This window comes from Microcaecilia unicolor, chromosome 6 (genome assembly GCF_901765095.1).
Source record: "Microcaecilia unicolor chromosome 6, aMicUni1.1, whole genome shotgun sequence".
NCBI classification, from domain to species: domain Eukaryota; kingdom Metazoa; phylum Chordata; class Amphibia; order Gymnophiona; family Siphonopidae; genus Microcaecilia; species Microcaecilia unicolor.
This window is the reverse complement of record NC_044036.1, coordinates 91508600-91723711: the sequence shown is the minus strand read 5'-3', so window position 1 is coordinate 91723711 and position 215112 is coordinate 91508600. Positions and strand designations below refer to the sequence as shown.

The following is a 215112-nucleotide window of genomic DNA, read 5'->3' as shown; positions in this document are numbered from 1 at the left end:
AGGTTTGCCTTTTTGCGGATGACACAAAGATAGTCAATAGAGTGGATACCCTGGAGGGAGTAGAAATGATGAAAAGTTAGAAGAATGGTCGAGGGTCTGGCAGTTAAATTTAATCAATATTATCACAAAAAAAACAAATCAAACAATACCATGTGTTCAAGTTTGAAAAATATATTTAAAATTTTGTCTTTTTTTGTATGCTAATAGTGCACGCTGCACACTTGTAGAGCATTCCATACCTTTGTAAAAAGGCCCCTGAATCTGGCCCTTAGTGCCTTTGGTAAAAGGGTCCCTTAGGTACCCTTTAACTAAGCCATAGTAAAAAGTGGCCTGTGCTATTTTTGGCACATGAAATTGGCACACGCTGGGCCATTTTTTACCACGGTGGGAAAAAGGCTTTTTTTAAATGGGGAAGTAAATGGCTGCGTGCTAATATTAAGATTAGTGCACAGCTATTTACTGCTTGAGCCCTTACTCCCACCTATTCAGAAGGCAGTAAGGGCTCATGCGCTACTCATGCAGTAATCAGGCAATGCGTGGCAATGTGGCACACTGTTGATTACCGCTGGGAATGCCCCCCCCCCCCAGCGGTAGAATATAGAAAATTATTTTCTACCGCGGGAAACTGCACATACCAACTTCAGAACTACCGCCAGTTGCCTGTGCTACCTCGGCCGTAGGGTTGATTTAGCACATACTACCTGCACGATAGCCCTACCACGGCTTACTGAACTATCACAGAGGGAGTAAGCATTGTATCCATTCATAAATGACTTTCAAGCATACATTTTGCTCAGCTTATCGAATGAATGGAGACCAAGTATTTTGAAAAGAAGAGGTATTGTCTGTACCACTCAGAAAGGGTACTCCACCTCTAACTCACCCCACACCTTGGAAAACCAGCCTGATAATGCAGGGGGCTGACTTGATTTCTACCCCGTAGCCAAAACCACTCTAAGTGCCAAAAGTGAATTATTTTCTATTGCATCCTACTAGTGCTAGCCCAGTGTTTCCCAAATCAGCCCTGGAGTACTCCCTTGCCAGTCAGGTTTTCAGGATATCCACAATGAATATGCATGAGATCAGTCTGTATATACTGCCTCTATCGTATGCAAATCTTTCATATATATTCATTGTGGATATCCTGAAAACCTGCCTGGCAAGAGGGGGGGGGGGGGGGGGGGACCTGAGACCCACTAGGTAAACACTGTGCTAGCCTATAATCCTTGGGAAAGTATGCCCTGCAATTTTTCCTATGAGATTAATTAATGATATTCAATAATTCTGTGTCCCTGCACAATCCATTAATATGCTTAAAAGTACCTTTTAGAAAGCTCTCTTCCCTGCAGGTATCTGGACTAGTAGACCAAATTCTGTGCAATTTGGATGGAATGAGATAAGACTGGTACAAGTTTTTATACTGAGTATCCAAATGTGTAGTCCAGTGGTTCCCAAACCTGGTCCTGGAGGCACCCCAGCCAGTCAGATTTTCAGGATATCCACAATGAATATTCATGAGAGAGATTTGCATGCAGTGGAGGCAGTATACAAATCTCTTCATGAATATCCATTGTGGATATTCTGAAAACTTGACTGGCTGGGGTGCCTCCAGGACCAGGTTTGGGAGTCAAGTTTATTAGGGGCTTATAAGGTACCCCACCCTTCAAACATCATCTGAGCAGCTTACAATAGAATAAAATAGAATCACTGGTGTAGTCCACATAGATGCTAAACCAAAGATAAGATTCCACTGATGAAGAAAAATAGCACCTTGCTCAAGCATTCAGACATTTTAAACATTTTATTTATATATTTATATAAGTGTATGTGACTTTAAATTTTTGAAGAGAGCCCTCAGATCAACCACCGCTTTTAAGGCAAACTCATTTCTCTCTGCCCGGTGGAATAGCACCTCTTTCATCAGGCAATCTCTTTTAAATAAACATATGTGCTATTATACCAACATTAACAGTGCTCTAAAGTGCAATGTGCTACAAACTATAAATAACTAAAAAACTGGAACGGGAACTTATCTTTACTCGTTGTTTGTTCCCGTTGTCATTGTTGCTTTAATTCTTCCTTGTCTCGCTGTTATTCTTACAGCCTCTGCCACTCTCAGTCCATACCAATCAATACTCCAAAAGATATAATCCGCCTGGCTTCTCCTAATAGTTCCCGTTCCAGTTTTTTAGTTATTTATATTTTGTAGCACATTGCACTTTAGAGCACTATTATGTTGGTATAATAGCACATATGTTTATTTAAAAGAGATTGCCCGATGAAAGAGGTGCTATTCCACCGGGCAGAGAGAAATGAGTTTGCCTTAAAAGCGGTGGTTGATCTGAGGGCTCTCTTCAAAAATTTAAAGTCACATACACTTATACATATAAATATATAAATAAAATGTTAAAAAATGTCTGAATGCTTGAGCAAGGTGCTATTTTTCCTCATCAGTGGAATCTAATCTTTGGTTTAGCATCTAGGGTTATATTACAATACCAAAGATTCGAGGGAACTTCATTGTTTGTAGTCCACATAGAAACATTTTATTTGGCATTTGGGATAAAACATGTCAGAATTTAAAAGTTCTGACAGCAATCTGCTACCATACCATCTTTCATTTTGGTTTTGAAGGCCTGAAATGATTTTCCCGGTTGGTAAAGTGGACCTCGATAGAACAATTGACATGGTGGTGGGCTCCTTGTTCATGACTAGAGAAAACCTTGGAGACAAAATGCAGATAGGGCTGGATTTTATAAATGGCGCACAATTTTGCACTCTATCCTGAGATGCGCACACAACTGAATTGGCTAATGAGCCAATTAGCACCAACAATTGGGAACTATCAATTATTGGTGTTAATTGGCAACAATTTGGATTTGCACATGCATCTGCCTAGGCGTTATTCTGTAAAGACGCACAACTATTATAACGTGGAACTCAAAAGGGGAAATGACCAGGTTAAGGGTGTTCAGCGCTGATTTTTTTTGTGCCAAATTTTGAGCACCATTTACTGACTCCAGCCCTTCATGTCTCATTCCTGTTTTCAACGCACGCAGATGGAGCACTTTGTACAGACTTATAGGAGGTATTTCTATAAAGTGGGCACCAATATTTTGGCGCCCTGTATCGTTATGGTTAAAATCCACAAAGTAGCTGAAATAATTACTTAGCAGCAATGTATATACTTCATTAAAAAATATATAAGCGGAGGAAAATATTTCAAAAGTCTGGCATCACACTTTTAGCAGTAGTGTGTTAGCATAGGCTTGACTCCTTTATTATCATTGGTCATAAAAATTCTCCTCAATATTTTTAATAATAAGTAGGCACCAAAAGCTCATTACATCTTGATAAATAGTAGCAGGCACTTAGCTTTGATAATAAGGTCCCAACGGGGATCTCGCTTTCACTTGTAACAAGCTTCCTCAGGGGAACTAAGTGTGGTGCCCATAAAAAATCATATCTATTGTAAAGCTGCCATTTTGTTTACAAAAACAGCGCCCTTCATTCTCACAGATGCCTTTGTACCCTTCGTGAGCATGAAGGGCACCATTTTTGTAAACGAAATGCCAGGTTTTACAATTGATATGATTTTTCATGGGCACTATACTTAGCTCCCCTGGGGAAGCTTGCTACAAGTGAAACTGAGATCCCTGTGGGATCTTATTATCAGAGCTAAGTGCCTGCTGCTATTTATCAAGATGTAATGAGCTTTTGGTGCCTACTTATTATTAAAAATATTGAGGAGGATTTTTATGAGCAATAATAGTAAAGGAGTCAAGCCTATGCTGACACACCACTGCTAAAAAGTGTGATGGCAGACTTTTGAGGTTTTTTTTTCTCCTCTTATATATGGTCTTTTTCCTCCTCATATATAAAGAAGTATATACAGTGCTGCTAGGCAATTATTTCCGCTACTTTGTGGATTTTGATTATTTTCTTTGTGCTGAAATCTTCCCAGTTTCTATACGGTTACAGTTTATTTGATATACCACTACTTATAATACAGCATAGTGGTTTACAATACAATATGAATAGTTGAAACAGAAAGGAACTCCAACAGGAAAGGAAGAAAATGAGGAAGAACCAATCACTCAAGATAAGAAAAACAAGGATAGCCATGTCACACTCAAGAAGCACATTCAGGCAGCACAGATGAGGTCACAGATACCAATGCAAGGAAGCTCAGTGAGCGTCTCCAAAGGCAGTCTTAAATAAATAGGTTTAAGTGCTGGCTTGAATCTAGAGAATGAAAGCTCAAGGCGCAATGCAGACAGTAACCAATTCCATAATGCTGGGGCCACACAGTAAAAAGCTGAGTGTCTCGTGGAGTCCAACCTTGCAGAAGGTGATAAATGACCAGAATGCTGGAATATACACACATATGCTGCTAGTGGCGGCCCTACCATTAGGCCACCTGAGGTGGGGGCCTCAGGCGGCACTGTTTTGGAGCAGCATCCACCCCACACCTGCCGCGCTCTGGCATCATCCCCCACCTTCCTTTTACGAATTTACCCTCTTTTCTTGCTTTCCATAAGTCAAGGCTGCAGCGGTTCCCATACACTGCCCTGCCACCAACCCCTTCTTTTACGGGCCGCCTCTCTGACGTACTTCCTGTTTTCTTGGAGGTGGGGTGGTCCACAGTAGAGAGTAGGGGCAGGACCAGTGACAGGGCAGTGTGTGGGAACCACCGCTGCCCCAACTTTTCAAAAGATAGAAAAGAAGGTAAATTCAGGGAAGAAGAGGGTAGGTGTTAGACTGGGGGGGGGGGGGGGGGAGCTTAGCCGGGGGTGGAGCTTAACCATGGCAGCAAACCATCTCCTTGCCTTAGGTGGCAGACTGCCTTGGGCCACCCCTGTATGCTGCCGATATCCTGGCTATGTGCTAGTCTATAGCATGGTGCCTAAATGTGAGGGTATGCATACACATAAGCAGGGTCTGCATGGAAAATAGGCAGGGCACACAGTTATGCACGTAAATTATGGATCAATATAATTTATGCATGTTTCAGCAATTTAGGCATGAACATTTATACCAGCTCTATTGCTGGCATGAGCGGTTGTGTTTAAATTATCGGCACTTCTATTCTATAAAGGAAAATGGGCACCTACTTTTCTTTATAAAATCACCCCCTATTGAGCTGAATTTCTTTCATCACTGGGTGACATGGAAGAAATTTTGTAATAAACAGAAGAATAGAGGACTGGTTACAACGTTTTATTCAGTTGTTAGTAGTAGTGAAAGGACCAAGAAGTTCTTATACCAATGTAAGTGGGAGACAGATATACAGATGATGCCTCTTTCTGCTTTGCAGTGGAATGTAATATGGACTAATACATATAGAGGATAATTTGATCACAGGTTGATTGCGTAGGAAGTGCAAGTAGGCACCATTCCAGGCATCAGCATTTTTATTTTTCCCACAAAAACTTCTATATAATTTCCTGTAACTGGTTATTGGTGGTGGATTTTAATCCCTTCCCAGTTACTGGAATTCTATACAAAGTGGTCAAGGAGATGGTGTAATGGACCAAGGTCCTCGGTGATCCTCTATATTTGGCAGAAGGACTATGTGGCACTAGAAAGAGCCCTATTAGTTAGTGAAATCTTAATGAAAGGACAGGACTCCAACCAGCCAATGTGGGGCCTTAAGCATCTGCATAGGCTGAAGGCCTCCAGGCCCACCCCTCCAAATCTCTGATTTGGAGGGGTCATAAACCAGCAAGCCTTGAGCAGGTGCAGATGCTCAAGAGCCTTTGCTAGCCATGTGATGCCTCTTCTTATGCAGATGGTAGAGTTGTTGTCCCAAGGGAACAAGATAAGCAAACAAATGCCTCATGGGGAGAGAGGCAGAGAAGGAAAATTCTTGGAGGTGCATGCCACCAGAGGTTCCCCCATTCCGACAGCTACGTAGTAACTGATTTACTCCCCACTTGTGAAAAAGTGAGTCCACTAGCTTCTACACCAGCAGACACCAATGACTGATTTAAACCAACCAGAAGTAGAAAACAGCAAGGCAAAAAGAGAAGAAAGAACAATTTATAGTCCTTGTATCCATTAGATGTTACTAAACATCACTGTTACTAAAAGACAGGTGAAAGTCTATTTTAGAGAGGTCGTGGAGAGAGGAACTGAGATGTCAAGGTCAGGACAAACACAATTGTCCCTGTATTTTACAAAGGCTCTACCAAACAGAGAGCCTTTTGTAATATACCTAAAAGGACATCAGCTAATACAAGTGTATTCCAGCAGAAGTAGCGCTTTTTAAAAGGTGCATGTGAGAAAAAAATCATCCTATAACACCCCTAATATTCTGGGAGCAGCTTTTTAAATCACTATTCCTTACGTCCATGCAACCCCTCATCCCTCCCCATTCCACTGACAACCAAGAACGCCACCCCATGATCCTCCAATACCTTTGCCAACCAGGTAATACTCCCCTGACTAAAAGTCAAGAATCTCCTCCCCAGACCCCTAAAGACCTCTGAACAACCCAAAGTCAAGCATTCACCAAACCAAGTCAACCCCCCCAGAACCAACTAAAGACCCACCTAGCCCCCTCTATCAGGCAAGACCATGCAGATCCCACCCACCCATCCCTCACACCTACCAGGGGCTCTCCCTGATGGTCTAGTGTGGAGCAGGAATGATTTTCAGCTGTTCTCTGCCATGGGGTGCCTAGGTTCACGATGACCTCTGCCTTTACTTAATAGGTGTCCAGCTTCAGGCCTTTCACTTCTGGACTTTGATCTTGTAATATTTAGATACCTGTGGGTTGTAAGGTATGTGTGGTATTGACCCAGAGGCACTGCTGCTTGCAGAGTAGCAAAACCTTGCTGGAGGCTGACAGTGAGATGAATATTGTCATTCTGCTATGCAGCAGTGCTGCTGATCACAGTAGGGTTGCCAACTGGATCCAGGTTTGCTTGACAGGATTGATCAGTCCTTAGTTTACCCTATTGCATGCAGGGACTTGTAGTTCTGATTTCCCTATTGAACTCCCTAAGAAAATCAATACAAGTCTTTGCATGCATTGGATAAAACCCCGGACCGGATCAACCCTGCCAGAAGAATCTAGATCCAGTTGGCAGCCTCAAATCACAGTTATCTTGCAATAGTCACAGTGTCCATGGTTATCTGCAAGAATTTGATTCAATATGCTTGCAAATGTAGCTCTTTTATTATAAACTTGTGGTCTTTGAGGATTGTGCTGTCCAAGTACTGTTGTTCTAATATGATTGGGTGATCATGTCAGTGGAGTGTGTGATGGTCTGGGTCTCTATGATGAGTGCTGCTAAATCATTCACACAGGTGTTAGACATTGGGGTCTGAGCTACCTCTGCTGGTAGGAACTCTGGCTTCAGATCTAGCTTGAATACCTCAGTAGCTCCAAGTCTGGAATGGGGAATATGGCCTCAGCAGTGCAGTTTCTGGAAAATAAGGCCCAACTTCTTCTTTTGCCTTGTGCATTTACATCCTCCTGTCTCTGTCAGGAGTTGTGAATGTGCTCTGAATACCAGTAGCTCCTGCTAAATCAAGAAGAAGCAAGTATATGTTTTGTAGCATAAGCTTGCAAAGTGTTGACAATCTTGCCACAATGATCATATCTCCTCTTAGCGGTCTCTTTTCCAAGCTGAAGAGACCTAACCTCTTTAGTCTTTCCTCATATGAGAGGAGTTACATCCCCTTTATCATTCTGGTCGCTCTTCTTTGAACCGTTTCTAATTCTGCTATATCTATTTTGAGGTACGGTGATCAGAATTAAATGCAATTCTCAAGGTGAGGTCGCACCATGGAGCAATATAGAGGCATTACAGTATTTTTGGCAGAGGCGTAGCCAGACCTCATTGTGGGAGGGAGGTTGGGTGCACATTTTGAGCGCCGCTCTGCTGTCCCCCCACCGCCATGCCTTGCCTCGCCTCCTCGCCCCCCACCACATCGCCTCCTTGCCGCTTCCCCTCACCACCTCGTTGCTCCACCAGCAAAACCCTCCACCAGCCGAAGTCTTCTTCAGCGTCGGTCTCCTGCGCAGCCGCGTTCCGTGCCCTGCTCTTCTTTCTTCTTGCTCCTCCTGTGCACGCTGACGCTCCTTCTCAGTTTCACGTAAAGGAGCGTCAGCGTGCACAGGAGGAGAAAGAAGACCAGGGCAGCGAACACGGCTGCTCTGGAGACCGGCGCTGAAGAAGCCTTCGCTGTTGGGGGTTGGGGACCCGCCAGCCAAACCAGGGGCCTGGACGAAATTTGCGGGGACCCAGGCCCCCTGGCCCCCCTGTAGCTACGCCCCTGATTCTTGATCTTATTTCCATCCCTTTCCTAATAATTGCTAGCATCCTGTTTACTTTTTGGCCACCGCTGCCCACTGGGCAGAAGACTTCATGTATTGTCTACAATGATACCTAGATCTTTTTTCTTGGGTGCTGACTCCCAAGGTGGACCCTAGCATCAGGTAACTATGATTTGGATTATTCTACCAATATGCATCATATTGCATTTGTCCACATTAAATTTCATGTGCCATTTGCATGCTGTCTTTAAATTTCCTAAAGTCTTCACAGTTCATATGTATTTTAAGTTTAACAACTTTGAATAGTTTTCTGGCGAATATAATCACCTCACTTATTCCAACTTCCAGATCCGAGCTCTCTCTTCCCCCTCCCCACGGTCTGTCATCTCTCCTTCCCTTCTCCTTCCCCCTCCACCCTCATGGTCTGGTGTCTCTTTTCTTCCCTTCCCCTTCCCCCTCCTGTGATCTGGTGTTAGTGATCTGTAGCCTGTCATTAAAATTGTCCATAGTACCTGAAGATTGGAGGATGGCCAATGTAATGCCTATTTCTAAAAAGGGATGCAGGGGTGATCCGGGAAATTACAGATTGGTAAACTTGACGTCAGTGCTGGGTAAAATAGTGGAGACTATTATCCTATATAATAATTATCACCACCAATGTGGGACTGCCTGTGTCCATGGCTACTCCTCCCCCTGCCTGGGAATCAGCTGTCAGTGAATGCATCGCTCCCTGCCACTTCGGAGCAAGTCCACACACTGGAACAATGTATACTCCCCCTCCTTAAAGTCTAAAGTAAAACAATCCAAATACAATACCAAACAAAAGACTTATAACTGATACTGCCAGACTGTAAACTCTCCTTACTCCCAGCACATTTATAAGTGGTAACTTAATGTTAATGTCACCAATTAGTGTTTGAAAAAGCCCTCAGTTTTCACCACCACTTTCAAAGCAATATCATGTATTTTTTTATTGCTTGGTGGGATAGCATCTCTTTCACTGGCCAATTTCTAATATGTGCATATATGTGCTATTGTAACAGTCCAACCGTGCTACCCAAAATGCAAATAAAAATAATACACGGTGCTCAATAATAAATCAAAACTTATCTTTTAAGATGATTCATAGGCCAGCTCCCTCTCTCAGCGTGTTGATTTGTATAAATTTTTTGTCGCTTTTTTTCAAAAAAAATGGTGGAGCGCCCGATGTTCCTCAACTGCCAATAACAAAAGTCCATAGAATTCCCTTAGTCGCGCCCGACACCGTGGGTTTCACTACTTTCTTCAGGGACTTGGGTTAAATATCATGCTGTCTCTTGTGCTTGGCATGAACTACACCGCCATACTCGTTTTTGTGCAGCAAATCAAATAAATATGTGCAAAAAGTACACGCGATCTGGAAATAATTTCCTCCGAACTGCACTCCAAACTAATAAGGGCTATCAGAGGAGTGATGGAGCATCACAGGCGACCTTCCACAAAAGTTGATCCGGTAGCCATGGAATAGCTTTCAATGGGTAAAGAGCAAGCCATGGCTCAAGGGACTGCCACACCTTCCCCACTCCCCGGAGCCAGTCTGCTAGAATTCGAAGGTGGTCAGCCTGATAGTAAGCAACAAAGGAAGGAACGCCCATTCCCCCATGCACATGCAATTGATATCACCTCTCTCCGCACTCTGGGCGGTCTCTTTCTCCAAATAAAGGAGAAGACTTTTTGTCACAGGCCCTGAAAAAACCGATCAGGTAAGGAGATAGGGAGAGCCATAAATAGATAAAGCAGCTTAGGGAGCAAGATCATCTTAACTGCAGTAATACGGCCCAACCAAGAAATTGTCAATCCCTCCCAACGATCCAATTCTAAGAACAGCTTGCATAACTTCTCCGGGAAATTCACCTTGTATAGATCAGTTAGACGATGTGTCAAATTAACCCCCAAGTAACGAATATATCTTGGCGCCCAACAAAAGGGAAAATTGGCCTTCAACCAAACTACTTGATCCTCAGCAAGAGCAACATTCAGAGCCTCAGACTTGCCCATATTGATCTTAAAGCCAGAAACCCACCCAAAGTCTTGTAAAACAGAGGTCACTACAGGAAAGGAGGCGCCCGGGTCAGTAAGAGCTAGTAGTATACCATCCGCAAACAACAAGATCCGGGTTTCAATCCCCCATCTGCACAACCCTATGATATCCGGGTGCTCCCGAATACAGCTAGCTAAGGGTTCCACAGCCAATGCAAATTAAGAAGAGCACTGGCCATTGACCCGAACCAAAGCACGGGGGCTGTGTATATAAGACAGAGCCAGTGAAGAAAGTGACCTGATATACCCACTCTTTCAAGAACCGCGAACAAAAATGGCCAGTGTACTATATCAAACGCCTTCTCAGCATCTAAGGATAGCAAACATAAGGGGATTCTCGCAGCCTCTGCACAGTGAATGAGATGAAGGGCTCGACGTATATTATCAAACGTTTGACATCCACGAATAAAACCTGCCCGATCCTCATGAATCAAAAGTGGAAGATAGTACTGCAAACGGGTAGCTAATATCTTAGTAAAGATTTTGTAGTCGACCCCCAACAACAAAATGGGGGTCTTTTCCCGGCTTAAGTATAACTGATATAGTCGCTAGATTCCAGGTCTCAGGGATCGGTTGGCCCTTGCTAAAAGAATTAAATACTCATAATAGTAACGGAGCCAGAAGTTTACCAAAGGTCTTATAGAATTTATTGGTGAAACCATCAGGCCCCAGCACCTTACTAGGTGACAGAGTATGAATCGCTTGCAGTATCTTGTCTAATTCAATAGGTTGGAATATTTGTTGTTGAGCCCCAGGAGTTAATCCAGGCAGAGTGACCCGATCCAAGAAGGCTGAGATAGACTCCACCAAGGGGTCAATATCAGGAGTGTAAAGCATCTTATAAAACTGCTGGAACAATCACTATAATTGTAACTGCTCTAATACCACCTCACCCTTATCATTCTTAAGACTAGAGATATGATTTCGATGAGCTGTTGCTAAGCTTGTGAGATAAAGTTTACTAGCATTATTACCAAATTCGAAATGGGCCTGATGGACTTATTGAAGCTGCTCAAAGATATCAGCTAATTGTAATTCATATAGCTCTTGATGTATTTTACGTATTTGATCTAACAATTATGTAGAAGACTGCGGGGACTGCTGATGAAGTAATCTCTCCACGGCCACCAATCGTTTTGCAATGAATCTCCATGTAGCAATGCTTTCTCTGTACGTGAGCTTTTAATGCTATAAAATGTCCTCACATGACTGCTTTCAGAACCATCCCACAAAACACCCATCTGGACCTCCCCAGTATCATTACATTGAATGTACTCTTTAATGTGGTTTTAAGCTGGAGAACATAAGACATCTCTGACAAGAGGGAGTCATCTAAATGCCAGTCTGGTGGAGCCCTATTTACTAGTGGGAGATGGAGCTGTAACAAAACAGGGCTATGGTCAGACCACGTATGACATGAAATCTGATCGTCTTGAACCACATGAGCAAGTTCAGCGTCCCCCACCAAAGATCAATACGCGAAAAAGGTTGATGCACAGATGAAAAATAGGTGTACTCCTGACGAGTTGGATTAGCTTGTTGCCAAAGATCTAGCAGTTGCCATCTTGCAAGAAATGCACGAAACAACTCACAGTCCTGCTGCGCATATAACACCGTGTGGTAGAATTATCCAAACTTGGGTTCACCATTAATTAAAGTCACCCCCACCTAATAAGAAGCCCACCTGTGCTTCAATAGTATATGGTCCAGCTGGTGAAAAAAATCTCTATTATCAGTATTTGGGCAATAAACATTTAGTAAAGTATATTTCTGGGTCCCCAAGAAAATAGTAGTAGTAAAAACCGCCCCTCTTATACCCTGATAACTTTCTCTATACGCCAAGGGCGGGACACATTGATGGTAATCATAACCCCTTTGGTTTTAGTGCATCTCTATTAGAGGCAAAATATAGGTAGGGAAATTTGCGATGATTGCAAAGAGACTCATAGACTGGCTTCAAATGTGTCTCCTGAATCAGGGCGATCACCGCCTTCAAACGCATCAGCTCCCAGAACAGAAGTTGACACTTCATAAGGATATTAACACCCCCTGACATTTAGGAGCACTAGAGAAACATCAGTCATCCAAACCTGGGGTCAAGCAAAGAAATCTATCTCGAATCTTTGTTAACTGATACTCATACTGATGGTGTGCGTGTAGCTATACATTACATTCGGAGGAATATATCATTGAAAACATCAAGACGTTTGAAAACTGTCTGTAGAATCCTCTCTGTCATATGGTGTGACTCCTGACGCAGGTGCGGTAGCACCGAAACACGATCCGTGTCGGGTCTTTCTTCATCAAAGTTCATTATTAAAGTTATTTTTTCAATGAAAAGAATTTTGTTCTCTTCGTTTTAAAGGCCCTTTGTGCTGTTTTTCTGTTTCAGTTCAGGGACCACAGCATTTCCTCAGATGTCAGAACAACTCACAATGTCTCTTCCAAAGATACATCCCAAACAGCAAGATCATGCAAGCTGTCCAGCCGACTTTTGGTGCTGCAAACATTTATGTCCTGTTTGTTACCTGTTGCCATTTTGGGTGAGCAGGTAAAGAGGCAGATCTGTGATTACCAGGGGTTACCACCGGCTCCTTTGGATCACCCTCCAGCAGGATCTGTTGAGCCTCAGCCACTGACTTAACCTGGTGAATGTGGCCATTCTTTATAAAATTACCAGAGATGCCCATCTCGCAGAGCTTCATAGTGACGGCTTTAAATCAGCTTGTCGCTTCAAAGTGGCCGAAGCCAGATCTTTGTAGATTTCTATGTGGTAGGAGCCCCATTGAAAATTTTTATCCTTGCCTGTACCCCCTGCTCTTTAAGTTTAAAGTCTTGAAAACAGGCAATTATATCCTTAGAGAGATTACCCTTCGCGGGGCCTAAAGCCCTATAGGATCTCTCCAAAAGAACTGCACTAGGATCTGTAGGTATTCCAGTCTCAATTAGAAGACAGCTGACCACCCACTGCAGTACTGCGGTCACAATCCTGGTATGTCGGGGTTTCTCCGGCAGTCCTCTAAAGTGAGGTTGGGTCGACGGCTCCGGTTCTCTAGAGCTTTTATCTTTATCAGTGAGCTGTTGAAATCCCGCCCAAACTTCGGTGAGTTGCCGGTCTAGAGAGCCCATCTCCTCTGTATGCTTGTCTACTCGGCCCTCTAAACTCCTCCATCCAATTTCCAAGCTCACAGATCTCTCAATGCAGATCCGCTCTTAGGACCGCAAGGTCCGAGCGGACTGCCTTGAGGTCAGCCCTAATTTCGTGCAACCAGTTTTTTAAGTTCAGAAAAGGGCGTAGTCTCTATATTTTCAGGATCAGCTCCTGAGAGAAACAAGTCCTGGGGGGATGACCCCCTCCGACTGCTGTGCCAGATGCAAGGCCTCCGGCGCTGGGCCAGCCACGTGGTTTGCGGCCACGCTGCCCGAGAAGCTGAAATGAGAGAGATGAGCCTGCCGATTCATTGCCAGCACTTGACTTTCACACCGAACCCAGTTGCTACCACTCCAATCACACAGTAGATAGAGCTAAATTGTAGGGGAATACCACAATATGGACATAGGAGAGCGGGAGCTTGTTCTTCAAGTGACCATACTGTTCGGTGATGTCACTTCCTCCAAGAATCTTTATTAATGATCTAGAAATGGGAACAAGTAAGGTGATTAAATTTGCAGACAACACAAAACTATTCAGAGTTGTTAGAATGCATGCAGTTTGTGAAAAAATTACAGGAAGATCTTAGGAAGTTGAAAGACTGAGTATCCAAAGGGCAGATGAAATTCAATGTGGACAAATGAAAGTGATTCACATTGGGAACAATAATCCAAATCATAGCTACTTGATGCTAAGAACCACCTGAGGAGTCAGCACCCAAGAAAAAGATCTAGGTGTAATTATAAATAACACGTTGAAATCTTCTGCCCAGTGTGTGACAGCGGCCAAAAATGCAAACAGGATGCTAGGAATTATTAGGAAAGGGATAGAAAATAAGACAACAATATTATAATGCCTCTGTATCACTCCATGGTGCAGAACAAAGAAGGGTGGGGGAAGATAGGCTCTATCAAAACAATGGGGGAGACGTATATTTAATTAAACAATGATATTTACTGCAAATGGTTTGACTCAACAACAGCCGTGTTTCGGCGCCGTAGCGCCTTCTTCAGGAGTCTATAAAAACAAATATAATAACAGATATAAAACATAAATATTGCAAACCAAAGAAATATAATCTATGTGTATATATATTAAATCTCAAATACACTTCGAAAGCATATATGAATAAAACAGGTAACACATACATAAAATGTCATAAGTACAAAAACATAGCGTATTCAAATCAATAAAAAATAAAGATAATGTCAAATAATATCAATTGGTGTCTAAAAGTATCAAATGTCATTAAAATGGTGTTGCAAGGTAAATGAATCCATGAATAATACAAAGACAATCTCTCTATATAAAAGGGCAACACCAACGTTCTATGAAGCCTCCAGCCGGAAGTGTGAAGGGGGCGAGATATCCGGTTTCCCTATGAGTCTCTGCCCCGCCCTCTCTGTAACACAGTCAGTGAAGGAAAACAGCAGAGCACGAAATCAATCGCTGGCTCTGTAACAGTGAAGGACTCAGAGGGGGGAGGGGAGAGAGGCCAGAGGGCAGGGACACACACACTCCCACATGCACACAGAAGAAAACATTGCTAGCCCCAGTGGGGGGAGGGGAGAGAGGGCAGGGACACACACACTCCCACATGCACACAGAAGAAAACATTGCTAGCCCCCGTTTCATTGCATCAGAAACGGGGCTTTTTCTACTAGTTGCATATAAAAGAAACCATAATAGAATATATATAGAAAATCATGTAAATTGTGGTATATTTTCCATGTATGATTTTCATATACATATAGACAGCAAAAATCGATAATGTATGATGGTTTACGTATATAAATATCCAGAGGTCTTTTGCCAGAAGAACATATAACAAATATGCAAAATGTGACAGATAAACCACATTGCATATAGGCTGTAGATCAATATATGGTCTATGGGCAGGGTAATTACATATGAACTGTGTCTGAAAGGCAGGGCTTTTTTTGAGGGGGGTACTGAGTAACCGGCACCTTTTCCACTGTCTGCTAAACTTGACCCATGGTTCTCGTATTTTAATGAAAGAGTTCAGGTTCTACATACAAATTCTGCCTTGTCATAGATTCTATGACTGGTTGCAGGGGTCCTGGCTATTGTGGGGTGAGTCCTTCAATGATCACTCCACCCCTGAAGGGTGGCCTGGCATTTGAGTACCGGCACCGTTTTTGCTACAACAAATGCACTGCTGAAAGGTAATGTATATAGAGCATAAAAAATGAGGTTTGCTTACATATGAACTGTGTCTGCAATGCTGGTCACCATATCCTTAAAAATGTATAGCAAAATTAGAAAAGGTTCAAAGAAGGGCAACCAAAATGATTAAGGAGATGAAACTCCTCTCATATGAGGAAAAGCTCAAGAGGTTAGGACTCTTCAGCTTGGAAAAGAGATGACTGAGGGGAGGATATGATAGAGGTCTACAAAATACTTAGTAGAGTAGAGCGGGTAAACATAAATTGATTTTTTACTCTTTCAAAAAGTACAAAGACTAAGGGACACTCAAGGAAGTTATAAGGTACTACTTTTAAAACAGACATGAGGAAATAATTTTTCACTCAACAAATAATTACGCTTCTTTTGTTTGGAAAGAATTGACTTAATTGGCAGACTGACTCCTAATAGTGAATGCCACTATGCCACTAACTCTACCGCATTAACATATGCTAATATTGTTACCACATATAGGGCCTTATTTACTAAACTGCACTAGAGGCACGCTAAGCATTTTAGCATGCACTATTAGTGCACGCTAACAGTGTAGATGCCCATAATATTCGTATGGGCATTTACATGGTTAGCCTGTGATAATTTTTAGCACACACTAAAAACGCTAGCACACCTTAGTAATAAGGGCCCATAATTAGAACTGTGGTAAATAATGCATGTACAGCATATTAGCATGCACAAATGTGGTAGTGCACTTTATTAAATCTAGCCCTTAGTGCAAGTCTGGCATGGATGCTACAAAAATTCTGTACTTCTGCAACAAAACCATCTTAGTGTGAATATGAATTGTTCCCTATATATTGGGCTTGTAAACCAATTCTGCCATCTATTGGTCAACATATTATTATTTAAGCATCTTCTGCATTAAAGCAGTTCAGGGTAGTAACAGTATTACATTGCAACCAAATTATTATTTTCCTGCTTTAAATTATGCATATTTTACTTTTAGCTCAATCTTATTACCTTCTGTAGATTATAGATACAAACATCCATAACAAGGGCTGCTGGATTCCAGACTGAAGAGCTGGGAAAGAAATTCCACCATCATGTTCTTCTTATTCCAAGCTGTGTTGCACCTCTTCTGACAGCTCCTGGTCCAACCCATGAAATGCTGAGACCGCCTCTCTTGCTGATGTCATCACAGGATGCTTCTGAAGGGGTGACGACCTTAAGGAGTGAATTATGGGGTCCGGTCTGCTCATGCTGTTTTTATATTCCTGAGCTGCCCAAGTTGGGAGACGGTTGAACAGGAATTATTTTCTTATTCAAGTTCTTTTACTTTTCTATTTCTTGAGATTGGTCTCAGGTGCTGAAATGTTCCTGGGTTATAGAACATATTTGAGAATTAAGTTTCTATGACACTGCCTGGTCAATATTCAGCCTACAGTAATTGGTGTTTTTTTAAACATTGACCGCCGCAGTCAAAATTAGCCACAGATATTCAATGCCAGGCCATATCCGGGCACCAGCATTGAATATCCAGGGCCAATTCAACATCTGCTGGCCACCAGAGCAGGGCACAAACTATATTGTAGTGATAGGGTGGATCAACTTGTGGAGGGATGGCATTGTACATTAAGGAGGGCCTTGAATCAAATAGATTGAAAATTCTGCAGGAAAACAAACACATCTTGGAATCCCTATGGATTGAATTCCATGTGTAAGGGGAAAAGGATAGTGATAGGAGTGTACTACCATCCACCTGGCCAGGATGAACAGACAGATGAAGAAATGTTATCAGAAATTAGGGAGGCTAACTGGGGAACACAAGCATAATAGGTGATTTCAATTACCCTGATATTGAATGGGTAAATGTAACATCAGGGCATGCTAGAGAGGTAAACTTCCTTGATGAAATCAAGGACTTGCTTGTGGAGCAGCTGGTACAGTAGCCAACAAGAGGAGGAAAAATTCTATACCTAGTCCTTAGGTGGAGCACATGATCTGGTGCAGGAAGTAATGGTGCTGGGGCCGCTTGATAACAGTGATCGTAATATGATCAGATTTGATAATGGTTTTGGAGTAAGTACACAAGGAAATCCAATACGCTAGCATTTAACTTTCAAAAAGGAGACTATGATAAAATGAGAAGAATGGTGAAACAAAATCCTTAAGAGGAGCAGCTGCAACGGTCCAAACTTTATATCAGGCTTGGATGCTGTTCAAAAACACGATCCTGGAAGCCCAGGGACAAATATATTCCACGTATTAAAAAAGGAGAAAAGAAGACCAAACAACAGCCAGCATGGTTAAAAAGTGAGGTGAAGGAAGCTATTAGAGCTAAAATAAAATCCTTCAGAAAAGGGAAGAAGGATCCAACTGAAAATAGTAAGAAACAGCATAAGGAATGGCAAGTCAAATGCAAAGCGCTGATAAGGAAGGCAAAGAGGGACTTTGAAAAAAAGGTTGTGTTGGAGGCAAAAACACATGGAGGGGCATAATCGAATAGTGCCAGCCAAATAGATGGCCGGCCATCTTCAGGGCCGGCTAAATCGATCACCGGGTGTAGAGGAGATGGCCGGCTTCGTTTTTCAGCCATAATGGAAACCGGGCCCGGCCATCTCAAACCCGGCGAAATCCAAGCCCTTTGGTCATGGGAGGAGCCAGCATTTGTAGTGCACTGGCCCCCCTCATATGCCAGGATACCACCCGGGCACCCTGGGGGCACTTCTAGAAATTAAAAAATAAATAAATAAAAGTAGCTCACAGGTGCATAGCTCCCTTACCTTGGTATTGAGCCCCCCCCAAATCCCACTCCCCACAATTCTACACCATTACCATAGCCCTAAGGGGTGAAGGGGCACCTACATGTGGGTACAGTGGGTTTTGGGGGGGGTCTAGAGGGGCTCAACATTAACCACCACAAGTGGAACAGGTAGGGGGGATGGGCCTGGGTCCACCTGCCTGAAGTGCACTGCACCCACTAAATACTGCTCCAGGGACCTGCATACTGCTGTCAGTGAGCTGGGTATGACATTTCAGGCTGGCATACAGGCTGGCAAAAAACTTTTTTTTTTATTTTTTTTGGGTGGGAGGGGGTTGGTGACCACTGGGGGAGTAAGAGGAGGTGATCCCCGCTTCCCTCCGGTGGTCATCTGGGTCAATTGGGGCACTTTTTTGTGACTTGGACCTAAAAATAAATGGACCAACTGCAGCCGGCGAAATGCTCGTCTGAGCCAGCCATTATGGGGTGAAGCCGGCTATCTCGTAACCACGCCTCCGTCCCACCCCGTCCCGTCTTCTGTACCCTCCTTTGAAGGTTGGCCGACTCCGCGACGAAAAGCAGTTGGGGCCGGCCAAAATCGGCTTTCGATTATACCGATTTGGCTGGGATCAGGAGATCGCCGGCCATCTCCCGATTTGTGTCAGAAGATGGCCGGTGATGCTCTTTCGAAAATAAGCTCAATAGTAAAATTATTTTTAGATATATTAAAAGCAAGAATCTGGCAAAAGAATTGGTTGGACCGCTAGATGACCGAGGGATTAAAGGGGCAATCAGGGAAGACAAAACCATAGCGGAGAGATTAAATGAATTCTTGCTTCGGTCTTCGCCAAGGAAGATTTGGGAGAGATACCGGTGCCAGAAATGGTATTCAAAGCAGATAAGTCAGAAAAACTGAATGAAATCTCTATAAAGCTGGAGGATGTAATGGTGCAATTTGACAAACTGAAGAGTAGCAAATCTCCTGGACCGGATGGTATTCATCCCAGAGTACTGTTGGAATTGAAAAATGAACTTGCAGAACTATTGTTAGTAACATGTAATTTACTTTAAAATCAAGCATGATATCAGAACATTGCAGGGTGGCCAATGTAACGCAAATTTTTTTTAAAAGGTTCCAGGGGTGATCCGGGAAATTATAGACTGGGGTGAGCCTGATGTTGGTGCTGGGCAAAATGGTAGAGACTATGGATTTAGTGAAGGGAAATCTTGCCTTACCAATCTATTACATTTCTTTGAAGGGGTGAACAAACATGTGGATAAAGGTGAGCCAGTTGATGTTGTGTATCTGGATTTTCAAAATGCATTTAACAAAGTACCTCAAGAAGACTCTAGAGGAAACTAGAAAGTCATGGGATAGGAGGTAGTGTCCTATTGTGGCTTAAAAACTAGTTAAAACAGAGAAAACAGAGAGTAGGGTTAAATGGTCAGTATTCTCAATGGAGAAGGGTAGGTAGTGGTGTTCCCCAGGGGTCTGTGCTGGGATCTCTGCTTTTTAATATATTGATAAATGATCTAGAGATGGGAGTAACTAGTGAGGTAATTAAATTTGCTGATGACACAGTTATTCAAAGTTGTTAAATTGCAAGAGGATTGTGAAAAATTATAAGAGGACCTTATGAGAGTGGGAGACTGGGCATCCAACTGGCAGATGATGTTTAATGTGAGCAAGTGCAAAGTGATGCACATGGGAAACAGGAACCTGAATTATAGCTACATAATGCAAGGTTCCACGCTAGGAGTCACTGACCAAGAAAGGAATCTAGGCTCTTCGATGATGATACACTGAAATCTTCTGCTTAGTGTGTGGCGGCAGCTAAGAAAGCAAATAGAATGTTAGGTATTATTAGGAAAAGAATGGAAAACAAAAATGAGAACGTTATAATGCTTTTGTATCGCTCCATGGTGTGACTGCACCTCGAATATTGTGTGCAATTCTGGTCAACGACATTTCAAGAATCTATAGTGGAATTAGAAAAGGTACAGAGAAGGACAACGGAAATGATAAAGGGGATGGGGATGACTTCCCTATGAGGAAAGGCTAAAGCAGCTAGGGCTTTTCAACTTGGAGAAAAGACAGTTGAGGAGAGATAGAGGTCTATAAATTAATGAGTGGAGTAGAACGGGTAGACGTGAATCACTTGTTTATTCTTTCTGAAAATACTAGGACTAGGGAGCACACAATGAAGCTATAAAGTAGTAAATTTAAAACGAATTGGAAAAAATTTTTCTTCACTCAAAACATGTAATTAAACTTATAAGTAGTAAATTTAAAATGAATTGGAAAATTTGTTTCTTCACTCAACGTGTAATTAAACTTAGGAATTTGTTGCCAGAGAATGTAGTAAAAGCAGTTAGCTTAGCGGGATTTTAAAAAGGTTTGGATAGCTTCCTAAAAGAAAAGTCTATAAGCCACTATTAAAATGGATTTGGGAAAATCCACTGCTTATTTCTAGGATAAGCAGCATAAAATGTATTTGTTACGTCTGTGCTCACCTCGCCCTCTGGTGGCCAGAACCGGTGGCTGCTGTGGACCGTCACCCATTCCAGATTTCAGCTCAGTCCGGCCCGGATCTTCCGGGCTGCCAGACTTCCTTGCTTGGATTGAACCTACACAGCACCCATAGTTTCCTGGTGATTGTTGCAGTGAGCTCCAGGTGCTGCTGGGCTTATTAGCCATTCTGAAACCTTGCTGCTTTGCCTTTGCATTGCGTCTAAGGTCCCTGGTATGTTGGTGCTTGTTGCACTTCTGCCTTGCTCTAGTTCTTGCCTGTTCTAGTTAGTCTGTGTTTAGTTTAGAGTATTGCTTGTTTCCCAGTCTTGTGTCTTGTTTGTATGTCTTGCTTAGTTCTGGGTTTATCTGTGTTTGTTCCCTGCTTCAGTGGCTGCTTGCAGCTTTCAGTTCAGTCTGGCTGTGTTTGTTCCCTGTTTCAGTGGCTCCTCGCAGCTTTCAGTCCTGTCCTTTAGCCTATCCTTTCCCTGCCTTGCGTCCCTGTGCTGCCTAGCTGTTAGCCAGTCCTGCCCTGTCCAGTAAGTCCTGCCGGCCACCTGAAGCCTTGAGCTAACTCTTGGTGGAAAGTGGCCAGGTGCAGGTGAAGCCTAACTGTTTGTCAGAGATCTGCCCTGTCTCTAGCATGGGGTGGTTTTGCCTGCCACTGCCGCTCCTCGGCAGTGGCCCAAGGGCTCACAAACCCAGTTTCCAGCTTTGAAAACGTGACAGTATTGTACTTTTTTGGGATCTTGCCAGGTACTTGTAACCTGGATTGGCCACTGTTGGAAACAGGATGCTGGGCTTGATGGACCTTTGGACTGTCCAAGTATGGAAATATTTATGTACTTTTATGGGTCCCAGCCAATATTCAGCTGGCACCCACATAAGCAGAGCTGCCAAGGGGGCTCAATTTTTAAGGGGGAGTTTAGTACACACCTGCCCATTCTGTCTTGGTCCCACCCACTCTACCTCACAGTTCCATCCCTATCGTGCTGTTTGAGCAGTGCGGAAGTCAGTGATGCCTGCACTCCTGTGCATGATCAGTTCAGGCAAGATTATACCTTTTTATTGGACTAGCCTAATACATTTTTTGATTAGCTTTCAGAGGCTAAAACCTCCTGTTTCTTGTCAGGACAGTATACTGCTGTTACATTATCCTAAACTAAAAATAAATTTTTTTCTACTTTTGATGTCTGGTGATTTTCTTTTTCTAATTGTGTTGGTCCCAGTCACTGGTTTCTGCTTTCTTCCATCTTCTCTTAACTCTCTTGCCAGGGTTTCCTATCCATTTGTCATTTTTCCAGTCACTGGTTTCTGCTTTCTTTCATCTTCTCTTAACTCTCTTGCCAGGCCTGCTTATTTTTGAAAGAGAAAAACGCCTATAGTGCGACCTAAATCGGGAGATAGACGTTTATCTCGCAAAGGCGCCCAAATCGGTATAATCGAAAGCCGATTTTGGGCGTTTCCAACTGCACTCCATCGCGGAAACGAATAAAGTTGACGGGGGCGTGTCGGAGGCGTGGTGGAGGCGGAACTGGGGTGTGGTTATCAGCCGAGGAGAGATGGGCGTCTTTAGCTGATAATCGAAAAAAAAGGCGTTTTTTTTTGGACCTTTTTCACAAACAAGTCCCAAAAAAGTGCTCCAACTGCCCAGATGACCACTGGAGGGAATCGGGGATGACCTCCCCGGACTCTCCCAGTGGTCACTAACCCCTTCCCACCAAAAAAACCCCACTTTACAAACTTTTTTTCCAGCCAGTATGCCAGCCTCAAATGCTGTACCCACCTCCATGACAGCAGAATGTGTTCGATCCTGTCACAGCCTTTCCCTGGGTCAGATGTGGCTCTCAGGTGCAGTACAGGGTCACATCAGCATTGCATTGTGGTGGGTGTAGGGTATTGGGCTCCGTGATATCATTAGCTTGTGTTACAGTCTCACGATGTTGGTAGTAGGTAGGCTCTTCTCCCATGGTGCTTTTCCCCTGCCTACTGGGTCAGAGTGTGCCCTGTTGTGTTTCCTGTTGTAGTTCATGCGGTAGTGGCCATTTTTGTAAGCCAGTTTTAGTTCCCTTTCCTGTGTTAGCCACGTTACAGAACTTAGTTCTTCCCTTGAATGTGGCTGAAAGAGGGCAATGTACAGCATTCTGCCAGCTCTGACCTACTGCTCATCTCAGTACCAGGGAGACTCGTTGCCAGTGGGGCACAACCTCTGATCTGCAGTTAACTGTGAGTAAACTCGGTTATTCCAATAAAGGACGTTTTCGGAGAGATTAGTCTTCAGGTGTCAACTGGTGTGCCAATGTTATATACAGCAGCAACAAGTCCTAGAGGCCTGCGTGTATGCAGGTCCCTGGAGCACTTTTAGTGGGTACCACAGTGCACTTCAGCCAGGTGGCCCCAGGCCCATCCCCCCCCACCTGTAACACTTGTGTTGGTAAATGGGAGGCCTCCAAAACCCACTGTACCCACATGTATATGCCCCCTTCACCCCTAAGAGCTATGGTAGTGTTGTACATTTGTGGGTAGTGGGTTTTGGGGGAGGGGGGATGGGAGCTCAGCACCCGTGGTAAGGGAGCTATGCGTGTGGGAGCATTTTCTGAAGTCCACCGCACTGACCTAGGGTGCCCAGTTGGTGTCCTGGCATATCAGGGGGGGCCAGTGTACTACCAATCCTGGCCCCTCCCACGACCAAATGGCTCGGATTAGGACGTTTTTGAGTTGGGCGTTTTTAGTTTCCATTATCGCTAAAAAAAAAACAAACGCCCAGCTCAAAAACGTCCATTTTTTTCGAAAATACGGTTTGGCCCGCCCCTTCACGGACCCGTTCTCGGAGATAAACACCCATGGAGATAGGCGTTTCGTTCGATTATGTCCCTCAGGGTTTCCTATCCATTTGTCATTTTTCTCTTCTCTAGTTTTCTTCAAGTAATTTTTCTGCTTATCAGTCCAGATTTAATTCATTCTTACTATCCAGTCTTTAATTTTATCTACCTACAGTCTTTCATCTTTCCCTCACCCTCGTTCCCCCCATGCCCTTTCCTCTTATTCTCTAGTCTTTCATTAATTCTGTCCTCTCCCTCCTTTCAATCCAGTATCTCCCCTCTTTCTCTCCCTAGCCTTCCATCCAGCGTCTCCCTTCTTTCATTCCCATCTTTCCATCCAGTGTCTACTCTCTCTTCTGATTCTTCCATCCAGCTTCTACCCTCTGTCCTCATCCTTCTAGTCAACATCTTCTATCCTTTTCAATCAGCATCTTCTCTCTCCCTATCCTTTCATCTAGCATCTCCCCTATTTCTCTTCCTAACCTTCCATCCAGCATCTCCTCTCTTTCTCTCCCCATCTTTCCATTGTCTCTCCTCTTTCTGTCCCCATCCTTCCAATGTCTCACCTCTCCCTATCAGAATCTTCTCTCTAGCCCTTTCCATCCAGTATGTCCCCCATCTCTCCCCATCTTTCCACTATCTTTGTCTATTGCTTATGTTTGACTTATTCTTGCTGTACACCACCTTGAGTGAATTCCTTCAGAAAGGTGGTAAATAAATCCTAGTAAATAAATAGTTAAAAGCCACTTAGACCAATCTATATAGATTAGCTAGAGCATAATTACAATAGATCAATGATTCTCAAACCTAGTCCTGGAGGCACCCCAGCCAGTCAGGTTTTCAGGATATCTACAATGAACATTCATAAGAGATTTGCATGCAGTGGAGGTTTGGGAACCACTGCAATAGATCAATAGAACATTGTGCTACATTGGGGTTTCCCAAACCTGTCCCAATGACTCCAGAGTCAGTTAGGCTTCAGAATATCCACAAAGAATATGCTCCAGATAAATGTGCCTACATTAGGAAGATTTATCTGATGAATATTAAAAGGTTCAAGACGTGCAAGCCCTGATGTTTGAAGAAAATTTGGATATTGTTGCTATTACGGAGACGTGGTTCAACGATTCTCATGAATCAGATGTGACCGTACTGGGCTATAATCTTTTTAGGAAGGATAGAGAGAGCCGAAGAGGTGGAGGAGTGGCTCTGTATGTGAGAGAGAATATCAGAGTGGCTGAAATGTGGGGAACCTGGGGAAAAGAAGAAGCTTTATGGATCATCCTGGAAAGAGAACACAGAACCTGTATCCACATGGGGGTTATCTACAGACCTCCTGTGCAAATGGAGAAGTTAGACAAGGATCTGATAGAAGATATTCAAAAGATTGGTATGAAAAGGGAGGTGCTACTGTTGGGAGATTTCAATTTGTCTGACGTGGATTGGAATGTCCCGCCTGCAGAATCGGAAAGAAGTAGGAAGATTGTGGATGCCTGTCAAAGTGCCTTGCTCATACAAATGGTGACGGAACCCACGAGGGAAGGGTTGATGCTGGATCTAGTGCTCACGAATGTTCCCACCTATGTAATAGTGATCATCACACCGTATGGTTTGATATAAGGGCGAAGGCAGAGTGTGGATGCACAAAACTCAAAGTACTGGATTTCAGACGTACTGATTTTGATAAAATGGGGGAATACCTGAAGAAGGAGCTGTTGGAGTGGGAAGGCATAGGAGAAGTGGAAAAACAGTGGTCCAAGCTAAAGGCTGCTATAAATATAGCAACTAATCTTTTTGTGAGGAAAGTAAACAAAAACAAGAGAAGCAGGAAGCCTATATGGTTCTCCAAACAAGTAGCTGAAAAATAAGAACAAAAGAGGCTTTGTTCAAGAAATACAAAAGAACGCAACGAGAGGATCACGGAAAAGATTATCGGATAAAACTCAAAGAAGCGAAGAGGGAAATGCGGCTAGCAAAAGTGCGAGCGGAAGAAAAAATGGCTAAAGATGTAAAGAGAGGTGACAAGACTTTTTTCAGATATATTGGAGAAAGGAGAAGAGATAGGAATGGAATTGCGAGACTGAAAGATAATGAGAATGGCTATGTGGAGAGTGATGATGATAAAGCGAACTTGCTAAACAATTATATTTCTTTGGTGTTCACGGAGGAAAATCCTGGAGAAGGACTGCGGTTGGCTGCCGAGGGAACGTCTGGGAATGGAGTGGATACTGCGCCGTTTATGGAAGAAAGAGTTTATAAACAGCTGGAGAATCTGAAGGTGGACAAAGCTATGGGGCCGGATGGGATACATCCCAGGATACTGAAGGAGCTCAGGGAGGTCCTGGCGGGACCTCTTAAAAATGTATTTAATAGATCTTTAGAGACAGGAGAGGTTCCGCAAGATTGGAGACGAGCGGATGTGGTCCCTCTTCACAAAAGTGGAGACAGGGAAGAAGTGGGAAGCTACAGACCGGTAAGTCTCATGTCAGTGTAGGAAAAATAATGGAGTCGCTGCTGAAAAAAAGGATAGTTAACTTTTTAGAAGCAAATGGGTTACAGGACCCGAGGCAACATGGCTTTACCAAGGAAAATCCTGCCAAATGAATCTTATTGAATTCTTGACTGGGTGACCAAAGAACTGGATGAGGGACATGCGCTAGATGTAATCTACTTGGACTTCAGCAAAGCCTTTGATACGGTCCCCCACAGAAGACTCGTGAATAAGCTGAAAGGGTTGAACTTAGGACCGAAAGTGGTGAACTGGATAGGAAACTGGTTGACCGACAGGTGGCAGAGGGTGGTGGTAAATGGAATCTGCTCGGAGGAAAGGAAGGTGAGCAGTGGAGTTCCTCAGGGGTCGGTGCTGGGGCCTATTCTGTTTAATATATTTGTGGGAGATATTGCTGAAGGGTTGGAAGGAAAGGTGTGCATTTTTCCAGATGACATGAAAATAGCCAATAGAGTGGATACCCTTGAGGGAGCAGAAACGATGAGAAAGGATCTCTGAACATTAGAAGAATGTTCGAGAGTCTAGCAGTTAAAATTTAATGCCAAGAAGTGTAGAGTGATGCACTTGGGGCACGGAAACCCGAAAGAGAGATACTGGATAGGAGGGGAGAGATTAGTAAGCTTGACTCAGGAGAGAGACCTTGGGGTGTTGGTGTCGGAGGATCTGAAGGTGAAGAAACAAAGCGACAAGGCGACGGCCGTGGCCAGAAGGATGCTAGGCTGTGTAGCGAGGGGCATAACCAGAAGAAAGGAGGTGTTGATGCCCTCTACAAGTCGTTGGTGAGGCCCCACTTGGAGTATTGTGTTCAGTTTTGGAGGCCGTATCTTGCTAAAGATGTAAAAAGACTGGAAGCAGTGCAAAGAAAAGCTACAAAAATGGTATGGGATTTGTGTTGCAAACCGTACGAGGAGAGACTTGCTGACCTGAACATGTATACCTTGGAGGAAAGGAGAAACGGGGGAGATATGATACAGGCTTTCAGATATTTGAACGGTATTAATCCGAAAATGAACCTTTTCTGGAGACGGGAAGGCGGTAGAACTAGAGGACATGAATTGAGGTTGAAGGGGGGCAGACTCGGGACCAATGTCAGGAAGTATTTTTTCATGGAGAGGGTGGTGGATATGTGGAATGCCCTCCTGCGGGAGGTGGTGTAGATGAAAACGGTAATGGAATTCAAACGCGTGGGATAAACACAAATTAATTCTGTTTAGAAGGAATGGTTCCATGGAATCTTAGCGGAGATTGGGTGTCGACACCGGTAATTGAGAAACAAAACAGGAGCTGGGCAGACTTCTACAGTCTACGCCCTGATTGTGACTGGATAGGAGTGGGCTGGAGTATAAATTTTAAGGGGCTTCAATGTTAGCTTCAGAACTTAGTACAAGAACATTACTGGGCAGACTTCTACGGTCTGTACCCTGAGAAAGGCAACGAAAATCAAACTCTGGTATACATATAAAGTATCATATACCATGTAAAATGAGTTTTATGTTGTTGGGCTGACTGGATGGACCGTACGGGTCTTTATCTGCCGTCATTTACTATGTTACTATGTAATATTCATTGTGGATATCCTGGACAATCCAACGGACTTTTGTGTACCAAGAACAGGTTTAGGAAGATCTGCTATACATAGAAATATACAATGAAATATGACAGCACATAAGAGTATCCATCTGGTCTGCCCAGTTTAATTCCCATTGTATTACTATGGGGCTCATTTTCAAAGAACTTAGACTTACAAAGTTCCATAGGTTACTATGAGGCTCATTTCAAAAGGGTCAAACATTCAAAAAGCGTCATAAGGCAACACTTGTTGGAATTTCTGTTTAAAATGTCCAAATCAGTATTTTCGAAACCTGTTTTGCAGACGTTTATCTATGCATTTCATCTGCAATACGTCTAAATCACAAAGGGCATGTCAGGGTGTTTTGAAGGCAGGATTAAGGTTGGCTTAGGGCATGCCTAACACTTGGACATTTTACAGCCATGATGCAACAAAACGAAAGCTTCTAGGGTGAAAACTTCAACATTTTGGTCTAGACCTGTTTTTATAACAAATAAGGCACAAAAAGGTGACCTAAATGACCAGATGACCACTGGAGTGAATCAGGGATGACCCCTCTTACTCCCTCAGTGGTCACTGACCCCCTCCATCTCCCCAAAAAATGTGAATAAAAATAGTACTTACCAGCCCCTATTGACAGCCTCAGATGTTATAGTTAGATCCATTAGAGCAGCATGTAGGTCCATGAAGTAGTGCAGTGGTAGGTGCAGTGACCTGTAGACAGGTGGACCCAGGCCCATAACTCTCCCTACCTGTTACACTTGTGGTGGAAACTGTGAGCTCTCCAAACTCACCAGAAACCCACTGTACCCACATATAGGTGCCCCTTCACCCATAAGGGCTATCGTAGTGGTATATAGTTGGGGATAGTGTTTTTGGAGGGCTCATCAGACAAGACAAGGTAGCAAAGGTGAGAAGTGTACCTGGGAGCATTTATATGAAATCCACAGAGTGCTCCCTAGGGTAACCCATTGCTCTGCTGGGATGTCTGGGGGACCAGTCTGCTAAAAATGCTGGCCCCTTCTACATCTCAATAGCTTGTTTTTTTGTTCAAAAATGGCCTGAAAAAATAAACACACAGAGCACAAAACCTTGTTACAAACAGTATTTTGGGAAAATGGATGTTTTGCATTTTCAAAAATGGTCATGTTTTCTATTTGGTTTTAGGACGTTTAGTGCAAAACATCCAAAGTCCGACTTAGACGTCAAATTGAAAATGCCCCTCCACGTAACTTTGTAAGTCTAAGTGCTTTGAAAATACGTCTCTATGAAAGACTGATTTCTGTCTTTCCCTTCATTCCCCTTCACAGCTAAGGATCTTCTGTATTTATCTCATGCTTTACTGACCTATCACTGTTTTTGTTTCCTCTTCCTTCCTAGGACATCATGTCATGCATTTACCACCCTTCCTATGAAGAAATATGTTCTAAAGTTACTCCTGAGTCTACCTCTTAGAAACCTTATATTGAAATCTCTTGTTTTCAAACTGTCTTTCCACTGAAAACGTTTTCCCACTTGCCCATTGTTCAAAGTATTTAAGTGTCTGCGATATCCTCATTGTCTCTTCTCTCTTCTGAAGAGTACATATGTAAATCCTTACATTTCATCTGAAAGAGCGTTGGTGCCATTCATCTCCGTTCTGTCTGCATCTTTCCAGATGTACAAAATTAGACATCTCATTAATAGAAAGATGTTTTTACTGTACTTCAATAGACTTATACTGAAGTGAGACATAAACAATGTGTCATTGTAAAAATCCACAAAGGCTCTCCCCAGAGCTCAATTCTATATTAAGTTGTTACATAAAAACTTTTAAAAATGACTTCTATTGTTAGTTTGGCTGCATTGTAATACTATTGATGTTCCCAACACATAATTAGTAGAAGTAATTGAGAATGTGTTTTATTTGTTAATCCAATTGAATTTAGTCTGAAAATATCAGAGCATGTTTTGAGTTCCTTTGTGGTTGCTTAGCATGTTTTATCTTCATAAGGGCTGCATTTCCATGTTCTAGTTGGCACGAACCCATTTCAGCTACCTTATGTATTAATCCACTGTTTCACAAAGCTAAGATCCACATTAACATATAAATCTTGCCTGAGATGTCTGGTAGGGAATGCAGTTAAGAAGAGAGCTGAACAGATCAGATGAGCCTATGGGGCTCATTGTCAAAAGAGAAAAATGTCCATAAAGTGGCATAAATCTGCATTTGAACATTTTTCTCACAAAAACATCCAAATTTGGTATTTTCAAAATTGAATTTTAGATGTTTTTCTATGATGTGCATCAGAAGAGCGTTCAAATCACAAGGGGGGGGGGGGGTGTCAGGGGCATGTTAAGGGCAGGATCTGAGTGCTCCTAACACTTGGATGTTTTTCTGCCATAATGGAACAAAACAAAAACATCCAGGGCTGTAAGTTGGACATTTTGGTCTAGACCTATTTTATTAACGAATAAGCTACTATTGGCTGTTCGGCTGCAGAGCCGAACAGCCAATGCGTGATGGCTGCCTGTGGTGCCGCGCTTGCTTTTAAAAACATTTTTGCTTTGGTTTCTTTTTCTTTTTGTAGCAGCCACTGCTGCGAGTGCTGCCATTACAGGCAGCTCCGTTCCGGAACGAAGGATGGAGGGAAAGTGGATGGGCGCACGTGCCAACAGAGAAGGCCCTGCCTGCCCTCTCTGGCACGTGTGCCATAGGTTCGCCATCACTGTCCTAAAGGCAGGCCCTTAACTGCAGGCACTCACAGGCCTTGAGGTTTAGGCTGGGCAGCTTCTCCCCTGGGCAGGCTCGCTTAGGTGTGGACACTCGAACCAGCAGGCTTCTGTGCTGGATCCTCCTGAGGCAGACACTCACGCTGGCAGACACTCAAAAACCAGTTCCTTTGGAGTCTGGGCACTCAGTGCAGGGGGGGGGGGCGTCTCTCTCTCTTCTTTGTGGGGCTTCTTCCCTTTCTGGATAGGCCTCTTCTTTACAGGACAGGCAACCACACGGCCAGCTTTCTCCTCTCTGGACAGGCAAGCACACACACACGGAGGGATGCACTGGGTGGACTTCTCTGGGATTCAGGACCCCTTGCCATGCTGCTCTCTATTCAGCTCTGCACTGCTCCCAACACTTCTCAGCTCCCCAGTGTGGTCCCTCTTCCTCCTCTGCTTCTCTCCTGCCTGAGGAATAGACTCGGTGGCTACTGCTACAGCTCCTCTTCTTGGCCCCAGCTCGCCTATTCCCCTGCCGCTCGGCCTCCTCTTCTGCCCCCGCTCGCTCTAGACCCCCTTCTCCTCCTCCTCTGTTCCTGTCTGCTTTGGTGCGCGGCCCCTTACAGGACTCACCAGTTCTCTCTCTTCATCTGGGACTCGTCAGAGGGTCCTTCTCTTCCAGCCTGCAGCTCACTCCTGCTTGGACTTGATCTTCTTCTCCTCCAGCCTGCAATTGCCTCTTCTTGCCTGAGCTTGCCCTTCTCTGCCCCTGCTTGCAGCACACTCCTGCCTGGATCTGATCTTCTCCTCTCAGAGCATGCTTTCAACGTTCTCTCTTTGCCCAGGCTTGCCTGTCTCTTTCCCTGCTTGCAGCACACTCCTGCCTGGATCAGATCTTCTCCTCTCAGAGCATGCTTGCAGCCTCCTCTCTTTGCCTGGGCTTGCCTTTCTCCTACCCAGGTTGACTCTGGGCTTGTTATTCTTTTTCTGCTGTTCCACCCCTCCTGTCCCCTGGATTGGCTTGAAATTCGTGCCAATCTATGGGTCAGGCCTGCCTCCTGCCACCTCATTGGTCCAAATTCATGCCTTTTACCAGATCCTGGCCTCCTATTGGCCACCTTCCACACTGCCCCTCAGGCCTCCCAGCTTTCCCTGGGGCTTCAGACAGCCATCAGGAGCCTTGTAACAGACTTCACTGCACATCCCCCCCCACCAGTGTTGCCAGGTGGCGGTTTACCGCACAATTGGGCGGTTTTCCGCGACCCGCCGCAGGAAATTTTTGCCCGCAGCGGGTTGCGGTTTTTTGGGCTGTTTTTTGGGCTTCCGGGCGGTTTTTTTGTGCGGCTTTTTCGGCCGCGGGGGGCGGGGTTAGTGACATTTTTGGGCGGGGTTAGTGACGTGGGAGGCGGGGCCGATGACGTGGGAGGCAGGGCCGGGACGGCGGGGGCGGGGTTAATGACGGCGGGGGCGGGGGTAATGACGGCGGGGGCGGGGGTGATGACGCGGGGGTGGGGTGTGTCAGGGGCGGGGTTTGAGTTTGGGCGGGTTTTGGGCGGGTTTTGTGCTGGATTGGGTGGGAAAAAAATTTTCCACCTGGCAACACTGCCCCCCACAGTTACAAACTCATAAAATTTAAACACACCTCTTGCATCTATGGGCACCTGAGTTCTTAGTTTTATACTACTACTACTACTTAACATTTCTAAAGCGCTACCAGGGTTACGCAGCGCTGTACAATTTAACATAGAAGGACAGTCCCTGCTCAAAGAGCTTACAATCTAAAGGACACGTGAACAGTGAGTCTGAGTTTTATAACAGTGCTGGAGCATGTTAACACGTTAAACATTTTAACTAAAAGGTGTCAGTGCTGTTTCTGTGCTGCCCTGAGCCCTCTGTATCTCCCTATCCTCTGCAAGATGCCCCCTCTCTGGGAAAGGGGGGGGGGCAAGGTAAAGGCTTCTTTTTTCTATATTTACACTAGTATAGCATTTTTCATGTTTGAATTATACGTTTGTATACGTTTTGCTTGATTTGTCTTTATTTGAAAGAAAAGAAAATGTTTAAAACATATCTTGTCAACGAGGGCGGGGCTGTGTGGGGGTGGGGCTGTGTGGGACTGGGGGGGGGGGGGGGGCAGCGAACTGGTCTGCACAGGGCCCCGCAATTGCTAAGACCGGCCCCTGGGTGAGGGGATAGGGATAGAGGCAGGGACACAGAGGGGAGACGCTGGACAGTATGAATAAGGACACACAGGAAAGGTGGATGGTGGACATGAGAGCGAGAGAGAGAGAGAGAGATACCCTTAGAGCGAGAAAAAAAGCAGAAGAGAGACACTAGGACCAAAGCGTTGCTCAAACAACAAAGGTAGAAAAAAGTATTTTCTTCTTGATGTATTAACTGTAATATGCCAGCTTTGGGAAATGTGCATCTCTCTCCCCGCCCCCACCACTTAGGAAGTGATGGTGTTATAGGGGGCCTACCTCAATTTTTCTGCCCAGGGCCCATTCACTCCTAGCTATGCCACTGCATAGAGTAGGTTTGGACAAATTCCTAAAAGAAAAGTCCATAAACCATACTAAGGTGGTCTTGGGAAAATCCACTCTTATCTATTTTACTGGGACCATTAGGTACTTGTGCCCTGGACTGGCCACTGTTGTAAGCAGGACGCTGGGCTTGATGGACCTTTGGTCTTTCCCATACAGTGATGTTTATGTGCTTACAGCTATGACATTTTATTTTTAAGAAGGTTCAAACAAAACAGCTCTACTTTGGACAAGTCTGTCTTACAACGGTCTATCTACAGCTGAAATTCAGTCCTGCCGCTTTTTAACAATCAGAGCTACAAAATACAGGCACCATTGAACTCGGCAATAGACATCCCACTCTACCCGCTCCGTTACGGATTCATACTGTAACTTACCACACACGAAAAATACTAGCAGATATATTGAACACATGGAAATAACGCAGCCTCTCGTTACCATAGTGACGGGATAGCACCTGTTGCTATAGGAGACAAGTCTCCAATCATATCAGTCCGCCTTTCCCTTCCCTCCTCCCCCTGTAACGAGATGGGTGAGAAGAAGGCATACAGCATGGAACATACGCATGCGTGAAAAGCTCAGCGCCTGTTTCTGACGCCAGACCTCTTTCAGAGAGTGACCGGAGGGGGATAGATTCCGCACCTGCCGGAAGTGGAGGCATCAATTTCCGGTGTGGGAGGCGGAGAGGATTGAGTGTGGCTCCCTTGGTTAGTTACCGAGCTGGTTGTCACGGAGCGCGGCGGAGGAGGAGGTGCGAGGTCATCCTCCGCCTTTCCCTCGCTTTCTTCCGGCCCGGACCTCACGCGGTTGGGGTAGGGGCTGTACTGCGCTGGGAAATCCCGACTGCCGGGGAAGCACAGAGAGCTGCCGGACACCGCACGTCTCCACCGGGACCCTGCGCCTTCCTCCGCCGGGCCTGCCGCCTCGAACCGCCGGCCAGACAGACGAGAAGATGGCGGCGGCGGCCAGCACGTCCGGGCCGCTGCGAGCGTAGGGTGAGACTGAGAACGAGCGACCGGAGCTGGGGAGTAAGAGGAGGATGAGCCTGCTCTGTGCGCAGTATCTCCGGTAAGAGTCAAATTCCAGGAGAAAGGAGGGGGAAGGGAAGTCTGTAGAGAGATGTCAGAATGGAGCGGTGGAGAGGGCACAGGTATTGGAAAAAGTGGAGGACTTAATTAAACGGAGAAAAGTGAGACGATTTGAAGTGTATCATGAGGGTGAAAGATGATGCAGCAGCAAGTCTGCAGGGAAATGTCAGAAATGGAGCGGTGGAGAGAGAACAGGTATTGGAAAAAGTGGGGGACTTAATTAAATGGAGAAAAGTGAAACGATTTGGGAAAGCTGGGGAAATGTATCACAAGGGTGAAAGATGATGCAGCAGCACGCCTGATGAGTTCAGCATCCACTACAGGTGACGAGAACTTCAGAGGGGCAGCCGTATGGCCTGAAGGAATAAAACGACAAACAGGCTTGGTGGTACCTTTAGAAATGAACTGATTTATTGAAGCATGAGCTTTCGAGGACGAGAGATACCTCGTCAGATGCGTGAAGAAGTAAATGGGGTTAGAGAAAGAGTGGATTAGGGTTTCATGTCGATATACAAAGAAGGATTAATTAAGTTGATGACAGGGGGAGCAAAGAGAGGGGCGACTGGAGACGATGGTAACAGGTTTGGAAGAAAGGAAAGTGAAAAAAGGAATGGAAGATGCCAGAAAGGAAGGATGGAGGGGGGAGCTTAAGTGGGCTGTTTAGAAGAAACACAGGGGGAGGAATATGAAAGGGTAACTAGGTGGAAAAGAACAGAGAAGGTATGGAGGAGCAATGAGAACAAATAAAATGTATAGAAGAATGACGGGGATAAGAAGAGGTAACTAGCTAGAGGTTGTAAGAATGGAATGACACATTAGTAATGTTGGGGGTAAAAAATGAAGGAGCCTTGAGGAGCATGTGTAGAACATAGATACAGTGAGGTAGTAGATCATTGTACAGCAGGTATGCTTGAGCTGGTTTTGAGGTTATATGTGCTCAGTCTTTTGATCCCTAATGTAGGCTGTGTGATGCAAGGTTCCACATTAGGAATCACCATCCAAGAAAAGGATCTAGATGTCATCCTTGATGATATCTGCTCGATTGCAGCGGCATCTAAGAAAGCAAATAGAATGTTAGAGTTATTAGGAATGGAAAATTACAAATGAGAATATTATAATGCCTTTGTATTGCACAATGGGGTGCGACTGCATGTCGAATACTGTGTGCAGTTCTGGTCACCACATGTCAAAAAAATATAGTGGAATTAGAAAAGGTACAGAGGAGGGCGACGAAAATGATAAAAGGAAATGGGATGGCTTCCCTTATGAGGAAAGGCTAAAGCAGCTAGGGCTGTTTAGCTTGAAGATGGCTGAGGAGAGATATTGATAGAGGTCTATAAAATACTGAGTAGAGTAGAATGGGTATAAGTGAATTGCTTGTTTACTCTTTCCAAAAATATTAGGGGGCACGCAATGAAGCTACTAAGTAGTTAATTTTAAATAATTTGGAAAAAATATTTTTCACTCTGTGTAATTACCTCTGGGATTCACTGTTAGAGGATGTAGTAAAAAGCAGTTAGGGTTTAAAAATGTTTCTTAAAAGAAAAGTCCATAAGCCATTATTAAGATGGACTTGGAGAGAATCCGCGTGCTTATTTCTAGGATACCTCACAAAACTCAGTAGAACTCATACATGTATGCAAACTGCATAGTATTGCTTTAAGTAGGGAAGTCTCATATGTCGCTGGGGTTCAGTTGCAATTTCTTATATGCCCCTGTTTCGTGACTATTATAATCATCGACTTACCCTACCACCCTCCTTAGTTACTACTTTATTTTATTATTTGTTTTTTATGTTTATTTTTTCTATGAATACCAGAGGTATGTCTATGCTTGATCCTGCATACCCAACGGGAGCTTCGTAATCAAACAGTCTAACAATCTGACAAGGCTATAATTAGACTTATGAAAAAAAGCTCAACTTAGCTTTGTTTTGAAGTGCAGGAACTCTCCCTGACAGGTTTCGCACAACTCGGCTTTCTCAAGAGGGCTGTTGTCACACCAATCCTAGAATCAAACAAATTCATAACGTCAGTATTACTGTTCTCTGTAGCTCATAGACGCACGGAAACTTCTAAGCTTCAAACTTAAAACGAGACAGCCTGTTTGTCACCTAGGTACTATTAACTGAATTAGAGCAGTGTTCTAGATCTCTGTGTACTACTACCTGTCAGGGATAGTTCCGCACTTCAAAACAAAGCTAAGTGAGCTTTTTTTCATAAGTCTAATTACAGCCTTGTTAGATTGTTAGACTATTTGATTATGAAGCTCCCGTTGGGTATGCAGGATCAAGCATAGACATACCTCTGGTATTCGTAGAAAAAATAAACATAAAAAACAAATAATAAAATAGATAAAGTAGTAACTAAGGAAGGTGGTAGGGTTTAAGTCGATGATTATAATAGTCACGAAACAGGGGCATATAAGAAATTGCAACTGAACCCCAGCGACCTATGAGACTTCCCTCTTAAAGCAATACTATGCAGTTTGCATACATGTATGAGTTCTACTGAGTTTTTTTGTGAGGTATACATACCAAGTTACAGTAGAAGAGTGCCATTGCTAGTAGATAGTATTTCTAGGATAAGCAGCATGAAATCTTTTTTACTGTTTTGGAATCTTGCCAGGTACTTGTGACCTGGATTGACCACTGTTGGAACAAACAGGATACAATGCTTGATGGACCTTCAGTCTGTTCCATTATGGCGACGCTTATGTTCTTACATTCTAAGAAAGCCAATAGACACCCTAATTGCAATACCCCTCATATGTGTAACATTCATGCATAATCAAATAGATGTTTCCATTGAACAAGGAGGTGTAAAATATTCTTTAAGAGGGACAAGAGAAATAAAATTTTAGGGGCAGGGGGTGGGGGAAGGAAGAGATAATTAAGTAAAATTTTCTAATAAAATGCATAGCATTTTTAATAGAATAAAGTACTTCTAAGTATTTTTTTCTCAGTAGGTTACTTGTTAGTCCAACATGATTAAAGTTTATTGGGGCCATTATTAGGGCTACATATAAAGGGGTAATGAGAAGAGTGATGGAAGGAGACAAACAGGGGATCATAGTGAGGTGAATGAGGTTGCAAATGTTTCCTTCTCCTTGGTGCTGAAGTGCTTAGTTACAGCTTTGATTATTTTTCATTTTTTAGTTCAATCTGTGTTGAGGTAGCGGCTAGCCAGTGGTCATTTGGGCTTTGCATACCCTGAGTTGACTGAGGGTTTTGTGGAGGCAGTGTTCAGAGCATCCCTTTCCTTGGGGACAGGGGACATTATCTGTCAGGGCCCATAATTATAGGATTCTGAAAGGATCCCTGATGCATGTCCCCTGGCTTATATGGGGATTAGGGGGAAAATATAAAATAGGAGATGAAAGACTCATGGCACGGTGGGATTAAAAAGAATCTTGACTGGAACAGCCATATTTGAGGAAACTGTCTTTTTCTAGGTAGCTGTAGGCTCATGTACTAATGTTCATAGCTCTTTACTACTTACAATCTGATAGTATTTGCTTCCTAATGAACTATCTACAGCAGCAGGTGCTACTGAGAGTTATGTGGGATAAGAACAATGTGTATTATGGTGAATGTAGGAAATGGCTTCTATTTCTAATCTTACTGCTCACTCATGAAGGATTGGTTTCACGATTCACTTAGTGTCGTTTGCTCTTGAGATATACTGTCCTACAGCTTTCTTTTCTCTAGATAACTGGAGGCTATTTTTCCTTGTTTTTTTTCCCCCAAATGGCTATTAGCAGTGAAAAATAAATACTTGCTTCCTTTAGGATTAATATTTCTGCTTGTGGTGAGTTCTGAAAATTCACCTGAACACTGGTGCATGTAATACAGTAGTGATACTTGGTCTGAGGCTTGATAGTCCTAGCAGGGCATCAGAGGTATGCCTTTCACTTAGGGTCCTGCTTACTAAGCCGTGCAAACTTTTTAGTGTGCACTAAAAATAGACACACCCCATTATATTCCTATGGGTGTCTCTGTTGTTAGTGCGTACTAAAAAATTATCATGTGGTAAAAAGTTTGCGCACCTACAGCAGCGTGGCTTAGTAAAAGGGTCCTTAATTTTTAATATTGCAGGATAAACTTATTCATATCTATGCCCCATCATTTCCTAAATTGGAACTAATATTTGAATTTTAAAATTAAATGAATAGGGCTGGCTTGGTGGCTCAGCAATAGCTGTTTATGTAATCATGCAAAGGGATCTGAGTTTGATTCCTGACCCAGGGCTTTGCTTCATATGACTGCTGTAGAAAATGTATGGAGACAACATTCACTTCTCTTCATGATACGGGAAATCTTAGCCTTTGCTGAGTAATGAACAGATTTAAGAAACATACACTACACCTGATTGAGTGCCATCCTACAATGATTGTCCCTAGGGCTGTACCGAATATTCATATCCATTTTTGATTCAGTTATGAATACATTATTTGTAGTCATCCGAATTGTGATTTAAATTTGAATACAAATAGTCTGGGTCTCTACTGTGCTTACCAAAATAAACTCTTGATCTCTGATTTCACATTCCTTCTTTTATTTGTTATGTTAAAGCTTAATGCCCACTATTCATATTCAGTATTTGGCCAAATGATATTTTTCATTATTCGTATTCAGCTAAATAATAAAATGTGCTATTTGGTACAGCTCTAATTTGTCCTAAAGAGGTCCCAACCTGGTTCTGATTGAATTGGAAATTTTCATTCAAAAGATAAGATGAAAAAATGTAAAAAAATATATGATGGATTAACAGTATACGTAATAAATATGCTACTGAGCCCAAATGCAGAAGATCACACTTTTTTTTATTTAAAAAATGAGATCATGAATCTGAACAACAGTCTAAGCCAGGACTGTAGTGAGCTGTTTGGGCAGTGCAGTTGCACAGGATGCAAAGGAGGTAGGGGTGCCAAAATTGCACCCCATTCATTGCCTTCCCTGTTTGGCCATGATACTGGGATGCTCCTGGTCTAAGTCACAGTTGTTTCAGTGACAAGTTTGGTGGTAATAATATTCTTCTACACAGTCTTCTTTCTATTGTCTTATAATTTTTCAATTAGAGTTCACATTTTATATAGTTTTAAAAAATGTTCAGAAAACTTCAGGCACTTAATAGGAAATACAAAAAGAAAAATACATTGATTATTGATGACTATCATGGAAACTACTATGACGTAGAGAAAAATAGTTCTCTAATTTATGAAAACAGCACTAAAATATTGTCAAGAATTTGATAAAAATACACAGAATGGACTTGGCTTGAACCTTTGATACCCTATGTGTGGGTTGCTTGTCATGCTAGTTATTGTTGTATTACATTTTTAGAGTTTGAACTGTTTGATAGGATATTAACTGATATTTTTCCTGGGAAAAGTTAGCACCATTTCAAATATTAGTTCTGGAAGTGGCATGTGAAAGAAGTCTTGAAAACTATTTGACCAATAAAAGGAGCTGCTTAAAATAGTTCCCCTGCAGTATGGATTAAGATTATGTTTTGTGATTATATACGTTTTGCTAAAGTTATTCACACTGAAGCTTGGTCATATTCTACAGACAGAATCCAGTTGTTCGTTACATAAATACACTGATATCACAATATTCTGTACTGCACCTTGTAAAAAAGTGCTGTGCTCTTTTATCAGTGTTTATGCCTTACTGAAGTTGGACCAGTACTTCAGTAATTAGGGTAAGTAGGACATTCAAGTCAGATTGTATTGTGTGATTCCTTGGTAATGGTGGTGGTAGGGGAAGAGCAGTCACCTTGTCTCATTCTAATATGTCAAATGTAAACGTGATATCAATAAGCAGGCATTTCAAGACAAAATTTGGAAGATGTACAAGGCTTTTTCAACCATATTTAGTAAGTTTATCAAAAATTATTGTTTTGTTTTTTTTAAGAAAAAATAAGCTAGAAGAAATCCGTAATAATTTAACAAGTGTATTAGACAAGACACTTCGCTGGAGATCAGGTTCAGCCTTCAGTATTTTCAGTTCTGTTTCAAAAAGGGAATGTATAAAACAAAACATACAAATTATGTTGTTACAAAAGGAGCATAAATAAAGGGAAAAGAGGCCCTTACCTCAAATGCCTTCTACTCTAGGCAATACAGTGACTCAGTGTAAAGAGGGAAATCTGCCAAACTGCAATTATTCTAGGACTCACTCTTATGTATTAATCCAGTTGTATTATAGACTGTAATCTGTAGCAGGAGTTCTGCAACCTTTTATGAGAGGCCACATATGACACTTCAAATCACTGAAAAGGGCCGATGGAGCTTTTCTTAATTGGAGTTTGCTCAGCCAGGGAGGAGGGAAGGAAGGGGAGGGATTTCCTGATTAGAGTTTGAGTCTGTTGCGTAGTATACTATCATTGTCTTTGGCTATTGGAGCTTGGGGTCCCTTGCTGCTTTTTCCACAGCTGTGCATTAAAAAAACAATTCTCAGTAGGTCAGATTCAGCCATGAGTAGGACAAGTAGAGCAGAATAGACCACAGACTAGGCTAAATCAGACGCAGGGGCTGTAGTCTGGGGACCCTTTATTTCTAGTCATGTATGAAATATAGTGATAAAAATTTCATTCTGTAGCAACCTAAAGTAACCATACAGCTTTTGTAGCCTGCCCTCTGTGGCCAAATATCTCTTCATTTAGGGTATAGTGTTCTATATGCTTCCAAGTTACCTTTTTGTATGCCACAAAAAAGGTCAAATCAATCTTCAGCATAGTGATCAATGCTATTCAGTCATGATATTCTAATTCTGAACAGAAGATGCTGCTATCAATTGTTCTGTAGTTCTTCAATATACAGTTTGGAAAATCTCAGGTGCTTGGAATTTGATGCTCCCATGTCTTTTTTTGTTGTATTTGCCACTGCAACAAGTGGTCCTCTTCATTATGCACCACAGTGCTTGGCTCAGGTTTGAGCCACGTGATGCAGGAACTCATGTGTTACTCTTGCAGTCTCAAGTCTTGCAAGATTGAGACTGCATGCTAACCTTGGGAGTTCCACCAGTTTCAGCAGCTGTGGTAAAAGTAACAGGGGTGAACTGACCGTTCAGGCAACTGGACAGTGCCGAGAGCTGTAGGGGGCCCAGTGCCTCTCTCCCACATGATAAAGCGTCTCCTCCCTCCCCACTTTTGGCTCCAGAGTCTCCTGTGTGAAACTTGCGTAAAACAGCAACAGCCACAAACTGTGGCATTCGCACTGAACCTGCTATCGAGCGGGAAAGAGCGGGGTATAAATGCCACAAATAAAAATAAATAAATTACCTGTCAGTGTCCCTATCCACTCTGTATTCTCCTGTGGGTGGCCAAGACAAGAAAACCGGTCATGGAGCCAGGCCGTGCAGATGCTCTGCATGGCTTTTGGCCAGTCCTGCCCCCAAGTGTGCATCAGAGGGAGGCAGGACTGGCTGAGCTATGCAGAGCACTTGTGCGGCAAGCTCCACAGTTGACTTTCTTTTGTCTGGGGTGCACATGGGAGAATACGGAGCAGATCAGGACATGTTTCTCTCACACTTTTAGGATACTGAGTCAACACAGCTATTTAGGTAGGTTTGCCTATAAGATGGTCAGCTACCGGCCAGATCTGCCCTCATTGATCTTTTGAACTGTTTCAGTTTGGTGTGTTGGTTTTTCTTGCTGCACCATCACTGCCATGATAACTAGAAGGTGACACCTCAGAGGTCCATTTTTATCTCCTTTTATATTCAGCCTTTTTGAATCCTGAGAAGTTCCTAAGCACTATTGAGTGCCACATTATAGTCAAAGACCTAAACCAGCATAAACCAAGATATCTGGGTCTCATGAGCTATGTTATTAAGGTTGAGGAGGCATCTAGTAGCACCAGGAACATAACTACTTCTTACCCATTCTACATCAGAGGGTATTAAGCATGGGGATTCTTACAGAACCTGCACTGAAAGAAATAGAGTACATTCTAGTCTTCAAATGAATGTAACATACGCTTTTCAATTTTCCCATGGTGGGTAAGGCAAGAGTGAGTTAGTTCAGTAACCAAAAGAGAAAGCTTCAACAAGATACGGCCATTCCAATGCATATCTTGTAGCTGGAAAATACTTTCAGGAAGGGAAGTATTTAATAACAAGTGAAATAAGACATATCAACTCTTGTCATTTTTTTTAAATTTATTTTATTTCCATTTTGCTAACACCTTTTTCAGTAGTAGCTCAAGGTGAGTTACAGTCAGGTACACTGGGTATTTCTCTGTCCCAAGAGGGCTCACAATCTTAGTTTGTACCTGAGGCAATGGAGGGTTAAGTGACTTGCCCAAGATCACAAGGAACAGCAGTGGGATTTGAACTGGCCACCTCTGAATTGTAAGACTGGTGCTCTAGCCACTAGGCTACTCCTCCACTCCATATATGGATAAGCCAAAATGGCAGAGAGGAAATTGATTTTTAAGACGTGAACACCACCATGTCAGTATTGACTACTGATATCTTTAATCTGAGGTGTTTTCTCCATGTATTTATTTGTACTTATTTCAGCAATAATCAAGTATAGCTATATTAAGATTCTATTGTACACAGATTGGGTTTTGGTTTTTCTTCTGTTTTTTTTTATTTTTTTTATTTATAGCAATTTAAATTTTACAAGTAATAAAATAGACTTGCCATGAAATACAGAGAAAGTAATGTAAAGAAAGTTATTACAATCAGGCTTTCTTAGACCACAAATTGAGGGGGAATGGCATAAGACAAGGAGATCAATTATCTATTGAAAAATGTTTGTTACAAAAGAAAATGGCTTAACCCTGAATATCACCACTAATTAATTATTCATTTAAATCAGTAGTCCCCATCGGTCCACTGAATAGTTTCTTCAATATCTATAAAGGTGCGCAGTTGATTCGGTTCATAGAAAACATATTTATTGCCCAGGAACGTATCAAACACTCGCAAGGATATGCTAACAGAAAGGATTGCACCTAGTTTCCTTGTTTCCTCTCTTAATGCCAGAAATTGTTTCCTTCTATCTTGCATAGCCTTAGTCACGTTTAGGAAAATCCATATTCTTTGACCACAAAAAGGTAATGCAGTGAACTTGAAGTATAATCTCATCACTGAGTTCAAATCCTGCTCAAATACAAACGAAGCAATAAGCGTCCCTCGAGTAGATACTTCTGACAGAGTCTTCCAGCAACGCAGACAGATCTTGATTCTCTGCTCCAATTCCTATTGATTGAGGCAAATTCCACCATTCACAGGTTCCACTCCCTTTTGAGCAAACGTTGTTAAGTAATATATTTTATTACATGGGGGAATAGCTGAAGGAGGGAGGGTGAGAAGCGTGGGGATTTGAAAGAGTGGGATGACAGGAGGATGAAATAGGGAGACTTGTGAAGATTTACACCACTGCTGATAGTAGATTTGAACTCTAGATTCCTTGCTAACATGCCTTGTGACCTGAGCAAGTCACTTACCCTTGCATTGCCTCAGGTATAGGTGATCTTGGGCAAGTCACTTAATCCTCCATTGCCTCAGGTACAAACTTAGATTGTGAGCCCTCCTGGGACAGAGAAACATCCAGAGTACCTGAATGTAACTCACCTTGAGCTACTACTGAAAAGGTGGTGAGCAAATCTAAATAAATAAAATGTTATAAGCTCTCCAGGGTAGGTAAATACTTAAGGGTACTTGATATAACTATACTGAAAAGGTGTGAGCTAAAATTCAAATAAGTGAACCAGACAAAAAAATCACCTTTGGCACAGCTATGAAGGGTCATTTTAAATGCTGCTGACATGCTTAAAGAAGGGGTGCATTATACAGTGGCCCATAGAGCCTGAATATGGGAAACAGTCTTATTCTTATTAAATTGGGCCCAAAGGCGAAGCAACAGCCTTTTGACCCTGCTCTTCAAAATTTGGTGGGGAAAGTGGTGATACAGGTCTTGATGGTTGACTCCTACGTTTCTGGGCCCTTTCCTAGGTTGAAAGAAAATTTTCAAGTTCTGGCATTTCAGATACATCCTCTGGATTGGTGGTGAGGTTTACTCTGTGTGATTTGGTATTAAAAATAATACCCTAAAACATACTGTAGGTGGTGTTTGTCACCTAGGTACTATTAACTGAATTAGAGCAGTGTTCTAGATCTCTGTGTACTACTACCTGAAGTGCACTCTGTCTTCATACCTTTGCATATATTTTCCCACTTTCCACTGTCTTAAAAATACAGTTCAAAATACATTAAGACTGTTGTTTAGCTGCTGTAAAAGAACAATTTATAGAAATATGCAAAAAGGAATTAAGAAGAGAGACGCAAAAGTTCTCGATATTTATTTGTATTTATTGATAGTTATTTATCGTCCCCCTGATAAATCTCTTCATCCCTTTCTCAGTGACTTTGACGCTTGGCTTTCCTTCTTTCATGATCCTTCCTCCCCCTCCCTCTACCTTGGCGACTTTAACATTCATGCTAATGATCCCTCCAACTCTTACGTCTCCCAGTTCCTCACCTTAACATCCTCCTTCAATCTTTAACTATGCCTCCACTCCCCCTACCCACCAAAATGGTCACTGACTTGATCTTATCTTCTCTTATAACTACTCTCCATCCATTCCTTTACCTCAGATCTTTCCCTCTCTGACCATCATCTTATAACCTTCACACTTAAACTTCCCCCTGCCCAATCCCGTCCAATCTTAACCAATTTATCTAGGATTCTCCAGGCCATTGACCCTACTACCCTATCCTCCAATGTCTCAAACCTCTTCTCTACCACTGCACCACCCAAATCTATCAACGATGCCGTCTCTTCCTACAATACTATTTTATCCTCCTGCCTTAGACACTCTTGCCACCTCTCATGCCCGTCCTATAAGACGTACCAAACCCCAGCCCTGGCTGACCCCTAAAAATCCGCTACCTACGTTCCTGTACCCGTTCCGCTGAACGCCTCTGGCTGAAATCTCGTGCCCTTGCTGACTTCGCACACTTTCAAGTTCATGTTGACCTCCTTCCAATCTGCTCTCTTGCTTGCCAAACAGGACTACTACATCCAGCTGACTAATTTTCTCTGCTCAAACCCTCGACTTCTCTTTGCCACACTAAACTCTCTCCTCAAGGTGCCTTCACCCCCAACCCCCCACCATCTCCCCAGACCCTAGCTGAGTTCTTCCACAAGGTTCAGAAGATAAACCGCAAATTCTCTACCAAACCACCCCCACCTCTCCTCCCCTTGTCCCTTCCTTTGTCCGCTCCCCTATTTCCTTAACCCCTCCGTCCTTTTCCTCCTTTCCTGAAGTCACTGATGAAGAAACATCACATCTTCTCTCCTCCTCAAAACAAACTACCTGTTCCTCTGGTCCCAATCCTACCCACCTTCTTAACACCATCTCTCTTACTCTCACCCCTTTTATCTGTCATATATAATCAGTCTCTCTCTTTCCACTGCGACAGTTCCTGATGCCTTCAAACATGCTGTGGTCACACCGCTCCTGACCCTACCTGTCCTTCCAACTATCGACCCATCTCCCTCCTTCCCTTCCTTACCAAGTTGCTTGAACCCGCCGTTCACTGCCGCTGTCTTGACTTTCTCTCATCTCAAGCTGTTCTTGACCCACTCCAATCTGGCTTTCGCCCTCTTCATTCAACTGAAACTGCACTTTAAAAAGTTTCCAACGACCTGTTCCTGGCCAAATCAAAGGTCTCTATTCTATCCTCATCCTTCTCGATCTATCCGCCGCTTTTGACACTGTTGATCACAGCCTACTCCTTGATATGCTGTCTTCATTTGGATTCCAGGGCTCTTCTTTCCTGGTTCTCCTCCTACCTTTCGCTTTGCACCTTTAATGTACACTGTGGTGGATCATTTTCCACTTCTATCCCTCTACCAGTTGATGTATCTCAGGATTCTGTTTCTCGGTCCTCTCCTGTTCTCCATCTACATTCTTCCCTTGGCTCTCTGATATCATTCCACGGCTTTCAATACCATCTCTATGCTGATGACTCCCAAATCTACCTCTCTACCCCGAAATCTCAACCAGCATCCAGACCAGTGTTTCAGCCTGCCTATCTGATATTGCTGCCTGGATGACTCAACGTCATCTGAAACTTAACATGGCCAAAACCGAGCTTCTCATCTTTCCCCCTAAACCTACCTCTCCTCTTCCCCCTTTCTCTATTTCTGTGGATGGCACTCTTATTCTCCCTGTCTCATCTGCTCGTACCTTGGGGTCATCTTTGACTCCTCTCTCTCCTTCTCTGCTCACATTCAGCAGATTGCCAAACTTGTCGTTTCTTTCTCTATAACATCAGCAAATCCGTCCCTTCATCTCTGAGCACTCTACCAGAACCCTTATCCACACTCTTATCACCTCTCATCTTGATTATTGTAACCTGCTTCTCACCGGCCTCCCTCTTAGCCATCTCTCTCCTCTTCAATCAGTCCAAAACTCTGCTGCGCGACTCATTTTCCACCAAAGTTGCTATGCTCACACTAGCCCTCTCCTTAAGTCACTTCACTGGCTTCCTATCCATTTCCGCATTCAATTCAAACTTCTCTTATTGACCTACAAGTGCATTCACTCTGCCGCTCCCCAGTACCTCTCCACTCTTGTCTATCCCTATGCCCCCCCCCCCTGGGTACTCCGTTCTTTTGATAAATCTCTCTTATCTGTCCCCTTCTCCTCTACTGCTATTTCCAGACTCTGTTCCTTTTATCTTGCTGCACCTCATGCCTGGAATAGACTTCCAGAGCTGTGCGTCTAGCCCCCTCTTTGGCCGTTTTCAAGTCCAAACTAAAAGCCCACCTCTGTACCACTGCTTTGACTCCTAACCACTGCTCACTTTCCCTGTCCTTTTATCCTCACCTCTTTATTCCCTTACCCTTAATTGTTCTGTCTGTCTGCCTGTCTTAACTAGATTGTAAGCTCTTTGAGCAGGTACTGTCTTTTTTTTGTGTATGGTGTACAGCGCTGCGTATGCCTTGTAGCGCTATAGAAATGATAAGTAGTAGATATTGTTGTATGAGTTTATATTGCTTCATAATGCATATATGCTTAAAAGAGCTCAGCCACAGGGGTTTTCTACGGCCCCCCTTACTGCCCCTCCAGTGGATGCAGGCCTGGGATTGCCCTCTGAGGCATTTTTCCCTGATAGCTGGCCGCAAGAGAAGCGCAGAAGGGTAAGTTCCCCTTCAGAGAGTGGCGCACCCCCCTTTTCCCCTCCGTGGTCGGGATGTGGTGACTCTGAGGGGTCTGGCAGGCCCTCGTGGCCAGAGGAAACGAGGAAGGTGCAGAAGGGCCACTGGATCCAGATGATCCGTCCGCCCTGAGGATTTCCGGAGCTGCCCAGCGCTTATTTCAGATTGTCTTACAGGTCCTCTCTATTGAAGATCCTGGGCCTCTGGAATCCGAGTATGGCAAGTACCAGAAAGCCTGCTCAAGCCTTTCCTTTGCATGACTCCATCAAAGAGCTTATTTCAGCTCAATGGGCTGACCCCGATGGACCTTTGAAAGTTTCCAGGGCTATGGGGCAATTATTCCCTCTGAGTGAGGAGCATTTGGCTCGCTTTGCAATGCCTAAGGTGGATGCCCTAGTCACAGCTGTGACAAAGAGAACTACCCTCCCGGTTGAAGGAGGTGTTGCCCTGAAGGACATGCAAGACCGTAGACTGGAATCAGCACTTAAACGGTCCTTTGAAATTGCTGGTCTTACTATTCGGGCGTCTGCATGCAGTTGTTATGCTGCTGGAGCCTGCCTGCCTGGCATGGTTGCAACAGGCAGTGGAACAGCCCGGTGATGGAGCGGAGCCCTTGTCTGAAGTGGCTGCACGAATGGAGTCGGCCTTGTCCTTTTTGGCTGACGCCCTTTATGATATTGTCAGAGCTTCGGCTAAACAGATGGCTGTAGCAGTGGTGGCTCGCCTTCTTCGGTGGCTACGACATTGGGCGGGGGACATGGCCTCTAAGCAAAGGTTGGTGAAGTTGCCTTTTCAAGGCCTTCTCCTGTTGGATGAGGAGCTGGAGAAAATTGTGAAAGGCCTGGGAAATGCTAAACCCCAGCGCTTACCCGAGGATAGGCCGCGGCCTCCCTCCAAGGGTCAGGCGGTTCACTCCTCTTATAGACCTCGCTTCCGTGAAGCTAGAAGGTACTGCTCGGGTCATTCTGCTGGGTCCACTTCTCGTGGCCAGTTTTCAGCAGAGGAACTCCTTTCGCTCGGACAAACGTTCCGCAGCAGCAGGCTCAAGACCTGGAGTTCAAGGGCGACACTCTCGATGAGGGTGCGCCCGCCCCCTCCTCGATTCCTGTTATAGGAGGACGTCTTTCCCTCTTTCTCGAGGAGTGGGCCAAGATTACCTCAGATCAGTGGATCTTGAACCTGATCAGAGAAGGATACCGAATAGAATTCGATGCCCCGATAAGAGACGTGTTTGTGGAGTCCCGATGCGGTTCTGCCGCCAAACAGGCGGCGGTAGATGACACCTTACAAGGCTTGATTCACATTGGGGCGGTTTCCCCCGGTGCCTCCCGCCGATTTCGGCTGCGGCCGCTACTCCACTTACTTTGTGGTGCCTCGAAAAGGTGGGTCTTTTCGCCCTATTGTGGACTTAAAAGAATTAGACAAGTCCCTAAGAGTGCGGCATTTTCACATGGAAACCCTGCGCTCTGTCAGTGCAGCGGTACAGCAGGAGAGTTTCTCACGTCTCTGGACCTGAAAGAAGCTTACTTGCACATTCCAATTTGGCCCCCGCACAGAAGTTTCTGCGGTTTGCGGTGATGGGAAAACGTTCCAGTTTCGGGCCTTGCCTTTTGGCCTCGCCACAGCTCCCCGAACCTTTTCCATGGTAATGGTGGTAGTAGCTGCTTTTCTCAGGCGAGAAGGTATCTGGGTTCACCCGTACCTAGACGACTGGCTCATCAGAGCGGACTCCGCAACAGAGAGCCATCAAGCTACAGCCAGAGTGGTCTCAGTACTTCAATCTCTGGGCTGGGTCGTCAATGTAGCCAAAAGTCACCTGACCCCCTCACAATCTCTAGAATATTTGGGGGCACGGTTCAACACAGACTCTGGATATGTATTCCTACCCGAGCAAAGGCGGTGCAAGCTTCAGAATCAGGTCCGTCTGCTCCTGAGGATGCCCACCCGCGAGCTTGGGACATTGTCCAGCTGTTGGGATCGATGACGGCCACCTTGGATTTGGTGCCCTGGGCGAGAGCGCACCTGAGACCTCTGCAGTATTCCCTGCTTCAACGATGGTCTCCAGCATCTCAGGATTATCAATGCAGACTCTCTTGGCTCCCTGCGGCCCGACTCAACATGGAGTGGTGGCTCTCAGACAGCATGCTGCGGCGAGGAATGCCACTGGCGCTCCCCGATTGGTTCCTAGTGGTGACAGATGCCAGCCTGAAGGGCTGGGGCGCACATTGCAAGGGGAAGCATGCCCAGGGTCTTTGGACACCCGACGAGTCGGAGTGGTCCATCAATTGCCTAGAGTTGAAAGCGGTGTTTCAGGCGCTTCTGACTTTTCAAGTGACCCTGGAAGGATTGGCTGTCAGAGTGATGTCGGGCAACACAACAACAGTGGCCTACATAAACCGACAAGGCGGCACTCAGTGCAGAGCGCTGGCCGCGCAGGCCGAACAGATTTGCCACTGGGCCGAGCTGCATCTACAGTTTCTGTCGGCAGCTCACATTGCAGGTCAGAGCAACGTGCAAGCCGATTATCTAAGCAGGCATCAAATCGATCCAGCGGAATGGGAACTGGCAGACGAAGTATTCCTGCAGATATGTGCCAAATGGGGCAAGCCCGTAATGGATCTTATGGCGACAAGCTCAAATGCCAAAGTCCCGTGCTTTTCAGCAGACGGAGAGATCCTCGCTCAGCCGGGTTGGATGCCTTGGCTCAACCCTGGCCTCTGGGCCTCTGGTATGTGTTCCATCCGTGGCCCTTGATAGGCAGTGTGCTCCTGCGGATTCGGCTTCACCCAGGAGAAGTGGTTCTCATCGCCCCGGATTGGTCCAGGGGGCCTTGGTATGCGGACCTCCGACAGATGCTAGTGGAGGCTCCCCTTCCTTTACCTCTGGTACCAAACCTGTTGTCGCAGGGACCGGTGGCCATGGAGGACGCCTGCCGTTTTGGGTCTTACGGCATGGCTATTGAGAGGGCGCAACTGAGAGGCAAAGGCTATTCCAATAATGTTATTTCCACTCTCCTGCAGGCCCGCAAGCGGTCCACTTCCGTGGCTTATGCCAGGATCTGGCGCCAGTTTGAGGCTTGGTGTGTTCCAAAAGTGATCACACCCATGTGGGCTTCTGTCTCGCCGATTCTGGACTTTTTGCAGGATGGTGTACAAAAAGGCTTGGCCTATAATTCCCTGCGGGTGCAAGTGGCAGCATTGGCCTCCCTTCATGGTAAGGTTGCAGGCGTGTCTTTAGCTGCTCATCCAGATGTGGCACGGTTTCTTAGAGGGGTGCTTCGGCTCCGTCCTCCCGTGCGGGCACCTTGTCCAGCTTGGAACCTGGGGCTAGTTTTGAAGGCTCTGCAGGGTTCTCCTTTTGAGCCGCTACGGCGAGCTTCAGAGAGAGATTTGACACTAAAGGCCGTTTTTCTGGTGGCCATTACTTCGGCGAGACGGGTGTCAGAACTCCAGGCGCTGTCCTGTCGAGACCCATTTCTGCAATTTTCAGAGTCCGGGGTCACGGTTCGTGCCGTGCCTTCCTTCATGCCTAAGGTGGTTTCAGCGTTTCACCTAAACCAGCCTATTTTTCTGCCCTCTTTTGTTAAGGAGGAGATTCCAGAATCCTTTGGGCAGTTGCACCTGTTGGATGTGCACAGGACTCTGTTGCAGTATCTGTGAGTTACTAATTCTTTCAGGACCTCTGATCATTTGTTTGTTTTACTATCAGGTTCTCGCAGAGGGTCTCCAGCGTCTAAAGCCACTATTGCCCGCTGGCTCAAAGAAGCTATCTTTTCAGCTTATCTGCTTGCCAGCCGGCCTCCGCCTGTAGCCTTTAAGGCACATTCTACAAGAGCGATTTCTTCCTCTTGGGCTGAAACTGGAGCACTCTCTCTTCATGAGATTTGCAGTGCAGCAACATGGGCTTCGAAGCTCTAATTTCCCGACATTACAGGCTGGATGTGGCTGCTAGGAGGGATGCGCGTTTTGGAGCACAAGTGCTAGCGCGTGGTGTGACTTGTTCCCACCCTATCTAGGGATTGCTTTGATACATCCCATACGTAATGGCTTCATCTGCTTGATGACAAGGAAGGGAAAATTAGGTTCTTACCTTGGTAATTTTCTTTCCTTTAGTCGTAGCAGATGAAGCCATGAGCCCTCCCTGTATGATTGTCTGTATGATGTGAATCTGTTTCAGGTTCTGTTCTTGTTTCCTGAAGTTCTAATCCTTCCTTGGGAGAAAGTTGGAAAACAGTCTTCAGGATTCTTGTTCACTTATAGGAGGATGAGTTCATTCCCTCCAGTTCATGTGTAGGAGGTTGAGTTCATTCCCTCCATAAATACAAAGAGGAGGACGAGTTTATTCCCTCCAGGAGGATGTGTTCATTCTCTCCTTTTGAGTTCATGCCCTTGTTATGGGGCCATCGTTCACTGTGAGGAAAGTTCATGTTATTCCCATTGCGATTTGTTATACTGCTTTGGAAGCTTCAAATACTGAAGAGGCAGTGGAGCTAGCTGACCATGTGGCACTGTGAAATTTGAGTGCTATCTCCCCCTGCTGGTTGATGGACACAACCCATACGTAATGGCTTCATCTGCTATGACTAAAGGAAAGAAAATTACCAAGGTAAGAACCTAATTTTCCCACTTTGTACAGCAAGATGTGCAGGTTTCTTTCATTTTTGGGAGCAAAGCTTAGGTTGCTGAGGGATTGTCTGTGGACAGCAGCCTTCTAGTCTTTTCTTTTGGATTTGTGTCTGGGTTTTGACTGAGCAATTGAGGACATTCATTCTCTCCCTGTTGTTTGCTTTCTGCTTAGGATCACTGTCCTGCTGAAGATCCCAATACCAGGTAGATTTTCCAGGATCTGCCTCAAGTTTGGTACTGTTTTTCCTTCAGTCATTACAAGCCTCTCTGTCCTTAGTGCTGCAAAACATTACCACAAGATAATGCTGCACAACACCGTGTTTCACTGTAGGAATGCTGTCTCAGTTTTATGTCACACAATGCTTAGCATTGAGACCAAAAAGTTACTTTGGTTTCCTCCGACCACAGCACTTTGTCCCACATGTATGCAGTGTCCTCAAGTGTTTCTTTGCTAATGCTGTGCAGTAGTGGCTTCCTTCCTGCCATATAGACAATGCTTTATGGAGTAATTTGAAGTTCGTTGAGCAGTTAACATTTTCCCCTGTTCCAGCCAAAGAGATTTTTAGTTGTTTAAAGTTATTTGAATCCTCGCAGAAACCTTCCTTAACCCACTGTTTCTGACTTTACAGTGATAGACCTGACAGTACCCCAAGAGGTTTTCAAACACTGACATTTTCTTATAGCCTTCTCTTTATCACAGAGTTATTTTGGCAGCTCTGTATTTAGCTTGTTAAGGCTGTTGCTTACAATTCATGTTGTAGAACAAAAACAGCTTGACTTTTTGTTTTCATCTGTGAGTATTCACTCAGCTCATCTACTGTGATTAGATACAGGTGAGCTTAATTTAACTTACTGTGGGCCTTCAGGCAGGTTTTGGAACGGGGGTTCTGAACATTTCTCCCTAGGGTTTGTGCTGCTTCTGCTTAAGGCTTACATCCTGAAGACTTCAGGGCATGGCACAGGCAGTGCCTTTTTGGGTTATTCTTTGGAGGAGGCAGCCTTGTCCCCTGCAGGTCCACCTTCTGTGGACCCTCCCCAAAGAGGCATTGTTGTGACTCGGATTCTGAAATGGGGTCTCTGGTCCCCCTTTCCCCACATTTTTTGGAGGGAGTTCTCTCTGGACAGTCTCCTGCCTCTCTGGGGCAGGAGGATTTGGAGGAGGGGGAATGACCCCACCGCAGTTCAAGCCTTCCATAAGGAGGAGCTTACTTTTTATCATTTAAGGCTCTTCAGGCCCTCAATATTGATTTCTTCTGAGCCAGCTGTGTCAGTCTTCTCGAATCTGAAAATGGCGAGCACCCTGAGACCCCCCGAGGTGTTTTCCAGTGCATGAGGTCATGCACCAGATCATTTCTGCGCAGTGGGCTACACCAGACTCTACCCTTCAGGTGGTGAAGGCCATGTCACATCTGTACCCACTTGCTCTGATGGAGCTGAACAAGCCCTGTTTGCCTAAGGTGGATTCATTGGTGGCGGTGGTCACGAAAAAAACTACCCTGCCAGTGGAGGGTGGCGTTGCCTTAAAGGATGTCCAGGATCAGAAGCTAGAGACATCACTGAAGCTCTCCTTTGAGGTGTCGGCGCTTTCCCTGCAGGTGGCTGTCTGTAGTTCCTATGTAGCTTGGGCCTGTCTTAGCTGGGTATGGCAGTTTGCGGATTCCTTCCAGGGCTCTGGTGGTTAACTGCCTGTTGATTGCTGGATGAGGAAATGGAGCTGGTGTATCAGGTGGATTCTTTATGTGGCTTGCTTCAGACCTTGGCTAAGCAGATGTCTTTGGTGGTTACGGATCGTTGGTGGCTGTGGTTGCTCCACTGGGCAGCGTATGCAACCTCTAAGCAGTGGTTTGTAAAACTCCCCTTTAAGGGTAAGCTGTTTGGGGAGGATTTGGAGATGCTGATTCTAAGATTTGGCGCCTTCTGGAGGATAAGTCTAAGCCTTCCTCTTGGGAACAAATCCACAAACTGCATCAAAAATATACACTGGTATTGTCCAGGACAGCCGATTGTTAATCAGTGATCTTGCTATTGGAATAGGCAGCTCTTTTGGGCAGACAAATGGGCTCCTGCTGTGGCAGTCTGAGTCTTCTCCAATTCTTGTCCTTCCCAATGATGGTGCACCGAGTCTCTCCTTGGCTGTGATCAGTGGACAGCTGTCTCTGTTTCCTTGGTGTCCCTGTGTGGGACCTCGTGCAAAGAGGAAGCAATTCGTTCTACAGTTGTTACTTGACTTGGGGGCCGTGGTTCTGGTTCCTCCTGAGGAATTTATTTTGTGATTCTCAAGAAATATACAGACAGCACGTATTGTCCGGTTCTCAATGTCAAACAAGTCGACAAGTGTCTGAAAGTCCAGTGCTTCTGCAAGGAAACCTTGCGGTCAGTTCTGGTGGTAGTGCAGCCTGGCAAATTCCTTACGGCCTTGGATCTCAAGGAGACATATCTGCACATTCCCATCTAGCTTCCACATCAGAGGTTTCTTCACTTTTGCTTTGCTTGGGCAACATTTTCAGTTTCAGGGGATGCCTTTTGGTCTAGCCACAGTGCCTCAAACATTCTCCAAAGTCATGGTTATGTTGGCTGTATTTTTACAGCAGCAGGGAGTCCACCCCCACCCTTGTATGGACAACTGGCTGATCCGGGCATCTTTGGCTTAGGAGAGCAGTCAAACCACATCTCGAGTCATCCATCTCACTCTTGAAGTCGTTGAGGTGGGTAATCAACCAGCTCAAAAGTCAGCTAGTTCCCACACAGGAGCTCAAGTACCTGGAAGTTCAGTTTATCACAGCTCTGGGCAAGGATTTTTTTGCCAGAGTAGTGGTGTGTCAAGTTGCAGACACAGATATCTCCTTTGCTCTCCCTTCCTTCGGGTTTGGAATTATGTGCAGGTGCTCGGGTCGATGGTGGCGACTTGGAGATGGTGCCCTGGGCCGAGGCACACATGCATCCTGTCCATCAGCCTCTTTTAAGTTGCTGGTCCCAGTATCCCAGAATTACGATCTTCCTCTTTGCTGGATGGGGGCGGTGCACCACAGCATGAACTGGTGGTTGTGGGCCTCAAACTTGCACAGCGGGCTTTCTCTGGAGACTCTGATATGGACGGTGGTCATCAGGGATGCAAGCCTTACAGGGTGTGTGTGTGTGGGGGGGGGGGGGGGGGGGGCTTGTTGCCTTTGCCATGTGACTCAAGGACTCTGGTCCCAGGAGGAGTTGCAGTGGTTGATCAATTGATTGGAGCTGCGGGCAGTGCACTTGACTCTGCTGGATTTTCAGACCCTTATAGAGGGCAAGCCAGTGCATGTCCTCTCCTAAAACATGATGGTGGTGGCCTATCTCGATCAGAAAGGAGGCACGCATGGCACAGCTCATCGGCTTGTGCGGTGGGCGGAAATGCATCTGCAGCAGCTCTCCATGGCGCATGTTATGAGAGTACACAATGTCCAAGCAGATTACCTGAACAGAAATGCCTTGGCTCAGGGCGAATTGGAGCTTGTGGCGTCAGTTTTTCAGCAGATCATGTGCAAGTGTGGGGGGAGGGGGGCGGTCATGGATCTCATGGTGACCCACCACAATGCCAAAGCTCCACAATTTTTCAGCAGAAAGAGGGAGTACAGCTTGGAAGGTATAGATGCTCTTTTTCAGCTGTGGCCGGAGGGGGTCCTCCTCTATCTTTTCTCCATGGCCCATGATATGCAAGGTACTATGGCGAATTCTTCTTGATGAGGGGCAAGTGATTTTTATTGTGCTGGATTGGCCCCGTTGCCTGTGGTATGCAGATGTGATCCGCTTGCAAGTGGATGAGCCACTTCAGATCCTCTTCAGTCCCCGCCTTCTGGTTCATTGGCTTCGTATTCTGAAATTATTTGTTTTTTGAAAGGAAATCAATTGGCTTAAGCCTCCGGTGTGCCTGCCATGCCCAGAATGGAAGTTTGGTGCTTCCGGCATTGCAGAAGGCCCCTTTTGAACCACGCTATGTTGGGCATCTTTGAAATATCTTATAAAACAGTGTTTCATGGTGTGCCGGGTGTTGGAACTTCAGGCATTGTGATCCCTTTCTCCTCTTTTCTCCTGAAGGGGTAACAGTGTGCACAGTTCCTTCATTTCTTCCTAAGTTTTTTTTACCTAAATCATCCGTTGTTTCTTCCCACCTTTTGGGAGGATATGTATCCCCAGGTTTTCCATTTTCCTGTACTTGCTTGATGGTCGCTGTGTCCTCAGTTATCTTGAGGCAACCAGTGCCATTTCATAGGTCTGATCATTTATGCTCACCTCACGTCTTCGCAAAGGGGAACTGTCGTCGAAAATGACTGTTGCTTGCTGGGTGAAATGCTATTGCTTCAGCATATTTGCTAGTGAAGAAACCGCTTCTGGCCTACTTTCGAGCAGATTCTATGTGAGCTGTTGCGACTTGGGCGGAGGCCCACCTGCTTTCCTCGGAGGAATTTTGCAGGGTGGTGACATGGTCGTCGATCCACACCTTCTCCAGGCACTACTGTCTGGATGTATCTGAGCGCTCAGACTCCTCCTTTGCTGTCTCTGTGTTCTCGGCTGGAGCTTCTGGTTCCCACCCTACTTAAGGACTGCTTTTGCTACATCCCATTAGCCTCTGGATGGAGCTACTGTTGGAGCTAAGGAACGAAAAATTATGTGTTCTCTGATTTTTTTTTTTTTCCCCCTTTAGAAGCAGCAGATGAATTCAGAGGCCTCCCCATCCCCACCTGCTTGTTTACTATGCGGCCTATCTGTTCTCTCTGTTGGGTCTTGTTTCATGTTTCTGTTCTTTAGATGGATTCTTCCATTCCAGTTCTGATTCACTTTGGGAATTTGTTTCCCTTGCGAGGAAGGAGAAATGCTGTTCCTTCTGTTTTGTTATGAGAAATACTGACTGACATGGGTCCCATCAAAGAAAGTCTTGCCTCACCAATTTGCTTCATTTCTTTAAAGGCTTGAATAAACGTGGATAAAAGTGAACCGGTTGATGTAGTGTATCTAGATTTTCAGAAAAGTTTTGACAGTTCCTCATGAGAGACTCCTGAGAAAATTAGAGTCATGGGATAGGAAGCAAGGTTCTGGTGTGGATTAGGAATTGGTTATTGGACAGAAAACAAGAGGGTAGGTTTAAATGGTCATTTCTCTCAATGTAGGAGGGTGGAGTGCCGCAGGGATCAGTACTGGGACTGATGCTGTTTACGATTTCCATATCATTTATAAATACGTTAATGATGAGTGAGGTGATTAAATTTGCAGATGGCACAAAACTATTCAAGGTTGTTAAAACACATGTGGACAGTGAAATATTGCAGGAAGACCTTAGGAAATTGGAAGACTGGGAATCCAAATGGCAGATGACATTTAATGTGGACAAATGCAAGGTGATGCACATTGGAAAGAATAATCCGAATCATAGTTACCTGATGCTAGGGTCCACCTTGGGAGTCTTCATTCAAGAAAAAGATCTTGGTGGTGGTGTATTCGGCGGTGGCCAAAAAAGCAAACATGATGCTAGGAATTATTAGTGCTGAATAAGACCGAAAATGCTAAAATGCCTCTGTATCGCTCCATGGTGAGACCACATCTTGACTATTGCATTCAGTTCTGGTTGCTGTCTCTCAAAAAAGATATTTTGGAATTGAAAAAGGTTCAAAGAAGAGCAACCAAAATAATAAAGGGGATGGAACTACTCTCGTATGAGGAAAGGCTAAAGAGGTTAGGCTCTTCAGCTTGGAAAAGAGACAGATGAGGGAAGATATGATTGAGGTCTACAAAATCCTGGGTGATGTAGAAGAAGTAGAAGTTAATCGATGTGTTTTTTTTTGTTTTACTCTTTCCAAAAGTACAAAGACTAGGGAACACTCAAGGAAGTTACATGGAAATAGCTTTAAGACAAATAGGAAGAAATATTTTTTCACAGTTTTTCATAGTTAAGCTCTGGAACTTTTTGCCAGAGAATGTAGTAACAGCGGTTAGTGTATCTGGGTTTAAAAAAAGGTTTGGACAAATTCCTGGAGGAAAAGTCTATAGTTTGCTATTGAGACAGATATGGGGAAGCAACTGCCTGCTCTGGGATTGGTAGCATGGAATGTTGCCACAATTTTGGTTTCTGCCAGGTACTTGTGACCTGGCTTGGCCACTATTGGAAACAAGATACTGGGCTAGACGGACCTTTGGTCTGACCCAGTGTGTTTACTTTTATGTTCTTAAGGATTATTCCACCCATAAGGCACTTCAGTTCAACGTGCTGTACCTTCACTTGCTCATAGATGGTCACAACCCATTAGACTCTGGATTCATCTGCTGTGTCTAAAGGAAAGAAAATTATCAGGTAAAATGTAATTTTTCTATCGCATTCATATTCATTATTTGTATCCTGAAAACCTGACCTGTTTGTGGCACTCATGGCCTGAACTCCTGCATCCCTGACTGATATGCTGTGATAGTACACCTCCCCCCCCCCCCCCCCAAAGCAGCTATAAGTATCTACTATAATAAAACTCACCCTCAACGTTCTGAGGACACTGACGTCAGTGAAGCCAAGCCCTGACTTCCTTCAAAAAGGTTCGAAGGTTCGTGGTGGTGAAGCCACCAAAATCCCTCCGGGCCCCGCCCTCGAGGGCGGAGCAATGGCAGAACAACGAAGGGGCTGGCAGGGAGGGAGGCGGGGGAAATCGCTCCGGGCCCCGCCCTCGTGTCAAACGTTATGACGGTGGGGGCGGAGCAATGGCAGAACAACGAAGGGGGTTGGCCAGGGAGGGGGGGGGGGTGTTGGCCACGAAAACCTTGCTAGCACCCGTTTTATTTGCTCTGAAACGGGCCTCTTTTACTAGTTTTTTTTCATAAATGCAGAAAAGGGAGAGACTTTGAAAGAGAGATTTGTTTCAATTTAAGGAGATGGATAGTAGAATAATTGTGGTGTCACCTGAGATCCTCATCAGTTCAGTGGGGAAAATATTATAACCGATATATATTTCCTGGGAGTGAGGTTAGTTGCTTTTCTGGTATGTGTACTGTTAAAATAAATCCGCATCTGCAGATAAGAATGGCCAACAAGGGGAACGGGTGTGCTGGTCTGGGGAAGGAGACCCAGATTAAATTCATGTACCTAGCTTCTGTTCCTTATTCTAACAGGTTTCTGGTGATGTTGTTGGGGCAGTGCTCACAGCCTTGGAGAGAGAGAGTTAGAATCCAAGTTATCTAAAAGCAACACTGGATTCTAGAGAGTTGTTGTCTGTGCCCCTGAGAACTGTTTTTGCATTGTTTGGGCTAGAAAGGAGTGGGACTAAGAATCGGAGAAAATTATGGGTATCCATGATGAACACTCCTAGCATTGTAACCCCATTTGGGGCAGATCCTTAATTGAACTTTAAAACAAAAAGAGCATGAGACAGTAGCTGTGTTAAGACAAGACAATCTGACAGTGGAGTCTGATTGCAGTGGACCTGGTCAGAGTTTTCCAGGACAAAACTGCTGAAACATACAGACCAGGGTCATGCTATCTTCTGGTACTGTCATGCATACCAGCACACTGAATGACTTCTCCCACTTTCTATCCCCAAACGCTGATGAGAACTGGATGAAAGATCTCTGATCAGAATGTGTGGGTTACAACTAAATATCATAAATATTGATTATATTGGGGAGCAGTTCTTCCCATTAAAAGAAGGCCAGTTGAGATGTGAAGGGATATAGTAACCCTGTTTGTTATCTGTCCAGGCAATCTGCTGCAGGCAAAATGAATTCTAAGTGCACATAGAGAGGCATATTTTCAAAGCACTTAGCCTTCCAAAGTTCCATAGAAACCTATGGAACTTTGGAAGGCTAAGTGCTTTGAAAATATGCCTAATAGTACTACTTGTACAGGCCTCTGCTTATATCACTCGGAAGAGGTCAGCCTACTGTGACATTCATTCTCCAGTGCCAGAAATCACTGCTGCTTATGACTTCTAATTTTTTAGTGAGACACTTTGAGATGGTCTCTTACAGTATTAATCATATTCTAATGTGCATTAGAAGGTTAAAGTACTCATTTGTACAGAATAGCAATCATTGAAACTTAGAAGCTTGCTTAAATATGTTCAATTCACCATTTGGTTGTATTATTTTCAAAATTCAGAACAAAATCACCTTCCATTTTGACCAATGATTTAACTCCGTTGTCCTTTGCCTACCAGGGTTCTAGGAGGCTGATGAAGAGGGAAAGTGTAAAGATCATGGTGGTGTATGTGTAGGGATTTTTTGCAGGTGACAATTCACACATGGCTCTGACTACTGCCCCTGCCCTCTCTCCTGTGCTACAGTTTACTTTCTTTTTGTCTACAAATTAAGCCCTGCACTAAAGATAGAAATTCTGTCCATTCCTAAGTCTACTTTTTTTGTTGTTTGCTTTCTTGTTGTAATACCTTTTCCTCCCTCTTCTCATACTATTGCAAATGTATTTGTGATATTATACATTTTTTTACTTTATATCAGGCATAGAGGGGCATAATCGAATGAAAACGCCTATCTCCATGGGCGTTTATCTCCGAGAACGGGTCCGTGAAGGGGCGGAGCCAACCGTATTTTCGAAAAAAAATAGACGCCCATATGTTATTCGCTACTTTGTGAGCTGGGCGTTTTTGTTATTCAGTGATAATGGAAAATGAAAGCGCCCAGCTCAAAAACGAATACATCCAAGGCATTTGTTCGTGGGAGGGGCCATGATTCGTAGTGCACTAGTCCCCCTCACATGCCAGAACACCAACCGGGCACCCTAGGGGGCACTTTTACAAAACAAAACAAAAAGGTAAAAGAGCTCCCAGGTGCATAGCACCCTTCCCTTGTGTGTTGAGCCTCCCAAATCCCCCTCAAAACCCACTGCCCACAAGTCTACACCATTACTATAGCCCTAAGGGGTGAAGGGGGGGCACCTACATGTGGGTACAGTGGGTTTGGGGGGGTTGGACGACTAACGCATTAAGCAGCACAATTGTAACAGGTAGGGGGGGGATGGGCCTGGGTCCACCTGCCTGAAGTCCACTGCACCCCCTAATAAGTGCTCCAGTAACCTGCATACTGCTGCCAGGGAGGTGGGTATGACATTTGAGGGTGAAAATAAAAAGTTGTGAAACGTCATATTTTGTGCTGGGAGGCGGTTTGTGACCACTGGGGAAGTCAGGGGAGGTCATCCCCGATTCCCTCCAGTGGTCATCTGGTCATTTAGGGCACTTTTTGGGGCCTTATTCGTGGAAAAACAGGGTCCAGGAAAAGTGCCCTAAATTCTCGCTAAAATCGCATATTTTTCTTCCATTATCGGCGAAAGGGCGCCCATCTCTGTTCGCCCGATAACCACGCCCCAGTTCCGCCTTCGACACGCCTTCGACACGCCCCCGTCAACTTTGTCCGCATCCGCGACGGAGTGCAGTTGAAAGCGTCCCAAATTCGGCTTTTGATTATACTGCGTTATTCGTTTTTGTGAGATAAACGCCCATCTCCCGATTTAGGTCGGAACTTGGGCGTTTTTCTCGTTCGATTATAAGCTGGATAATGTGATAACTATGATACAGAGATTATGATTTTAAAAAATGGAAAAGATAAGAAACAGAAGCAATCTGGATAATCGGAGTTCAGATAATCGGCGTCCTACTGTAGTAAATAAAAGCTCATGGTAGTGTAGCCCAGTAAAGGCTACTCCTGATTAAGTTGGAGGCCCAAAGGAGCAGAAGGAGAACCTGCCTGTGAAAAACTTAATACATTTTTTTAAGTACATGTTGCAGTGAAAAAAAGGAATACCTATCATCTTGTGGTGGTATGGCTTTGATTACCCACCACATGACTTAACTTCCTTGATAAGACACTTCAATGGTTTGTCATTGTCTTCTGCAACCCATAGCTCCTGGGATTCCCAGGTGGTCTTCTTGGCTGTTGTTACCCAGCTCTGATTGAATCTTAAGATATGACATGCTTAGGCTCACTTAAGTCGAGTGTTGCTGGGAGGTAGTACTTGTACAAAACCATGAACCCAACTTTTGAAAATTTCAGCAAACAGATATTTAAGGGTAGAATATATATAATGTTTACTATTGAACCCTCATATTTGATGCACCACTGTCTCAACCTGTAGGGGTGAGGACATGTAAATATGCAGCACTCTGAGGAAGGAGAGTATTATTGCAACTTCAGTAGGCTTTTGTAATGAGAGAGTCATTTTGTTGATTTAAATCACTGTGCTATGAAATTATGTAACACGTTCCTCTTTGGAATTTATTAAATTGCTCTATGCACCTTGCAGTCTGTCCTGCAGGCTTATTACACTCATTGAACTCTAACCAAGAAGACACAGAAAATATACAGGGTGTGCATTTACATTAGACACTGCTAGTCTGGTCTGATGGCTTCTGTAGTAGCAAATCCATGTATTTTTCCCCCCTTTTACTGAAGGAGTGGCTTATGTCCTTGTAAGTGCTAAAAGTATTCATTGAATCATATGGGGCATCATGCAGTTTTGAGTATATGGTGCTCGTTGACCTTTTCATTTAAAGACCTGCTGTCACTTGCTGAAATAGCTAAGACATACAAAGAAGAGGGACAAAGTTGGATAGAAAGTGCTCTACACTTGGAACAGCCACATGAACATTGGTTTTGATTTAGTTTGTATCTTTTTCCTGTTTTAATAAAAATTATGCTGAGGTACTTTATTTCACTCTATTTCACTCGTTTTATCCCCTTGAGAGTTCAGTAGAGTTGAAATTGAAATACAAGCCATATTAAACAAGTATAGAGGAATCTTTAAAAGAAAATACCTAAAACTTGCCAGATACATAAATTGGTACAAACGTTTATTCCTGGATATAACATTTTTACTGTTTTGGACTATATTTTAAAACTTAATTTCCCGGTAAAATAAAAGAAGAAAGTCTTCGATTTATCAGGTTCAGCAATAATAAACATCTCTAATTTTTTAAACAAAAGCTTGCTTTAAACAAGTTCAAAAAATTGATAGCTGCCTAAAAAAAAGAATGAATGATTGGGGATACTTGGTACTGTATATGATTGTGGAGTGTGCTATAGAGAAGTCAGTTATCATGGTACACATGGGTACCAATATTATGAAATTGCAGGAAGGAGGTTCTGAATCCTAAATTTTAGGATTTTAGGAAGAATATTGAAATCCAGGATAGTACTCTCAGAAATGCCCTCAGTGCCACATGCTAGACCCCTCAGTGAATTTGAGTCTATATTATGATACTAGTAAAAAAGCCCCGTTTGTGATGCAAATGAAACGGGGGCTAGCAATGTTTTCTTCTGTGTGCATGTGGGAGTGTGAGTGTCCCTGCCCTCTGGCCTCTCTCCCCTCCCCCCTCTGAGTCCTTCACTGTTACAGAGCCAGCGATTTGATTTCGTGCTCTGCTGTTTTCCTTCACTGACTGTGTTACAGAGAGGGCGGGGCAGACACTCATAGGGAAACCGGATATCTCGCCCCCTTCACACTTCCGGCTGGAGGCTTCATAGAACGTTGGTGTTGCTTTTTATATAGAGAGATAATGGTGCAAGAAAGAGAGTTTTAGATTTGCTAGGAACTGGGGAACATTTGGAGAACTGTAGCCTATTCTGATGGGATGCTGTTTTCTAACATTCTAAAAGACGATAGACCAGCTTTTAAACTGTAAGGTGTACCAGACCCCAGCCATGGCTGAACTTTAGAATCCGCTACCTATATTCCTGTGCTCAATCTGCTGAACACCTTTGACTGAAATCCCGTGCCCATGCTGACTTTATACATTTCAGATTCTTACTGACCTCCTTCCAGTCTGCTCCTTTACTTGCCAGACAGGACTACTACATCAGTTGACAAACTCCCGTGGCTCAAACCTTTGACGTCTCTTTGCCAAACTGCAGAGTTGCTAAGTTACCCATTCCAGGAGGGAGACTTTTTGGCCAATCTTGGATTTCTGCAAACCTCATCCTGGTGCATTATGGGAACCTACAGCACTGATTTCAATGGATAGAATCATGGACTACAAATACGACACTGTTTCAGGATGTAAGTTTAAAACCAGAACCAGACAAAAAAGAAAAGTCTCCCTCCTGGAATGGGTACCTTGGCAGCTCTGACACTGAACTCTCTCATCAAAGTGCCTTCACTTTCTCCCCAGACTCTGGCTGAGTACTTTAATGATAAGGTTCACAAGATTAACTTTGAGTTCTCAACCAAGCCATCTCCACCTCCCCTTCCTCCAGTCCATTCTGTCAACTCTCCTTCAACCCCTGCCTCTTTTTCTTCCTTTTCAGAAATCACTGAAGAGGAAACTGCACATATTCTTTCCTCCTCCAAACTGACTACCTGTTTCTCTGATCCTATTCCCACCTATGTCCTCAGCACTATCTCTCCTACTGTCATACCTTCTATCTGTCATATCCTCAATCTTTCACTTTCCACTGCAACTGCTCCTGATGCCTTCAAAAATGCTATAATTACACCACTGTTCAAAAAAACCTTCATTGGATCCTACCTGTCCTTCTAACTATCACCCCATCTTCCTCCTCTCTTTCCTGTCCAAACTACTTGAAGTGCTATTCACCGCCATTGTCTTGCTGTTCTTGTTCCACTTCAGTCTTGCTTTTGCCGCCCTCTTCATTCAACTGAAACATTCCTTTCTAAAGTCTCTAATGACCTATTCCTGGCCAGATCCAAAAGTCTTTATTCCATCCTCATCCTTCTCGATCTATCTGCTGCTTTTGACACTGTTGATCTCCGCCTGCTCCATGGTACGCTGTCCTCACTTGGATTTCAGGGCTCTGTTCTTTCCTAATTTTCTTTTTCTCTCTTCCATTGCACTTTTAGTGTAGGTCTTTGGGACCTCTTCTTTTCTCCATCTATACTACTACTGTTGGTGCTGTGATCTCATCCCATGGTTTTCAGTATCGCCTTTATGCAGATGACTCGCATATCTACCTCTCTACACCAGAAATTTCAGCAGGAATCCAGGCCCAAGTATCAGCTTGCCTGTCTGACATTTGTTGCCTGGATGTGTCACCGCCATCTGAAACTGAACATGACCAAGACTGAGTTTCTTATCTTCCCCCTAAACCCACTTCTCCTCTTCCACCATTCTCTGTCTCTCTCTAGATAACACTTATCCTTCCTGTCTCATCAGCTTGTAACCTTGGGGTCAGCTCTGACTCCTTTCTGTCTTTCTCTGCACATATAGAACTGACTGCTAAAACTTGTCATTTCTTTCTCTATAATATCACCAAAATTTGTCCCTTCCTTTCTGAGCACACTACTAAAAACTTTATCCACACTCATATCCCCTTTCGCTTAGATTACTTCAACTTGCTTCTCACAGGTCTCACATAAGTATTGCCATACTGGGACAGATCAAAGGTCCATCAAGCCCAGCATCCTGTTTCCAACAATGGTCAATCCAGGTCACAAGTACCTGATGAGGTCACTAAACAGTACAATACATTTTATGCTGCTTATTCTAGAAATAAGCAGTGGATTTACCCCAAGTCCATTTTAATAATGGACTTTTTTCCTTTATGAAGCCATCCAAACCTTTTTAAAACCCCGCTAAGCTAACCGCTTTTACTACATTCTCTGGTAATGAATTCCAGAGTTTAATTACACATTTAATGAAGAAATATTTCCTCTGATTTGTTTTAAATTTACTACTTTGTAGCTTCATTGCGTGCCCTGTAGTCCTAGTATTTTTGGCAAGAGTAAACAAGCGATTCACATCTACCCGTTCCACTCCACTCATTGTTTTATAGACCTCTTATCATATCTCCTCTCATTTCACCAAGCTGAAGAGCCTAGCCACTTTGGCCTTTCCTCACTTGCTCACATTAAATGTCATCTGCCATTTAGATGCTCACTCTCCCAGTCTCGTAAGGTTCTCTTGTAATTTTTCACAATTTTTTTTGTTACATTTGTACCCCGCGCTTTCCCACTCATGGCAGGCTCAATGCGGCGTACATATTGTATACAGGTACTTATTTGTACCTGGGCCAATGGAGGGTTAAGTGACTTACCCAGAGTCACAAGGAGCTGCCTGTGCCTGAATTGGGAATCGAACTCAGTTCCTCAGTTCCCCAGGACCAAAGTCCACCACCCTAACCACTAGGCCACTCCTCCATCATTGACTTCCAGGCCTTGAAGATTTGAGTCCCTATTCTCCTAGAGCATTGATGTTTTCGGTAAGCCTGATATCTAGGGATTCCCAGCTGTGAGAATACGAAGGCCTGCTTGTCCTCTGAGAAAGCAAAGTTACTCACTTGTAGCAGGAATAGAAGCCAAGTATTCTCACTTACCCTCCCACCTCCCCTTGGAGTTGTATTCTTTAGCTATCATATATGACTGAAGGACCCAAGCTTGCACAGTGGGCAGGAAGGCACATGCACAGTGGGACGCTATAAGAAAGTTCTTATTCTCACTAGTCAGTGTCCACAACAGGCTCCGGATAACATCACCCAGCTGTGAGAATACCTGGCCTGCTATCTTCGGAGAACACCTGCTACAGGTGAGTAACTTTGCTTTAAGATGGACTTGGGAAAATCTACTGCTTTATTTGTAGGGTAAGCAGCATAAAATCTGGTTTTATTCTTTTAGTGTATTGCCAGATACTTGTGACCTGGATTAGCCACTGTTGGAAACAGGCTACTGGGCTTGATGGACCTTTGGTGTGTCCCAGTATGGCAAAGCTTATATTCTTATGTTTACTTCCTACAAAATTGTTGTTTTTCTCTAATATTGTGTTGGGTGCTCCTTGTTTCTAATATTCTTTGTGATTTTGTCTTGCAGACAGGCTGAGATCCTGAAGGCTGACATGACCGGTGAGTGACACTGCAATGACACTGGGGATTTTGCATGTCTCTGGCACCTGTGTTGACATATGCTTCAGCTTTCCAGTCTCATTACCCTTTTTTAACAGCTTCAGCTGGAGGGTAGCCTTCTCTGATCAATTAGTTAGTCTCAGGAAATAGACTGATAACATTTAACCAATTGGCTTAGTCTTTTATATGACTAATATGATTTTGAATGGTGAGAAATTAAAGGAGCACCAGACTAATGCATAACACAGCAACTCTGGAGATTTATTTATGTGGTATGTTGATTTTTTTTTTTGTACTGAAAGATGTAGTTTATAATTTTAGTGATATAAATGTGAAGGTGTTCACCCTTAGTGTGCTACTCTAGTATTTTCACCTTTTTTTTAGTTTACGTTGTTCCTACAAGTAGGATAGGAAGCTCCACTTTTAGGGCTAAGACCAGCAAGATAGTATTTATTTTGCCTCTACAATCCCTTACATACTAAACCATGTTCTTAGATTTATCACTGTATGGTATTACGTGGACCGTGAGTGGCCCAGTTAGTACTAGATACTGTGCTTTTTATTACATGGTGCCAGCTTTATTGAACTCTTTATCAATTCGAAGAGAATTATCTTTAAAACATTTTAATTCGGCAGTCAAATCTTGGCTCTTTCAACAAGCATATAGCACCTGATTTGACTGGATGCTTTCCCTGAAATTAACATGTTTATCATATGCTGGTATGATTGTGTGCTTGTATTTCTTTTCTTATGTTTATTTTTAGACTGTAAACCGGTTTGCCCTGCAAAGTCAGTTAAAGCAGTATAGTAAGTTGATAATAAGCATAAACATCTTCTGAGGGTTGTCATCTTCTGTACTGGAGTAGGATACCACAGTAATTTGGGGATAAATTTGCTGGTATCGGTAATTTAAATACCTTCTGTCAAAAATGCTACTGATATGGAACAGATAAACTAATACTCATAGATGAATGAGGGTATTAGCCAGTCTTGCTCAGACCCCTTTGTTGAGCATGCCAAAGTAAAATGAGGAGTTTGGGTTCAAAAAGCTGCAGGAGTATTGTTAACCTTGATCTTCCAGCAGAGAACACGGTTATCCATGTGACTGCCTTAGCTTCGGCGGTGGTGAGCTGGGCAGAGTGTCCCTTTGTGGGTGTAATTCTCTAAGTGCTGAGTCCTGCGGATGGAGCTTTAATATCGACATACTGGGGAATTTCCGGCAGCACATGACCACATATAGGGAGGCAAAAGATTGCTCTCTATCGCCACCTGCTGGTAGATGGACACAGATGTCCATCTACCAGCAGGTGGAGATAGAGAGCAATCTTTTGCCTCCCTATATGTGGTCATGTGCTGCCGGAAATTCCACAGTATGTCAATATCAAAGTTCCATCCGCAGGACTCAGCACTTAGAGAATTACACCCACAAAGGGACACTCTGCCCAGCTCACCACCGCCGAAGCGGAGGAGGGGAAATATTCCAGCGCACCACCGCTGGGGTGGTGGGCGGGAAACCACACCCACCGACGCGGGGGGAACTGGCTTATCCTGCTACCGCAACCGCGGGAGGAGCTGGCTTACCTTAACACCGCCGAAGCGGGAGGGATACAAAGCTACCTTACAGCCGCACGAAGCGGGAGGGAGCGCCGGCATAATTTAGTTATCAATCCAGCCACCGCCGAAACGGGGGGAGAGGAAGCAGCAGCTCACTGTAACACAAAATCGTCTCAACTCGAAGAGACTTCAGTTGGAAGAACTGGAACACGAAGTCCTCGTGAACTGGAAATGAAGACTGAACTTGAACCTGAAATATAACCAGAACACAAACAATACAGATATCTGGGAGGGGCTATGGATTGATCGGCTATGATTAAGGGAAAGAAAATTATCAGGTATGATACATAATTTTACCTTCCCTATCATCAAGCCGATCAATCCATAGACTGGTGGGATGTACCGAAGCAGTACTCACCCAGGGCGGGACATGGAAATCCCTGAACGCAACACTGAAGCCCCAAAAATTGCCTACTTTTGTTTTATTTTGAGAGTGTTTATAGAAAACACAAGCAAAATAACAGCATCATAATATAAAACCAACAGGCGCCCATGAACCCTTAAACCCCCTACCCTCCTCCTACCCTATATAACCCAAAAACGCAATGGTATCTAAGCGTCAAAATTTCCATCCTCACTCCAGGCCTAACTACAAAGCTCTTAAATAAGTGTCCCATTGCTAGGGGCTTCTCTATTGTGAACCCCAGCCTGACATGGCTCTCCAATTAATTATTTAACTTGAATGTATAGACGAAAGCAGTTCAGTATTTTTGACGTTCCCTCCTTTCCTTATGTTACTGTTTTCTACTACTACTACTTATCATTTCTATAGCACTACTAGACGTACGCAGCGCTGTACACTTGAACATGAAGAGACAGTCCCTGCTCGACAGAGCTTACAATCTAATTAGGACAGACAAACAGGACAAACAAGAGATAATGGAATAAGGGAATATTCACATAGACATAGATGACAACACCAATCTCAAATGCGAAAAAACATTTAAACAATGCAATGAGGGCACACAAATTCAAAAATCACTCCAGAACAACTATAACAGTAGCCTTCTTTGAGCAACATACAGCAAAACATATGAAAATAATCAAAAGCATAAAATATGGAACATAAGGAAATTTTTTAAAAATGACATTAGACAGTGGCTGCAGTGCCATGACCAATGTTTCCTCTAAGTGGAATGCATGAGCGATTGCTCATACATTTTAGGAGCGTCGCGCATGGATTTTACATGGCAGCTCACAAATTGTTTTTGGTGCTATATACAGAAATGCATTGCTAATACTGGCGCTGGCATGAAAAAAAAATTTGATCACACCAGGCCACTCCTTAGAGGAAACATTGGCCATGACTAGGTTCTCAATTGAGTAAGAGTATGGTAGGTCCTGAAATAGAATTATGTAGACTAGGCATGCATTTTTAGAGCATTTGATGCCTCATAGAACTGTAAAAATAAACTCTCATTTACAGAGATAAATACTTGAGCACAGATTTTAAGACACTTAGACAACTGAACAATGCTTGAACAATTTGGCCTGATGACTGCATTTGTGGAAGTGATTACTTAAGATACATCTTTTATAAAGCTTTCTTTGTTTTTTAAAGCTTGATCTTTGGCAAGTTCTACAGAGGAATCTGAATGAGACTATATGGGGGTGGGATTTGGTATACCACCTTTTGTGGTTATAATCAAAGCAGTTTACATATTATATGCAGGTACTTATTTTGTACCTGGGGCAATGGGGAGGGTTAAGTGACTTGCCCAGAGTCGCAAGGAGCTGCAGTGGGAATTGAACCCAGTTCCTCTGGTTCTCAAGCCACTGCACTAACCATTATATAGCTATACACCATCTTAGGTGAATCTCTTCTTAAAGGCAGTTAATAAATACCAATAAATATTCCAGAGACAAAGATAGCTCTTGGACTGATGTTTAATTGTAGCCAGTTTTTAAAATTGTTATGGTATCCTCATTTCACTCATGAAGTCATGGATGCAAGCCAATTAGATGAAGGACCTCGTAAAAGAAGTTAAATCCAAAAGAACTGGTTGGAGAAGTTGTGCTTTTTCTATGAGTATTTTGGTGATGCATGTGATCTGACTCTTTAAATAGAGACAATGAAGATTCTAGGCCAGAACATTGATACAGTCGTTGCATGGTCTGATTCAAGGATATATCATCAAGGAGGGATGTATGATGATCTGCCATATATTTAACTAGGTCTTCGAACAGTGACTTATTTATCTTATAAAAAGGGGTAATGAGGTAATGCAATCTTAGCTAGAATATGGACCATCATGTAGTTACCATACCACAGGAATATTCCATTTTGGACTATATAATACAGTAGTGAGGAGAAGGAAAAGCCTGAGATAAGCTACAGTCCATGGCATTGCACCAGGTTTCTCGTACTACAGAGGCTTCATTCTTTAAATAACACAAAAGTACTAAAATGCAAAAACATTTTGGGTGTTTAATGTTAGAAATTCCTTTCTCTCTCTTCTCCCCCAACCCCAATGAAATTTTTACATTTGCTGCTGCTGCTGCAATGTAAAATCAGGCAAAACAACTCATTAAAGAGAAGTTTTTGTGAAAAAGGCTTCATGAACTCATTTTCAGAAAAACTAGTAAAATTATACTTCCAGGTTTTTTTTTTTTGCTACTTTGTGCATTTTCCTCATAATTTTCTCATAGTGGTAGACCTAAAGGACTATCAGGGCCAAATAAAAGGTCCTCAGGCCCCCTTTAGGGGTGTCTGCTCCCTGCTGGGCTAGTAGCCCCCATACCTCCTCCAGCTCCAAGGCAAGCATAAATGAAAAAAGGTAACCTTTAAAGCCCTTCCCCAGCCATACTCCTTCACCAGGGACCTTAACTTCACTTGGGGCTCAGGAAACACTGTAGGTAAGAGCAGTCCCCACTCACTCCTGCTCACTGTCTGCCACTGTTAAAATGGTACCTCCTGACCCTTAGCAGTAGTGTCATGGTACTAACACTAGGGATTGGACTATCAAATAGTACTGCGAATGCTACTGTTTTAACATTGACAGCCATTGGGGTAGAAGTAAGTAGGTATTTCTCCTTGCCCCAATGTCCTCTGGACTTCTTTTGTGAGTCAGAGTCCCAGGAGTGTGGGGACAGTCCTCAGATTTGTGAATGGTTGGAGCAGGGTTTCTTGGAGGGGGAGAGGTTTTAAACTTGATTTATTTTTTTATCCCATTTATGCCCACCTTTGGAGCGGAGTTCCCCCCAGTGGGGTTTCTAGGGGGCCTCTGGGTCATGGATATCCTCTAAGAGATGCCAGTACATAATTGGGCTTTCATTTTTTTTTTTGCATATTTCTTTTGTGACAGTATGAGAAAAATTTCTTGCAAAGTTTAGCTATGAGACGCTGCATCTTATAGCTAAACCTTTTGCAAAAATGGTATTAACCCACAAACATGAGGACCAAGGAATCATATTGACACACTAGATGGATCTTATTTGCCATCATTTTGTTCCTGCAAGTACTAGAGAAATACAAGTTCTTATTTCTGTAGGTTTTTTTTGTTTTATTGGTCTCTCTTCTAAAGCCATCCTTTAGATACTTGACTTGCCTCTGGATGAGAGTCTCTTACAGTTCCTTTGTAGAAGACCATAAAGTGGAATACTAATGAAGTGTTGAGAACTTTTAAATTCTGAAGTTCTTCTTAAAAGGACATCAGCTGTCAGATGTTGTGGTTACTACTGTTTTGACTGTTTAAAGTACTTGTTTCTGGAAGAGAGCTGTTGCATACCTGATATCTTGAGGCTTCTCAGAATTCTGAGATTATCAACTATATTTCTCAAATCCTTCCATTTAATACTTTGGTTGTAGAAACTTTGAAGGGTCTACTTTTGCTTTCTATGGGGCCAAGTGACTTAAGTCATGATCAGATATGTGATGTAAATGAAAACATAATGACATCATGAAGATCACCCTGTTAATAAAGCCATGTGCTAAGAACCATGCATTGCATCTAAAAATGTATTTGCTCACTCTAGATTGGGTGTTGGGTACTGATTTACCCTATAAAAAGGCTGCCTGGGAGCACTGTGGAGTCAATAAGCTGTGTGTTTCAACAGTACACTGAAATTCAATGTACGGTTTTTCTAACTTTTATGTGGGGGAAAAAAATTAATTCCTTGGTGTCGGCACAAGACCAGTCCAGGAGCTTGTGGACTGTATGCCCGTCAACCAGCAGGTGGAGACAAAGTACAGAATAATGCTATGCCTTATTAGGACATAACACCAAAATAAACTTAAAGCAGGTATAATCATTCTTGATCTCAGCAGTGACTAGTTTCACACGGAGACACATCTCAGTGATTCACTGGATTCGTCGTCAGTCAACTTAGGTACTTAAAATTTCCTACAATTTGTTAAACTAAGTACTTTATCCAATTTCGTAATTTGTATAAAAAGCTAGTTAGTTTAATCTGTCAATTATTAATTACTGAAGGACCCACACCAACATGGTCCATCTTTCGGAAACCTGCATCAGGGTTTGGTCCTAAAAAAGAAAAAACTTCATGATTACATTACTTTTCCCTATCATAAAACCCTGATGCACGTTTTTGAAAAATGGACCATGTTGGTGTGGCTCCTTCAGTGATTAATAATTGACAGATTAAGTAGCTTTTTATTTGACACATGGCTTTTATTTAATTTATTAAGGAATGTGTCTAGCTCTTGTATGAATGACTTCTTTTCTTTTGCAGTTGTAGTTCTTTTCCTAATAATTGTTTTTAACTCAATTCTGTACACCTTTCGTTGTAAAAGCAGTATATCAAATAATAAGTAAACATAAAGATACTTTATTTTGTGGTTCCCAAGAAGGAAGGCACCTTTCGTCCCATTGTAAACCTCAAGAAGGGTAAATTTCAAGATGGAAACATTACTGTCGATGATAATGTCAGTTTGTTCTGGAGAGTTCCTTACTGCTCTGGATCTCAACCCTATTTCCACAATCCCATTTGGCCTGATAGTACAATTTGAAGCAATGTCCTTTGGTCTAGCTACAGCCCCAGAGCCTTTTTAAGTCATAGTGGTAGTAAGCAGCATTTCTTAATTGAGAAGGCATCATAGTTCATCCCTAGTTAATCAGAGCATTTTCTTATCAAGAGTTGCAGCTCACAAGTTGTTTTACTACTACTACTATTTAGCATTTCTATAGCGCTACAAAGTGTATGCAGCGCTGCACAAACATAGAAGAAAGACAGTCCCTGCTCAAAGAGCTTACAATCTAGTTGACAAAAAATAAAGCAAACAAATCAATTAATGTGTAGAGGAAAGAGGAGGGTAGGTGGAGGCGAGTGGATACAAGTGGTTACGAGTCAAAAGCAATGTTAAAGAGGTGGGCTTTCAATCTAGATTTAAAGATGGTCAAGGATGGGGCAAGACGTAGGGGCTCAGGAAGTCTGTTCCAGGCATAGGGCGCAGCAAGACAGAAGGAGCGAAGTCTGGAGTTGGCAGTAGCGGAGAAGGGAACAGATAAGAAGGATTTATCCAGGGAATGGAGTGCACGGGAAGGGGTGTAGGGAAGGACGAGTGTGGAGAGATACTGGGGAGCAGCAGAGTGAGTACATTTATAGGTTAGTAGAAGAAGTTTGAACAGGATGCGAAAATGGATAGGAAGCCAGTGAAGCGACTTGAGGAGAGGGGTAGTATGAATAAAGCGACCCTGGCGGAAGACGAGACGGGCAGCAGAGTTTTGAACCGACTGGAGAGGGGAGAGGTGACTAAGTGGGAGGCCAGCAAGAAGCAGATTGCAGTAGTCCAAACGAGAGGTGACAAGGGTGTGGATGAGGGTTTTGGTAGAGTGCTCAGAAAGAAAGGGGTGGATTTTACGGATGTTGTAAAGAAAGAAACAACAGGTCTTGGCGATCTGCTGGATATGAGCAGAGAAGGAGAGAGAAGAGTTAAAGATAACCTCAAGGTTTCGAGCTGAGGAGACAGGGAGAATGAGAGAGCCATCAACAGAAATAGAAGACGGGAGGAGCGGGGAGGTGGGTTTGGGGGGGGGGGGGGGAAATGAGAAGCTCGGTTTTGGTCATATTTAATTTCAGGTGGCGTTGAGACATCCAGACAGCAATGTCAGACAAGCACGCTGAAACTTTGGTTTGGGTGCAAGGTGAGATATCAGGGGTAGAAAGGTAGATTTGGGAGTCATCAGCATAGAGATGGTAGGAAAAGCCGTGGGATGAGATTAATGAACCAAGGGAAGAAGTGTAGATAGAAAAGAGGAGGGGACCAAGAACAGAACCCTGAGGTACACCGACAGGCAGAGGGATAGAAGTAGAAGAGGATCCACCAGAGTGAACACTAAAGGTGCGGAGGGAGAGGTAGGAAGAGAACCAGAAAAGGACAGAGCCCTGGAATCCAAGTGAGGACAGGGTATCGAGAAGTATGCTATGATCGACAGTGTCAAAAGCAGTGGAAAGATCAAGAAGAATGAGGATGGAATATTGACCTCTGGATTTAGCCAGTAATAGGTCATTGGAGACTTTAGTAAGTGCAGTTTCAGTTGAGTGGAGAGGGCGAAAACCAGAATAGCATGTGAGGAGAGAAAATCAAGGCAGCGGCGGTGAACAGCACGCTCAAGTAATTTGGAGAGAAAAGGAAGGAGGGAGATGGGTCGGTAATTAGAGGGACAAGTAGGGTCAAGTGAAGGCTTCTTAAGGAGAGGTGTGACCACAGCATGTTTAAAGGCAGCAGGGACAGTGCACAGTGGAAAGTGAGAGGTTGAGAATGTGACAGATAAAAGGAATAAGAGCAGGAGAGATGGCATTAAGAAGGTGGGTGGGAACGGGATCAGAGGAACAGGTGGTACATTTTGAGGAAGAAAGGAGAAGTGTAGTTTCCTCAATAGTAACTTCAGGAAAGGAGGAAAGGGAATGAGAGGAAGGAGAGAGAGGGGAACGGACTAGTGGAGGGAGAGGTGGCAAGGTAGAGAATGCAAGGTTTATCTTTGAACCTTGTCGTGAAAGAATTCAGCAAGGGTCTGAGGAGATAATGAAGGGGGAGTTGGGGGAGGGGGCACCTTGAGGAGAGAGTTAAATGTGGTGAAGAGAAGTCAAGAGTTAGAGCCAAGAGAGTTAGTCAGTTGGATATAATAATCCTGTTTGGCGCGTAAAAGAGCAGATTGGAAGGAGGTCAGCATGAACTTAAAGTGTAAGAAATCAGCAAGGGCCCGAGATTTCTGCCAGAGGCGTTCGGCGGAGCGGGTACAGGAACGTAGGTAGTGGATATTAGAAGTCAGCCAAGGTTGGGGTTTTGTACGCCTTATAGGGCGGGTCATCAAAGGTGCGAGAGTGTCTAAGGCAGATGATAGAATATTGTTGTAAGAAGAAACAGCCTTGTTGACAGATGTGGATGGTGCCACAGTCGAGAGGAGGTTTGAAACATGGGAGGATAGAGATGAAGGGTCAATACCATGAAGATTCCTAGATAAATTAGGTAAGATAGGACGGGACTGGGAGGGAGGAGATTTAAGTGTGAAAGTTATAAGATGGTGATCAGAGAGGGGAAGATCAGAGGCAAGGAAACTAGAGGGTGAACAGTTGGAGAAGATAAGATCAAGACAGTGACCATTTTGATGAGTGGGGGAGGTGAAGCATAGTTGGAGATTAAAGGAGGATGTTAAAGCGAGTAACTTGGAAATATAAGAGTTAGAAGGATCATTAGCAGGAATATTAAAGTCACCAAGGATGAGAGAGGGAAAGGAAGGATCATGGAAGAAGGCAAGCCAGGCATCAAAGTCACTGAGAGAGGATGAGAGGGACTTATCAGGGGGCCGATAAATGACCGCTATTCGAAGAGGTAGAGGAGAGAAAAGGCGGATAGAGTGGACTTCAAAGGAGGAAAAACTGAGATTTAGGTGGAAGAAGGGGTTAAAATATGGAGGAGGGAGAGAGAAGTAATCCAACACTGCCCTAGCGGCCAGCAGGGTGAGGAGTATGTGAAAAAAGATAACTGCCATGGATGGATATTCAATTTTGACAAGAGCAAGTTTATTTCCTTCCATTCATTATAATATCTGAGGGTTCTTCAGACACTCAATCAAGTAGAGTCTTCTGTCCCTTTCACAGGATGCACAATTTTTTTCTCATATCAGCCTTCTGTTGGAACAGAAGAATCCTTGAGCTTGGGATTACATGCAAGTTCAGGGATCCATTAAGTGGTGTCATGGATGAGAGCACACATGAGTCACCTTCAGTAATTGCTTCTCAGTTGTTGGTCTCCAATTCTTCAGTCATACGACCGATGCCTTTTTGGACTTGAGTAAGATCTAGTATGCACTGGTGGTTTCAACCCAGCAAGCTATTGAAAGGAATTCCACCGTCAGTTTCAGGTTGGGTAGTGATTACCACATATGCCAACTTTTCTGAACGGAGGGGGCACATTTTCAGGGCCACCTGGCTCAGGGTAGGTGATTTCTGACAAAATCCTCTTGGTTGATCAGTCATTTGAAGGTTGGGGTGATTCACAAAGCTCTCATAGCTTTTGCCAAACATCTTCTGGGAAAATTGGTCTGAGTCCTCTCAGAAAATGCTACAGCGTAGCGAATTGTCAGTAGATAAGGAGAGACAAGCGTCTGCAATTGGCACTGTTGTTTTTTCAGTTGGTTAGAAAAGAACCTCAGCATCCTCTTACCAACCTGCATAGTAGGAACCCAAATTCTGTAGGCAGACTTTTTCAGCAAACATTCTATAGATCCGAATGAGTGGGAGTTATCCCAAAATGCATTCAGTCTCCCGGTGAGTCACTGGGTATATCTGATTCTGGATCTTATAGCAACCAAGAAGAATGCCAGATTTTTCAACCAACAAAAAAAATTTGGCATATGGTCTTGATGCATTGCAGCAACCAGGGCCACAAAATCATCTCCTTTTATTTTCCCTTCATGGCTAATGGTAGGCTGTTTTTTGTCAAATTGTGAAACATCCAAGTCAAGTAATATTGATAACCCCAGAGTGGCCTAGGAGACACTGGTATGTTGACCTAGTTCATCTACAAATAGATCAACCCATTCTTCTCCCTCAGGGTCCAATTCTTATGGAAGATGTCTCCCTTTGGTCTTACAGCCTGGCTATAGAAAGATTGAGATAGCACAATCAATCAGGTTATTACTATTTAGTTTCAGGCTCGGAAGAGATCCACTTCAGTGGCTTATGCTAGAGTGTGGAGAACCTTTTGTAAGCTGGTGTTCTGAGAGATAAATTTCTTCTTTGTTCTTCTAGTCCCAATATTTTAAGCTTTCTACAAGACAGGCTTCAAAAAGGTTTAGTGCTTGGACCTTTGAAAGGTCTAAGTGGCGGCCTTAGCTTGTTTTCATGGTCATTTGGAAAATTCTTCTTTGGCTTCCCATCCAGAGGTAGTGCATTTTCTGTTGCAGGGCAGGATATGCCTCTCTCCAGGCCCTAATGCCACACTCTTCCTCTCAAACCAGTTGAGACAAGTCTCTTTCTGTTGGCCTGTGGGATTCCAATGTTGTTGTTCCCTGTTGTCCCATAAGTGATGCTGCTGACATTCTTTCCCCGTTTGCTGGACCTGGAAATGATACTGCCTATTCATCCTTCACAGGGCCCTGCAAGGCTGAAATCAGGGCTGAGGAAACAGAGCAAAGCTGGGAGTTCTGGTACCTTTTTGTCTCCACCCCAGTTGGTGAAGTCACAGTAGCAGAGAGCTGATCATTGAAGCCTTCCCACTCCTGAGAAGGCACAGTTGGCAGTGTGTCACATTGTACCTCTTCTGTTCCTTGATGTTGAGAGAAAATAGCCACTCATTTTTCTTTCCTCCCCCCTCCCCCGAGACAGATAAGAGCAGGTGGCACAGTTCAGTTCTGGATCTCTCCCTCAGCTGAGGAGAGCTGGTAGTGTGGATTCATTTGACCTCTTTCCCTCTTGCTAGAGGAAGCAGATGAGTAAATTATGTGGGGAGATTCAGCCTCATACCCCACCCATGAGGCCAGAGTCAGCATGCCCTGTTGTGCATTGAGAAGCTCATGAAGACCGAGGGGTTACTAGGTGCTTCTAGCCAATTAGGGAGAGAACTGTTCTGTAGATAGTAAGAAAAGCTTGCTGCCATTTTTCTGTTGCACAGCCGAGAGTCTACCTTTCTAAGGTTTGTTGACCACCAGTGATGAGGGAAAGGAGTGAGATTTGGTAAATTAAGGACCATTGGTGGGATCAGTCTGAAGATAGGAGGCTCAGGGGCTACTAGGTGAGAATTAAGATGGAGTGGGAGGCTGCAGTTGAAGGATTACTGAGAAAGAAGAAGAGGGTAGTGAGAAATCAATCAAGCTTCAGAACTGGAGGATATTAAGATAGCTGGGGGTTTAGAGGTGGTAGGTGACTGAGGAAGGAGCATCACCAGGAGAGTGAGAGGTTACTGATCCCAGTTACTGTGTCTCTGTGAGTAGCACTTTCTTTCCATTGAGTAATTATTAATAAACTCAGCATCTAGAGACCCAAGTTGTCTTGGATTTCCCAGGTTGACTGTATTTGGCCCCATCCACTTGCATATTTCTGACTGCAGCACTTGCATCTGTTAAAACAAAAAGTAGATGATAAATACCAGTGTTCTAATATATTCATCCCCCTTGTTCCATTGACACTTGCCACCTTCCTTTCTGGTACCAGCCCTAGTTGTACTTTCAATCAGTATAGTGAGCATCTAGGGTTAAATTATTTTGAGACTGGGGTGACCTTGGACATTGGTCTTTGTTTAGCTACAGTAAGCTACTGATATGAGAGTTGCTATAGTATCCTGAAGATGGCTTCCTGTCCCATGATGGCCTTAGCCTATCCTCTTACCTTATTAGTTGTAAGCTCTCTTGAGCAGGGACTGTCCTTCCCCATGTTTAAACTTGTACAGCGCTGCGTAACCCTGGCAGCGCTATAGAAATGCTAAGTAGTAGTAGTAGTAGTAGAAGGAGAAGCACCCATGCTTTGTCTTGCTCTGATGTTCCCTTATTTTGATCACCTTTTCCCTGTAGGGGACCCAGTAGTCCAGGTCGACTTACTTTTTTTTTTTTTTTCTTTCTAAATATTATTCCTGAATTATTGTATTATCTCAGTTTGTTTGTAATATTTAGATTTTTATGCTGAATTGATTTTTTGTTATGTGTAATTTTTTTTTTCTGTTGTGAACCATTCTAAGCTTCCAGGTGTTGAAGTGGTATACAAAATCTGGTATGTTGATGTATTGGCTTGTGTAGCTAGATTTTTGTTGATGCGCTGCCTTGCAGCAAAGGACTTCCATGCTATTATAGAATGCATTTGGGAGGTCATACAGCTGTTGTTTGCTCTTTAACTTCAAGTGTACTCTCGTTCTGCCCAAATAGCATCTGGTCCTGATTTCTAATACTGCTCTTTAATTGCAGATTGTTGTTATGAGGTTCCTTGCTGACTCCTCCTGTGACCTTCTCACCACCTCCTCCACCCTGCAGCCACTTGGAATCGCCTCTCAATCCTCTGCTTTCATGAGATGGCTATTCTGCTGCACTGCTTTCTCTCCACTACAGTACTTCCTCCCTCTTTGACATGACTTGCAACTTAAAGCTTTAATTGGATATCGTGACATATCGCTCCTGATCATTTTTAACTCGGCTCTAGATGATGGTGCAGGAATGAGGGATTTGTTAGCAACTGGGCAACATTCTGGGAAAGGGGATGCCTGTTCCGAAAGATGGACTCCACCTTAACCGGGATGGAACCAGGCTGCTAGTGCTAACATTTAAAAAGGAGAGCAGCTTTTAAACTAAAATTGGGGGGGGGGGGGGGGGAGGGGGATTCTGACAGTCACCCAGGAGCGCATGGTCCATTGTTGAGGATCCTTCAAGGATACTATTGAAACAGGATCTTTAGGGAATCCCAATAGAGAGCTTTTGAAAGAAAGCCAGGAGTGTTTAATGGGAGTACAGAGTAAAGGATGAAAATTATTCCCATCAACTTCAAAGCAGCTTGTAGATGCAAGAAAAAAACACAGTTTGAAGTGTCTATAAATAAATGCTAGACGCCTAAAAAATAAGATGGGAGAGTTGGAGTATATAGCACTAAACGAAGAGGTAGCTATATTAAGCATCTCAGAGGCCTGGTGGAATGAGGACAATCAATGGGACACTGTGTTATCAGGGTACAAATTATATTGCAATGATAGAGTGGATCAAATTGAAGGGGGGTTCCTCCTTCTGTTCCAGCCCGCCGGATCCAGCCTCTCCCTGCTTGTTCCAACTACCTGCTCCAGCTTGTCCCAGTCCGTCGGATCCAGCTTCTCCCTGCACGTTCCAGTCATCTGCTCCAGCTTGTCCCAGTCCGTCGGATCCAGATTCTCCCTGCTTGTTCCAGCCATCTGCCCCAGCTTGCTCCAGCCCGCCTGATCCAGCTCGTCCGGCTCTCCCTGCATGTTCCAGCTACATGCTCCAGCCTCTCCCTGCTTGTTCCAGCTACCTGCTCCAGCCTCTCCCTGCTTGTTCCAGCTACCTGCTCCAGCTTGCCGCAGTCCGTCGGATCCAGCTTCTCCCTGCTTGTTCCAGCCATCTACTCCAGCTTATTCCAGCCCGCCTGATCCAGCTCGTCCCAGTCCATCTGCACCAGCCTGTTCCAGTCCGCCTGATCCAGCTCCTCCCTGTTTGTGCCAGCCATCTGCTCCAGCTTCTTCCAGCCCACCTGATCCATCTTATTCCAACCCGCCTGCTCAGCTTCTCCCTGTTTGCTCCAGTCCTTCTGCTTCAGCTGTGCCAGTCCGCCTGATCCAGCTTGTTCCAGTCCACCTGATCCAGCCTCTCCTGATCCAGCTTGCTCCAGCTTGTTCCAGTCCACCTGATCCAGCCTCTCCTGATCCAGCTTGTTCCAGCTACCTGCTCCAGCTTGTCCCAGTCTGTCGGCTCCAGCTTATCCCTGCCTGTTCCAGTCATCTGCTCCAGCTTGTTCCAGCCCGCCTGATCCAGCTCGTTCAGCCTCTCCCTGCCTGCTCCAGCTTGCCGCAGTCCATCGAATCCAGCCTCTCCCAGCTTCCCCCTGCTCGTTCCAGTCCATCTGCACCAGCTTTCTCCAGTCCGCATGATCAGCTACCTGCTGCAGCTTGCCGCAGTCCATCGAATCCAGCCTCTCCCAGCTTCTTCCTGCTCGTTCCAGTCCATCTGCACCAGCTTGCTCCAGTCCGCCTGATCAGCTACCTGCTCCAGCTTGCCGTAGTCCGTCGGATCCAGCCTCTCCCAGCTTCTCCCTGCTCGTTCCAGTCCATCTGCACCAGCTTGTTCCAGCCCGCCTGATCAGCTACCTGCTCCAGCTTGCCGCTGTCCGTCGGATCCAGCTTCTCCCTGCTTCTCCTTACTCGTTCCTGTCCATCTGCACCAGCTTGTTCCAATCCCTCCGCTCCAGATGTTGCAGCCCGCCTGATCCAGCTTCTCCCTGTTCGTTCCTGTCCATCTGCACCAGCTTGTTCCAGCCCGCCTGCTAGCTTGTCAGCCATTGACTTACTTGCCTGCTAACTTGTCAGCCATTGACTTACTTACTCTCCAGTCCATCAATTCCACCAATTCCAAGCCTCCAATCCAGCTTTTCTGCTCTATCTATCTGCCTCACACCCCAGTCACTACACATACACCTGTTACACCTCAATCACTACTTATGGCACCTGTCCACATTCTCTTCCTTGTCCTGTCCCTTCCCAATCTTTTTCCCCTCCCTCTACCGCTGGAAATCATTGCCCACCCATGTCCCCTCCCGTCCTGCTCGCTACAGCAATACCCTATTCACCCCCATCCCTCACCACCTCACCATCTCTCTTGTCCCCCTCCTCCTTCCTAGCTCTTAACCTTGAGCACTTCCTTCCTGCCATTAACCCATTACCATTCCTCCTAAATGCATCACGTCTTCATCGCCCGACTTCCCCCACCCTCCTCCGCACTCTCTTGCTCCTCCTCTTGCTATCCACTGGAGACATTAATCCTAATCCAGGCCCCCCCTCACCTGTCCTCCTCCTATCCATGCAAACAATTCTGTGATGTCTCCAATCTCATCTCTATTCCCCCCTCCTCCCTCCCCTTCTCATGTGCCCTGTGGAATGCCCACTCGGTCTGCAACAAACTGCCCTTCACCCATGATCTCGTCATATCTCGTTCCCTTCAACTGCTCGCCCTAACTGAAACCTGGCTCTCCCCTGATGACTCTGCCTCAGTCGCGGCCCTTTGCCATGGAGGTTATCTCTTCTCCCACACTCCCCGCCCAGCTGGCCGCGGTGGAGGCGTCGGGCTTCTACTCTCGCCCTCCTGTAGTTTCCAACCCCTCCTCCTACCGCACTCTCACTGCTTCTTATCCTTTGAAACACACTCCATCCGGCTATTCTACTCAGAGTGGCAGTCATTTAACGCCCCCCTAATAAATCCCTCTCCTCCTTCCTCACCGACTTTGATGCCTGGCTTTCCGTTTTTCTCGAACCCTCATCTCCGTCCCTCATTCTCTGAGACTTTAACATACATGTTGATGACCAATCCGACCCTCACGCTTCTCAGTTCCTCACTCTAACATCCTCCTTCAACCTCCAGCTATGCTCCACCACCCGTACTCACCGAGACGGCCATTGTCTTGACCTCGTCCTCTCCTCTTCCGGCTCTCCCTCCAATTTCCACGCTTCAGCTCTTCCTCTCTCCGATCATCACCTGATCACCTTCACACTTCTTCAGCCCCGTCCAACTTTAACCACCTTCAGGAATCTCCAGGCTATTGACCCTCCCACCCTATCCTCTAGTATTTCTAATCTCCTCCCCTCCATCATGTACTCCGAGTCTGTCGACAAGGCTGTCTCCGCTTACAATGCCACTCTCTCCTCTGCTCTGGACACCCTCGCACCATCCACCTCCCGTCCCACTAAGCGTACTATTCCCCAGCCATGGCTGACCCCTTGCATCCGTTACCTTCGCTCCTGCGCCCGATCTGCCGAACGCCTCTGGAGGAAATCCCGCACCCATTCAGATTTCCTTCACTACAAATTCATGCTATCCTCCTTCCACTCCTCCCTATTCCTTGCCAAACAGGATTATTACACCCATTTGACCAATTCTCTCAGCTCCAACCCCCGTCGTCTCTTCGCCACCCTTAACTCCCTCCTTAAAGTGCCCTCCGCTCCCACCCCCCTCGCTCTCTCCTCAATCACTGGCCGATTACTTCCGTGACAAGGTGCAAAAGATCAACCTTGAGTTCACTACCAAGCCATCTCCTCCTCTTCACCCTTCAACCCTCTCCCTCAACCAATCAACCTAGGCCGCCTTCTCCTCCTTTGCCGACATCACCGAGGAGGAAACCGCTCGCCTTCTTTCCTCCTCGAAATGCACCACCTGCTCTTCTGATCCCATCCCCACCAACCTACTTAACACCATCTCTCATACTGTCACCACCTCCATCTGTCATATCCTCAACCTCTCTCTCTCCACTGCAACTGTCCCTGACACCTTCAAGCACGCCATAGTCACACCTCTCCTCAAAAAACCATCACTTGACCCTACCTGTCCCTCCAACTACCGCCCCATCTCCCTCCTACCCTTCCTCTCCAAAATACTTGAGCGTGCTGTTCACAGCTGCTGCCTCGATTTTCTCTCCTCTCATGCCATCCTTGATCCACTTCAATCCAGTTTTCGCCCTCTTCACTCGGCAGAAACAGCACTCTCTAAAGTCTGTAATGACTTGTTCCTTGCCAAATCCAGAGGCCACTACTCCATCCTCATCCTCCTCGATCTATCCGCCGCTTTTGTCACTGTCAATCATGATTTACTTCTTGCCACACTGTCCTCATTTGGGTTCCAGGGCTCTGTCCTCTCCTGGTTCTCCTCCTATCTCTCCCATCGCACCTTCAGAGTTCACTCTCATGGATCCTGCTCCACCCCATCCCGCTATCTGTTGGTGTTCCCCAGGGATCTGTCTTTGGACCCCTTCTCTTCTCAATCTACACCTCTTCACTGGGCTCCCTGATCTCATCTCATGGTTTCCAGTATCATCTCTATGCTGTTGACACCCAGCTGTATCTCTCCACACCAGACATCACCGCGGAGACCCAGGCAAAGGTATCAGCCTGCTTAACCGACATTGCTGCCTGGATGTCCAACCGCCACCTGAAACTGAACATGTCAAAGACCGAGCTCATCGTCTTTCCACCAAAACCCACTTCTCCTCTTCCTCCACTTTCTATCTCAGTTGATAACACCCTCATCCTCCCCGTCTCATCTGCCCGCAACCTCGGAGTCATCTTTGACTCCTCCCTCTCCTCTGCGCATATCCAGCAGATAGCCAAGACCTGTCGCTTCTTCCTCTTTAACATCAGCAAAATTCGCCCTTTCCTCTCTGAACACACCACCCGTACTCTCGTCCACGCTCTCATTACCTCTTGCCTTGACTACTGCAACTTACTCCTCACCGGCCTCCCACTTAGCCACCTATCCCCCCTTCAATCTGTTCAGAATTCTGCTGCACGTCTTATATTCCGCCAGAACCGATATACTCATATCACCTCTCTCCTCAGGTCACTTCACTGGCTTCCAATCAGATACCGCATTCAGTTCAAGCTTCTCCTTACCTACAAATGCACTCAGTCTGCTGCCCCTCACTACCTCTCTACCCTCATCTCCCCTTACGTTCCCGCCCGAAACCTCCGTTCACAGGACAGATCTCTCTTCTCATTACCCTTCTCCACAACCACCAACTCCAGGCTCCGCTCATTCTGCCTCGCCTCACCCTATGCTTGGAACAGCCTTCCCGAGCCCTTACGCCAAGCCCCCATCCCTGCCCATCTTCAAGTCTTTGCTTAAAGCCCACCTCTTCAATGCTGCGTTCAGCACCTAACTGTTACCTTTCAGGAAATCCAGACTGCCCCAATTTGACTGCCCCTATCAGACTGACTGTTCACGTGTCCTTTAGATTGTAAGCTCTTTGAGCAGGGACTGTCCTTCTATGTTAAATTGTACAGCGCTGCGTAACCCTAGTAGTGCTTTAGAAATGTTTAGTAGTAGTAGTATATGTTCGATGGAATTGATTCAAACAAAATAAATATTCTACATGAAACAGCAGTTTCTTGTGGATAGAAATTCCGTGTGTGAAGGAAAAGAGCATACTAGTAGGGCTGTACTAACGTCCACTGGGACAGAACGAACAGATGGATGAAGAAATGTTTACAGAAATTAGGAACGCTGGCAAATTGGGCAGTAACATATTAATGGGTGACTTCAGGTACCTTTCGCAAAAATAATCTGTAGAAATCAAACCACAAATATATAAACTAATTCTACAAAAGTATTGGGATTGCAAATATCTTAAAAGTGGAGAAAAAAGACCTCAGTGGACAACAGGAGACACACCTGTTCATAAGGCAAGCATAAAAAATGTGATTTTTACAATGAGTCAGTGGCAAACCCACATATTGTTCATACACAAAAGCAAAGTACGTGGGGGGAAATAGGGAATGGGACTTGATATACTGCCTTTCTGTGGTTTTTGCAACTACATTTTTTTTTTATCAATCCAAGACTGTCTTGGATTGTTAGAAGCATTTGTTTTTCCCCTGAAACATCTTGGATGGGACTGAAGTGTCTGTTTTTGTTCTACCAAAATATAAGTACTTTGCTTTTATGTATGAACAGTATGTGGGTTTGCAACTGACTTTTATTGTAATGATCACATTTTTATGCTATATTCTGTATCAGTTAGTGTTATTGCTGTAGAAGAATTGGTTTGTCCATAAAGAATAGTGGAGTTTTTTTTAATGACTGATGATTATAGTGTGCCACCTATATATTGAAGGCTTGCCTTACAATTGGGTGCGTCTCCTGTTGTCTACTTAGGTCTTTTTTTCTCCACTTTTAAGATATTTGCAATCCTTCTGAAACAGAATACATTTGTAGAATGGATTTATATTTTTGTGATTTCAGTTATCCCAATATTGACTGAATAAATGTTAGATCAGGGAGTGCTAGGGAGGTAAAATTCTTAATATAATAAATGACTGCTTCTTAGAGCAACTGGTCCAAGAACCGACAAGAGGGGGAGCTATTTTAGATCTAGTTTTTAGTGGAATGCAGGGCATGGTATGAGAGGTGTTGAATCTGCTAGGAAACTGATCATAATTTGATCATTGATCACATTTGATCAAACGTGATCAAATTTGAGCTGATATCTGGAGTAAAGTCACTAAAGAAATCCTACTGTAGCAGCATTTAATTTGATCACTGTTCAAATTTGAGCTGATATCTGGAGTAAAATCACTAAGGAAATTCTACTGTAGCTGCATTTAATTTTTGAAAGGTCGACCACAACAAAATGAGAAAATTGGTTAAAAAGAAGTTTAAAGGGTCAGCCACAAAGGTTAGGGCTTTAAAGCAGCCATGGATGTTAAACATACATTGTGGAAGCCCAGACCAGATTTATTTCATGTATTAATAAGGGTGAAAAGAAGAGCAAACAGCCAGCATGGTGTTAAAAGGTGAAGTGAAAGAGGCTATTAGAGCCAAAAGAGTATCCTTCTGTAGAAAAATGGTAATATTCACTTCAAAGAAAGGATCTGAATGAAGACAATAAGAAGCAATATAAGCACTGTCAAGCTAGATGCAAAACATTGATAAAGAAGGCTAAAAGAGAATACGAGGAAAAATTTGCCATGGAGACAAAAACTTATAGTAACATTTTTTTCAGTTACATCAGAAGCAGAATGCCTGTGAAGGAATCCGTGGGACCGTTAAATCATGAAGGGGTAAATGGGGTCCTCAGGGAAGACAAGGCCATAGTGGAGACAGTGAATGAATTCTTTGCTTTGGTTTTTACGGAAGATGATGTAAAAGATCTACCAGTACCAGAAATGGTTTTCAAGGGTGATGATGTGAAGGAACTGAAAGAAATCTCGGTGAACCTGGAAGATGTACTAAGCAAATCAACAAGTCAGAGTGATAAATCACCTGGACTAGATGATATACACCCCAGGGTACTGAAAGAACTCAAACATGAAATTGCTGATCTGATGTTAGTGATCTGTAACCTGTCATTAAAATCATCCATAGTACCTAAAGATGAGAGGGTGGCTAGTGTGACGCCGATTTTTAAAAGTGTTCCATGGTTGATCTGGGAAATTACAGACTGGTAAGCCTGACATCAGTGCCGGGCAAGATAATGGAGACTATTATAAAGAATACAATTATGGAACACATAGAGTGGAGGAGTGGCCTAGTGGTTAGAGTGGTGGACTTTGGTCCTGGGGAACTGGGCTCGATTCCCACTGCAGGCACAGGCAGCTCCTTATGACTCTGGGCAAGTCACTTAACCCTCCATTGCCCCAGGTACAAATAAGTACCTAAGCCGTATTGAGCCTGCCACGAGTGGGAAAGTGCGGGGTACAAAAAAAAAAGATGATTAATAGACAGCATGTCTTCAGCCAAGAGAAGTCTTTTTTCACCAATAACTTTTATTTCTTTGAAGGAGTGAATAAACATGTCGATAATGATGAGCCGGTTAATGTAGTGTATTTAGATTTTCAGAAAGCTTTTGACAAAGTTCCTCATGGGAGACTCCCGAGAAAATTAAAAAGTCACGGGATAGGAGGCAATGTCCTGTCCTTCTGTGGATTAGCAATTGGTTATTGGACAGAAAACAGGAGGTAGGATTAAATGGCCATTTTTCTCAGTGGAGGAGGGTGAATAGTGGAGTGTCACAGGGATCTGTACTGGGACCAGTGCTATTTATAAATGATCTGGAAATCGGACTGATGAGTGAGGTAATTAAATTTGCAGATGACATAAAATAATCAAAGTTGTCAAAACACATGCAGGTTGTGAAAAATTGCTGGAAGACCTTAGGAAACTGGAAGACTGGGCATCCAAATGGCAGATGAAATTTAATGTAGACAAATGCAAAGTGATGCACATTTTAAAGAATAATCAGAATCATAGCTACCTGATGTTAGGGTCCACCTTAGGAATCAGCACTGAAGAAAAAGATCTAGGTGTCATTGTAGACAATACGGTGAATTTTTTTGCCCAGTGTGTGGCGGTGGTCAAAAAAAGCAAACAGGATGCTAGGAATTATTAGCAAAGGGATGCAAAATAAGACCAAGAGTATTATAATGCCTCTGTATCACTCCATGCTGCGACCTCACTTTGAGTATTGCATTCACTTCTGGTTGCCATATCTCAGAAAAGATATAGCAGAAGGTTCAAAGAAGAGCGGCCAAAATGATAAAGGAGATGGAAAGGCTAAAGAAGTTAGGACTCTTCAGCTTGGAAAAGAGATGACTGAGGGGGGATATGATTTGAGGTCTGTAAAATCCTGAGTGGTGTAGAATGGGTAAAAGTGAATAGATTTTTCACTCAAGAGAAAAGTACAAAGACCAGGGCATGCTTGATGAAATTACATGGAAATACTTTTAAAAACAAATAAGAGGAAATATTTTTGCACTCAAAGAATAGTTAAGCTCTGGAACTTGCTGCCACAGCATGTGATAACAGCAGTTAGTGTATCTGGGTTTAAAAAAGGTTTGGACAAGTTCCTGGAGGAAAGTTTGTAGCCTGTTATTGAGACTGACATGGGGGAAGCCACTGCTTTCCCCAGGATTAGTAGCATGGAATGTTGTTACTAATTGGGTTTCTGCCAGGTACTTGTGACCTGGATTAGCCACTATTGGAACCAGGATACTGGGCTAGATGGACCATTGCTCCGACCCAGTATGGCTATTATGTTCTCTAAGCACACCATTAATGTACTCATTTTCTGTGCTTTCCATTTTCACTTCCCTGTTCAAATCTTAATGCATAGACTGCAAAACCAGAGACAAACTGAAACCAACAGACATACCCTTTCAAGCACATCAGAAGACCAAACAGTAGAAAGGGAAACAAATATAAGACATGACACACCAAACTGTTTTCCAATCACATCTTTCTCCTCAAATTCTTCAAATCTAGGCCCTGTTCTCCCTCCTCTGCATACAGCACTGACAGCAAAAGCAACTGCTGTCCTCCATTTTCTCCAAGAACCTAGTAGGCTTGCATATTCTCACGCGTGGGTAGACGCCAATTCACATTGCCCGGTCCAGCATTTATGTCAGAGTAAAAAGTCAGAGCTTTGTGAAGCATGAGCCACGCTCCACTGCACATGCATGAGTTCCTTCCTGCCAGCCGTGAGAACACGGTCCTTTGTTTCTTTTTGTTCTGCGTGAAGAGAAGCTGTGTTTTTCGGTCTGTCTTCACACACCTGGTATTAAAGCCTTTTTGAGTGGCTTCGGCCTTTCTTTTTTGAGATTTGTTTCTTTAAAAAAAAATTAATATTTTTTGGCCCACATTTGTTGTCCTTTATTTTCGACGTGGGCTACTTTTAGGTACTGACTCCAGCCGGGTACTCCTTTTTTGGGCCTTCGCCCCTTTTTCAGGCACTATCGAGCCATTTGATTTGGCCGGCGAGGTCTTCCCATCTGGTTCCACAAAGACTTCAGTGACTTCAAGCGTTGTACCTGGTGCAACTGAACCATCTCTGGAAAGGACACCCATTCTGCAGTGTTTTGGGCTCGACCATAGCCTTGCTGTGTTCTCTGTCTTTGTATGAAGAAGTTGACCCAGGTTTCCTGGGGGCTCAACATGAAAAGGTGTTTAGAGCCAGGCCCAGTTCATCGGCATCGAGGTCGGAGGTGTCGGCATCGATGTTGAGTGTCACACCGGCATCGGGAGCATCGGTAAGCATGGCTTAGACACTGGGAGCAGAAAGGCATCAAGTGGGTCTCCACCTGTCTTGAGGCCTCCCTGCTGTGCAGGCCCCCGGGCCTATCCATCATGAGACTCGACCCCGAGGCGACATGAGGATTTGACGTCGTTCTCGTCAGCACCAAGGAGCGTGAGTGACATTCTTCAGGTGAAGGGTGCCAGGAGATCTGGGGCGCTGAGGGATTAGACACCCTAGAATCAGCGCTGGGAGGACCGCTCTCCCGCCATACAGGAGGTGCCGATGTGCTTGTCTCCAAGCAGCTGAGATCATGCTCCTCTATCAGCCCCAGTGGTTCAGCAACCTGTGCCTCAACCAACGCCCCAGGTTTTCCCTATTCCGGCCATCGATGAGCGCATCCAGGCCTTACTCCGTGAGCTGCAGGATGGCCTCATGCAGCACTGTGCTTTGATATTGGGGTGCTTGCAACTATTATTTCTCCCGCTGCGGTCCACTTGGACTTCAGCCTTCGGTGCGGCCTCGGTATCAACTGCCACACAGGCCGGTACCCCCTTGACATCGATGGAGTAAGCTTTGCAGGAGTCGAGGCCGGAGCCGCTCTCTCGATGCCACTCTTGAGGACATGGCTGCTCGACATCGAGGCAGGCTCGGTCTCAGACATCCCATAGGGAGATCTTGTCCGATACCGAGGAGGAGCACTCATGGGACTCAGAGGAGGATCCCAGATACTTTTCCTTGGACGAGTCTTATGGGATTCCTTTTGAGCCCTCCCCACCACCTGAAAGGAGAAGATAATGGCTAATGCTATTCCATTTCCTTTGGAGGTGGAGGATGAGCCCAGGGCCAAGATACTCAAGGTCCTGGACTATACATCTCCTCCTAAGGAAGCTGTGACGGCTCCTGTCCACGAGGTACTCAGGGCAGTCCTCGTCAGGAACTGGGCGTCCCCTCTGTCGGTCCCTGTTGTCCACAAGAAGGTTGTTACCTAGTATTGGATCCATGGTGAATCTGGGTTTGTAAAGCCTCAGTTGCCTCACATCTCCATGGTGGTGGAATCTGCTCTCAAAAAGCCAGGAGTACTAGGGTCTATGCCTCGGCTGCCTGGCATCCAGGATCTCTGCTCAGAGTATAGCAATGCGTATACTCTTATGGCTGCGTGTTTCTGACTTGGTACATTCTGTTCAGTAGAGGTTGGCGGATGCCCCTTGCTTGGGGTTGGGGGGGGGTGGAGATAATCTTTTCAGAGAGAATATTGGGGAGATCACAGACCAAATCAAGAAACACAGTGATACTGTCTCTTCTCTCTCCCGCCGGACGCCTTCTGCATCCACCACCTCATCTAGGAGTTTTTTTGGCAAGTGCTTTCTACTACTATTCTAGGCATAGGTACACTCCTTCTGCTCGTCAGCCTGCTCAGGCTCAGCCCCAGCTTGTTCTCGTCACCAGCGTGTGCCTAAGGCCCCTGTTGCTCCCCATTCAAAGCAAGGGATGAGTTTTAGACTGGCGCCAGCAGAGCATAGCCACGGTAAATCTATCCGTTCCTGATGACTTGCCAGTCGGGAGGAGGTTAAAATTTTTTCACCTAGGTTGCCTCTCATAACCTCTGACCGGTGAGTTCTTAAAATTGTTCGTTTTGAATACAACCTCAGTTGGTGTTCCAAACCTCCAAATTGCCCACTGAGAGCTCATTCATTCAGCTCTCACTCAGGCAGGTACTTGCAGAGGAACTTTCAGCCCTTCTGAAGGCTCATGTGGTCAAATCCATTCCACCAGGGGAAGAAGGGCAGGGATTCTATTCTAGGTACTTCCTTGTGCATAAAAAGACAAGGGGGATGCATCCCATCCTAGACCTAAAGGACCTGAACAAATTCTAGGCCGAGAAAGTTCAGGATGGTTTCCCTGGGCACTCTTCTCCCAGTGATTCAGAAAAATGATTGACTATGCTCTCTGGATTTAAAGGATGTATATACTTATATCCCGATACTTCCAGCCCACTGGAAGTATCTTCGATTTTGGCTGGGAACACATCACTTTCAGTACCGCATGTTACCTTTTGGCTTTGTGTCAGCTCCCAAGGTCTTCATCAAATGTCTAGAGGTAGTTGCAGCATTGCTACGCAGACTGGGAGTCCATGTGTTCCCATATCTCGACAATTGGCTGGTGAAGAGCACCTCAGAGGATGGTGCTCAGGAGTTCATGCGGATGACTATTCGGTTGCTAGAACTACTAGGGTTCGTTTTAAACTACCCCAAGTCCCATCTACAACCTGTCTAGCAGTTGGAGTTCATCGAAGCCCTATCTCCCAGAAGCCAGAGCAGATAATCTTGTTTTGTTGGCGTCCAAGATTCAAGCTTTTTTTTGCTTTAAAATTAAACCGAAAGGACCGTGTTCTCACGGTAGGCAGTAAGGCACTCGTGCATGCGCAATGGAGCGCAGTAGTGCATGTGCAATGGAGCGCAGCTCACACTTCACAAAGCTCTGACTTTTTACTTTGACATAAATGCTGGACTGGGCGGCACGAATCAGCATCTACCCATTTGTGAGAATATGATGCGTGCTGTCCTTGGAGAATACCTGCTACAGGTAAGTATCTTCACTTTATAAAAGGATGGAAGAAGAGGAAATAGGAGAAAAGCAACACCGTGTATTCAGGAGATGGCACATAGAAGTAGATGGTGTGACATTTTGCCAGTATTTATACTCAGTCACAGGTATGCACATGAAAGCAAAAAATTTAGCATTTCTAGATTAACATTGTAGTATCAACTGTAGCTATTAGTCCCGTTTTGTAGTTTCGTTCCATTAAGGCTGTTTTTAGCATTTATATAAGAAAAGGTTTGACTTTTTTTTGTACCCATTTATTCAATATTTTGTTCTGTTTTGAGCCGCTCCTAATTACACTGCATTTAGAAGTACAACTTTTAAAAAATATATCAAAGTACCGTGTCTGTATTAAATACTAAAGAACTCTAAAGGAAACCATTAAGTACTTCCTTCACATCAAGAATCTGAAGTTTTTCATCAGAGAGCAAACATTTTCTCAAATATTTGGTATGTTATGGTATCTATTACTTTATTTTTAAATTTGATTATCCAGTAAATGCAGTTAAATAATTACATCAAATCTAAGCAAATACATCACAAATGAAATGTCGTCATAATTACAACACAAAAATATAGTTGGTAGCATCAAGCAGTAATATTCACCAGTTTGGTATTTTATGATATCTGAGGTTGTGGACGTTCTTGATCAGAAAAGTGTGGTTAATATTCTTCTCTAGCAGAGGAAGTGTATTAGAAATAGATACATACAGCTTAAAAAGTGAACTGATAACCCTAAGAAACCAGACTCTACATTGCCGTGTAATACTAACCAAAGAGAAACAGAAATTTTCTGCACTGTAAAATATAGAGAGATCAGATTATGCATTTCCCAAAAAAACAGAGAATAAAATAATTCCTACAAAAGAATTGGCAGGATGAACTCTATGCAGTACTGAGGGGAACAAAAAATAGAGCAGCTATAGCAGCAAAAATGTTATATCTTGCCAGCATGCTAGAAACACAATCTGATCAGAGATAATATGGACCAGATTCAGAAATTGGGAATGGTTCATAGTGTCTCTGTACTTAGTAATTTTATTTTACTGTTAACGTTTTTCTTTTAATAGCTTTTATGTATTGTTTCTGCCATACATGGACAAATTACTGAGCAAATTGCCGTACCAATAAAGTTTCCTGAGTCTGAGTGGTACTCCTTGAGAGAATAGTTGTACTGATGTAAGGCAGTAGTAGTTCTAAAACCTTTCTTAGGACAAAGTGGAAGAAAACCACTAAAAGCTTGTTTTACCAAGCTTTTCTACCCTCAAGGGGTTTAGAAGGTGGTCATATTAAATTAGGCCCTTTATCCTTATGATCCAAACAATATCTTTTTGACTTCATTTTGCATGAAATAGATGAATGGCATTTGCAAGTTTAAACCATAATCTCAAAGTTATAATTAAAATTAGACATTGATGTCCCTTGTGAGCCATTTTAAAGGCAATATTAAAAACTATAACTTATTTTGCATTTTAATTACTTAATGTGACATGTTAGCCTGCAAGATTGTGCATGATCTCTTTCCAAGCTGGATCAAGAGAGGAATGTGCTGTTGGCACATCTGGTTTATGTTATTGTTTCTGCCTTGTTCACAATATTTGATCACTGGCTTTGCACCACGTTCCCTTTCTTATAAGCTGTCCAGCTGCCCACTTGCAGCTCCATGTGCTCTTGGTCACTTTGTCATGTGTCACTCATATTGCTGTACCTCTTGATAATCATTATGGGAAAAACATTGATGTTAAGAGAGATTATCTATTTCTAATGTAGCAACCGAGAGAGAGAGAGAGAGTTATTTTGACATCACAGTTCTGCACAACTAGGTTCTGGAAAAGGGTGTATGTAGGGGAGAAGGATAGCAGGCAAGAATAATGACTGACTGACTTTTGTTAACGAAAGGGCCTACTTTTGGAGCCTTTTCAGTGTTCATATTTTTTGGAGGATAGCTGCAGAAATGCCTGAGCTGCAAGATAACAAAGGATACATGTGGGGAGAGATCAGAAATCCTTGATGTGAAGGTCCATGGCATCACTTGGAAGAGCATGAATAGGAGACAGGCTACCTGGCCTTAATGGAGAAATGTATAACCATCTCACAATTTACCTTGGTCCATGTTGATTATTTAATACCAAATGAGAGAAATGACTTTTGATTCTTGTCTGGATGTGTTGGTGTATTGTTGGGGTCATCTGAGAGAGATCAGGGGGACATGAGGGGAATGTGCTGACGAGTGGCACTGCTGTTGACTTTTTGCTTTGCTGTTTTTTGGTCAGATTCAAAATTAGGTCCAGCAGAGATTTGGACATCCAGGCAGGCTCTACAGGATCTTTACCAGAAGATGCTTGTAACAGATCTTGAATATGCCCTGGACAAAAAAGTGGAGCAAGATCTGTAAGTATTAGACTGATGGAGGTCAAGCAAAGTTTGTAGATGGACAATTATTTATGTACACTGTTTTGAAATACTTTTTGTCAAAAAAGGTTAATTAGATGGAATAGATAAGCTGGTAACTTTGATTGGGTTCCAGGGTTCTTCTCTGGGATTTCAAATCTTTTTAAATACCAATCTTGCAGAACTTGAAATACTATAATAAAGAATTTTATTGAAAAATTGTTGCATTGTATCCTGAATTAATCAAGTCAAAGGGTGGAGATTTTATACTAGAAGCATTAGGTATCTTAGTTTTGGCTGCTTTTTTCTCATTTTTTTCAATCTTTCTGACAATTAGTGTGAATTTAAATACAGTCAGCGCGATATTCAGCCTGAGCTGCTCACAGTTGTAGGCTGAACTGACCCTAGACATTCCGGCTCCCAGCATTGAATATACAGGTCTCAGCGGTCACCCAGAAGTTAACCAGATGCGAGCCAATATTCAGATTGGCACCCAGTTAACGTCACCGCATATAGTTAGGACAGCCTTTTTGCATTCCTAACTTTGTGGTTACTTAGCCATTTAGCGAGCTGAAAATTGCCACTAACTGGCTAAGTTTGCACTCAACCCAGACCCTGCTCCCGTCTCACCCCTAACCTAGCTAGTTAAGGGATGGTTGGCTAGCAGGGCTATTCAGCGGCACTTAACTGGTGTATATTATAATTAATTGCCACTGAATATCCTTGGATAGCCCAAGGCGAGCCCTTCTTTGTGGTTCATAGAAACATGATGGCAGATAAGGGCCAAATGGCTCATCTAGTCTGCCCATACTCAGTAACCACTAACTTCTCCTTTTCCTAAGTGACCTCACATGTCTGTCCTGTGCTTTCTTAAATTCTGACACAGTCCTCTTCTCCACAACCTCCACCGGGAGGCCATTCCGCGTATTGACCACCCTTTCTGTGAAAGAGTATTTTCTCAGATTCCTCCTAAGCCTATTTCCTCTTAACTTCATCCTGTGCCCTCTCGTTCCAGAGGTTTCCTTCATTTGAAAAATGCTCACTTCCTGTACAGTAACGCTGCTAAGGTATTTAAATCTCTTATATCCCCTTTCTCCTGCCTCTCTTCCAAAGTATACATGTTGAGGTTCATGAGCCTGTCCCTATATGTGAGTTTAGTAGCTGCCCTCTGGACCGACTCCATCCTGTGTATATCTTTCCGTAGGTGCAGTTTCCAGAATTGCAGAGACTTGTACAAGGGCACTATCGCCTCTTTTTTTTCCTGCTTGTCAGCCCTCTCCTTATGTACCCAAGCATTCTTCTGGCTTTGAGTATTGCCTTTTCTACCTGTTTGGCTATGTTAATTTCATCAGACAAAATCACCCCCAAATCCCGCTCTTCTTTTGTACACACAAGCACTTCACCCCCTATACTGTACCATTCCCTTGGGTTTTTGTGACCCAAGTGCATGACCAGGGTACAGACTCAAGAGCCAGGAGGCTCCACAGACTGAATGTCCACAGAGTCTTGCTTTAGTACTTTCAGGAGATGAATACGTCTGTTTGCCTGCTCTTTTCGGGAGGCCATGGAAAAAGGATAGTGTTCAAGGTTTCCATTGTGAGTTGGATAAAGGCAGCCAATCCAGCTATTGAAGCAGCCTTTATTTGCAGGAACAAACGAGTGCCTTCCAGTGTGAGAGCACACTCGACTCTTTCTCAGGTGATGTCTTGGGCAGAGGCCCAAGAGGGCTTGCCTGAGGATATCTGTAGGGTGGCAACTTAGTCATCACTCCCTTCTTTTGTAAAGCATTACAGACTGGAAGTGCAGCGAGATTCTGCTTGGTTGCATCCCTCTAGTGAGGATGATTCAGGCTGGATGCTAAGGAAGGTGAAATTGTAGTTATATCTGTTAATTTCCTTTCCTTTAGTCTGGCTGCATCATCCTTTCCCCCTCCCTGGGAAGGCTTTGGTTGACAGGATTCATGGGGATCTCCATCTTTCTAACAGCATTAAAAAAAAGAAAGAAAGCCAAAAACGTCTATTTTAGTCATAGCTGCAGTGGTTGATGGGCATGGGTGTGTGGTTTAAGGGATCTTTCTCTGCTTTGGCAGAGGCATACTGGAGTCTTCCAGAGAGTAGCAGCCCTTATACCAGTGATGTCAATGGGAAAGGTCGATTTCGCTACCTTTATTGGCTGGTAAGTGCACTTGGAGCTGTAACTGAAAGGAATGCATTCCAGAATTGGTTGGTGAGAGTATGGCCTCAGGATGAAAATTGAGACTTTTTTTTTTATTATCTGGAGCATGAAGTCTTTTGATAGGGTAGCCCATATTTTGGTTAGTATTGTGTATTAGAGTCTTCGCCCATATTTGATGGGCATTGTGTGTTAGAGGCTGAACCATCTGCTTGAAAGCATAAAATAGATGCATTCTAGAAGCTAGTAGCAGAAGCTTAAATTGTTCTGCTTAAGACTGTACGATCATGGATCATAGGGGGAATAGGTAATGGCAGAGACTCTCCATAGTTTTGATATTTTTTGAGAAGGAATAGGAGTTCAACTTTGGAAGTCTGAAGTATGTTATCATTATAGCATTCCCTGAGGATCAAAAATGAATGATCGAATTATGCTGTGGATTGTGAAGAAACATGTAGACAAAATTTTATTAGAGATCCATTGAGGATCAGAATTGGTGATGAAGATGTACCCAAAATGAGAAAAACACGTAGGTAAAACCTTTACCAGAGGGTGAGGGCAGAAGACAAAAATTTAAGGCCAGCCCATCAGGTGAACTCTTAACCACTCTGTATGTGGTCAGAACTATCTGAGTATAAGGAAAGGAGCAAATTTACTTCTAGGACACAGAAACAGAGAAATTGGGTAAAGGAAGCAAGATATATTGGATTGTGAAGGTCAGAAGCAGTATAGGAGTCAGTGGCGTAGCCAAGGGTGGGCTTGGGTGGGCCCAGGCCCACCCACTTTGGGCTCAGGCCCACCCAGTAGCAGCACACCTGTGATGTGGCTTGCAGGGATTCCCAAGTCCCACCAGTTGAAAACTCCCAATAACTGTCCCTCCTGCATATCTTGTAAATAGCAGATCTTCGCCTGCAATGAGCAGCAGCTGATACATGCTACTCACACCAGCCCCACAGCCTTCCTTATGACGTATTCCTGCCTATGCGGAAACAGGAAGTTGTGTCAGTGGAATGCTGTGGGGCCAACATGAGTGTATTAGTTGCTGTTCACTGCCGGTGAAAATCTGCTATTTAAAAGATATGCGGGAGAGGGGGGATGTTTTGAGAGACCATATAGCATGCAGGTGAGAGAAGGAGAGACCAAATCACCTGTGGGATGGGGCGGGATTCTTCTGCCCACCCAAAATTGGGTGTCTGGCTACGCCCTTGATGGGAGTGAACTCTGACAGAGGATGGCCACATATTTGTGGGGGGTATAGGTGATGCGGTTTGCAATAGTAGCTTTCCTTTCTCCCTTGGAGGGTTTCTTCCCCCCCCCCCCCCCCCCCCCCAGTGAAACATCAAGGGGGAGACTGAGTAGGCTTGAAAACATTGGGCTTATAGGTTGAGGTTTTTGAAAATTTCATCTTCCTTGGTGAACAGAATGATTCTTGATGAATGAGAAGAAAAACCAGTACCTTCACTGGTGATGTCAGGGTAACGGAAAGCAAGACCTTTTAACCAGTAGGTCATGATCAATCTCTGTAGTAGATTTTGTGGGCCTGACTGTTTAAAAGATCTTTGAAAAGAGGGTGAAGTTAGTTAGCGTTTACAGAGCTCAGTTTGTCTGCCAAGGGCTCATAAGCAACTTGGTCACATGTACTGATATGATACATGGTTGTGTGCTTGGCTATTGACCCAGTGGAAGTGGGTGAAGCCTTCTAGTGTAGTGGTATACTTGGAACTGCAGGTTGAGCATGGATCCATTGCTACAGCTGGAGCACAGATCCATCTCTGCATGGGGAGCACAATTTGGTCTCTGCATGTTGAGTGCAGCTCCCCCTCTACAAATTAAGAGTTACTCCCATGTCTTGGGCAGCGCATACCCTTCCATGCTGCCTTTGGGGACCAACTCCATCCCGGCATGCTGAGCACACCTCCTCCTTTGTATGTGGGGCGCAGCTCCATTTTGACAGATGAAAGCAGCTCTGTTGCTGCGTAGTGAGCACAGCTCCGTCTCTCCAGTGGAGCGCTGCACCCTTTCTGAATTTTGGGGCACAAATCCATCGCTGCCTGGGGACTGCAGCTCCATCTCTGCGGGAGGAGGACGGTTCCATCATTGCTTATTGAGCACGGGTTTGTTCCCGCATGTGGAGCATGGTTCTTTCATTGTCTATAGAGCACGGCCACGATATACTGCAAGTTAAACATGGCTACATCTATGTGAGTTTAGGGCAGTCCAGCTGCTATTATGCACGACTCCAACTCAGCACATGGGGTCGTGCGTGTTGGCATATGGTGGGCAACTCCATCTTTGTTTAGTGGGCTCAGTTTCATATCTGCCTTTATTGCTTCTCTCTCTCTCGCTTCACGTGGGGTGCTGCTTCACATATCCTGGTGGTTCTAGCCATTAAGGTCTCAGGGGGGCATATCAGGTGCCTTCTCTTTCTTGGGCTCTCCCTTATTTATCTTAAAAAATTATATACCACCTATAACTGAAGGTAACTGGTTGTATAAGGTCTCACTTCGGGTCCCCTACTTGGTTGTTTGGGCTTGGCTCCCTCTCTGTGAGTGGGGTACTTGCTAATTCCAGAGCTTTCCACACTTTCTCTATTAAGGATGGAGTTCAGTTTCTAGTCTGGCTTCTCCTCCGTTTTTTCTGCTGACTCTCCTCCCTGCCATCTCTGGCTTGGGACTGTGTGACATCTTTCTGAGCTTAATTTTTCTGCTGCCTTTGTCTATGGAGGAAGAGGCTGCCTCTGCCTGGGAAGTTCCTGCTTCATGTCTGGGGGTACCCACTTGATTTTCCTGGTGCTGGGTCATGCTCCTGGTCTATGGGAGGCTGCCATTACTTTCATTCCTTTAGGGGTTTCCCATGCTGATGCTTTGTCTAGACATCTAGTTCAGTACTCTCCTAATCCTCTAGAGGGGTAGTTATACCTCTCTGCTATTCTTACCCTCTTCTAGGTCATTGCAGTCACTGTTGGGGACACTGCATCCTCGGTTCTTTGCGGACAGCAGAGTTCATAAGAGGTTGTGTTTATTTTCTGGTACTCTCTAGGCCACGCCACTTAAGCATTCCTGGGTATCAGGGCACTGACACATGGCACACTTAATCGTTCTATGCCTCTCTCATGGCAGGGGAGTGTAGTCAGTTTGCCTGGCCAGGACACTCTTTGTGTCGTCTGTCACTTTCCATCATGGTAGGATGCTCTGGGCCTTTGTTGGGGACTCTGTCTTCTCTTGGGGTCTCACGAGAGGTCATTGTTGCCATCCTTCACTCGTCGTTTTCATCATTTTCTCTCGTCCTCATGGGGAGACTGCTTTGCTACATCCCATTAGTCTGGACTGGTCTGGTATAGATGACAAAGAAGGAAAAATTATGTTCTTATCTGATAATTTTATTTCCTTCGATCATACCAGACTAGTTCAGATTCCCTCCCTTTCTGGTTCTCCCAGTTTTGGTTTTTATCTAGGAATCAACTCTGCACCTGCGGGGATGATTCGATTGCACTCGCTGCAGTGGTTACCATTTAGTTATGGTAAGATCCATCTTCTCTCACTCTCCATGCCACCTCCATATGGCTCATGTTTCATGTTGAACATCATGTCAGTTCCCCTGGTTTGAGGGGTATGTCTAGAGGTCCAAGCTGGAAGGACACTTGGCAAATCGCCTTACCCAGTGCCTCCTCGATAGGTAGTACCCCTAGTCACGTAGTTGCTGCTGGATATCCCCTGCCTGCGCATCAGTGGTCCCGTCTCTAAACTTTTACTGTTTTATTTCTTGTAGCAGTAGCACCATTGCTTGGCTATTTAAACATTCCAGGCTTAAGGGGCAAATTACTTGGAACTACTTTTTCTTTCCTTCCGCTGTTGGATGGACACAACCAATTAGTCTGGACTGGTCTGGTATGATTAAAGGAAAGAAAATTATCAGATAAGAACATAATTTTTCCATACAACTCCATTGACTGTAGATTTTTATCCCTATATGGATAATGGCAGGCTTAATCTGTCTAAATATTTTGCCACCCTCCATGTAGTAAAGGATGGTAACGCACAACTATTGGTTAAGCAGGAATATCCAGCCACTATATGGACAGATTATACATTTAGTGAAGGCAACAGTCTGTGGTAAGTATATAGACTGAGGGCCATTGCTGAAAAATTGACCCAAGATTTTCTAAGTTTTCACTTGGAAAGTTGTTTTTGTGATTTCTTTAACATCAGCTAGAAGAGTTAGTGAACTTCAAGCATTAGTGTCCTGTCTGTATACCAGATTTCGTAAGAGTTGTTCCTAGGGGACACCCAGAATTCATACCAAAAGTGGTTGTATCTTTTTATCTAAATTGATTCATTGTTTTACCAGCATTCTGTCCAAAGCCTCCATCTCCAGGAGAAAGTTCTGCATATTCTGGACTGTAAAAGATCTCTCTCCTTCTACCTTAGGGCAGATAGTCATGAGAAACAAAACCGCTTTTTTCTTTAGCCTAATTAGTCTTGGAATCCCAGCCTTTGTATGATATATGCTTAATATTATCAAAAAAATGTTTCCCCTATTTGGAATTACATTGGTCTCCCCCAATTGTTTTTCCTTGTTCTTATAACCAACCAGGTCCAACTTTGACTCATAAATCTATAGCTCACCACAGAGCCATGGCAGCCTCAGTTGCTCACATAGAATTAGAGGAGGTCTTCCTTGCACATTTTTTCTGCCTGCTGCTACCTTGATCATTCCTCAAAAAGAGACAATATGTGTTTTAGTCAGGCAGTGCTCAGGAATTTGCATGAAAATTCCAGCTATCATATAGGTTACTCATATTGAGGACTTTAGTTAAATCATTTCTACAAGATTGCCACAGTGTTAAATGACTCTACCTGAGCACGTGATCATTGAAAAGCTCCCAGTTTGGGAGACCCCACTTGTGTAGCTGATTCATTCTGCTATTTATCAGCAGAGAAAGCAAAGTTGCTTTCCTGTAATAGGTGTTCTCCAGAGACAGAAGTATAAGTCAGTCTCCAGAGAGCTGGTTGTAAACTACATATAAAGTGAAAAGAAAAGCAGGGATGCTTTGTGCTGGATGTTGTATGCTTACTCGGAACACTTGACTAAGCTGTGAATGAACCGTTCATCACGATGCCAGTGGCGTCTCCCACTTATGCAGATAAGTTATTCTGCTGTCTGTGAAGAACACCTGCTATAAGTGTTTGCATTATTGAGAGTGAAAACATTTTGTTTGAAGAGAGACCTATAGTATCAGCTCAGGGATTTGTTTTTATAAGCTAGGTTATATATCTTTTACATAGACTACTCAGTAGCCCTCTAGTTGCAATGCATGTTTTAGTTCAGACATTATTCTCAATGCGTTTTGTTTTCAGCTGGAACCATGCCTTTAAGAATCAGATTACAACACTACAGGGTCAGGCGAAGAATCGTGCAAACCCAAACCGAAGTGAAGTGCAGGCAAACTTGTCACTTTTCTTAGAGGCAGCCAGTGGATTCTATACTCAGGTAAGTCTTGAAAGCTGGAATTCATTTGATGGTAGGATGTTGTCACGGGCAGTTTCTTTGGGTTCTTATTCACACACACTTGCAGACAGTAAATTTAGCATGGTCATTTATTATTATTATAGAAAGTTCTAGTGTTCCAACAGAAGCCACAACCCAACAGGGCCCCAATAATTCTTATTTCTTAGCATCAGCTACACCGTTCTGCACAAATGGGTGTTCTCTTCCTGCCAGCAGTTGGAGGTAGAGAAAACTGAATTCTACCAGTGACATCACCAGTAGAAGCTGTGGTGTTCCCTGGAATAATCCATCCATTAATTTTCTCTACCTTCAGCAGGTGGTAGGTTGTGCTGTTGGTGCACCGGTCCCTGGCCTAGCTCCCTGCTCTTCTGGCCATGACTACACAGTTTGGTCAAGGCTAATGACTTCTCCCAGGTTTATGGTTCCTGACTGTACCTGGTCGAGGAGCTTTGCTCTGTAGCCCCCAGTCGCACTTCTTAGTGCCACTGGGTGAGGCTCTGGCTCAGTCTCACAGGACCTTATCTAAAGGGTGCGGGTCACCCTGTTTGGGTGTATTCTTAGCAGGCTCCCTTCCAGCCCCCAGATGTCTAAATTTGTTTAAATTGCCCTGGTTAGCTTATTCCCAATCGAAGGGAATAAAACTTAAAAAAAAAAAAAAATCAAAAGCAGACAGCAGACTCCAAGCAGGGAAATCCCTTTTACTTGCATAGAAAGGATTTCTCTGTTAGCATACCACCAGGGAGCCAAGAAATGGTGCAGATCCTGGATCCCCAGGCTGGGGCAGGCCCATGTAGTAGCACTACACTGCATGCAGAGCTGGCAGCTATATACAGCTGCTGGTTCTGTCTGCACACAGTGGAAGGGACCGTTTCCGACTTTGGAATGGTCCAAAGGGTGGGGGTGGGGGCCACTGGAGTTGACTTGACCTCCCTCCCTGCAAAGTCATTGGGACCGGCGGCCATTTTGGCTGCAATTAGTGTTTCTTCTGTTATGGTTTGTTCTGCAGCTGGAGAATTCTCCTTCTCCCTTGGGTCTACCTCTCCTACCCTCCTCAGGTCTGAGATATCTTTCTATCTAGCTATCTAAATATAGATAGATAAATTGGGGGGGGGGGGGGGATTATCAAAGTTCTAGCACTCCAACAGAAGCCACAACCCAAAAGGGCCCCAGTAATCCTTATTTGGGTACCTTCAGTGCCTATTACAGATTCATGTCTTCAGTACACAAGCAATAGTTCAAGACACTCCTTTCAGCAGTTCAATAATGTTTCTTTGCCAGCCATCCTCAGTACCTCAACAGAAATCTGTTGCTACCAACCACCCCTATTTAGTAAAAGCTCCAGTATCTGTAGGGTCAGGTGAATGACAATTCTTAGAAATATTCCCACCTTAATACAGACCTTCCTCTCTTTCTCCATTCAAGGTGACTGTGGCTTTGGGTATTTTCATCTTCAGGCTCCCAATTGACTCTCGGCAGTTTGGATTCTCATTTTAAGCAGCTGGCTGGCCCAGAATGCCACCCTCTGCTCCCAGTGTCCTTAGAAAGCCCTGTCCCTCTTGATGTCACTTAGCTATCAGGCAACCTTTGAAAGTACACTCATCTCCAGTATTGCCTGAACACCATCCCACTGTGTTGCATTCTCTTCTGCAAGTTACATTGTTAGAGAAAGTTTGTGGTATTGGAAAGATTGGGGAATCTATGACCGACGAATGTTACTTTTCATACAATCCTCTGTGCTTTTTTTTTTCTGCAGCTTTGCTGTGTACTTTTCATACAGTTTTTGAACAGAGTAAATATTTTATGGAGGGACAGTGATATATTGTACTGTCATTTCTGAACTGTGAGCTCATTATTTGCTCACTTTGCAGTGCTCAGTGACCAACACAGGTCAATATGCTAGAAAAGCAGAAGATACTGCAAAATGCAGCAAAAATGTATTGTGATACAGGCCGCAGGGGCGTAGCCAGCCTTCGATGGGAGAGGGGTCCAGAGCCCGGGGGGAGGGGGCACATTTTAGCCCTCCCCCTGGCGCCGCCCCCCCACCGCCGACATTGCCGCCCCACCCTCCCGCCGCGAACCCGCCACCGCTGCAGCCTACCTTAACTTTTGCTGGCGGGGGATCCCACTCCCCGCCAGCCGACGTCTTCTTCTTAGTCGCTTCCTGCTCTTCAATTTGTTTGCTGACGTCCTGCACGTTGTACGTGCAGGATGTCAGCAAACAAATTGAAGAGCAGGAAGGACTGAGAAGACATCGGCTGGCGGGGAGTGGGATCCCCCGCCAGCAAAAGTAAAGGTAGGCGGGGCGGGTTCGCCGGGAGGGGGGGGGTCCTGGGGTGAATCTGCGGGGGCCCCCTCAGGCCCCACGTAGCTACGCCACTGATACAGGGTTGTGTGAATTGAGTATAAGTGGATTGAAAGTGCTTCACTATAGTGTGTGGTAGAGCACACACTCTGAAGAGTGGGTCAGTGCAGTGCTGCAGGTGGATGAAATGCTATATTGTTAATTGGGTGAGTTGGATATATCAGTGCTGTTTCCAGTTTTTCTTTACTCTGTTTCCCCTACAGTTGTTACAAGAGCTCTGCACAGTGTTCAGTGTAGACTTGCCCTGTCGTGTGAAGTCGTCTCAGCTTGGGATTATAAGCAACAAACAAACACAAACTAGTGCTGTTGTGAAGCCACAATCCAGTTCTTGCTCCTATATCTGCCAGCACTGCCTTGTCCACCTTGGAGATATTGGTGAGCTTCTAGAAAGAGTAATTTTTAAAGAATTCTGTCCAGCTTGCTTGAGTAAATCACAAACATACACACCTATCTATCTCTATACCGATATATAACTGTGATATAACGTAACACAAAACGTTTGCCTTCATGCTGTCCTGCTTCTGTATTTGTGCTAGTGCCAAAGAGATTTTACATTTTCATGTTTTTAGGGTGCATTTGAGCATAATTGGGGGAAACCCAAATAAACTAATCTACTATAATAAAACTCACCCTCAACATTCTGAGGACACTGACGTCAGTGAAGCCAAGCCCTGACTTCCTTCAAAAAGGTTCGAAGGTTCATGGTGGTGAAGCCACCAAAATCGCTCTGTGCCCCGCCCTCGAGGGCGGAGCAATGGCAGAACATCGAAGGGGTTGGCAGGGAGGGAGGCAAGGGGGGGGAATCACTCCGGGCCCCGCCCTCGCGTCAAACGTCATGACGTTGGGGGCGGAGCAATGGCAGAACAACTAAGGGGTTGGCCAGGGAGGGAGGGGGGTGTTGGCAACGAAAATCTTGCTAGCGCCCGTTTCATTTGCTCTGAAACGGGCCTCTTTTACTAGTGCTGATATAAATGTCATAAATAAATAGCTGCTAGGCCCTTTAACCACTTGAGGTTTCAGATGGACTCTTTTCCCGTTTGACACCCAGCTTACACAGGGGAAGGGCCTGTAGGTCTGTGCAATTATGCTGTTCACACTTGCATCAACTTCCCAAGCACCAATAAATTTGCACACATGATTTGAATGTGGAGGCAGTGTAGACTTAGAGAATAAATTTAGCACCGGCTGATTTTGTTGGCCTTTCTCTGTTCACCCATAGTCTTCTTTTTCTGCCATGCTGTGATTTTTGGTGGATTGTGCTTATGACCAAAATATGTTCCCCGATGCGTCTTTTGTCAGGTGCCTCAGGGCTGTGTTTTTTGGTGGATGTAGAGAAATTGAAAACCAACTAGGATTATTCATGTTTAGAAAACCTATCTAAAATGCTTATTTTTTTGGTTTGCACTTCTCTATAGAAGCAAAAATGCATATATTGGTCCTGGTGAGTGAAGTGACTCGATAGGAAATTGCCTACTAAAACTAGAATTGTGCACAGCTGCAGTATTTGCAAAGTATGAGAGTTCTTTTAGCACGTGTACTTGCACCTGCTCATTTGCAGATTTTCCTTCAAATCTGGTGGGTTTACACGGGTTAAAATTAGCCTGTGTACTTTGTACACATTGCAGGCTACTGGAAAGTGTCCCATTGTAAGTATCTCTGTTCTCTAGATGTCATAATGCTAGACCCTCCCACTCAGCTAGACACCCTGTCGACATTATATATTGCACTGTAGAGCTTCAGTCAAAAATATTGAAGCAAGATTATGAAATGTGCTGACTTTTTGACACATTGGACGTTCAACGTGTTCAAAAAAAATGGCAGCTGGTCAAAGAACTGTTTCGTTGTGGAAAGCCAGCAGAAAGAAATGCAGCATGAATACATTTTTAGTTGGTGAACTCAAACTTGAGGCTCAGCAGACAGAATCATTACGTGGTTTACCCTACAAATCGCATCTCCCCCCCCGCACACCTATCTACAGCTTTCCATAAATCTTAATAGTTGTGCACACCTAATTTGATGAGTACACGGTTCTTACCAGCTTCTGAATTCATTTAGCATGTGTTGGAATTTCTGAATTCATACCCTGTTACAGAAATGTTTGTATTTTGATTATCATTTGATAAGAAAGGAAAGTATTTGTGTTGACATCTTACGTTTTATAGCTTACATACATAGTTTTGAAAAGGGAAGGCAGGAGGACAATTTCTTGAGCCTGATCTAAATCATACATACATTCCTTAAAACATTTTAAGCAACATTTGTCTCTTCATTTGTTTTGCTATGTTACATTTTTATTTATCTCCTCAGCTCGGTACAGGAACCAGACTAGCCAGGCAGAGTCTTACTACAGACATGCAGCCCAGCTTGTCCCTTCTAATGGTGAGTGGGTGCTTTCCACAGCGTGGAGGCTTCCTTTCAGTGTGTGTACTTTCTTTTTCAGAGAAGCTGGGAAAGCATTCCTAAGTGTTAGCTTAGGAGTGAGCTGCTAGAACCTCAACAGCAAGATGCAGTGTTTTCCATGTGATTGAACGGCCAGGCAGGAGTGGTTGGACTTACCTGTGGTGCTCAGTCTGCTCTTGAATTTATGTATGCATGCTAATTTAGGATTGTGACACTGAACTATTCTGTTTTTTCTCTACTCTAGTACAGTTAAACATTCATATAACTTTGTAAGGTGTAAGCAGTGCAATACAGACATATACGCAGTTCTGGTCAGTGGAGGGTTATATGGAATATGTGACCCTGATACAGCATTAATGGGTTAAACTGTCACTACCAAGTCATTTTTGTAGAAGAAATACCTTGACCATGGTCTTATCTCCTTGCATCTGGAAAAAACTGATTTGTGAGAGAGACAACAGTAAAAGGGGGGAAGATAAACTAGACCCTCTTGAGTTTTTATGGCCTTATAAATAGGCAGCACTGGAAGTTACTGATCTAGGTAAGATGGAAGGTTTGTTATGCAGACAGGGCCTAACAAATGAAGCATGTGAGCCATAGTTCCTATTGTACGTAATGATTTATGAGTGAGAAGAAACATAAAAGGAGACAGTTAAGACAATTGGATTGTAGATGGTGAAAAGCACAGGAGGTGCTGCTTTTGAGGTATACAGTGTTGCTTTAGATGAAAGCTTTAAACCAGGGCTTCCAGACTGTGGGCCGCAACCCCAAATAGGCTCTCACATACTGCATTTAGGGGATGGGATTTGATATACCACTTTTCTGTGGTTACGTTCAAAGAAATTTGTATATTATATATTGGTACTTATTTTGTGCCTGGGTCAGTGGAGTGTTAAGTGACTTATCCAGTCACAAGTAACTGCAGTGGGAATCATACCCAGTTCCCCAGGTTCTCAGGCCACGGCACTAACCATTAAGCTACACCATCTGTCCCAGAAGTACATGGGCATATCATTATGTTGCACCTCAACAAGGTTATGGATGTTGCTGCAGCCGAAACAGTGGCGGTTTACAGGAGATTCACCCTGTTTTGTCTGCTGGACAAATGCTTCACAGCTCTAAGATAATGCTGCTACTACTCTTAGATTTTATAGGATCTGGTGCACATAGCTGGGCAGGAGGCTAGTTTCTGCCTATATTAAGCATACTGGTGTCAGATCACTCAAAGTTACAATGGATTCAAGTGAGATGAGAATTATTGAATAGTTTTGAACCTGGCAGCTTTAAGTAGTGCAGGTGTGATATATTGGATCCACATCAGTATGGCTTCTTTTTTATTTATTTATTTATTTATTTTTTGGTTTTGCAATTAGAATTGAGTAGAGAGATGTGGTAGCCGTGTTAGCTGACTTTTAAAGGTAATCAATAGAAATAGAATAAAATAAAACATGGAGAAGAAAATAAGATGATACCTTTTTTATTGGACTAAATTAATACATTTTTTGATTAGCTTTCAAAGGTAGCCCTCTTTGTTAGATCAGAAATAAGCAAATGTTGATGGATGACAGTATATATAACTGAAACATCAAAGCATTTTAGTGACGGTCTGACAGGATGAGGGTGGGTTAGGTGAGGGACAGGGAGGGCCGGGTGGATGAGGGACAGGGAGATATTCATGGAGATAGGAGGGTGGCAAAGCAGTACAATTTTATGGTTTCTAATGGGCTAGAAAACCTTTAAGTCCTGTCTGGTGGGTGTCAAAATATTTAATCGTTCTGACTTCAAAGGTTTTATGTTCCTGTATTGTTTTAAAGTTCCCTTTTAGTATTCTCACCATAAAATCATTGGTACAGTGTTCTGGTTTTGTGAAGTGCTATCCTACAGAGGTGACATCCTGGTTGGTACTGGCATTTTTCATATGATGTGTCTATGTAAATTAAATCTCTTCTTTAGCATCTGACTTGTTTCTCCAATGTAGCACCCTTTGCACATTTTTTACACTGAATGGTATATACCACATTGGAAGGGAAGCATGTGAAGTATTCCTTTATGTTGAATATTTTTCCTTTGTGAATGACCGGGGGGGTCCTTTGAAATGTTTTGTCATAGTTTGCAGCTGGATATGTTGTAAGGATGTCTGCCACTGTCTTCTTTTTGAGTCTATGTTGGGAGCTTACTTCTCACTAGCTTGTATTTTAAGTTGGGTGGCTGTCAGAAGGCTAGCACTGGTGGGGATTGGAATATCTCTTTCAGTAATTCATCCTCCTGGAGTAGTATCATTTATGATTTTTCTTAATTTTTCCAGCTCTGTGTTGTATGTCACTACAAGGGGGATTCTGTCTGTAGCTTTCTTTTCCTTATACTGTAGCAGATTTTCCCTGGGTGTTTTGAGGGAGGAGGCAGTATTGTTGGAGATTATTTTAGGGTTGTAGCCTTTCTGTTCGAAGGATACAGTCAGGAATTTGAGGTGTCTATCTCTGTTCCATGGGTCAGAGCAGATACGGTGGTATCTTGTGGCTTGACTGTGAATAATGGATTTTTTGTATGTGAAGGGTGGAAGCTGGAGTTGTGGAGGTAGCTGCATTTATCTGTGGGGTTTTTGTGTATGGATGTTTGTATTTACTCTTTGAGATTCTGCCAGATAGGTACTTGTGACCTGGATTGGCTACTGTTGGAAACAAGTTATTGGGCTTGATGGACCTTTAGTCTCTCCCAGTATACTTATGTTCATACTATTATTTTGGTGCTTTATGCTGGCTCTTGGTTTTATTTTGAATACAGTTTAAGCTGTTACTTAAAATGTTCCAGTCTGTTTATAGAGAAAATAATCAGATATACTATATTACATGGGTAACCCCATTTTAAATAGAACATAGAAATTATCAAAACAACATCCAGGTTGGGACACATCCAATAATTCTGGTGGTAGTTTAGAAAAGGATCTGTTGATATAGAGAAGGGCACAGCGAAGGTGACAAAATAGATGATGCCAATCAAACTTCTCCTGGACTCAAGAAAAGTTCACAGCAAGAGTTTATTATTTAAATAAATGGACTCGACACGAATCGTGTTTCGGCCACTCTGGCCTGCCTCTCGAGTCCCTGTATGGCACAGTGCTGTTGATTTTTTAGGAAAATTCTTCTCCCAATGTTGGTGTTTGCTTAACAAGACCTGGAAAATGTTGAATCAAAGAAACCTTTCAGCTCCTTTATGAATGGCACTGCTCGAAAAGCATAAAAACGCTTTTATGCTTTTCGAGCAGTGCCGTTCTTAGTATTTGGCATTCTGTTGATATAGAGCCTTTTGTAAATTATATGTAGGAATGTACTTGTGTGTATCAGCTGTATGTGGTGGGAGCAGCCATTTTATATTTCTCAACATCAAAAACATCAACAGAGGCAACTCAGCAACTTGTATGTGTATGTGGCAGCACTTAACATGTGTAAAAATATTTCAAAGCAGTCCACCAAAGCAGACTATTCTAAAAAGGTTTTTATTTCCACCACTTCAAAGTCACCCAGTGTGGCCACGTTTTGCCTTCCTAGAGGCATCAGGGACTGCAACTATATGGCAAAACGTAGAACAACATCAGTGTGTTAAAAATAGTAAGTGAATAGAGATATAGTTAACATTTTTAATACTGCATTACAAAAAAAAAATGCAGGAAAAGAAAAGTAATCCTATAATGAAAAAACATTACAAATCAAATCTTCAAGTCCACATCAAGAGGAAGATTCTGGTTTACATTAAATGAGAATTAAGGAAACAAAAAAAGGCAACATATCATCCTATAAATCCTATAATGCAGATCTAAACTCCATCTTTATCTTGATTCACAACTACTGCGCCATTTACAGAAGAAAGAGTTTATAAATAGTTGGAGAATCTGAAGTTGGACAAAGCTATGGGGCCGGATGGGATACATCCCAGGATACTGAGGGAGCTCAGAAAGGTCCTGGTGGGACCTAAATATTTATTTAATAGCTCTTTAGAGACGGGACAGTTTCCGTGGGATTGGAGATGAACGGATGTGGTCCCTCTTCACAAAAGTGGAGGCAGGGAAGCAGTGGGAAACTACAGACCGGTAAATCTCCTACATCAGTGGTAGGAAAAATAATGGAGTCACTGCTGAAAGAAAGGATAGTTCACTTTCTAGAAGCCGACGGGTTACAGGCTTTACCAAAGGAAAATCCTGCCAAATTAATTTTATTGAGTTCTTTGACTGGGTGACCAAAGAACTGGATGAAGGACATGCGCTAGATGTAATCTACTTGGATTTCAGCAAAGCCTTTGATACGGTCCCCCACAGAAGACTCGTGAATAAGCTGAAAGGGTTGAACTTAGGACCGAAAGTGGTGAACTGGATAGGAAACTGGTTGACTGACAGGTGGCAGAGGGTGGTGGTAAATGGAATCCGCTCGGAGGAAAGGAAGGTGAGCAGTGGAGATACACAGGGGTCGGTGCTGGGGCCTGTTCTGTTTAATGTATTTGTGAGAGATATTGCTGAAGGGTTGGAACGAAAGGTTTGCCTTTTTGCAGATAGAAACAATGAGAACGGATTTCGAAAGGTTAGAAGAATGGTCGAGGGTCTGGCAGTTAAAATTTAATCTATTTAAACAAAAGGGGATATAGTACTCAAAACCAGAGCACTCCTAATGAAATAAATTATTTAATGTGCTCCAGGTGATTTTTTAAATGTCAGAGTCTTTATTATGACAAACCACCACCATCATATATACACCCTCTTTGTTGCTGAACAAGCTCAGTCCCCCTTACATGGTTTATATATCAAATATTCACATACACTGTGAAAGCTTCATAACTAATACTAATATTTGAGCTAAATTATCCATTCATAGCCTTCACACCCTCATAGAGCATTACATATTCAGTCTGCCTATTGTCTGAACCCAATTGTCCACAAATAAGCAAACAATTTAATGGTCTTCTATCACCATGCGCACATTAGATCTAAATGAACGCAACTCAAGATCCCATTTTGATGACACTGTTCCACAGTTTCATGCAGCAAAAAAAAAAAAAAACGCTGTAAAAAAAACTGTCAATCCACGATGAAATGACACTATTTGTTTCAGAGCAGGCAGTTGTGAAAACCTTTACTCCTCTATGAATTGGATCAATTTGCTGCCTTTATAATGATGTTTCATCGTTTCAGGAGAGCTTTGACTCAGGAGAGAGACCTTGGGGTGTTGGTGTCCAATAATCTGAAGGGTGAAAATGTGACAAGGTGACGGCCGTGGCCAGAAGGATGCTAGATTGCATAGAGAGGGGCATATCCAGCAGAAGAAAGAAGGTGTTGACGCCTCTCTACAAGTCGTTGGTGAGGCCCCACTTGGAGTGTTGTGTTGTTTTGGAGGCTGTATCGATGTAAAAAGACTTGAAGCGGTGCAAAGAAAAGCTACAAAAATGGAATGAGATTTGCATTGCAAACCGTATGAAAAGAGACTTGCTGACCTTGGAAGAAAAGAGAAACGGGGGTGACATGATACAGACGTTCAAATATTTGAAAGTTATTAATCCGCAAACCAACCTTTTCCGAAGACGGGAAGGCAGTAGAATTAGAGGACATGAATTGAGGTTGAAGGGGGGCAGACTCAGGAGTAATGTCAGGAAGTATTTTTTTCACGGAGAGGGTGGTGGAAATGTGGAATGCCCCCCCCCCCCCCCCCCCCGCCCCGCGGGAGGTGGTGGAGATGAAAATGGTAATGGAATTCAAACATGCATAGGATAAACACAAAGGAATTCTGTTTTGAAGGAATGGATCCATGGAATCTTAGCGGAGATTAGGTGGTGACGCCTGTAATTGGGAAACAAAACCGGTGCTGGGCAGACTTCTACAGTCTACGCCCTGATCGTGACTGAATAGATAGGGATGGGCTGGAGTGTAAATTTTAAGGGACTTCAGCGTTAGCTTCAGAACTTAGTACTAGAGTGCTGGGCACATTTCTACGGTCTGTGCCCTGAGAATGGCAAGGATAAATCAAACTCTGGTATACATATAAAGAATCACATACCATGTAAAATAAGTTTATCTTGGTGGGCAGACTGGATGGACCATACAGGTCTTTATCTGCCGTCATTTACTATGTTACTATGTTACCGCTTTATTAAACAGAAAAGCCTCTAGCTGAAACTTGGCTCAAAATATCTGACGATATGATTTTAAAATTATTGTGTACTGCTGGTTATAGTATATTACACTTACCTAGCTCTCTTAGAAAGAAGGGAGGTGGGGTTGCTTTAATTTTTAAATCCTTTTTTAAAGTTACTCTTGTGGATTTTGTGAACATTCCAGGTCTAGAGTTAATTGTATGTGAGGTTGCTGGTGATAATTTAGAAGGCACATGTTGTGTTTTGTTTTATTGCCTCTCTACATAGATAGAGGTTAGGGAAGATTTTTATAATATTTTAGCAAGGAACTCCTTGGGTTCTGATCATATTTTATTATTGGGGGATATTAATTTACATTTGAAGGATACTGCTAACCATGAGTTAAAGGATCTTTTAGATTTTCTAGGTTCACTAAATTTGTCTTGGCCTAAGTTTTCTTCATCTCATGAAAAGGGACACCATTTAGATTTGTTAGCTTATTTAAAATCTTATAATCTTGGAAAGTTAATTCTGTTAATTGAAAATCACTTGCTTGGTCAGACCATTTTCTGTTACAGTTTAATATTTACTGGCAGGAAAGAGGTAAACAACATTTGTCGTCTTGTTCCACAATGTCTACTATGGGCAAAATTGCCCAGGATATATTTTGGCTTAAAATAGAACAGAATTTATTGCTACAATATTGCACTTATCGATCAATGGAATCCTTTTTTTGAGGAGGTTCTAGATAATTTTGCTCCTAAAAAGGAGAAACAGGTTAGAGCTCAAAGAAATAATCCTTGGTTTTATGATGAGATAAATTTTCAGAAACAGCTATGTCGGAAATTGGAACACCTTTGGCAGAAATCAAAATAACCTGGGGATAGATTATAATGAAGAAAAGCAGTTAGTTTTAATTAATTAAAAAATTATTAAGATCTAAGAGGAAACTTTACTACTCACACCTAATAGAGAAAGAACTCTTGAATCAGAGAAAGTTTTCAAATGGTCAGTTACTATATAAAACCAACTGAAGCATCTCAGACAGTTAGGTAGTCTTCTCCCTCTGCACAGATGCTGGCAGACTATTTTAAAGAATAAGTAAGTTACAAACAGAAATAGCTCAATATAAGTCATTGAATCAGTCTCTGACTGATCATCAAAGTTCTGATACTCTTATCCCTGTGGATAGATGTTGGTTAGATTTTAAAACTATTTGGATGATTTAACTTCCATTGTTTAATTGATACAGTTCCTCCTATTGTTCACTGGACATTTGTTCCCCCTTATTTGATGAGAACAGCCCCAAATTTATTTCTGACTTATTTATTGTCTTGGATCAATGCTTATCTAGCTTCAGGTAAATTTCCCATAAATAAAGTGTTAACTCCTGTTATAAAAGATAATAATGCTAGTATTATAGATGTAACTAATTACCGTCCTTTTGCATCCATTCCCCTATTTAAGATTTTGAAGGGTTTAGTTACAGAGCAATTGAATGATTTTTTTTTATTAGCATATGATTTACTTCATGATTATCAGTCCGGTTTTCGGAAGTGATTCTCAACCAGTGGATAACAAATTGAAAGACTAAAGTTCTTTGGTTTAAAAATCCTTGGACTATTACTCCAAATGTGTTTGAAGTACAAGAAGGGCTGGGATTCTTTTCCTGGTACTTCCTTGTGCAAAAGAAAACAGGGAGGATGCGTCCCATCCTAGACCTAAGGGCCCTGAACAAATTCCTGGTCCGAGAAAAGTTCGAGATGGTTTCTCTTGGCACCCTTCTCCCAATGATTCAGAAAAATGATTGGCTATGCTCTCTGGACTTGAAGGAGGCTTACACTCACATCCCGATACTTCCAGCTCACAGGAAATATCTTCAGTTTCGGTTGGGAATGCAGCACTTTCAGTACCGTGTACTGCCATTTGGCCTAGTGTCAGCTCCAAGAGTTTTCACAAAATGTTTAGCAGTAGTCGCAGTGTTGCTAAGCAGACTAGGAGTGCATGTGTTCCCTTACCTCGACGATTGGCTAGTGAAGAGCACCTTGGAGGACGGTGCTCAGTAGTCCATATGGATGACTGTTCAGGTGCTGGAACTACTGGGGTTTGTAATAAATTACGCCAAGTCCCATCTCACTCCTGTTCAGAAATTGGAGTTCATTGGAGCACTGCTGGATATGAGGACGGCTCGAGCCTATCTCCCCGAGGCATGGGCAGACAATCTTTTGTCCCTGGTGTCCATGGTTTGAACGTCTCAGCAGGTCACAGCTCGGCAGATGTTGAGACTCTTGGGGCACATGGCCTCCACAGTTCATGTTACACCCATGGCACATCTACACATGAGATCTGCTCAATGGACCCTAGCTTCTCAGTGGTTTGAAGCTGCGGGGAATCGAGGATGTGATCCAACTGTCCACTGGCTTTTGCAACACTCTTCAGCGGGACAATCCAGCCCATCTTGATTCAAACAATCAGGTTGCGATGTACTACACCAACAAGCAGGGGGGCACCGGATCGCACCCTCTGTGTCAGGAAGCCATCCAGATGTGGCTTTGGGCACGCCGTCATGGCATGTTTCTCCAAGCCACTTATCTGGCAGGCGTAAACAACAGTCTGGCCGACAGACTGAGCAGGGTAATGCAATCTCACTCGTGGTCGCTGAATATGGGCGTTGCCCGCAAGATCTTCCGAGCGTCAAGACACCCCCTCGGTGGATCTTTTTGCCACTCAGACCAATCACAAGGTTCCTCAGTTCTGTTCCAGGCTTCAGGCTCATGACAGACTAACGTCAGATGCCTTTCTCCTACATTGGGGAACAGGTCTTCTGTATGTGTATCCTCCCATACCTCTGGTAGGAAAGCCTTTGCTGAAACTCAAGCAAGACTGCTGAACCATGATCTTGCTCGCACCCTTCTGGCCACATCAGATTTGGTTCTGGAATTGCCCTTTGAAGAAACATGGAGATTGGAATGTTTTCTGACCTTTATCACCCAGAATGAGGGGTCACTTCTACATCTCAAGCTCCAGTCTCTGGCTCTCACAGCCTGGATGTTGAAAGACTAGAATTTGCTTCCTTAGGTCTTTCGGAGGGTGTCTCTCGGGTCTTGCTTGCTTCCAGAAAAGATTCCACTAAGAGGTGTTACTCTTTCAAATGGAGGAGGTTTGCCGTCTGGTGTGACAGCAAGGCCCTAGATCCTCTCTTGTCATACACAGATCCTGCTTGAATACCTTCTACACTTGTCCAAGTCTGGTCTGAAGACCTACTCTGTAAGGGTTCAACTTAGTGCAATTAGTGCTTATCATCAGCGTGTAGAAGGTGAGCCTATCTCTGGACAGCCTTTAGTTGTTCATTTCATGAGAGGTTTGCTCTTGTCAAAGCCCCCTGTCAAACCTCCACCAGTGTCATGGGATCTCAACGTCATTCTCACCCAGCTGATGAAACCTCCTTTTGAACCACTGAATTCCTGCCATCTGAAGTACTTGACCTGGAAGGTCATTTTCTTGGTGGCTGATACAGCTTGTAGGGTCAGTGAGCTTCAGGTCCTAATAGTGGATGCACCTTATACTAAGTTTCATCACAACAGAGTAGTCCTCCGCACGAACCCTAAGTTCCTGCCGAAGGTGATGTCGGAGTTCCATCTGAACCAGTTAGTTGTCTTTCAACATTTTTTCCCCGTCCTCATGCCCACCCTGGAGAAAGCAGTTTGCACACTTTGGACTGCAAGAGAGCATTGGCCTTTTACGTGGAGCGGACGAAACCCTTCAGACAGTCTGCCCAGTTGTTTGTTGGTTTTGATCCCAACAGGAGGGGTTGTCGCCATTGGAAAACACACAATCTCCAATTGGCTAGCAGATTGCATTTCCTTCGCTTATACTCAAGCTGGGCTGACTCTAGAGGGTCATGTCACTGCTTATAATATCAGAGCCATGGCTGCGTCGGTGGCTCACTTGAAGTCAGCCTCCATTGAAGAAATTTGCAAGGCTGCAATGTGGTCTTCAGTTCACGCATTCACATCACACTACTGCCTTGAGCAGGATACCCGACGCGACAGTTGGTTTGGGCAGTTGGTGCTGCAGAATCTGTTTGGGGTTTAGAATCCAACTCCACTCACATAGGCCCTTTTTATTCTGTTCCAGGCTGCATTCGGAATACTCCATGTGTGAGAATAATTCAGCCTGCTTATCCTCGTACTTACCTGTAGCAGGTATTCTCCGAGGACAACAGGCTGATTATTCTCACAATCCCGCCCATCTCCCCTTGGAGTTGTTTATTTGTGTATTCTTTTGGACTTAACTAAGGTACTCGCAGGGTGGGCGGGAAGTCTGCGCATGCGCAGTGCGCCGCTACATGCGCCGCTATATGTGCACCAGAAGGCTCTGGCAACTTTTCTGCTCTGGCGTGGATTGCCGACCCCGTGTGTGAGAATAGTCAGCCTGGTGTCCTCGGAGAATACCTGCTACAGGTAAGTATCTTCGCTTTTATCTCTTGATTATTGTAATGTGTTATATTTAAGTCTTTGAGCTAAATTACTGAAGAAACTTAACTAATTCAAAACACCTCGGATTGATTTATGGACTGAAAAAGTTTGAGAGCATTTCTTCTAATATTGCAAGACTTCATTGACTTTCAGTTCAAAAAAGAATTTTATTTAAGGTAGTCTGTTTAACATTTCAATCCTTTTACGGTGTAGGGTCTAAACTAATGACAAATCTAGTGAGTGTTTCTCTTTTCAGATTCTCTTCTCATCTATAAAATCAACTTGTTCTCCTATTAAGGGGTGAAGCCCTTTTTCTTTTTCAGCAATTTTTTTGGAATTCTCTTCCTTCAAGTATTAAGAATTGAGTTTTATGGTTTTTGAAAAAAAAAAACTTAGACGTTTATATGTGATAAATGATAATCTTTTATGGTTAAAAAAAAAAGTTTTTATTTGATAAATGATCATCTTTTACGTTTTTTGATGATGATATTTTGTTATATTGTATTAATTTTGGTTTGTATGTTGATTGTATTATGTTGTATAAACTGTGCGGAACCCCTTTTGGGGTCTTTAATGGTGTATATAAGTCGTATATTGGTGGTAATGGGGGGGGGGGGGGAGTAAATAGTTTTTCACATCACTGTAAGTGCCTTCTAAGTGCCAACATGTAGAAAAATTAAACGCCTTTCTCCAAACCAACTTCGTATTCCTTCCGCCTGACCCTGAAGGTAGCAGGCCCCTTCCTTTGCATGTTGACCCCATCCCCTGCCCAAGAAGGCCAACCATTTTCCTGTGGCAAAAATCTCAGACCTCCCCATTCCCCAATCCTAACTCTGGTCTTACGAAGTGTCCCTGCGGTTTAGTGGGGCAGAAGGGATGCCTACATATTTATCACCTCAATACTCCTCTGGACCAAAATGGCTGCTGAGACTTCTAGTTGTAATACTGTAGTTCTACCATTAGGAATTAAACTTCCATATAAGGAACAGGGTGTGTGAGTACGGAGGCGGTTGAAGCCGCCTGGGTTGGGGGCTCTGCTTGAGGTTATTTTTCACTGTGGGGGGGGGGGGGGGGGGGGTCGGTCTCCAGATATAGTGCACCACATGTAGAGGGGTTGCCTTTGGGGGAGGGGGGAGTATTACATTCGAGGAGGGTTTGCTATCAGGAGCAGGCAGTTGGCATGGGGGTGGAGGTTGGTATCATTAGAGAGAACTACCACTGATCGGGGCCCTTTGCAGAGAGAGCAGCAATTTTAACAACATTAAAGGAAACATAACCCACACTTACAAACTGGCATTCCATATGGCTTACAATAAAAATGTAACGACATCTAGGAATTCCATAATAAAAAAGCACAAAACATCAAATTATTCTATATAAAAATGTCTTCAACAGTTTTCAGAATAAAAGACAATTAGACTCCTGCCTTAAAGATAGGTTGCTGCCTGATAGGATAATGTACTAGTATGTAACCCATGAAATCTAACGGTATTAAAGGAAGGAAAGCCTAATAAAAATATTTGCCTACTCATTCGTAAAGATGAATCCTGCAGCCATTGAAATTGAGCTTCCATATAAGAAGGCAAATCGCCATAAAAAAATGTAAAAACAAAGATACAAAGCTTAAAATATATCCGACATTCAGCTGGCAGAAATGCGGCTGCACCAAGAAAAGGCGTAATTTTAGCAATTTTTGAAAGCTGCTCACACATCTGTGTGTGTATGTATGTATATAGGGTAATGGAGAGAGAGAGAGAGAGAGGAAAAAAAAGCAGTAAGGGAAGGAAGTAATTCACTGTGCACAGCTTTGGCAATTAGTATTAAAATTTTGAACTGAGTCCAAAAAACAAACAAGCCAGAGAGCCAGTGTAACCTTGCTAACGTGGGTGAGATGTTCAAATCATCTGACCCCTGCTAACAGACATTCTGTTGACTTTTCAGCAACTTGCAATGAATGAAAACAGTATAATGACAGGCCCCCAAAAAGAGAGTTGCAATAATTAAAATGACAGTACTAAACTCTGAATTACCATTCTGAAATTACTGATGTTCAACAGATCTCGAACACGAAATAAATGCAATTTGAAAAAAAAAAAAAAGACAGAATGATCGCCTTTAATTGTGTTCTAGTACACAAGGTTGAATCCAACCAAACTCCAAGATACCATAATTCTTTCAAAATTAGAATCAAAATTCTGTCAACTAAACAATCGGTTGTTAAAGTAATCTATGTGCATAAAACCAAACATAGAGACAGATCGAAAGGACTGTTTAAGTGAGACAAGAAATGGTAAATCATCAGCATAAATCTTAAAATTAATATCTAAACAAGAAACAAAACCTTATAAATTGGTAGCACATATAGATTGAACAACAGCACTGACAAGGCAGAGTCTTGAGGCGCTTTAATAGCAGTTTGCATCCAGGTAGATCTCTCAACCCAAGAAGAAACCTAAAATTGTTGATTCATCAACAAAGAGCTAAACCAATCATGAACTTGTCTTGCTATACCCAAAGATTTCAATCTATCTAATAGGATTTCATGATTAAGGATGCAGCTGAGGTATCTAGATATTCCATACTTCAGTCAAATCCTGCACGTATAGAATCAGTGATATCAAAAGTGCTGCCTTTATCCCCTTGATTGACAGGTCTGCTTTTTCATTTTTAGGTCAGCCTTACAACCAGTTGGCTATTTTGGCTTCGTCCAAAGGAGACCATCTCACTACCATCTTCTACTACTGCCGGAGCATTGCTGTGAAGTTCCCTTTCCCAGCAGCATCTACTAACCTGCAGAAAGCACTCTCTAAGGCACTTGAGAGGTGAAGAGCTGCTTCTTAAACAGATTTGTTTGAAAAATGTTTAACTTATTACATAATAGATGTTCCTGTACACCCTTACCTCTCCAGCCATGCCCTTTGTCAGCGAAACATGCCTTTGTGCTGTGCCTAGTTGTATACACTTTTCATCTTGTTTCTGGAGCAATGCAGGGTTTTGTTTTGTTTTTTTTGTTTGGTTTGGGTTTTTTTTTCATCTTCAGGATAGAAATCTGATTTTGCTGACCAGTTATTGTTTTGATGGTCAGTGCTGCTTTGCAGAATACCTTATCTTGAGTCATCATTCTAGTTCTAGTGGGGTTGAATTGAGCAGTTATGATCAGGACTTCCCTAGGAAGAGAGATTTGACTGTTCAAAAGTGGTCTCAGAAGTATATCAAAAGTGGGGTGGGTCAAGTGCTTCCAGATGAACGCCAAGAAGAGAACTAGGATCATTCATGGTAATCCTCTAAAAGGGATGGTGGCTCAACTCCCTGATTCTGGCCTTGGAGCCTTGGAGAGGGGGATTAAGTCTGGTCTGCTCTATAGTATGCTTGGGCTTCAGGAAGGAGGGTAGATTAATTCTGCCATAGTGATAGTCCCCACTGGCCAAGGTTCCTTGCCACTGAGACATGATTTTGTAGGGAAGGGGTGGGAAACGGAAAAGAATCTGAAGGCACTGGGGAATAAAAATTGTATTAACCCCCCCCCCCCCCCCCCCCCCCATAGTTTGTTTATAAGTACCTTGAGTCAAGATTTCACATTGTTTTATATGATAAAACTCTATGTGAGATGGTTTAGCAGCAATAGTACCAGTTGGAACACCCAAGTTTGCAACCGGGCTGGCTGGAGATGCTATGGAAGCAATATCAAAGCACCTGAGTGTGCAAAGGGCTTTCCAGCTGTTGCTGAATGCTAACATTTAATGGCTTGGACTGAGTGCATGTATACCAGGGTCTGGAGAAACTTATGGTCTGTGCCTCCTGACCAAGGACCGTTGCTTTAGTGACCGGGCTATAAAAATGGGGATAATACGCTGGATATCTGTGAATGAAATCTTATGATGCTGTAGCCCAGTAAAGACCAACTCTAACTGAGTAACCACAAGTCATAATACTGTTTCTTACAGAACAAAATAGCCTCAAAGTGCTAAAACTTCTGAAACTGTAAGATACCTAAAAGCTAAACTGACTTCTGCTGTGCTTACTGCAAAAGCTGTTCCATATCCTCAGAGCTCTAGTGCTCCCGAGGCTCCTGGTAAAACATTGCCTGTGTCTCAGTTATATCTGACAGACTCATTGCCAAAACTATAATCATATGTCTGGTCTGCCCCTTGCTGCTGAACAGTTGTTGTTTTTTTCTCTCACAGTGCTCTTCTCCTTGGCTCTATTAAAGACCACCCCAGTGCCTCAGGCAAGTCATCTCTTAAAGGGGCAGTGTTGTAGAAGCATAAAGCTCCTGCAGAGAACCTTTAGCAATCCTGGCAAAAACTCTTCATGCCTGTCTTCAGGTGCAGTAGTCTGTTCCTGATAAATCCACGTTTCCATTCCCTTGATCTCCAGTCTCAAATACATCAGAGCTTAGCTAACAATGTTCTACTTCAATCCTTCATTTCTCTCTTAGAATCCTGAATCCAGCCTAGCAGATCTCCAGCTTCTGTACAAATAGAGGATACATTACAGCAAAAGTCTATTAGATACTCTGAGCCAAGAGATGATGACCATTCATTATTCCAGCTTCATATCTGGTAAAGAGAGAGGTTCAGTACAGCAGAATTGAGACACAGACTCCGTTCCTATTCTCCAAGGATGCTCTCAGAGAATCAGCAGGTGTACCCATTAATGCCAGTCTTGAAATTCTCCAAGAAAAGATCTGTCAGAATCCTTTATCTACTCCTGCTTCTTTAAAGGGATTAGAATATACAAATTAAATCTAAACTTGTCCAGGTCATGACAAGATTCAACTACCTCATCAATCTGTAGTATCAGAATCAGCACTTGATTCAAAATAAGATCACATTCATTGGAGCCTCATCAGCTTCATATCTTGCATTCCCAATGTGCACAAATACAGAATGCTCTTGCACATGTTGGAACTTCTTTCCAAGATGTGTATTCCCTTCCTCACCAAATGCTACCAACTTGAATGAATTTTATCTTCCTCGTCAAGTCCACTCACATGATGTTTATGAGTAGCTGCAAATGCAATAGCTGTATGTAGAATGGCATGGTTCAGGACATCAGCTGGATGAGAGGACATTCTATGATTGCCTTGCTGATGCTTCCTTTACTGGAGATAGTCTTTTTGGGGATAAGGTCAGAGACAGTTTCACAAATATCATTGTTCTATTTTGAGAGCTTTCTTTGATAAATCAGGAGTGAGTGTTGAACTCTGGGAGGCCTCAGTCTAACTCCTATAGAAGAAATTATCAACCCCAATTTACTCAGCAGTACTTCCAAGGGGTGTTTTCAACCATACTCTCACCACTCCCAAAAGCAGTTACCGCAGTGTACATAACCACATCAAAGACCTAGAGAAAGGAAACAGCCTTCCACCTCATCTGATTTTACCTCTTCTTTTTGACTATCCAAAAGTTGGAGGGAAGGTAGCATGTTTCAGCAAACAGTGGCAAAAAATTAAGAGACAAATGGGGTTCTCAAAAACATCATAAGTTTGAATTCTCCGAGGACAAGCAGGCTGCTTGTTCTCACTGATGGGGTGACGTCGACGGCAGCCCCAGAACGGAATTCTCCCTAGCAACAAAGAGTTTGCTAGCCTCACGCTCCCGTGCGCATTGCGCATGCGCAACCGTCTTCCCGCCTGAACGCGAGCGTGCTCCTCAGTTTTGTTTTTTCCGCGGCTCGGGATGCTGTTTCGCTGCTGTTCTCTGCCCCAGAGACCCCTCGCTGCGGGTTTACGGACTCCCCGTGAGTTTTTTTTCGCCGGTTTTTTGGCTCTTTTCGCTTTCCGCGATCTTCTGTTTAAAAAAAAAAAAAGAGTAGAACTTTGCTCCCTTAAGTTTTCTTTCTTTTTCTTCGGCGGCCATTTTGGGCCGCCCGTGCGGGACCCCTTTTTTCTTTTTTTGGTGTCCTTTGTCTTTCGACACCATCGCGTTCGACCTCGCCAGTGTGATTTTGCCGCCCATGTCTGCGAAGTCTACCAGCGGCTTTAAAAAGTGCATGTCGTGCAACTGGACAATCTCGCTCACTGACAGACACGTTTCGTGTCTTCAGTGTTTGGGAGCTGGTTATCATCCCAACGCCTGTACTTTGTGCCTCCAATTGAAAAAGAGGACTCAGGCGGCGAGATTGGCTCAGTGGAACATTTTGTTCGGAGGCAGATCCGGTCCTTCGGTATCGACGGAGTCGGCGATATCAAGGTAATCGCCGGTATCGATGTCGGTACCGGTGACTGCATCGACGTCCGAAGTGCAGGTAAGGGCTGTCCATAGGTCCCATGCTGGTGGCAGTGAGCCATCGAGTGGGTCTCCACCTGCCTCGAGGACTCCTGTTCTACAGGCCCCCCCCGGGATCGACCTTCGGACCCGGCCCTGAGGAGGCATGTGGATTACACGTTTTCCTCTTTGGTACCGGAGGGTACCGTTGGCGTGCTTCCAGGGAAGGCTAAGAAGCATCGCCATCGGTCACCTTCCTGCCACGGTACTGAGAGCTCCGGGACACCAAGGACTTCGGCACCCGAAAAGCGCCAACGCCGGGAGGATCGCTCGCCCTCCATTCAGGAGGTGTTGGTGCGCTCTACCCAGGACAGCCGGGTACCGACTCCGAGCCGCAGACAGGTTCTGTCGTCGTCGCCTGTACCGGCTCCTTTGCCTTTCTCTGTAGCTACTCTGAACGAGAGCCTCCGGGCCATACTCCCAGAGATTCTAGGAGAGCTGTTGCGACCATCTCCGGTACCTTCGGTGCTTGCATCGTCGGTACCACAGGTGCTTGCGCCGTCGGTACTGTTGAGGGAGGCAGTGGTTGGCTCGTCGCCCGTGGTGTGGTCTCCGACCCGGTATCGGCCACCACCCAGGTTGACTCCCCACTGACGTCGCTGGAGGAAGCTTCGTCGCCTGCAGCTCGGGGGTCTTCCTCTCAACACCGCCACGAAGGACATCGTTCCTCGGCGTCGAGACAGGCCCGGCTTCGGACCGAGGTTCACCAACTCATGTCCGATACCGATGGAGAGGACTCGTGGGAAGTGGAGCAGGACACCAGGTATTTCTCGGATGAGGAGTCCTGTGGTCTGCCTTCCGATCCTACTCCCTCACCTGAGAGAAAGCTTTCTCCCCTGGAGAGTCTTTCCTTCTCTTCATTTGTCCGGGAAATGTCTACGGCCATTCCCTTCCCTGTGGAGACAGTGGATGAGCCCAGGGCTGAGATTTTCGAGGTCTTGGACTATCCATCTCCACCTAAGGAATCCACCACAGTTCTTCTTCATAATTTCCTTAGGCAGACATTGTTGACGAACTGGGTGAAGCCATTAACTACTCCCCACATTCCCAAGAAACTTGAGTCCCAGTACCGAATCCACGGGGACCCAGAGTTAATGAAGACCTAATTGCCTCATGACTCTGGGGTGGTGGATTTGGCCCTTAAGAAGGCCAAGAGTTCTAGGGATTACGCCTCGGCGCCCCCTGGGCGTGAGTCTAGAACTATGGATTCTTTTGGACGAAGGCCTACCATTCTGCTATGCTCGTGTCCAAAATTCAGTCTTACCAGCTCTACACGAGCATTCACATGCGGAATAATGTGTGGCAGTTGGTGGACAAGCTCCCTTCTGAGCAAGCCAAGCCTTTTCAGGAGGTGGTCAGGCAGCTGAAGGCGTGTAGTAAATTCCTGTCCAGGGGTGCTTACGATACTTTTGATGTTGCATCCAGGGCCGCTGCTCAAGGTATAGTGATGCACAGGCTTTCATGGCTGCGTGCCACTGACCTAGACAGTAGAGTCCAGAAGCGAGTGGCGGATGCGCCTTGCCGGGGGGATAATATTTTTGGTGAGCGAGTCGAACAAGTGATAGAACAGCTCCACCAGCGGGACACCGCATTCGACAAGCTCTCCCACCGGGCGCCTTCAGCATCTACCTCAACTGGTAGACGATTTTTTTGGGGGAAAGAGGAATGCTTCCTACGCTTTTAATAAGTGCAGGTACAATCCACCTTCCCGACAGCCGGCTCAGGCTAAACCCCAGTGCGCTCGTTCTCGTCAACAGCGTGCGCCTCAGCAGGCCCCTGCAGCTCCCCAGCAAAAGCAAGGGACGGGCTTTTGACTGGCTCCAGTTGAGCATAGCCGACATCAAAGTGTCTGTGCCGGACGATCTGCCGGTCGGAGGGAGGTTAAAATTTTTTCACCAAAGGTGGCCTCTCATAACCTCCGACCAGTGGGTTCGCCAAATAGTCCAGCTAGGATACGCCCTCAATTTGATCTCAAAACCTCCAAATTGCCTCCGGGAGCTCAGTCCTTCAGCTTCCAACACAAGCAGGTACTTGCAGAGGAACTCTCCGCCCTTCTCAGCGCCAATGCGGTTGAGCCCCTGCCACCGGGGCAAGAAGGGCTGGGATTCTATTCCAGGTACTTCCTTGTGGAAAAGAAAACAGGGGGGATGCGTCCCATCCTAGACCTAAGGGTCCTGAACAAATATCTGGTCCGAGAAAAGTTCAGGATGCTTTCCCTGGGCACCCTTCTTCCCATGATTCAGGAAAACGATTGGCTATGCTCTCTGAACTTAAAGGATGCTTATACTCGCATTCCAATACTGCCAGCTCACAGACCGTATCTTCGATTCCGTCTGGGAACACAGCATTTTCAGTACTGTGTGCTACCCTTTGGTCTCGCCTCTGCGCCCAGAGTATTCACAAAATGCCTGGCTGTCGTAGCGGCGGCTCTCCGCAGACAATCTCCTGGCTCTCGTCTCTCAGGTGCGGGCGTCTCAGCAGATCACAGCTCGGCAGATGTTGAGATTGCTTGGCCACATGGCCTCCACAGTTCATGTGACTCCCATGGCTCATCTCCACATGAGATCAGCTCAATGGAGCCTAGCTTCCCAGTGGTACCAAGCTGCCGGGAATCTAGAGGACGTCATCCACCTGTCCACGAGTTTTCTCGAATCCCTACATTGGTGGACAATTCGATCCAATTTGACCCTGGGACGTCCTTTTCAAATTTCTCAGCCGCAAAAAGTGCTGACTACGGATGCGTCTCTCCTGGGATGGGGAGCTCATGTCGATGGACTTCATACCCAAGGATATTGGTCCCTCCAGGAAAGACTATTTCAGATCAGTCTTCTGGAGTTACGAGCGGTCTGGAACGCTCTAAAGGCTTTCCAGGATTGGCTGTCCTATCAAATTATCCAAATTCAGACAGACAACCAGGTTGCTATGTATTACATCAACAAGCAGGGGGGCACAGGATCTTGCCGTCTGTGTCAGGAAGCCGTCAGAATGTGGCATTGGGCTCGCCAGAATGGCATGTTTCTTCAGGCCACGTATCTGGCAGGCGTAAACAACAGTCTGGCCGACAGGTTGAGCAGGATAATGCAACCTCACGAGTGGTCTCTCAACTCGGGAGTGGTACGCAAGATCTTCCAAGCGTGGGGCACCCTCTTGGTAGATCTTTTTGTCACTCAGACCAATCACAAAGTCCCTCAATTCTGTTCCAGGCTTCAGGCCCAAGGCAGACTAGCGTCGGATGCCTTCCTCCTTCATTGGGGGGAGGGCCTCCTAAATGCGTATCCTCCCATACCTTTGGTGGGGAAGACTTTACTGAAACTTAAGCAAGATTGCAGAACCATGATTTTAATTGCTCCTTTCTGGCCCCGTCAGATTTGGTTCCCTCTTCTTCTGGAGCTGTCCTCTGAAGAACCGTGGAGATTGGAGTGTTTTCCAACCCTCAGAACGAGGGGGGGCGCTTCTGCATCTCAACCTCCAGTCCCTGGCTCTCACGGCCTGGATGTTGAGAGCGTAGACTTTACCTCCTTGGGTCTTTCAGAGGGTTTCTCCCGAATCTTACTTGCTTCCAGAAAAGATTCCACTAAAAAGAGTTATTTCTTTTTATGGAGGAGGTTTACCATTTGGTGTGACAGCAAGGCCCTAGATCCTTGTTCTTGTCCTACACAGACCCTGCGTGAGTACCTTCTACACTTGTCTGGTCTCAAGACCAACTCTGTAAGGGTTCATCTTAGTGCGATTAGTGCATACCATTACCGTGTGGAAGGTAAGCCGATCTCAGGACAGCCTTTAGTTGTTCGCGTCATGAGAGGTTTGCTTTTGTCAAAGCCCCCCATCAAACCTCCTACAGTGTCATGGGATCTCAATGTCGTTCTCACCCAGCTGATGAAACCTCATTTTGAGCCACTGGATTCCTGCCATCTGAAGTACTTGACCTGGAAGGTCATTTTCTTGGTGGCAGTTACTTCAGCATGCAGAGTCAGTGAGCTTCAAGCCTTGGTAGCTCATGCTCCTTATACCAAGTTTCATCATAACAGAGTAGTCCTCCGCACTCACACCCTAAGTTCTTACCGAAGGTGGTGTCGGAGTTCCATCTGAACCAGTCAATTGTCTTGCCAACATTCTTTTCCCGTCCTCATACCCGCCCTGCTGAACGTCAACTGCATACATTGGACTGCAAGAGAGCATTGGCCTTCTATCTGGAGTGGACACAGCCCCACAGTCCGGCCCAAATGTTTGTTTTTTTTTTGATCCCAACAAGAGGGGAGTAGCTGTGGGGAAACGCACCATATCCAATTGGCTAGCAGATTGCATTTCCTTCACTTATGCCCAGGCTGGGCTGACTCTTGAGGGTCATGTCAAGGCTCATAATGTTAGAGCCATGGCAGCGTCAGTGGCCCACTTGAAGTCAGCCACCATTGAGGAGATTTGCAAAGCTGCGACGTGGTCATCAGTCCACACATTCACATCTCATTACTGCCTACTGCAGGATACCCGATGCGACAGTCGGTTTGGGCAGTGTGTGCTGCAGAATCTGTTTGGGGTTTAGGATCCAACTCCTCCCCCCTAGGGCCATTTTTATTCTGTTCCAGGCTGCACTCTCAGTTAGTTGGTTAAGTTAGGTCCTCGCCGTTGCAAGGCCCAATTGACCAATGTTTGTTGTTTTGAGTGAGCCTGGGGGCTAGGGATACCCCATCAGTGAGAACAAGCAGCCTGCTTGTCATCTGAGAAAACGAAAGCTACATACCTGTAGAAGGTATTCTCTGAGGACAGCAGGCTGATTGTTCTCACAATCCCGCCCACCTCCCCTTAGGAGTTGTGTCTTCCCTTTCTTTGCTTTTTACTGGACTGAGGAGCACGCTCGCGTTCGGGCGGGAAGACGGTCGCGCATGAGCGATGCGCACGGGAGCGCGAGGCTAGCAAACTCTTTGTTGCTAGGGAGAATTCCGGTTCTGGGGCTGCCGTCGACATCACTCCATCAGTGAGAACAATCAGCCTGCTGTCCTTGGAGAATACCTTCTACAGGTATGTAGCTTTCGCTTTACAGAATAACCTTTGGCTCCCCCCCCCCCCCCCCCCCAATCAACATTCACCTCCTGTCACAGAACTCCATTCTGGTAGAGGAGGTATAAGTATTGTTCACAGCTGGACCCATAGAACAAGTGCCTTTCAAGAAACAAAACCAAGGACTTTACTCAAGGTATTTAACCCCTCCCTCCCCATCAGGTGTATTACAGCCCATCTTGGATCTCAGGCCTCTCAACTCGTTTGTTGCACAAATAAAAATTCAACGTGAGCTCTCTAACCACAGTTCTGCCACTTTTAAGACAAAACCATGAATTAACCTCCCTAGACCTCAAAGATGTGTATAGTCACATTCCCATTCACCCAAGTCGTCATCACTATCTCAGGGTCACATTTCAAAATTAACTTTATCAATTCAAAGTGTTTCCCTTTGGTTTTTTACCAAGTGTCTAGCTGTCGTAATTCAACATGTTCACAAAATAGGAATAGTCATGTTCCCATACCTCAATGACTTGCATATCACAGCTCCAGCAGAAGAAGTTCATCATACAGTAGAAACACTACAATCTCCAGGTTTCTTAATCAGCCTAGAGATGTTGCATCCTCATTCAGTACAAATCTTGCAGTTTATTAGAGCTCGTATAGATACAATCAAAGGTTGAGCCTTCCAAAACCTCATATTCAGTCCATCATTACCTTGAGTCAAGGACGTCATGTCAGCCAGGAGTCTACTCAAAACGTTTAGGTCACAGCGCTGCAACCGTGTTTGTTCTACCATTAGCATGCCTTTATGTTCAGCCTCAGACTTACCAGAGTTGTCAATCATAATCCACAAGATTTGTAGATCAGCAGATTCATCTTGGTGTTCTCTGGTGGCAAAACTCGAATCTATCTCATGGAGTGCTATTCCAGTTCCTTCTTCAAGCTGCCTTGACAGTGGACACCTCTGTCAAGGGGTGGGGAGTTCACTTTCTACACCTTTGAACACAAGGATTTGGGTTGAAAAGAGAACAGTCTCTATGCATAAATGCCAATCTTCCTGCTATGTCTTATGCCTTTTGGACCCTCAAAGATTGTCACAGCAATTAAATCATCCTCATCAGGACAGAAAATCAAGTAGAAGTTTTTTTTTACATAAATAAGGAGATTCGGGCTTCCTCTACCTTTGCAGAGAAGCTCTGAGAGTTTGGTACCTTGATGTACCATAAAACAATTACCTCCATTCTACTCATCAACCAGACATGCACAATCAACTTCTAAGCAGAAGGCTGGACCTTCAAGAGTGGTGACAAGAAAATCTTTTTTTCAATGTTGGGGATCTCCAACAATAGATCTGTTTAACAACAACAACAAAAAAACCTTTTTGTACTTTGGATGCATTTTTCATTCCATGGAACAAGGGGCTCCTGTGTGCCTTTCTTCTGATTCCTCTAATTTCCAGAGTAGTTCAGAAGATACTTCAAGATTCAGCCCATCAAATCTGAGTAGCCTGTCATTGGCTTGATCAACACTGGTTCCCATGGCCCTTAGCGTTATCTCAGGACAGCCCTCTTTCCCCATAGGAGACAACTCTCCCATATCACACAACAGGATGATCATCTCTTACATTCAAACATACATTCCCTTCATCTCACTGCATGGATATCAAAGGGGCAATGGTTGATTGTTTAGCCCTAATGCAGCAGATAAAAGATGACATTATTGCTTCAAGGAGACTGCCCACAAGGGAGTCCTTATTTAAAATGTTTGCAGTTTTCTTACTGGTACAGAGAACGACATATTAACCCAATGACTTCTCTTCATCCTGTTGCAATATCTCATGGTTCTTTCTAATCAGGCCTCAAAACAAATTTCGTATGATTCCATCTCAGTGGAATTGCCTGTCATGACTGCATTCAAGGCCAGCCATACCTTCTCAGACTATGGTTTCCAAGTTCATCAAAGGACTTGGCAAATACGTGTCCTACACTTCGCCCACCAGTTCCAGCTTGGGATCTAAACATCTCTTGAAAATGATGGAGTCTCCATTTGAACATCTATCTTTATCCTCCATATACTCAATTCTTTTCCATCAGAGCTGGTCTCAAACACACCCCAAATTCTTACACAAGGTGGCCTTCGATTTCCATATTAATCCATAACTCTTCCCATCTTTATGAAACTTTCTTCTACTGATAAAGCAGCATTTCATACTCTGGATTTTCGCAGAGTACTTCTTTTTATCCCTCCTCTTTAGATACCGTTATTTCTAACTAAATTTCATACTATTTCGTTTTGTTACCATCAAGCATTTTTGCCTTTACCAGGCAGAGTTGGTGTTCATACTTTAAGAACAAGAACCACATCAACAGCACACATTAGGTCTGCTTCACTCTCTGAAATCTGCAAAGCAGTTACATGGTCTTCCAACTATCCATATTTTCACCAAGTACTACTGGCTGGACATACGTTGCCAGTGTTTTTGGTCAAATGGCATTACAGAACCTTTTTGCTTGACTGTTTTATCCTCCATCCACCAATTAAATTTTCTCCATCCACCAATTAAATTTTCCTTTGTATGGGTCATTTTCCATAAAACACATGAACTTAAGCAGCCCTGAGCTTTAAGTCACTTTCAATGTGGGTGAATTTGTCTGTCAAGTCTACGGAGAAAGTGAGATTGCTTATCTGTAATGGGCTTCTCCATAAACCTCAGATTAATGCAAATACACTATCCCCTCCTCCTTGCCCTCATAGACTGTTACATCATGGATACAGGTTGGCTGGCTTGATGACGGACTGAGGGTGAGAGAGCAGTGCATGAATAATGATCATGTTCAGTCAGTTCTCTGACTTTTTTGCTGGGCACTGGAGAGCAATAGTCCAAGTTGGCAGCTATTGAGTGATATCATCGTCATTGTGTCTATTTGTCTGAGGTCTTTGGAGATCCCTTATTACAGGTAAGAAATCTCACTTTGTTTTCTGGCCTGTTAAGGAGGTCATAGGTCACAGCAAATTAGAGCAAAGTTTGGGAGGTAAGTGAATGATGTTATATAGCAATTTTATTGCACATAAAATACAATTTAATATCACTTAACGGGAACCAAAAGGATTTAATATCATTCCTTGTTAGCCCCCCCACAAAAAATTAACACAAGTATGTTAAATCATTGCCAAATGTGGATATCATCCTGAGCACTGATGGAGCAGTTTTCAGTTTTGCCCACATTGGAACAGACATCTGTGTGTACATTTTGCCAGTGGGTTTTTGAACCAGTTTTAAAAGTGACAGTATAATTTTCCTTTGAACGTGGTCATGGACACAGCATGTGTGTAGCCACTTGCACCAGTTCCTCCTCCCCCTCCCCCAGCAATTAGAATTTTGCTTGAAAAGTACATATGAATATTTGAATATGCCATCTACACATATATTTTTCCTCACTTGTTCTAAACTTTCCTCTTTTTGTATCACTGAGGGAGAGAAGTTTTTAGATTGACAACAAACATTGGTAAAAACACGTTTTACCTGCACAAATTGATTTGAAAATCTGTCCTCCCTGTTTATCACAGAACTTATTATTTTTGTTGTTCTTGGTTCAGGAACAGCCCAGTATGACTGACTTGTGTGTGATGTAACAACACTCTTAAGAGAAAATTTGATTAACTTTACATGGACCTAACCTGGATATGCAGACTCTCCATGAGAGTTTTTGTTTTTATGCAGAAACTTTAAAGTGAGCTTTTTTCTTGCTTATGTAGCCGTGATGAAGTAAAGACAAGATGGGGAGTTTCAGATTTCATCAAGGCGTTTATTAAGTTCCATGGCCACGTGTACCTGAGTAAGAGCCTTGAGAAACTACAGCCTTTGCGGGAGAAGTTGGAAGAGCAGTTCAAGGTAAGCAGTGTCTGTCCATATCTTTGTTCATTTTTGCTCTTCTCACCTGACTTTTGGTGTAGGCCACAGGGAGATTTTTAGTTTTCAACTGAAGTTATTTAAACTGATCTGTGCTGCTCCTGTACAAAGTAATGCTAAGAAACAAACCTATACTGAAAGTGAGTACCTGCATGCCTCCCAATTTAGAAGACCTGCATCTAGAGTTTATCTTTTGATGGGAAATGTATTTCTGAAAGCTCCAAGTTTTATATACTGTGTTTTATAAAAGTTTTCAAACTCTTGTACGTTTTTCATATTCTGTGAAAAGTACAATTAAAATAGATTAAAATTGGACTGCTACTAATCATCACAACATATTTTATTATGCAGATGTTCAAAAGTAATTAAGAATAAGAACCCAAAAGGTCTTCAATACATGTGTCTTCATATGCTTTCATAGCAAACCCAAATGAGTTACATCTCCGAAAAATTCTCTTAACAAGGCCCACAATAAGTTAAACAGAGCCCATGTGTGTTCAGTCTTAGTAGTGGGGCGGACTTAAAAAATAAATTCTTGGATGCAGAGTTCAGCTGTATGAAGTGGATTTGAAGCAAAAAGGTTTAAACATGCTGAACACAAAGCTGCCAAAAGAACTTGGGATAAAGTTATTCAAAATTATAGATTGATAGAAGCCTATAAGACAGTTTTAGTTTGAATATCTTTTGGGGCAGTAAAAGACCCATCATTGTAAATTAGCATCACCAAAATATTGCCTTAGAGCTCCTGACTTTGGGCAACTTGGGTTAAGGAAACTGAAAAAGCTCACTGTGAAGCCTAAAATGTAAAGGGAACTACAAAGGTCTTTTTGGCTAAGTCTGGGGAAATTGTTGACTGTTCAACATTTGACTGCTTCTCAAGTATAACCTACGCCAGTTGGTAGCAAGAAGGCCACCACTACTGAAAAGCCATACAATGTACATTTAGCATTTGTAAAGGAGCACTGAAAGAACATGACAGAAGACAACAATGAAATAGGGTGCAGTCTCTTGTTCTGCTGTTTACCATTCTCTCTTGCTCTACACAATTGCGGAGAGGGGGCAGGGGGTGGGGGGTCCTTTCTGCAGATGGGTAATTCCCTGTAAATCTTTGTGTAGAATCTTCCCCTCCCCTCCATGAATAAATAAGTTTGAAAGGCCAGGGAAAAAGGAAGAGATCCTTTTCCAGATATTGAGAACTTACTGTAAGCTAAAAAGCAATATATTAAGGGATAAGGGACAGGGTAAGGGTTATGGATGGGTAAGACAGAATAAGCATAAACATATATGACTGGATATGATTAGCGTATGTATGTATGAATATATATTTACATATACATTTTTTTTTTTTAGAGGATCCTTTTACAGAAAGCCTTCAACTCGCAGCAGCTGGTCCACATCACAGTCATTAACCTATTTCAGCTGCATCACTTGCGGGATTTTAGCAGCGAGACAAACCAGCACAGCTACAGTCAGGATGAGCAGCTCTGTTGGACACATCTATTGGCCCTTTTCAGTAAGTGCTAGAATATAGGATGTGGGAGTGGGAGAAATATTATTAGTGGGAGCCAGAATGTAGGGCACATAAGCTAGTATGAAAAGTCAGTGCCTTGAATTAGTAGTAACATGGCTGTACTTATAAGTTGCAGTTGAACCCTGAGAAAACTGGAGACAAGGATATCTAGATTTCTCAGGCCCCTAATAGCACAGTCAGTTACAGCTGGTGCAGCAGAAATTACAGGGAAGATTATTGCCGTGAGAGCACTGAAGCATAATTGGTGTAGAAGAGAAGAACATGTAGCTATCATCTCATGGAAGGAGGTTGCATGGAAGCACATTTAAATAGCCTCCTAATTTTACCTTTTCCTGATTATCAGCAAAGGTTTGAAACGGATTAGAGCACAAGCAGCTGACAGAGCTTACTCAGTTGTTGCCCCTTTTCTGAATGTTACTATCTATTTTTCAACAGCTGACTGAGGAAGCAATGTACACATCTGATTTGTTTTCTTAACTGCTTTTCTGATTCCTTCTTTTTCCTAGTGTCTTTCCTTGGTATCCTGTGCAAATTTCCACTCCTCAATGAATATCATGAAGATTCCTTAGGAGCTGACCCACTTCCTGCAATCAAAGTCTCATTGGATTGGCTCAAGCTCAGACCTAGTGTCTTCCAGGATTCAGCAGTAGATGAAAGGCAGTAGTGAGTCTTGCAACATTTTTACAGTTTTCTTTGTTCTGATTTAACTGTTCTTTGATTGTCTTTATTCTGTAAGTCTGACATGATGATTTTGAAGTATTTAGTTTATTGTCACAGAAGCAAGTGAACAATTGTAACTAGAATTATGTATGCTGTTCTGCACAGGGTTGGGAAGGTGGGGTTCAGAAGATTATTTTATAACCCCTATGTAGAACAATCAGGACATTGGTATGCAGTGGAGTTTTGCAGTGATTCCCTGCATTGCAGAGCTTACCCTATTCCTGTCTTATGATTGAGCTTGAGACTGAACATACCTCCTTGTATGAATGCATTATTTGTTCATTCTGATGAATGTGGAAGTTGTTCAGTTTTCCTATCAAAAAATGGAGTTCTTTTCTGTCTTGATTTTAGTCTGTATACCACTTTGACGTGTTTGTTCAGATAAAGCAGTTTAGAAAATTGTTAATAAACTGTAATTTTAGTGAAAGTCACATAACAAATATAAAGGTAACATAATTGGGCTAACTTTGTGGATTGTTGAGATGAAGCCATATGGTATCTTCTGTTTTTTCTCATGTTTGACACAAGTTAGTGAGGAAACGAATATCCTATCACAGTTACCCTTTCCTAATTTACTGTGGACTGATTCCACTGGACTGCTTTCTTTTAATTTTTTATTTCTTTAGAGTGATACAAATCCATTAAAGTGCAAAGAATGGAAATAAAGAGAATCTAAGTAACGTTTATCATTAAAAAAAAATCCATCTAGCCCACTTCAAGGGAGAGTAGTGTCACAAAATGAACAAGAAATAATGAAAAAGGAAAATCAATTAAGGTAAAATAATCCTAATCATTAAATAGCCTAGTTTTAACTAATATGTTTGTTTATAGCCTGCCTTTATCCAAGGCAGGTAACAAAGCAGCATGCTCATAACACCCAAAGAGTCAAACTAATTATTTCTCATAACCCTTAAGAAACTGCTCTAGCTGAAGTGGATCCCAAAATATATAATCCTTACTTTGAAAACCAAGCAGACATTTAATGAAAATTTAAGGAAAAAATGTGGCTCTATATTTCAGTGCTAAAAAGCCTTCCTTCTAAGTTGTGTAGCCCTGGCAATATCAGGAAAGTCACTATTAATAATAGTCATAGTCCGCTGAAAATGCAGCCCCGTACTTGACTTATCATTTTGAACATTTGGGCAATTATATACTCGTTTTGAACACACACCACAAGAAATATTTACAAAGTAAGGAACTCAAAATGTGTTTCATCTGTTGACAAATTGAGCTCGTTGGGGCCCATTATTTGTCTTTTTTAAGCAACTGGTGGTAACGTATATTTAACTAGCCGTTAAGCCCATAACACCGGGCTAGCTTTTTGTTTTCCTATGGCCTCTCCCTCCCCCCTCCCTCCCCCCTCCCCCCACCCCCGTCCACCAACCCTGCTCTCTCCCCTGCCTTCCCCCCAGCATCTGTTTCCCTCAGTTCCGCCCCTCCTTCCCTCCCTGCTCCCTCCTCCGATTTCCACGCCCATGTCCAATCCCTCCCTATTGGGCTGTACTGCTGGTGGAGGCGGGGCTTGGACTTCTACACTCTCAGCGTTCCGACTCTACTGCGCATTTGCAGGTTTATATGTTTGATTTTTCATGCTGATGATTACACTGAGTTTCCTTTTAAAAAAATAATATGAAGCTCCATTGTGTAGAAACAGGTTGTGATGTTTTATTAAGTGTTTCTATTTATATGTAGAGTCTAGGTGGCATGCAAGCACGCTTGGGGCAATTATGTAGGTTCGTCATGTAGGGGTCCATACACTGCACACACAAGTCCTGCATATTGGAGAGGGATATCTTAGAATCACAATGTCAGCATCTTTTGAATCGCTGCATTTTATCCATCATGACTGCCAATTTTGACACATGGATTAGATTTTGAAGTCTTCTGGTTAAGTGCTCAGAGGGGAGCCAGCTCCAACAGATTGCAATCACAGTAGGAAAGATACTGAAGGGAGTAGTCTGAGGTAAACGTGGGAACACATCACATCTTCGGGAAACTTTCTTAGAAGTATAAGCTCTAGAAGAGCTTCTGCTGGTAGTGATACCACTCGTATGTTTTGATAGTGATTTTTTTAATTTAAATTTTTATTAATTTTATACTATTTTGATTACCAGCCACCTTCTTAATGAAAGGCAGTTAAACAAGCTCCTGAATAAACATAAATATATACACATATAGACCTTCAGGTTTGCATGTGTGTGTAAATGTTTAAATATTAGGGCTGCATTTTGTTTAAAATTAAAATTTTTTTTTTTTTGTTACATTTGTACCCCGCGCTTTCCCACTCATGGCAGGCTCAATGCGGCTTACATGGGGCAATGGAGGGTTAAGTGACTTGCCCAGAGTCACAAGGAGCTGCCTGTGCCTGAAGTGGGAATCAAACTCAGTTCCCCAGGACCAAAGTCCACCACCCTAACCACTAGGCCACTCCTGAGTAATCGCGCAATTAAGATTCATGGTGAGGGTTACAGGGATTGGAGGGGGGACACATTTTTTTCTTCCTCTTCCTCCCCCCCCCCCCCCCCCCCCCCCCCAATTAGATATCATGCCTTTGTTGGTAGGGATGCTGAAGCCAGTTGAAGAAATCTACTGCCAAAATTTCCCCCTTCCTTGTGCTGCCACAGCAGTGAGGTAGTCAGCGGGGTGTCTCCAGCTGCCATTGCTGGCACTCCCCAAGTGTGCTTGCACAGACTAAGCATGCTTGGAGAGTACAAGTGTTGGTGGCTGGAGTCACCCTGCTGACTTCAGTACAAGGAGGAAGGGGATGACTCAGGAAGTGGATTTCGTCAGCTGGTGGGGCTTCAGCTACCCCCACCAGCCATTGAACAGATACTGTAGCTTTAGGAGGGGGCTGCACCAATTCTCTCTCTCTCTCGTGCCCCCCTGTGCCTTCACCCATTCTCTGTCTGTCTCTTTCTCTCTGTGCCCCTGTGTCTCCCTGTGCCTTCACTCTTTTCTCTCTCTGTGCTCCCCTTTGCCTTCACCCTTCTCTCTCTCCTTATGCCTTCACCCATTCTCTCTCTCCTGCCATGTGCTGCCCCTCTGTGCCTTCACTCATTCTCATTCTCTCTCTCTCTCTCTATGCCTCCCCTTCTGCATTTTCCCTCAATTCCTTCCCCGCCCCCCCCCCACCCCACCCGGCAGCGGCTCTCCCCTCCTCTGCCAGTTTTTTTTCTTATTACATTTGTACCCCGCGCTTTCCCACTCATGGCAGGCTCAATGCGGCTTACATGGGGCAATGGAGGGTTAAGTGACTTGCCCAGAGTCACAAGGAGCTGCCTGTGCCTGAAGTGGGAATCGAACTCAGTTCCTCAGTTCCCCAGGACCAAAGTCCACCACCCTAACCACTAGGCCACTCCTCCAGTTTACTTTATCAATTGTCTTGCAGTAAATCTTCGCCCTGCAGCAGCTGGCAACATATTGAAATGCTGCCTCGACCTGCACTGGGCCTTTCCTTCTGACTCCCTGTGCCGTCACCTGTTCTCTCTCTCTACCCCTCTGTGCCTTCACCCGTTCTCCCTGTGCATTCACCCATTCTCTCTCTCCTGCCATGTGCTGCCCCCCTGTGCATTCACCCATTCTCGTATTGAAATGCTGTCTTGACTTGCACTGGGCTCTATGTGGCGTACAAGGCAGAAGAAAGTACAACAAATAACAGTAGCGTGAAGCAGAAGAGAAGAAAAAAAAAAAAAAGGTAGAGCAGAGTAGGGAGGGAAAACTGAAGGGAAAGGAAGGAGAGGATGCAAGGATCAAGCTGCTGAGGAGAATGAACGAGCACTTAGGTAGGTCTTCAGGGATTTCTTGAAGAGGCTGTGATCAGTGGTCTCTTTTAACGACGATGGGAGAGCGTTCCAATAACGGGGACACAGCAGAATGAAGATGCAAAGAGCAGCTTGTAACGTAAGTTCTTGCAGGAAAGAATGTGGAGATTGAGGTATTTGCGGGAGGACTGCACGGCGTTCCTAGGTGGGAGGTCGACCAGGCTGTACATGTAGGAGCGTCCCCATGAATAATCATGTGTGTAAGGGCACAACTTTGAACTCAATCCGCTCCTTGATCAGGAGCCAGTGGAGCTTCTCACGAAGGGGTGTTGCTGCCTCAAATCGAGATTTACCAAATAGCAGCCTCGCCGCTGTGTTCTGGGCTGTCTGGAGTTTTTTAAGGGCATGCTCCTTGCAACCGGTGTAAATGCCATTGCAATAGTTGAAATGGCTCAAGACGAGGGAGTGCTGCTTCTGAAGTGGGGTTGTTAGCCCCTCCTTCTCCCACTTCCCCTCCATTGTCTGAGCTGGCCCTATCAAGCAGGTCAGGACTCTCTCCCCTGGAGGAGGGGGAACTTCTGGCTTTAGAGCTGGATGACCCTAAGGCTTTCCAGATTTTTCATAAGGAGGAGGAGTTGCACTCCTTGATTGCTTGCGTGCTTCAAGCCTCTAGTATTTCGGTGGATGAGTCCCTGGCACCAGCTAACCCCAAGATGACCAGCACCAGGAGACTGGCTCTGTCCTTTCTGGTGCATGAGGCCATAGAGGAGTTCATCCTGGCACAGTGGTCCACTCTGGATGCAACCTGCAGTGGCGAAGGCTATCTCTCACCTGTATCCCATGCCAAAGGATTATTTGGAGAAGTTGAAGATCCCTAAGGTGGACGCTTTGGTGGCGGCCGTGGTCACCAAGAAGGTGGAGGGGAGTACAGCATTGACGGATGTGCAGGACCGGAAGCTGGAGGCATCCTTGAAACAGGCCTGCAAGGTATCGGCGCTCTCGCTCCAGGCCTCCATCTGTAGCTCCTACACGGCAAGGGCTTGTCAATCCTGGGCCCAACAGGCGGTGGACACGGCGGTGGAGGAGGATCAGCTGGTGATGGATTTTCACTTGCTGGAATCCGGCCTGGCTTATGTAACAGATTTATTGTATGATCTCGTGTGGACGTCTGCAAGCATTGGCAGTAACGGTGCAGCAGCTCTTGTGGCTTCACCATTGGGCAGTGGACGCTGCCTCTAAGCAGCTCCTACCAAGCTCCATTTCCAGGACCGACTTCTGTTCAGGGAGGACCTGGAGAAATTAGTCAAGGATTTGGGGGAGTTCTAAGACTCGGTGTTTACCTGAGGATCAGAGGAAACCTCCGTTTAGGTCAGGCACGGCACCTGTTTTAAGGAGGCATGTAAGTATTGGCTAGGGCAGAGTTCGGCAGCAGCGGGTTTTCAAAGGTCTCGTTTTCAGCAGCAGTCTTCCTTGCGAAGTGACAAAGCAATGGGCCTGTGTCCCGTCTGCTCTCTGTGAGAGCTACCCAATGATAGGGCGTCAGCCTGCTGCTCTGTGTAGCAAATAGCGGGTCGGCTAACCCTGTTATTTGAGCAGTGGGCCAGAATTACATCAGACCAGTGGGTTCTCAACATTATCATAATTGCTCCCTTCGGTGATTCTTTTTTTTTCCCTTGGAATCCCCTTACAGAGTGCCTTCCAAGTGCTTTGCAGTTCTTTCCACTCTGGCTGCCTCATGGGAGTGGCGCAGTAGTGCTCGTCTCCTTGGGGGATCGGGGACAGGGATGCTATTTGATCTATTTTGTGCTGCCACAGAAGGGAGGGTCCTGCCGGCTGGTTTTGGACCTCGAGCATGTGAACCATTTTCTTAAGGTCGAGCATTTGTGCATGGAGACATTATGCTCCGTGCTGGCTGCTTTGCAGCTGGTGGAGTTCTTAACTGCCCTGGATCTAAAGGATATGTATTTGAATATTCCCATTTGGTCTCCACACCAGCGTTTTCTCTGTTTTGCAGTGCTGAGTCGCCATTTCCAGTTTTAGGCCCTTAAGTCTGGCTATGGCACCTTGCATGTTTTCCAAGGTTGTGGTGGTCGTGGCAGTGTTCCTCTGGAAGGAGAGCATTCAAGTGCACCTATATCTGGATGACTGATTGATCTGGGCATCCTCTGAGGCTGAGAGCTGAGAAGTCACCGCCAGGATGGTGGGCTTGCTGCAGTTTCTTGCCTGGGTCGCCAGTTTGGTCAAGAGCCATCTTTGTTTCCTCGCAGTCGCTGGAATGTCTCGGAGTGCACTTTGTTACGGTTCAGGGACGGGTGTTTTTGCCCAGCTCTTGGTTGGAGAAACTGCAGGGGCAGATTTGATCCATTCTCAGGATACTGTGTCCACACACATAGGATTACATGCAGGTTCTCGGGATCTATGACGGCGGCCATGGATGTAGTGCTCTAAACAAGGGCTTACATGCACCCTGTGCAGCTATCTCTACTGCGTCGCTGGTGTCGCAAGATTATCAGGTGAGACTCCGTTGGTCCCCACAGGTGAGTCTAAGCATGCAATAGTGGCTTCAGCAAGTCAGTTTTCAGAGGGGACTGCCATTGGCATCTCCTCAGTTGATGTTAGTGGTGACAGATGCCAGCCTTGGCGGGCTGGGAAGTCCATTACCTGCAGTGCAGTGCTCATGGCCGTTAGTCAGTGACAAAAGCACAATGGCCCATCAATTGCTTGGAGCTCAGGACAGTGGCTTAGGCGTTGGAGGCTTTCCTGGGTCTGATTCGGGACAAGCTGGTCCAGGTGCTCTTAAGCAACACAACGGCGGTCGTGTATATCAACTGTCAAGGGGGCACACTCAGTGCGGCGCAGGCAGTGGTGGCAAGTCGTCTCTGTAAGTGGGCAGAGCATCACCTGCAACTTCTGTCTGCGGCTCACGTCGCTGAGAGACTCAACATGCAAGCAGACCCTTTCAGCCAATGTTGCTGCACCTGGCAGAATGGGAACTGTCCCCGTCACTGTCGTGTGCCCTCGCTGAGTGGTGGAGCCTGCCATCAGTGATTCTGATACCAAGATGTCAGTTTTTCAGCAGAGGCTGAGAAGCCGGGTCCAAGGGTCTGAACACACTACTTCAACCCTGGCTGGCGGCGGACCTTCTGTACATCTTTCTGCTGTGACTGCTCATAGGGAAGGCGCTGCATTGGATTCTACGGCATAAAGGCTTGGTGATTCTGGTAGCTTCCGACTGACCTAGGCGTCTGTGGTACCTGGATCTGGTATGGCTGCTCATGGATGAACCATTCTCGCTGCCCTTGGTTTGGGTTGTGCTCTAGGGGCCAGTTCACATGGAGGAACCCTCCTGCTTTGGTCTTACGGCCTGGCTCTTGAGTGGTCGTGGTTGAGGAACTACAGGCCCGCAAACGCTTGAAGACTTCGGCTTATGCACAGGTTTGACCGACATACGTGTCTTGGTGCTCTCTGCAGAGCATCTCTCTATTGACAACCTCATTGCCTAGGATCTTGGCCTTTTTGCAAGAGAGACTGCAGAAAGGTCTGGATTGTAATTCACTGTGAGAACAGGTGGCGGCCTTAGCTTGTTACCGGGTCAGAGTGCAACAGTCTTCGCTGTCCGCTCGTCTGGATGTCGTACATTTTTTGGAGTTAGTTTCCTCAAACCTCCTCTGCGGCCTCCCTGTCCGGACTGGCACCTTAATTTGGTTCTCCGTGCTCTGCAGAGAGCCCCCTTTGAACCTTTGAGATCACATCCTTGAAGGATCTGACACTGAAGGCAGTGTTTCTCATCATTATGGCCTTGGCATTTGGAGTGTCAGAATTGCAAGCCTTGTCTTGTCAGGATCCTCTTCTCTGGTTTTTGGACTTGAGAGGAGGGGTTGCGATCTGTCCGGTGCCATCTTTTTTGCCGAAGGTGGTCTTCAGCTTTTCACCTTAATCAACCGCTGTTTCTTCCATCCTTTGTGGTGGAGGATTATCCACAAGACTTTATGGGTCTCCGCTGCTTAAAAATCAGACAGGTGCTGATCGCTATCTGCATATGACAAATGACTTTCACAGGTCAGATCATCTGTTTGTCCTGACAGTGGGGCCCTGGAAGGGTCTCACAACCTCCAAGTCGTCCTTAGTGCACTGGATTAAGTACACGACTGTTTCGGCGTATGTGCTGACAGGGCGCCAGACTCTGGGGTCATTGCATGTGCATTCTATGTGTGTCTTGGTGACCATCTGGGCGAAGATGAGGGTTTTTTCCCCTACAGGACATCTGTTGGGTGGCCACCTGGGTGCCTCTGCATTCTTTTTGTAAGCATTATCGTTTGGATGTGGCTGCGCACCGTAACTATCAGTTTTGCACTTCTGTGCTGTCCAAGGGGTTATCAGATCCCCTCCCTCTTCAGGGACTGCTTTGCTACATCCCACTAGTTGCTGAATTCATCTGCTGCAGTCTGTGATGTAAGCATTATTTTCTCGTGGTTGTTATTTTCTTGCTCAAATTTTATTTATTTTATTTATTTATTGCATTTGTATCCCACATTTTCCCACCTCTTTCCACCTCTTTGCGGGCTCAATGTGGCTTACAATACATCATGGATAGTGGAAATGAGAAGAGAATAGACATTTGGTGTTACAGAAGGATTTTGGGTTGCATGGTAATGGAATACATGATAGTGATATAACAGAAGGCATTATTAACATTTCTGGATATATGTGGGAGTTTCACATGTTTTGATCTTTGTGGTATATCTTGTCAAAGAGATGGGTCTTTAGTAGTTTATGGAAGTTGGTCAGTTCATAGGTCGCTTTTAGGTTGTGTGGCAATGCATTCCAGAATTGCGTGCTCATATAGGAAAAGGTTGATGCGTGCATTAATTTGTATTTTACACCTTTACAGTTGGGGAAATGAAGATTAAGGAATGTGCGAGGTGATTTTTTAGCATTCCTGGGTGGTAGGTCTATCAGGTCTGACATGTAGGCTGGGGCCTCGCCATGGATGATTTTATGTACTAGGGTACATACTTTGAACGTGATGCATTCTTTGAGTGGGAGCCAGTGTAGCTTCTCTCGTAGGGGTTTTGCACTTTCGTATTTTGATTTTCCAAATATGAGTCTGGCTGCCGTGTTCTGGGCTGTTTGGAGTTTTTTGAGTATTTGCTCTTTGCAGCCAGCGTAGAGCGAGTTGCAGTAGTCTAGATGACTGAGTACTAATGATTGTACCAGATTAAGGAAGACAGTCCTTGGGAAGAATGGTCTTTATTCTTTTTAATTTCCACATTGATCACATCATAACTTTCACACTAACAACAACAGCAACAACAACAACAAAAAAAGAGGGTCAAACAATTTTACTTGATCATTCCCCCTTTAAGAGGACTGCACATCCAGTGGGCAGTTTTGGCCTGTCACCTTGGACTTTGGTTCTTGAAGCCTGAGTGCAAGGGGTGTGACTGGAACAGAGGACGGCCAGAAGGCCCGAGGTCTGACTAGGCCCACTCCTGGCCGTACTGAGGTGAGTTCGGGCCTGGTTCGGTGGACTGCTTTGGTAGTTGACATACTGGATTTTGGGAGGAGCTATCCACCTTATTTCACTGGGTTTAAAGTCGGTGATCTCTATCTCCACCTGCTGGTAGATGGACACAACCCACTAGTTGTTGGATTAAGCTGCTGCAACTAAAGGAAAGAAAATAATCAGGTAAGACATAATTTTACCACATGAGAGAGAATGAATACAGATTTTGCTAAAATATGTAAACGGATGACAGTGAAATTTGAACAGTTTACTGTACACATTTTTTTCCATCGAAATGGGCGAATGTTTGACTATTAATTTCCCATTCACTTTTAATCTAGGGAAAGAAACATGGCTTCCCATGTGATCTGGATAAAAATGTTTTGTTTTTCTTTTCAGCGTCTGGCCCTGGCTGATTTCTCTTCTGAACAGTTTTCATTCTCGGGAGGAGGATCTCTTCAGTGCCAATAGTAAGGGGCCTGAACTGTGGTCAGGCAGGTTAGAGATAATATGGCAAAGTTGCAGATTCGTAGGGTGTTGTGCCTTGGTCTTGTTGAGTGGAGGCACTAGGTCTGTCTCTGCATCTTTCTTAGGTCTCAAGTCCTTGAGAGACAAGGCCTGTGAGGGAAACTGTTTGTATGATTGGTAGTTACTGGGTGTGGTGGTAAACCCATCAGACTGTGAGTTGTGATTTGATCTCTATTCTTTCCTCTTTAGTCTTTTATTGCTTTCCTTTCCTCTTAATATATTTCTTTTCCTGCTTTAAGTTGTCTTTTATTGTAAACCGCCTAGTGACACCATGTGTATTTAGTTGGTATATCAAGTTCTCTTTAATAAAATCTTCTCTTTGTTTTCTAGTGTTACCACTCCCAGAGGAGTTTGAGCTGCAGGGGTTCCTGGCTTTGAGACCTGCTTTCCGGTGAGAATCTGTTAATGTTCCTTTTTAGACTTGGACAGTAGGTAGGTGGAAAAGACATTGAAAAATAATTAAAGGACGTTCTCCACTAAGTATCTTATTCAAAGCCACACAATGAATTGAAGATGGAAAATAAGGTTCAACTTCCAATATGTCTACCCTCTTGTAGATTTTGATATCTGTAAAAACGCAATATTGCTTACAAAAATGTTGAAAAGACCCAAACCAAAGATTGATCCTCTTTCCTTAGAGTGAATTATATTTGTAGCTATTCTTTGTCATCTCCCACTCAACCAATTTCTAACTCATTTGCTTTAAGCCAAATACCTAAGGCAGCCTTACCGAAAACAAATGCATCATATCTTCTAATCTAGCTTTGTCACCCAGTCAAAAAAGTTGATTAGATTCATCTGACAAGACCTACTGCTAGTAGACCCATGCTGCCTCAGATTCTGCAACCCATTCTGTTCCCAAAAATGTCCTATCTGTTTCAACAGGGATTCCAATAATTTACTAATCTCTGAGATCAGACTAACCAGCCTGTGTTTCCCAGGTGTGAAGAGGAACCACATCACCTATATCTAGTCCTCTGAGGTCTCCCCCAAGTATGTAGATGAAAAAATAAATAAAAACACTACTACTACTTAACATTTCTAGAGCGCTACTAGGGTTACGCAGCGCTGTACAAAATAAACAAAGAAGGACGGTCCCTGCTCAAATGAGCTTACAATCTAAAGAACGAAATGTCAAGTTGGGCAGTCTAGATTTCCTGGGTAGAGGTGTAGAGGTTAGGTGCCGAAGGCGACATTGAAGAGGTGGGCTTTAAGCAGAGATTTGAAGATGGGGAGGGAGGGGCCCTGACGTATGGGCTTGGGGAGTTTGTTCCATGCATGGGGTGAGGCGAGGCAGAAAGGGCGGAGCCTGGAGTTGGCGGTGGTCATTCTAGGTCAAACTAGGTCATTCTGTTGAGCCAGAGAACTTTTCTAAGTTCCCTTAATTCCTTCACATAGGGACCGACTGGATACATCATTTAGTAATAGTCTCCCTTATAGAGAGTGAAGCATTAAAGGCCCACTCAAGCAACCTAACTACTTTGGTTCATATACCAAACAGTATAATATAATAAAGTAAAATATAAAACAGTCTATTTCTGTTAAAATGAGGATGAGCTCAAGGCGCACGGGCTGGACATCACCAATTTTCTAGCCCCCTAAGGAAGCCTAAATAGTGCCCTTGCATGACATCATCCATAATGAAGCACAGAGAAAACATAGGAGATCCCCCTCCTCTTTATGCCTCATGTAATAAGAAGACAGATTCCATATAGTCCATTAGGATTCAAGAGGCAGCAAACACCACATGAGTCAGTAGTAAAGGATATGCATTATAGCCCTATCCAAACTTCTGTGAATCATGTAAAAGTAGGTGTAATCTTGATGCGCTCTTACTTTTTGTGTGTGTACAAGTGCATAATTTTATAAGCCATTTTCTGGTGTAAACTTTTGCTTTATTTGTGAAAAATGTATTATAAAATTACTCCCTTAAATGCTGTACTGTGATGCGCCAAGCTACTTTTCAATGTCTTATACTCCTGTTTAACCTGAAGAAATTTGTTCAAAAATGAACTGCTAAACTCTATATCAGCCATTCCCAACCCAGTCCTCGGGGCACACCTAATCACATTGGGTTTTCAGGATATCTACAATGAATATGCATGAGTTAGATTTGCATGCAGTTCAGGCAGTATATGCAAATCTCTCTCATGCATATTCATTGTGGATATCTTGAAAACTCAATGGAACTATGTGTGCCTCGAGGACTGGGTTGGCAATGGCCGCACTATATGAAGAATTTTTTTTATGAGCGGTTCTATTTGCATTGTTTTATACAGATTTTGAGTTAGCAATGATGATAGCATGATTTTCTTATGCGCTTATCTGTTATATCCATGACCAATCTGATATTAAATTTATTCACAATGTTGTTTTTTCTTACATATCAGGAACTTGGATTTCTCCAAAGGTCATCAAGGAATTACTGGAGAGAAAGAGATGCAGCACCGGAAAATCCGGCCACAACGGCTGGTCTCTACGGGCAAGTGGATTGCAGAGAACCATCCCAGGTACTTGATATTGGTTCAGCCCTAGGCCCTCAGAATCAACTTGTGGGGGATACAAAGCCATATGCAGAGACTTATTTGCGGGGCTTCATTTTGCATAAAACATAAATCTGTAAGGACTGAAAGTTAGAGCCATATGTGAATAACAGCTTTTTGTGTGTAAGGCTGGCACTGTTCATTGTTCCTTTTATCTGTTTCTCATCCATATTTACCTCTTTTCTTCCCTTAAATAGTATGTGGGCCAACAGCGGATGCATTGATAGGAATGATTTTCTTTATGTGGAACTGAGACTGGGAATCTTTTGCCTTCTCCAGTATGATTTATAGTATTAGTAGTATTATGTGATTGTGTGTGGAGCAAAAAGGCAAAAGTCAGGGTCTAGGGATTCTAAGTTGTCACTGCTTGTAAATATGAAACTGTAAGCAAGCCTGTCTCCCAGTTCCAGCCAAGTACACCAAAGCGTAGTAGCATATAATTTAGATCTGGGTCCCTAAATCAATTCTCAGGTTTTCAGGATTTACACAATGAATATACATGAGGTATATTTGCATACAGTAAACATAAGAATTGTCATACTGGGTCAGACCAAAGGTCTATACAGCCCAGTATTCTTTTTCTAATAGTGGTAGGATCACCTTCGCCATACGAAATCAGGGTAGTCTCTTTTTCTGAGTAGCTGAGAGGATATGTTTGTCTGCTCTCCCTCACGGGCACCATTTTGTTTTCTCATAGGAAGTTCACCTGGCTTTTCTGTTTCCAGTGCCATTTTTCCCCTTCCTCATTTGGGACCAGGATCCTCCTTATTCCACTTTAAGTTTTCCCTTATTTTTCTACAGCTCCCCGACCATCTTAAGCCTTGAGCACCGCTACTTTTCCTACCATGTCCCAGAAAACCCCAAGTGGTTTTAAAAAGTATTCAGTTGTGGCATTCTTTATGTCTGCCATGGCTGGGACCTGTTCATTATCCTTCTTTGTACAAACTGTGTTCACAGCTTTCCTCGAGAAGCATTAGGTGTTGAACAGTAGTGCAAAATTATTTTTGGTGGTGACAAGACCAGTCCATTGACGACTTGTGACTCTGGGCAAGTCACTTAACCCTCCATTGCCCCATGTAAGCCGCATTGAGCCTGCCATGAGTGGGAAAGCGCGGGGTACAAATGTAAAAAAACAAAAAAAACTTCATCAGAAGCATCAGTCCCTATGGCTTCCAGAGCTGCATTGGACACTGGGGGTGCGTCGGCATTGAGGGGGCTCTCCTCCTTCCTTGACATCGAGCATCGATAGAGCCCATTGGCATTGGGTATCCTCTGATTCCAAACCAGAGGACCATCTACTTACCCAGGCAGAGGTACACTCCTTTCTCTGATCCCAGCCAGCTCAGAACTCCCGTATCCGACAGTGCCATCTGAGAGCTCAGAAGTCCCAGCCGACTTCTCAGTCAAAGCAAGGGATGGGCTTTTGGCTGGCTCCATGAGAACATCGTTGCAATAAAAGTCTTTGTTCTGGATGTCCTACCAGTAGGACGGAGGCTGAATATTTTCCAAGCAAGGTTAGCCCCTTGTAACCTCGGACCATGGGTTCTCAAAATAGTCTGGATGGGCAACACCCTTCATTGATGGAAAATCCCTCCAAATTACCCCCCAAATTGCTCTTGGCACTGGGAATCCCTTTTACAGGTCAGAGCAGTCAAACCCATGCCACCAGTGAGAAAAAGAGATGGGATTTAACTTCCCAGGAAGCATGGAGAATTTTATCCCATCCTAGACCTAGAACAAGTACCTAATTAAGCAGAAGTTGAGGAAGGTTTCCTTGGCACCCCACTTCCCATAATTCAGGAGGACAATTAGCTTTTCTCTCTAGACTTAAAAGATGCCTATACCCACATCCCACTCACAGGAAGTATCTCAGATTTCAAGTAGGGAAACACCACTGCCGGTACCACGTCATAAGTACATAAGTATTGCCATACTGGGACAGACCGAAGATCCACCAAGCTCAGCATCCTGTTTCCAAGAATGGCCAATCCAGGTTACAAGTACCCGGCAAGATCCTAAAACAGTACAATACATTTTATGCTGCTTATCCTAGAAATAATCAAAAAGCAAAAACAAATGGCTTAACCGTGTCTGTAATCAATATTGTAAAAATACACAAATTCAATCAGACCACGAATGCTTATTATGGTATAAAATTAATAGGCTGATAGAGGCGTCTCATATCTGAATGGAAGCTTCAGAATGTATGCTCCCTGAGCGGCTATCAAGCCAATGGGAAATTATAATCATTGACCACCTCCAGCCAACCAATCAGTGCCTAAACATTGCTGATCCTCAGCGAGTATCAAAAAACCTATCACCGATTATATTTAATAACTATGATAACGATACTCAGTATGTATACATATAGAAAAAGGCACTGTTGGTTACAAAATAAACATTATCATAAGGTTGACGTATAATGCACTAAATTAACTTATCTTGATGGTTCTGGATTATAAAGGCCATCCAACAGGGCCAGAACTCATTCAATTGTATCGCCAAACTGAGACCTCCGGAAAAGTTAGCCCGACAGGACCCTGTTTCGCGGTCTACTGCTTCTTCAAGGGCAAACAAATCTAACTTTCACCGTCTGCGGTGAACTGATGCCGCAGACGGTGAAAGTTAGATTTGTTTGCCCTTGAAGAAGCAGTAGACCGCGAAACAGGGTCCTGTCGGGCTAACTTTTCCGGAGGTCTCAGTTTGGCGATACAATTGAATGAGTTCTGGCCCTGTTGGATGGCCTTTATAATCCAGAACCATCAAGATAAGTTAATTTAGTGCATTATACGTCAACCTTATGATAATGTTTATTTTGTAACCAACAGTGCCTTTTTCTATATGTATACATACTGAGTATCGTTATCATAGTTATTAAATATAATCGGTGATAGGTTTTTTGATACTCGCTGAGGATCAGCAATGTTTAGGCACTGATTGGTTGGCTGGAGGTGGTCAATGATTATAATTTCCCATTGGCTTGATAGCCGCTCAGGGAGCATACATTCTGAAGCTTCCATTCAGATATGAGACGCCTCTATCAGCCTATTAATTTTATACCATAATAAGCATTCGTGGTCTGATTGAATTTGTGTATCCTAGAAATAAGCAGTGGATTTCCCCAAGTCCATTTTAATAATGGCTTATAGACTTTTCTTTTAGGAAGCTGGCTAAACCTTTTTTAAACCCCGCTAAGCAAACTGCTTTTACAGCATTCTCTGGCATTGAATTCCAGAGTTTAATTACACGTTGAGTGAAGAAACATTTTCTCCGATTTGTTTTAAATGTACTACTTTGTAGCTTCATCTCATGCCCCCTAGTTCTAGTATTTTTGGAAAGAGTAAACAGGTGATTCGCGTCTACCCATTCCACTCCACTCATTATTTAAAGACCTCTATCATATCTCCCCTCAGCCATCATTTCTCCAAGCTGAAGAGCCCTGGCTGCTTTAGCCTTTCCTCATAGGGAAGTCGTCCCATCCCCTTTATCATTTTCATTGCCCTTCTCTGTACCTTTTCTAATTTCACTGTATCTTTTTGAGATGCGGTGACCAGAATTGCACACAGTATTCTAGGTGCAGTCACACCATGGCTACAAAGGCATTATAACATCCTCATTTTTGTTTTCCATTCCTTTCCTAATACCTAACATTCTATTTGCTTTCTTAGCCGCCACCGCATACTGAGCAGAGGGTTTCAACCTATCATCAATGATGATATACTAATTGGAATTAATTAGAAGATAAGTGTCTTCTCAATATATATTGAAATAATGATGAAGTTTTAAAAATAAGATTGAAAAGCTAAAAGTTAAAAATGGACTGATGAAGAAATAAGAGGCCAGATTCAGTAAATGGCGCTGAAAAATCAGTATTCAGTGCTATTCTATAAAGTGTGCTCTGTGATGAGTTTACTTTGTAGAATAGTGGCTAGTGGGAATTCTCATGCCCAACTTTGGGCATGAGGACTTAATGCCAGCAGAAACCTAGTGCAAATCCTAGCATGCAAGTTTGGGCATGGATCCTTGGAATTCTATAACAGCTTTTGAGAATGCCCCTGACCCACCCATGCCCTTCCCAATGCACCCCATGGTTTCTTGTTATATTATTTAATATAACAACAAAATCATATTGGAAAAAAAATACTCCTAACAGGAATCCGTAAATTTGACCATGTCATCCCTCATCAGCTGACCAGATGCTTTGCTCTCAGAATCAGCACCTCTTGATAGTTTCTTCATTCCACCAAATAAAATCCTCCCAATATTCAAAAGGATTCAGCCGGAGAGAAGAGGCTCCTGCCTAGTTAAACCCCGCTGAGCAACCTGGCACCTGATATTCAGCAGCATTTAATCGGTTAATGCTGCTCAACATTGCCACTAACCACCATCTTCTAACTAGTTAGGTTAGGGACAGGCAGGGGCAGAATATGGGTGGAGCATCTATTTAGCCAGTTAGAGACGATTTTCAGTCCGCTCACCATCTAAGTAGCCACACAAAGATAGGATAGCAAAAAGGTTGTCCTAACTTCTGCAGTGAAGTTAACCGGGCACTAGTCTGAATATCAGCCGGTGCCTGGTTAACTTCTGGGTGATCACTGGGAGACACGCATGCCCCAGCACTGAATATCCAGGGTCAGGTCAGCCCACAGCTGTGAGTGGCTCAGAATCCATTCTGCCATGGAATGAATGTTGAACCCAATATGACTTCACTCGTACAAGCCTGTTTAGCACTACAGGTCGCTCGTTATTGAATAATTTGCCATTATCTCTCCGTTCCTGAAATTTAAGATAGGCCTGAAAACCTACATCTTTCAGAAAACATTCCAGCACCAGGACTGGAGCTACTGAAGTATAAACAAACATAATGCTGTCCTCCTTGTCTTTTCAGCATCTATCCTTTTAAAAATTGTTACCTCCTATTCAAAGATCTTTGATAACTCTGACTAATTATATTGCTATTGATTCTAAACTGTCATTTGGCTTCATGTCTGCCCCCAGAGTGTTCAAAGTATCTTCCAGTAGTTGTAGTGTCACTAAGCAGACTGGGGATTCACATGTTTATCTAGCTGAATGATTAGCTGGTCAAGAGCACATTAAAAGGAAGGAGCTTATGAATCAATGTAAAAACTATTTGGGTGTTGGAGCTGCTAGTGTTTATCATAAACTATTCCAAGTCCCATCTCCTTCCTACACAACAATTGGAGTTTGTAGGAGCCCTGCTAGATGAAGCTGAAGCCTAGACTTTTTTCCAGATCAGTAAGTTTGTATCTGGGCAGATGTTGAGATGCTGGGCCACATGGCTTTGACCATACATGTCACACCTCCATTTGAGGCCTGCCCTGTGGACTGTAGCTTCCCAGTGGTCTGAGGCGACAGGGAACTTAGTGATGCCATTGTTGTCACTCCTTCACTGTCTTGGTGGATAGTTCAATCCAATTTGACCATGGGATTCTCATTCCAAATTCCTCCACCCCACAATACATTGATGACGGGTAACGTCCAACCTGGTCTGGGGAGTTCATGTCGATGGCCTGCACACCCAAAGTCAGTGGTCCTCCCAGGAGGCTCAACATTACATTAACCTTGAGGAACTTTGGGCCATTTGCAGTGCTCTAAAGGCTTTCAGAGATCGGCTGATGTGAAATGTGATATGTCAAACTGTTCTCATTCAAACAGACACATCAGGCTGCAACAAGCAGGGAGGCATGTGCTCATATCTCCTGTGTCAGAATGTGGCATTGGGCATCCAGCAATGGCATGATGTTCAGAGCCCGTACCTGATGGGGAAGATCTTTCTGGCAGACAGAGCAGGGTAATACAACCTTATGAGTGGTCACTCAGAATGAACATAACCCATCCCAGCAAAAGTGCACTGCTCGCGTTGGACTGCAAGAGAACCTTGACTTACCTGGAGCAGACTAAAGCCCATAGTCCACTCAGCGTTTTGTTTCTTTTGACCCCAGCAGGATGGGGGCTGCCATCGGTACACACATGCTATCCAGTTGGATAGCAGATTGCATCTCCTTTACTTATTCCTAGGCTGGGCTGAATCTGGAAGGTCATGTCACGGCTCGTAAGAGTCATGGCTGTGTTGGTAGCCCACCTGAGAGTAGCCTCCATAGAGATTTGCAAAGCTGTGATGATGTCTTCTGACCACACATTTATATCTCACTACTGTCTTGAGCAAGAGTCCCAGTGCAACAGTTGTTTTTGTCAGGTGGTCCTTCAGCATTTGTTTGGAGTCAGTAATACAACTCCTTCCCCCAGACCCATTATGTTTCTTTTGCAGGTTGATCCACAAAACAAAATGTAATTAAATTTTAAAAAATTCTTGTCCCTCCTAGTTGCAGGCATGTTCTGTTTTGTATCTCATTTTTGTTTTGGACAGCTTGATAGGTAGGGGACTCCCAGATGTGAACATATGCTTTCCTGCAGTCTTTGGAGAAAGATCAAGAAGAATGAGGATGGAATATTGACCTCTGGATTTAGCCAGTAATAGGTCATTGGAGACTTTAGTAAGCGCAGTTTCGGTTGAGTAGAGAGGGCGAAAACCAGATTGTAGTGGGTCAAGAATAGCATGTGAGGAGAGAAAATCAAGGCAGCGGTGGTGAACAGCACGCTCAAGTAATTTGGAGAGAAAAGGAAGGAGGGAGATGGGTCGGTAATTAGAGGGACAAGTAGGGTCGAGTGAAGGCTTCTTAAGGAGAGGTGTGACCACAGCATGTTTAAAGGCAGCAGGGACAGTCGCAGTGGAAAGTGAGAGGTTGAGAATGTGACAGATAAAAGGAATAAGAGTAGGAGAGATGGCATTAAGAAGGTGGGTGGGAATGGGATCAGAGGAACAGGTGGTACATTTTGAGGAAGAAAGGAGAAGTGTAGTTTCCTCAATAGTAACTTCAGGAAAGGAGGAAAGGGAATGAGGGGAAGGAGAGAGAGGGGAACGGACTAGTGGAGGGAGAGGTGGCGAGGTAGAGAATGCAAGGTTTATCTTTGAACCTTGTTGTGAAATAATTCAGCAAGGTTCTGAGGAGATATTGAAGGGGGAGTTGGGGGAGGGGGCACCTTGAGGAGAGAGTTCAATGTGGTGAAGAGAAGTCGAGGATTAGAGCCAAGAGAGTTGGTCAGTTGGATATAATAATCCTGTTTGGCACGTAAAAGAGCAGATTGGAAGGAGGTCAGCATGAACTTAAAGTGTAAGAAATCAGCAAGGGCCCGAGATTTCCGCTTTGGCCTCGCTTTTGCTGCCTCAGTTTTTAGCAAGTACTTTGTGTGGTGGCAGCGTACCTATGCAGGCAGAAAATGCACTTTTCCCTACTTGGGACAATTGGCTGGTCAAGAACACATCCAAAGAAGGAACTCTGGAAACAGTGCTGAGAACCATTCAGGTGTTGGAGCTACTAGGGTTGGTTATTTGCTACCCAAAGTCTTGCCTCCCCTTTCAGCAGTTGTAATTCATTGGAGCCCTGCTCAAAATGATTCAAGTCCAGGCCTGTCTTTTGGACGCCAGAGCCAAGGCATTGATCACCATCACCCTACAGGTCCGAAAGAGCATCAGGTCACAGCTTGGCAGATGCTGAATTTGTTGGGCCACATGACCTCCACCATGCATGTCACACCCATGGCATGTCTCCATTTCAGAGAGACGCAGTGGACCGTCGTTATCCAGTGATGTCAAACTTTGGGGAACCTAGCAAATGTTTTCTATCATCCCCAGTTTGCAGAAATTGCTGTTATGGACAGTTCAGTACAATCTATTCTTGGGACTCCCATTCCAAATTCATTCTGTACACAAGACATTAATGGCAGACGTGGCTGCAGAGCTGATGTAGATGAGCTTCACACTCAGGGTCACTAGTCCACTCAGGAGAGTCAACTTCATATTAATCTCCTGGAGCTGTGAGCCATTTGGAAAAAACTAAAGGTTTCAGGGATTGGCTGTTTAACCAAATTATTCTCATCCAGACAGTCAGTTTTACTGTACTATGTCAACAGTCAGGAAGGTACGAGTTCATATCTCTTGTGTCAGGAAGTGGTCAGGATGTAGTACTGGGCCTCCAGCTACGGTATGGTACTCAGTCACATGCCTGGCAGACAGACTGAGCAGGGTGATCCAACTGCACGAGTGGTCTCTGAGCATGGGCATAGCTCAGTGGATCTCCCGATAGTGAGGTATCCCCCTTAGTCGATCTTTTTGCCACTTACCTCAATCACAAGTCCCTCAGTTCTGCTCCAGGTTGAAAGAACACAGCAGTCTAGCATTAGATGCTTTTCTTCTAGATTGAGGAAAGGGTCGTCTGTATGTGTATCATCTGATAACATCTCGTAGGGAAGACTTTACTGAAACTCAAGCAGGACCGAGGAACCATGATCCTCACTGTTCCTTTCTGTCAGAGACAAATATGGTTACCACTGCTTCAGGAGCTTGTCTTCGAGCAACCATGGAGTCCAAGCCTTACGGCTTGAATGCTGAGAGCATAGAGCCAGTGTCTCTCCAACTGCATGAAGGTGTTTCCTCAGTCCTGCTCCAGGAAAGATTCCACTAGGAGATCATATAATATCAAATGGGAGAGGTTTGCTGTCTGTGTTAGGGCAAGGCCTTAGATCCTTTTTCCTCCTGTACACAAAAACTGCTTACCTTCTGCACCTTTCTGAGTCTTGTCTCAAAACCTACTCTGAGGATTCACCTCCGTACAATTGGCACTTACCATCACTGTGTGGATGGTAAGCCCCTCTCTGTACAGCCTCTAGTTGTTCATTTTATGAGAGTTTTGCTCTTGCTAAAACCCACAATCAGATCTCCCACTGAGTCATGGGACCTCAATGTCATCCTCCTCTAGCTGATAAAAGCTCCGTTTGAGCCACTTGTCACTTTGTCACCTGAAATTCTTGACCTGGAAGGAAGGCTTTATTTCTGGTGATGATCTTTTCAGCATGCAGCATCGTTGAGCTACATGTCCTACTAGCTGGTCCACCTTATACAAGGTTTCATCACAAATGGTCCTCTACACCTACCCTAAGTTCCTTCCAAAGGTAGTGTCTGATTTCCACCTTAATCAGTCAATAGTTCTGCCAACATTTTTCCCCAAACATCATGCCTATCCTGATGAAAGCGCGCTGCATACTTTGGACTGGGAAAGGGAGCCTTGGCCTTCTATCTGTAGTGGACTAAAGCCCATAGACAGTCCACCCAGCTTTTTGTTTCTTTTGACCTGAACAGAATAGGGCACCCATCGGTAAATGCACTTTATCCAGTTGGCTAGCAGATTACGTCTCTTTTACTGATACCTAGGCTGGGCTGACTCTGGAGGGTCATGTCACAGCTCAGTGTAGGAGGCATCAGGCAGTGCGTTGATGGCTCACTTGAGGTCGGCCTTCACTGAGGAGATTTGCAAGGCTGCAACGTGGTCTTCAGTCCACACATACACATTTCGCTACTGCCTTGAGCAGGATTACCAACCCAACATGGTTCGGTCAGACAGTTCTGCAAAATTTGTTTGGAGTCTAGAGTCCAGTTCCACTCTCCTAGGCCCATTTTTATTGTGTTCCAGGCTGAACTTGCACCACAGGAACGAATATATGTTCTAGTATGGTTGGTTCCTATTGGCAAGTCCCCTGTTGACAGTTTGTTTTCGGTGAGTGTGTTAGCTAGGCATTCTCATATGTGGTAAGTGATGTCCTGCTTGTCCTCAGAGAAAGCTGTTACTCACCTGTAGTAGGTGTTCTCCAAAGATAGCAAGACCCTCCCACTGCCCCTAAGAGTTGAATTTCTTAAGCTTTTTAACTATACTGCTGATTCTGCATACTCATTTTGGACAGGAAGGCACCCATGCTGTTAGTAATGTGTCACTAGTCATTAAAATCGTCCATGGTACCTGAAGGTTGGAGGGTGGCCAATGTAATTCCGATTTTTAAAAAGTGTGATCCAGGAAATTACAGACCGGTAAGCCCGACATCAGTGCCATGTAAAATAGTGGAAATTGTTATAAAGAATAAAATTACAGAACACATAACTAAATATGTCTTAATGGGACAGTCAGCATGGGTTCAGCCAAGGGAAGTCTTACCTCGCCAGTTGGCTTCATTTCTTTAAAGGTGTGAATAAATATGTTGATACAGGTGAGCTGGTTGATACAGTGCATCTAGATTTTCAGAAAGCTTTTGACATTTCTTCAAGAGAGACTCCTGAAAAAATTAAGTCATGGGATAGGAGGCAACATTCTGATATGGATTAAGAATTGATTATTGGACAGAAAACGAGGGTAGGGTTAAAGTTGTCATTTCTCTCAATGGAGGAGGGTGAATAGTGGAGTGCCGCAGGGATCAGTACTGGGACCAGTCCTCTTTAACAAATTTATAAATGATATGGAAATCAGAACAGCGAGTGAGTTGATTAAATTTGAAGATGACACAAAACTATTCAGGTTGTTAAAACACATGCAGACTGTGAAAAATTGCAGGAAGACCTTAGGTAATTGGAAGACTGGGCATCCAAAAGGCAGATGAAATTTAATGTGGACAGATACAAAGTGATGCACATTGGAAAGAGTAAACCAAATCATAGTTACCTGATGCTAGGGTCAACCTTGGGGGTCAGCACCCAAGAAAAAGATCTAGGTGTCATTGTAGACAATACACTGAAATCTTCTGCTCGGTGTGTGGCAGTGGTCAAAAAAGCAAACAGGATGCTAGGAATTATTAGGAAAGGGGTGGTAAATAAAACCAAAAATACTATAATGCCTCTGTATTGCTCCACGGCGCAACCTCACCTTGAGTATTGTGTTTAGTTCTGGTTGCTGCATCTCAAAAAAAAAAGCATAGCAGAATTAGAAAAGGTTCAAAGAAAAGCGGCCAAATTGATAAAGAGGGTAGAACTCCTCTCATATGAGAAAGGCTAAAGAAGTTCAAAATCCTGAGTGGTGTAGAAAGATCAGAAGTGAATCGATTTTTTTTACTTGTTCCAAAAGTACAATACTCAAGTAAGTTACATGGAAATACTTCTAAAACAAATGGGAGGAAATGTTTTTTCAGTCAACGAATTGTTAAGCTCTGGAACTCTTTGCTGGAGGATAAAAACGTCTGAAGTTACTAGTTTAGTTTATTGACATTTGATATACCGCCATTCAAAAATAATCAAAACAGTGCACAATTAAAATCTAAAAGTATATAGAAGGAAAGGATCTCCAACCAGAAAAAAAAAAGGTAGGCTGAAGAAGAGTAGAAATAGGGAGTAAATGCTAGCAGCCTTTCCAGGTCACAAACCAGGGTATGGGGGCCTAAGAGAAGGCTTCGGTAAACAAATCAGTCTTAAGGGCAATCTTAAAACATGAGTAGAACTGTTCAAAACAGAGGGCGAAGGGCGAAAACTTCCAGAGAGATTGGCTCAAAGAAAAAAATGCAAGGTGACGAGTCAGTGAGCTAGGCTGCTACCCTAGTATCTATGCTAGGCTCCATGATATGATATGGTAATGTGTGTCCTGTTGTCCTCAGAGAACACTTGCAACATGTGAATAACTGCGCTTTCTCTGAGAACAGCTGGACATGCATTCTCAAATCCTTGCCCTCCTCCCCTAGGAGTTGTATTCTACCAGCTAATATATTACACTGCCCCAGTTCCTTGTGGCAGCAGCAGGCGGGAAGGTCCATGCATGTGCAGTGCTCATTCTTAAAGGCTTCTGGATAAAGAATGCTGGGGAACATCTCCACTGTGGGCTCCATCAGATGATGTTACCCAGATGTGAGAATATGTCCTGCTGTCCTCGGAGAACATCTGCTACGGGTAACTAAACACATGGAATTTCTATCCATAAGGAATTCAGCATCATTCTGTTTCCTGTTGAATTTTTTTTTTCTCTGTGACTCAGTTCCCTCTTTAACTTATAGCACCCTTCCTCTCCAATTTGATTCACGTTATCATTGTGATATAATTTGTACCCTGGTATTGGTGTTTATTGGTTATTCTCCTTTCACCTATCGTATCTTTCTCTTGTAGTGCTATATAGTCTCTCTCCCAACTTATTTTTATGTTAGTCTGTTAGCATTTGTAATCAGACATTTCAAAGCATATTTTTGGTATATATCTACAGCTTTTTTAGCAGTTGCCAGAGATAATTTTGCAATCTTTACCTTTTGCCATTGTGTAACCTCTCTGTTGGAATGCCCTGACTTTCCCTGTTTTGATAGTATCCTTCAAAGATATCTCTCACTGTTGTTACATGCCTGAGTGACTCTCAGCTTTCCCCTGTTCTAGTTTAAATTCTGCTCTGTTTCCTTTTTAAATGTTTGTGCCAATAGTGTGGTTCCACTCTGGTTAAGGTGGAGCCCATTTTTTTTTTTTTTGAATAGGCGCCCTTGGCCCCAGAATATTGCCCAGTTCCTAACAAATCTGAATTTCTCTTTCCTGTACCATTGTGACATCCCCACATTGAGACTCCAGAGCTCTACCTGCCTTCTTGGTCCTGCGCATGGGACCAGGAGTATGTCTGAGAATTCTACCATGGAAGTTCCAGATTTCAGCTTTCTACCTAAAAGCCTAAATTCCAGAACCTTCTCCCACACTTTCGTATGTTGTTGGTTTCCACATGTAGCAACGCATTGGCTCCTCCCCAACACTATCTAAAATCTTATCTTGGTGATGCATGAAGTCTGTCACCATCACACCAGGCAGGCAAGTGACCAAAGCCCATCCAGCTATCTAAATGCCTAATATCAAATTTCCAACTAAAATGGCTATTCTAACCCCTCCTTTCCGGGCAGAAGCTCCTGGAAACACATCCTCAGTGCAGGAGAATATTGCATTCACTGGAGAGCAGGTTCTAGCTACAGAATCCCTTTCTTCTTCACCAAGTTGATGCTGTCCTTTCAGGTGACCTCTGTCCTCCAAGATAGCAGAGGAGAGGGCTTCTCTACTGTGTCCCTGTAAGTCTCCTGTATATATTTCTTTGTATCATCTTCTCCAAGTCTGCTATTCTTAGCATCAACACATTGGAGTTTTTCTTTGAGAATTAGAAGCTATTTGCAGTGAGTTTACACATACAACCTATCACAAATGGGAGATAATCATACATGTAGCACTCCATTCAGAGACTGGATAGTACTTACCTTGCTGCTGGATTGCTGTCTGCACCTTAGTATAGACTAGTTGTTTTTAGTTATTTAACCAAACTACTAATATAAAGGGCCTTAGATAATTTGATATAGTTTATTCTTTTATTTCGTTTCTTTTTCACTAAGCTACAAATTGTTGTTTAGGGCAAATTACATGATGAAAATATCTTGTGGTGACAAATTTCCCTCTTTGGAAAAAAATTGACTGTAAATTAAGAGTTGTGGGTGGGAAAGAAAGCTAAGGCAAAAAAACATTAGACCTAATAATCTGTCTAAAGCCCTACTTTTTACTGTTCTAGGGCTAAATTTTTTTGATTTAAATTAAAGCAGTTGCAACAGTACATGCTAATCTCATTCATATTCTTTGTTTAAATCTAAAATTCAGGTTGATTTGTAGACCTCGAGCAGAGGATTTGGGGAATCCTGGTCTAGATTGTGCTTTTTGTTGGTAACCTGCTTATGGCTGATTTGATTGATTATTTTTGTTTGTTGTGTAGCCTATACACACATACCAGGGGTGTTCAAGTTTTTCATTAGTGGGTTGCATGATCAGAAATTCAGGAGTGAGATGCTGAGCCAGGTTGAGCAGCTTGCCTTCAAAAGCTGCTTGTTAACTTTGATTCTTAATTGTCTTGTTCTGCTACAAAGCCCTGCTCAAGGCAGTAAAGGCTTGGGACTGCACCAAATCCATATTCCATGGAAGCATATAGAACATGGGGGCAGCTTCTTGCTGCAGTGTGTGCTGTTGCTTCCTCATACTGCAGTTTTCAGTGGTATAATTAAACTGTGCATGCTCTGAACACATCATTGAAATTCATCTGAGGAGGAAGCACTGGCATGCACTACAGCAACAAGTTTGAAGCCAGAAGAAACAGTGATACTGGATTAAGAAAGAATACTAAAGTTCTCAGGTGAGCTGTATCCTGCTGCATGTTGGATGCCCAGGACATACACATCCGTACACTGTTCTGAGGCTTTTCCCCCCAATTAACCTCTTGCAAGTTTGTTGTATTGTTACTTTGGCATTAGACATCAAACTGTATAAAGTCATTCTCTTCTACAGATTGATTCAATGTCAAAACGAGGGAGGACAGCTCTCCTTTGTAACGGAGATCCCGGAATTGGTGGTGGAAGAATCGAACAAAGCCAGTGACAGTCCCATCCTACAAGAGTCATCTATAGTGGAATTCCCATCAACAGATGGCAGTCCTGGACTGAAGTCTGTACTGTCTACTGGCAGAAACCAGAGCAGCAGCTGTGAGATGAATGAAAAACCTGTGGTCACCTTCAAAGAGAACATCAAACCTCGAGAGGTGAACCGGGATCAGAGACGCAGCTATCCTCAGAAGGACCTGGGAAAGGAAAGGAGGGACTATGGGAAAGGGATTAACACAACAGTCAATAAGAATGATGTAAAGAAGGACAACAACAAGAGGAAGAATGAGCCTAAGAAAATGAATCTGGATAAGGTCCAGGAGGCAGGGAAGCAGAGTGTGGCAGTGCAGGTAAAGCTTGAATGTCTGGCAGAGCATGGCAGTGCAGGAAGAGTCTTAAGCAGTAAACAGGGTAGGACTTAAAGGAAGAACATGACTGGAGGAAGGGGAGAGTTGGACGTGGCTACTGGAGGAGGGTGAGGAGCATGAAGAGTAGTTTACGATGGGAGCGAAATATGGGGTTTGACTTTGGAAGCTGGAGAGATTCACTATGTCTGACAGAATGGAGAAGGAAAACTGTTCAGTGTTGCATGAAGAGTTGGATAGAATGTAGCACAGGACACCTGACTTTGCTTGAAGCAGTGTAGTATTGGAAGATGTATGGCTGGATGTTGATGGATGTCTTGGACTTGCTGGGGAACTGATGTCATGCTCCTTCACTGAGGGAGGGGGGAGTGTGTGTGCTGTCTTAGGTGTTATAGACTTGATTTGACTAATATTTGTTGTGGTTGCTGTTTCATTTGTTAGGTTAAATCACAGACTGAACTGAGGAAGACTCCAGTGTCTGAAGCAAGGAAAACACCTGTAACACAGTCTTCAAGTCCAGCCAACAATTCTCAGTTTATCCCTATTCATCACCCAGGGGCTTTTCCTCCCCTTCCCAGTCGGCCAGGTAGTTAGCTAATATATGGATCTCTGTAGAAATACTGTATGTTTGAATAACTGATCTGTACACTATACTGGTTAAAAACATAATATACTACAGTAACACAAAAAGTGCAAGTTCCATATATTGAACAGAATCTTTCTGCAGTGTAGTTCTCAAATAGGTTGGAATTATATGAATTATTTTCTTATTCTGGGTGGGGTTAGTTCTGCTGTTTCTTTCTGCATAACCAACCTTTGGGCAATGGCCGAATGAGCTTTTATATTCACAACTACTAATTTTTAAATCCTCTTCTTTTCAGTGTTTACAGTTTTTGGATGGTCAAAAGCCCTGAAGGGGTTTTGGGGGAATGGCTTATTCTTAGCTGAACAAAACTGAATATCATCACTGTCCAGCTAAACTTATCCAGACAATTTTGTCCATGCTGAAAGACTGTCCCAAAATGAACCTTTCACTTATGAACCATTCACTTAATATTAAAAATTATACTCTGTCCACTTGCAAGGATACTCAATATCAGCCCTCTAATGGCTGGAATTAGATCCATGTCCATCACAGGGTTCCAGAGAGAGCCATGGTGGTGAGAGCCCCTGGCCACAGACTGTTGCTATGGTGACTAGACTTAATATTAGGAGGATACAGATTAAAAGAAAAATCCTTGATTTGTATAGATAGCTCCAGAAGGTATCAGAAAAAAATGTTTTGAATATTGTTCGCTAGGTTAGAGAGCTGCATGGGAATGGGGATTACGGGAATCCCACAGAACTCATGGGATTCCCGCAGGGATGGAAGAAGTTGCCGTGGAATTTCCGCAGGAGTGTAGTCAAAATCTATGATGACTCTAGAATGAGGCTTGGAATGCACTTATAAGAGGCATTAGGAACACCAGAATGGGGCTTTTAATGTATGGAGAGAAGCAGTTGGAGTGCCAGAATGAGGCTTGGAATGCCCAGAGAGGCAGCCAGAACACCAGACTGAGGCTTGGAACACTCATTGATTGAATAGTGAATACCATCCAAAAAACCACGGGAGGCTGTTGGGAGGAAACAGGTGGGGATGGAGGAGATTAATTGTAGGATTGGGTGGGTATGGGTTAAATTCCACTGGGGATGGGCAAGGATGGGTGAAATTTCTCTTCCTGTGCAACTCTGTACTCTGTGTCACCTTGTTGGAATGATGAATTCCTAATCCCTGCACTGCGGGCAGTGAACACTACATAAGTAATGCCACACTGGGAAAAGACCAATGGTCCATCGAGCCCAGCATCCTGTCCACGACAGCGGCCAATCCAGGCCAAGGGCACCTGGCAAGCTTCCCAAACGTACAAACATTCTATACATGTTATTCCTGGAATTGTGGATTTTCCCAAGTCCATTTAGTAGTGGTTTATGAACTTGTCCTTTAGGAAACCGTCTAACCCTTTTTTAAACTCTGCCAAGCTAACCGCCTTCATCACATTCTCCGGCAACAAATTCCAGAGTTTAATTACGCGTTTGGTGAAGAAAATGTTTCTCCAATTTATTTTAAATTTACTACACTGTAGTTTCATCACGTGCCCCCTAGTCCTAGTATTTTTGGAAAGCATGAACAGACGCTTCACATCCACCTGTTCCACTCCACTCATTATTTTATATACCTCTATCATGTCTCCCCTTAGCCGTCTCTTCTCCAAGCTGAAAAGCCCTAGCCTCCTTAGTCTTTCTTCATAGGGAAGTCGTCCCATCTCCGCTATCATTTTAGTCGCCCTTCGCTGCACTACTTCTACAGCATCGTTACCCAAGATTGAAAATTAGCGCTCTCCCTTTGACAGTACATAGCGTTGCTACTGAGTCACTGGGCTAACCTCTGTATTCCTGTTTTCATAAATATTTTGATTTCAGATTTAATCACTGGCCTTTTCCAAATCTGATGTACATCATGAACATAGACTTGGGGTATCAAGGATTCTATGTGTACAGATGTGTTGCCATCAAACTGCTACTTAATCTAACTATAAGAGGCTTTTCCTCCATGTTTCTATAGACATTTATTTTATTTGTACCCCGCTTTCCCACTCATGGCAGGCTCAATGCGGCTTACATATTATATACAGGTACTTATTTGTACCTGGGGCAATGGAGGGTTAAGTGACTTGCCCAGAGTCACAAGGAGCTGCCTGTGCCTGAAGTGGGAATCGAACTCAGTTCCTCAGTTCCCTAGGACCAGAGTCCACCACCCTAACCACTAGGCCACTCCTCCACATCAGGTTTGGTTTTGTTTTTTTAGGTTTTGAGGAATTCCAAAGCGTATAGTTACAGTAGACTAAGAATAGATAGACAAGAGGCTCTTATTTACAATATATATATATATACACCGTATTTATATATTAATGTATTTAGGTACAGGTATTAGATGTTGAATATATATAACTAGTAAAAAACGCCCGTTTCTGTTAGAAATGAAACGGGCACTAGCAAGGTTTTCCTTGGAGTGTATGTTTCAGAAAGAGCGTGTGTGAGAGATGGAGCGTGTGTGTCAGAGAGAGAGACAGAGTGTATGTGTTTGTGCGAGAGTGAAGAGAGTGTGTGAGAGACAGTGTTTGTGTTTCTGTGTGACACTGTGAGAGAGAGGGACAAAGACAGTGAGTGTGTGAGTGAGAGTGTATGTGGCAGACAGAGAATGAGTGACTGCGTGTGTGGTGTGAGGAACCCCCTCCCTCTCCCGTGCCCCCTTGCAGCCAGGCATGTGCAGCGACCCTCCTCTCCCCATGTTCCCCCTGCAGCCACCCATGTCCAGCATCCCCCTGCAGCCACCCATGCCCATCAACCCTCCTCTCCCTCTGCTGCGTCCTTCCTGTCTCCTCTGCTCCCCCTGCAGCCACCCATGTGGTCTCAGGCCCCCCCCCCTCAGCATCCCTCCTGTCCCCCTGCAGGCACGCATGTGCAGCGTCCCTCCTCTCCCTTGCCCCCCCTGCAGCCAGCCATGTCCAGCGACCCTTCTGTCCCCCTGCCCCCCCTGCAGCTACCCATGTCTAGCGACCCTCCTCTCCTGTGCAGCCACCCATGTCTGAGGATGCTCCTCTCCTTTTTCCCTGTTCCTCCCCTGTGGCCAGCCATGTCCATCGACCCACCTGTCCCCCCTGATGACCACCAACCCTTCTGTCCCCCTGCCCACCCTGCAGTGTCCGTCCTGTATCCCCTGTCCCCCTTGCAGGCACCCATGTAGTGTGTGGAGCCCCATCCCTATCTCCCTGTTCCCTGCCCCTCCTACAGCCACCCATGTGCAGCGACCCTCCCCTCCCTTCCCCCTGCTTCCTTCCAGCCACCCATGTCCAGCGAGACCCCCCTTCCCCCCCAGCCGGCGCAGCACCCAAAGAAAGCCCCTTGTCCCCCCCTTTGTGCATCACCTGACCCCACCACCGTGGCACATCACCAAGCCCCTCTCCCCCTCATCAACCCCCTCGCCACCCGCAACCGCTAATACAAACTGTGTCCGGCGGCTGCTGCTTCTGCTATTCAGCAGCAGCAGCCCGTACATAAAGAAAACAAACAAAAAAAAATCCTCCTAAAACGCACCTCCGTTGAGAAGCATCTCACATTGGCTGAAGTCTCAGCATGCGCTCCTCCTCTCCCCTCTGACATCTCAACGTTTCTCCGGGGTCTTCCGGCAGGGGCACTGACGTTGAGGGGAGAGGAGGAGCGGCTGCAGAGACGTCAGCCAATGTGAGATGGTACTCCACGGAGGTGCGTTTTAGGAGGTTGTTTTTTGTTTGTTTTCTTTATGTACGAGCTGCTGCTGCTGAATAGAAGCAGCAGCAGCCGCCGGACAGAGTTTGTATTAGCGGTCGTGGGTGGCGAGGCGGTCGATGTGGGGGGGGGGCTTGGTGAAGCGGCGGGGGAGGGGTTGGGTGATGCGGCGAGGAGGGAAGGGGGGTAGGGGCTTTCTGATGCCCCGTTGCACGGGTTGTTGTGGCGATGCGGCAGGGGGGCACTTAGAGGTGCACCGTCGAGGCTGTTTGTGTGTGTGTGTGTGTGTGTGTGTTTGTGTTTTCTTTTGTGTGTTTTTGTTTGTGTGTGTGTGTGTTTTTGTTTGTGTGTGTGTGTGTTTTTGTTTGTGTGTGTGTGTGGTTTGTGTGTGTGTGTGTGTTTGTGTTTTCTTTTGTGTGTGTTTGTGTGTGTGTGTGTTTTTTTTTGTGTGTGTGTGTGTTTGGTTTTTTTGTGTGTGTTTGTGTGTGTGTGCGTTTGTGTGTTTGTGTGCGTTTGTGTGTGTGTTTATGTGTATGTGTTTGTGTGTGTGGGGGGGGGGGGTTTGCGGGTGGCTTTTGTGGTCGTGTGGTTGGGGAGTTTGCCAGCAGTCTGTAGCGATTCCTAGGCAGGGGGAGGAGTACGGAAACACTCCCCCTGCCTGGGTCGTTGTTTGTTGGAGGGGGTTGCCAGTTGGTAGGGGTGCCTTTATGGATCCCTTTACTCTCTGTGTTCCGCCCTCGAGGGCGGGGCAGAGAGACATGGTGAGTTGGATGGCTTCACCACCATGAACTAACGAACTGTTTAGGGATTTTGCAGATGGTTTCAGCAGGTTGTCTTCAGAATGTTGAGGTAGCATTTTATGTACAGATGGGGCGTGGCTGAGGGCGGGTCTATGAGTGAGGGTGACTGGTCCTAGCCTATGAAGACTACAGGATTTTTGTGCTTCTCTGCCTTGGAGTGAGCTTCTCTGCCTTGGAGTGAGCTTCAGAACGTTCAAGGTGGGATTTATTAATATAGATATGAAGGGGGTAAAGCTCATTAGTGCACAATATTGCACATGCACCAACAACTTGAAAAACTGAATCCTGCAAAACCAAACTGATAATAGCACACTCATAGAACCAGTAACACTTCAAAATTGCTTCACATCTATCTGTGTCAAAATAAACAGCTATAGTAAGTAGTACTTTTCAGCATGGTTTTGTTTTTGTGTTTTGGGCTTAATAGGATTTGATTTTGTTTTGTTTGTTTGGGTTTTTTGTTTATCTGTCTGCTAGGACCAGGGGCTGGGACATTTTGTAAGAAGTCCTCTAATGTTCCAAGCTCTTAAGAGTTAGGGAGGGAGGTTCAGTTCACCCTGAGAAGGGATATAAGAACATAAGCATGCCATACCGGGACAGACTGAAGGTCCATCAAGCCCAGTATCCTGTTTTCAGCAGTGGCCAATCCAGGTCACAAGTACCTGGTAAGATTCTAAAACAGTGTAGAAGTTATAGCTACTAATTCAGACTTATTTTATTTTTTTTCCCCACTGCAAACTGCAGTCACTGAACGGAGAAGAATCTCAGAAACTAGAGCTGTTCTGCTTTTTGCTTTAATAGTCACACCAACCCTATAAACCTTACTTCCAGTGAGTCTCTTAACTGTAGCCCCTTTTCCTCCTGAAAGAGATTGGCCCTGTTTTGCTACTTTAGCTGCAGTAGAGAGGGTTGTAGACAGCTGCAGACTAGGGCTGACAGGCTGAGAAGTGGTGAGTGGCAGGTAGATGTCAAAATAAAGCCTTGGGTCATATTTGCATTTTTAGTATTTTAGACACATCAATTTGACCCCCAATGTATCGCAGTGCTTTACTTAATGTTTTGAACTATTTTCTGCAGCATTTATCAAATTATTTTTTTTTTATAATTTTTTGTTAGGTTTTTCCTAGATTGAGTATTCTGTACATTAGACTATACTTTTGGAATAGCTTACTAGATTAAGCCACAGGCCAAGTCTCTCTGGACTGCAAATGGACTTGGCACGTTAACACTTTTAAATTGACAGAATCTATCAGAACATCTGTGCAGCTTTTTGTCTCTAACCCTAGTGAAACTGGCTTTCTAGTAGCCAAATCAACTAAGGCAAAGTGGAAAGCATCCTGCATTCAGTTTTATTGTAAACCAATTGCTGCTGCTCATACCATCAAATTAGAGCCACTGCAGCTATTGTGGCTCTTCTGAAGTTTGCTTCACTGAATACATTAAACTGAGAAAATTAAAAATAGGATAGGCGGCAATGTTCTGGTGTGGAATAGGAATTGGTGATTGGACAGAAAACAGAGGGTAGGATTAAATGATTATTTCTCCCAATGGAGGAGGGTGAACATTGGAGTGCCACAGGGATCAGTACCGAGACCGGTGCTGTTTAGCATATTTATAGATGATATGGAAATCAGAATGACGAATGAGGTGATTAAATTTGTAGATGACATTAAAACTATTCAAGGTTGTTAAAACATGAGCGGACTGTGAAATATTGCAGGAAGACCTTAGGAAATTGGAAGACTGGGCATCCAAATTGCAGATGACATTTAATGTGGACAAATACAAAGTGATGCACATTGGAAAGAATAATCAAATCATAGTTACCTAATGCTAGAATCCACTTTGCTGTCAGCACTCAAGAAAAAGATGTAATCCCATCCTATTGCCCCTTAGGAGGGGAAAACACTTCAGCCTTAGAGAAACATCCCTTTGGCTGGAATAAGAGAGACAAATCTGACTCAGATTTAACACAACCAAATAAAATCTTTAGTGGTATTTCTCTAAGCCAATACAAAATGATTGTTCTCTCTGGAGCAGTTTGTCACCCAGAAAAGCCAGACGCTCAGACTGAATAACAAAATCTGCTCAGCAAAGCTTTCTCATTCTACACTTATATACTGTTAGAAATTCTTAATTTCTTCTAAATCATGTGATTTTCTTCTATTCTAACTTATTGTTTGTATAAGGATGTTTCCCGTTTTCTTCATTATATATATATATATATATATATATATTTCTCCGAGGACAAGCAGGCTGCTTGTTCTCACTGATGGGTGACGTCCACGGCAGCCCCTCCAATCGGAAACTTCACTAGCAAAGTCCTTTGCTAGCCCTCGCGCGCCCGCGCGCACCGCACATGCGCGGCCGTCTTCCCGCCCGAAACCGGCTCGAGCCGGCCAGTCTTCTTTTGTCCGCACTCGGTACGGTCGTGTTTCGCCGTGTCGGGCCCCGGAAAGTTGACCTCGCGCGTCCAAATTGTTTTTTGAGCGTGTTTTTTCTTCGGAAAAGCTTTTCTAAAGTCGGGAAGTGCTCCGGAAACCCTCCACCGGGTTTCGTGTCAATCCTCCCCGTACTTCCAGCTTTTTGCCCCGGTAAGTTTTCTTTCGTCGTCGGGGTAGGCCTCTTTTTGGCCTCGGTCGAGATTTTTCTCCCTCTAAATTTTGGTGCTTCAATTTTCGCCATTTCGGCTTTTGATTTCGCCGGCGTGATTTTTCCGCCCATGACATCGAAGCCTTCCAGCGGCTTCAAGAAGTGCACCCAGTGCGCCCGGGTTATCTCGCTCACTGATCGACACTCGTCGTGTCTTCAGTGTCTGGGGGCCGAGCACCGCCCTCAGAACTGCAGTCTGTGTTCCCTGCTTCAAAGGCGGACTCAGGTAGCGAGACTAGCCCAGTGGAACGTGTTGTTCTCGGGCTCTTCGTCGGCATCGGCACCGGGATCTTCGAGTGCATCGACGTCGGCAGCGTCCAGACCATCTTCCTCGGCCGCCCTTGCATCGAGCGCATCGAGGCATCGGGCCTCTGCATCGGCGCCGAGACATCGGATAGCTGCATCGACGTCGGTGGTACCAGGACCTCGTCTGCTGATGTCGTCGGACGGTGGTGCATCGGGTGGAGTGCAGGTGAGGGCTGTCCATTCCCCTGCTGGTGGCGGTGAGCCCTCGGGTGGGTCTCCTCCTACCCTGAGGGCTCCTGCGGTACAGCCCCCCCGAGATCGACCCTCTTCGGTCTCGGCCCCGAGGAAGCGACGGGTGGATTCGACGTCCTCCTCGTCGGTGCCGGGGAGCTCCGGTGACATGCTTCGGAAGAAGTCGAAGAAGCATCGACACCGGTCCCCTCCCCGCGTCGGCACCGAGAGCTCTGGGTCGCCGAGGGAGTCGGCACCCAGCAGGCATCGGCACCGAGAGGACCGCTCACCCTCTGTTCAGGAGGTGTCGATGCGCTCCGCTCTGGACAGCCCGGAACAGGTACTGACGTCGACGCCTGCATCGACCTCCACGCCTTTCTCTGCAGCCGCTCTGAACGAGAGCCTCCGGGCCGTTCTCCCAGAGATTCTGGGGGAGCTGTTGCGCCCTACCCCTCCGGTACCGGCGGTGCTTGCGCCTCCGGTACCGTCGAGCGTGGCGCCGGCTGGCCCATCGCCCGGGGTGAGGTCCCCGACGTCGGTACCGCGTGCGGTGCCGACTGCGGCCACCTCCCAGGAGGGCTCCCCGACTACGTCGGCGGAGGGAGCTTCGCCGATGCGGGCGAGGGAGTCTACCTCTCGACGCCCCCATCGTGGACGTGGCTCCACGGAGTCGAGCCGGGCCCGGTTGCAGACGCAGGTCCGTGAACTTGTGTCTGACACCGAGGGTGAGGCCTCGTGGGAGGAAGAGGAAGACCCCAGATATTTCTCTGACGAGGAGTCTGAGGGTCTACCTTCTGATCCCACTCCCTCTCCTGAAAGGCAGCTTTCTCCTCCCGAGAGTCTGTCTTTTGCTTCCTTTGTCCGGGAGATGTCTACGGCCATCCCCTTCCCGGTGGTTGTGGAGGACGAGCCCAGGGCTGAAATGTTTGAGCTCCTGGACTATCCTTCTCCACCTAAGGAAGCGTCCACTGTTCCCCTGCACCATGTCCTCAAAAAGACATTGCTGGCGAACTGGACCAAGCCTTTAACTAATCCCCACATCCCCAAGAAGATCGAGTCCCAGTACCGGATCCATGGGGACCCAGAGCTGATGCGCACCCAGTTGCCTCACGACTCTGGAGTTGTGGATCTGGCCCTAAAGAAGGCTAAGAGTTCTAGAGAGCATGCTTCGGCGCCCCCGGGCAAAGACTCTAGAACCTTAGACTCCTTTGGGAGGAAGGCCTACCATTCCTCTATGCTCGTGTCCAAGATCCAGTCTTACCAGCTCTACACGAGCATCCACATGCGGAACAATGTGCGGCAGTTGGCGGGCTTGGTTGATGCTCTTCCCCCTGAGCAAGCCAAGCCTTTTCAGGAGGTGGTCAGGCAGCTGAAGGCGTGCAGAAAATTCCTGGCCAGAGGAGTTTATGACACTTTTGATGTTGCGTCCAGGGCCGCTGCTCAAGGTGTGGTGATGCGCAGGCTCTCATGGCTGCGTGCCGCCGACCTGGAGAATAGAATCCAGCAGCGGATTGCGGACTCGCCTTGCCGTGCGGATAACATTTTTGGCGAAAAAGTCGAACAGGTGGTAGAGTCTCTCCACCAGCGGGACACCGCATTCGACAAATTCGCCCGCCGGCAGCCTTCAGCCTCTACCTCTACAGGTAGACGATTTTTCGGGGGAAGGAAGACTGTTCCCTACACTTCTGGCAAGCGTAGGTACAATCCTCCTTCCCGACAGCCTGCGGCCCAGGCTAAGCCCCAGCGCGCTCGCTCTCGTCAGCAGCGTGCGCCTCAGCAAGGCCCCGCGGCTCCCCAGCAAAAGCAAGGGGCGAGCTTTTGACTGGCTCCAGCAGAGCATAGCCGACATCCAAGTGTCAGTGCCGGGCGACCTGCCAGTCGGGGGGAGGTTGAAAGCTTTTCACCAAAGGTGGCCTCTCATAACCTCCGATCAGTGGGTTCTCCAAATAGTCCGGCAAGGATACACCCTCAATTTGGCCTCAAAACCTCCAAATTGTCCACCGGGAGCTCAGTCTTACAGCTTCCAGCACAAGCAGGTACTTGCAGAGGAACTCTCCGCCCTTCTCAGCGCCAATGCGGTCGAGCCCGTGCCATCCGGGCAAGAAGGGCTGGGATTCTATTCCAGGTACTTCCTTGTGGAAAAGAAAACAGGGGGGATGCGTCCCATCCTAGACCTAAGGGCCCTGAACAAGTATCTCGTAAAAGAAAAGTTCAGGATGCTTTCCCTGGGCACCCTTCTCCCCATGATTCAGCAAAACGATTGGCTATGCTCTCTGGACTTGAAGGATGCCTATACACACATCCCGATACTGCCAGCTCACAGACAGTATCTGCGATTTCAGCTGGGCACACGCCACTTCCAGTACTGTGTGCTACCCTTTGGGCTCGCCTCTGCACCCAGGGTGTTCACAAAGTGCCTAGCTGTGGTAGTAGCGGCGCTTCGCAGGCTGGAGGTGCACGTGTTCCCATATCTCGACGATTGGCTGGTGAAGAACACATCCGAGGCAGGAGCCCTGCAGTCCATGCAGATGACTATTCGCCTCCTGGAGCTACTGGGGTTTGTGATAAATTACCCAAAGTCCCATCTTCTCCCAGTGCAGAAACTCGAATTCATCGGAGCCCTGCTGGATTCTCGGACGGCTCGCGCCTATCTCCCAGAGACGAGAGCCAACAACTTGTTGTCCCTCGTCTCGCGGGTGCGAGCGTCCCAGCAGATCACAGCTCGGCAGATGTTGAGATTGCTGGGCCATTTGGCCTCCACAGTTCATGTGACTCCCATGGCCCGCCTTCACATGAGATCTGCTCAATGGACCCTAGCCTCCCAGTGGTATCAGGCCGCTGGGGGTCTAGAGGACGTGATCCACCTGTCCACGAGTTTTCTCGAATCCCTGTTTTGGTGGACGATTTGCTCCAATTTGACTCTGGGACGTCCCTTCCAAATTCCTCAGCCACAAAAAGTGCTGACCACGGATGCGTCTCTCCTGGGATGGGGAGCTCATGTCGATGGGCTTCACACCCAAGGAAGTTGGTCCCTCCAAGAACGCGATCTACAGATCAATCTTCTGGAGTTGCGAGCGATCTGGAACGCTCTGAAGGCTTTCAGAGATCGGCTGTCCCACCAAATTATCCAAATTCAGACAGACAACCAGGTTGCCATGTACTATGTCAACAAGCAGGGGGGCACCGGATCTCGCCCCCTGTGTCAGGAAGCCGTCAGCATGTGGCTCTGGGCTCGCCGTCAGGGCATGGTGCTCCAAGCCACATATCTGGCAGGCGTAAACAACAGTCTGGCCGACAGGTTGAGCAGGATTATGCAACCTCACGAGTGGTCGCTCAATTCCCGTGTGGTGCGACAGATCTTCCAGGCGTGGGGCACCCCCCTGGTGGATCTCTTCGCATCTCAAGTGAACCACAAGGTCCCTCAGTTCTGTTCCAGGCTTCAGGCCCACGGCAGACTGGCGTCGGATGCCTTCCTCCTGGATTGGGGGGAAGGTCTGCTGTATGCTTATCCTCCCATACCTCTGGTGGGGAAGACTTAGTTGAAACTCAAGCAAGACCGAGGCACCATGATTCTGATTGCTCCCTTTTGGCCGCGTCAGATCTGGTTCCCTCTTCTTCTGGAGTTATCCTCCGAAGAACCGTGGAGATTGGAGTGTTTTCCGACCCTCATCACGCAGGACGACGGGGCTCTTCTGCATCCCAACCTCCAGTCCCTGGCTCTCACGGCCTGGATGTTGAGGGCGTAGACTTTGCCTCTTTGGGTCTTCCAGAGGGTGTCTCCCGCATCTTGCTTGCTTCCAGGAAAGACTCCACTAAGAGAAGTTACTTCTTTCATTGGAGGAGGTTTGCCGTCTGGTGTGACAGCAAGGCCCTAGATCCTCGCTCTTGTCCTACACAGACCCTGCTTGAATACCTTCTGCACTTGTCTGAGTCTGGTCTCAAGACCAACTCCGTAAGGGTTCACCTTAGTGCAATCAGTGCATACCATTACCAAGTGGAAGGTAAGCCGATCTCAGGACAGCCTTTAGTTGTTCGCTTCATGAGAGGTTTGCTTTTGTCAAAGCCCCCTGTCAAGCCTCCTACAGTGTCATGGGATCTCAATGTCGTTCTCACCCAGCTGATGAAACCTCCTTTTGAGCCACTGAATTCCTGCCATCCGAAGTACTTGACCTGGAAGGTCATTTTCTTGGTGGCAGTTACTTCGGCTCGTAGAGTCAGTGAGCTTCAGGCCCTGGTAGCCCAGGCCCCTTACACCAAATTTCATCACAACAGAGTAGTCCTCCGCACTCACCCTAAGTTTCTGCCAAAGGTCGTGTCGGAGTTCCATCTAAACCAGTCAATTGTCTTGCCAACATTCTTTCCCCGTCCTCATTCCTGCCCTGCTGAACGTCAGCTGCACACATTGGACTGCAAGAGAGCATTGGCCTTCTACCTGGAGCGGACACAGCCCACCAGACAGTCCGCCCAATTGTTTGTTTCTTTTGACCCCAATAGGAGGGGAGTGGCTGTAGGGAAACGCACCATATCCAATTGGCTAGCAGATTGCATTTCCTTCACTTACGCCCAGGCGGGGCTGGCTCTTGAGGGTCATGTCACGGCTCATAATGTTAGAGCCATGGCTGCGTCGGTAGCCCACTTGAAGTCAGCCTCCATTGAAGAAATTTGCAAAGCTGCGACGTGGTCTTCTGTCCACACATTCACATCTCATTACTGCCTGCAGCAGGATACCCGACGCGACAGTCGGTTCGGGCAGTCAGTTCTTCAGAACCTGTTTGGGCTTTAGGATCCAACTCCACCCCCCGAGGGCCCTGTTTGTTCTGTTCCAGGCTGCACTCTCAGTTAGTTGGTAAATTTTTTAGGTCAATCTCAGTTATGTCCTCGCCGTTGCGAGGCCCAATTGACCATGGTTGTTGTTTTGAGTGAGCCTGGGGGCTAGGGATACCCCATCAGTGAGAACAAGCAGCCTGCTTGTCCTCGGAGAAAGCGAATGCTACATACCTGTAGAAGGTATTCTCCGAGGACAGCAGGCTGATTGTTCTCACAAACCCGCCCGCCTCCCCTTTGGAGTTGTGTCTTCCCTTGAAGTGTATTGTCTTGCTACATACTGGACTGGCCGGCTCGAGCCGGTTTCGGGCGGGAAGACGGCCGCGCATGCGCGGTGCGCGCGGGCGCGCGAGGGCTAGCAAAGGACTTTGCTAGTGAAGTTTCCGATTGGAGGGGCTGCCGTGGACGTCACCCATCAGTGAGAACAATCAGCCTGCTGTCCTCGGAGAATACCTTCTACAGGTATGTAGCATTCGCTATATATATATATATATATATATATATATATATATATATATATATAATGTGTGTGTGGCTATATTCTGTTAATTTTTGTCATTATAGAAAAATTATAATTTCCTTTATTCCACCATCCTCTCCTGCTTGTGATCCCAGCATGCAGCAACAGCAAATAAGTTGCATGACACACCTATCTTCTTCTCTCCTTCTTTGGAGGGTCCACAGTCTCACTCACCATCAAGGTTATATCAATTTTTGTCTGCCATATATGGGCCGCATAGCTTCAGTTCCTCATGTGTTTCTCCTTGTCATGTGATTTACTAGAAGTGCATAACAATATTTGCTATTTACTGATAATCAAGTCTCATGCACTCTGTATACAGGCCACAGTAGGGAGAAACGAAACTTATGCTGATGACGGCAGATCTGAGTGCTTGCAGGCCAAGCTTGCAGACCAAGCAGAGGAAAGAATATACAAAGATCTAGGTGTTGATGTAGATAATATGCTGAAATCTTCTGGCCAGTGTGCAGCGAAGGCCAAAACAGCAAACAGGATGCTAGGAATTATTAGGAAAGGGATGGTGAATAAAACTGAAAATACTATAATGCCTCTGTATTGCAACATAGTGCGACTGCACCTATAGTATTGCATTCAGTTCTGGTTGCTGTATCTCAAAAAAGATATAGCAGAATTAGACAAGGTTCAAAGAAGAGCAACCAAAATGATAAAGGGGTTGGAACTCTTTTCATTTGAGGAAAGGCTAAAGAGGTTAGGGCTTTTCAGCTTGGAAAAGAGATGGATGAGGGGGGAGATATGATTGAGGTCTACAAAATTTTGAGTGGTGTAGAAAGAGTAGAAGTGAATCGATTTTTTTTTTACTCGTTCCAAAGTACAAAGACTAGGGGACACTCAAGGAAGTTAAATTGAAATACTTTTAAAGCAAATAGGAGGAAGTATTTTTTTCACTCAACGAATAGTTAAGTTCTGCAACTCTTTGCTGGAGGATGGGTTAGCGTATCTGGGTTTAAAAAAAGGTTTAGACAAGTTCCTGGAGGAAAAGTCCATAGTCTGCTATTCATACAGACATGGGGAAGCAACTGCTTGACCTGGGATTTGTAGCATGGAATGTTGCCACAATTTAGGTTTTGGCCAGGTACTTGTGACCTGGCTTGGCCACTGTTTGGCAAATAGGATACTGATCTAGATGGACCATTGGTCTGACCCAGTATGGCTACTCTTATGTTCTAAATAGTGATTGACCCTCACTTCATACTTCACTCATGCTACTGTTTGAACCAGTCCATAATATGTGACAGTACATTTAGTCGCATTGTGCTGGCCAAAATGTTTGCGTGATTATAGCTCTTGCAGCTTTTTGACATGCAGGCTGTTCCTGAACAATGGACAGTGTATAAACAATGAGCAGACCTGAGCTAGGAAGTCATCTGCTTGTGCACCTGACTCAGTCCTGTTTAACAGAAAAGTATTCCTGCTCACCTATAATAGGTGTTGTCTGTAGATAGCAGGATTGATTAGGCACACAACCCAACTCCTCCACAAAAGTTGTATTACTTGAGCTACAGAGGTAAAGAATAGAAATAAAACAAAAAAAATATGTTTTATTGGGCTAACTTTTTTAAAAATTATTTTTGATTTACATATCATAAAAGATGTTACAACAAGTATTTGCAAAAATATAAATTACATTCTTTGATAACCCCCCCCCCCCCCATCTTTTTAAACAGCCAAGATTAAATTTAAAGAAAGATATGAGAGTCCCTTTTTCTTTCCTCTTTCTCCCCTCCTCTTTTTACCTCTCGATCAGCTGACGTTTATAAGAACATTAAGAAGTGAATCAGACCTCCTTGTGGTGTAAATGTCCCATGTTTTATGAAAACCAGCAATTTAATTTTTTTTTTTTTTTTGTGCAGTTAATTTTGACTTAAGACAGACAGAATCTAATTTTCACAAAACCATGTCCAGCATCGGTGTGTTTTCTTTCCAAAGTTGAACTAAAAGCTTACTAATAGTAAATAGATGGGTAGCCAATCAATGATGATGTTGCTTTGGGTGGTTTGAAATGCAGCAAACTGTCTGCTTTGAAGGGATGTATTACCTTAGTTATCCGTTGGAGAGTATCTAATATAGCTCTACAGAAAATCTGTGTTTTGGGATGTGTCCAAAAAATGTGGAATAGTGTTCCTTGATCTCCACAGTTGCACCTGTCTTATTTATTTTATATAGTCTTACTGGGGTGTAGTATCAGCGATATAATATTTTATATTTGTTTTCAGTCAAAGCACTCTATATAGATACTTTAAAAAGATATTGGAGAGCCTTCTTCCAGCAAGCATATTCATAATCTTGTCCCAGGTCTCTCTCTTATACGGCTGTATAGCACAAGATAGGGTTATACTGACACAGCAACACTGTTTAAATTCTCAAAATTTCTCCTCTGCCACATTATCCTTTAATGCACATTCCACCATGGTCTCCGCTAGACAGAGTTCTTTACTGGGCTTAAGTTTGATATAATCCTTTATTGGTAATGAAATTATCACTGCTAGATAGACCATATTTCTCTATTAATTCTGGAAGAGGAAGTATTGTTTCCTCCTCCCATATTTGATTCAGTGTACACAGTGACAAAGATGCCAATCTCTTATAGGGTAGTCCATTCTGCCAGGAGCAAAGCCAGGTGCATAAATTGCCGTTGAAAGAAAGCACCGTCTGTCTGGGAAGAGCGAAAAACAGTCATCCATGTGCGGGTTGAGCTTACGTATATAGGTTCATCTCTCGCATTCATTTTAATGTTTCTTGTTTTGGCAACCAGGGAAAAGCCCATAGTGGGGTAATGTCCAGGATTGATTGTTCAGTCTTAAGCCAGGGTTTCATAGAAGGTTGGAGCCACTCTGCAATAATTTTCAGTTGTTCTGCTCTAGGATAGTTCTCAAACTGGGGGACTCTGTCCCTCCAACTGATCTTTGCTGGTAAAGCATATCTCGCGTCACCTGTGGAGTTTTTCTCTTCCAAATATAGTGAAAGGGTTTTCGGCAGACTGATTGGTAGTGCCATAAAAAGGTAGATCAGCTTAGTTAAAACAATCATTTTGATAGCCTGAATTCCTCCCAACCAAGAAGGAATCAAGCCTTCCCATCTTTCCAGTTCTGTTAACAAAGTTTTCAACAATGGGGGGAAGTTAAGCCAATAAAGATCTTCTGGTGACTTTGAAACATTAATCTCCAGGTGGTGAATACTGTCCTCACTCCACTTGAATGGAAACAAGTTTGTAAATGTGCCTCTTGAGGATCAGCTGTAATGTTTAATATTTCAGATTTAGACATGTTAATTTAAGGCAGATATTAGATTATATTCTTGCAATATGTCTGTAACCTTCAAGAGAGAATTTCTAGAGTTAATGTTAACAAAATATCAACTGCAAATAACATTATTTTATTATTTATTCCACTACATGTGATACCTTCTATACCTGGTCTCTCTGATTAGCTGTGCTAAAGGTTCTGCAGTTAGCGCAAAGAGAAGTGGGGACGGAGCACAGCCCTGATGAGAACCTCTGTATAATTCAAAGCTTTTAGTATATGAGCAATTCGTTTTTAGGCTTGCTAATGGTTTTTTATAAAATGATTGTATCCAATAGAGAAACTGATCTCTCATACTCATTTTTCTCAATACTGCAAACATATATGGCCAGGACACACAATGGGAGGGCCTTTGCATCTAATGATAAAATCAAGGAAGGGGTCTTTGATTGTATCAATTGCCCAATTACATGTAAAGTTCTTCTGATGTTATCAAATAAGTAAGTAATGCCACACTGGGAAAAGACCAAGGGTCCATCGAGCCCAGCATCCCGTCCACGACAGCGGCCAATCCAGGCCAAGGGCACCTGGCAAGCTTCCCGAACGTACAAACATTCTATACATGTTATTCCTGGAATTGTGGATTTTTCCCAAGTCCATTTAGTAGCGGTTTATGGACTTGTCCTTTAGGAAACCGTCTAACCCCTTTATAAACTCTGCTAAGCTAACCGCCTTCACCACGTTCTCCGGCAACGAATTCCAGAGTTTAATTACGCGTTGGGTGAAGAAAACTTTTCTCTGATTTGTTTTATATTTACTACACTGTAGTTTCATCGCATGCCCCCTAGTCCTAGTATTTTTGGAAAGCATGAACAGACGCTTCCATATCATCAAGCTGATCAATCCATAGACTGGTGGGTTGTGTCCATCTACCAGCAGGTGGAGATAGAGAGCAAACTTTTGCCTCCCTATATGTGGTCATGTGCTGCAGGAAACTCCTCAGTATGTTCTCTATCTCAGCAGGTGGTGGTCACACACAGCAGCAGCTCTGGCTAGGCCTCCAAGCCTAATTTTTAGGTTTTGTTGAGTGCCTGGGGTTGAGGGCTCTTTTGAGCAAGTGCAAACCTGGTGGTGCCAGGTCCCTCCTTTTCTCCCCCCTCCCGCTGGCTCCGTTAAAAAAAAAAAAAAAAAAAAAAAAAAAGTTTTGAACGTCCTTAAAGGCGTTTATTTCGACGTTTATTTAAGCGTCTATTGCAGCTACTCACTGGGACACCAGGTCGTTACAACTCGCAGCGGACAGCAGGTAATTTTTACCTTTTTATAGCGGGCAGGGGGTTCCCCGATTCTTCTCCTCGTGGCATATGGCGTCGGAGGGCGAGGGCGCAAAGGGTCGCTCCCCGGGTCGCTTGAGCGCTTCTAGAGGGGATGCGGGGGTCTTAAAGCCTGATTCGCCCTTGTTGGGTGACAGTTTCGTGACCGATGAATGTCCCGGTCCTTCCTCCGGCGTGGCGGTTTTTCCCGCCATAAACGCCCATCCCCCGCTCCTCGCCTCCGCCATCTTGGCCGGCCACGCGGCTCGGACGGCTTCTTCTTGGGCCGCCCTTGAGGTTGGAGACATTAATGTCATGAACGCCCTTAATTTGGGCGACGGCACAGAAGCGGCTAAAGTTAAGAGCCGTTCTTCCCGCGCAGCTCCTTCGCGGAGTTTCGCACCGGACGCCATTTTGGATGCGCAGCATGTCTCTCCCCCGCTATTGCGAGCGCCGGTTGAGGGTGCGTCTAGGGCTGTTGCCCAGGCTGCGGAAGTGCACAGTCTGGGGGGTTTCTCCCCCGAGTTTGTTTTGCTGCTGCATCAGGCCTTCCTCATGCACAACGCTGCCCCTGCTCCCTCGTCTGGTAAAGAGGTTGAGGTTCCCAGAGGTAAACGCCCTCGGGTTGATTCCCAGGCCTTGGAGGAATTTGTCTCCTCCGATGTAGATGAGGGCAGCGTGTCTGAGGTCTCCCAACGGTCCTTTGCGGATTCCTTGGAGGAGACGGATCCCCGCTCGGATGGAGCGGATGACCCCTCTGCAGCGCGGCTCTTTAGCTCAGAGGATTTGCCCAACCTGTTAGTGCAGGCCATGGGCATTTTGAAGATTTCCTCTCCGGAGGACGTCTCTCCCTCAGCCCCTGTTGGTTCTGCCATTATTCTGGGGACGAAGCGCCCGCCCAGAACCTTCCACGTGCATGATGCTATGCACACCTTAATTTTGTCTCAGTGGGATGTCCCGGAAGCGAGCCTTAAAGTGGCTAGGGCTATGTCCCGCCTCTATCCTTTGCCTGAAAGTGAACGTGAGGCCTATCTGTGGCCTACCGTGAATTCTTTAATCACTGCGGTGACTAAGAAAACGGCGTTGCCGGTGGAAGGTGGCACGGCCCTAAAGGACGCCCAAGACAGAAGATTGGAGGCGGCCTTAAGGTCGTCCTTTGAGGCGGCTGCTTTAAGTTTGCAGGCCTCAGTTTGCGGCTCCTATGTGGCCAGGGCGTGCCTGACTATGGTGCAGCGGGCTTCCCCCTCGGATCATTCCTTGAGGGCTGATTGGCCGGCCCTGGAATCGGGCTTGGCCTATTTGGCAGACTTGATGTATGATGTCTTGAGGGCCTCAGCTAAAGGCATGGCTCAGACAATCTCTGCGCGGCGGTGGCTTTGGCTGAAGCATTGGTCTGCTGACCACGCCTCTAAATCCCGCCTGGCTAAATTGCCTTTTAAAGGCAAGCTGCTCTTTGGGGTCGAGCTGGACAAAATCGTGACCGATCTCGGCACGTCTAAGGGCAAGAAGTTACCAGAGGTCAGGGCTCGGGCTAGTACTCGCCCCGGTACCTCCAGAGGACGGTGTCAGGAAGCCCGTCGGTACCGCCGGGGCAGGTCGGGCTCTTCTGCCTCCTCTTCCTTCAAGAGGAACTTCTCCCCCAAGCAGCATTCCTTTCGCAGAGACCGCCGTCCCGGAGGTGCTCCCTCCGGTCCTCCCCCAGGGTCTCGTACCCAATGACGGGGTCTTGGTCCATGGCCCAGTGCAGATTGGAGGACGCCTGTCCTTGTTTCTGGGCGAGTGGACCAGAGTAACTTCAGACGCTTGGGTGCTAGAAGTCATCAGAGACGGCTACAAGCTAGAGTTCTGCCGACCCTTAAAAGACGGGTTTGTACTCTCTCCCTGCAAGTCTCCAGTCAATGCTGTGGCAGTGCAGCGGACCTTGGACAATCTGATCCGCCTGGGTGCGGTCGTTCCGGTGCCAGAAAATCAGCTTGGCAAGGGACGTTACTCCATTTACTTTGTGGTACCAAAGCAAGGAGGTTCTGTACGGCCTATCCTCGACCTCAAAGGGGTCAATCGGGCCTTGAAAGTGCGGCACTTTCGCATGGAGACTCTCCGCTCTGTTATAGCGGCAGTGAAGGCAGGGGAGTACCTGGCATCCTTGGACATCAAGGAAGCGTACTTGCATATTCCCATCTGGCCTCCTCTTCAACGCTTTCTGCGTTTTGCAGTACTGGGCCGACACTTCCAGTTCAGAGCCCTCCCGTTCGGGTTGGCTACTGCTCCGCGGACCTTCTCCAAAGTAATGGTGGTCATCGTGGCCTTCCTGAGGAAGGAAGGAGTACAAGTCCATCCTTATCTGGACGACTGGTTGATCCGAGCCCCCTCTTATGCAGAGTGCGGCAAAGCTGTGAACCGGGTGGTTGCTCTTTTGAGCTCCCTGGGGTGGATCATCAACTGGGAGAAAAGCCAGCTGCGCCCAACTCAGTCCCTGGAGTATCTGGGAGTTCGTTTCGACACCCAAGTGGGCAGAGTGTTCCTGCCAGACAATCGGATTGTCAAGCTTCGGGCTCAGGTGGACCAGTTCCTAGTAGCCTCTCCTCTTCGGGCTTGGGACTATGTGCAGCTGTTGGGCTCTATGACGGCCACGATGGAAGTAGTGCCCTGGGCCAGGGCTCATATGAGACCACTACAACACTCTCTGCTGCAGCGCTGGACTCCGATGTCGGAGGATTATGCTGTGCGCCTTCCCTTGGACTCAGCAGTGCGCAAGGCGCTGAGCTGGTGGACGCAGACAGACAAGTTGTCTGCAGGAATGCCTCTGGTGACCCCGGAGTGGATTGTCGTCACGACGGACGCCTCTTTGTCGGGCTGGGGAGCCCACTGCTTGGGAAGGACAGCGCAGGGGCTCTGATATCCTGCAGAGGCAAAGTGGTCTATCAACCTCCTGGAACTCTGAGCCATTCGGTTGGCGCTTTTGGAGTTCATCCCGGTACTGGCGTTGAAGCCAGTACGGGTCCTGTCGGACAATGCCACGGCTGTGGCCTATGTCAACCGCCAGGGAGGTACCAAGAGCGCCCCTCTAGCCAAGGAGGCCATGAATCTATGCCAGTGGGCGGAAGCGAACCTGGAACAGCTGTCAGCGGCCCACATTGCCGGAGTCATGAATGTCAAGGCGGACTTTCTCAGTCGCCATACCTTGGAGCCCGGAGAGTGGCAGCTATCTGCTCAGGCGTTCTTGGGCATCACGAAGCGCTGGGGCCAGCCGAGCCTAGATCTGATGGCGTCATCGGCCAATTGCCAAGTGCCGCGCTTTTTCAGCAGAGGACGGGACCCTCGATCCCTGGGAGTAGATGCTCTTCTCCAACAGTGGCCGACACAAGAGCTCCTCTATGTGTTCCCGCCCTGGCCCATGTTGGGCAGGGTGCTAGACCGGGTGGCAAAGCATCCGGGCCAGATAATCCTGGTGGGTCCGGATTGGCCCAGACGTCCCTGGTATGCGGACTTGATCACGAGCCTCTGCGGCTGCCAGTGGAGCAGGGTCTGTTACATCAGGGTCCCGTGGTGATGGAGGATCCCTCCCCCTTTGGTCTTACGGCCTGGCTATTGAGCGGCAGCGTCTGAGGAAGAAGGGCTTCTCAGACAAGGTCATCGCCACTATGCTGAGAGCGAGGAAGCGCTCTACTTCTACTGCTTACGCCAGGGTTTGGCGTATCTTTGCAGCGTGGTGTGAAGCAGGCTCATGTTCTCCATTCACTGCTCCAATTTCTTCAGTGTTGGCATTCCTGCAAGGAGGTCTGGAGAAAGGCCTGTCGCTCAGTTCCCTTAAAGTCCAGGTAGCGGCCCTGGCTTGCTTCAGGGGCCGCCTGAAGGGTGTTTCCCTGGCTTCGCAGCCAGATGTGGTGCGTTTTCTTAAGGGAGTTAATCACCTGCGCCCTCCTCTGCACTCGGTGGTGCCTGCGTGGAATCTCAACCTGGTGCTAAGAGCATTACAGAAGCCGCCTTTTGAACCCTTGTCGAGGGCATCTCTGAAAGACCTGACGTTGAAAGCAGTCTTTTTGGTGGCTATCACTTCAGCCAGAAGAGTTTCCGAGCTCCAGGCACTCTCATGTCGAGAGCCTTTTCTGCAGTTCACTGAGGCAGGAGTGACTTCGCACAGTGCCTTCCTTCCTGCCCAAGATTGTTTCTCGCTTCCATGTGAATCAGCAGCTCTGTCTCCCTTCCTTTCGTAGGGAGGACTACCCAGAGGAATACTCTGCTCTTAAATATTTGGATGTGAGACGAGTCATCATCAGATATTTGGAAGTGACCAATGATTTCCGGAAGTCGGATCATCTGTTTGTCCTGTTTGCAGGTCCTCTTAAGGGTCTGCAGGCTGCTAAGCCTACTGTGGCAAGATGGGTCAAGGAAGCCATTGCAGCGGCTTATGTGGCCGCGGGGAAGGTGCCGCCTATCCAGCTGAAGGCTCACTCCACTAGAGCTCAGGCGGCCTCGATGGCAGAGGCCGGGTCCGTCTCCTTGGAAGAGATTTGCAAGGCGGCAACTTGGGCATCGGCCCATACCTTCTCCAGGCATTACCGCTTGACTGTGGCTGCTCAGGCGGAGGCCCGGTTTGGAGCTTCAGTGTTGCGGTCAGGGATTTCTATGTCCCGCCCTGGGTGAGTACTGCTTCGGTACATCCCACCAGTCTATGGATTGATCAGCTTGATGATATGGAAGGTAAAATTATGTATCATACCTGATAATTTTCTTTCCATTAATCATAGCTGATCAATCCATAGCCCCTCCCAGATATCTCTACTGTTTGTATTCTGGTTGCATTTCAGGTGCAAGTTTAGTCTTCAGTTCCTGTTCAGGAGGACTTCGTGTTCAAGTTTTTCAATGGATTCTTCAAGAGTTGAGACGAATTTGTGTTACAGTGAGCTGCTGCATTCCTCTCCCCTCCGTTTTACGGGGCTGGATTGAGACTTAAATTCTGCCGGCACTCCCTCCCGCTTCGTGCGGCTGTAGGGCAGCTTTGTACCCTTCCCGCTTCGGCGGTGTTAGGGTCAGTCAGCTCCTCCCGCGGTTGCGGTTGCAGGATAAGCCAGATCCCCCCGCATCGGCGGGTGTGGTGTCCCTCCCCCGCTCCGCGGGGATGAGCTGGACGGATTCCCCTCCCCCACTTGTGTGGGGATGAGCTGGGTTAATTCCCCTCCCCCGTTTCGGCGGTGGTGAGCTGGGCAGAGTGTCCCTTGTGGGTGTAATTCTCTAAGTGCTGAGTCCTGCGGATGGAGCTTTGATATCGACATACTGAGGAGTTTCCGGCAGCACATGACCACATATAGGGAGGCAAAAGTTTGCTCTCTATCTCCACCTGCTGGTAGATGGACACAACCCACCAGTCTATGGATTGATCAGCTATGATTAATGGAAAGAAAATTATCAGGTATGATACATAATTTTACCATGTTGCATCATTTATTTCTCCCTCAAGCTTCACAAGCATTGCTACAACTTTATACTGGCACTACCATGCTTTGCTGTAGGGATGGTATTAGCAGGTGTTTTACACCACACATTGCTTAGCATCAAGATCAAACAAAACCACTTCCCATATACTAATTTCATGAAGCACATCATCATAAGACTTTTCAGCAGGGTAGTCTCCTTATCCTCCCACACAGGCCTTATTTCTAGAGGGACCTTGAAATTGGTGAACAGCCAAAGATCTCTGTAGTTTTAAAATCATAAGCTTCACTGTGTTCTCTGAGAACAAGGAGGATACAGATATCCTCACATGTGGGTGATAGAGTTCCACTGGATGTTATGTAAAAGATTTGATTCCCACCAAATTCTAATCATGTTCAAAGTGGGTAACAATATCATCAAATCTACAATCTTAAATAACATATAAAAATAAACAATCAGCACAAATAAAAACTTGGCAAAAAAATATGTTTTCAACTTCTTTCTAAATTCCATATAAGTCGAAACTAGACAAATGTTCAAAGGTAAAGAATTCCAGATACTAATTGCACCATAACCAAAAGACCTTTTATGGACAGATTTGTACTTCACTTCCTTCACTGGTGGAAAAGACAAAATTAAACGTTCACTATTTCTGCCACCTAAAAGTTGAAACATAAAAGAAAAACCCTCAGGTGCATCACCAACGTTTTAAAAACAAACCAACAAAGCTTTAATAAAATGTGAGCCTCAATAGGAAGCCAATGAAGACCCACAAAGAAGTAACAGAAGAACCCAAGGGTAAAGGTAAGAAAACCCCTATGTGAAGTCCAAAAATGAAAACAAGGAGTGTAAGGGTGGACCAAAGCTTCTTCACATCCAAGTAAAGTACAAAAAAGTATATTCAGCATCAAACAAGCACCAGACCCGACACGGGGCCGTGTTTTGAAGTAACAAACCTGTCTGCTTCAGGAGTCATGGACATTGACATAAACATAAATACAAAAATATTTATGTATTTATTTATTTATTTATTTTGGTACATTTATACCCCGCATTATCCAACAAGAACGGGCTCAATGTGGCTTACAAATTTACAAACGGGTACAATTCAATGAAGGAACAGATACAAAAATGTCGAAGGGAGGGGAATGAACTTGTGGATAACAAAGGGGATGAGGGAGACTAGGTGTTAGTATTGGCAGTCTGGTAAGCATTCTTGAATAAAAATGTCTTTAAGGGTGACTTGAAGAGCTGGTGGTCCTCAGTCTCTTTCAGCTGCTGTGGTAGACCATTCCAGGATTTCGGGCTTATGTATGAGAAGGTTGATGCAAAAAGTAATTTATATTTAACATTCCTGCAACTAGGGTAGTGTAAATTGAGGTAGGATCGAGCAGCCACAGAAGTATTACTAGAAGGCAGATGTATCAAATCTAGCATGTAAGCTGGGGCTTCCCCATAGATTATCTTGTGGTCAGCGAACAGATTCTGAAGGTAATACGGTCTCTAATAGGAAGCCAGTGCAGATTAAAACGAAGTGGGGTAGCGTGGTCAAAGCGGGACTTGCCCAGTATTAGCCGAGCAGCAGTGTTTTGAGCTGTCTGGAGTTTCTTGAGGATGTAATCCCGGCAGCCTGCATAGATTCCACTGCAATAATCAATATGCGATAGGACCAACCAATGGATAAGGGTTCTAAAGAGCTCCTTAGGGAGAAACTGCCGGATATGCTTCAACCTCCACATTGAATGGAACATTCTTTTTGTGATGAGTTTGACTTGGTTGTCTAGTATCAAGTGATTATCCAACAAAACACCAAGGACTTTTAAACAGGTAGAGATAGGAAGAGTGTGATCCTTAGTGATGAGTGAGGTCGGGATAACCTTAGTATGCTATGACGAAAGGATGATACTCTGCATTTTCTCTTTATTGAGTTTAAATTGGAATGCATTAGCCCAGGAATCCCTTGATTGAGTTTAAATTAGAATGCATTAGCCCAGGAATCCATGAGAGAAAAACTAGACACTATTAAAATAATTAAAAACATATATAGGTATCATATTAATAAAAAATAAAATTACACTAATTGAAATTAAAATAATTAAAATTGGACAGTCATATATAGAATGTAAATATTTTCATAAAATAAGTGCAGTGAATTCAGTTACAATCGAACAGTCATGAATAAAACAGAGACGCGAAAGTACGTCAGTTTAATAATATGAACTAATCTCTAGACTGAAGACACAAACAAATGGGTACAAAGCTGTAACCCTTGCCTACACAAATGACTGTGTAAAACACACAAAAAAATGATGACAAAATCAAAATATGATTTCCATCAATATGCTAATTTTTGAAAAGACCCACAAAGAAGTGGCATGATCAAATCTTGCTTTCTTAAATATCAACCTAGCAGTAGTGCTTTGATTCAAAGTTTCCTCTTAAGCTTCACTGCAGTGGTGTAGACAAGGGTGGGCCCGGGTGGGCCCAGGCCCACCCACTTTGGGCTCAGGCCCACCCAGTAGCAGCACACCTATGAAGTGTCTGGCAGGGATCCCCAAGCCCCACCAGCCGAAAATTCCCAACAACTGTCCTTCCTGCATACCAGCCTTCCCTCTAATGTATTCCCACCTATGCGGAAACAGGAAGTTGCATCAGAGGGAAGGCTGTGGGGCCAACATGAGCAGTGTGTATTAGTTGCTGCTCACTGCCGGTGAAAATCTGCTATTTAAAAGATATGCAGGGGAGGGGGGTGTTTGAGAGACCATATGGCATGCAGGCGAGAGAGGGAGAGACCAAATCACTTGTGGGACAGGACGGAGTTCTGATGCCCACCCATCTTGGGCCCAGGCCCACCCAAACTTGGGTGTCTGGCTACGCCCCTGCTTCACTGCAATACCAGAATACAAAGAATGCCGTAATTCATCTGAGGTAGAACTAATATTCAGTAGTCCTTGGCAAAGTTTTAGTCAGTATAGCTGTGGATTAACAGGAAGCAGCGGGAAAATATCATCTGTATAGGAGTAGATTTTCTCACCCAAATCTATAAAAGAATTGATCCCAATAAGTTCATGTTAATGATGACCCTGTGGTAACTGCTGTCCAGCTTTACTCAAGCTTTTAAGAGTTCTACTGCATATGTATATGCTTTTCTGCCTACTGTGGTTGTGCAGGATCTTGCCAGTTGCCATTTTTCCACAGAACTCAACAGTTGTACTTTTCTTGTGCCCCCCCCCACCCCTAGCTCGTGTCTAATATTTTAAAACTTTATTTCTGCAAATTTCTCACATTTTTATTGTGTAAGCCCTGTTCCTGTTGTGTGGTGTCAGTTTTTTATGTTTAGTTACCTTAGGGATTTTGGACATTTTCCCTTTATTTTTCATTGTTTATGGCCACATAAGCCTCAAGGGCTCATATCCCAGAAAATGTTCCCAGTGGCTTTAAAAAGTGTCCCCAGTACAGCAGGGTCATGTCTATTCCATTCCTGTTGCCTGCAATTCCTGGGATCCAATTGTGATTCCTTTCATTGTATTCTGTATTCACAGTTGTCAAGGAAAATAATTCATGGTCATGAGAAACAGCACAAACTAATATTTGACATTGGAAGCATCAGTCCTCTATATCTCCTGGAGCTGCATCAAGCACTGGGGACGCATCAGCATTGAGAGCATCTCGGTCACCCGTGATTTTGAGCATTGATGGAGGACATCAGGATCAGTCATCATCCAATCCCCTTCTGAGGATTCCCGGCACAGGCAGCTCCTTGTTACTCAGGGCAAGTCACTTAACCCTCCATTGCCTGCCGCATAGAGCCTGCCATGAGTGGGAAAGCGCGGGGTACAAATGTAACAAAAAAAAAAATTGTCCTCATCAGCACTGAGGGACAGGGATGCTGAACACCAGGCGGAGGCCAGGATGCACTGGCATTGAGCCCCTTCAGTGTGTAGCACCAAGAACACCAGTGAGATCAGTGTCCTCAAAGCACCCCTGATGTGAGGACCACTTATTCTGTGAAATTGGAGGAGGGAAACAGCCTCTATGCAGCCAAGACCTAGCTTTTGATACACCCCGGTTGATTCAGGAGGACATAGACTCTCTGATTGTGATGCTCCTGCCTTTGTTGATGGCAGCGTTTAAGGAGCATTTCATGAAAAAGTTCAGGGAGTAGATGGAGCGCTTCTTTTGTCAATGCAAAGCTGCTGCTTTAATGCCAAGGTTCAAAGTTATCTAGCAGATACCCAAGATCATGCACTTACCTGTAGGAGGCATATTGACGCTGAGGCCTTGAAGGGGCTCGGAGTTTATATGCCAACTGCACCAACATCCATCTTTAGCTTCCCTGGCACATTTGGAGGTTCCTACTGCCTTGATGGTTTGTCCTATTGGTTGCAATTAATTAAAATTACAGCAGTACACAATTATGCTACCAATAACTGTCCTAGTAATTGCCTCAGATTTCAAGACTCTGATTTCTCACCGTTTGACCTCTTCTGTACCCTTTGAGGGTGTGGGCACCACTTGTTAAGAACTCCTGTGCTTAAAGGCTTTCAAAGATCAGTTGTCCAATCGGATCATTCTAACCCAGAGAAAACAATTAGGTTACAAAATGCTACATCAACAAGCAGGGAGGAAAAGGTGTTGGGAAACAGAATGTGGAAGTGGACCACCTTGCATGGGATGTACCTCAAGAGCTGCATATTTGGCAGCGAAAGACAACTTGTCTGTCAGACAGGCTGTGTCAGATTCTGCAACCTCCTGTGTGGTCTTTAGATGAGGGCATACGTATAAGATATCTTGAGAGTAGGGACCTCCTCCATAGATTTTTTTTTGCCACTTATTACAATGAAAGAGTCTCTTGGTTCTGCTCCAGACTGGGATCACATGGCAAACTGTTTTTGCTTGCCTTCCTCCTCCATGGGAGCAGGGCCTTCTCTATACATATCTGGCAACACTTCTCATAGCGAAAACTCCTCTGAAATTCAAGCCGAACCGAGGAACCGTGATTCTAATTTCTTCTTACTGGCAGGGGCAAATATGGTTTCCTCTACCCCTGGAGCTTTCCTTCAGGGAACTTTGGAGACCGGAATGTTTTCCAACACTGATCACTCAGAACAGGGAACCCTTCTATATCCTGACATTGTCCGTAGCTTTTACTGCTTGGATGCTGAGAGAGAGGATAATAATGGATTCCCTGAACTTGCATAACAGTGTGTGTCAGATTCTGTTGTTTTCCAGAAGAATTTCCACTGGGAGGTCATATTGCTTTAGATGGAAGAGTTTTTGCTGTTGGGTGTGAGAGCAAGGCCTTAGATGTATTTTCGTGTTGCACACAAAAACTACTTGAATACCTTCTATGTTTATCAGAGTCAGGTCTCAAGACAAATTCTATTTGAGTTCACCTTAGTGCAGTTGGTGTTTATCAAGTAGAAAACACTCACCTCTGCCTAGCATTTAGTTATTCCGTTTATGCAAGACTTGCTTCTATTAAAGCCTCCCATCAAGCCTCATATAGTGTCATGGGACCTCAAAGTTCTATCTCAGCTGTCGAAAAAGCACCTTTTTAGCCCCTATATACCTGCCATCTGAAGTACCTGACCTGGATGGTCCTGATTTTGATGGCAGTCAATGAGCTCCAAACCCTAGTAGCTGATCGACCTTACTCAAAAAAAATTTTTGTAGTCTTGCACACACATCCTGAGTTCTGTCTTAACCAGTCAGTAGTTGTACCAGCATTTTTTTTCCCAAAACCTCATTCCCACAAAAATGAAAGTGCACTGCACACTTTGGATTGCAAACGAGCCTTGGCCTTCTGTCTGGAGTTAACTGGAGCCCGTAGAAAGTCTACCCAGCTTCTTTGTTTCTTTTGACCCAAAAAGGATGCAGACTGCTATTGGCAAATGTGTTCTTTCAAATTGGCTAGCAGACTGCCTTTCCATTCCTTTCCTTACATCAAGTGGGTCTAACTTTTGAGCTATGGCTGCATCAATAGCCCACGAGATTGGCCTCAATAGAAGAGATTTATAGAGCTGCAACATGGCCTTTGGTTCACACATTCATATCACATTCTTTGGTGCAGGACTCCTAAGGAAACATTCAGTTTGGTCAAACAGTCCACCACCACCAGGCCTATTTATTTTCTGTTTCAGGCTGCCTTTCCAAAAATAATAATAATGTATGTTATTGTTCTTACATCTTATATGTTGAGAGTCTCTGTTTCATCATTCCTTTTTTTTATTGAAAGCAGCCTGTTGCCAGGGAATCCCACATGCAAGGTTATCTATATCGTGTTTGTACTTCGAGAAATAATTACCTTTTATCTGATGTTCTTGAGGACAGCAGGATACATATCCTCACATATTCTCCCTCTTCTCCTTGGAGTTGAATTCTGTTACCTAGAAACTGCACTGGTGAGATCCCCCATGACAGCGGCAGATGGGAAAGCATGCACATGCACAATAGAACTGTCTTAAAAGCTTTAATAGTGCTCAAGAGCTGTTCCCTTACAGAGGCTTCATCAGATGATGTCACCCACATGTGAAGATATGCATCCTGCTTTCCTCAGAGAACATCTGATACAGGTAAGTAATTTCATTATTATCCATAGCAGGTTTCTTAACATATGCATACTGACTTTGGGATGGCCTGATTGAGGCAGTGTTTTGGTGCCAGATTGTTTCCACTTTACAGTGATGGACATAAGTGTCCCGCAGGATATTCAGAAATGTTGAAATTTTCTTACAGCCTTCCCTCAATTTGTACTTTTTTTTCAATTAGTTTATCCCATAGTTCTTTCAGCATTTCCATGTTCAGCATGTTTAGACTTTTGCTTTAGATTCACTTCATACAACAGAAAAACAGCTTGGTTCTTTATCTAGGCATATTGGAGTGAGCTCAACTACTTTGAATACAAGTGGGTTCTATTTAACTTATGGACTGTAAGGTAGTTGTCAGAAATGGAGCTAATGTGGGCTAGGTATAATAAAGGATGGTGAAGACATGCAATGAAAACTTCTTGATTTCCTCATACTTTCACTATTTTTTGCAGTTCTTTCTGGGTGAAAGTGCAGAGTATATTGTATAAATCGTTGAAACAAACTCCTGTTCTGAATTGTATTTTTTCAGTAAAGCAGAAAGTGAAAGTGCAAGGTTGTGAAGACTTTTTGTGAGGCAGTATAATTCCTGATCCTTCTGGTATGGATTGCATAAGTGGGACCAGCATTTTAGCTCAGACCTAGCCAGGGCAATTTGTAACCAAGAATTGCCTATGATTATGCAATTAGTTTAATTTGTCAAAGCTAAGCACCTGCAGTTACCCACTATTGACGATCTTAAATCATATTTCAGCCACTTGAATAACCAGTTCTAGCATTAACATTTATGAAATGCGATTTCATAAAAAGAACCACCCGTAAGTGTCTAATGTCATAATGGTTCAAGGCAACCTGTTGGTTTGATGTCTCTGCACAGGGCTGATAAATAACAAGTTTTTCTTTTTCCAGGGTTCCCTCCACCAGCTTATGTTATTCCTCCTCCTGTTGCATTCACCATGGGTTCTAGTTACACCTTCCCAGCTGGGGTTTCCGTCCCAGGATCCTTTTTGCAGGCTGCAACTCACTCTCCAGTAGGAAGTCAAGCACAGGCTGGCAAACAGTCCCACATTCCCTATAGCCAGCAGCGTCCTTCTGGCCCAGGTGCACTGACCCAGGGACCTCAGGCAGCCCAGTCACCCACGCAGCAACCTCCTCCAATCACACCATCTCAGGCAACAGCACAGCCTACAGGCCAGCTCCAGCTCCAAACTCTGACACAGCAGCAGCTGTCTCCCACAAAGCCAGTGCAGCCAATGAGAAAGAGCCCCCCACATTCCTCTGCACTTCAACAGGTATGTACAAACTTGAAAACTCTTTCATAATATGAGAAGGTATAGGATTCACTGTATTAATAGAGGAACAAAGTATATCCACTGTACCCTGTCATCAGTAGACCTTTTAAAAATGTGTTCTTTATTAAGATTAACTGTCTGATTGCACCTTACATTATAGTAACAAGTGAAATGCTGCCAACCACTCAGCTGGGTAACTGAGTTAATTTTTTCCACTTTTAATTCCTCTATTGCTAATCCCTTGCCCAGGTCACTCTGAGAAACCTCATCCCTGTGAGGGCAGCAGGCTGTACTGCCATTCATTGAGCTTGCTGTCAGCCCAAACCTGACTAGCCCTGATGGATAGAAGTTTTGAATCCAGAACAGTGCACTGCAATGTAAGCCTCATGGCTGTCCATTTGGTTGTTTCGTTAAGCATTCCATTTTAACCTGAGAGCAAATTTCCTTGAGCCTGCAATAATGCAGAGCACTGAGAAAACAGGAAGAAGGGAATCTCAGCTTCTCCCCATAGTAAGGCCTACCATCAGGCTCAAGCACTTTAGTGTATTGCAGAAAAGTAACTACAGGGAGAACACAGTGGTGTGAATGAAGGTTCCCCCCCCCCCCCCCCCCCCCCCCCCCCCCGCCTCATGATCAGAACCTTAAATCAGGAATTGCAGTCAGTATTGAAGTGTAGAGTCCAGCATCCAAGCACAAATTTGTAGTTTTTATCATTTCTTTTATACAGGTGGTATGTTTGGATGGTGTCACAATTTATTGCTTTAGCATTTCTTTTTCAGGAATATGTAGTATTCGTGCCCCTCTTAATACAGAAAGCATCTGTTCTTAAAATCACCCTCAGGGCGTATTACTTGTATTTTTGTGTTTTCTAAATTATTGGCATCTTCTGCTGATGCCTTGTTCTTGCCCTCGGGGTAGTTATACTCTGTGCATATTTTCATTAGTTTCAGCAGATGGACCCATCCAAGCAACTATGGAACCCTGCTCAGGTGCCTGGCTCTTTGGGAAAGATAATGCCTGTTAAACAGCCCTACTACATGCCAGCTAAGGACCCGCTGAAGCTGTTTGAACAGTCTTTGCAGCAGCATCCAGTTATGCAGCAACCACTGGAGAAAAAAATGAAATCCTTCCCTATGGAGGCCTATCACCAGAGCACTTCTGAGGTTAAGGCACCTGATTTTTACTGGGGTGACTCCTCTGCATACAGCATGGCCAATAACCGGCCTATTACTGCACAGCAGGTCAGCATGGACCACAGGGGCAAGCGACAACTAGGAGTCTTCCATCCAGAGCAGGACCCTGTGGCCCGGATAGCTTTTGAGGTAAAGGCACATGAATCTTCTATTGAGGTAATAATGGGAATAATAAGATTGCCTCATACCTAAAAAGCATTTTTTGTTCTTATTTGTGCTATGCTTAAGGCACAATGGGAAGAAAAAAGGGTGAGTAATACAACTTACGCAGTGTCCCCTTTCACACTAATGGCAGAAGGCAAATGGTGTTAGTGGAAGGTAGATGTGAATGATCAAGTCATTTATACCCCAGAATACTTATGGTTCAGCCTTTCCAATTAGGGGTACATTAGGAGGAGGAAGAAGAGACAGATCCTATGAAGCTGACTTGGAACTTTGGCACTTTGCTGTGAACATCTGAGCAGTGGGATTATAAGAAATATTAGTACCATCTTAGCCAGCTTTGTTGGTATTCTGTGTACAGCTTGGGAACGCAACCCTGATAAAAAAAAACATTGGTGGGGGGGGGGGGGGGGGAGCTCCGTGTCTGCTTTGTAGCAGAAATTATGCTGAAGTCATCTATATTCCAGAGTGTGTCTGTTAAAACGTGGCTATTGTGGAGCCAGAATGAGGGGCAGATAAAAGCTTCTTTGCAGAGTCAAGTTTGGCAAAGAGAAGCTGCCTGTTCCTTCCTGACATTCTGTATCCTATGCCTCACTGTTCCATTTCTTTCTTCCTCACACTGTTTTATCTATTTACATTAGTGTGTCTGCTCTTGCCCCATTCTCCCTGAGTTGTCCTGTGGATACCATTCCTGCTTTCTGCATCCCCATACCTTCATGTTCTCCTGTTCCTTTCTTTTCTATGACTGAACATTTTTCTGAGCACTCTTCTTAGTCACTCCTCTTTTGTATACTGCTGCTGCCCTTATGTCTGCTTATTTTTGTTTTATCTTACTCTTATCGATTTATGTATTTTTCTTTACTCTATTCCTTTATATATATTTTTTAATTATTTTATAGCACCCTTTTTTTGTCCTTTTTCTTATACTCTTATTTCCTTTCTTACCCTCCAGCCCTTCCTCTGTCTCACTTTGCTCCTTTCTGTCACTAGGACTCCAAGAGCTCCCCTCTGCTTCCTCCGGACCTGTTAAAGAGTCTGGCTGCCTTGGAGGAAGAGGAAGAGCTGGCTTTCTCTCATCCTCCTGATCTTTATCCCGCTCTGCTGGGGCCTCTCACCTCTCTTCCTGGACGAAGCCTCTTTGTATGTATTTTACAGATTTCTGCTTCTCCTCCTTTCGGTTTTCCTGTCTGTATTCCCTCTGTGAGTTTCTGCCTTAGAAGGAACAGCTCCAAGCTAGCTATAGCCATATGGAACCAAAGGATAGTAAGCTAGTCTGATGGCATTACACTTGGTCCTCTTTGCAATATACATATTAAACCCCTTTTATTTTCAGTAAATTGTTTAAGGCCCTTATACATGACAAGTAAAAAGGTGCTTTTATTTATTGGCTAAGTTCTGTTATGCCATAGAGTAGATCACACTGCTCCACTTCACTTTTACAGCTGACAGTCTGTCTTTAGAAAAATATTGACCACTGCTTCTCAGATTCTTGGCATGGTAGATTTTCAAAAGAACCACACATCTGGCCCTTTGACAGGATATCATGCACCCAGATCATGTATATTCTCTGTGGATAGCAGAATTGTGTCAATGAGGCAAACCTAAACTGAAATGTAAAACAACTCCACTTTAGTTCTTCTTATCATAAATAGAATACTGGTATTCAAAGCATACATAACACAACAGGTGGACTACTCGGGTATCCTGGTCTGTCTTTCAAATCCTCCATTCTCTGTCAGTACCAAGCTTATGGATTTTATTAGCTTTTACTGTCTTGCCCTGATTCTGAAGAATAAACCAGAATATAAGTTGACAGTGATTAAAAACTGAAAAAAGATCAGGCTTTCCTTTTTTTTGATAAGTCATTGGCATGTGTGCTGTCATGCAGACAGTCTCTGGTTCGATTCCCAAATCTGGTCTTCACCACAAATGAGCTGGGGATGCTGCAGAGGCAGTGTTAATGGCCCCTGGGGGAGGTAGCCATGGTGGTCAATAAGGGACATGCCTTATGGCTGAATTTAGAGCCTGTAATGCAGTGTTGTGGAAGGATCTCTGATGCATGGTTCCCAATCTCAGGATCATTGCTGCAATGACTAGGAAAAATGAGAGCGGAGGAGTTTTGTGTATTTATTTAAAAACTTTTGTATACCTTCTACTTAGAAACCTTCTATTCAAGATGTGAATAGACAATTAAAAAAAAAAACAATATTCCAGAAAAAAGACATGTAAGTCTAAAATGATATATAAAATCAATTAAAATATTTATAGCACATAATAATATAAGAAGCTCAAGCCTCGGCTCTGCTTATTAAAAAGAAGCCTAGCACTCTCTAAGCTTTCAGTGCCAGTCACTAGCCTTGCATCATATTTTGCACAATCTGCAACTTCAAGTATTTACCAGGTAAACCCACATATAAAGTATTTCAGTAGTCCAGTGAGCAACCAACCAATTCCTAAATATGGCCTCAGTCTACTAACCATCCTCAGCTTTGAGTATATCCTCTGCAAGACCATTGCAGTTCTACACAATTCCTCCCTCCTCTTTAATACCTAGACACTTAACCGATTCAGTCTCTGGAACAGTCACTCCTGCCACCTTTAAATTCAGCCACAAATCAGCTCTGAAACAAAGATGCTGTTTTATTCACACCACTCCACAGTTACCATGCCCTCTCACCATCTGTACAGGTTGAAAGCGATCCCTGCTGCAGCAGAAGCCATGTTCTCAAACAATTCTACCCAGTTGATGTAAATATATATTATAAACAAGCAGAGAAATATTAAAATAGGGGTGAGATCCATGGGGAAATCTAAGGCTCGCAGCACCAAGGAGTGCAGTGTAATAGCTTACCAAAGATGAAATTGACCAAAAGCCACCGAGGAAGAAGAGCTGCCGAGGAAAGTAGTCCCGAAAGCTTGCATTTGCAAACATTTGGTATCTGCCTGGAAAGAGCATCTGTCACAAACTAATTTTTTGGTTAGCTTTTATCAACATTGAAATGAAAACCTATAAACATACTGGACATTCTTTTTAAAACATTTGCTTAAGTAAGTCCTTAGCCTCTTCTTATGGCTGCTGAGGCAGGTTTTTGAATATACTCAGGGATGACGCTTCTAGCATGTTAAGATTATGAATTACCTTCGGTGGCCAAGATATTGCAAGTGGCATCAGAGCTATTAGTTGGGTTTCTGCCAGGTACTTGTGATCTGGATTGACCACTGTAGGAAGCAGGATACTGGGCTAGATGGACCATTCGTATTACCCAGTATGGCTATTCTTTATGTGGCTCATGCAAAAGGGACCTGGGCTTGCTGCCAGGTTTAGGTTTTCTGCTTCCCAGGTCAGTTGGGTTTGAGTGGGAGGAGGTGTCAGTCACTGTACAGTAACAGCTAGTGGCACAATTTAGGATAGGCTTCCAGAATGGGCCTAGAGCATGGCCCCAGCTGAGAACTGTCACAACAATGATTAGGCTAAAGTAAGTTGGGAGGGGATATAGAATAAGGAAGAATCTCAGCCTTGGTTCTGATGAATTGAAAACCCAGAGGAGCAGGAATAAACTGCTGAGTCAAAAAAGCGCTTATTTTTAGAAATCTGTCTTTAATGTAGTAGCAAGCTTGAAAAACGTATAGTGAGAATGATTTTGGACATCCCTACAGGCGTGCAACAACATTAGAAGTCAAGTCTCCACAACTGCAGTACCAAGCTTAAAAATGTAAACCTAATGATGATACCTTTAGCCAAATTACTAGCCAATCAAAACCTCAACCCTTACATATATGCAGACGATGTCACAATTTATTTCCCATTTAAACACAATCTAACTGAAATCACCAACGAGATCAACCAAAGCCTCCAAATCATGTACTCCTGGGCGGATGCATTCCAGCTAAAACTTAACGCAGAAAAAACACAATGTCTTGTACTTACCTCACAACATAACACGAACAACTTCACCACCATAACCACACCATACTGTTCTCTTCCCGTCTCACAAAATCTGAAAATTCTCGGAGTTACCATTGATCGTAACCTCACACTCGATGCCCACGTGAAGAATACGACGAAAAAGATGTTCCACTCCATGTGGAAACTCAAGAGTAAAACCTTTCTTCCCGAGATACATCTTCCGTACCCTGGTACAGTCAATGGTACTGAGTCACCTGGACTACTGCAACGCGCACTGTACGCTGGATGCAAAAAACAGAATATAAAAAAACTCCAAACAGCCCAAAATACCGCCGCCAGACTCATTTTTGGAAAAACTAAATATGAAAGTGCAAAACCCCTAAGAGAGAAACGTCACTGGCTCCCACTTAAGGAATGCATCGCGTTCAAGATCTGCATGATTGTTCACAAAATCATCCACGCAGACGCCCCAACCTTATATGCTAAACCTCGTGGACCTGCCTCCTTGAAATGCCAAAAGATCATCCGGCAAATTTCTGAATCTTCACTTCCCCAGCTGTAAAGGACTAAAATACAAGCTGATGCATTCAACTACCTTCTCTTACATGAGCACGCAGTTGTGGAATGCATTACCTACTACCTTGAAAACTATTGACGAAATAACCAACTTTCGTAAATCTTTGAAGACACATCTCTTCAACAAGGCCTACAAAGAAAACCCACAACCTTACTAAATCACCTCGCCAACCCACCCAGTTATGAAAGTCTACTTTCTATACCTGTCTGCCTAAATCTTCTCTTCTTTGCCTTATTTAATGTTTTCACTACTTGTATCTGACATCCTGGAATGACAAAGCCATAACAGGACTCTGTAAGCCACATTGAGCCTGCAAATAGATGGGAAAATGTGGGATACAAATGCAATAAATAAATAAACAGCACTGTAGGAACTTCAGTGTGCCTGGGACACTACCTGTCAAAAATGCAAATCTACTTGTAGCACCATTCTACCAGCCTTGTAGAAATATAGCATTGGTACTGTATAAACATAGCTTTCAACCTTTAAAATATGTAAAACTGGCAGAATCACAGCCTCCAGTTGTGAGTGATTAAAATGATTCTATACAGTCATTTTTTTAAACCATCTATAATACTTCTTTAGCACATGGCACAAAATGAAACTTTGGAAGGAGCACAAAAGTATCAAACCTTCACAGCTGCTGCAGAAAATTAGAGAGTATTTGAAAGAATTGTTCAGTCAGTAAAGAATCTTTGTACTTACTGTCCACAGACCACAACCCAAACTTTTCTCTTGTCTGAAACTATTAGAGCAGGAATCCTCAAAGTCAGTCCTTATACCTCTTGCATACTCATCCTGAAAACTTGAGTTGGTGTGGCCTTTATTTCCATACAATGGAGGCAGACCATTCAGATTGATCTCATGCATATTTTGGGGGTGATCCTGAGGATCACACTGGTTTTGTGGCCCTTTAGGATGAAATTTGTTAGAAACAGCAATGTCTCCATTCATGCCCAGGTTTGTAAAGCCATTGAATACTTCTAAAGCAGCACGCCAATGTCTTTGACACAGCTGGTGCTTTTGCTGTTTGAGTTTAATTACAGTTGAGCAGTTTCAAGAATTTTATTTTTGTTTATGCAAATTTTCATCCCTTTTTACCACCCGAGTCCAGAGATGTGTGGGGTATGTTTTTTATGGGGAATATTTTGTTTCTCAAATACTGAGTATAAAGAATTGAAAACCCTGCACAAGTGATTCAGAGGTTTTGTAGTATAAGGATTATTTAGAAACAGAACCCAATTTTTGTTAAATGTGGGAACATTTTTTGTAGTAGGCTGGCACAATGAATAACAGCATTTCCTTTCTTTTCCGATCACTGGAGAAGTCCCTGTTGGAGAAACCTTCAGAACTGATATCTCAGCCACCGCCATCTTTCCTGTCCCTCACTGGCTTCTCCCTTAATCAGGTACAGGAAACATTGCAGCAAGTTAAAGTGAGACAACAGTAAGGTTCTGTGGAGGGAGAAAGGCAAGGGCACCACTGGGCTTAACTGGTGGAAAATACTTCCTTTCAGACAGAATTCATGACAGAGGGCTGTGTGCGTTTCACAGAACACCCACAGAGTAATGCAGTGTATCCTAGGTATGGTGCTCTTTGCTGCAGACTAAGTATACTCTGAGTATTGGAAGTAAAATTGATTACCTGCAATGGGGGTTGTTCCACTCTCCATTTCCCTGGACTAGATATTTCTCTTGTTTTATTATGAACTGAGGAGAGGAGGTAAGCATTAGTAGCATGGGAAACCCTGTACATGCTCCATGGAGCTACTTTGAGCTTTTGACAAGAGCTGCCAATTCACACTGGACAGTGTAGGATATTTCACCCAGCTTGTCCATGGAGAGCACTTAATGATAAGAACAGATAATAAGAATTTGGAATAAACATTCCAGAGATAGTCACTGCAAGGTTAGTATGCTATCAGTTCAGCAACAATAAATCAGACTAGTAGTTGTCTATGTAAGCTTCAGAGGATTATTTATATAATAGTTCTTTAGTTCATAAATTGTGATCATTATAATTCTAATTTTAAAAATGATGCTAATGAAGTTTGTTTTATTCTGCCTTCAGGAAAGGTATCCAAATAACAGCATGTTCAATGAAATGTATGGAAAAACCCTAAACACCAGTACAAAAGCTGAAATCTCCCCTTCCATGGGCCATCAGGAGACCTCGCTGTATTCGCTTTTTGAGGGAACACCCTGGTCACCATCCCTCCCAGCCAGCTCAGGTATGGCTCGTTTTGTGATTGCTTTATCTCTACACTCCTAGTCTAGTAAAGCTTCTGGTACGAGTCACATCTCATCACTTCTTCAAAGCTTTAATTACCATTCTGGCAATTGTATCTCTCCTTAGAGATTTAGTTTCTCCCTCTTAGTCTTGCTTTTTGTATCTTTCACTTATCTAAATTCTTTTATGTACCACCAAGATCTTTGTCTTCAGTGCTTTTTTTCTGAATAGAAAGGTGTGGGGTCTTCCTTGAGGAGTGGGTAGGAATTTGGAGCAACTACCTAGTGCCCTGTGGCCTATAGAATTACTACTACTACTTCTTATCATTTCTAAAGCACTACTAGACGTATGCAGTGCTGTACACATGAACATGAAGAGACAGTCCCTGCTCGACAGAGCTTACAATCTAAGGACAGACAAACAGGACAAATAAGGGATAAGGGAATATTAAAGTGAGGATGATAAAATAAGGGTTCTGAACAAGTGAATAAGGGTTAGGAGTTAAAAGCTGCATCAAAAAGGTGGGCTTTTAGCTTAGATTTGAAGACAACCAGAGATGGAGCTTGACATACCGGCTCAGGAAGTCTATTCCAGGCATATGGTGCAGCAAGATAAAAGGAACGGAGTCTGGAGTTAGCAGTGGAGGAGAAGGGTGCAGATAAGAGAGATTTACCCTGTGAACAGAGTTCCTGGGGAGGAATGTAGGAGATGAGAGTGGAGAGATACTGAGGAGCTGCAGAGTAAATGCACTTATAGTATCCTACCTCCCCCCACCTCCAAATCACTTACAGCTACAGAGTTCAGTTATAATGCAGTCCTCCCTCCTGCCAACAAGAGGCATAAGAGCAATCCTTTTATCTGCTGGGTCCTCATCTGCCATTGTCATGACCCCCAATGGGTAAAGCACCATGAAGGGGGAGGCTGAGGAAGAGGCGTCACTGGTACTGTTTCCTCTCTCCCTCGTGTATTGATGCTTGATTCAGGAAATTATTGGCATGATTTGCACATGTGTTACTAAAGTAATAGTGGTGAAATGGAGAAAAAAGAAAAAATGCTTAATAGTGCTATTAAAGGTAATTAAAAATACAGGGTACAGAATGGATGATAATATGGACGACTCTCAGACTCTGATGCTCTTCTGATGCTCAGTCACAGAATGCAGGGCCATTGCCCCAAGTTTATTAGCCAGTGACATGCAGAGAACAGCTCACTGGACCTGCTTAGTCCAGTCTCCTAAGCTGTAGAAATTGGAAGGAGAAGGGGTGAGGCTAGAGCAGAAAGAATAAAATTGAGAACTTAATACTCTACTTGCAAGTCTAACACTTCTCCTCTTCAGTACCTTGTTCTGCGTATTATCTGTCTGGTCTTAAATTCAAGCTGGTATTATCCTGCAGGATAGCCTCGCCTGAGAATGATGCAAACTTGGATGTTTCATACATGCTTATGTCTGCATTCTTTTGGTAGATCATTCAACACCAGCCAGCCAGTCCCCTCACTCCTCCAACCCAAGCAGTTTGCCAAGTTCTCCTCCAACCCACAACCACAACTCAATCCCGTTTTCCAACTTCGGACCCATTGGAACTCCAGACAATCGTGACAGGAGGGTGGCAGATCGTTGGAAGACAGATAAGCCAGGTGAGTTGTTATCCCGTCTTCATAACAGTCTACAGTTTTGTGCATAGCTTAGTACTAAACTTGTTCAGGAGCATATACAGACCTCTAGCTTGACTATCAAATTGTCATTTCAGCCATGGGGGGATTTGGCCTTGACTACCTCCCAGCAACATCAACCTCCACTTCTGAAAACAGCTGGCACCATGTTGGCCCTTCCAGTGCTGGGAATGCATGGGCAGCCCAAGTTAGCAGCAGAGAGGATTCCTCTGCTGTCCTTATGGAGAGCCTGAAGGTAGGGCACACTTCTTGGTGAGGAGGCATTCATGAATAGACTTGCACTTGGACCTAGTATATAGCTTTATGGGGGTAATACTAAAAAACTAGTGTTTTTCATGCAGAAAGAGGTGCTTATAAAATTGCCTAAAGGGTTTTCATACATCTAGGTTTGGCTATCAGTGCATCATGCTTCCTTTACTGTCGTATACATATAAATGTTATAGAGTTGGAGATTGGACAGAGCTGGAACACAGTTGTTAGATATTCAAAAAATGTTTTTATCTGTAGGCACATGTGTGCTTTTATAAAATAGATGCAATGCATGTGGCTAGATATTCAGAAATGTTTTTATCCATAGGCACATATGTTTCTTTTATAAAATAGATGCAATGCGTGTGGCTATGTGCCTTAACAGCATAGGCATTGGGTTACAGAATTACCCTCCATATGTCCGTGACTCAGTTCTTCAGTAATGTTGAAATGGCATGCACCCACTACTTGGACATTCTCAATCTCTCCCTTCCTGATACATAACTAGCCTCACAGTTGGCCGTTCTTGTCTATTAAACTCCTAAGCTGCTTCACATATTTTTGTTGCATGTTAGGTGAGAATGTCCTAGTCTTTTGCTCATAGCAGCACTGGAAGCTGATAGAAACATAGAAACATGATGGCAGATAAAGGCCATATGACCCATCCAGTCTGCCCATCCTCTGTAACCCCTTTCTGTTCCTAAGCGATCCCACATGCTTATCCTATGCCTTTTTAAACTCTGGAACAGTCCTCGACTCCACCACCTCCACCGGGAGGCCATCCCACGCCTCCACCACCCTTTCTGTGAAATAATACTTCCTCAGATTGCTCCTAAGCCTATTCCCTCTCAACTTTGTCGTATGCCCCCTCATTCCAGAGCTCTCCTTCATTTGAAAAAGGCTCTCTTCCTGTACATAAATGCCCTTGAGATATTTAAACGTTTCTATTGTGTCTCCTCTCTCCCTCCTCTCTTCCAGCATATACATGTTGAGGTTCATAAGCCTGTCCCTATAATTTTTGCATTTAAGACCGCTTACTAATTTCGTAGCCGCCCTCTGGACCGACTCCATCTTGTTTATATCTTCCCGTAGGTGCGGTCTCCAGAACTGCACACAGTACTCCAAATGAGGCCTCACCAGAGACTTATACAATGGCACTATCACCTCCTTTTTCCTGCTGGTCATGCCTCTCTAGGCACCCAAGCATCCTTCTGGCTTTGGCCGTCGCTTTTTCTACCTGTTTGAAAGCTTTAAGCTTGTCAGACACAATCACCCCCAAGTCCCGCTCTTCCTTCACACACTGAAACACTACACCCCCTATACTGTACCATTCCCTCGGATTTTTGCGACCCAAGTGCAAGACCCAGCATTTTTTGGGATTAACCCTTAGTTGCCAAATATCGGTCCATTCCTCTAGCTTCACTAGGTCCTTTCTCATGTCATTTTCACACCCTCCAGGGTGTCCACCCTGTTGCAGAGTTTAGTGTCATCTGCAAAGAGACAAACCTTACCAAACAGACCTTCTGCAATATCGCTCACCGTGTCAAAGGCTTTGCTGAAATCCAAGTATACCACATCTAGCGCCCCTCCCACATCCAACTGTTTGGTCACCCAGTCGAAGAAGACAGTCAGATTCGTCTGACACGACCTGCCGCTAGTGAAGCCTTGACGTAATATAATGGAATTAGGGTTAATGATGTGTGATGGAGGCTGCTGCCGCTGAAGTGCACCAACAATAGTCTTTTCTCTGGTGCAAATCTTCAAAGCTTTTTTCTAGTTTACCTAAATCATAGCATCCTCTATCCTTGATATTAACTCCGATGGCAGTCTTCTGAGCATTTTTCAGGGTCTTATTGCCATACTAATAATGTTTTCTGCTGATGAGCTTCATTTACAAGGTGCTCCTTTTTAGCCTGGAACGCTATCAGGTAGCAGACTTTAGACAAAAAATTCACACAGTCTGCAGCTAACGTGTGGAACTCATTGCCACTAAATATCATAGAGACCAATATTTTATGTAAGAAAGATAATCGGAAACAATTCCAGTTTATCAAATATGATCGCCAGGGCCAGACACACAAAGTACATTTAATTTAATTTATTTCATTATTTACATCTCACATTTTCCAAAATTATTTTGGTTTATGCGGCTTCCAATAAAAATCAGAAACAGATTCTAACAAATTGATCACTATAACATCAAATTGGATCATGTGACACCATGTTCCTTTTAGAATATTTTTTTAGTATGTAAGCAGTCTTACATTAACTCGCTGAGTATTGTACGACATCACTGAGGATCACATAAAGAGACCATTTTTCATGCTCCCTACAGTGCAGTGGCATGTAGCAACATTCTATCTATCTATCTATCTTTGTTTATTAGGATTTATTTACCACCTTTTTGAAGGAATTCACTCAAAGCGGTGTACAGTAAGAATAAATCAAACATGAGCAATATGAAATTAGAGCAGTAAAAACAACAATACAAAGTATGGCATAGTATACTACTTACAATGTCAATACATAATAGAACATTTTAATTGACAGTGAAGGATATAAGCAAAGATGGAACATATAGATAGGTGAGGAGTTAGAAAATAAGCTGACTAATTTAAAGAAAGGTGAACAAGAGGTCAGAGAGATGGTTAAATATTATATCAGCTAGGGCAGGAGTGGATAAACATGTCCAGCTGCAGTATGTGCAGCTCGTGTCTCACTCGTGTGTGTGAGTGAGACTAACAAGTTAGTAGGGGATTTAGTAAATGTGTCAACAAAAGGGGCTGGGATAACCCAGTACAGTATTTTCCATTAAAACAAAAAGATATGGGTTTAGACCCTAGCACCACACTCTCTCATACCAGCAAAAACACCAAGAGGAGCTTGGCAGCCCCAACATAACATCATCTGCCCCCAAAAAACATCACCAGTATCCTTTTCCTGATCCTTGTCCCTCTGTACAGTGTACTCAACTGCTTTCTTTTATCTTTCTCTCACCCCTTGTGCTTACCACATTCTTGTCCCTTATTTTGTTGTCCTCAGAACTCCTTTCTTCTCCTCACCACCTTTTCTGCCCTTCCTTCTTGCTGTAGTCCTTCTCTTCTTGACCCCCTCTTACCACCCTAAACTCTGTACCCTGTGTACCCTCAACTCCTTCCTGCCCCAACCATCCCCTTTAAATGTTTAATTATTTTATTGTTAGCTGCTGAGACCTGTTTACAGAATTGGCAGGTTATCAGCATTTTTAATAAACATATTCTAAGACCAACTCCAACTTACACTCGCCTCTTTGTTCCCCATTGCCCCCTAGACTCCCCTTTTTCTGTTTTCCTCCGGATCAGGTGAAAAAAGGGAAATGGACTTTAGCAAAGAGGCAGGAAAGAAAGGCACATGTTAAGATGCCCTGACTTCTCTTTTCCTTCCTTCAATGGCCCAGCTGGGCCAGGCTGACCCAGTTTTAGCAGGCAGCAGCGCAAGTACAGACACACTGAGAGGACCCAAGAGGGATCCAGCCCAGATTCCTGAGCCTACCACTGCTTCTGTCAGGTGTTAATGATTGGGCACAGCAGCTGCAGTAGTCAGTTCAGGGCACACAGCGTGGCTGCTTAATCAGAAGTATGGCACTGGCAACACTGCAGTACCATGAGACATTCCAGACCACTCCCCCTTGCCTATATGTGACTGGATATGATATGCAGCAAGCAGGCATAGAGACTGCAGCTCAGTCACATACACATCAGAGGGAGCTGTTGCTTTTCTCATGCCTGCTCTTCTCAAATATCAAAATGAAAAATAGGTAAATCTAAACACAATTATAGAAGGACCATCGGAAAGTAACACAGACCTCAAACTTGGATGGCTTACAGTAACAGCAAAAATAAGGTTATGCCTCCATTTCTCATCGGTCCAAATTTTGATAGACCTGCATCAAACCATCTAAGCTTAGTTTCACTAGTTTTATGTATGAGAAAAATTGATTTTGCATACTAAAGAAGTAGTAGAGGAAGAGGAATTTGAATAATTTATATATAATAAAGATTTATAAAAAATTTACGTATATCAAAATTTGGACCAATGAGGAATGAAGGCATAACCTTATTTTTGCTATTACTGTAAGCCATTCAAGTTTGAAGCCTCCGCTTACTTTCTGATGGTCCTTCTATAGTTGTGTACAGATTTACCTATTTTTCATTTTGATATTGTTGGGGTAATATGATATTTTAAAATATCTGCCCACACTGTATAGTTTACTTCTCAAATATGAGGCATTTCAGGGTTGCAGCTGCAAATATTGCAAAAAAAAAAAAAAATCACCTTAGCAGGGCTGGGGATTTGTTGAATCCCCTTGAAGGCCCTGATCACACACCACTGCTGTATTCCTTACAGACTTGTAAATATTTTGAAAATCAGATTAGAGAGTTGCACAGGGACAGAAATTTCACCCGGCCCCGGCGGAATCTAATCCATCCCCGCCTGTCCCCTGTACTAAAATAAGCCAACCTATGCCATCATTCTGGAAAAAAAAGATATCAGAGATGCACATTTCCCAAAGCTGACATGGTCCAGTTGATAAATAAAATATTTTTTTCTACCATTTGTAGTCTGAGCATTTTATTTTTCCATTCGATTTTGTCCATGTCTTCAGATTTTCTCCATTTTTTTTCTACCTTTGCATAGTAACATAGTAGATGATGGCAGATAACGACCAGTATGGTCTATCCAGACTGCCAAACAAGATAAACTCATTACATATATGGTATGATGTGATATGTCATATGTATACCTGATCTTGATTTGTCCTTGCCATTTTTAGGGCATAGACTGTAGAAGTCTGCCTGGCACTGGCTTTGTTCTAAAATTTCTGAAGAAGTTGTCAAATCCCCTGAAAAGCTCACTCCAGCCCGTCCAAATTTATTCAGACTCTTATCAGGGCACAGACCATAGAAGTCTGCCCATTACCGTCTTCCCTACCTAATCTCAGCTAAGCGGCTTCGGATCCATTCCTTCTAAACAGGATTCCTTTGTGTTTGTCCCATGCATTTTTGAATTCTGTTACCGTTTGCATCTCGACCACCTCCCGCGGGAGGGCATTCCAGGTAACTTACCACCCTTTTGGTGAAAAAATACTTCCTGACATCATTCCTAATTTGGCCATCTTTCAACCTCAATTCTTGTCCTCTAGTTCTACCGCCTTCCCATCTCTGGAAAATGTTTGTCGATTAGTACCTTTCAAATATGTGAACGTCTGTATCATATCACCCCAGTTTCTCCTTTCCTCCAGGGTATACATGTTTAGGTCAGCAAGTCTCTCCATGTGTACATCTTGTTACGTAAACCCCATACCATTTTCATCGCTTTTCTTTGAACCACTTCGTCTTTTTACATCTTTAGGAAGATAAGGCCTCCAAAACTGAACACAACACTCCAGTTTCTAAAGTACCGAATTATGTATACTGGGGCTGTGTTTGAATGAAAATCTATAAATCCAAATGTTTGCTGCCCTGGACAAGTCAATAACTGTTTTTATTAGTCTAGGAGAAACCTTGTCAATATAACTGTCAAGGTGCTTGGGTTACTCCACCATCATGTGGTATAAGCTGCTAGCCTCGTACACTGTTTTGCTTTTATTGTGGTATGAGAGAGGGTACTTGGGGAAGGGGAGAAAAGTGTAAAATTTGACCAGGGATGTTGATTTGTTTGGTAAAGGTGGTATTAAGATGAGTTCTGTCCATTCCTCTTTCTTTCAGTCCATCTGGTCCAGTTCTATGATGCACCCAGGCCCTTCAGCTCTGGAACAGCTGTTAATGCAGCAGAAGCAAAAGCAACAACGTGGGCAAGGTGCCATGAATCCACCACACTGAGGCAGCAACCCTCATAGATGAAGGCTCCATAAACCATGGCATGTTGGGTTTGCAGGACTGGACCACACAGTCCTGTGCAGGTGGCGACCCTCTTGTCCTCTCTCTGTTTCTTCTATCAGAGGGTGTAAGTGCTCCACTGACCCACTAAGTGTGCACGAAACCTCTGCAGTGTGACGTTGGCGGAGATGACAACGATGACGCCTAAAGGACATAGGGAACTCTTACCCTACTCACCTCCTGCGCGCTGACTAGAGGAGGAGAGGAACTGGTATTTTTCTCACTTGGTTCCCTGATCTCACAGTCTTCTCTCACGTTCTCCATTGTGCATGCCCCCAGCCACATGGGAAGTGAAGACTGACAATAAGGGCAGGCAGGAGAAATAGTAGCAGCAGCAGGCGAGGACTTCAGTCCTTGTAGTAGGAATCCATTCATGATTGCTTTGCTGACTGAAAATGTCACTTGAAAACTATTCCTTAAACATCATCTTTATTATTAAGGAATTTCTTGTTATTCCTATCTTATTAGTGAAAAATGACCTTTAATTCTTCCATTCACAGACATGCTTGTAGTCTGTCCATAGCTGTGAGAGACCCATTCACTGCTCCTGGTTTCAAGGGTGCTGATAACAGGGTGAAATGTTAGTCCCTGGCTAGAAAGTAACCCAAGAAAGGGGGAAGAGAGGTCAGGCACTTAGTCACCTCTTCACCATCATGGTAAGACCCTTCCCTTTGCTTTCACAACAGCGTAACACACCGCTCCGCTTGCAGGGGCTAGAGGTAGTCAGAGGGAACATGTTGGTGCTCACTGCATTTGGCAGTAAAACGCTGTGAGAATGGGGAGGGGGTTTTAAATTTGATTCATGTACATTTTACTGTAGCATAGAAACTGGACTTGTCAGAAGCAGCCTGGTCTGCTCCATCTAGATCTGACGGGTTTTACTAGATAGATCGCAGCTTTAAGTGTCGGGTTCTTTTTTTTTTTTTTTTTTTTTGCTGGGTCCCCCACTATACTGGATGCTTGTAGTTTTATTCCAGATGCACACATCTCATGAGCAACATGAAGAAAGTTAGAGGCCAGCATAGAAAGGGAGGGGAAGCAGGAAGTGTGGGCACAAGCTGAAACGAAGCTACAAACTTTCCCGTTCAGAGGAAAGAACAAGGCCTTCAGCAAGACCAAGTGAGCAGCCCCAAACAGGTATCAGAAGGGAAACATTTTATTTGATTCTTTGGGCAAATGGGATCTGCAGACAATTATACTGGGCAAGAATGGCCAGAAATTGAATCATTTGTTTCATGAGAAAGATATTAACTTATAGGAAAGCAGTAAAAAAAAAATGAGATTGGTTAGGAGAAGAGTATAGTCACTTTTTTTAGCTATTAGGAAATTGCCAGTGAAAAGTACTGTTGGGAGGGCCTTGTACTGAGCCTTTGCTGTGCTGACTCATGGGCCTTGTACTGAACCTGTGCTGTGCTGACTCATGGGCCTTGTGACTCCATCTCTCCTTTCATGTTCTCAGTGGCGCTGCTTTCCAAGATACTTCTGAGAGGTCTGTCACGGTCTAAGGAGGTTTGAGGCTTAGAGCTTCTTGCTTTCTAAAGCAGTGTTTGGAAGAGGAGTCATTTGTCAGCCCTTTTTGGGTTTTGTGCTAGCACTGTGCTTCCAGGACAGCTACAGTACAACATTCCATTGTTCTCAGTCTGTGGCACTCGCCAGCAGCTCCACATACTCACTAACCCAGCAGGGCCAGGGTCCCAGCCATAGTCCCACAGCTGCATGAAAATCTGCTGTTCAGAATGTTTCCTGATTCATGGCGCACAAGGCAAGGGTGGGGTCCCCATCATTCCTCATGTGCTTGGAGGGACTGGGGATCAGGGGGGAGGCAGGGTCTCCTGAGCAGGAACTGGTTTGTGATGTAAGCTTTTTTTTGTGTGTTTTTGTCTGTCTGTGCAAAATCTTGCAGCTGCTGAAATCAGCTTTACCTTTAATTAAACCATGTTCTCTCCAATTTTGCTGGCATGTTCTTTTTATTCCTTATTCAGTTGTTTATTGTGACTTATCAGGATGATAGCTCACCATATCAGAGTGTTTCCTTAAGAGAAGGGAAATCCTAAGATGAAAATAAAATTGGAGTATGGGCATTTGTGTTTCAGAACCCAAAGCTAGGGGTTATAGACTGCAAGAATCAAATGGTGGGCATTTACATTTTTCTTTCAGGGGATAAGGGGAGGGAGGAGTTTAAGAATATAAACATTCTGCTCTGACTCTTTGGTTCACTGCCCAGGGCCTTCTGACCTAGAACTAAAGGGCATGAGTTCAGATGATCTCCTCTGAGAATGACTGTCCATCAGTGGGTCTCTGCAGGACCAAGTCATTCTATAAACTATATTTCACAACAGTGTGCCATGGGACATGATCAGGTGTGTCATAGAAAAGTTGTCATTGCCTGATACTCAGGTTTAGACCAGTATCTTGCAGCAACAAGCAATGCCCAGTGATAGCTCTTTTAAACATGTATGCAGTCCTGTCTGAGAATGAAGTCACACATGCCTCTGCTTCACAACTACAGCATGAGCCCTGAAATGTGGGAATTAACAGGCAACATACAGGGCAGAAACTACTGGCCCCCATATTGTGCAGCTCATCCTCCATAGATCATTCAGGGGAAATCAGGCATATTCTCACCAGCACAGCCCTGTGCATGGGTTACTCCTCTAAGAAGTAAAAAATTGACTTCTGAGCATGTGCAGAGAATCCTGTGCTGCTTCAGATTCCTTCTTTCCCTTCAACATCCATGGATGTGTGCATAACCACCTTCATACTTTAATGGCATTTTTCTTCACAAAAGTTTGCTTTTCAATTTATTTCAAATTATTTTTCTTCTCCTGGTGCTTGAGTAACTTCAGCACAGTGTGGTTCATGCTTTTCTTTCACTTTTGGTTTTACCTCCATAACTTGTTTACGCCCCCATTGGTAGCTGCTGCTTCTGTGTCTTGTACCCCCCAAGAAAAACTTCCACAGACCAAAAATGGCAGGAATTTGAGCAAAAGAGCCTCACATCAAGTGACTACCTTGTTCACTGTGGATGGGGGGGGGGGGGGGGGGGGGGGCTCTGGAGTGCAAGGCCTACAACCACAGGAACGTAACTACCCCCACCCCCAAGAAAGACTTCCACACTCAGAAAATGACAGGAATTTGAGCAAAAGAGCCTCACATCAAGTGACTACCTTATTCACTGTGGATGGGGGCTCTGGGGTGCAAGGCCAGCAGCCACAGGAACATAACTGCCCCCACCCCCACAAGGTCCTCTTGTGACCACAGACCGCAGTGTTGTAAGTAATGCAGGTGTAAAACAGTTTTTAAAAAAAGGATTCTTTCCACAAATCAGGCAATAACCATACTCATAAAAAGTAAGAGCACAACACTTAACAGCTCATAAAAAGTCCAATTATTGGTCTTGAAGACACCCTCATTTATACCTCCTACTTCCAGACACAGAGCTGGACGTCAGGACTCACAGCACAGATTGGCGAATGCGCTAGAGACCGGTGCTGAAGAAGACTAAGGCTGGTGGGGGTTGGGGACCCCCGCCAGCAAAGGTACCTTGCGGCGGTGGGGGAGGGGTTGAAAGTGGAGGGGGCCAGGACTACATCTGTGGAGGCCCATGCCCCCGTGGTCCTATCTACTACTACTACTATTTAGCATTTTTATAGCGCTACAAGGCGTATGCAGCGCTGCACAAACATAGAAGAAAGACAGTCCCTGCTCAAAAAGCTTACAATCTAGCTACGCCCCTGGCATATATGATCACTATAGCAGAGGAAGAGATTGTAGATGATATGGATGGGCAGATTGGATAGGTCATGTTATATTTATCTGCTATTATTTTCTGTTTCTGATCATTCCTTTTACCCACCAAGAAGTATATAGAGATGTGCACTTGTTTGAAATGACATGGGAAAAGGCAATTGCATTTTCTATGTCATTTATAGCATGAAACAGGAAGAAAAAATCCTGAAATTGTGATGTTTTTCCTGTGATGAAATAGTACATACTTTTAGCAAAAATGTAGGGTCTATCCCCAGCACAGCTCAGGTCCGCATGCACCTACCGCTTGTGCTCTACACTAGCACCCTCCTCCCACTAACTGGGTCACAACTGCCTCTGGGCAAGTCTCCTATTCTCAAATTATCCCCAGTGATTTCTAGGTTACTGGAGCCACACTCCCAGTGGTCCCACAGTTCCCAGAAAACACTCATATAGACCCAACGTACAAACCACCAGGATTCTTTATCAGTCCAGACAGAGAGGCAATAAACTATACCTTGTCTTAAAAAAATTGAACAATGTACAAAAAATGTGCAATCAGCAAACAAAAACAGGTAGCTGAAATATGGATCAATTTATAACACTAAACATTTGTTTAATTTCTAGATTGTACCTGGGGAGATCAGGACATATAGCTGCTCATTAGTTATCAAATATAACAGTTTTTTTTTACAGGGCTTCTGCAAAGAGCTTGCTGTCTTCTCCCAGGCTGAAACTGGGGGAAAAAACCAGTACAAACCAAATGAAAAAAAAGCTCCTGGGCCAATCAGAGCCTAGTCAACAAGTTTTAAAAAGAAGCTGATTACATCACTATAGGCATTTCCTTTATCTGTGTGCTAAGGTCGGTTCTTTGAAACAGCTTAAAAGATAACATGCTCTACGTGCTGGCCAAACTAGAGAAATACACTTCAAGAATTAATAAAGGCAATTTTACAGGCTTAAAACACACTGTTTTGTCTCAAAACCCTACTCCCAACTGACTAGTCTAATTGGATTTTCTCCCCAAAAAAATGTTTTCTCTTAATTCTTCTCCCCCCCTCCCCCCCCCCCATTAAAGGGATATGATATACAGGTTCTCACCTGCCACTCTTACTAAACCTGATGGACATGCATCCATCTCAGAAAATTTGGGGTCCATAACTTTCCACCACAGTTACTGGAACCACCTACATATCTTCGCCACTAGGCTCTCACCTGCCACTCGTATTAAACCTGATGGACATGAATCCATCTCATAAAATGTTGGGTCCAACCTGAAGAATTTTCAATCTAGTTATCCTATATAATAATTTGCACCTCCAACATTCTACTTCTGGACGCCTGGGTTTGTAACATCCAATGCCACTCATTGCGCCGCCTTCATGTCAAAACATAATGATGACAGAGGGTGGAACAATGAGGGGGAAGGGAAACAATGAGGTGAGATGATGTCAGTAGGAGAGAATCGAGGGGAGCGAGGGCAGGGCAGAGGATAATTGATGGACATGGATGGGAGGAC

At 44.4% G+C, this 215112-nt stretch overlaps 1 protein-coding gene across 5 annotated transcripts; it reads left to right on the top strand.

Annotated features, from left to right (window-relative positions):
* The first annotated feature begins 33991 nt into the window (after nt 1-33991).
* SMG7 (SMG7 nonsense mediated mRNA decay factor) lies at nt 33992-210285 on the top strand. Of its 5 annotated transcripts, none has more exons than XM_030207401.1 (23): nt 33992-34159; nt 66762-66793; nt 94942-95059; nt 102589-102721; nt 105305-105476; nt 107409-107480; nt 120762-120912; nt 133114-133249; nt 134618-134780; nt 135305-135461; nt 145185-145255; nt 145644-145704; nt 147704-147823; nt 162024-162465; nt 162922-163066; nt 193558-193940; nt 194885-195262; nt 196286-196435; nt 201107-201187; nt 201850-202009; nt 203473-203643; nt 203757-203914; nt 209676-210285. In XM_030207401.1, the coding sequence occupies exons 1-23, from the start codon at nt 34131-34133 to the stop codon at nt 209787-209789; spliced, it is 3597 nt and encodes a 1198-aa protein (XP_030063261.1). In that variant the 5' UTR covers nt 33992-34130; the 3' UTR covers nt 209790-210285. The 5 variants fall into 5 exon arrangements, with proteins under 5 accessions (XP_030063261.1, XP_030063260.1, XP_030063265.1 ...); XM_030207400.1 differs by having other exon boundaries at nt 201104-201187; XM_030207405.1 differs by lacking the exon at nt 196286-196435.
* The last annotated feature ends 4827 nt before the right edge of the window (nt 210286-215112 follow it).

Excerpts from the sequence above, each read along its gene's own strand:
- SMG7 (XM_030207400.1), top strand. The coding sequence starts at position 34,131 with ATGAGCCTGCTCTGTGCGCAGTATCTCCG. Across the intron at positions 145,256-145,643 it reads GGATCTCTTCAGTGCCAATA|TGTTACCACTCCCAGAGGAG; the intron begins GTAAGGGGCCTG and ends TTTGTTTTCTAG. Across the intron at positions 147,824-162,023 it reads ATTGCAGAGAACCATCCCAG|ATTGATTCAATGTCAAAACG; the intron begins GTACTTGATATT and ends TCTCTTCTACAG.